The sequence below is a fragment of the Somniosus microcephalus genome, chromosome 6, assembly GCF_052327205.1.
Source record: "Somniosus microcephalus isolate GS21.2 chromosome 6, FLI_Smic_1.0, whole genome shotgun sequence".
NCBI classification, from domain to species: domain Eukaryota; kingdom Metazoa; phylum Chordata; class Chondrichthyes; order Squaliformes; family Somniosidae; genus Somniosus; species Somniosus microcephalus.
In genome coordinates, this window is record NC_140992.1 from 224,697,658 (window position 1) to 224,923,604 (window position 225,947).

The 225,947-nt window shown below is 45.4% G+C and overlaps 1 protein-coding gene and 1 long non-coding RNA gene across 4 annotated transcripts; one reads left to right on the forward strand and one right to left on the reverse strand.

The window, feature by feature from the left end:
* Window positions 1–67,590: 67,590 nt before the first annotated feature.
* On the reverse strand, window positions 67,591–74,428 carry LOC147116487 (uncharacterized). The gene is made up of 2 exons (XR_015078818.1): window positions 74,339–74,428; window positions 67,591–68,082 (listed from the first exon to the last, which is right to left on the reverse strand). It is a non-coding gene; the product is annotated as an uncharacterized LOC147116487 (long non-coding RNA).
* A 52-nt stretch (window positions 74,429–74,480) lies between these two features.
* peds1a (plasmanylethanolamine desaturase 1a) lies at window positions 74,481–211,473 on the forward strand. 3 transcript variants are annotated; one of them, XM_085991490.1, is made up of 6 exons: window positions 74,481–74,881; window positions 110,241–110,360; window positions 154,777–154,868; window positions 172,989–173,133; window positions 203,616–203,828; window positions 206,111–206,204. In XM_085991490.1, exons 1-6 carry the CDS (start codon window positions 74,710–74,712, stop codon window positions 206,158–206,160), a joined length of 792 nt encoding a protein of 263 aa, XP_085847616.1. In that variant the 5' UTR covers window positions 74,481–74,709; the 3' UTR covers window positions 206,161–206,204. The 3 variants fall into 3 exon arrangements, with proteins under 3 accessions (XP_085847616.1, XP_085847618.1, XP_085847615.1); XM_085991489.1 differs by lacking the exon at window positions 206,111–206,204 and adding an exon at window positions 210,745–211,473 and having other exon boundaries at window positions 74,517–74,881; XM_085991492.1 differs by lacking the exons at window positions 110,241–110,360; window positions 206,111–206,204 and adding an exon at window positions 210,745–211,473 and having other exon boundaries at window positions 74,514–74,881.
* Window positions 211,474–225,947: the final 14,474 nt, after the last annotated feature.

A 225,947-nucleotide genomic window follows, 5' to 3' on the forward strand; every position in this document is an offset into this window, starting at 1 on the left:
CTGCCTCCCGACCCATCCGATCTTCCCCCCCACCCCCCGATCTCATCCTCTGACTCTGACCCTTCCAAACTTCCCTCTGGTCTCCAATCTCCCCTCTGCTCTGGACCCCAATCTTCACCCATCCCTGGCCTCCCAATTTCTCCCACCACCCCCCCACCAGCTTTTCCAATACGTCCTGTTACATTGTTATATAGTATCACATCGTTAAATGGAACTACTTTGGTATGGTGTAGTTATATTGCTATGTGGCACACTGTGCACGGGCAGTGCACAGTGCAGCGTCGGACATCTTGTATCACTCCGCACCATGCGGCAGCACAGAAACAAAGCAGAAATACAGCTAAGTAAAAGCAGTAACTAAAATGAGCTAAAAGTGTCTATTATTTATAGTATAAGAACACAAGACACAACATGGTGGCAGCGGTATAAGTGAGTACAAATTGTACTAAACGAACAAGACGAAAAGTGATTTTATGAGCTGCTTGTGAGTGCCGGTGTCTGCGTTGATTGAGATTGAATCGTACGGGGAAGTAAAATGACGGCTGCCGCTGCACTGACTGCAAATGCAACCCCTCATGAACTGGGAAGCTGACAATATAGTAGAAGCATTCCGCAAGTTCAAACAGAAATGTGAGCTTACATTCAAAAGCTTCCTGAAGGGTACTACCAACGAGGAAAAGGTTAGTTACATTCTGTTGTGGACAGGAGAAAAAGGCCTCGATTTGTATAATAGCTGGAGTTTGACTGAAGAGGAAAAAGAAAACCCTGCGCCAATTTTTGATAAATTCAGCAACCATCTAGAGCCTAAATCCAATCACCGTATACACAGATACAAATTCCAGAGTCTAAGACAGGAACCCGGTGAAACAGCTGACAATTTCCTGACAAGGCTGAGAAATGAAGCCAGCAAGTGTGAATTTAAGGAAATGGAGGAAAGGCTTGTGGACCAGCTGATATGGGGGTCAGCGCATGTAGAGGTACAAAAAGCCCTGATAGGAAAAGAAAAGCTCGGAATAACAGAGGATATAGATACTGCGAGAGCTCATGAAGCAGCAAATGAAAAAGCTGATTTCTCAAACGGCTGACATGCGGATGGCTTCTGAGACGGACAACAGAGTGGATGCAGTGAGAGAAAAGTACAACACACAAAGACATGCACATGACAATGGGGGAAACGTGCAGAAACTGTGGAACACCGCACAATTACACAGACAAGAGGAAATGTCCAGCATATGGAACAAGCTGCAATGCATGTGGCAAACTAAACCACTGGGAAAAGAGGTGTAGAACGAAGAAAGAAGGAACATACATCAAAAACAAAGGCGGACAGCAGAACCAGAGAAAGAAACACAATATCTATGCCATGGATGAGCAGGATGATGATGATGATCACGACAATGCACTAAACATCGAAACCATAAAGATACAGCTTCATGAGATGTCCAGAGCGGAAAATACTCCGAGGAGAGAATTGCACACCATCATCCAAATAAAAAAAAAGGTCAAAGGTCGGCCCACAACCATCAACTTAAAGTTGAAGCTGGACACAGGGGCTCAGAGCAACATTCCCCCATTGAGACTGTACCAGCAGATCTTTCCCAAAAACCTGAGAGAAGATGGCTACCCGAAAAATGGTTGTTTAAAGGCAAGTAATGTCACGCTGACAGCATACGGGGGGGGGTGAGATTAAACAACTCGGAATAACCTTTATCAAAGGGACACATAAAAGAAAGAACATCAACTGCATGTTCTATGTCACCGACACTGAGGGGCCAGCGATCCTGGGATTAAACAGCTGCGAGAAGTTGAGATAGATAGACAGCAACACCCCACTGGAGAACCGCCCACAAATCAAGAGTAAAAAAGACTTGATAGACATGTATCCGGAATGTTTCGATGATACAGTGGGATGTTTCGGAGATTTCCAATACCACATCATCATCGATCCAGAGGTAAAGGCCATTATCCATGCTCCATGAAAAGTACCCATCAAGCTGAAGACAAAGCTTGAAAGAGAGCTAAAGGAGATGGAAGAAAAGGGAGTGATCGTAAAGGTCACTGAACCCACAGACTGGGTAAACTCAATTGTGGTACGAGAAAAGCCAAACGGGCGTCTCAGAATATGTTTGGACCCCAAAGATCTAAACCAGGCGATAAAGAGGGACCACTATCCCACCCCAACGCTAGAGGAGATTACGCCATCACTGGCAGGAGCCAAGGCTTTCTCAAAACTAGATGCCAGAAATGGATATTGAAACGTGAAGTTGGATGAGGAATCAACAACACTGACAACATTCAACACACCATTTGGGCGTTACAAATTCCTGAGGCTACCATTCGGGTTAAAGGTCAGTCAAGATATCTTTCAACAGAAAGTAGACGAGACATACAGAGGCTGTGGAGGAGCTATAGGAATAGCTGATGATATTCAGATCTATGGAGCAGATGAAAGAAACCATGACATGCACCTACATGAGGCCATGGAGCGTACCAGAAAGGCTGGCATCAAGTTAAATGCAGATAAGTGCATAGTTAAAGTCAAGGAATGCCAATTCTTCAGTATGATTTATACACCAGAGGGAGTCAAGCCAAGTCCAGAGAAGATTGCGGTGATTGCTGAAATGAAACCACCCAAAGATAAGAAAAAGCTGAGGAGTTACCTCGGCTTGGTCCAATACATAAATTCTTTCATCCCACACATGTTGGAACATACAACAAATCTGAGAGAGCTATTGAAAGAAGATGCCGAATACCAGTGGTCTGAATCACACGAAAGGAATTTCAAACAACTTAAAGAACTATTGTGCAAAGAAACAAGCCTGTCATATTATGACAGAAGAAAACCAGTCACTCTGCAAGTAGACGCTTCTACCAGAGGACTAGGGGCAGCTCTGGTGCAGGAAGGAAAGCCGATAGCTTTCGCATCAAAGGCCTTGACGTCAGCCGAGACGAGATACGCCAACATAGAAAGAGAACTATGAGCAGTAGTGTACGGATGCGAGAAATTCCATACATACCTGTATGGCAGGCGATTTACAATAGAGAGTGACCATTGTCCACTGGAACAGATCTATAAGAAGAATCTGTGCAAAGCGCCTGCAAGACTGCAAAGACTACTTCTAAGGATCCAAAGCTATGACTTCACGCTTAAATATAAGCCAGGAAAGGAAATGGTGCTAGCAGATGCGTTGTCTCGATTGTCACCATATGAGAAACACGAGGTGGAGGGCCTAACAGTAAAAATCCACCACCTAGTGAATGTTACCCCTACAAAGCTCAGTCAAATCAGAGATGAGACTAGCAAAGATGAGGAATTGCAACTACTCACACAACAATTAATACAGGGGTGGCCGGAGAGAATCCAGCAGGTACAGACGACAATTCGTCAATACCGGACGATTAAAGACGATATTGCAGTAGAACACGGTATTCTCCTTGCTGGATCGAGGATCATCGTGCCAAAGACGATGCAGACACAACTTCTCCATCTCATACATGAAGGCCACATGGGAATGGAGAAATGCAAGCGGAGAGCCAGATCAGCTGTATACTGGATAGGCATGTACAAAAATATCGAACAGATGGTCTCTGCATGTGGTATATGCCAGAAATACAGAAATGCACAACAGAAAGAGGAGATGGTACCTAGTGAAATACCGTCAAGACCATGGCATACCATTGGGGCAGATCTCTTCATGTGCAATCAAGAATGGTATCTCATAGTGGCAGATTACTATTCCAAGTTTCCTTTTGTGAGAAGGATGAAAGACTTGAGAGCCACAACTACCACCAGGATTGCAAAGAGCTTGTTTGCTGAACAAGGAATCCCGGAAAAGGTAATCTGTGACAATGGAACCCAGTTCACATCAAGTGAATTCAGAGCTCTGGCAGAAAAGTATGGGTTCAAAATAGTAACCTCATCCCCACATTTCCCAAGGGGACACGGGTTCATCGAAAGGCAGATCCAGACTGTCAAGAGAACTCTCATCAAAAGTAGTGGGATGGGGGAAGACCAAGACCTTGCCCTCCTATCACTCAGATCAACACCACTGAAAGCAGACATGAAATCACCTGCGGAATTGCTGAATGGGAGGAAGTTTAAGACTACACTACCAGCAAAAATACATCCTCCCCAGGACCAGGAGGACTTCAGACAAAAGCTGGCAGAAGCACAAATCGTAGGAAGCAAACATTACATAAAAACATAAGAAATAGGAGCAGGAGTAGGCCAATCGGCCCCTCGAGCCTGCTCCACCATTCAATAAGATCATGGCTGATCTAATCCTAACCTCAAATATACTATCACTCTCCATCCCACCCGAACCCATGTAATCTCCCGGGAGAGGCGAAAAACCAGATAAAATAAAACCCAATGGCCAATTTGGGAGAAAAAATCTGGGAAATTCCTCTCCGACCCATCTAGGCGATCGAAACTCATCCAGGAGATCACTCTTTCCCTATATTTTCCACAGTACTTACCTTCTGTAAAGGCAATCTCCACCCCAGCCAGGAACAGCAATAAAACCATCTCCTGAAATCTAACAGAATTAGAACACAAGAAGTAGGAGCAGAACCAGGCTACACGGCCCCTGGGCCCACTCCACTGCCCACAGGGCCACGGCCATTCCGAACCTAGACTCATGTCCAATTTCCTGCCCGCTCCCCGTAACCCTTAATTCCCTTTACTTCCTGGAAGCTATCTATTTCTGTTTTAAATTTATTTAATGATGTAGCTTCCACAGCTTTCTGGGGCAGCAAATTCCACAAACCTACCACCCTCTGAGTGAAGAAGTTTCTCCTCATCTCAGTTTTGAAGGAGCAGCCCCTTATTCTAAGATTATGCCCCCTAGTTCTAGTTTCACCCATCATTGGGAACATCCTCACCGCATCCACCCGATCAAGCCCCTTCACAATCTTATATGTTTCAATAAGATCGCCTCATTCTTCTGAACTCCAATGAGTAGAGTCCCAATCTACTCAACCTCTCATCATATGTCCACCCCCTCATCCCCGGAATTAACCGAGTGAACCTTCTTTGTACTGACTCGAGCGCAAGTATGTCTTTTCTTAAGTATGGACACCAAAACTGTATGCAGTATTCTAGGTGCGGTCTCATCAATACCTTGTACAACTGCAGCAATACCTCCCTGTTTTTATATTCCAACCCCTAGCAATAAAAGCCAACATTCCATTGGCCTTCTTGATCACTTGCTGCACCTGCATACTAACTTTTTGAGTTTCGTGCACCAGGACCCCCAGATCCCTTTGTACTTCAGTACTTTCCAGTTTCTTGCCATTAAGATAATAACTTGCTCTACGATTTTTCCTGCCAAAGTGCATAACCTCACACTTTCCAGTATTGTATTCCATCTGCCAAATCTCTGCCCACTTACTTAGCCTGTCTATGTCACTGCAGGTTTTTTATGTCCTCCTCACTCACTACTTTCCGTCCCATCTTTGTATCATCTGCAAACTTTGATATGTTACACTCGGTCTCCTCCTCCAAATCGTTAATATAGATTGCAAAGAGTTGGGGACCCAGCACTGTCCCCTGCGGAACACCACTAGTTACTGATTGCCAGTCTGAGAATGAACCATTTATCCCAACTCTCTGCTTTCTGTTAGAGAGCCAATCCTCCACCCACGCCAGAATATTACCCCCAATCCCGTGATTTTTTATCTTGAGCAATAATCTTTTGTGTGGCACCTTGTCAAATGCCTTTTGGAAGTCTAAATACACTACGTCCATTGGTTCCCCTTTATCCCCCCTGTATGTTACTTCCTCAAAGAACTCAAGCAAATTTGTCAAACATGACTTCCCCTTCATGAAACCATGCTGAGTTTGTCCTATTAAATTATGTTTATCCAAATGTCCCGTTAATGTCTCCTTAATAATGGACTCTAAAATTTTGCCAACCACAGATGTTAGGCTAACAGGTCTATCGCTTCCAGCCTTCTGCCTACTACCCTTTTTAAATAAGGGTGTTACATTAGCAGTTTTCCAATCTGCCGGGACCTTTGCTGAGTCCAGGGAGTTTTGGAAAATTATTACCAATGCATCCACAATCCCTACCGCCACTTCCCTCAAGACCCTAGGATGTAAGCCATCAGGTCCAGGGGATTTATCCGCCTTGAGTCCCATTATTTTACCAAGTACCACTTCCTTAGTGATTTTAATTGTATTTACCTCCTTCCCCCCCCCCAGAGCCCCCTGTTTGTCCAGTGTTGGGATATTCTTAGTATCCTCTACCGTAAAGACTGATACAAAATATTTGTTCAGCGTTTTTGCCATCTCCATGTTTCCCACCATTAATTTCCCGGTCTCATCCTCTAAGGAACCAACATTTACTTTAGCCACCCTTTTTCTTTTTATATAACTATAGAAACTTTTGCTATCTGTTTTTATATTTTTTGCTAAATTACTTTCATAACCTATCTTCCCTTTCTGAATCAATCTTTTAGTTACTTTTTGCTGTCTTTTAAAGACTTCCCAATCTTCTATCCTCCCACTAGATTTGGCTACCTTATATGCCCTTGTTTTTAGTCGGATACTATCCTTAATTACTTTACTTTGCCACAGATGGCTATCTTTTCTTTTACACCCTTTTTTCCTCAGTGGAATATTTTTTTTTTGGAAGTTGTAAAATAACTCCTTAAATGTACACCACTGATCATGTACCGTCTTACCCTTTAATCTATTTTCCCAGTCCACTCTAATCAATTCCGCTCTCATACCTTCATAGTCTCCTTTATTCAAGCTTAGCACGCTTGTTTGAGATCCAATCTTCTCACCCTCTAATTGAATATGGAATTCAACCATGTTATGGTCACTCATTCCAAGGGGATCCTTTACTAGGACATTTTTAATTAATCCTGTCTCATTACACAGGACCAAATCTAAGGTTGCTTGCCCCCTGTTCGGTTTAGTTACATACTGTTCAAGAAACCCATCCCTAATACACTCAATGAACTCATCCTCAAGGCTGCTCTGCCCAATTTGATTTGTCCAGTTAATATGATAGTTAAAATCCCCCATAATTATAGTTGTTCCCTTATTACAAGCCTCAACTATTTCCTGATTAATACTCCGTCCAACAGAGTTGCAACTGTTCGGAGGCCTATAGACTACGCCCATTAGTGTGTTTTTCCCCTTATTATTACTTATCTCCACCCAAACTGTTTCACGATCCTGCTCCTTTGACCCAATATCATTTCTCTGTATTATAGTGATTCCTTCCTTTATTACATCAGAATGCTGTTCATAGATTACAGCTCAGCATTCAACACTATCGTCCCCAACAAGCTTGCCACCAAACTCCACACTCGTGGCCTGAACACTTCCCTCTGCAACTGGACCCTGGACTTCCTAACAAACAGACCCCAGTCTGTCAAATTAGGTAACCACACCTCCCCCCCCCCCTACCTGACCCTGAACACGGGGGCCCCACAAGGATGTGTGCTAAGCCCCCTCCTCTACTCCCTCTCCACCCATGACTGTGTGGCTGTTCATGGTTCCAACACCATCATCAAGTTTGCGGATGATACCACGGTAGTAGGCCAGATCACCAACAACGATGAGTCAGCCTACAGGGAGGAGGTCCAGCATCTCGTGAAGTGGTGTGCCGATAACAACCTGGCCCTTAACATCAAGAAAACCAAAGAAATCATTGTGGACTTCAGGAAGTCTAAAGGCGGAAGTCACACCCCCATCCACATCAATGGGGCTGTGGTGGAAAGGGTGGACAGCTTTAAGTTCCTCGGCGTCCACATCACGGAAGACCTCTCCTGGTCCCTCAATACCTCCTCTCTGGTGAAGAAGGCCCAGCAGCGCCTATATTTCCTAAGGAGGCTGAAGGGATGTAACCTGTCACCTCTGATCCTCTCTAACTTTTACCGCTGCACAATAGAGAGCATCCTGACGAACTGTATCACAGTATGGTATGGCAGCTGTAGCTACTATGACCGGAAAGCCCTGCAGCGGGTAGTCAAAACTGCCCAACGCATTACCGGCACCCGGCTACTGACCAGAGAGCACATATACCAGAAACGCTGTTTACGGAGGTCATTGACCATCATCAAAGACCCTACCCACCCCAGCCACAGTTTGTTCGCCCTCCTGCCATCTGGGAGATGCTACAGATGCATTCGCACCCGTACGACCAGATTTAGGAACAGCTTCTTTCCCAGGGCTGTCATCCTACTGAACTCCACAAATAAACTCTAAAGCCTGCACATCTGCCAATGCACTTTATTATGGTTATGTTTATGTTAATGTATTACAAGCCAAATGTATGTTGAATGTTTAAATGCCTTAATGTAAATGTACACTCTCAGGAGCCGCAAGCCTACATTTCGTTGTACTGCACTTGTGCACTAACAATGACAAAGTTGATTTTGATTATGATTATTATGATTAACATAGCCACCCCACCTCCCCTTCCTTCCTGCCTGTCCTTCCTGATTGTTAAATAACCTGGTATGTTTAATTCCCAGTCATGGTCACCCTGCAGCCATGTTTCTGTAATGGCCACAAGATCATACCCATATGTAGTTATTTGTGCCGTTAACTCATCCATTTTGTTACGAATGCTACGTGCATTCAGATAAAGAACTTTCAAATATGTTTTGTGACACTTAGTTCCTGTTTTTTCTCCTTTTACTACTTTACCTTTTACTCCATACCTTCTGTCCCTTCCTGACACATTCTGTTTTTTAATTCCCCCACTGCTACCTAAGTCTATGACTTTCTCCGTTGTCATTTTTATTATTTGCTCTCTCGAAACCTCCCCCCCACTAATTAGTTTAAAGCCCTCTATACATCCCTAGTTATATGATTCACCAGGACTCTAGTCCCAGCACTGGCCAAGTGAAGTCCATCCCAACGGAACAGTTCCCTCCTGTCCCAGTACTGGTGCCAGTGTCCCAAGAAGCAAAACCCATTCTCCCCACACCAGTCTTTGAGCCACGCATTTAACTCTTTAATTTTATGTATCCTAGCCAAATTCGCTCGTGGCTCAGGTAATAATCCAGAGATTATTACCCTTGAGGTTCTGTTTTTTAATTTGACCCCTAGCTGCTCATACTCCTTTAACAGAACCTTCTTCCTTGTCCTATCTACGTCATTTGTACCAACATGGACCACGACAACTGGATCCTCCCCCTCCCACTCCAAGTTTCTTTCCAGCCCAGAAGAGATGTCCTTAACCCTGGCACCAGGCAGGCAACCCAGCCTTCGGGACTCCCGCTCTTGACTGCAGAGAACCCTATCTATCTCCCTACTGATACTACCCTCTACCACTACAACATTTCTTTTTACTCCCTCCACTTGAATGGCCCCCTGTTCCACGGTGCTGTGGCCAGGTTGCTCATCCTCCCTGCAGTCCCCGCTCCCACCCTCACAGGGAGTAAGAACCTCAAACCTGCTTGACAAGAGCAAGGGCTGCGTCTCCGTCAACACTACCTCCTGGATCCCTGTACCTGCCTCACTCATAGTCACACTGTCCTGTCCCTGACCACGGACTACATCTGCATTAATTAATTTCATAGGTGTGACTACCTCCTGAAACAGAGAGTCCAGGAACTTCAACCCCTCCCTGATGTGTCGCAGTGTCTCAAGCTCTTTAACACAGAGCCCGAGTTGCTCTAGCAGCAAACACTTATTGTAAATGTAATCACCATGAGCCTCAATGGGGTCCACCAGTTCCCACATTTTGCAACAGTAACACATCACCTGTTCACCCATATCTATGTAATTAATTACATTTCTTATTACTGGTTATGAAGGCCCTCTGCCCCGAAATAGATGATAATATTACACCACTATTTAATAGGACTTACCAACTTAAAGGTATAGAAGAGAAGGAAAAGGACCTACCAACCAGCTGATTACTAACTTCCCTTTTGAATGCTGTCTGTGGGGCCTGTCCAGTTGAATTGTCTCACTGCTCCGCTCCGCAATGCTGGATTAGCCAAACTCTGCTTACACTCAATGCACCGCACTCAGTCTATGATAAACATGCAAAGACGCTACCAGAATTGCTGAATGGACAATCAGTGCATGTGCAAGACCCGGTGTTGAAAACCTGGAATCCAGCCAAGGTCATTGGAAAAGCTGATACTCCAAGATCCTACTTCGTAGAGACTGAACCTGGTAACCAATACAGACGGAACAGACTCCACATCAGACCTTCACCTGAACTGGATAAGCAGCAGACAACATCAGCAACATTGATAACACCAGCTACCACAAGCAGTACAACACCAGAAACAAGCGCTACAAATCAAACAACCACAAGCATGCACACTCCAACTCCAAAGGCAACAGCAACAACAACAACGAGAGCAGAACACACCAAAACACCGCAGAGAGGAATGGTCACCACCAAATCCACAAGATGGAGGGACAACATCCAAGCACCTGAGCGATATCGCAAATAAAAAAAAACTCGCGATTCTTTGTAGTTGATAATAATAGTTTAGATATAATATTTGTTAATTTAAATTGTTAAATTTCATGTTTTAGTTTTTTGAGAAAGAGGGATGTTACATTGTTATAGTATCACATCGTTAAATGGAACTACTTTTGTATGGAACTACTTTGGTATGGTGTAGTTATATTGCTATGTGGCACACTGTGCACGGGCAGTGCACAGTGCAGCATTGGACATCTTGTATCACTCCGCACCATGCGGCAGCACAGAAACAAAGCAGAAATACAGCTAAGTAAAAGCAGTAACTAAAATGAGCTAAAAGTGTCTATTATTTATAGTATAAAGAACACAAGGAGACTCAACACGTCCTTCCCTCCTCTCTGCTCCCTGGCGCCAAAGGCCTACCCTCCCAACAGCCAGCCAGCCAGCCTCTCAATCTGGCTAGCTGCAGCCAAGAAACGGAGACAAAAAATGGTAATCAGGTCCTGCTGTTAGGACCTGAAGAATATGCGTTCTTCTGGGTTTCCCAACTGCAAAATTGCCCCCACTTCCTCCCCGCCTCCAAGGTAAGATCAGGACCACAGGCTCTATGCTGGACAGAATGTGACATTATAGGGCTGATTTTAACTTGGTCCACCCGACGGGAATAGGCCCATAGTGGCCCTAACATTGTAGTGCTGTATTTACCGCTCATTCCTGCTCTGATCCCACCAGCCACAATTATGGCTGGGGCCTTCACCAATCCAGCCCAGGTGCTGCCTGAAGCAGACAGGAGCCACATTAAAGCCTCTGGCTCGGGCCTCCCACTCACGAGAAGGGGAGGGCGTGGGCAGTTAGAATTGGCCTTGTATGATGAGAGCATAAAATGAGAATGCTTTTAACACTTATTAAAACAGGCATTGGGTCCCTTACCTCTGTTAATTGTCTGTTTTAAGCCGTCTTGCCAAAATTGATCTGCAATGATTGGGGTAGTAGTCGGGGATTCTTCAGTGACCTAAGCAACAAAAGGTGAGGGAAATTTTTTTTTAAACATTCTTGCGGAGCCAGGAGGAGCTGGAATGCTTCTGGTTCAACAGCCCCGCTGAGGTGTTGATGTCGGCCTGTGATCGGCCCCCCTTCCTGTTCTCTTTCTCCCACCCCCAGTACTTACCAGTGAGGCAGGTAGCCTGAAATTCGAACCAGCAGAAGGGCAAGCGGCCCGTGGAGGTGCAGCTCACCCATGTTATTTCGATGTGGCCTGAGGCCCAATTTCCGGCTGGTCACAGGCCTCCCGGTTCAGGCAGGCATTGCGGTCGCATTGCTGTCTTCACGCTCGATACCTGGCACTGCCTTGTGAAAATTAGTTCTCGGAGCACAGACGATGCAGCCTCATGTTTCTATCTCGGTAGTTTTGAACTATTTTGATGTTTCAAAGAATTTTGTTGATTGTTTTGAAATTACACTCCCTCGCTCTCCTCATGGTCAAGCACAAAGTTGAACTGCTGCAGCGTCAAGCAGCCAACAACTTTATTTGAAAAAGCCATTGGGTTGGATTTTCATCGAGGAGGCGGGACTACAACTTTCGGGGTTGTAGTCCCGCCTCCATTGAGTTCTAGCCAACCCACGCAATTTTGACTTGATTGACCTTGTTGAGCCCGGCCAGTGGGCTCAGCAGGCCAGTTAAGGGCCACCTGGCAACAGGTGATATCACAGATTGATATTTCATCTGTCAAGCCCTTTTGACAGGTGAAATATCAGCGTTCGACAGCTGTTTGAAGCTGTCAAACACTGACAATCTGTACTACAAGTTAATTCCTTCCTCTCAGGATGAATTAGAGATCTCCCCGGAACAGAAAGCTGAATGCTGCAATTTTTGACAGATCGCGGCCATTCTGCTTTCTGTGCCGGTGAGATGAGGGACTCCCAAGACCTGAAGGAAGGAAGGCTGTAAAGGTAAGTAAAACTTCTTTAAACACTTTAAACACACCAAACACACTTACCTCTGCACTCATGCACCCATCACTCACCTGAACACTGACATCTCGAACCCTCCAAGTCCTTCAGCCTGATGGCCTGCCTTGCTAACTTGGCGTGGTTTGGAGCAGTTAATTGGCACTAATCCCCTTCCCGCCTCGGGGAGGCGGGTCCCAGTGCGGGTCGGGTACCCGCCTCCTTTGAAACTGGCATGGAGGCGGGTTGGGGCAGGATGGGTTCGTGCCCCCCAATTTTGGGATTTTAACCCCCCACATGCCTCCAATCCCGCCTCCACAGCCCAATGAAAATCCTGCCCGTTGTATCAATATTTACTTATGGTTCAAGCTGTCAAATGACCAGCCAACTGATGACCTTATACTTCATTGAGTCATACATTTGTGGGTTGGTTTTTCAATTGCTTAGGACGTAAGTTTTCAGGAAGTCGATCATAAATAATAGCGGTATAAGGGTAGATTTTATAAATTTGTCCTACAGGTAGAAAATTCTGCAGTATGTGCTGACTGCAATCCCCCAAGTTCCCAATATGTGCTCCCAGAGAGTGAAGCTCTGTGCTGGAACTCTGAATTTCTAAAATCTACAAAACAATGGCAAAATTAATCTTGAGGTTCACCTGCATAATCTGTAGTCAGGTATATACATTTTATAATGTTATCTTTTATTTTTAAAGGTGTTGAAAGTTACAGGGGAAGAGTTTCAACTAAATTGCCCCATTATATCTACGCAAAACATGTTACCTTAATTAGGCTCTCTACTAGTAGCAAACAGCATGATACCAAAGGTCTGCCAGTAGGCATTGATAAAAGTAAATGTTTTATGTCTGGCATGGTCCATCAAACCTATGTTGTGCATCACATAAAAAAATTATGATTGCCTCACATTTCCCAGAAAACAGTCAAAAACCCATTACTTCACTGTCTCTCGTCACTTGTCTCTCAAACTGAGACTATTGTCCACTCTTCATCACCTCCAGTTCTGATGTCTCTCTTGACTTAGGACTATTTACAACCATTTACAAACTCCAACATCCAAAACCCACCCATCGCCTCTATCCTAGCTGACCTCCAAGCCATTGATTTTTTGAATCCTCTTCACTTATAAATCCCTTCCTGGCCCCACCTCACCTTGCCTCAGCAACATCCTTAAGCCCTGCTCCTCTGCTTTTCCTATGCTGGCCTACAATCTGCCTCACTCTACAATTGGCCCTTCAGCCAGCATCCCCCTGTTCGCTCAAACTCTCTTCTTACACCCCTCCACCTTGATACATCTTTCTTCATCTGCAAAAGCCTCTTCCAAACTCTTCAAGCGTGTCTTCAGTAACCTCTCTTAACTTCTGCTCGATGTCTGTTCAGGGATACTGTTGTGTATGTACCCTTAAGGGAATAACTGGTCTCAGACTGCAGTACCGGCAGTGACCACCCCTGTATAAAAGGCCCTAGCAAGCTTCTGTAGTTTCAGTTTCCAGGTTGTCTCCATTCAGTAAAGACCTGTTATAATCAACTCCTGCAGTCCGTGTCTCAATTATACACGGACATAATACTGGCGACGAGTAAGAAACGAACTTACCTGCAACTCGGCAGCACCTCAGATGACGTTATTGAAGGTCGAAGCCAGAAGAAAGAAAAAAAAAAAATCCAAAGAAACTCGAGAAACGGGCGTCGACCGTGGGCAACCGCCCTCCAAATCATCGAATTGAAAAGTGCAGGAGAGACTGTCGAGAGCCAGGCTTGGTCTCCAGTCTGTGGTTTCCCAACTAATCGGGCTGGTGGCAGGTAGTGCACTGATCCTTCCTGGGCTGCGGCGGGCTAGAGCTCGATCGGGTGGCTCTGCAACAGGGCCGGGCAGCGAGTCGGGAAGCAAAGAGAGAGAGAGAGGGTGGAGCACACAGGGCGTGGCCGGTGCTTCGCAGCCGGGCAGCGTTCGGACCTAAGAAGAGGGAGGGAAGTGTCCCAGAGGGTCCGCTCCACGATGGGAACGGTTCTTCAATTAACGGAGCAAATATTGAAGCGCGATAGGAAAATAAAAATACCGCGGAGAGCGGCGTTGGCAGCAGCGATCGGGGAGGCGCGAAGACCATAGGGCATCGCCATTACAGGATAGTAAAATAAATATAATCGCCAGCAACAGCGTTGGCAGCAGCGGCAGCAAAGCGCGGGAGGCGCCATCTTAACTCGGCGGGGAAGAAGGAAAAGCGCGGGAGGCACCATTTTGATCCATCGCGGACGAAGGCAAAGCGCGGGAGGCGCCATCTTAGATTTTCAAGATGCCAAAGACTGGCGATATCACTGCCTTCGATAATGCAATAGAAGACTGGACCACGTATGTGGAAAGAGTCGAGGTATATTGCGAGGCAAACGAAATAGCCGATGAGAAAAAGGCATTGGTATTGTAAATAATGGGCGCAAGAACGTACGGCCTATTGCGGGACCTGATTACTCCAGCCAAACCGAAGGTGAAGAGTTTTAATGAAATTGTTAATATCCTACAGGAACACCTAAATCCTACACCGCTGCTGATAGCAGAAAGATTTAAATTCCACAGGAGAAACCAGCATAAAAATGAGAGCAATGCTGATTACCTTACAGAACTACGCAAGCTATCAAAGCACTGCCAGTTCGGAGCAGGACTGGCAGATACCTTACGGGACAAATTTGTCTGTGGACTCCTGAGTGAAGGAACCCAGAAGAGGTTACTCTCAGAAAAAGAGCTGACGCTAGACAAGGCTTTCAGCGTGGCAGTATCGTACGAAGCAGCAGCAAGGGGAACTGCAGAAATACAACAAAAGCCACAGGAATACGGCACCCACGAAATGACACGGGGATTTGCAAAATGTTATCGCTGCGGCAGAAGGACTGCTGGTCCAAGGACAAAATATGCAGGCAATGCGGAAAGATGGGACACATTGCACGAGTTTGCAGGTCTGGGAAGAAGACCAACGACAACAAAAAGGCTACTAAGGAACCGTACAGGAAAGTACAAAAGATGACGGACAGTAGTTCCGAAGACCAGTTGAGCGACAGTGAATCCGGGAACAAGGGACTAAGCTGTCTCAAACTTCACAACGTAATTGCAAAAGAGGATCACTGAACCATTTGGGTCACCCTCACGATAGCAGGGTCCCAAGTCAAAATGGAATTGGATATAGGATCAGCTCTAACCGTCATGAATCGACGAGACTACGAGCGGCTATTCTCACACATACACTTGAGAGAGACATCCATTGTCTTGAGGACGTATACGGGGCAAAAAGTATACCCCAGAGGAAAAATAAGGGTGCCTGTCGAATACAACGGCAAGAAAATACGGAAATTGTATCTCTACATTCTGCAAGATGGTGGACCACCGTTATTGGGACGTGAATGGATCAGAAAGATAAGTTTAGACTGGCACTCCATTCAGGCACTGACGGTGGCTGGTAAAAAGGATGACGACGTCACTCCTGGACGATTGTCAACAATATGATCTTGTGGCCATTACAGAAACATGGCTGCAGGGTGACAATGCCTGGGAATTAAACATACCAGGTTATTTAACGATCAGGAAGGTCAGGCAGGAAGGAAGGGGAGGTGGGGTGGCTATGTTAATAAAGGAAGGAATCACTGTAATACAGAGAAATGATATTGGGTCAAAAGATCAGGATAATTAAACAGGTTGGGTGGAGGTAAGGAATAATAAGGGGAAAAAAACACTAGTGGGCATAGTCTATAGGCCTCCGAACAGTGGCAAATCTGTTGGATGGAGTATCAATCAGGAAATAGTTGAGGCTTGTAATAAGGGAACGTGTATAATTATGGGGGATTTTAACTATCGTATTAATTGGACAAATCAAATTGGGCAGGGCTGCCTTGAGGATGAGTTCATTGAGTGTATTAGGGATGGGTTTCTTGAGCAGTATGTAACTGAACCAACCAGGGGGCAAGCAACCTTAGATCTGGTCCTGTGTAACGAGATGGGATTAATTAAAAATGTCCTAGTAAAGGATCCCCTTGGAATGAATGACCATAACATGGTTGAATTCCATATTCAATTAGAGGGTGAGAAGGTTGGATCTCAAACAAGCGTGCTGAGCTTGAATAAAGGAGACTATGAAGGTATGAGAGCGGAATTGAGTGGAGTGGATTGGGAAAATAGATTAAAGGGTAAGACGATACATGATCAGTGGTGTACATTTAAGGAGTTATTTTACAACTTCCAAAAAATATATATTCCACTGAGAAGAAAAGGGTGTAAAAGAAAAGACAGCCATCCGTGGCTAAGTAAAGAAATTAAGGATAGTATTCGACTAAAACAAGGGCATATAAGGTAGCCAAATCTAGTGGGAGGATAGAGGATTGGGAAAACTTTAAAAGACAGCAAAAAATAACAAAAAGATTGATTAAGAAAGGGAAGATAGATTATGAAAGTAAATTAGCAAAAAATATAAAAACAGATAGTAAGAGTTTTTATAGTTATATAAAAAGAAAAAGGGTGGCTAAAGTAAATGTTGGTCCCTTAGAGGATGAGACCGGGAAATTAATGGTGGGAAATATGGAGATGGCAAAAACACTGAATGAATATTTTACATCAGTCTTTACAGTAGAAGACACTAAGAATATCCCAACACTGGACAAACATGGGGCTAAAGGGGGGGGGAGGAGCTAAACACGATCAAAATCACAAAGGAAGTGGTACTCGGTAAAATAATGGGACTCAAGGCGGATAAATCACCTGGACCTGATGGCTTACATCCTAGGGTCTTGAGGGAAGTGGCAGTAGGGTTTGTGGATGCATTGGTAATAATTTTCCAAAACTCCCTGGACTCGGCAAAGGTCCCGACAGACTGGAAAACTGCTAATGTAACACCCTTATTTAAAAAGGGCAGTAGACAGAAGGCTGGAAACTATAGACCGGTTAGTCTAACATCTGTGGTAGGTAAAATTTTGGAGTCCATTATTAAGGAGACAGTAACAGGACATTTGGATAATCATAATTTAATAGGACAAGGTCAGCATGGTTTTATGAAGGGGAAGTCATGTTTGACAAATTTGCTGGAGTTCTTTGAGGAAGTAACGTATAGGGTGGATAAAGGGGAACCAGTGGACGTAGTGTATTTAGACTTCCAAAAGGCATTTGACAAGGTGCCACACAAAAGATTATTGCTTAAGATAAAAAATCACGGGATTGGGGGTAATATTCTGGCATGGATAGAGGATTGGCTATCTAACAGAAGGCAGAAAGTTGGGATAAATAGTTCATTCTCAGACTGGCAATCAGTAACTAGTGGTGTTCCGCAGGGGTCAGTGCTGGGTCCCCAACTCTTTACAATCTATATTAACGATTTGGAGGAGGGGACCGAGTGTAACATATCAAAGTTTGCAGATGATACTAAGATGGGAGGGAAAGTAGTGAGTGAGGAGGACATAAAAAACCTGCAAGGGGACATCGACAGGCTAAGTAAGTGGGCAGAGATTTGGCAGATGGAATACAATACTGGAAAGTGTGAGGTTATGCACTTTGGCAGGAAAAATCGTAGAGCAAGTTATTATCTTAATGGCAAGAAACTGGAAAGTACTGAAGTACAAAGGGATCTGGGGGTCCTGGTGCACGAAACTCAAAAGGTTAGTATGCAGGTGCAGCAAGTGATTAAGAAGGCCAATGGAATGTTGGCTTTCATTGCTAGGGGGATAGAATATAAAAATAGGGAGGTATTGCTTCAGTTGTACAAGGTATTGGTGAGACCGCACCTGGAATACTGCGTACAGTTTTGGTGTCCATACTTAAGAAAGGACATACTTGCTCTCGAGTCAGTACAAAGAAGGTTCACTCGGTTAATCCCGGGGATGAGGGGATGGACATATGAGGAGAGGTTGAGTAGATTGGGACTCTACTCATTGGAGTTCAGAAGAATGAGAGGCGATCTTATTGAAACATATAAGATTGTGAAGGGGTTGGATCGGGTGGATGCGGGGGAAGATGTTCCCGATGATGGGTGAAACTAGAACTAGGGGGCATAGTCTTAGAATAAGGGGCTGCTCTTTCAAAACTGAGATGAGGAGGAACTACTTCACTCAGAGGGTGGTAGGTCCATGGAATATGCTGCCCCAAAAAGCTGTAGAAGCTACATCATTACATAAATTTAAAACAGAAATAGACAGTTTCCTAGAAGTAAAGGGAATTAAGGGTTACGGGGAGCGGGCAGGAATTTGGATATGAGTCTAGGTTCGGATCGGTTATGGCCCTGTGGGTAGCGGAGCGGGCCCAGGGGCCGCGTAGCCTGATCCTGCTCCTATTTCGTGTGTCTAATTCTGTTAGATTCAGGAGATGGTTCTGTGATAGTGGATTGGCGGTTAGGATCAGATCAGCCATGATCTTATTGAATGGCGGAGCAGGCTCGAGGGGCCGATTGGCCTACTCCTGCTCCTATTTCTTATGTTCTTATGTTCTTAGCTTAGCTGACGCCAAAGAGGTATTTCAACAAGAACTGGGCACTCTTAAAGGTGTAACCGCCTCGATAAAAATAGAGGAGAATGCAATTCCCAAGTTTTTCAAAGCAAGACCAGTACCATATGCAATTTGCCCAGCCGTCGAGGCAGAGCTGGAGAATCTGGAGAAGGCAGGCGTGTTATCTAAGGTAGACTGGAGCGAGTGGGCGACACCCATCGTTCCTGTCATGAAGAAAACGTTAAACAATAAGTCTGAGGAGCCAAGGAAGGTTCGCATCTGTGGGGACTTCAAGGTGACGGTGAACCCAGTCCTTCACACAGTACAATATCCTCTTCCAAGGATAGAAGATATCTTCGCCTCACTACCTGGAGGGAAGCGTTTTACAAAAATTGACCTAGCACAAGCATATTTGCAGATGGAGGTTGAAGAATCCTCCAGGAAGTATCTCACGATAAATACTCACAAAGGTCTTTACCAGTATAATCGACTGGTATTCGGAGTAGCATCAGCTCCGGCGACATGGCAAAGAGCAATGGAACAAGTCCTGCAAGGGATTCCGGGGACTCAGTGTTACTTGGACGACATCCTAGTGACAGGTGAAGATGACAGTGAACACCTTGCCAACCTAGAGCAGGTGCTCACTAGACTACGTGAACATGGGCTACGAGCCAATCGCCCTAAGTGCGAGTTTTTAAAGAAACAGATATCGTATTGTGGCCACGTGATTGATTAAGAGGGGTTGCATAAGTCCCCTGACAAAATTGAAGCGGTAGTTAAGGCTCCAGCGCCTGAAAATGTGTCGCAACTGAGGTAATTCCTCGGATTGGTGAATTACTACCATAAGTTTTTGCCGAATTTGTCCACAATTCTGCATCCACTGAACGCCCTACTACGAACGGGAGTAGCATGGAAATGGAGCGATGAATGTAAGCCAGCCTTTCAGAAGAGTAAGGACCTAATCACTTCAAGAGAAGTATTGGCTCACTACAACCCATCACTACCGATAAGACTGGCGTGTGATGCGTCTCCCTACGGTGTTGGGGCGGTACTGTCACATAAATTCCTTGATGGTTCAGAGAGGCCGATAGCTTTTGCGTCACGCTCGTTAACTTCAGCCGAGCGTAACTACGCCCAGATTGACAGAGAGGCCCTCAGCCTGGTGTGGGGGTGAAGAAGTTCAATCACTACCTGCACGGTCAGAAATTTACTCTACTAACTGATCATCAACCTCTCGTCTCCATTTTCAACCCTCAGAAGGGCGTACCGATAATGACGGCACAACGGCTACAGAGGTGGTCCCTGTTCCTAGGGGCACACCAATATGACATCGAGTACAAAGGAACTAAACAGCATGGGAATGCTGATGGATTGTCGCGCCTACCATTGCCGACGGTGGAAGAAGAACTGGCAGTGGATCCAGTGGAGTTATTCCACTCGACTATCGTCGAATGTCTACCTGTGACGAATGCAAACATAGAAAAGGAAACACGAAATGACCCGACACTCTCCTGGGTCTATGATTTAACGGTGAAGGGATGGCCAGCACATGGCAAACCACTGCTGCCAGCATTCTCGCCGAGAAGAGAACAGCTGTCAGTGTGCAGAGGAACCTTGATGTGTGGATCCAGAGTAGTAATTCCACCCAAATTGAAGGATAGAGTGCTCAATGAGCTTCATGATGTAAGGACCGGAACTCGGTGGACCCAACTGCAGTAAGGCAAACTGAGGCAGAGGTTAGGTTGCAAAACAAAGGTTGACTTTACTTGACATAAACAAAATAACAACAGTACAGAATACAGGCAAGCAGACCAGCAAGAGGTATCACCAGGCAGTGCAACTCAAGACTGAGCAATGAACATAAAGTGAACACCACTTAAATAGTAGGTATCTAACAATGCACAGGTGAATACAATAATGAATAAAGAAGGACACAATTAAGAGAGTTCATGGAGCCCTCTGGAGGCGAGGCAGAATCTGGGTCATTCCTTACAGGACCCCCCCTCCCAGGAACGGCCCCTGACGTTCCCCCAGAAAGTCCATGGTGACGACGAAAAAAATTCCGTACTAAATCGCGATCCAGGATGTCCCGGTCCGGGACCCAAGAGCGTTCCTCCGGACCATATCCCTCCCAGTCCACCAGGAACTTGAGACCCCCGCGAACCCGGCGAGAGTCCATCAGGCGATGGACCGTGTAAGCAGGCTGGCCGTCGATGATGCGGGGAGCAGGAGGAGGCCTCGTGGCGGGCGCCAGGGAACTGCTGGCCACTGGCCGAAGCCGGGAGACATGGAAGGTAGGATGAATCCACATGGAGCGGGGTAGCTGGAGACGGTAGGACACCGGGTTGACCTTCCTCAACACCATGAAGGGGCCGATGAAACGGGGCGCCAGCTTGCGGGACTCCACTCGCAGCGGGAGATCCTGCGTAAAAAGCCAGACCCTCTGACCAGGACGGAATGAAGGAGCCGGTCTGCGCCGCTTGTTGGCCTGGATCTGCCGTTGTCGAGAAGCTCGTTGCAAGGCCAGCCGCGCTCTCCTCCAGGTCCGCCGACAACGCTGGACAAACTTCTCCGCGGACGGAACCCCCACCTCGAGCTCCTGCTCCTGGAACAGTGGAGGCTGAAAACCGAACTGGCACTCGAACGGCGACAGTCCTGTGGGGGAGCAGCGCAACGTGTTGTGCGCGTACTCAGCCCAGACGATGTGACGACTCCAGGTCGCAGGGTTAGCGGACACGAGACACCTCAGGGTCGTCTCCAGGTCTTGGTTGATCCGTTCTGTTTGACCGTTCGACTGAGGATGGAAACCCGAGGAAAGACTGACAGTAGCTCCAATGAGCTTGTAGAAGGCTCTCCAAAACCGGGAGGCAAATTGTGGAGCACGGTCAGAAACGATGTCAAGGGGCAAACCGAATAACCTGAAAACATGCTGGACCATGAGCTCGGCTGTCTCTTGGGCTGAGGGAAGCTTGGGCAAGGGCAGAAAACGACAGGCTTTGGAGAAACGATCTACGATGACCAGAATGACAGTGTTGCCTTGAGATGGTGGAAGGCCTGTGATGAAATCCACCGAGAGGTGTGACCAGGGACGAGTGGGAATGGGGAGAGGATGCAGCAACCCCTGGGGGCGAGATCGAGGGTTCTTGTTTCGTGCACAAATGGCACAAGCTGCCACGAACGCCTTTACGTCCTTTTCCATGGTGGGCCACCAGAACCTTCTGCGAAGAAACTCCAGCGTCCTGGATGCGCCTGGATGACCGGTGAGTCGCGACGAATGCCCCCACTGCAGGACTTGTGAGCGAGTCGTGTTGGGGACAAAAAGGCGACCGGGTGGGCCGTTGCCAGGATCTGCCTCCCTCTGTTGCGCCTTTCTGACCAGCGTCTCGATTCCCCAGCAAACCGGTGCTACAATTCGAGAAGTAGAAATAATAGGTTCAGGTTGTCTCTCCCGCTCGGGTGGATCAAATTGCCTGGAGAGAGCATCAGGCTTGAGATTCTTGGAACCAGGACGATATGACAGGACAAAGTCAAAACGATTAAAAAACAGTGCCCAGCGAGCTTGACGAGAGTTAAGTCGTTTGGCCTCCTGGATATAGGCCAGATTCTTATGGCCAGTCCAGACAATGAACGGGTGTTTAGACCCCTCCAACCAATGTCTCCACTCCTCCAGTGCCAACTTAACTGCCAGTAATTCCCTGTTCCCAATATCGTAGTTTCGTTCAGCAGGAGTGAGTCGGCGAGAGAAAAAGGCGCAAGGGTGCAGTTTGTTGTCGTTAGACCGTTGGGATAAAACGGCGCCCACTCCTATATCCGAGGCATCCACCTCGACAATGAAGGGGAGTGAGGGATCCGGAGTAACGAGGACAGGAGCAGACATGAAGCGCCGCTTGAGATCCTCGAAAGCCTGCGCAGCCTCAGCGGACCAACTGAACCGGGTAGAGGCGGTCTTGGTGAGAGCGTTAAGAGGAGCAGCAATAGTGCCGAAGTTTCTGATGAATCTCCGATAGAAGTTAGCAAACCCCAAGAAACGTTGCACCTGTTTGAGAGAGGTGGGTGGTGGCCAATCTCGGACAGCTTGGGTCTTGCCAGGGTCCATTTGGATGTTGCCGCTGGAGATGATGAAGCCCAGAAATGAAACCGTGGAAGCGTGAAATTCACACTTCTCCGCCTTGACAAACAAGAGGTTGTTCAGCAAAAGTTGCAGGACTTGTCTTACATGCTGGACATGATCGTGAAGAGTTTTGGAGAAAATGAGAATGTCATCCAGGTAGACAAAAACAAAGCGATTCAGCATGTCTCGGAGAACGTCGTTGATGAGCGCCTGGAACACAGCAGGGGCATTGGTCAATCCAAAGGGCATAACCAGGTACTCATAGTGCCCAGTAGGTGTGTTAAATGCCGTCTTCCACTCGTCCCCTTCGCGGACGCGGATGAGGTTGTAGGCGTTGCGGAGGTCCAATTTTGTAAAGACCGTGGCTCCCTGAAGTAGCTCGAAAGCCGTCGACATGAGTGGAAGAGGATAACGGTTCTTTATAGTAATCCGGTTAAGGCCACGGTAGTCGATGCAGGGACGGAGACCTCCATCTTTCTTACTCACGAAGAAAAAACCGGCACCAGCAGGAGAGGTGGACGGACGGATGAAGCCAGCGGCGAGGGCGTCACGGATGTACTCCTCCGTGGTGGCGGTCTCAGGAGCAGAAAGGGAAAAGATCCTACCCCTAGGTGGGCATGTCCCAGGCAGGAGGTCAACGGCACAGTCATATGGCCTATGAGGGGGAAGTGATGTGGCTCGAACCTTACTGAAGACCTCTTTTAGATCCTCATACTCGGGTGGCACTCGGGACAATTCAGAGCGTGATGGGAACTCCTGGGGCTGGGAAGGAGACTTGGCGCGAAGACAGGTAGTATGGCAGGCGGAGCCCCATTCCGTAAGCCGGCCGGTGGCCCAATCCAAGCGAGGATTATGGCAGGCCAACCAAGGGTAACCCAGAATTAATGGAAACTGGGAAGAGTGGATAAGGGAGAATTGGATGGTCTCGAAATGTTGTCCTTCCACGCCCAAACACAGGGGGGCAGTATGATGGTGAATGGTTCCAGAGCCCAGGGGTCTTCCATCCAGGGCAACAACAGTGAGGGGGTGATCAGGATGGGTCAGGGGAATCTTGAGCTGTTTAGCTAACCCCAGATCTATGAAGTTACCATCAGACCCCGAATCCACCAGGGCCTTAAGATCATGTTGTTGATTGCCCCAGAAAAGGGAGGACGCCAGCAAAACCCTAGAAACAGTGGGGTCGGAAGGGATGGTTACGCTCATCTCAGGTCCCTCCGTCCTGGATGAGCCCTGGCTTTTCCCACCAACTCTGGACAGGAAGAGCGAAAGTGGCCAGCTTTCCCACAATAGAGGCAAGGTCCCTCTCTCATTCGGCGATCATGTTCGGGTTGCGAGAGGCGGGTTACTCCCACCTGCATGGGCTCCTCTGGATCGGTCAAAGATGGACTCGGGATGGCTCGGAGGTTCTCAGATGGCTTCGAAGCAGGAAAAGCCCTGGTCTCTGGAAACGGAGTGAAAAAGGAGTGGCGTTCTCTTCGCCTCTCACGGAGACGATTATCCACACGAACGGAGATATCAAAAAGAGACTCCAAATCACTCACCGGATCCCTGGAAGCCAGTTCATCCTTGATCTCATCCGTGAGACCGTGGCGAAAGGTGGCGATGAGCGCCTCCGAATTCCATTGGCTTTCTGCAGCGAGAGTGCGAAACTCAATAGCGTAGTCCGCAACGCTACGCACCCCCTGGCGAAGCCGAAGCAGTTTGTTAGATGCCTCTCTCCCACTGACAGGGTGATCAAAAACCCTTCTCATTTCTTCTGAGAAAAGTTGGTAGTTTAAACATGCCGGCGTTTGCTGTTCCCAGACGGCTGTAGCCCAGGTAAGCGCCTTGCCGGTAAGTAGCGAAATGATGTAGGCCACTCGGGAACAGTCACTGGGAAATAATGAACCCTGCAGTTGGAAAACCAGGGAACACTGGATTAGGAAACCTCGACATCCTCCTGGGTTACCGTTGTAGCGCTCGGGTGCAGGTAATCGGGGTTCTCTCAGAGGAGAAGGCGAAACCGTAGGAGCGGGTAACGGTGCAGGAGCGGCTTGGATCACCTGACTCTGTTTCTGGCTCTGATGGAAAGTGATGATGAGGCCCTCCAGCAGATTCTGGCTTCGGGAGACTGCCGTGGCGAGACACTGCAGTTCGTTCAAGATCAGTTGTAGCTGTTCAGAAACTTGTCTTGGCCATTGGTCCTTCTCTGCTGGGTCCATGTTTTGGCTCAGTCTTGCTGTAAGGACCAGAACTCGGTGGACCCAACTGCAGTAAGGCAAACTGAGGCAGAGGTTAGGTTGCAAAACAAAGGTTGACTTTACTTGACATAAACAAAATAACAACAGTACAGAATACAGGCAAGCAGACCAGCAAGCGGTATCACCAGACAGTGCAACTCAAGACTGAGCAATGAACATAAAGTGAACACCACTTAAATAGTAGGTATCTAACAATGCACAGGTGAATACAATAATGAATAAAGAAGGACACAATTAAGAGAGTTCATGGAGCCCTCTGGTGGCGAGGCGAGGCAGAATCTGGGTCATTCCTTACACATGAGGGTCATCTGGGAGGGGTAAAAATTAAGAACTTAGCCAGAGCGTTTGTGTGGTGGCCGGGAATCGATAGAGAAATCGAAGAGATGACCAAGAGCTGTACAGGATGCCAGAAGGTCCAAAACGCCCCACCACAAGCCCCTCTACATCCATGGGAGTGGCCCTCATCTCCATGGCAAAGGGTGCACATTGATTTTGCTGGTCCCTTTATGGACTCGATGTTTTTAATTGCAGTGGATGCACATTCAAAGTGGCCAGAGGTAATAAAAATGTCCTCAACCACCACAGAAAAAACTATCACAGTCTTACGAACCATATTCGCCAGGAATGAGCTGCCTGAGCAGATTTGCTCTGACAATGGACCACAGTTTGTGTCTGAAGAGTTCCAGAGGTTCTTAAAGAACAATGGTGTTAAGCATAACACATCCGCCCCATATCATCCAGCCACTAATGGATTGGCCGAGAGGTTTGTTCAAACATTCAAGAAGGCTATCAAGGCAATGTGTAATGAAGATATACCCCTACAACACAAGGTGGATAACTTCTTGTTTGCCTACCGGAATGCGACACATGCGGTTACCAATCAAACTCCAGCCATGTTGTTCTTCAATTGAAGACTACGATGCCGCTTGGATTTGGTTAAGCCAAACATCAGAAGAGATGTGGAGAACAGGCAGTTTCAGAATATGAATGAAAGGCCGACCAGGAGTTTTAAGATAGGTCAACCAGTTTTGGCCTGGGACTACCGCACAGAGAAATGGCAGCCAGGAACGATCTGCACATGGCAAGGACCTCTAATGTATACCGTGGATGTTGGAGAGAGCATTGTAAGACGCCATGCTGACCAGATTCTAGAGTCACTGGAAAACGTCAACTCCACACCACGATCTGATACACCTGGCGATGAAACCGAAGTACCAATTGCATCTACCGCAGAATCGGTGATATTGGAAGCAGACGAACCAAACAATGACATTGATCCCGACGCAACCTTGCCAGAAGAACCTGATATCCCAAAGAGGCGTTATCCAGACAGAATCAGGAAGCCTCCTCAAAGACTGAACTTATAATTGCTTAACTTCAACCAATGTATATAGCAACCGTAATTGTAATTGTAATTAGTTATTATTTAGTTGTTAAATGAATGTTATGTACTGTTTATCTAAAAGGGGAGGAATTGTTGTGTATGTACCTTTAAGGGAATAACTGGTCTCAGACTGCAGTACCGGCAGTGACCACCCCTGTATAAAAGGCGCTAGCAGGCTTCTGTAGTTTCAGTTTCCAGGTTGTCTCCATTCAGTAAAGACCTGTTATAATCAACTCCTGCAGTCCATGTCTCAATTATACACGGACATAATAGATACAAGTTAAGTGCAGATAAGATCTTTATCAACAGGCAACAGTAACATGCTATTTGGGATGTTATGGGGTGCATGCTTTCACAAGCAGTTATTGGTGACTGAGATGCCCAGGCACTGCTATACCTGTGCTAAAGTTTTCAGCAAGTGTTTGGTGAGGTATTTTACATGACACTTGTTAGAAAAATTCTGTCTTTTTTTTTACTCATTCAGGGGATGTGGGTGTTGCTGGCAAGGCCAGCATTTATTGCCCATCCCTAATTGCCCTTAACTGAGTGGGTTGCTAGACCATTTCAGAGGGCTGTTAAGAGTCAACCACTTTGCTGTGTCACATGTAGGCCAGACCAGGTAAGGACGGCAGATTTCCATCCCTAAAGGACTTTAGTGAACCAGATGGGTTTTTACAACAATCTAGTAGTTACATGGTCACCATTACTGATGCTAGCTTTTTATTCCAGATTTATTTATTAACTGAATTTAAATTCCCCAACTGCCATGGCGAGATTTCAACTCCAGTCTCGGCGGAGATCATTAGTTCAAGCCTCTGGATTACTAGTTCAGTAACGTAACGAATATGCTACCATTCGTAGTGGTTCCCTAGGCTTGTAGTATAAGAGGAGAGTGATTGAAAGTCATGCACCCCAGGGGTCAGTGCTAAGTGAATTTTTATTCCCGGTTTATATAGATAATAATCTGGGCTTGGGCACAGGGAGCAGTATCTCAAAATTTGCGAGTACAGAATTAAAGGGCTAGAAATTCGTTATAGCCAAGGAATGGGCAGTGTCAATAGAAAAGTTGGAGAATTAGTGCCAGGTGCAAATGCTTTAGGCTGCACACTGCTCAACATAAGAACATAAGAAATAGGAGCAGCAGTAGGCCAATCGACCCCTTGAGCCTGCTCCGCCATTCAATAAGATCATGGCTGATCTGATCCTAACCGCCAATCTACTATCACAGAACCATCTCCTGAATCTAACAGAATTAGACACACGAAATAGGAGCAGGATCAGGCTACACGGCCCCTGGGCCCGCTCCGCTACCCACAGGGCCATGTCCGATCCGAACCTAGACTCATGTCCAAATTCCTGCCCGCTCCCCGTAACCCTTAATTCCCTTTACTTCTAGGAAACTGTCTATTTCTGTTTTAAATTTATGTAATGATGTAGCTTCTACAGCTTTTTGGGGCAGCATATTCCATGGACCTACCACCCTCTGAGTGAAGTAGTTCCTCCTCATCTCAGTTTTGAAAGAGCAGCCCCTTATTCTAAGACTATGCCCCCTAGTTCTTGTTTCACCCATCATCGGGAACATCCTCCCCGCATCCACCCGATCCAACCCCTTCACAATCTTATATGTTTCAATAAGATCGCCTCTCATCCTTCTGAACTCCAATGAGTAGAGTCGCAATCTACTCAACCTCTCCTCATATGTCCATCCCCTCAGCCCTGGGATTAACCGAGAGAACCTTCTTTGTACTGACTCGAGAGCAAGTATATCTTTTCTTAAGTATGGATACCAAAACTGTATGCAGTATTCAAGGTGCGGTCTCACCAATACCTTGTACAACTGAAGCAATACCTCCCTATTTTTATATTCTATCCCCCTAGCAATGAAAGCCAACATTCCATTGGCCTTCTTAATCACTTGCTGCACCTGCATACTAACCTTTTGAGTTTCATGCACCAGGACCCCCAGATCCCTTTGTACTTCAGTACTTTCCAGTTTCTTGCCATTAAGATAATAACTTGCTCTACGATTTTTCCTGCCAAAGTGCATAACCTCACACTTTCCAGTATTGTATTCCATCTGCCAAATCTCTGCCCACTTACTTAGCCTGTCAATGTCCCCTTGCAGGTTTTTTATGTCCTCCTCACTCACTACTTTCCCTCCCATCTTAGTATCCTCTGCAAACTTTGATATGTTACACTCGGTCCCCTCCTCCAAATCGTTAATATAGATTGCAAAGAGTTGGGGACCCAGCACTGACCCCTGCGGAACACCACTAGTTACTGATTGCCAGTCTGAGAATGAACCATTTATCCCAACTTTCTGCCTTCTGTTAGATAGCCAATCCTCTATCCATGCCAGAATATTACCTACAATCCCGTGATTTTTTATCTTAAGCAATAATCTTTTGTGTGGCACCTTGTCAAATGCCTTTTGGAAGTCTAAATACACTACGTCCACTGGTTCCCCTTTATCCACCCTATATGTTACTTCCTCAAAGAACTCCAGCAATTTTGTCAAACATGACTTCCCCTTCATAAAACCATGCTGACTTTGTCCTATTAAATTATGATTATCCAAATGTCCTGTTACTGTCTCCTTAATAATGGACTCCAAAATTTTACCTACCACAGATGTTAGGCTAACCGGTCTATAGTTTCCAGCCTTCTGTCTACTGCCCTTTTTAAATAAGGGTGTTACATTAGCAGTTTTCCAGTCTGCCTGGACCTTTGCTGAGTCCAGGGAGTTTTGGAAAATTATTACTAATGCATCCACAATCCCTACCGCCACTTCCCTCAAGACCCTAGGATGTAAGCCATCAGGTCCAGGTGATTTATCCGCCTTGAGTCCCATTATTTTACCGAGTACCACTTCCTTAGTGATTTTGATCGTGTTTAGCTCCTCCCCCCCTATAGCCCCCTGTTTGTCCAGTGTTGGGATATTCTTAGTGTCCTCTACTGTAAAGACTGATACAAAATATTAATTCAGTGTTTCTGCCATCTCCATATTTCCCACCATTAATTTCCCGGTCTCATCCTCTAAGGGACCAACATTTACTTTAGCCACCCTTTTTCTTTTTATATAACTATAAAAACTCTTACTATCTGTTTTTATATTTTTTGCTAATTTACTTTCATAATTTATCTTCCCTTTCTTAATCAATCTTTTTGTTATTTTTTGCTGTCTTTTAAAGTTTTCCCAATCCTCTCTCCTCCCACTAGATTTGGCTACCTTATATGCCCTTGTTTTTAGTCGAATACTATCCTTAATTTCTTTACTTAGCCACGGATGGCTGTCTTTTCTTTTACACCCTTTTCTTCTCAGTGGAATATATATTTTTTGGAAGTTGTAAAATAACTCCTTAAATGTACACCACTGATCATGTATCATCTTACCCTTTAATCTATTTTCCCAATCCACTCTACTCAATTCCACTCTCATACCTTCATAGTCTCCTTTATTCAAGCTTAGCACGCTTGTTTGAGATCCAACCTTCTCACCCTCTAATTGAATATGGAATTCAACCATGTTATGGTCACTCATTCCAAGGGGATCCTTTACTAGGACATTTTTAATTAATCCTATCTCATTACACAGGACCAGATCTAAGGTTGCTTGCCCCCTGATCGGTTCAGTTACATACTGCTCAAGAAACCCATCCCTAATACACTCAATGAACTCATCCTCAAGGCAGCCCTGTCCAATTTGATTTGTCCAATTAATATGATAGTTAAAATCCCCCATAATTATAGATGTTCCCTTATTACAAGCCTCAACTATTTCCTGATTGATACGCCGTCCAACAGAGTTGCAACTGTTCGGAGGCCTATAGACCACACCCACTAGTGTTTTTTTCCCCTTATTATTCCTTATCTCCACCCAACCTGTTTCATTATCCTGATCTTTTGACCCAATATCATTTCTCTGTATTACAGTGATTCCTTCCTTTATTAACATAGCCACCCCACCTCCCCTTCCTTCCTGCCTGTCCTTCATGATCGTTAAATAACCTGGTATGTTTAATTCCCAGGCATTGTCACCCTGCAGACATGTTTCTGTAATGGCCACAAGATCATACCCATATGTAGTTATTTGTGCCATTAACTCGTCTATTTTGTTACGAATGCTACGTGCATTCAGATAGAGAACTTTCAAATATGTTTTGTGACACTTAGTTCCTGCTTTTGCCCTTTTTATTACTTTACCTTTTACTCCATACCTTCTGCCCCTTCCTGACACGCTCTGGTTTTTAATTTCCCCACTGCTACCTAAGTCTATGACCTTCTCTGTTGTCATTTTTATTATTTGCTCTCTAGGAACCTCCCCCCCACTAGTTAGTTTAAAGCCCTCTCTACAGCCCTAGTTATATGATCCGCCAGGACTCTAGTCCCAGCACTGGCTAAGTGAAGCCCGTCCCAACGGAACAGCTCCCTCCTGCCCCAGTTCTGGTGCCAGTGTCCCAGGAAGCAAAACCCATTTCTCCCACACCAGTCTTTGAGCCACGCATTTAACTCTCTAATTTTATTTGTCCTAGCCAAATTCGCTCGTGGCTCAGGTAATAATCCAGAGATTATTACCCTTGAGGTTCTGTTTTTTAATTTGACCCCTAGCTGCTCATACTCCATTAACAGGACTGGCTTCCTAGTCCTATCTACATTGTTTGTACCAACATGGACCATGACAACTGGATCCACCCCCTCCCACTCCAAGTTTCTTTCCAGCCCAGAGGAGATGTCCTTAACCCTGGCACCGGGTCGGCAACACAGCCTTCGGGACTCTCGCTCTCAGCTGCAGAGAACTCTATCTATCCCCCTAATAATACTATCCCCTACCACTACAACATTTCTATTTACTCCCCCCTCTTGAATGGCCCCCCGTTCCACGGTGCTGTGGCCAGGTTGCTCATCCTCCCTGCAGTCCCTGCTCCTGTCCCCACAGGGAGTAAGAACCTCGAACCTGTTGGACAAGACCAAGGGCTGTGGCTCCTCCAACACTACCTCCTGGATCCCCGTACCTGCCTCACTCTTAGTCACACCATCCTGTCCCTGACCATGGGCTACATCTGAATTAATTAACTTCATCGGTGTGACCACCTCCTGAAACACAGAGTCCAGGTACTTCTCCCCCTCCCTGATGTGTCGCAGTGTCTGAAGCTCAGACTCCAGCTCATCAACACGGAGCTGGAGTTCCTGTAGCAGCAGACACTTGTCACAGACGTAATCACCGTGAGCCTCAATGGGGTCCACCGGCTCCCACATCTCGCAACAGTAACACATCACCTGCTCCATTCTATGTAATTAATTAAATTTTTTATTGTTTGTTATGGACACCCTCTGCCCGATTTTAGATGCTAGTATCCCCTTTAATTAATTGGATTTAAATTAAATCAATCCCTCTAATTACACCAGTTAAATGGTTTACCAACAGTCACTCTGCACCAGAAAGGCCTTTTTAACTACAACCCACAGAGTTAAAGTTTGAAAAGAGCACCTAACACCCCACTTACCCTAACTCACACTTACCCAAACTCACAGCACTCTCTGCTGACTTGCACTCAGTGCTTGCTCGCACTAGCACTGGTCTTTTTATACTGTTTGTTTGTTTACAACCAAATGAGTCACCCCTGCTGATTGGTTAGAAAACTGGTTTCCACTGCCTGCTGTGCCAATTTACTCCTACTGCAGTGTAACCTTGTTTTACTCTTCTTAAACCAACAGAATCCCAAATATTTAACTTTTCCCCTTTACTTAAACTGCTTAAGTAATCTTATCAAGAATGATTTAAAGAGAAATAACAATTAAAGAACTCTCACACTTACCCAAACTCACAGCACTCTCTGCTGACTCGCAATAAAATGATTAGATTTCTAAATCAAGTCTTAAAATCCAAGCTCATTGGTGTTACGCTCAAAGGGTGGACCAATATCGGATGCAGTCTAATCGCAACTCCTCACTGCCACAGGCTTTTTTCACTTCTTAAAGGGGAGGTTCATTGATGCTACCTCATTCTCAGCATTGCTCATGGCAGAGCCACGCCCCAGGGAGAGAGGCCGCAGATTCTCTGATGAAGTATTGGAGGCATTGGTTTTCACTGTAGAGAGACGGAGGGCGGTGCTCTACTCGGCAAGTGGCAGGAGGCTCTTGCCACATGTCTTCCACACCATGTGGAGGGAGGTAGCGCAGCATGTCTCGGACAGCACTGTGGTCCCCAGGACCCCCACACAGTGCAGGAAGAAATTTAACGACCTCACTCGGGTGGTCAGGGTGAGTGCATGCTTCAACAAATGCTACATACCACCATCTTTACAACAATCTACACACACTGCCCGAAGCACCAAACCCCCCAGCACTCGCCCACCAACAATTTCTACCTACCTACACTCACACCCGCATCTCACACCTTGCACACAATGACAGCTATTCAACTATGGCAGGCACATCACCCAAACACATTGCTCCACACTCACTCACACACTTTCCTTTCTCTTGCAGGCCAAGATGGCTCACAACAGGAGGGAGCAGGAGCGCACAGGTCGGGGGCAAGCCGCCACCCAACCACTGCGCTGGAGAATTGAGTGATGCAGATCATTGGGTGCTAGGCGGTGGGTGCCATGGCCACCGGCAACGTTGACCCCCTTGGGGACAACAACGGTATGTTCATCTCTACTACTCCTTCTCACATCCCCCTTCCCCCCTCACCCCACAAGCGTTTCGCACTTTCTAGCTAATCATGCTGTATGCATGCATTTCTCCCTTCCTGCCCCACTTCCCTTGCCTGAACCCGACTCTTATGCCTTTATGCTTTCAGATAATCAGCAAGCCCCTGAGCAGCCTATCCCTGAGGGCACCGTTGAGAGCAGGATGGGAGAAGAGGAGGACGAAGAACACACCGCGTCACTGCATGTCTCACCCGCAGGCACCAGCTCAGATACTGGCACTACGCGTTCTTTAGAGGCTAGTATAGTAACGGGATCTGCACAGGGTGAGGCACCGGGGATGAGCGGGCTGCAGCAAGGCCGGGGTGGGGGGAAGGGTAGCTCGCGGGCCAGCTCCCCGCAGGGCGAGTTCTGCTGCACAGGACTCCAATGAGGACCTCGATGGGGAGCCCTTTAGAAGAAGGGTGATGGGCATGCACACAGAGATGGTGCAATGGCAAGGGTGCCTGAGAGCCTCTCGGTAATGGTAAGGAGCATGGAGGAGTCTGCCTCCAACATTGCACAAGGGCTCCATGGTGTGCACAGAGCCATCATTTCCAGTCTCAAAGGATGATAAGCTCCCAGAGAGACCGTGGTGACCCAGACCTGATGCCGTGTGTGATGGGCGATCTGGCAGCTTCCATTGCAGCACAGGTGGAAGCGACACGACATTTTAGTGCTGTAATGCAGTCTATGCTTGGTGGCATCCAATCTCAGACTGGTCTAATGCAGTCTCAGCTTGATGCCACGCAAGCTCTGACTGCTGCCATCATGGTTGGGTCTACCACCGTTGACCGGGGCTTTCACGGTGTCAAAGCAGGCCAGCAATCTGTGCTCCAACAGATTGTCATGAATGCTGAGCTGCTGCCCTGGGGGAGTGACAGTGGGTCAGTGGAGCAGGAACCTGCTGTCCTCTCTCAGGATGATAGCATAACTGCTCCCACTACTGCCACTCCGCCATTGCCCTTGTTGCTGCCTGTCATCCAGCCAGCCCAGACTGCTGCCGCCCATTCTGAGGTGGTGCAGTCTACAGCTGGGCTTTCCAGGCCCAGAGCTGGTTGAGGGTGTCCTGCAAAGCCATCTGAAGTCTCCCGCACGGACACTCAGCAGCCTTCCACCAGCCGTACTGCAGCCACTGGGTCAACACTTCGTAGGAGCACTAGAGTAGGCAAAGGCACAGTAACAACAGGCACTAAGGGACTGCACAAGGGTGAATAGTTAATATTTTTTTGTAAATATGTGTTCACTGATTTTTGATAAATTTATTAATTCAGTTTGGATTCTATTGTGGTTTGTCTCAGTTCAGCTTTGCGCTGTGATATGGCCTGCGGCAGGGATGGAATGATGGGGATGTGGTGAGCAACGGGGATCTGGGGTTTCATTCATTGGAACCGCAGTCTGATGAGGCAGTCATGGACCGCCCTTCCGGCAGGCTGATTGAGTGACTGCCTCCTCCCTCACTCCTGTTCCTCCTCCTCATCGTCCTCCTCCTCCTCCTCCTCGCCCTCTTCCTCCTCCTGAGGTGGTCCCACAATCCCTGGTGGCAAGGGCTGGGCCCTCATGATGGCCAAGTTGTGCAGCAGCAGATGATTACTGATGATCCCTTTAAATGATGTCCCTGGAGTCATCTTCCTGGTGCTGCACACCAGCTCTCCCTGTTGGTGTTTACTTCAGGCAGTGAGGTAAGTGGCGAGAATCAATTTTGCAAACTGGGCAGTCAGTGAGCGTTGCTTGCTCACTGATGTCATGATCTCCCTAGCGTTGACGTTCCTGGCGATGCCTTTTATCGGCGGTGCTACGGGTGGGGGGGGGGTGGGTGCAGATTTGGTGTGCGGTACTGGATTCGACTTGCCTTGGCGATACTGGTCTAGCACCACATTAGCGTCATCGACTGGTGCTAATGGGGGGCGCTAAGGGGACAATTTTCCCCCGCAGGGTTTGGCAAACAATAAAGAGGAACATTACAGTCTTCAGGCAGAGATATATAAGCAGTTTAATGCAGGTAAGTGTATTCACTCGATGAAAAGATGCTGAAGAGTTTGGGGCAGCACGGTGGCATAGTGGTTAGCACTGTTGCCTCACAGCGCCAGGGACCCGGGTTCGAATCCGGCCTCGGGTGACTGTCTGTGTGGAGTTTGCACATTCTCCCCGTGTTTGCGTGGGTTTCCTCCGGGTGCTCCGGTTTCCTCCCACAGTCCAAAAATGTGCGGGTTAGGTTGATTGGCTATGATAAATTGACCCTTAGTGTTAGGGGGATTAAATACGTGGGGTTACGAGGATAGGGTGGGATATGTGTTGGTGTTGGTGTAGGGGTTACGGGGATCGGGTGGGATATGTGTCGGTGCAGGCTCGATGGGCCGAAATGGCCTCTATCTGCACTGTGGGGTTTCTGTGATTTCTGTGATTTCTGTGAAGTTAAAATACAAATGCAAATAGATAAAGCTGTTAAAAGCCATGAGGGACTTCAGTTAGAAGGAGTGACTAGAGAAACTGGGAGTGTTTTCCTTCGAGCAAGAGAAGGTTAAAGGGAGATGTAATAGCACTGTTCCAAATTATGAAGGGTTTTGATAGAGTAAATAAAGTAAAACTGTTTCCACTGGCAGGAGGGTCGGTAACCAGTGGACACAGATTTAAGATAATTGGCAAAAGAACCAGAGGGGACATGAGGAGAATTCTTTTTACGCAGCGAGTTGTTATGATCTGCAATGCACTGCTTGAAAGGTTGGTGGAAGCAGATTAGTTGTAACTTTTAAAAGGGAATTAGATATATACTTGAAAAGGGAAAATTTGCAGGGCTATGGGGAAAGAGCAGGGAGGTAGGACTAATTGGATAGCTCTTTCAAAGAGCCGGTACAGGCACGATAGACTGAATGGTCTCCTTCTGTGCCGTATGAATCAATGAATCTATTTCCACATCTTGTTTTGGGAAAACAACCTCTATGCTCTGATCTCACATTTTTACACTTGGAATGGGGACCCCCATCGCCCTAAGCATGTTGAGTTCTGTTTTTATACAGAGACCCACAAAGAGCAAACACAGTGGACTGGATCCACGCGTTTACATAACTGTAACCAGCTCCCTTATCCCAACAACAGAATCATAGACCCATATCATCAATGGCCAAGTTCATGTCAGTTACTGGAACTTGGTATGTTCACACTATGGAGTGCAGATGGCTGCCCTCCGACAGTTGTCAAAGTGCTTAATGTTTGACCTACTGTTTTCCTGCAGTTTGTGGGTGCTTAAGAAATGGTAGTTAAGTTCAGCAATGAAATTGTGCATATATAGTAAACATAGTAGCATTACTAAAATTGTGTCCCATTCTCCAGAGGGCTCAGTAAGCTTATCAGATAGTTAGCCGAGCCATGCAAACCAGGAAAATCCCAGATTCGATTTCTATTCAGTGCTGAATTAGCTGATCTCAGCTAGGATTGAGTAGGGGCTCTATGATTGGTCTCAGTCCCATGAGTAAGGGAGGGCAATTCTGAGGGAATTCCCCTCCCTATCCCTATCTGGCGACTGCTCCTGGAAGCTCACTTGTGTAGACATGGGCTGTGCTGATGTCACAGCCAAATATCCTGCCAAGCCTTATTACCAATCCCGACATACGAAGGGGGGTTGGGCGAGGTACCGGAGGGCATTTCCCAGCTACTCACTAGATAAACTCACTGGGCCTGATATTTACGGGGAGGAAGCAGGGGGGTGGGGGTGCAGTTTTGCAGTCAGGAAATCCAGAAGAACGGGTTTCCCTCAGGTCCTGCCGAATTTAACAGCAGGATCCGATTACCATTTTTGAAATCTGTTTCCCGGCCTCAGGCAGCCAGATTGAGAGGCTGACTGGTTGCTGGGAAGCGTAGAGAAGGGAGGGAGAGATCTGGAGTCAGTCGGGGTCATTGATTGGGGGCCAGGAGGGGAGAAGATCGCAGGGGGCTGGAGAGATCGGGGGAGGAGAGTAGAAGATCGCGGGGGTGGGGGGGGGTGGAAAGATCGAGGGAGGAGGTGAGAAGATTGCAAGGCCTGGAGAGATGAGAGAAGATTACAAGGGGCTGGAGAGATTGAGAGAGGAGGGGATGATAGCGGAGGGGCAGAGAGATCGGGTGAGAAGATCGTGGGGGACCCATTGAGGACATGGGGGGGTGGGGCAGGAGAAGGTCGAGGGGGGCTGTGGAGGACATCGGGAGGCAATCGGATCGCGGTGAGGGGGGGGTCCGATCGCTGGGGAGGTTTACAGGTTTGCTTGGGGGTCCAGGGGGAAGCTCTCCTACTCCTTGTGGCCCACAAGCAATGCTGTAAAGGCACTTACCTTTTCCATGCAGCAGTCCTCGTCTCCCTTTAGCTGCCAGACTTCCCGAGGCCCAGTAAACCTGGTCGGCCAGGGTTAAAGCTGGGGCAGAGAAAAAAATCTGAGGCATGCAGCTTCATTAAAATATTTAAATGAGAGACCCGCCTCCTGGGAGCGGGTTGGTCGCCTGCCTGCCCCGTCCCGCCTCCATTAAAACTGGAAGTGGGCGGATTCGAGGTGGGTTGGGTTCAGTTTGAAATTTTTTACATTTTTACTTCTCACCCGACCCAAGCCCACAAGTTTTTGGGGGTTTCAATTCCCCCCACTGTCTCAGCCAGAAGTCCATGTCTTCAGGAGACAGGAGGGGAGGGGGAAAAAATTATATTTTATGCATATTATCTCATGGTTTATATGGTGCAGCCTGTGGTCTGATTGCTCATGGTAAGTCAGAAAATTTGGGAAGTGTAGAGAAGGGAGGGAGAGATCAGGGTTCAGGGGGAGAAGATCGTGGAAGGGGCCGAATGTTTATGCCATATGAGAATACACAGCAAGATGGTATGCGAGATGCATCAATTGGAGATAAATATCTGGAGATAAAATTTCTGCAGGAGTTCTCCCAGTGTCCCACCAAAGCTTTGATGGAAGATTGGTAGAAACCTCTGAGAAACTGTGGAAAAGATGGGAGATTGGGAGACGCCCCACAGAAATTCTAACCCCTGGTATTTAGCAGTATTGGGGAGAGGCAATGAGGTTTTAATGCAGTTGGTGACAGTCCTGTGCTTTAGTAACAATGGAAGCAATCCTGTGCTTTCATAGCATTAGGGAATGGTCCTAGGGTTTAGCAGAACTGGGATGGGGATCATGGACTTTGCCTTTGGGCTGCTAGAGGTTGGCAGCATGGGCAGGTTCTTTGTGGTATCACTGTGGAGGGGAAACCTGGGGTTTGGCAGAACTGTGGTCAGTGGAGCTGAGGTTTGACACAACTGGGGTACGAATGTGATGTTTTGATCACTGTTGCGTTCATGGTGTTTGTCAGCACTGAGAGAAGGGCAGGGCACGGGCCTCACAGGACTGGTTGGGGAGTAACCCATATGGGCAGCACTGGTTTCTGACATTTTAAGGGATCTCTGTAAGCAGTGAGAGTTTTGTGATTGGTTCCTAGACATGTATTTCTGTGTTTGTGTCTCTCTCTCACAGAAATAAGAAAATGTTAACATTCTAATTAATAACTATTAACAAACCACAGGTAGCAATTAGAGCTTTCAAAATTCAAGTTGTTTCTTTTTTATTTGAAAAGAAACAAATTAAATGAGGAAAGACACTGTGGGTGGACTTAAAACTGAGTAGCGCCCCATTTGGGGCACTAACTTCGCCAGGACACTACTTTTAGCGCCCCGGAAAAATTAGCGCCCCCGTGCCGGAAATTGAGTGCTTGCACCCCAAGAGGGAAGCAGGACACTTCTGGAAGTGCCCCGCATCCCTCTTGGGGCGCTGCGAGTCAATATCGCAGCGCTGCGGCACATCACGCCGCAGTATTGCAGGCCTTCCTCCCCTTCTTAAAGGGGAGGGGCCTTGTGCAGCGCGACCCGGGGCCCAGCTGGGCCCCCGGGGATCGGGAGTGCCGGCAAAAGAGCCCGGCACTCAAGAGAAGTGCCAGGCTCTTGGAGCGCAGCCGGCACTCCGCGGGGGGGCGTTTCAGGAGGCCGGGGACGGCAGCGGAGGCAGGTGCTGGCAGCCGGCCAGCAACAAAAATGGCCACCCGGCACCTCGCCTTTAAAATGCGCCTCCCCGGCTGCAGGTAAGCTCCCTGACCCCGTCAGACATAGCGTCCGGCAGTAAGTCGGGGGGCGCACACGAAGATCGCGGTCGGGGTGCTGCGCACGGCGATGACATCATCACCGGCGGCGTAGCGCCACGGGGTGCTACTGGTTGGGCCACTGCTAACCTCCCACTGAATTTCGCAGGAGGCGTGGGCGGCGCCGTGTCCGGGCGCTAGTTGCTTTACGCCTCTTAGGGCGCTAACGGGAAGTGCAAAGCAATCGAAATTTTAGGCCTGTGTGTTTCTCGCTCTGACTCTGTTTCGTTCTGTGTCTGACAAACAAAATGATGAGCTTACATAGGCAAAACGCATTATAAATGGTGCACACAGGAATTTATAACGGGGAAAAGGTAACACAAAAATGTGACAAATCTAATAACAGAAAATCAAGTTGTGCCCACAGGAAAGGCCTGCAGTTGTACATTTTTAGGAATATAGACATAAACTAACGAACAATTAACCTAAAGATCCTTGATGGCAATGGCATGACATCAGAAACTTGCCATGTGGAGAACAGAGGGTACTCTGTGGAACCAGACTACACCCTTTCTCTATATTTAACATTTTATCCTTTTATCTGCTAATTAGGGCAGAAGAAAATGACTGGTAAGAAAACATAAAAAGAAAGGGGCAGAGGTGAAATCAGGCTCAGAGGAGAAGAGAGAAATGGACCAGGAGTTTAGCAGGAGTCACTGGGAAGCAAGGAGCAGATTGTAAAGCTGGTCATAATTTAGCTGCGGGGTTTCAAGATAACAGAGGGAGCAGAAAATCTGTGAGCAGTCGATAGACTATGTTAAACAGTCTGAGACTGATTGTTTCCAGTAGTTGAACTGGGAAAAAAGTGCAATTAAGAGAATCAGTCGGTGTGCAGACAGAGATTAGGTGTTACATGACTGGAGGCACTGGTTTCTACTGATCTATGAACAAATTCTTCTGTTCCTTGTGGACCAAACAATAGAATATTAGTGCTCTGATTTTCAGTGTAAGTGGAAAGTAATTTAATTACAACAGGGGTGCCATTTTATTACAAGGTAAGTTAATTAGTATATTAGAAATTTTCACCATATTTTCCTACATCCAAATGAACTATATGTGGGCTCCACTATACATTAATACTTTATATATGCTTAGAAAACATACAAACTACTGTGGAAAAAACACTTGGAATAACGCAATGGTGTCTGTCAGTGATTTCCAAGCACACCAAGTTTTGCATTGTTATCAAGAGATACACTTAGTTGGGTTTTAAATTTAAATCAGAAGTCCTGCTCACCATGGGTAAATGTACCACATAATGTGGCACTAAGCTTTATAGACAAGGAAGGCCCCAAGTTCAATTCCTAGACTAACAGGACTCAACCAAGCTGGCAGTGGCCTTGCACAACTGACCTCAGTATTGTTAGAAGAGGGAAAAAATGGCCAAAGTTAACTCTTCTGATCGCGATCCAGTATGCATGATGGGCATTGGGTGAAGACACAACTGGGATTCCCTTAGTCAAATAGCCTAGTGACATTCACTGTCCAGGTTTACACATGAAGTGTGTTGTCTTGGATGAAGTACTGGAGGGCTGCTGGGATGTGTGGAACCATGTTCTTGTGTGAGCCACTGCCTTGAGGAAAAGGAGAAAAAATTGCAATTAAAACAACACAGGTTCTTTGGCCCTGAAATATCTGTGGCCATTCTGGTGTATCCTTATCGTAACTTCAGCAGCAGCAGCAGCACGTCAGAATCGCCAGAAAGAAGGACAGGACCTGGATACGCTGGGTGCCCAGCATTGTGCTGAAGTAACTGAAATGGCCTGTTAGGGGCGGCGCCTCTGCCTACGGCAAAGATGACCATAGTCATAGGCACAGGCCAGGACAGGGAACAGAGACTCTCTACACCAGGCACCCTGGGGTCTGAGTGGAACCTAGTGTATGGTCAGTGGAGGTATTGCTCAGACCAGGAGTACCTCCCCGATAATTGGAGCCATACGCCCTACCACGGGATCCAGGCCGGGATTAAGGCCAGGACCCCAAAAGAAGGAAAAAGAATTGTACAGTAGCTTGGAGGGCTGTAGGGGGCAGCTACATCCTCTTTACAGTGGAGGGGGAGTGGGGAGGATAGCTCCTAAAACCTGCCTCAACCGGGCCTCCTCCTCAAAACTTCTGGCCTAGTTTCTGTAGTGGACACTCCAGACACGCTCCTCGTGGCATGGGTGCTTGCTAATGCCATTAAAAACAGGGGACCTCCTCTTGACCCTGTGAACTTTGGTGAGGTCAGCATTGGAGGCCCCGGGCAGATGCATCTCTTCACTTACACCCCTGACCCACCATAGGATTTTCAGGGCCTCTATGTTTCATTATTTGAAGGCTAATATCCAGGTGTCAGTAAATTCTGCTGGTAGAAAATTGGATTTTGCACAGAAATCTTTTATTGTTCAATGCCTCAAATTTAAAATTCTCAGTCTTCTCAGTCCTCCCTTTCTCTGGTGTTCACTTAAAAAAATCTCTGTGAAGTGCCTTGGGATGTTTTTTCTACATTGAAGGCACTATGCAAATATAAGATGTTGTTTTGTTTTCTGCCAGTTTGAATTTTCCATCCTATGTTTCTCTGAGTGAAGATGCTTTCCAACCACTGGTTGGGGTCTTAAGTCTCAACAGGGCCAATAGTACAGTCCAGGTTGTTGCTGCATTGGGAGAAAGTGGTTGACCGTGCCCTATTGAATGAAGTGTGACACTTCAAGCGGGTAGTGCATAATGTGCTGGAGACTCTGAGGCTGGGGAAAGATTTCTTAAAGGGCTGCTGACTGCTCTTGAAGATGTGCTTCTGCTAGATGTGAAAAATGGTTGGGGGCAATATAGCCCGGTTAAGCACTCAGCCATTGCAAGTGCTGCTGCAGGAGGTCCTACAGCAAATGATGACCCCATTTGGAGGAAAGGACCACCATGCAATAGAGGACCATTGGAGCATTGTGGATCTTGGTGATGGAGCGCATCTAACCTATGGCCTGAACCTGGGAACAGATGAGAGAAACATTTTCTGGCTTACACAAAGTTGCTAAGCAGGTGACAGCATCTAAATAGGTTATCTATAAACTTGGTACACCATCATAGAGGAATAATGCAACTGCTCATCTTTCTAACTGCATAGGCGTGTACATTTCCTTTCATGGCTTTGTATAATTTCAAAGTGCTGATTATATCTCCCAAACGGGAAATTGTCTGCTGTACAACTTATGTTCTTTAAACTACATATTAACCCTTTTCTACCCATGTCTCCAACACCTGCACATTCATGGAGTGTAGTCCTTGCTATTTGTTATAAATCTCATCATTCATCAAGAAACTACTCGTGAAATAACGCTGGACGGCCAGCTGGTGGTGCCGTCCAAGGAGTATAAATACTCGGGCGTCGGCCCCAGCTTGCCAGGGACATTTTGTAAGACAAGGAACTAGTGAAGTACAACTAGACCTCCATGTTCTGAAACAAGTTGATTAAAGCCTTGCTTTATGCTCAAACCAAGTGCATAGTGAGTTTTATTATGTCAATTTAATCAACTTGATATCGACTCCACGCTGTAGTGATCAATAACATGTCATTCTATAGTGGACACTAGGTGGAGCCGTAGAGCTGTGTAGGGCTGTATATAGCTGTATGTATATTAAGACTACACTACCCAGCTGTATGTATATTAAGACTACATTACCCATGAGGCACTAGACTACCCAGAAGGCAGCAGTCAAGATGGATTCCTCTACAGATACTGTACCTAGTCCACATGTGCTCAATAAAGTGTCTAGCAAAAGCTAGCTGTGTTCATAATAAGAATGTCTATTTATTAATGAACATAAGATGGTACCAGGATGGTGAAGATCTGCTAAAAATTGTGAAAAGCGACATTGAGAATTTGAAGCCACCAGAGCGTTTGAAACTCACAGGAAATATCGACGACAATTGGCAGACTCTTAAACAACAATTCGAACTCTACATTGCAGCCATCGGATTCGGTACAAAGCCAGACGCAAGGAAGATAGCGTTGCTGCTTACGGTTGCAGGCCCACAGGCGATAGAGGTATTTAATACATTTGTATTTAATCCAGAGGAGAACAGAGAAAAATTAGAAGATGTGCTAAAAAAATTTGATGCACATTGCTCTCCCAAAAAGAATGAGACATATGAAAGATACATCTTCCGTTCTCGGACACAGCAGCATAGTGAGACTTTTGATAGCTTTATAACTGATCTGAAACTGAAAGCACAGACATGTAATTTCTCTGAGCTCAAAGCATCCATGATTCGTGACCAGGTTGTGTTTGGTATTCATGATAAAAAAGTCAGGGAGCGTCTGTTGAGAGAAACCGAACTAAATTTGGAAAAAGCTGTGAAAATATGCCAAGCCAGCGAGCTAGCTTGAAAGCACGCGAAGACTTTCAGTGAAATCAATAATGATGCGATTGTAATGAGTAATAATGCTGCTGTCGGTGCTGTGTCCTACAAGGGGAAGAAACGTGGGCAGAACAGAAATGAAAAGCAATCGGAGGATGACATTTTTAATTGTAAACGCTGTGGTTACAAACACCAGTTAAGACAATGCCCAGCGTTTGGAAAAATGTGCACAAAGTGTAATGGAAAGAATCACTTTGCCAAACAATGCTTTTCAAAAGTAAAAACTAAGAAAGGGCAACGAGTTAATGTAATTGAGGACACTGATTTAAGTGAGACATTTTTTGTAGGAATGGTGTCATGTGACAATATCAAAAAGGATACAGAAAATGTGCAGCCCTCAGAAATGGACAATGCTGAACATAAAGTTAATGCAGTAAAAGAGGACAAATGGATGATCCCACTGCAGGTAAATGGAGCATTAGTTACCTTGAAACTAGACACTGGGGCAAAAGCAAACTTAATCAGTATGAGTGACATTAACAATATGAAAGAAAAGCCCAAAATACAGAAAAAGTCAATACTACTGAAGGACTATAATGGACAGAAAATAGATAGCTTAGGTGTATGCAGACTTAAAGTGACAGTCAAAGACAAAGTGCATCATCTCATGCTTTCTGTTGTGGCTGAAATACTTGATTCACTACTGGGTGACAAAGCTTGTGAGGACTTAGAACTGGTCAAGAGAGTCTACCATATAAACTGTGCCATAAGCAGACCAGATGACTCGGTGGATTCTGTAGTGAATAATTTCCAGGATGTATTCAAAGGATTTGGGCCTAGAAATTCACTTTGGACCCGCCAGCTGGCGTGCGCCCAAAAGTTAGCGCTGAGCGCGGAGCCAGTTGCGCCCGTCAGATATTCAGTTTTTGTGCCCCAAGTCGGAACCGGACGCTAGTCCAGGGTGTGCCCGCCCCCGCTTGGGGCGCTGAAACTGAATTTCAGCACTCTAGGCGCCGCTGCGCCACCCGCTGCGGAGTGGCAGGCTGCGGTACTGCAGGCCTCCTCCTTCTCTTAAGGGGGAGGTGCCTGCAACGGGGAGATCGCCGCTGGATAGTGCCGGCAAATGAGCCTGGCACCACGGAGAAGTGCCGGGTTCACGGAAAGCAGCCGGCAATGCCGCGGGGGGGGGGGTGGAGGAGGCCGGGGAAGGAGGTGCGGGCAGGCGGCCGCCGAAAAAGCGGCCGGCTGCACCTCCACCTTAAAGCGCCCCACTAAAGCTACAGGACGGCCCCGTTTTCTGATCGCTGTTTGCGACTGCTGCGGAAGAGGCGGCCGCAACTAAATATGGCGGTCGGGCCGGTAGCGGGGCACTGTGCACACCGATGATGTCATCGGTGGCGGCGCAGCGCTACTGGCTAACGCTGCCATTACCGCAGCGCTGAATATCGGCGAAAGCTCAGCAAGTGTCGCAAAAGCCCTCTTTGGGCGAAAACTGGGCGCAAAGCCTACTGAATTTCTAGCCCTTGGAGTTCTACCATTCACTTACAAGATCCAGCTAAAGGAGGATGCTCAGCCAGTGGTACATGCTCCACGAAGAGTTCCAGCACCCCTGTGTGACCGGCTCAAGAATGAACTGGACAGAATGACCACACTAGGAGTCATCAGGAAAGTCGAAGAGCCAACAGACTGGGTTAACTCCATGGTATGTGTAAAGAAAAAGAACAATGATCTAAGAATATGCATGGATCCAAAGGACTTAAATGCAAACATAAAACGTGAATACTACCAGATTCCCAAGCGAGAAGAAATCACCAGTGAAATGTCAGGTGCCAGATACTTTACAAAGCTCGATGCCTCACAAGGATTTTGGCAACTAAAACTGGATGAAGAGAGCACCAAATACTGTACCTTCAACACACCATTTGGCAGGTATTGTTTCCTCAGAATGCCTTTCGGGATAATATCTGCATCTGAAATCTTTCATAGAGCGATGGAACACATAATTGAAGGTCTGGAAGGAGTTCGGGTCTATGTTGATGACATCATCATCTGGGGCTCCACACTGAAAGAACACAATGAGAGACTGACTAAAGTGCTACAGAGCATACACCGGAATGGACTGAAGCTCAACAAAGCCAAGTGTCAGTTTGGCAGCCAGGAAGTCACTTTCCTAGGAGATAATCTATCTGGTAAAGGAATAGAGCCAGATATGGAAAAAGTAAATGCCATACTCAAAATGCCACGACCCACTGACAAAAAAGGAGTGCTTTGCATCATGGGGATGATAAACTTCATTGGAAAGTTCATTCCTAACTTGTCAGCCAAGACAGCCTGTCTGCGAGACCTGTTACATAAAACAAATGAGTTCGCATGGACAGAAAGACACGAACAAGAGTGGATAAACCTCAAAACAGTGCTGACAACCACACCTGTACTCACCTTCTTTGACCCAACAAAAAGAATCAAAGTGTCAACGGATGCATCAAAAGATGGCCTAGGTGCGGTCTTGCTACAAGCAGAGGGTGAAGATTGGAAGCCTGTTGCCTATGCCTCCAGGTCTATGACTGATACTGAGTGTCAATACGCCCAGATTGAAAAGGAATGTCTAGGCTTGGTAGTTGGACTAGAAAAGTTTCATGGCTACATATATGGACTTCCCACCTTCACAGTTGAGACAGACCACAGCCCTCTGGTTGCCATCATTAAAAAAAACCTGAGTGAGATGTCTCCAAGGATTCAACGACTCATGATGAAGCTGCAAAGATATGACTTTGAACTGATCTACACACCAGGCAAATACATAGTGTTAGCAGATGCACTATCCCGAGCACCCAAAATGAGTCATGTGAGCTCTACTGAAGAAGACGTGGATGTTCATGTGAGTATGGTCACTGCTGCGCTGCCCGTGTCAGACACAAAATCAAAGCAAATAGCAGAAGAAACAGTAAAAGAGACAGTATTACAAACAGTAATAGAGAACATTCATCATGGTTGGCCAAAAGGTTCCTGTCCAAAATATTTTCACATAAGGTCAGAATTGAGTGTCGCAAGTGGACTATTACTAAAACAGAACAGAATAGTCATTCCACAGGCTCTACGTCAAGACATGCTCAAAAGGATTCATGAGGGACACCTCGGAATTGAAAAATTCAAAAGGAGGGCAAGAGACACTGTTTATTGGCCTGGCATAAATAAGGACATTGAGAACATGATAGGCAAATGTGAGACATGTCAGAAACACCAAAACAAACAAGCAAAGGAACCAATGATAGTAGCTGACATACCAACAGCACCATGGCAAAAGGTTGGTATGGACCTTTTTCATTTAAATGGTAAAGACTATCTAATAGTGATTGACTACTATTCTAACTATCCTGAGATGGCGCTGCTCTCAAGCACCACAGCAAGCAGTGTCATAATGCATGTGAAATCCATCTTCGCCAGACATGGAATTCCCAGGATTGCCGTTAGCGACAATGATCCGTGCTTCAACTGTAAGGAGTGGCAACAGTTTGCAGCACATTATGACTTTCAGCACATCACATCCAGTCCTTTGTATGCTCAGTCAAATGGTAAGGCAGAGAAAGGTGTTCAAGTTCTCAAGCAGCTACTGAAGAAAGCGACAGAAAGCAAGTCTGATCCTTATCTCGCCCAGCTGAGCTACCGAGCCTCACCTTTAGACTGTGGTTCTTCACCTGCTGAACTACTAATGGGTCGCAAGTTGCGCACCACGCTACCCTGCTGTGCAAAAGAACAGCAAAGTGAGGAACTGAGACAGAGACGTCAACTGTTAAAGCTGAAACAGAAATCATACTATGACAAGTCATCCAAAACTCTAAAACCATTGACAAGGGATGATGTTGTCAGGATTGAGGATCCAGATGCATGGAACAGGAAAGCTACAGTTCTTGAGGAAGTAGGACCAAGGTCATACACTGTTAGAACTGAGGAAGGACAGATTCTCAGGAGGAACCGCCGTTCCCTCCTAAAAACACAAGAGACTATTCAAGACCAGATTGATGACAATGCCGCAACTGCATCTTATCATTCACCGCCAGAACAATCTCATGAAGACACATCAGACTTACCCATGTTGAGAAGATCCACACGTGAAGTAAAAAAGCCTGATAGACTTAATCTTTGAGTACAATGTAAAGCTTTGAAAATGTGTTGACTGTTTTGAAAATGTTTATGTTTATAGAGCACTAACAAAAGTGTTACTGATATTATCTTTATTGTTTTCTTGAAAGTTGATTGATATTGATTTTGTTAAACCTCAAAGAAAGGGGGATGTAATGATCAATAACATGTCATTCTATAGTGGACACTAGGTGGAGCCGTAGAGCTGTGTAGAGCTGTATGTATATAAGACTACACTACCCAGCTGTATGTATATTAAGACTACATTACCCATGAGGCACTAGGCTACCCAGAAGGCAGCAGTCAAGATGGATGCCTCTACAGATACTGTACCTAGTCCACATGTGCTCAATAAAGTGTCTAGCAAAAGCTAGCTGTGTTCATAATAAGAATGTCTATTTATTAATGAACATAAGACATGCTTTGGGTGATTTGGGAACAGCCAGCTACGACTCGAACCGTAGAAGGGAACTCAGACAAGTAATCGATCCATCATGGAGAAACTACTCAGACCCGCCTGTCTCGACCTGGACCCGAATTCACTTACAGCCGTTAAGGTATGGAAACACTGATATCGTACTTTTAGCAACTTCCTTGAGGAGTGTGGTGAGAATGTTCCTAACAAGTTATGAATGCTTGCTAATTATGTATCCCTTCATGTATTTGATTATATCAAAGACTGTGTAGACTATGACGCCGCTATCCAAACACTACAGCAGTTTTATGTCAAGACCCCAAATGAAATTTTTGCTCGGCATCTACTGGCCACAACTCGACAACAACCCGGGGAATCACTTGATGAATTCCTTCAGAAACTTCGCAGGCTCAGCAAGGATTGTAATCTTAAAGCTGTTACAGCTGAGCAGTACTAGGAAGAGTTAATTCGTGCTTCCTTTATTAATGGGATTGCGTCTCCCTTACAGGCTGCCTATGACCAGGCATGTTCTCTGGATTTAGCAAAGAGGAATGCAGACACCTATCTTTCACCACGTGCACGGGCTGCTGCTATCACTTTTAGTGACTCTTTTGATAGGCCTCGGGTGGAAGCCCTCACGGATGACGACTCCAACCCGGCTGATGACAACCCTACCCTTGAAACCTACACTGATGATGACCCCGCCCTAGCGGCATCTTGGCAATCTGGAAGGAAGTGTTTCTTCTGTGGAGGTGCGTTCCATTATAGGAAATTTTGTCCTGCTCGTAACGCGACCTGCAATCATTGCAGCAAGAAAGGTCACTTTTCTAAGGTATGCCAGTCAAGAGCCGCGGTTAGTAAGAAAGGTCACTTTTCTAAGGTATACCGGTCGAGAGCTCCTGTTAGTTTTGCAGCTACTATCTATAAAACTGCTCCTCCCCCAAGGACCACTACTAAGGTTACAGCTGTCAAGGGTAAAACTGCCCCTCCTCCCATCACAGCTGTTTTTCCCCAAAGTCTGTCCCATGCAGCCACGAAGGTTTCGGGAAATGGACACATTTTGAGTGCACTAATCGACTCATGCAGCTCTGACAGCTTCATCAGTGAACAGGCTGTCAGTAAGCTAAAACTGCGTATTTACCCTTCGGACAGGGAAATTGCAATGGCTCTGACGACACTGACCACCAATTCTTCCAGCTTTTGTCTTGTCGACCTTATTCTCAATGGCCGCACTTATTTCTCCACCCGGCTCTGGGTGCTCAAGAGCCTATGCAGTGATGTGCTCCTGGGACAGGTTTTCCAGAAACAACACAAAAGACTCACTTTCGAGTTTGGAGGGTCAAAGCCGGAGCTTACTATTTCCAAAGTACCGTTTTGTGCGCTTTCAGCGGCTTCGCTCGACGAGCCCTCCTTGTTTGCCAATCTTTCCCCCTGATGTAAGCCCATAGTCACTAAATCACGATGTTTCAGCCAAGATGATCGATCCTTTATCAAGGCAGAAATCTCTCGCCTTCTAGCTGACGGTATCATTGAGCCATGTTCATCTCCCTGGCGGTCTCAAGTTGTCGTTGTTAAAAATCCTCTGAAGCAACACAAGAAACGTCTTTGCATCGATTACTCGCAAACTATTAACCAGTATACCGACCTGGATGCCTACTCACAACCATGCATCGATGACATGGTCAATAACCTTGCCAACTACAAAGTATTTTCAACTTTTGATTTAAAGAGCGCATATCATCAAGTGCCGTTAAAGGACTCTGACAAGAAGTATACAGCCTTTGAGGCCAATGGTCGGCATTACCAGTTTTGTCGCCTTCCATTTGGGGTCACCAATGAGGTGGCCGTCTTTCAACGGGCAATAGATAGCCTAGTCAAACAGGAGAAATTAACGGACACTTTTCCATATCTGGATAATATCACCATTGCTGGTCATGACCAGAAGGAGCATGATGCCAACCTCCAGAAATTTTTTGATGTTCTCCGTCGTCGCAACTTAACCTTAAATGAGTCCAAATCTGTGAAATCAGTACCATCAGTCAACATCCTTGGCTACTGGGTGGGCAATGGTGTCATCAAACCGGATCCGGAGCGACTTTGTCCGCTTCAGGAGCTCCCTCCCCCTACGAATCTCTGCTCTCTTCGTCGGGCATTCAGCATGTTTGCCTATTATGCGAAATGGATACCCCACTTCTCCGACAAGATCCAGCCCCTGCTTCACGCAAAGTCATTTCCATTAGAGGCAACGGCTATTTCAGCTTTCAACCTCCTCAAGCGACAACTGGAAAAAGCCACGCTTTGTTCCATTGATGAAAATCTTCCTTTCGTGGTCGAGTGCGATGCATCGGATGTGGCAATCTCTGCTACCTTGAATCAAGGTGGTCGACCCGTTGCATTTCTGTCCAGAACTTTGCAGGGTAGTGAGCTCCATTATCCTCCTGTCGAGAAGGAGGCTACGGCTATCAGCGAAGCGGTACGTAAATGGAGTCATTTTCTCACTCGTCGCCATTTCACACTTATAACTGATCAGCGCTCCGTGGCCTTTATGCTGGATAACTGGAAACGCACTAAGATCAAGAATAACAAAATACAACTCTGGAGGATGGAATTGGCCGCCTTTGGATACACCATACATTATCGACCCGGCAAAGAGAATGTGGCCCCGGATACCCTCACACGGGCATTCTGCTCTTCTATGTCAACTTCGACTCTGGCGGACCTTCATACTGTACTGACTTATGCCATCCTGGCATTACCTGTATGTTGCACTTTGTGCGATCTAAAAATCTCCCATTGTCTACGGAAGATGTGAAAAGAACATGCTCCTCCTGTAGAATTTGTATGGAATTAAAACCGCAATTCTTCCGCCCATCAGATGGCTCGCTCATACACGCTATGCAGCGACTCAGCATTGACTTTAAAGGGCCATTGCCTGCCCCAACGCGAAACACCTACTTACTGACTATGGTGGACGAATATTCATGCTTTCCCTTTGCTTTCCCCTGTCCCAATATGCTTACTTCCACAGTGATCAAATGCCTTGATCAAGTCTTTTCCCTTTGCGGTATGGCCAATTTCATCTACTCTGATCGGGGTCCTCCTTCATGTCAAGCAAACTCAAAAGTTATCTCTCCCAATGGGGAATCGCCACAAGTAAAACAACACCGTACCATCCCATCGGTAACGGACAGGTTGAGAGATACAACACTATCATTTGGAATGCTGTTCGTCTTGAGCTGAGGTCGCGCAACCTACCAGACCAGCAGTGGAAAACTATGCTCCCTGATGTGTTGCATTCCATCACGTCTCTTCTTTCTACGTCTACCAATGTCACACCTCATGAGCGATTCTTCAGCTTCCAACGTCGCTCCACCCATGGGACGTCTCTACCGTCATAGTTGGCAGCTCCCGGCCCCATGCTGCTCCGAAGATTCGTCTGATCATCTAAAACCGATCCTCTCGTCGACGACATAGAACTCACGGACGTCAACCCCATGTACACGTACGTGCGGTACCCTGATGGCCGGGAGTCCACCATTTCGTTCCGGGACCTGGCTCCCTGTCCGGCCGGTTCCACAGACCCAACCGATAGAGGGACCCACGGGGATGATGCCGACACTCTGTGGCATCGAGAGATCTGCCAGCTGCCCCACCGGATCCACTCGGGGAGCCGAGCGCTCCCCATGGGATGGCCACCCGAGGCCAGGACGCTGATCAATCCCCAGCTATCCAACAGGATGAAGCCAGTTCTGCGCCTGTGGGGACCTGCACCCGGAGTCACGATCTCCCCAGCCTCCCTCGGGTCGAGCAGAGCAACATGGGCCCTGTCGATCCACCGGTATAGATCAAGCGGCGCAGGGACCAAGATACGGTCCGGGGTGACGTGCCTTCTAGCCATAAACAAAAATCTAAAAGACTGTGGCTATTTGTGGTCCGCCTGATCCGCTAAGAGGAAGTCGTCGGACTTCCAAATCTTTTAGGCAGGAAGAATGTTATAAATCTCATCATTCATCAAGAAACTACTCATGAAATAACGCTGGACAGCCAGCTGGTGGTGCCGTCCAAGGAGTATAAATACTCGGGCGTCGGCCCCAGCTTGCCAGGGACATTTTGTAAGACAAGGAACTAGTGAAGTACAACTAGACCTCCATGTTCTGAAACAAGTTGATTAAAGCCTTGCTTTATGCTCAAACCAAGTGCGTAGTGAGTTTTATTACGTCACTATTCATATATGGAGTTGTATTGTGGTCATGGCGTGCATGGCCATGAGTGCAATAAAGTATGCCTGCACTTGTGGGAATCTGACCACCCAGTAGAAGTGGAGGGCTTTCTCCAAAAGGAAAATTGATGAAATCACCAACTCTGGCAAACAATGCATCAATGACCTGCTTGTGATTGGAGTGCATCGCTGCAATTCCTGTTTGATAAAAAGTGTAAAGAAATTAGCTTCACTAATAATTTATTTTTTGTGTCTGAATTAGTAACACTGAGACAAACTAACAAATTACTTATTGTTTAGTCTTTGGCAAAAACAACCTCCATTAACACATTAACCACCTTTTCTATCGGTACTTTTTTTTAAACTTGTGTGAACACACTTTGCTTTAAAACCTAAGAGTTAAAAATAACCTCTTCCCCCAAATCCCTCCTATATAACATTTTTCAAAAAGGTCCTGAAATGTGACAGTGCATTACTAATACTTCCCCTTGGTGACAATGTATGACTGATGTGCTCTATAACGTAATCTAGTGCTTCTCCTATATGTTTCCCCAGTGCCAGGAATACATGCTGATAGGCTGCTGTGTGTCCTGAGAGGCTCCTGGGATTGAGGCAACCATCGCACTCGGAATACAGGGACCTGAGAGGGCTCAGCTATAGGCTTTGCCCCATCTACAACTGCGGGGTAGTCAGCCCTTGCCCGTTTTTTGATGTATGTACAATTATTGTAGAGGGGGAAGTGAGAGAATTGGGATGCGTTGTCATACTGAGGCACAGTTCCTAATGATCTGCATGGCAACAGACCAGATGACAGCAATGAGATTGCTGAAGTCCCCATCTATAGCTCTTTCCATGGTAGTCCTAAACTATCCAATGAAGAAGAGAGAGCTTGTTGCATACTGGGGCCTTTGGCCCTTTAACACAGCAGTCTGAACATTCATGAGAAATGCTGTAACTGGCCTTAAGGTCTCATTAATAGGGGCGCCACTATAGAAGTCCCAGGAGTTGCTATTCACACTCCATGGTGGACGGCGCACAGCACAGATGTGGGTAGTGGATTCCTCCCAATTAACTATCATTTGTTGAAGGTTGCTTTGTGTGATGAAATTTGTTTGTCTTGATCCTGTATTCATTTTGCACTCATGTATATTACCCTCCCCCAATGTGTATAGTTTCACTTCCTCTTTCCCGACTAACCTGGGAGGTTCCAGGTCTTGGCTCTTGGCTCCGCCCCTGACTTCTCTTACATAAAGATCCCAGGATCTGTATGACTCATTCCTGTGAACCAGTCGGCGTGTTGAGATGTTAGCTCTGATCTTAGTGATTAAAAGCCAACTTGTTTAAGTCTATAACTTCTAGTTTTGTGGTTATTGAAGGCCCATCAATTTTATTCACTAACGAATACTAGGATGGATCGACTCCTAAAACCAGAGCGTCTGGACTTGGATCCACATTCTGCTGAAGCATCAAATCAATTTGGACACTGGCTCAAATGCTTCAAACTCTTCGCGGGGGCCTCATCCGCTAGCGAGGCAGATAAACTGAGTCTACTGACGACTCGCGTAAGTCATCGGATTTATTCGTTCATCCGGGACGCCACCTCTTACACGGAGGCCATCACTATCCTGAAGGCCCAATACCAGAGGCCGGTAAACGAAGTGTACGCCAAACATCTGGCTACACGCAGGCAGCGACCAGAGGAATCAATGGACGATTTCTTACAGGGCCTAAAGGACCTGGTCCGGGACTGTAACTGCAAGGCCGTGACGGCCAACGCGTACTCTGACGAATTGGTCCGCGATTCCTTCATCACGGGCCTCAAATCGAATTATATCCGGCAGAGACTGCTGGAGAAGGAGGTCCTGGACTTAAAAAAGGCAGTGGCCACTGCGCGATCGCTGGACGTGGCCCAGAGAAACTCTGACTCTTATTCTTCCGGCCATGCGGCCCTCACCGCCTCGTGCGCGCCGAGGGGGCCGCCATCTTAGAATCAGCCATCTTCCTCATCCAGGTCTCAGACCAGCTCTACGCCGCCGGAGTCCCCACACAGAAGTTCACCCAGGAGTCCTACTACAGCGGCAATGTCTCGAGGCCCGAAATGCTACTTCTGCGGCCAGGCCAAGCACCCCAGACAACGATGCCCAGCGAAGGACGCTACATGCTTCAAATGTAAGAAAAAGGGGCATTTTAGCAAAGTCTGCAGGGGGAATCCGATTTCCAACTCCGTCACCACCTCGTGCGTGCTGTGCGGGCCACCATCTTGGGATCCGCCATCTTTTCCCGACTCAACGGCCGCCCAGGGCCCAACAGTGGCTTCGATCACGGTGGATCAATCCAGGCCACACCCGTTGACAAAATCCATGATGGACATACAGGTAAACGGGAATTTAACGAAATGTTTAATTGACTGTGGGAGTACCGAGAGTTTTATCCACCCTAGCCTGGTACGGCAGCACTCATTAACGGTAACCCCTACACGGAGCAGAATTGCTATGGCTGCTAAGCCCCACACTTCGGACATTTTGGGCTACTGTGTGGTAACACTGACTGTAAAAGGCACGGACTACAAGGATTTTAAACTCCTTGTGATGCCAGAACTCTGTGTTAATGTAATCTTGGGCCTGGACTTCCAGTGCCACCACGAAAGTGTCACGCCAGCATATGGCGGGTCCCAGCCGCCACTCACAGTCTGTGGCCTATCAACCCGCCCTCTTTATTCGCTAATCTCGCTCCGAACTGTGGCCTAGAAATTCAGTTGCGTGCGCCTGCCGTTAGCGCCTTAGGAGGAGTAGATCTCGAGCGCTAGGCACTTAGCGGCCGGGCGCAGGGTGATCTGCGCCTACGCCCAACTTCAGTAGACATTTAGCGCCGGCGCAAAGTGTTTGCGCGTGCTCAGCTGCGCGCGCAGCTTATGACGTCATTTCGTCGTGCAACGCCCTTTGTGCGCCCCAAACCGGAACTTCAGTCGCGCCCGCCCAATGTGGGCGTGGCGGTGCTAAGAACTGTGAAGTGGAACGCAGCAGAGGCCCTGCGGGCCTCGGGGAGTGCTAATTAAAGGGCACTTACACTGAACTATAAAGGCCAGCCATTTTGCTGCAATGACTTTTGTGCAATGGATTTCTGGACAGAGACCAAGGAAGAGACCTTACTGATTTGGCCCAACATAGGAGAGGTATTTTTGGCTTCTGGCCAGAGCTTGGAAATTTGCCTCATTGTGATTTCATTGTTTGCAAGTATATTATGGGGGCTGCATGGGGTTCCAACCCTCAGTTCCAGCATTATGTGCGAAGGGCTCGCAGACGCTGTGTGAGAGGGGCAGCCATGCCTAGACGCAGAGGGGGCATCAGGCGTCGGCAACGTAGGCCTTACCCACTCAGGGAATACCGCCAGCAGGTGTCCTATCTCACCATGACTGCCGCGCAGTGTGTTAAGAGGCTGCGCTTCAGAAGGGAGGTGGTTGCAGAGATCTGCCAGCTGCTTCACAGAGATCTGCGTCCACAGCTGATGTGCAGGACGTCTCTGTCGGTGGAAGCGAAGGTCACGGTGGCTCTGAACTTTTATGCAAGCGGCTCCTTCCAAGCCGCTGCTGGGGACATAGCTAACATATCCCAGTTCGCCGTGCATCGCTGCATCCGGCAGGTCACCGATGCCCTTTTCACAAGGAGACACCAATTCATCTCCTTCCCCATGACCCTGGAGAGGCAGGAGCAGCGTGCAGTCAGATTTGCGAGGATCGCGGACTTCCCCATGGTGCAGGGCGCCATTGACTGCACGCATGTGGCTTTGCGGGCACCTATCGACAATGCCGAGGATTACCGCAACCGGAAGGGCTACCATTCCCTCAATGTACAGCTGGTGTGTGACAACAGGCAGCGCATCCTAGCTGTCAATGCCCGCTTTCCAGGCAGCAGCCACGATGCATTTATCCTGCGCCAGACTACTGTGGCTGACATGTTCCAGGCACAGCCTCCCCCAAGAGGATGGCTTATCGGGGACAAAGGCTATCCTTTGTGTACATGGCTCATGACCCCGCTCCGCGCGCCCAGGACCCCTGCTGAGGAGGCATACAACGAAAGCCATCAAGCCACAAGGAACATCATAGAGCAAACGATTGGCGTCCTCAAGCAACGGTTCCGCTGCCTGGATCGCTCCGGCGGATCTCTGCAGTATTCGTCGGATAGAGTCTCCCAGTTCGTCGTCGTTTGCTGCATGCTGCACAACCTGGCTATCCGCAGGACTCGGGCACTGCCACCTCACGTTGGACCACCACCTCAGGAGGAGGAGCAGGAGGACCATGAGGAGGAGGAGGAGGAGGGGGAGGAGTACCAGCCCAGGAGGGAGCCACAAGGTCCAAGGGCCGTCCGTCGGCAGCTTATTGAACGACACTTCTAGGCCCCCTGTCAGGGAATGGCTTGTGGCAATGAAGGGACATGAATGCAGCCGCTCCGCAAGCCCTCAGCCGGTTAACGCAACAACCACTTCAAACATCAAACATGGACAAGCTGAATAAAGAAAAAGCTTTATTGAACAAACTCAGGGCCCTTCCCACATGAAACCCAAAAACAGACAACACCCCCAAAAAACAGTCAAACACATGACTCACTCCCACAACCTGGGAAGGAATAACAAAACTTTTCCATCCAAATGGCCTTCATCCTCGGCCTTACCAAAACAACCCCCCCCATAGACAACACAACCACCCCCATATAAAAAAACATTTGGCAACACACTCTACTTTGTGTGCCGAGAGGGCGAGTCCTTGTCCAGCCTTTTCCGGCCCCTAGCCGACCTGCTGCTCCGCCTCAACCTGGGCCCTGTGGGTGCTGCAAGGCTGGGGGAAGGCTCCTGAGGGGCACATTGCGTGACGGCAGATGCCCTTGGGGGTCGGCCTAGACGAGCTCTGGCCCTCGAGGGGCCGGCTGCTGACTGCTGCAGCTGTGGCTGGGCAGCATCAGTCTCTCCAGCAGCTCGTGGCAGCTTCGCTGGGGGAGTGGCAGTGGCGGCTGCAGCAATGGGGGCAAGCTGGCTGATGCCAGGCGCTTGCTGCTCGCCTGAGACACTGGCACTCGGCCGGGCTGGCACTGCAGCAAGCGCAGCAATCTGCTGAAGGCCAGACCGCTGTGCTGCTGCAGCGCGGCGGGTGCCCTGGCGATGCCTGCCTGACACAGCGAGTGTGGCAGCAGTGAGTGCCCGTACTGCCCTGGTCTGTGCCCGCATCAGACCAGCCAGTGACTGCACGGCACCACTGATCAACTGGCCACTCGCTGCCTGTGCTGCCCTGAATTCGGCCCGACTCGCGTCCTGTGCTGCCCTCAATTCGGCCCGACTCGCGTCCTGTGCTGCCCCGAATTGTTCGAGACCCCTGGCCTGTGCTGCCCCGAGTTGTTCGAAACCCCTGGCCTGTGAGGCCCCGAAATCGGACACACTATGAGCCAGGGACTCGATGGCCTCAGGCAACCGTGCCACAACCCCCATGAACTCGGTGTGCCGGCGATCCGAGCCCGCGGACATTTGATCGAGGAGGCGCACCTCCTGGGCGAGGACCGTCTCCGGACTGGAGGCCGGACTCTCCCTCTGGGGAGAAGGCCGCCGAGCTGGCCGACCCTTCCCGCGTGGCTGGACGCCACTGGGCCCAGCAACTACACTCCCCTGCAACACTTCCCCCCTCTGGGGAGAAGGCCGCCGAGCTGCCCGACCCTTCCCGCGTGGCTGGACGCCACTGGGCACAGGAGCTACACTCCCCTGCAACACTTCCCCCCTCTGGGGAGAAGGCAGCCGAGCTGCCCGACCCTTCCCGTGTGGCTGGACGCCACTGGGCACAGGAGCTACACTCCCCTGCAACACTTCCCCCCTCTGGGGAGAAGGCCGCCGAGCTGCCCGACCCTTCCCGCGTGGCTCGACGCCACTGGGCACAGGAGCTACACCCCCCTGCAACACTTCCCCCTGGCTCTCCTCCAGGGAAGACGTGTCCCCTCCATTGCCATCCCCTGGCGCGGATGAGGGTTCCCCCGATGGGCCGCCTTCCTCTTGCTCCTCCTCGTCCTCCTCTTCCGAGGGACTGTCACTGGCAGCTTCAGGGACCTCCTCCTCACCAGCTGAAAGCAGGAAGGCACAAGAGTAGCTTTAGAGTGAGGACAGGGCGTCAGCGAGGGAGGCATGCGTGGTGGCATTCAGCACATTGGTCGGACAGTGGCAAAGGATGTAGATCTGAAGCGCAAGGGGAACGAGAGAGGTCCAAAATGTCATGTCCTTACCAATGGGGCCCAGCACAGGGTCGGCATCTCCACATGCAACGGGGCCAATCAGCCGGCCACCCATGAGTCGACCCACGCGCTCCTCCAGGTCACTGAGCTGCTGGAACTGGGGACGGCCTCCCCCGGTGACAGTCCGGCTCCTCAGATTCTGGGCCAGCTTGGCCTGCAAGAGAAAGGACGGCCTCTAAGTACAGTGTGGTGCCCTGTTGTTGTGTGCACTGCCTCCCATGGTCGAATAGCTTGGCCAGTGTGGTGCCCTGTTGCTGTATGCACTGCCTCCCATGGTCGAATAGCTTGGCCAGTGTGGTGCCCTGTTGCTGTATGCACTGCCTCCCATGGTCGAATAGCTTGGCCAGTGTGGTGCCCTGTTGCTGTATGTACTGACTCCCATGGTCGAATAGCTTGGCCAGTGTGGTGCCCTGTTGCTGTATACACTGCCTCCCATGGTCGAATAGCTTGGCCAGTGTGGTGCCCTGTTGCTGTATGCACTGCCTCCCATGGTCGAATAGCTTGGCCAATGTGTAAAGTGCAGAAAGTGCAATTGATGTTCATGCCAGTGCCATAGCTGCTGGATGAGGGCTGGCCATTAGGGCTTTGAGGTCCCTTTGCCCATAATGTGAGGTGCACATGCAAGGATGAGGAGGACACTGGAAAGGGTACTCACCCTGACAATCCGAGTGAGGTCGTTAAACTTTTTCCGGCATTGGACACCAGTCCTGGGGACATCGCAGGTGGCTGTGACCCTCTGGGCGATATCCCTCCAGGCTCTCCTGTACACCCTGGTGGCAGGCTTCTTGCCACTGTCTGGGAACAAGATATGGCGTCTCCTCTCCAAAGCCCTAACCAGCACCTTTAAATCATGGGCAGAGAAGCGCTGCGCTCGCTCACGGGCCCTCTGCATCCTTCCTGGCGCTATTTCTCTCCAGCAGCAGTGTTTAGGCCTAGCTGGAGGGCTGCAGTATCCAGGGCGTGGCAGCAGACCAAGTCGACCCTTCCCCCTTTAAGAGCTGGCCGGCGCCAGGTTGTCTGCTGTCAATCAAGAAATGACCGCACCTGCGCTGCGCCCGGCCTCGGCGGTATCAGTCTGCACCGCCGGCTTAGCGCCTAAAGATAGCTGTGCATCGCCAGTTTTAGCGCTCGAGCAAACTCCTTGGCCAAAGCTACTGAATATCGGTGAAGTGGCCTCCACTTTGCGCCGGGCGCAAACTTTAGCGGCTGCCCGACTTTACCGCCCCAAAAGTGGCTATACTGAATTTCTAGGCCTGTAGGCCCATAGCGACCAAAAGTAGACGGTACAGTCTGGAAGACAGACACTTTATCAAGGCGGAAGTGGACAGACTCCTGCGGGAAGGCATTATTGAATGCAGTACCAGCCCGTGGCGTGCCCAAGTAGTCATAGGATGGTAATTGACTACAGCCAGACTGTTACTATTTATACCCAGCTGGACGCCTACCCTTTACCCCGCATATCAGAAATGGTCAACCAGATTGCGGAGTACCGAGTCTTCTCGACTATCGACCTCAAATCCGCGTATCACCAGCTCCGCATTAGAACGGAGGACTGCCCATACACCGCCTTCGAGGCGAACGGGTGCCTCTACCATTTTCTCAGAGTGCCCTTCGGGGTAACAAATGGGGTCTCGGTCTTCCAACGTGAGATGGACCGCATGGTTGACGAGAATAAACTACAAGCTACCTACCCCTATCTGGACAATGTCACTATCTGCGGGCACAACCAGCAAGACCACGATCTAAATCTTGCGAGATTTTTAAAAACTGCCCTAAAGCTGAATCTAACCTACAACGAAGACAAATGTGTCTTCAACACAACCCGTCTCTGTATCCTCGGCTGTGTGGTGGAAGATGGGGTAATTGGACCGGACCCTGACTGATTACGCCCCCTAAAGGAACTGCCCCTGCCACACAATCCCAAAGCTTTAAAAAGATGCCTGGGATTTTTTTCGTATTATGCCCAATGGGTGCCCAATTACTCTGATAAGGCCCGACCCCTCATTAAATCGACGTCCTTCCCACTATCAGCTGAAGCTCGGGAGGCTTTCACCAGTATTAAACAGGACATTGAAAGGGCTGCAGTGTTTGCAGTGGACGAAAGCATTCCCTTTCAAGTCGAAAGCGATGCGTCAGACTTTGCCTTAGCTGCGACCCTCAATCAGGCTGGGAGACCTGTGGCCTTCTTCTCCCGAACCCTTCAGGGACCTGAAATCAGGCACTCTTCTGTCGAGAAGGAGGCACAGGCTATAGTGGAGGCAGTGCGGCACTGGAGACACTACCTAGCCGGCAAACGTTTCACCCTGCTCACCGGCCAGCGGTCGGTGGCTTTCATGTTTAATAACAAACAAAGGGGGAAAATCAAGAATGACAAAATACTCAGGTGGAGGATCGAACTATCCACGTTCGACTATGATATTATGTACAGGCCGGGAGCCCTTAATGAACCCCCAGACGCCCTATCGCGGGGAATGTGTGCCAGCATTCATACGGACAAATTACAGGGTCTCCACACGACCTCTGTCACCCAGGGGTCACCTGACTATACCATTTTATAAAGTCCCGCAATCTGCCCCACTCCATCGAGGAGGTCAGGGCAATGACCAGAGCCTGCCGCATCTGTGCGGAATGCAAGCCTCGTTTCTACAGGCCTGACCGTGCACACCTTATCAAAGCCACACGGCCATTCGAGCGCCTAAGTCTGGACTTCAAGGGACCCCTTCCCTCTGCCGACCGTAACGTATACTTCCTCAATATCATTGATGAATATTCCCGCTTCCCCTTCGCCATTCCCTGCCCAGACATGACCAGTGCCACGGTCATCAAGTGTCTCTGTAATCTATTCTGCATGTTTGGCATGCCGAACTACATACACAGCGATAGGGGGATGTCATTCATGAGTGACGAGCTGCACCAGTTCTTGCTCTCGAAGGGGATAGCCACTAGCAGAACCACTAGCTACAACCCCCGGGGTAATGGGCAAGTGGAAAGGGAGAATGCTACTGTTTGGAAGGCTGTCACGTTAGCCTTAAAGTCAAAAGGCCTTCCGACCTCCCGCTGGCAGGAAGTCCTCCCAGACGTGCTCCACTCCATAAGGTCTCTGTTATGTACTGCCACTAACGCTACCCCTCATGAAAAGATGTTCGTTTTCCCCCGGAAATCCACCTCGGGCATATCTCTACCCGCGTGGCTGACGTCTCCGGGGACAGTACTATTGCGGAAGCACGTGAGAGGCCATAAAACGGACCCCCTTGTGGAAAAGGTACAGCTCCTCCATGCAAACCCTCAGTATGCCTATATCGAATACTCTGACGGGCGAGAGGACACTGTTTCCATAAAAGACCTCGCTCCCTCGGGGAGCGGAGAGAACGATGGGAGACTACCCGAGGAAGACCTACACTACAAAGAGACAGGACGCCCAGAGGTATCAATACCCAACTTTAACCTGGAGGACACTGCAGATAACCTGGAAGACGCTGCGGAGGCCCGGACAGCGGAGGAACCAGAATCCACTCCCCTAGAGGCACCCCAACCGGCTTTGCGCTGATCACTGAGAACTGCAAAACCTCCTGACAGACTCACTTATACCAACTTTTAAGAAACATCACCCCGATGGACTAAATCTATAGAAGGGGTGAATGTAATGAAATCTGTTTGTCTTGATCCTGTATTCGTTTTGCACTCATGTACATTACCCTCCCCCACTGTGTATAGTTTCACTTCCTCTTTCCCGACTAACCTGGGAGGTTCCAGGTCTTGGCTCTTGGCTCCGCCCCGACTTCTCTTACATAAAGATCCCAGGATCTGTATGACTCATTCCTGTGAACCAGTCGGCGTATTGAGATGCTAGCTCTGATCTTAGTGATTAAAAGCCAACTTGTTTAAGTCTATAACTTCTAGTTTTGTGGTTATTGAAGGCCCATCACTTTGGCACTGCCTTTAATGCCTTACAATCTTTGATGCTCAGAAATCATCCTTCATTTAAAAGTGTCCGGAAATCAGGATGTGTTCTCCTCAGTTAAGGATGGATGAAAGCTGACCCTCCAAGGTACCTTCTGCTCTTCCTTTGTCACCACCAGCTGCTCCCTCATGCCTTCACTAAAGTGTGTATTACCTGCTGCACGCTCTTCTACCTCAATCTAAAAATCCTCGAGGATGGATTAACTGATCTGATACTTTGTTGGTGAGGGGTGCTGCATGCTATAAGGTGCTGACTTCTGTCTCCCTAGTCCCAAATTCAGCTTCATGCAGCTCAACTAAACAAGGAAAAGATGAACATGGGTTGCACTGATGCCTTGATGAGAACGCTTCAGATCTAGATTTCAGCAGAGTAACATGGAATTGTTCTACTGTGTGTGCTGTAGTACCTGTGAGTGAGTAACTGAGTAAGAACGAAAGAATAGTCTTTTAATACAAACCCAGAGCTAGGGCTAGGCTTCCTACATTCCCATTCCCTGCACTGCCAATGACCTCTCTGCCAAAGATCTCATGCAGCTACAGTAGATGTAGATGTAATCTGGGCGGGCAGGGACAGGATTTGGGGTGGTACTCCTTCTCCTGCCCATCAAAAACTCAGCCAGAAGTTGGGGCAGTCACATAATATACCTGGCCACAGAGAGAACGCATTTCCTGTCATTTGCACTCCTAGCAATGCTGTGCACCTGGAATGGCTGTGTGTCCCTAGCAGCTAGGGCCTCTGAGGGATTTAAATTTAAAAGGCTGGTTTCAGCAATGTAGTCAATCCACAGAGCAATTAATCCCATTATTTTCAATTGACGGATCCAACATCTTTTTTGTTGACTTCGCAGTGGTCCTTGGTCAACTTATGCTGTGGCAATGATAATCCTTCCCTTCTCCACTTGAGGCAGGCACTCTGTTGGTAACATGTAAATGCCCCTACTCGGGGATTTGGGATGGCGTTAGGGATGCAGCCATAGCTGGATGGAAGTTCTGCTATGCCTGAGATCTGTGCCCCCAAAAGGCCGCCCCAGAAATTTCTGGGCTTTTTTTTAACTGAATAGAGGTGATACTCGATGTTCTTGACAGTTGAAACTTGTTTACCATAAACAACGATCATTTGGAAGTGAATGTGGACACAGCATGGCTTTATTTTTTAAGTAACAATTCTATAATGTACCTGCCATAAAGCAAACTAGTTTATCTTTCAATATTTGTAGTGTAGGAGTCTACGTACTCCTAGCAAAAAATACTGAACTCGGATTTATGACGCCTGATTTATAGTCTACGGACCGGAAAGCGGATTGTGTCCGTTCTGTGATCGGTACGCCACACAGCTCCCCACAGAATCCGCTAGTAGGGAGTGTACAAACCGGCGTGGCGGCTTGATGGCACGGCTGGAACGGCTCTTGGCGGTTGGTGTCGGGTTCGTCGGACTCCAGGTGCGCCAGCTTGAGCCGGTCGACCGACACCTTGTCAGTTCTGCCGCCCACTTCGAGGAGGAAGAACTTGTTCCCCGTCTGGAGTACCTTGTAGGGTCCGTCGTATGGGGGCCGTAGAGGTCCTCGGTGGGCGTCGTGGCGCACGAAAACAAATTTGGCCATGTGCAGGCTAGGTGGTACGCGGGTTGCTGGTTCGCCGTGCCGGCCGGTGGGTACCGGAGCGAACTGTTGTGCTCGGTTGGCGAAAGCGCGGCATTGCTGGTCAGCCGACCAGGGGGTCATGGCGGTGGGCAGGAACTCTCCGGGTACGCGCAGCGGCTGGCTGTACACGAGTTCCGCCGCCGAGGCTTGCAGGTCTTCCTTGACCGCGGAGCGTAGGCCGAGTAGCACCCATGGGAGGCGGTCGATCCAAGCCTCGTCCTCGAGGCTGGCGCGGAGGGACGCCTTCATGGACCTGTGGAATCGCTCGCACAGTCCGTTGGCTTGGGGGTGGTAAGCCGTGGTGCGGTGAACGGCCACCCCGAGGTTTCGGGCAATGGCGGCCCACAGATCAGAGGTGAATTGCGGGCCTCTATCCGACGTCATGTCGGAGGGGACGCCGAACCGAGCGACCCAGGTACCGATGAACGCCCTCGCGGTGTGGTGAGAGGCCGTGGACGATGTCGAACACCCGTTTTCGCCAGGACGCCGGGACCACGGGGCGGGGTTGCGCCAAGGAGGTGTCGCATTTGACTGTGATGGCGGGCGAGCCGCAGGCGACGTCGGTCAGTCGCAGCCCTGGAGGGTTGTGGGCGCGGAGAGCAGATCGGAGTCGGTGCGTTGCTCCGCTGCCAGTTGAGCATAGTCCACTGCCAGGTGGGCGCCGTGGACGGCGGGGCGGGATATGCAGTCGGCCACCACGTTGTCTCGACCGGAGACGTGCCGGATGTCTGTGGTGAATTTGGACACTGCGGCGAGCTGGCGTTGTTGCCTGGCTGACCACGGGTCCGCAGATTTCGCCATCGCGAATGTCAGGGGTTTGTATTCGACAAACGCGGTGAAGGGGCGGCCCTCCAGAAGAAATCTAAAATGGCGGACTGCCAGGTACAGTGCGAGGAGCTCGCGGTCAAAGGCGCTGTATTTGGCCTCCGGGGGGCGCAGTTGGCGGCTGAAAAAGGCCAGCGGTTGCCAGGCCCCGTCGACCCACTGTTCGTACACGGTGCTGACCGCATGGTCGGAGGTGTCTGTGGTGAGGGCCACCCTGGCGTTGGGCTGTGGGTGAGCGAGCATGGTGGCGTTGGCGAGCGCCTTTTTGGTCGAGTTGAAAGTGGTTAACATGTCCGCCGACCACTCGGTCGCCATTCTGTCTTTCTTACCCCGGAGGGCTTCGTATAGGGGCCGCATGAGGGAGGCCGCTCCGGGAATGAAGTGGTTGTAAAAGTTGATCATCCCCAAGAACTCCTGGAGGCCTTTGATGGTGGTAGGCCGGGGGAACTGCTGGACGGCTTGCACCTTGGCGGGCAGGGGAATGGCTCCATCCTGCGTGATGTGGTGGCCAAGGAATTCGATCCTGCTGAGGCCGAATTGGCACTTGGCTGGGCTGATGATGAGCCCGTGCTCACTGAGCCGCTGGAACAGGGTGCGGAGGTGCTCGATGTGTTCCTGCTTGCAGGAACTAGCTACCAGGATGTCATCCAGGTAGACAAAGAGGAACTTCAGGTCCCGGAGGACCGAGTCCATGAGCCGCTGGAAGGCCTGGGCCGCGTTTTTGAGGCCGAAGGACATTCGGAGGAACTCGAATAGCCCAAAAGGGGTGATTATGGCCGTCTTGGGAACGTCCGTGGGGTGGACTGGCACCTGATGGTAACCGCGCACCAAGTCGACTCTGGAGAAGACTGAGCGGCTGGCCAGTCTAGCTGAGAAGTCTTGAATGTGCGGTATGGGGTACCGATCCGGCGTGGTGGTGTCGTTTAGGTGCCGGTAGTCCCCGCAGGGGCGCCATCCCCCGTTGGGTTTGGTGACGATGTGGAGTGGGGAGGCCCAGGGGCTGTTGGAGCGGCGGATGATGCCGAGCTGTTCCATTGTGGCGAACTCGGCCCGCGCGATCTCCAGCTTGGCCGGGTCCAGCCTGCGGGCGTTGGCATACACCGGTGGGCCTGTGGTGGGGATGCAGTGTTCTACCCCGTGCTTAGCAACCTTCGCGGAGAAGCTCAGGTTGGTGAGGGCTGGTAACTCAGCCAGGAGTGCTGAGTAGTCGTCCGTTGAGCGGCCGCAGCACTGCCACGCCATTTCGGCGGGTTGAGGGGGGAGCCATGGCACCCGGGACAGGTGACATGGTGTTCATGTCCACGAGGCGGCGCCGAGGCATGTCGACCAACAGGCCGTGGGCGCACAGGAAATCCGCACCGAGGAGCGGGGTGAGCACCTTGGCGGTGATAAACTCCCAGTGGTAGCGGCGGCCTGCGAGGTCGATGGTGACGGTGTGGGCACCGTACGTCCGGATGTCGGTGCCGTTGGTGGCAGTCAGCGCAGGGCCGCGGCCGCCTCGCTGGATCTCGAGGGCGGACGCGGGGATGATGCTGCGCTGCACACCCGTGTCGCATAGGAAACGGCGTCCGGAGGCGCTGTCCGTAACGTACAGCAGCGCGCCTGCTTGCCCCACAGCCATCGTGTAGGCCGGTGTGGGGGCGGTTGGAAACATGCAGGGATGGCTGCAGCGGCGTGCCCGTGCGCCGAACTGGGTATGGAAGTAGCAGTAGCCCTGGGTCGGAGGGCTTGGGGGACGTGGGGGCCTGGGGGGCCTTGTGGCCGAGCTGTGTGGCCGCGCGATAGAGGGTGGAGCGCGCGCCGACGCTGCGGAGGCCAGGTCGGGGGTGACGGCGTGGTTGGAGCTGGCGGACAGGAGCTTATCGGCTTCATCGGCCAGGGCCTCGAGGTCCGTGAGGCTGGACGCCACGATCGCCGGGCGGATGCTGGGAGGTAGTTGGCGGATAAAGAGCGTGCGGAAGAGGGAGCCGGGCGGTTTCTCGTCGGTCAGAGCAAGCATTTGTGAGAGCAAGTCTGACGGCGTGGAATCACCGAGGCCCGGGAGGTCGAGGAGGTGGCAGTTGCGCACGAATTGGGAGGCTGTGAATTTTTTAATGAGCGCGGCCTTGAGATGTGCGTACTTGCCTTCCTCCGGAGGGTTTTGTAGTGTTGTCCAGACTTTCGTGATTGTGGAGCTGCCCAGGGAGACAAGGAGGTAGTCGTACATCGTTGCGTCGGCGGTGATGCCGCGGAGTCGGAATTGCGATTCGGCTTGAAGGAACCAGGCGGTGGCCAGGTTCTCCCAGAACTCCGGCAGCTTCACAGAAACTGCGTTTGTGTCAGCCATGGTTACGCTTAAGAGTCGTCCTGAGCGTCGGGGTCACCAATGTAGGAGTCTACGTACTCCTAGCAAAAAATACTGAACTGGGAGAGGTTCAACAGAAAAGGTTTAATTGTTGAGGCTGCATGCTGAACACAAAATGGAGTCAGAGACTACACAAAGTACAACTCTCTTTCATCAGTGCACAGCTTCGACTGCTCCTCCCCCGCTCTGGGCTTAACTATGTTGCAGATCGAGTTTCTTAAAGGTGTGATCCTTCTTAAAGGCATGACGCCTGATTTATAGTCTACAGACCGGAAAGCGGATTGTGTCCATTCTGTGATCGGTACGCCACAGTAGAATCATTTTTGATTCATTTAATTTTGGTCTAAATGGAGCACTATATCTAATGGTGGGGATTGGGAGAGGGGAGGAGGAGCTGTCACACACCCAGCTCTTAAACAATCAGCAAAGAAGCAAATGAAGTAACGCTGTTGCTACTGTCAGAAGCACGGATCTTCAGTGCTATCGGCCTTTACAGCAGAAAAGAAGCCAGGTAGTGATGTGAAGGCGCCATGCAGACAAGCAGACACTGTTGGTAACTGTATGAAAGAGAGGAAATGAGAGAATGAGATAGAGGGAGAGAGGAAGTGAGAGACAAGGAGAGGCAACGAGAGAAAGAGAGAGAGGGATAGAGATTGAGCAAGAGAGAATGAGAGAGACGGAATGATTGGGTAATCAGTGAAATCAAATTGAGAGACACACAATAAGAGGGAGTTAATAATAGTGGGGAGTTGGAGAGAGTGGGAATCCAGATTGTAATTAAAAAGTTGGAACCTAAACATGTCAACTGTCACATGATTGAGATGATTTCAAAATTTCTTGCATGCTATACTTGTATCTATAGTGATAATATCAGTGAGCATATTAAATTTTAAAACCTACGACTCTTTGTTGGGGCATGTGACTATTTTGGGGATTTTTACACAAGAGCATGTGTTCAAGTCACTGACCCCTTGCAAGCCTTTACTTGGTACTGTAAATCAATTGAGATCCAGGAATCAGGCAGAGAACCTCAGTAACTGTACTCTGGTTCACTGGAAGGCATCATGAGCTACCATATAATTTCCTTGCCTTCAGAAGACAGAAGCATAAAACCCATATCAGACTGTAGCTCAGCTAGAAACCAACAGCTTTATTTACTGTTAAACAGGGAATTGAATAGTAATCAGTACAAACAGTATATTGTTAGTACATACAAATTTTACTATCATCCTCCAAATTTTCAGAACAACAAAGAATGTTTCTCCTGTGCTAACTCTCAACCTTTGTACCATGGTCACACTCTTCTCACATGTCAAAATGCTACCACAGAGCCTCTGATTAGCCCTGTATCTCTGCTCATTTCAGATTGACTGGTGAGCTGAGCCAGAACCCTACAAGTGGAAACTCCTAGCCACAGAGCTGTATATTAAGGGGACTACAAAGAATTACCCCAGGCCTTCTCAAAGACCCATCCCATGTCTTTACCCAAAGTACAGTTGTCAATCAAACCCACTGCCCCCAAAAGACACCAATGATCTCAATCGCATAGAATATTTGCACCCATCACTTGCGTATTTGTGTGCTGTGACCAGCAAATAAATGATCTCTTGTAGATAAATATGATTAATATCAGTGAGTTGTATTTAAGACTTGTAGCTCTTTGTCAACACATAACTGCTTTTACCAGCTCTTGAGCTTTGAAAGGTTGTCCACCGTGTTAAATGTTGTTCACTTTGCTGCTAAATCCACCAGATTAGTAGTGGTGTTTGATTTTCTTTACTAAAACATAGTTTGGGTTTCCAATTGCAAACAAAAAAAATTCAGAGCTTATGTGGTAGCTAATGCACCATTTTGGATTATCTGAATAATTTAGATTAACTTTGGGAGTCCACAGCACTGGCAAGAATTGGAGACTCAAAAAATTAAAGATGCTTAGAAGGCTGTAATCTAATCTCAGAGTACAGATTTATCATGCCAACTGAGCCTGCGGTTGTATCACACGCCATTTCTCTGCACCATGTGCCCTGCTTCAATCAGTTCTCTGGCTTTGACTCCAGCATAAATCACACTGGAAGATTCAAGATTGGACCATTGTCAAATCGAATTCTCAGAATAAATACTGTGTTGCAACACTTCAGTAAAGGAACATAGTGACCTGCTAAAGTGCCCTGTAAACACCTCAACTGGTTGAAAACAAAGTTGTATGCAAATAAATAAAAATGATGATTTGACGGAACTATTATATCAATAATTGTCAACTCTCCAGATCATTGGCTTCCTTGCGATCAAGGCCCGCCCCATCTACTTCATCCGCTGAGTGTACTGGAATATTGGGCTGATGGAAATCTGGTTCACGGATGGTAACTCCTTCACCTTTATGGAAGCCCGGCTACATGTTTCACCATGCCCCTGCCCAAACAGCCAAGGTGTCAACATTGCTGTCATTGGAAAGTCCCATCTTGACTTTTCCTCTCAAGTTTTGACACCTTTTCTTTGCTTGATTACATTTTACCCACTTTCAACTCACCTGCCTCCACTTTAAGGTCCTTGTCATCTACAACCCTCGGGAGCTCCATCATGATTTCTTTACTGAGATCTCCTCGCTATTCTTCGCCCTTAGACTGAACGACTTCTCCATAGTGACTTCAATCTTTATCTAAACTCCCCTAGTTCCTTTTCCTCTTACTGCTCTCCCTCCTCTATACATTGAACCTTATCCTACACATAAGCTCCCCTACCCACACCCATGGTCAGCCCTTTGACCTTGCCATCAAGGGACAAGGCTTGCCAAATCCAAGGTTTTGATTGTTGACAAGGTCATCACTGACCACTGCTTTGTCTCTCTTTTTATCCACATGTCCATGCCCATTGCACTGTTCCCAGTACCCCCACCCTTCATCCTGGAAAAACTTCCTCCCAGCTTCCTCACCAATACTCCAGCTCCCTATACTCTGGCCCTCTACTTTCCATGACACTGGTGCTATTGTTGACGTTCTCAATGGACCCCTTGATTCTTTTCTTTGATATCCTTTTCTCCCCCCAGTCTCTCATTCCTCTATTCCTCTTGGTACAGCTCCCACCTCTGTACCTTCAAGTCTGTAGGCCATCAACACTTCAAGAAAAAGCATACTTTTCTTTCTATGGCCAAACCTTTCTACCACTGCAGTATCATCCTTGAGAGTAAAGCCAATCCCACACTCCAACAACCAGCCAACTCCTTTGACTCCTTAATTCTGCTCCTTTCATCTACACCTTCAGCATCGGGTGCAAGGAGCTTAGGGACTTCTTTGTCTCAAAGGTTAAAGCTGTTTGCCTCAAGCATCTTCTCCTCTTCCTCTCGCTATCCACTTCCTAGTACAGCCTCTTCTCTATCCTAGTCCTGATGCCATATCATTCTTCAATTTTTCTCCCATCTCCCTCTCACCCTCACCAGCTTATCTATATGAGACCCACCTCCTGCTTCCTTAACCTTGTTCCTATCCAAATCATGATTATTCAACAATTTGTACTGGCTTTAATGCTCGTTAACATTGGTGATGGTCATCCTGATACTGTTCCCCCTATAGTGCTGCCTCTTCAACCATGGCTCAGTTGGTAGCACTCTCGCCTCTGAGTCAGAAAGTTGTGGGTTCAAGTTCCACTCGAGAGACTAAAGCACAAAAATCTAGGCTGGCACTCCAGTGCAGTACTGTGGGAGTGCTGCACTGTCAGAAATGCTGTCTTTCAAATGAGACATTAAACCGAGGCCCCGTCTGCTCTCTCAGGTGGACGCAAAAGATCCCATGGCACTATTTCAAAGAAGAGCAGGGGAGTTATCCCCGGTGTCCTGGAAGTATTTATCCCTCAATCAATATAACAAAAACAGATTATCTTCACATTGCTGTTTGTGGGAGCTTGCCGTGCACAATTGGCTGCTGCATTTCCTACATTGCAACAGTGACTACACTACAAAAGTATTCCATTGGCTGTAAGGCACTTTGCAACGTACTGAGATCGTGAAAGTCGCTATATAAATGCAAGTCTTTCTGTTCTTTTTTTCTATAGCAGCCTGGTCATCATCTCAGAAATGTCCAATTCCAGATTTTATTTTATGTCAAAATTGTGCAGGGCACAGCAGGCTATGTGGGACACATTAGTTGAAGCATACTGCAGAATCGCCCTGCACTGCACAAGGCAGGGTGAGGCTCCCCTGTCGATGTCATGGACTCTGGTACCGCGTGAAGGTGACAACTCTGAACTGGGAGCCTCAGTCAGAGCCGATCTGTACTTGGATTTCACACATCAAATCTGGCCAGCACAAATTGACCTGAACCAAACAGAGATCGCAGTGTTTGGGGCACTTTTCACAGGGCACATCATCCTAACCCCATGGCCTCTTTGTGTGCCGTAAATTTCTATGATTCGACGATTTCTAAACCACTCCTTAGATTCGCACTTAATAAAGGAGAGTTTTCATAGAATGAAAGAAGTCACAGCACAGGAGAAGGCCATTTATGCTGGTTCTGGTGCTCTCTCCTATAACCCCATTTCCCCCAAATTCATTTATATTCCTCCCTTTCATATACTTATACCATTTCCTTTTAAATGATATTCTAGTCTCTACCTCAACTGCCACTTGTGGTGAAGCATCCTATGATCTAATTGTCCTCAGTTCAAAAACTTTCTTTTTCCTTCCCCCTTGGTTCTTCCAGTGAGAATCCGCAGTCTCTGTCCCCTTGTTCCCCATTCACCCACCAGTAGAAATGATCTTTCAGTTTGCCCACAGTAAGGTCCCCAGGTTTCACACTCCTTTTACTGGTTGCTCCTCACATGGCACTGCGCCCACTCGCCATGTTACCCCACTGTTCAAAAAAGGTGGTAGAGAGAAAACGGGGAATTACAGACCAGTAAGCCTGACATTGGTAGTGGGGATAATGCTAGAGTCCATTATAAAAGATGTAATAGCAGAGCACTTGGAAAACAGTGACAATATCAGACAAAGTCAACATGGATTTACAAAAGGTAAATCGTGCTTGACTAATCTACTGGAATTTTTTGAGGATGTAACTGGTAGAATAGATAAGGGAGAACCAGTGCTTGTGGTGTATTTGGACTTTCAAAAGGTTTTCGATAAGGTCCCGCATAAGAGTTTAGCGTGTAAAGTTAAGGCACATGGGATTGGGAGCAAGGTATTGACTTGGATAGAGAACTGGTTGGCAGACAGAAAGCAAAGAGTTGGAATAAACGGCTCTTTTTCCGAGTGGCAGGCAGTGACTAGTGGGGTACCGCAGGGATCGGTCCTTGGACCCCAGCTATTCACAATATATATTAATGATCTGGACGAGGGAACTAGATGTAATATCTCCAAGTTTGCAGATGACACAAAGCTGGGTGGGCGTGTGTGCTGTGAGGAGGATGCCGAGAAACTCCAGTATGATTTGGACAGGTTGGGTGATTGGGCAGAAGCATGGCAGATGCAATATAATGTGGATAAATGCGAGGTTATCCACTTTGGTGTCAAAAACAAGAAGGCAGATTATTATCTGAATGGCAATAGATTGGGAGAAGGGGAAGTGCAACGAGACCTGGGCGTCCTTGTGCACCAGTCGCTGAAGGTAAGCATGCAGGTGCAGCAGGCAGTTAAGAAGGCAAATGGTATGTTGGCCTTCGTAGCAAGAGGGTTTGAGTACAGGAACAAGGATGTCTTGCTGTAGTTGTACAGGGCCTTGGTGAGGCCACATCTTGAGTATTGTGTGCAGTTTTGGTCGCCTTATCTGAGGAAGGATTTTCTTGCCATGGAAGGAGTGCAGCGAAGATTCACCAGGCTGATACCTGGGATGGCAGGAATGACGTATGAGGAGAGATTGGGTCGATTGGGCTTGTACTTGCTGGAGTTTAGAAGAATGAAAGGGGATCTCATTGAAACTTATAAAATTCTAACAGGACTAGACAGACTCAATGCAGGAAGGGTGTTCCCGATGGTCGGGGAGTCCAGAACCAGGGGTCACAGTCTAAGGATAAGTGGTAAGTCATTTAGGACAGAGATGAGGAGGAATTTCTTCACCCAGAGAGTGGTGAACCTGTGGAATTCTCTACCACAGAAGGCAGTTGAGGCCAATTCATTAAATATATTCAAGAAGGAGTTGGATATATTTCTTAAGGCTAAAGGGATATGGGGAGAAAGCAGGGACAGGGTACTGAATTTGGATGATCAGCTATGATCGCATTGAATGGCGGAGTGTGCTCGAGGGGCCGAATGGCCTACTCCTGCTCCTATCTTCTATGTTTCTATGTTTCTCCCGTTCCCCACGAACTCCCTGCTCCCGACCGCCCTGCCTGAATTGCCGACCCCATTATTGGGCAACCGGTGATGTCACGGAGTGTGTGTGGGGTGGGGTGGCACTAGCAGCAGCGCCTGGGAGATCCAAGCCCCAATTCCAGGAGACTCCTGAGCAGTTCAGGAGGGTTGACAAGTGGCAACCCTAGATAGGATCTGATCAAGGATCTGTGCAACTGAAGCATCATTTGCTCACTTTTGTATTCCAACCCCTTTTGAGATATAGGCCAACATTCCATTAGCCTTTTTCATTTGCATCAGGGCAAATTAGAGTTTGAAACCAAAACGAGCGTTTAATTCTCCTGAATTTGGTATGAAATAGAATTTAAAAAACCCTGTAAAAATACATAAAACTGTTTGGAAACTTTTGTGAAGTAAACCTGTTTATCGACTGGGAAAGATAATGGAAACCATTTATTGATTTATGATCTTTAACTTTTGGAGTTTGAGACGAGGAATTTCTATCTGTAACTTTCTTGCTGTAGCCAGTGACCTACCAGGGAGTGCACGCAGTTTGTGCTGGTGCAGGCTCGCCGCCTTTGCATTGCACGCACGGGGCTGCACGTCCTGCCGTACCGGGAGGCTGGGAATCTTCTCCGCGCCGGCTGCCCTTGATCCTCAGCCTGTCGCCGGCCTGGCTGCATTCAAAATATATCAGTGTTGACTTGCGGGTGGATCGGATTGAAAGGCGAGGGCGGTGCAGGCAGCCTGTCAGATGCCGGCTCGGTGCAGCAGCTGATTGCAGTCAGCCCAGCCCCGCCCCGCCCCGCTCACCAAGTCCCCGGCTCACGGGAGAAGAGCCCCGGGGGGGACTCGAGCCTCTGTCACCCGATCGGGCCGCCGGCTTCTGCGATCCCTTTCGTGCAGGATGGAGGAGACGGCGGCTGCCCTGTTGTCGGAGGTGGAGCTCGACCAGCGGTCCATGGCTGAGGAGGACCCGAACGGCAACGAGCACGGAGCCGGGGCGAGGAGCAGCACGGTGCCGCGCTGGGGACCGCAGCACGCTGGGGCCAGGGAGCTGGCACAGCTCTACTCGCCGGGTAAGCAACGGGGAGCCGGGGGCAACGCGGTGAGGTACCACCTGGGTACATCCACACAGCCAGGGGAGAGACAAGGGAGTCTGGCCACAACTATACATAGCAGGGTGAACCTGGGCCACACCCAAAGAGTACCACTTGGGATACAGATCTAGACAGGTGAACATAGCTGGGAAAGTCTGGGCAACTGTAGAGCAGTGCAGGGACACCAATACAACAAGTATTCTCTAGAAGTTTACAGCAAAGGAGGAGGCCATTTGGCCCATCTGTCTGTGCTGTCTCTGTTAGAGCAAACCAAAACGAATCACCTTTTTCTCTCCATAGCCTTGTACTTTCCTCTGCTTCAAATATTTATCCAACTTTCCCTGAAGAGCTGCAATGGTCTATGGCTCTACCACTCCCTGCAGCAAAGCATTTGTATTCCAATTACATAGGGAACAGTTGAGTTTAATATTCACAAGATTGTCATTTTGGAACTGGGACTCCTGCTAAGCTATCCCGACATGCAGTCTGGAGGGTGCTACAGCAGTTTGTATGCATGTGTGTCAATCTCCAAGTTTGCAGATGACACAAAGCTGGGTGGGCGTGTGTGCTGTGAGGAGGATGCAGAGAAACTCCAGTACGATTTGGACAGGTTGGGTGACTGGGCAGATGTATGGCAAATGCAGTATAATGTGGATAAATGCGAGGTTATCCACTTCAGTGGCAAAAACAGGAAGACAGATTATTATCTGAATGGCAATAGATTGGGAAAAGGGGAAGTGCAACGAGACCTGGGTGTCCTTGTGCACCAGTTGCTGAAGGTAAGCATGCAGGTGCAGCAGCTGGTTAAGAAGGCAAGTGGTATGTTGGCCTTCATAGCAAGAGGATTTGAGTACAGGAGCAAGGATGTCTTGCTGCAGTTGTACAGGGCCTTGGTGAGACCACACCTTGAGTATTGTGTGCAGTTTTAGTCGCCGTATCTGAGGAAGGATGTTCTTGCCATGGAGAGAGTGCAGCGAAGATTCACCAGACTGATACCTGGGATGGCAGGAATCTTCTTATCGTGTCCACGGACAGTCTATACATAGCCCAGCCAGAACTGGACACATTTTTGCACCTTGTTGTTGAATTAGGCAAGATCTGCAACAGTGCAGGGTTCCTCTAACGATGGGCATTGCAGGAGATGTTGCATAGTCTGTGCCTCAGTTCCACATTCACAAGTTGTCAGGCTGGTTGAATATCCCCATTTGCTTAGTGACACCTTTGAGCAACCTACACCGGTCCTAAGTCTGTTAAGGCACTTCCAGGTTGCCCAGTTGCAATTAGCTCCTGGGGGAAGGCTTTCATCAAGTAAAATTTCCATCGCTGGGGGTTGTTCAAGACTGGCGAGCCGGTCTTTCCACAAGGCGATGCGGGCTTCAGATGAGGTTGATTGTAATGGAACAACACTGTTCATGAAGCTCTTTCTTGACTTTAGGCGGCTGGGTGTAGGTGTATGACAATGCAGAGGGTGTCTCTCATCTGATGTTTGAAGGAGTCGTTCTTTCTTGCTGGCTACCATTCTTATATCGGGGAGCGATACCCGCCAGGATATATAGGCTGTTGGTGTTTGTTGGAATGACGTATGAGGAGAGATTGGGTTGATTAGGCTTATATTTGCTAGAGTTTAGAAGAATGAGAGGGGATCTCATTGAAACGTATAAAATTCTAACAGGACTAGACAGACTAGATGCAGGAAGGATGTTCCCGATGGCGGGGGAGTCCAGAACCAGGGGTTACAGTCTAAGGATAAGGGGTAAACCATTTAGGACTGAGATGAGGAATTTCTTCACCCAGAGAGTGGTGAACCTGTGGAATTCTCTGCCACACAGGGCAGTTGAGGCCAATTCATTAAATATATTCAAGAAGGAGTTGGATATATTTCTTGAGACTAAAAGGATATGGGGAGAAAGCAGCGACAGGGTACTGAATTTGGATGATCAGCCATGATCTCATTAAATGGCGGAGTGGACTCGAGGGGCCGAATGGCCTACTCCTGCTCCTATCCTCTATGTTTCTATGGTAGTACTCTTGCCTCTGAGTCAGAAGGTTGTGGATTCAAGTCCCACTCCAGAGACTTGAGCACATAATCTAGGCAGACACTCCAGTGCACTACAGAGGGAGTGCTGCACTGTTGGAGGTGCTGTCTCTCAGATGATACGTTAAACCGAGGCCCCATCTGCCCCCTCAGGTGGACCTAAAATATCCCATGGTGTTCTTTTGAAAAAGACCAGGGGAGTTCTCCCCATTGTCCTGGCCAATATTTATCCCTCAACCAACATCACTAAAACAGATGAACTGGCCATTATCACATTGCTGTTTGTAGGAGCTTGCTCTGTGCAAATTGGCTGCTGTGTTACAACAGTGACTACACTTCAAAATTACTTTGGGACATCCTGAGGCCGTGAAAGGTACTATATCAATGCAAGTTTATCTCTTTGTCTATTTTTCCTCATCCTTTTACGTCTACCTGAGAGAGCAGACGGGGCCTTAGTTTAATGTCTCATCGAAAGACAGCACCTCCGACACTGCAGCACTCCCTCAGCACTGCACTGGAGTGTCAGCCTAGATTTTTGTGCTCAAGCCTCAGGAGTGGGACTTGAACCCACAACCTTCTGACTCGGAGGTGAAGGTGCTACCCACTGAGCCATGGCTGACTCACGACTCACTTGTATTTATATAACGTAGCCGGCGTTGGTGAACAAGAGTAATGTGCACTGGGTTTCTGGTAACCTAGAATATGGGTTTGAACCTATGCAGACGTATGACTCTGTATATCCTCCCTTTCCTCAGTAAAAATGTGTAAAGTGGATTAACTCCATTGGCATTACTGTAAGGGAATCCCTTCCTAACTTTGGTGTCACCAGTGGTGGGAAGTGGATGAGTGCCTTTTTATTGTTGCAGGATACTTCCACTTTACTGAGAAAATGGAAGAGGAGTCCTAGAAATATGATTATTTGTAAAGTAAATTGTTTTAATAAATAACTAACTACTAGGGAGGGGACACATCTCTGGGTAACCCCTGGAATTACCTTCTGCTTTGAATCTTTCAGAAGTCAGTATTGTAGCTAAGCTAGATACTTTTCTGAATTGAACTTGTGCAGTTCTATCCCAAATTATGTCGTGTTGTAGGATCTCTGGCATCCCTGAGTTGGCGTATCAAACATCTTGACATCCTAGGTTGGCAGAATCTCTGCCGCCATACGCTTCTGACTTTTGACTGTAAATATAAATAATAAGAGCTGCAAACTTTAATTAAAGAGCCTAAAACTAAAACTGTCAGTTTCATTTAAATATATAGCCTAAATATAGAGCAAGACAAATACTACTTGTAATGATTAAATTAGGATTCTTCATCAGGCATGAGAATTGTTTTGCCTTTTAACTAAGATTAGATGTCTAGTATTTTAAATATAGTTGGAGATGTCACTAACTAATTACAAAGTTACACCCAATGACACCGTTAAGTTAATTCACTGTGGAAGTGAGACTGCAAAGACCACGTTTAATCTCCGGTCTGTGCTGAAATTAGATGATCTCAGTTGGGACGATAGTTGGGGCACAATAATTGGCCTTAGCACCCTTGGGCTCAGGAGAGGAAAATCACCTATGGTTCTAGTTCCTGATTGTGATTTCATAGCCCCTGCCAGAAAAAGCGCATGTATGGGTGTCATGCAAGGATAGGATCAGGCATGGCTGTGATGCCTCATATAGTTGAATAACTTGCAGAACTCCCTCGTTGTTCAGGTGACACATACAAACATATGAAAAGATGGAGAGGAAAAGACTTGGCAGTCCATTGAGCCTGTCCCAAACAGTTATGATGCAACTAAGCATCAGGATCCCCAGTATTGCTTCCACCAATAGTTGTGTAATCGCCTGAAAGGCAAAAAAAAGTATATTTAAAAAAAAAAAAAAGCCCTAGGCCAATTCAGGGGGGACAATGTATCTGGAAAATCTGTCTGTAAACCCTGAAGGTGATCAAAACGACTTCCAGGATATCACGGTGACTATGAGGTACATCACATTTAGGACACAGTGATAACAGCCACAACAAGCAACTGATCCAGCTCCCTGTTGAATGTTCGCAGAGAATCCACACTCCTGGCAACTTGTTCCAATGGTTGATGACCTGCTGCAAAAAGAACCTCTTGACGTCGAACCTGTTTGTACGCATGACCCTCCTGTTTTGCCTAACCTGTCTAGTTCAAATCGCCTGTCCACACAAACACAATCTAGTTTGTCCACCATTTTCAATACTTAACTTAAATCACCCTGAAGTCTATGCTAACCTAGAGTAAAAAGACCCAGCTCTCTTAAGCCTATGGGATTATAAGAACATAAGAACATGGAGCAGGCCAATCGGCCCCTCGAGCCTGCTCCGCCATTCAATAAGATCATGGCTGATCTGATCCTAACCGCCAATCCACTATCACAGAACCATCTCCTGCATCTAACAGAATTAGACACACGAAATAGGAGCAGGATCAGGCTACACGGCCCCTGGGCCCGCTCCGCTACCCACAGGGCCATGACCGATCCGAACCTAGACTCATGTCCAAATTCCTGCCCGCTCCCCGTAACCCTTAATTCCCTTTACTTCTAGGAAACTGTCTATTTCTGTTTTAAATTTATGTAATGATGTAGCTTCTACAGCTTTTTGGGGCAGCATATTCCATGGACCTACCACCCTCTGAGTGAAGTAGTTCCTCCTCATCTCAGTTTTGAAAGAGCAGCCCCTTATTCTAAGACTATGCCCCCTAGTTCTAGTTTCACCCATCATCGGGAACATCTTCCCCCGCATCCACCCGATCCAACCCCTTCACAATCTTATATGTTTCAATAAGATCGCCTCTCATTCTTCTGAACTCCAATGAGTAGAGTCCCAATCTACTCAACCTCTCCTCATATGTCCATCCCCTCATCCCCGGGATTAACCGAGTGAACCTTCTTTGTACTGACTCGAGAGCAAGTATGTCCTTTCTTAAGTATGGACACCAAAACTGTACGCAGTATTCCAGGTGCGATCTCACCAATACCTTGTACAACTGAAGCAATACCTCCCTGTTTTTATATTCTATCCCCCTAGCAATGAAAGCCAACATTCCATTGGCCTTCTTAATCACTTGCTGCACCTACATACTAACCTTTTGAGTTTCGTGCACCAGGACCCCCAGATCCCTTTGTACTTCAGTACTTTCCAGTTTCTTGCCATTAAGATAATAACTTGCTCTATGATTTTTCCTGCCAAAGTGCATAACCTCACACTTTCCAGTATTGTATTCCATCTGCCAAATCTCTGCCCACTTACTTAGCCTGTCTATGTCCCCTTGCAGGTTTTTTATGTCCTCCTCACTCACTACTTTCCCCCCATCTTAGTATCATCTGCAAACTTTGATACGTTACTCTCGGTCCCCTCCTCCAAATCGTTATTATTGATTGTAAAGAGTTGGGGACCCAGCACTGACCCCTGCGGAACACCACTAGCTACTGATTGCCAGTCTGAGAATGAACCATTTATCCCAACTCTCTGCCTTCTGCTGGATAGCCAATCCTCTATCCATGCCAGAATATTACCCCCAATCCTGTGATTTTTTATCTTAAGCAATAATCTTTTGTGTGGCACCTTGTCAAATGCCTTTTGGAAGTCTAAATACACTACGTCCACTGGTTCCCCTTTATCCACCCTATATGTTACTTCCTCAAAGAACTCCAGCAAATTTGTCAAACATGACTTCCCCTTCATAAAACCATGCTGACTTTGTCCTATTAAATTATGATTATCCAAATGTCCTGTTACTGTCTCCTTAATAATGGACTCCAAAATTTTACCTACCACAGATGTTAGGCTAACCGGTCTATAGTTTCCAGCCTTCTGTCTACTGCCCTTTTTAAATAAGGGTGTTACATTAGCAGTTTTCCAGTCTGCCGGGACCATTGCCGAGTCCAGGGAGTTTTGGAAAATGATTACCAATGCATCCACAATCCCTACCGCCACTTCCCTCAAGACCCTAGGATGTAAGCCATCAGGTCCAGGTGATTTATCCGCCTTGAGTCCCATTATTTTACCGAGTACCACTTCCTTAGTGATTTTGATCGTGTTTAGCTCCTCCCCCCCCCCCCTATAGCCCCCTGTTTGTCCAGTGTTGGGATATTCTTAGTGTCCTCTACTGTAAAGACTGATACAAAATATTCATTCAGTGTTTTTGCCATCTCCATATTTCCCACCATTAATTTCCCGGTCTCCTCCTCTAAGGGACCAACATTTACTTTAGCCACCCTTTTTCTTTTTATATAACTATAAAAACTCTTACTATCTGTTTTTATATTTTTTGCTAATTTACTTTCATAATCTATCTTCCCTTTCTTAATCAATCTTTTTGTTATTTTTTGCTGTCTTTTAAAGTTTTCCCAATCCTCTCTCCTCCCACTAGATTTGGCTACCTTATATGCCCTTGTTTTTAGTCGAATACTATCCTTAATTTCTTTACTTAGCCACGGATGGCTGTCTTTTCTTTTACACCCTTTTCTTCTCGGTGGAATATATATTTTTTGGAAGTTGTAAAATAACCCCTTAAATGTACACCACTGATCATGTATCGTCTTACCCTTTAATCTATTTTCCGAATTCACTCTACTCAATTCCGCTCTCATACCTTCATAGTCTCCTTTATTCAAGCTTAGCACACTTGTTTGAGATCCAACCTTCCCACCCTCTAATTGAATATGGAATTCAACCATGTTATGGTCACTCATTCCAAGGGGATCCTTTACTAGGACATTTTTAATTAATCCTGTCTCGTTACACAGGACCAGATCTAAGGTTGCCTGCCCCCTGGTCGGTTCAGTTACATACTGCTCAAGAAACCCATCCCTAATACACTCAATGAAACTCAATGAACTCATCCTCAAGGCAGCCCTGCCCAATTTGATTTGTCCAATTAATATGATAGTTAAAATCCCCCATAATTATAGATGTTCCCTTATTACAAGCTTCAACTATTTCCTGATTGATACTCCGTCCAACAGAGTTGCCACAGTTCGGAGGCCTATAGACTACGCCCACTAGTGTTTTTTTCCTCTTTATTATTCCTTACCTCCACCCAAACTGTTTCATTGTCCTGATCTTTTGACCCAATATCATTTCTCTGTATTACAGTGATTCCTTCCTTTATTAACATAGCCACCCCACCTCCCCTTCCTTCCTGCCTGTCCTTCCTGATCGCTAAATAACCTGGTAAATTTAATTCCCAGGCATTGTCACCCCGCAGCCATGTTTCTGTAATGGCCACAAGCTCATACCCATATGTAGTTATTTGTGCCATTAACTCATCTATTTTGTTACGAATGCTACGTGCATTCAGATAGAGAACTTCAAAGATGTTTTGTGACACTTAGTTCCTGCTTTTGCCCTTTTTATTACTTTACCTTTTACTCCATACCTCTGCCCCTTCCTGACATGCTCTGGTTTTCAATTTCCCCACTGCTACCTAAGTCTATGACCTTCTCTGTTGTCATTTGTATTATTTGCTCTCTAGGAACCTCCCCCCCCACTAGTTAGTTTAAAGCCCTCTCTACAGCCCTAGTTATATGATCTGCCAGGACTCTAGTCCCAGCACTGGCCAAGTGAAGCCCGTCCCAACGGAACAGCTCCCTCCTGCCCCAGTACTGGTGCCAGTGTCCCAGGAAGCAAAACCCATTTCTCCCACACCAGTCTTTGAGCCACGCATTTAACTCTCTAATTTTATTTGTCCTAGCCAAATTCGCTCGTGGCTCAGGTAATAATCCAGAGATTGTTACCCTTGTGGTTCTGCTTTTTAATTTGGCCCCTAACTGCTCAAACTCCCTCAGCAGAACCTCCTTCCTTGTCCTATCTATGTCGTTGGTACCAACATGGACCACGACAACTGGATCCTCCCACTCCCACTCCAAGTTTCTCTCCAGTCCAGAGGAGATGTCCTTAACCCTGGCACCGGACAGGCAACACAGCCTTCGGGACTCTCGCTCTCGGCTGCAGAGAACTCTATCTATCCCCCTAACGATACTATCCCCTACCACTACAACATTTCTTTTAACTCCCCCCCACTTGAATAGCCCCCCGCTCCACGGTGCTGTGGCCAGGTTGCTCATCCTCCCCGCAGTCCCTGTTCCCATCCTCACAGGGAGTACGAACCTCGAACCTGTTGGACAAGTGCAAGGGCTGCGGCTCCTCCAACACTACCTCCTGGATCCCCGTACCTGCCTCACTTCTCGTCACACCATCCTGACCCTGGCCACGGACTACATCTGAATTAATTAATCTAATTGGTGTGACTACCTCCTGATACACAGAGTCCAGGTAACTCTTCCCCTCCCTGATGTGTCTCAGTGTTTGAAGCTCGGACTCCAGCTCTTCAACACGGAGCCGGAATTCCTCGAGCAGCCAACACTTACTGCAAATGTGATCACCGTGAGCATCAATGGTGTCCACCAGCTCCCACATATTGCAGCAGCAACACATCGCCTGATCTCCCATTTTTTGTAATTAATTAAATTTATTAATATTATTCTTAAATACCCTCTGCCTCGATTCTAGATGGTGAATATCACACCTTAGAAACTATAAACCAAGGAGATTTAAGCTTAAAAAGGGAGAAATACTTACCAACCAATCACTTACCCGCTTTGTGGTGACGTCACACCTTGAATACTTTTTACCCCTCTCCTTGCCTGAGATTGGAGATTGGTGAGGCCTACCTGAGCCTCTGGGGCCTCTTGTAGTCGCTCTGCCGCTCAGCTCCGCCTCCACCCGCTGCCGATGCCGCACTGGGGCCTACCTGAGCCTCTGGGGCCTCTTGTAGTCGCTCTGCCGCTCAGCTCCGCCTCCACCCGCTGCCGATGCCGCACTGGGGCCTACCTGAGCCTCTGGGGCCTCTTGTAGTCGCTCTGCCGCTCAGCTCCGCCTCCACCCGCTGCCGATGCCGCACTGGGGCCTACCTGAGCCTCTGGGGCCTCTTGTAGTCGCTCTGCCGCTCAGCTCCGCTTCCACCCGCTGCCGATGCCGCACTGGGGCCTACCTGAGCCTCTGGAGCCTCTTGTAGTCGCTCTGCCGCTCAGCTCCGCCTCCACCCGCTGCCGATGCCGCACTGGGGCCTACCTGAGCCTCTGGGGCCTCTTGTAGTCGCTCTGCCACTCAGCTCCGCCTCCACCCGCTGCCGATGCCGCACTGGGGCCTACCTGAGCCTCTGGGGCCTCTTGTAGTCGCTCTGCCGCTCAGCTCCGCCTCCACCCGCTGCCGATGCCGCACTTCTATTAGCCCTCCTTTGAACTTTTTCCAAGGTGTCGATCACCCTCATGGGGTTGCGGGTCATCTATTAGCATGGATAGAGGATTGGGTAAAGAACAGAAAACAGAGAGTAGGAATAAGCGCGTCATTTTCAGGTTGGCGGGCTGTTCCAAGTGGGGTGCCGCAAGGATCAGTACTTGGGCCTCAGCTATTTACAATTTATATGAATGATTTAGATGAAGGGACCGAGTGTAATATATCGAGTGTAATATATCGGAAGCTCAACGTAAACTCAAGGAACAGCACCTCATCTTCCGATTAGGCACTTTGCAGCCTTCCGGACTCAATATCGAGTTCAACAATTTCAGATCATAACCTTGGCCCCTATTACTTTTTTACTTATAATTTTTTCCACCCCTTTGTTTTGGGTCTTCCTTCCCCACCCCCTTTCCTTTTGTTTCTCTCTCCCACCTGGCAGCTGTCTCCTATCCTGCCAGTACACTTCACACCTAATCTCAGCTGTCTTTTGTCTCCACTGGCCTATTACCATCTCGTCTGGTTTCGAATACCTTTTATTGTCTCTTTTACTTCTTTTGTTCGATCGCAGCCCTGCCTTCGATCTATTTTCTTTTCTTTCCAGTTTTGAAGAATGGTTTCGACCCGAAACGTCAACTCAAATTTCTCTCCACGGATGTTGGCTGACCTGCTGAGTTTTTCCAGCAATTTCTGTTGTTATTTTGTAATATATCCAGGTTTGCTGACGATACAAAGCTAGGTAGGAAAGTAAGCTGTGAGAAGGATGCAAAGAGCCTGCAAAGGGATATAGACAGGTTAATTGAGTGGGCAATAAGGTGGCAGATGGAGTATAATGTGGGGAAATGTGAGGTTATTCACTTTGGTAGGAAGAATAGAAAAACAGAATATTTTTTTAAATAGTGAGAGACTATGAATTATTAGTGTTCATAGGGATTTGGGTTTCCTTGTACACGAAACACAGAAAGTTAATATGCAGGTACAGCAAGCAATTAGGAAGGCAAATCGTGTGTTGGCCATTATAGCAAGGGGGTTTAGTCTCAGGATAAGGGGTAGGCCATTTAGGACTGAAATGAGGAGAAATTTCTTCACTCAGGGTTGTGAATCTTTGGAATGCTCTACCCCAAAGGTCTGTGGATGCTCAGTCATTGAGTATATTCAAGGCGGAGATCGATACATTTTTCGACACTAAGGGAATCGAGGGATATGGGGATGGGACGGGAAAGTGGAGTTACATAGAAACATAGAAGATAGGAGCAGGAGTAGGCCATTCGGCCCCTCGAGCCTGTTCCGCCATTCCGTGAGATCATGGCTGATCATCCAAACTCAGTACCCTGTCCCTGCCTTCTCCCCATATCCCTTGATCCCTTTAGCATTAAGAAATATATCCAACTCCTTGAATATATTTAATGAATTGGCCTCAACTGCCTTCTGTGGTAGAGAATTCCACAGGTTCACCACTCTCTGGGTGAAGAAATTCCTCCTCATCTCTGTCCTAAATGGCTTACCCCTTATCTTTAGACTGTGACCCCTGGTTCTGGACTCCCCGGCCATCGGGAACATCCTTCCTGCATCTAGTCTGTCTAGTCCTGTTAGAATTTTACAAGTTTCAATGAGATCCCCTTTCATTCTTCTAAACTCCAGCGAGTATAAGCCCAATCGACTCAATCTCTCCTCATACGTCATTCCTGCCATCCCAGGTATCAGTCTGGTGAATCTTCGCTGCACTCCCTACATGGCAAGAACATCCTTCCTCAGATAAGGCGACCAAAACAGCACACAATACTCAAGATGTGGCCTCACCAAGGCCCTGTACAACTGCAGCAAGACATCCTTGTTCCTGTACTCGAACCCTCTCGCTACGAAGGCCAACATACCATTTGCCTTCTTAACCGCCTGCTGTACCTGCATGCTTACCTTCAGCGACTGGTGCACAAGGACACCCAGGTCTCATTGCACTACCCCTTCTCCCAATCTATTGACGTTCAGATAATCTGCCTTCCTGTTTTTGCCACCGAAGTGGATAACCTCGCATTTATCCACATTATACTGCATTTGCCATGCATCTGCCCATGCATCTGCCCAATCACCCAATCTGCCCAAATCATACTGGAGTTTCTCGGCATCCTCCTCACAGCACACACGCCCACCCAGCTTTGTGTCGTCTGCAAACTTGGAGATATTACATCTAGTTCCCTCGTCTGGATCATTAATATATATTGTGAATAGCTGGGGTCCTAGGACCGATCCCTGTGGTACCCCACTAGTCACTGCCTGCCACTCGGAAAAAGACCCGTTTATTCCAACTCTTTGCTTCCTGTCTGCCAACCAGTTCTCTATCCAAGTCAGTACCTTACCCCCAATCCCATGTGCCTTAACTTTACACGCTAATCTCTTATGCGGGACCTTATCGAAAGCCTTTTGAAAGTCCAAATATACCACATCCACTGGTTCTCCCTTATCTATTCTACCAGTTACATCCTCAAAAAATTCCAGTAGATTAGTCAAGCACGATTTACCTTTTGTAAATCCATGTTGACTTTGTCCGATATTGTCACTGTTTTCCAAGTGCTTTGCTATTACATCTTTTATAATGGACTCCAGCATTTTCCCCACTACCGATGTCAAGCTTACCGGTCTATAATCCCCTGTTTTCTCTCTACCACCTTTTTTGAATAGTGGGGTAACATTAGCTACCCTCCAATCCATGGGAACTGTTCCAGAATCTATAGAATTTTGGAAGATGACCAGCAATGCATCTACTATTTCTACAGCCACTTCCTTAAGTACCCTAGGATGTAGATTATCAGGCCCTGGGGATTTATCGGCCTTCAATTCCGTCAATTTCCCTAACACCATTTCCCTAAAAATACTGATTTAATTCAGTTCCTTCCTCTCATTAGACCCTATGTTCCCCGACATCTCTGGGAGGTTATTTGTGTCCTCCTTTGTGAAGACAGAACCAAAGTATGTATTTAATTGGTCAGCCATTTCTTTGTTCCCCATTATAAATTCCCCTGATTCTGACTGCAAGGGACCTACGCTTGACTTCACCAATCTTTTTCTCTTCACATATCTATAGAAGCTTTTACAGTCAGTTTTTATGTTCCCTGCAAGCTTATTCTCATACTCTATTTTCCCCCTCTTAATTAATCCCTTTGTCTTCCTTTGCTGAATCCTGAACTGCTCCCAATCCTCAGGTTTGCTGCTTTTTCTGGCCAATTTATGTCTTCTCCTTGGATCTTATGCTATCCCTAATTTCCCTTGTTAGCCACGGTTGAGTTACCTTTTTTGTTTTATTTTTATGCCAAACAGGGATGAACAAATTCTGTAGTTCATGCATGCGATCTTTAAATTTTTGCCATTGCCTATCCAACATTAACCCTTTAAGTAACATTCCCCAATCCATCCTACCCAACTCGTGCTTCATACCATCGTAGTTTCCTTTATTTAAATTCAGGACCCTAGCCTCTGAGTCAAATACCTCACTCTCCATCTTAATGAAGAATTTTATCATATTATGATCGCTCCGCCCCAAGGGGCCTCGCACAACATGATTGCTAATTATTCCTTTCTCATTCCATAGTACCTAGTCTAAGATAGCCTGATCTTTAGTTGGTTCCTCAACATATTGGTTCAGGAAACCATCCTGTGTACACTCCAGGAATTCCTCCTCCACCGTATTGTTACTAATTTGGTTAGCCCAATCTATATGTAGATTAAAGTCACCCATGATAACTGCTGTGCCCTTATTGCACGCGTCTCTAATTTCCCGTTTAATGCCATCCCCAACCTCAGCATTACTGTTTAGGGGTCTGTGTACAACTCCCACTAACGTTTCTGCCTCTTGGTATTTCTCCGCTCTACCCATACAGATTCCACATCATCAGAGCTAATATCCTTCCTTACAATTGTGTTAATCTCTTTAACCAGCAATGCTACTCCACCTCCTTTCCTTTTTGCCTGTCTTTCCTGAATATTGAATACCCCTGGATGTTGAGTTCCCAGCCTTGGTCACTCTGGAGCTTTGTTTCCGTAATCCCAATCATATCATATATCCATTTACATCTATTTGCGCAGCTAATTCATCCACCTTATTACGAATGTTCCTCGCATTAAGACACAAAGCCTTCAGGCTTGTTTTTTTAACACTCTTAGACCTGTTAGAATTATTATTTACTGTGGCCATGTTTGATTTTAAACCCTTGATTTCTCTGACTGCCACTTTTGTTTTTCTCCTTCCTGTCTTTTGCTTCTATCCTTGTTTCCCTTTCCTCTGTCTCCCTGCACAGGTTCCCAACTCCCTGCCATTTTAGTTTTAAACCCTCCCCAACAGCACTAGCAAACACTCCCCCTAGGACATCGGTCCCGGTCCTGCCCAGGTGCAAACCGTCCAGTTTGTATTGGTCCCATCTCCTCCAGAACCGGTTCCAATGTCCCAGGAATTTGAATCCCTCCCCCTTGCACCATTCCTCTAACCACATATTCATCTGGAATATCCTTCAATTTCTACTCTGACTAGCACGTGGCACTGGTAGCAATCCTGAGATTACTACCTTTTGAGGTCCTGTTTTTTAATTTACCTCCTAACTCCCTATATTCAGCTTTTAGGACCTCCTCCCGGTTTTTACCTATATTGTTGGTACCTATATGCACCACGACAACTGGCTGTTCACCCTCCCCCTCCAAAATGCTCTGCAGCCGCTCCGAGACATCCTTAACCCTTGCACCAGGGAGGCAACATACCATCCTGGAGTGTTGTTTGTGGCCGCAGAAACGCCTGTCTATTCCCCTTACAATAGAGTCCCCTATTATTATAGCTCTCCCACTCTTTTTCCTCCCGCCCTGTGCAGCAGAACCACCCACGGTGCCAGGAAGTTGGCTGCTGCTGTCTTCCCCCGATAAGCCAGTTGATGTAGAAGATCAGCTGTGACCTTATTGAATGGCGGAGCAAGTTCGAGGGGCTGTATGGCCTACTCCTGCTCCTATTTCTTGTTATGTTCTCCATGTGAGGGGACCAAAATTGTACACAGTATTCTAGATGAGGCCTAACCATGTCTTGGACAAAGACACTATGGCCCCGATGTTCTGCCAGCCGTCGGGCGGGTTTTCAGGCGGGCGGGGGCCGAAAATCGCAGAAATAGGGGGTCGCGACCCCACCCCCCCGCCTGATTCCCCGCCCTGTCCAACTTTCGGACCACCGTTTCTCTGCGACCCGAATTAGTCCTGCCCGCCGCTGGCGAGACTGGCCGTCGGGACCCTAATCACCAATTATTGGCATGTTTAATGCCATTTTAAGGGGCCCTTGCGATTTTCAAGGGTTCCCCACGCTAAACACGCCTGCGGGGAACCCTGCTGATGAAACCTGATGTGAAGCTTGCCGGCTTGCTTGCTCTCAGCTGCAGGTCATTCGGGAAAGCTGCGATTTAATCGGAGAGCATTTGTATGTTGAAGGACCTTGTTGTTGCAGGCTTGGGGCTACTTCTTCAAGGCTTAGGCACAGCTGTGGAAGGTTGGAGCCTCACACACTTCTCCAATGTGATCTCCTGGGAAGCCCCTCTCTCCACCCTCACTCAGCGCTTCCTCAGCGGAGGCATCTACCAGAAGCATGGGACGCCTTTTTTTCCTTCCCTTCTTGCCATTAGAGGATCTCCAGCAGCAGAGGCAACAGCAGGATGAGCACCAGGAGCACCAGGCTGCTGCTCACTCACCTGAAGCTGCACAGGCCAGAAGGGGCCAGCGCTTGGAAGTGGCTTGAGAGCACCTTGCTGCACTTTAGGGGGCCATGGGGACCCGTATCTGCACTGGCAGTCCTACTCAGAAGGACTTCCATGAAGACCTGGTTTCTTTGTTCAATAGATGGTCAACGCTCCTCAAGAGATGTCATTCCCTTATGAGCACTCACCATGTTTTCCGTACCTTGGCGAGTTATCTCCTCCATGGAGGTTGCCAACCTTTCCATGGTGATGCGTTCATTGGCCAATGATTGCACAAAGGCTCTGCTCATGGTCGCTATGGACTCCTCCATTCGCTCCACACTCGCAGCGACCCTGGAGACAAAACCTGCCAGAGACTCCTGCATCTGTGCATGGAGATCCATCACCTCTTCTCTTGCGGATGGACGCAGAGGGTCGACATGCAGCGCAGCTGAGCAGAGCTGGCAGAGTCCTGCGCCCTCCAACAAGGACTCTCCACTGCTGTCTCTGTCTCCAGAATCTGCTGAGGCTCACTTGTGAGCTGTGAAACACCAGGTGACAACACTACTCTATGTCCCGAAGGTCCCCCCGAGGTGTGAGTGTCTGCACTGGTGCTGGGTGCACTTACTTCTGCTGACGCTGCGCCCTCAAAGGTTGGAGCTTCCTCTGAGGAGTCTGGCTGCACAGCCTCTTCCTCCTCCACAGTGGGGACAGGGGCTCTGGATGGTCCTGTGGGGGAGTAGAGGAAGGAGTTAGAGATGTGATGCCAAGGTTACATGCACATTCGAGTTGACATCTGCTATGATAAAAATTGACCCTTAGTGTTAGGGGGATTAAATACGTGGGGTTACGGGGATAGGGTGGGGTATGTGTTGGTGTAGGGGTTACAGGGATCGGGTGGGATATGTGTCGGTGCAGGCTCGATGGGCCGAAATGGCCTCTATCTGTACTGTGAGGTTTCTGTGATTCTGTGACACCTGCATCCATGCAGCCTTGGTCTCAGTGGGAGGCCTCATCCTGCCTGACCTAGGGAAGAGGACCTCCCTGTGGGCCCTAACTCCATCCAATAATGCCTGCAGTGAAGCTTCGTCAAATTTGGAGGCAGCTCGGGGTCTGGCACTGGCCACAGCTGCTGCAGGCTCCTCTGCCATCCTGTATGGTTCGTTTGGAAGCCAACAGAGGAAGCAATGCTTGCTGTGGACCTTGAAAGCACCACAAATGATGACATCATACTGTGGGGATTTCTGACTAGCAATGGACAATTAGCAAGGCTGTCCACACGCTGCAAATTAATTGGCCACTTGAGGGAAAATTGCGTGCAGCTGGCTGACCCATTTTTTTTCGGGTCAGAACCCCACATTCGGGGAATCCGACCATTTCCCACACAATCGGGCCCTATATTTTTTATTTTATACTGGATTGTCCTTGCTATATATCCTAATACTCGATTTGCCTTCGCAGTAGCCTCTCGGCACTAGTCGTGCACCTTCAGAGACACTTGTAATGTAACAACAGGTTCCTTTCCCGCTCAGCAGACTTTAATTCTGTACCAAGCATGACATAAACTTGTCCTATCCACGTACGAGGCACTACATTACACATGAAGAATGGTCACTTAAGTTAAGTACTAGAGATTGCCGAGTACCTGTGGAACTGTACGCCAGCATGAAACAGCACCTTAAAGAGATGAGAGAACATTGAAGGAACAATGAAATACTCATTCTGAGAAAACCAGAGAGATATTGGCCCGGATTTTCATATTGGAGGCGTCCTGCGCGCGGATGCTTCCGATCTGGAAAAAATCTACGAACTTACCTGCTGGCTTCGTAGGTCCCGACACTTCCGCTCCTGGGCCTCTCCTGGTGTGCCTCTCCAGGTATTCCAGGGGCGCAGGCAGTTCACAAGCGCCCCTGGGATCACGTGGGCCATGGGGAACCAATGAAAGAAGGAAATCCCCCGGATAGACATGTTAAAAGTATGAATGGGGATCACTCAAAAAAAACACGCTAAAACATTAAATAATTTTTTTTAAATCACGTATTTAAAATGAGTAAAAATTACATTAAGTTAAATATTTTTTTTTTAATTTAATTTTTTGAAAAAAATAATTCAAGTTTTTTACGGGGCTAAAAATAAACTTACCTTTTAAAAGTATTTTAAAATTATAAATGAGTGAAACAAAAAAATGTTTTCCACTTTTTTAAACTCTTATGCTGGTAAAAGCAGGCCTTACGTCTGCTTTTACCAGGTGTAAGATTTTTAAGGGATTTCAGCAGGTGGAGGTTCTGCAGAAAGCGGAACTCTCTTTCTCTCCCCCCCCCCCCCCCCCCCATTGAAGCCCTTCTCCCGGGCTGGCGGATGATCTGTCAAGAGGATTCTTGACAGATCGGAAGTGCCGGGTTTTAGTGCATGCGCTTCGCTTGCCTGAAACTGGCACTTGTGAGGCCCCCTACGGGTGTGTACACAGCTCGTACACACCTGTAGGGATCGGAAAATACGGGCCATTGTGCACAACAATTGAGTTTACTCGGGGATAAAACGTAGTTAAAAGTGGAAGACCGCAGATGGCCCTCCTCATGGAGCTGCCACATATGTACACCGAGATACAGTGAACACTGTGACATTGTATCAGGTTAATAACCTTTACCTAGTATTTGTAAACTGATTAGGCCTTTCAACTGGCATTGTTTCAGTCTAATACTGTGTGAGGAAACAAACCTGATATATTCAAGTTTGAATGAGTTAGTAATTAAAATGAGCTTTGTGTAAAGTACACTGATGTGCTGTATCCCAATGCAGCGATCACTTTCATGCACGCTTACAAAGGCAGAATATTTTTACGGTTCGCAATTTGCTGCAGTCAATGTGTTGTACATGAGCCACTATTTATATTACCTGTTTCCATATTAAAGTAATTAACACCAGGATAACTTTGCACCCAGTATCTTAATTCCGAAGTCCGACAGAGAAGTGTGGTGTCTTTATTATTTCATTTATCAAGAAGAACAGTGAAGTGAATGATTCACTGTTTTATACCGTATACTGTAGATTTTACTGTTTTATTCAAATAAACCATCTATTTGATTAGAACTTGAGTCTTGGTCTGATAAGACTATGGGGTCGATTTTCAGTGTGCCGTGAGGCGGGCTTTTAGGCGTGCGGGGGGCTAAAATCCAGGAATTCGGGGGTCCCGACACCATCCCACCCAAAACCCGCCTCCATGTAAGTTTCAAAGGAGGCTGGGACCCGCCGACCCGAGGCGGGAAGGGATTAGTGCCAATTAACTGCCTGTTAACAGGCAGTTTTTAGCCTAATCCCTATTTTGAAGGTTGTCGTGTGGGATTCCCGACGGCTCCAAACCACGCCAGGTTAGAGTCGTCGGGTTGAAGGACTTGGAGGGGTTGAGATGTTGGTGTTCAGGTGAGTGATGGGTGCATGAGTGCAAAGGTAAGTGTGTTTGGTGTGTCTAAAGTGTGTAAAGAAGTTTAAATTACCTGTACTTACCTTTACAGCCTTCCTTCCTCTAGGTTTCGGGAGTCCATCATTCAGCCGGCGCAGAAAGCAGAATGGCCGCGAGCTGTCAAAAGTGACAGCCTTCAGCTTTCAGTGCCGGCGAGATTTCTAACTGAGTCTGTGTAGAAGGACTCCGGTTAGAAGTAAGACCGTCCGTGTTTGACAGCTTCAAACAGCTGTGAAACACTGATATTTCAACTGTCAACACGTCTTGACAGATGAAATTTCAGTCTGTGACGTCACCTGTTGCCGGGTGGCCCTTAATTGGCCTGCTGAGCCCGCTGGGTGGGCTCAAAAGGCCAATCAAGTGAAAATCGAGTGGATTGGCTGCATCTCGATGGAGGCGGGACTACAACCCGAAAGTTGTAGTCCCGCCTTCTTTCCGACTTCTGAAAGAAAATCCAGCCCTATATCTTCAGCCCAGTTTTCAAAAAGAGGAGAATCATATGGCGGCACGTGATTGTTTTCAGTAGCTGATGTAGAGTAAGGGTTCCCTGGTGCAATCGTTTACCTAGACATTGGGCAGAAAAAGGTACTCTCTCGATTGTAGGAAACAGGAATTCTGCTTACAGGAGTGGTTGCTGATGCTGAATTCAAGAAAATATCATGTAACTTGTATTTATATAGCACCGTTAACGTAGTAAAATGTCCTAAGATGCTTCACAACAGCGTTATAAAACAAAATTTGGCACCGAGCCACATAAGGGGATATTAGGACAGGTGACCAAAGAAGTAGGTTTTAAAGAGCATCTTAAAGGAGGAAAGAGAGGCAGAGAGGTTTAGGAAGGGAATTCCAGAGCTTAGGTCCTTGACAACTGAAGGCATGGCTACCAATGGTGGAGCGATTTAAATCAGGGATGCTCAAGAGGCCAGAATTAGAGGAGCACAGATATCTCTGGGTGGGGGTTGTGGGGCTGGAGGAGATTAGAGATAAGGAGGGGCGAGGCCATGGAGGGATTTGAAAACCAGGAGGAGAATTTTAAAATCTAGACATTGCTTAACCGAGAGCCAATGTAGGTCAGGAAGCACAGAGGTGATGGGTGAACGGGACTTGGTGCGAGTTTTGGATGACCTCAGGTTTATGGAGGGTAGAATGTTGGAGGCCAGCCAGGAGTGCATTGGAATAGTAAAGCCAAAATATGACAGCGGGCCTCTGATAGCCTACTTGGTTAAAATAGTAAATCTGAATTTAGAGGAATACTTCTGACTAGTTGTGTAAAAATGAGAAAAAAACACAATCTTGCTACCAATTAAATTTATTTGACCAACTTTATTTCTTGCTCTGTTGCTTCCAGCTTGTTTCTAAATCCAGTGCGCTGTATGTAGATTGAGTTTATTGTAGTTTCCACCCTTCGGTAGCCAAATACTATTAACCAAGTCCTAGTCAGAAGTTTTATTAAAACAATGATTGGTACTGGAGTGGAGCTCAGATCAGTTGCAACCTGAAAGTAATTTATTAAGGCATGACCTCATACCACAGGCATCTTAATTTCTGCGTGCTGTGGAGATGTAACTTCAGGTACATCTCACTTAAATGATCATGTTCTACAAGGGTGTCTAATGACGTGCCACCAGTTTGCAATTGCTTCCTTTTCCTCCAATTTTTAGGAAAAGCAATGCAAGATGCTGCTTGCTTTGAACAAAATCGATCAAGTGAGGCAGCCTAATTACATTATACCTGCTGTGTATGTGATGGACTAGTTAAACAATTTTTTAAATGGTGGTTGATAAACCTATTGGGATGGTGTACTCTAATTAGAGGTATGTGCTTTTTAAAAGAATATTGACTTTATGAAGTTTTACACCATCGATGTGAAGTATAGATTCCTTTTAAAGTTAAGAACCTGGGATTTTGTGCTTTAGGCTAGAAAGAAGTTTGGATGTTCGAACTAACCCTTTGTGCTCCACTCTGCAGCCTAAATACACTATCAGCCAGAGAAAATGACAACTATTCTGATTAATAGAATAGGGTTAGGTTGGTTAGAAAGTGACTAATGTTCTTTGGAAAAGCTAGTTGGAAGTTAGCACTATTATAATGCTTTATATATCTGTGTCTCAAACGAGAATATTTTAAAAATATTGTCATATTTAGATTAGCGGGTAACATAAAAGGGAACCCAAAAGTCTTTTATAAATAGTAAAAGGGTAGTCAAAGGAAGGGTGGGGCCAATTAGGGACCAAAATTGAAACCACCTTGTGGAGGCAGAGAGCATGGATGAGGTACCAAATGAGTGCTTTGCATCTGTCTTCACAAAAGATGATGCTGCCAATGTCACAGTAAAGGAGGAGGTAGTTGAGAAATTGGACAGGATAAAAATAAATAAAGAGAAGGTACTGTTGTGGGATTTCTCTCTTCCCCAAAGCAGATGGAGACGAGCGTGTACTGGTTCCAAGCGATCTTTATTCGAGCACGTGCAGGGAGAGGCCCTCTCAGTCTGAGCTGAGATGGGAGTCTAATTTTTACATTCGAGCAGTTGGCTTATATACACTCTTACATCTTGTTTCCTTCATATCTTCGGGACTTGGCCAATTAATTGTCCAAGTCACGTACACTTAATCACATCTCCACAAAACACATCTTGTTTATCTCATTTGCCCTGTTTCCACATCTGCGCCATTGTTCTATCCAATTTACGTACGCTTAACCACATCTTCGCAAATCATATCTTGGCGGCCCATTGTTTAATGTATGGCCTACTTGCCTTCTTTTACTCCCCATTCATTGTGTAATATGCTTTTTTCAACTGTCTTTGTTCTGCCAGACTTCTCCTTTATTACATCAGCCAGCTAGTCAGTTAAGCCGCTAATCTAACTTTTAACCTCTTCAGCACTTAAAAGGTTAGCAGTGCTCAAAGTAGAAAAGTTACCTGGTCCGGATGGGATACATCTTAGGTTGCTGAGGGAAGTAAGGGTTGAGATAGCGGAGGCTCTAGTCGCAATCTTACAATCCTCCTTGGATATGGGAGTGGTGCCAGAGGACTGGAGGAGTGCAAATGTTACACCCTTGTTCAAAACAGGGGAGAGGGATAAACCCGGCAATTATAGGCCAGTCAGTCTATAGGTGAGAGGGAAATTTTTTAGAGTCAATGATCCACGACAAAATGAATTGTCACTTGGAAAAATATGAGTTGCTAAATAACAGCCAGCATGGATTTGTTCAAGGCAAATTGTGTTTGACTAACTTGATTCTAACCTCAACAGAAAACTCAGAGGGTTGATGTTGTGTATATGGACTTTCAAAAGTTGTTTGATAAAGTAGCACATAATAGACTTGTTAGCAAAGTTGAAGCCCATGGGATTACAGGGGCAATGGCAGCATGGATACAAAATTGGCTAAGAGACAGGAAGCAGAGAGTAGTGGTGAAAGTTTTTTTTACAGGCTGGAGGGAAGTATACAGTGGGATTCCCCAGGGGTCAGTATTAGCACCACTGCTCTTTTTGAGATATATTAATGACCTGGACTTGGGTATACAGGGGATAATTTCAAAGTTTGCTGAATACACAAACCTTGGAAATGTAGTAAACAGTGAGGAGGATAGTAACAGACTTCAGGGGGACATAGACTGGTGAAATGGGCAGACACATGGCAGATGCAATTTAATGTAGAGAATTGCAAAGTGATGCATTTTGGTAGGAAGAAGAGGGGAGACAATATAAACTAAGTGGTAACATTTTAAAGGGGGTGCAGGAACAGAGACCTGGGGGTGTGCGTACACAAATCTTTGAACGTGGCAGGAGAAGTTGAAAAGGCTGTTTAAAAAAACATACGGGATCCTTGGCTTTATAAACAGGCATAGAATACAAAAGCAGGGAAGATTTGCTGAAACTCTAAATCACTGGTTGGGCCCCAGCTGGAGTATTGTGCCCAATTCTGGGCACTGCACTTTAGGAAGGATGTCAAGGCCTTAGAGAGGGTGCAGAAGAGATTTACTAGAATGGTACCAGGGATGCGGGAGTTCAGTTATGTGGAGGGACTGGAGAAGCTGGGGTTAGAGCAGAGAAGATTCAGGGGAGATTTAATAGAGATGTTCAAAATCTTGAAGGGTTTTGATAGAGTAAATAAGGAGAAACTGTTTCTAGTGGCAGAAGGGTCAGTAACCAGAGGGCACAGATTTAAGGTAATTGGCAAAGGAACCAGAGGCTTGATGAGTTTTTTTATGCAGCGATTTGTTAAGATCTGGGATGTACTGCCTGAAAGGGCGGTGGAAGCAGATTCAATAATAACTTTCAAAAGGGAATTGGATAAATACTTGAAGGGAAAAATTTGCAGGGTTATGGGGAAAGGGCAGGGGAATGGGACTAATTGGATAGCTCTATCAAAGAGCCCGCACAAGCACGATGGGCTGAATGGCCTCCTCCTGTGATGTATTATTCAATGATTCTATTAACTTTAACTAGGGAATGAGAAACTTGATAGCAATCTGAGGAGACAGTAACAAATGTCCTGCTCTCCTGAGTATAATGTGGTTATTTCAATTTCATCTTGAACCTTCCAAGAGTTCTGTATAAACTTCTTTTGTTGGTGACCAGGAGTTTGACAATTTTTCTTATTCAGAACGTCCACAAAAGCCCTATGTTGAACTGGGCAGCCACTGATGCTTCGCTATGAAGGCTGTCAGCTGCAGTGAGAAGATAGTAGGAACTAACACATGATCAGATAGTATTTATCCCTTAACTGGTTTAGATTGTGACTTAGCTGCAAAGATTTTCATTATACTGATAATTTTCTTGAGAAATGCAGATGTAAGTGAAGCTGTCTCCTTGCTTTATGCGCACTTTATATAAAAAAAAGTTATATTGCTCTATTTGAAAAAATCTATCTTTTTTAATAAAGTTAATTTGTAACCTGATGAGAGCCATATTTAAGAATTGCTTAGAGTATATCGGGTAAGGTAATCTGCAAACTGTAAAGTCACAAATCTTTTGTCATCATTTCATAGACCCAAACATCAAGTATATTGAGTTTTTACCTCATTGTTGTAGCATTTGGTTGATCAGAGGGGACAGTAAAGTTTCCTGAGTGCCTCTGCTGAATTGGAATCACTTCCAGGTAAAATTGTTCTTACCGAAGATTGAAGAGATTGAGTGTAATACTCCCATTACCATCTTTCGCCTCTTCACCATCATCCCTTTTGAATATAATCTCTCCTGCCTTCCACCCTATCACAGACCTTCTCTTTTGTTCTTTCCTCCCCTCCGCCCTTTCCTTGCCTATGTAACTGCTTCAAACCTGTTAAATCTCTAACCTTTTCCAGTTCTGATGAAAGGTCATCAACCTGAAATGTTAACTCTGTTTCTCTCTCCACAGATACTGCCTGACGTGCTGAGTGTTTCCGGCATTTTCTGTTTTTATTTGAGTATAATACTTGTAGTGTCCGTGTGTTGATAAAGACACTGAAGACAGGAGTTGGCTCATAGGTATTTACTAAGCAAAGTCTGGGGGGGGGGGGTTCTAACGGATATACACAATACACAGGCTTATATAGCCCGAGTGGCAATCACCGGCACCACAGCACACCTGGGGCTCTTAAAGGCACATACACTACAATTCCTCCCCTTTTAGCCAACCAGTACATCATATTTTAAGTAATTATTAATTACATGTTATAAGCAAAATAATATACATTGCTGTAGTTAATTAATTATAAGTCAGTCTCTCAGGAGGCTTCCTGACTCGGTCCGGATAACGCCTCGGGGGTGTAGTAGTTTCTGGTGGTGTAGTAGGTTCTTTTTGCAAGTCTGATTCGGCTTGAATGCCAGTGTCGGGTTCATCGGGTTCCAGTATCACCGGATCGGAGGTAGATATGGGTATCTCTACTTCATCGTTGGATGTATAGAGTGGTGGTGTAGGTTGTCCCTTTTCGGATGACTTTATGATTTGGTCAGCATGGTGCCTTATTATGCTTTCTCCGATGTCCACGGTATACATCAGCGGTCCTAGTCGTGTGCAGATAGTTCCAGGCTGCCATTTCTCGGTACGGTAGTCCCGGGCCAAAACTTGTTGACCTATCTGGAAGGTTCTAGTTGGCCTTTCATTCATGCCTTGAAACTGCCGGTTCTCCACGTCCCTTCTGATGTTGGGCTTGACCAAATCCAGCCGGCATCTTAGGTTTCTATTGAAGAACATCACGGCGGGAGTTTGGTTGGTAACCATATGTGTTGCATTCCTGTATGCGAATAAGAAGTTATCCACCTTGTGCTGAAGTTTTATGTCTTCATTACCCATGGCCTTTATGGCCTTCTTGAAGGTCTGGACAAACCTTTCAGCTAATCCATTGGTGGCGGGATGGTATGGGGCGGACGTGTAGTGCTTAACCCCATTATTTTTTAAGAACTTTCTGAATTCTTTGGACACAAATTGCGGTCCATTATCAGAACAGATCTGTTCCGGCAGCCCATTTCTGGCAAATATGGTCCTTAATACTGTGATGGTTTTTTCCGTGGTGGTGGAGGACATCTTTATTACCTCCGGCCACTTGGAGTGTGCATCAACCGCGATTAAGAACATTGAGTCCATAAATGGACCAGCAAAGTCGATGTGTACCCTTTGCCAGGGAGATGAGGGCCACTCCCATGGATGTAGAGGGGCTTGTGGTGGAGCGTTTTGGACCTTCTGGCATCCTAGGCAGCTCTTGGTCATTTCTTCGATGTCTCCATCGATACCTGGCCACCATACAAACGCCCTGGCTAGGTTCTTCATTTTCACTCCACCCAGATGCCCCTCGTGAAGCTCCTTTAGCACTTTATCCTGGAGTTTGGGTGGAATCACCACTCTGGATCCACACATCAAGGTTCCTCGGCACACTGACAGCTGTTCTCTTCTTTGCGAGAATGCTGGCAACAGTGGTTCGCCATGTGCTGGCCATCCCTTCACTGTTAAATCATAGACCCGTGAAAGAGTCGGGTCATTTCTCGTTTCCCTTTCAATGGCAGAATTTGTTACTGGTAGACATTCCACTATGGTAGAGTGGAACATCTCCATTGGGTCTACTGTAGGTGCCTCTTCTACCGTTGGCAACGGTAGGCGCGATAAACCGTCAGCATTCCCATGCTGTTTTGACCCTTTGTATTCTATGTTGTATTGGTGTGCCCCTAGAAAAAGGGACCACCTCTGTAGCCTTTGCGCTGTCATAATGGGAACACCCTTTTTAGGGTTGAATATGGAGATGAGGGGTTGATGGTCAGTCAACAAGGTAAAATTTTGTCCGTGTAGGTAATGGTTGAATTTCTTTACTCCCCATACCAGGCTGAGTGCTTCCCTGTCGATTTGGGCATAGTTACGCTCAGCTGAGTTCAATGAGCGTGATGCAAAAGCTATCGGCCGTTCCGAGCCATCAGGGAATTTATGCGATAATACTGCTCCTATGCCGTAAGGGGATGCATCGCACGCCAGTCTGATTGGCAGTGATGGGTTATAATGAGCCAAAACTTCTTTGGATGTGATTAAGTCTTTGCATTTATGGAAGGCACTTTTGCAGTCTTCGTTCCATTTCCAAATTACTCCTGTTTGTAGCAGTTCATTAAGAGGGTGTAGAAGAGTTGATAAGTTCGGTAAAAATTTATGATAGTAATTTATTATTCCCAGGAACTACCTTAATTGTGAAACATTTTCGGGTGCTGGGGCTTTTATGACCGCCTCAATTTTTTCAGGTGACTTATGCAACCCTTCCTTATTTATTATGTGGCCACAATATGATATTTGATTTCGGAAAAATTCGCACTTGGGGCGATTTGCTCGTCGGCCCCGTTCTCTCAGCCTAGTGAGCACCTGCTCCAAATTGGCAAGGTGCTCGTTGTCGTTTTCTTCTGTTACAAGGATGTCGTCTAGGTAGCATTGAGTCCCCGGAATCCCTTGGAGGACTTGCTCCATAGCTCTTTGCCAGATAGCTGGAGCGGATGCTACTCCGAAAACCAGTCGATTGTACTGGTACAGACCTTTGTGTGTATTTATCGTGAGATATTTTTTAGAGGCCTCTTCAACCTCCATCTGTAGATATGGCTGTGCCAAGTCAATTTTGGTGAAACGTTTCCCTCTGGATAGTGAGGCGAAAATATCTTCTATCCTCGGAAGAGGATACTGTACCGTGTGAAGGACCGGGTTTACAGCCACCTTGAAGTCTCCACAGATGCGAATTTTTCTCTGTTCTTCAGATTTATCATTCTTCAATGCTTTCTTCATGACTGGGACGATGGGTGTTGCCCACTCGCTCCAATCTATTTTAGATAATACGCCTGCCTTTTCCAAATTCTCCAGCTCTGCCTCGACTGCTGGACGAATTGCGTATGGCACCGGTCTTGCCTTAAAAAACTTGGGAATTGCTGCATCTTCCACTTTTATTGAGGCGGTGATGCCTTTCAAGGTTCCTAGTTTCTCTTGGAAACACTTCCTTGGCGTTGGCCAAGATGTCTTTTAATCGTTCAGGTATGACGTCATCATCATTTTTTTCCTTACTGGTCACCGTCAGTGCCTGAATGGAGTGCCAGTCTAAACGTATTTTTCTGATCCATTCACGTCCCAACAGCGGTGGACCACCATCTTGTAGAACATATAAATACAACTTCTGTATTTCCTTGCCATTGTATACAACAGGCACCCTTATTTTTCCTTTGGGGTATACTTTCTGCCCCGTATATGTTTTCAAGATAATGGATGTGTCTTTGAAAGGTATATGCGGAAATAGCCGCTCGTAATCCCGTCGATTTATGACTGTCAGAGCTGATCCTGTATCTAGCTCCATTTTAACTGGGGACCCTGCTATTGTGAGGGTAACCCAAATGGTCTGGTAATCTTCTTTGGCAATTACATTATGTAATTTGAGAGAGCTTAGTCTCTTGTTCCCGGAGTCGCTATCGCTCTTCTGGTCTTCGGAGCTACTGTCCGTCATCATTTGTACCTTTCTGTGCTTTTCCTTATTGATTCTTTTCCTGTTAGTGGATTTTTTGTTTCCAGATCGGCGCACACGTGGAATGTGTCCCATCTTTCCGCATCGCCTGCATGCTTTTTCCTTGAACCAGCAGTCCCTCTGGTCATGGGTGGATCTGCCGCAGCGATAACATCTCTCAAAACCCCGTGTCATTTCATGGGTGCCGAAATCCTGTGGCCTTTGCTGTATCTCTGCAGCTCCTATTGCACTGAAAGCCTTGTCCAGTGTTTAAATTTTTCTCAGAAGATACCTTTTTTTGTGTTTCTACACTTAGGGAATCGCAGACGAATTTGTCTCGCAGAGAATCTGCCAGTCCTGCCTCGAATTGGCAGTGTAGGGTATCAACAATCTCCTCAAAATTCTTGTCCCTCGGTTCGGCTGGAGTGATTAAGTTTCGTAACAGCTTGTATGTCTTTGCGCCCATTAGATCCAGAAGCACTGAAGCTTTTTTTTCATCTTCTATTCCATTTGCGGTGCAATATACCTCCACTCTTTCCACATATGTGGTCCAATCCTCTCTTTCGTTATCAAAAACATCAATATTGCCGAAATTAGGCATCTTAGAAAAGATATGGCGCTTCCCGCGCTTTTCTTTCTTTTCTGTAGAAAAGATATGGCGCTTCCCATGCTTTCCCGCCGCTGTTGCCGATGACAACGCTGTTTACTGCGGTTTCCGTTTGTTTTATTTTTTTATTTACTGTTGGAGACTCGTTCCCGCCGGAGTTTTTTGTCCAAGTCTGAACGCTGACCTGCTTGCCGCGCCGGCTGTCTCCCGAGTGCTCCCTCCCAGTCCGTTATTGCTTGCCTCCGATTTCGCTGCCTGTCTCAGCTGTAGAGCCAGCCGCTGGAGCCCCAGCCTGACGCCCAGGAAGGATTTAGCGCAGTACCTGCCACCAGCTTGGCCAGCTGGTGAAACCACAGCTTCTCTCACTTCCTTGAGTCTTCAGGACGCCCGAGGGATCGATGTCCTTGAGGTGCTGCCGAATTGCAGGTAAGTCCGTTTCCACTTCGTCGCCACTGTAGTGTCCGTGTGTTGATAAAGACACTGAAGACAGGAGTTGGTTCATAGGTATTTACTAAGCAAAGTCTGGCGGGGGGGGGGTTCTAACGGATATACACAATACACAGGCTTATATAGCCCGAGTGGCAATCACCGGCACCACAGCACACCTGGGGCTCTTAAAGGCACATACACTACAATGCTGTTGTAGTAGAGTGCACTACATCAATAAATCTTTAAAGACTACATATAGATATGTCATTCAACCCTCTTAAATATCTTTAGTGTCTAATGGCAACGTCTATGCGTTCCTTGATGACCCAGGTTGAATAGTCTTCTAATGTTACCAATCCGATGAATGTCTTGAGGTAGTAGTGCAACTACTTGCATTTATATAGCGCCTTTCTGGTAGAAAAACATCCCAAGGCATCACAGAGGCATAAAGGGAAGGGGTTGGGCTGGGGGGGTGTGCGTGGGGGTGGGATGGAGGGAAATAAAGGGCGCTCAGACAAAGAAGGAGAGATTAGAAGGGGTGACCAAAAGCATGGTCAAAGAGATGGGTTTTAAGGGTCTTGAAGAAGGAGAAGTAGGTGGCAAGGCAGAGGGGTTTAAGGAAGCAATTCCAGAGTGTGGTGGCTAAAGGGAGCCATGTTGTTCTTGACATGAGAATATTTGAAGTTGAAAATTTTCTGTTTCCCAGTGTTAACATCCTTCCCCTCAATGGGTGCAAAACTTGACCTATAATCATTTTTTTTTTTTAAATCATTCGGTAGGAGATACTCAATAAAGAAATAGTTGTGGCGAATATGAAGGATGGAATCTATTGTCCCTATCACATTATACGAGGATACCAGCTGTGGCAACTGCTTTCTTCTCGGCCAGTGGCTAAGTTGGTAGCACCTTCGCCTCTGAGTCAGAAGGTTGTGGGTTCAAGTCCCACTCCAGAGACTTGAGCACAAAAATCTAGGCTGACACTCCAGTGCAGTACTAAGGGAGCGCTGCACTGTCTGAGGTGCCGTTTTTCAGATGAGACGTTAAACTGAGGCGCCTCGTCTACTCTCTCAGGTGAACGTAAAAGATCCTTGGCACTATTTCGAAGTGCAGGGGCGTTATCCCCGGTGAGCTGGCCAATATTTATCCCTCAATCAACATCACTAAAACAGTTTATCTGGTCATTATCACATTGCTGTTTGTGGGAGCTTGCTGTGTGCAAATTGGCTGCCGCGTTTCCTACATTGCAACAGTGACTACACTTCAAAAAGTACTTCATTGGCTGTAAAGCACTTTGGGAAGTCTCGTGGTCGTGAAAGGCGCTATATAAATGCAAATCTTTTTATGAAAATTAGTTGGACAGCCTTCAGGTCCAGAAAATCTATTAAAAGAGATCTAATCTCTTCTATCCGCTCCTCCAAGCTGTCTAATCCACGTAGCTAATTGAGAAGCGTGTGGGAAATCGAAGTATCTGAATAAGGTGTTGAAACTTCTGTGCAGAGCAATGGCTTTGTCAAAAATAATGAGGTTAGACAACATCTGCCCATCCCTGGTACAAATAATGCAATAATTATAGCATTGTGTTGTGTTTGTTGCTGCAACACAAATAACTTGCTGGCTTGTTTTGTACTTAGTGCACCTTTGCTTTGGGTTCACTGTGTAGGCTAATGAAATTCCTAAGTGTTGTGACACTTTGTTAATATAGCTACGTTTTAAGGGCCTATGTAATGTGCTCTGTTGTAATCACTTTCTATAACAATTTGAGCAGGTTAGTGCAGAAGGTGGTCTGGCTTCAGCCACAATGCTATTTCAGTTTTATGTAGTGTAAGTAGCATTAATTCGACTATTTTGTGACCTCATAATACAAATGGCTTGGATTTTGCAGTCAGCGGCGAATGAACAACGCTCGCCGTTCATTGCGCTTACACTTGCCCACAGACTTTCTGTGGGCTTTTACATGGCAACTTGTGGTAATTAGAGAGCTGAAACAGCACGGCGCCCTCTACAGGGGAATCTGGGACCTGTGTGAACAGAGCAAGCAATGGCATGTCTCCTCAACCAATCAGATTGCAGAATCATTTGAGACACGCAGGCCGGGATCTTACCTGAAGAGGTGCATTGGGGGCGGGACTGCTGCTTTTCGGGTTCTAGTACCGCCCCCAGCGACATCCGATGCACAGACACTATTTTACGTCAATTGGCCTTGTTAAGCCCGCCCTACGGGCTTGCCAGCCAATTAAGAGAAAGTCAGTGTCAGATGACGTCAGTTGATGATGCGTGATCTGCCGGTTTTCTTAAAGGGGCCACCACCATTTATTTTTGACATGTTTTTTTCAGTGTTTGACAGCATTGAGGTGCTGCAAACACTGACAATCACTGTACAAAGGTGAGCCCTTGCATCCAGGCTCTCCAGTGACTCCCTCCTTAGGCTAAAACAGAGGGCAGGTGAGGTTACAGAAGCGATCTGTCACTGGTGAGAGAAGTTCTCCCAATGTGGTGAGACTACACAAACACTTCAAAGCTTGAAACGTACAGAAAATTCTAAACACATTAAAAATGACTTTCCCAACATTTTCTTACCTCTGCAACTCACCAGTGTCCCATTGGATCATTCACACCACTTCTGCAGCTGTCATCTATACACAAACATTACAGTAGACCCACAGCACACCACACCTACCCTGGCGGGGTTTCCCGACGTCGGGAAGCTGAGTAGAAGTGTCAAAATTGGAAAAAAGCCTCTTAACTGCCTGTTAACTACCTGTTAACAAGCAGTTAAGTGGCTATAATTCTCTTCCCGCCGCTAGGAGTCGGGGCCCTGCGCAAATCGGGGTTCCGACTCCCGAAAAGATTGATTGGAGGCGGGCTGGAAGCGGGTTCGGGACCCGCTGCCAATCTTTTTGATTTTGCCAGCAGTCCTGCCTCCAAACCCGACCCCTGAGCGCCGGCAAAATCACCCCCATGGAGTCTAAACCAAGAAGAGTAAGTTAGAATATTTAATTCAATGTAAAATCATGTACAGAAAGCAAAATAAAGAGAAGGAAAGAAAGATGGGATTAGAGAGAGAGATAAAAGAGACAAAGAAAAAGTTAAAAAAATTAAAATAATAAAAAAAAATCTCCAACAATAATTAAGGAATATAGAAGGAATGAGAGTCCACACTTGTAAAAGTAAATTTTCAGTGCTAGAAATGTTGTTTGGCAGTAATTAATACTTACCATACCGTTAAAAATTCACTTACACTTGAATGGACAAGCCCTAATCTTTGCTGGCATGTTTAGTGGGTATCTAGTGAGTAAGTACCCCAACTTCACGCCGTTTCATGCATATGAATGCCGAGTCTCCCCACGAGGTACCGGTGTAGCGAAGCTTATGGAGGAGCAGGGTAACTTGGACAGAAACGTCCTGATTTCCGCGTTTTGCTGTCCGATTTGCTCCTTAATAACGGTGAGCGCTGATAGCCTCACCGTTATTCTTACTGCAAAATCCTGGCCAATGTCTGCAGGGCCTTTAGGGAAGATCTATCTCCATGACCTTGTGTATGGGTGGCACATCAAACTATTTCGAGTCCATATGGAATATAGAAGCTGCTTGGATTTTCTTTTACTGTTGCACTGAGAGATACTGCAAGCATTGAGCACCAGATCTCCCTTTTTCCCTCATTAATATTCCATGCAGACACTGGTCCCAGCTGGCTCTCCAGGTGAGGGTTGATTCACACTAGGCTGTGAATATAAACAGATGATGAGCCTACAGTTAAGTGTAAGCTGTATATAGTTCTATCATATTTTCCATGCCAGATATAGGAAGAATCTATTCTTTGTGCAGAAATAAAGGGGATATAAGAGTATAACAGCAGTTGATGACATCATTCATAATCAGCATAACCTGATGGATATTGTGTTGTTATAATAGCATTTCTTCAGCAAATTACTGCTGAATAGTGTATACATTACAATAAAATCGGAATAAGTGTTGTAACTCTTTAAAGCAGAGTGCAGTATTTTCAGTAAAATCTCCTCTTATGACACTGTCCAAATCATTGCTTGTATTGTGTGTAAATTTGATTCTGATTGTTAGCCCTTTTCTCTTAAATGACCTTGGGTATATGTAATGCGGTGGTCTCAAGAAATTGACTGCCGTTTCCCGCTCAAGCCTCCTGGTACATATTGCAGTCGGGTTCTGATGAAATCATCGGAACCTGACATGCATACGTTAAAAGGATCCGGTCGGCTTTGGGCGGGTGTCCTTGCCACCCACTCAATGGAGCAGGTGGAAATCAGCTCCTAGTGGCTCCAGGGTGGGTAAGTGAACTGGGTGATTTTTTTTATTAACTGGGTGATATTTAACCAGTTTCTGAGTTACAGCAGAAATCTGTTGGAAAATGGAGTTGTGCAGAGAGAACTTTTTAAATTAACAAATTGGTCCAGGAATCTAGAATCGGCCCATTTGGATTGGAGCACCTGAAGTCGTTATTAGCCTATATGAATTGAATCACACCATGATTTGGTCACCGAGTCAGTGGAGCTGTAGAAGACAGCAGTTTAACTATAGATTGATGGGTAACTTGCTTTGGAGCCTTGTTCTCCACCCCTCGCTGGAGCCAGCTGGGTGAGACTGATGAGGATGTTAACACTCCAATGTTCTGTTGTATTTAACTTCTGAAATTCAAGTAGATGTTTAAAAGCACCCTTGCCTGAGATCCACATCTTCCAGTTGTAAAATTTAAGTTTTGCTGACTCTTATTTCTCATTCAGGCAATCTATGTATTGCTCGAAAGTGAAGAACTGTATTGTTCAAAGCTATATTTTGACTGCAACTTATAAGAAATCCTATAAGGATTTGCTGGGTAACATTTTTTAAAATTAGATTTTTTCGTGGAACTGCAAGCAGTTTGGCCCTCATTTCTCTGGAGCTTGAGAGCTGTTCATCTGATGGCGAGGGGTGGAATCCTGGCTCTTCTGAGGATTGTGCATATCCAATCTTATCTTGCAGCATTACAGTATCCGTCAGGAACAGAGTCAGCTACACAGGAAAACTAACATATAAAAAATGGTCCAGAAAAGTCCCCACAAGGCAGAAAAAGAATTGCCTTTCTTCAGCTGCTTTCCAGTTAAATTTGGAGTTAGCTACAGCATATTATGTCTCTTTGGATAATTTGAAAAATTGTATGCTCTGTAAATTTGTAGCTTACCAACATGAGTAGCAGCCACAATGGAACTGTGGTGCACACATCCGCTTTCTATTTAAAGGGTTTGAACAGGTAAGGTTGCAAAGCTGATTTTGCCAACGTTTCTGAAAGAAAATACTGGCAGCCTCGTTCCAGTGTTCATGTCCCCAGAAAAAGGTTTACTGGATGTCATTAATCCTTTGGTTGTAAGTGTTGCACTTGGAGGCTTTTAGTCAGTACTATTAAATTTTATCTGTAGACAGCTGATAAATAAAGGCTGCACTATACAACCTAGAGTGACATTCTGTTTATACAGCTTGTGGTTTAATTCTTGTATAATTTCTAATTGCTTTGGGCCCAGACTGTGTTCCTTGTACTAGGAAAAATGAAGGAGCACAAAACATCTGAAGTTTGGTAGATTCATTGCAAGAGCCCAGTTAATTAATTGAAGAGTTTAACAGGACTAGGCCTGGTTTATTAGCTGCAAACAATAACTGTGGTGAAACCTACACCTTGTAAGTCTCTTATCATAGAATTCCTAATCTGAGCCAGTCTGACCTGGTTTGTCAGTGACTTTGCTGCATATTTCCCTTTAAGCCTGGTTACATCAGCATATTTACATCTATGATTCTTGGTGTCAAATGTGGCTTCAGCAGGAGGCATTGAGTGCTGTCGAGAAAATCTCTGCATTGTAGAAAAAACGGTCAATTAGTTAACCTGGCCATCGTCACGAGTCTCGTGCCTAGTTCGAATGGTGTTGGCAGAGGTGTTGAAACAGTATGACGCCCTGCTACAGTACTCACTCAGGGATTGTGCAGAACAAGGCATAACGCGAGGGTGAAAATACATTTATTTTAAAAAAAGTAAAATAAATCTGGCTATCTGCAGTTCTCCTGCTGTGTTCAAACCTACTCCATACAACAGGACTTGGTTGGTAACCATGAAAAGGCAGAAAAAACATCCGTTGTGTTTAACCAGCCCACTCTGACAGCTGAAATCACTAAAACAAGAACAATGTTTTGCTTCTTTGCCTTAACTCAAAACATTCTGGGAAAAATGGACTGTTTCTGTATTGAAAGGAAAACCAGTAAAGCTGGCGAAACAAGATGAAAATCGGGTCACGTTTTTTGAATTTGTAAATCTTTTATTAAAAAAACGTAATTTTTTTTTTTAGTTTGTAAACTAAAAGGAGTGACTTGGGGTGAGGGGAAGGTTAGCTACCAGGGAAACAATTGGCCCTGAAACTGCAAGGGCAGCAAGGTTCTGTATTTAATTTCTTCAAATATGTGCTGTGATTGTGTTTGTTTTTAGTTTGCTTAAAGTAGACAATCAAGATTGTGTGTGATTTCAAAGTTAATTAATACCCTGGTATAACAAAAAATACTTCGGGAAGAGTCAGATCATTATTTAAAAACAAACTTTTGATGTAAAATGTGTCAACTCCCAATGAAAGAAACTGCTGTAATGTAATGAGAATCTGACTTAAATTTCTGATCAGCCTATGGCTTGACAAGTTTTTAATTAAGGTACAGAAGAGGTGAAACATGCTCTTAAATATAACTCCACATTAGCATTATTAAAGATATATAAATGACACAGCCAGCACTGAAATCAGATGAACTGATGACTGGTGCTTTTAGTGCAATGTTCTTTTTTTTTCTTTTTTTTTTAGTAATTCTTTGTCAAATCATTATATTGTTTTACTTACTGTAGTTTCCAAAAATGATTTTTCCCCCCCTTTATTCCCAGGTAAACGGTTACAAGAATGGATCTGCATCATCCTATGTGTATGTTTGGTGACGATCAACTTCTTTTTCCTGATGCTGCATTTTTCCATGGATCACTTTGTCAAATTAATAATAGCCATGTGTAAGTATTGTGCATGCAATGCTGGAGTTACATTGCTCACTAATCATTTGAACAAATCATTATTACGGGTGAATTGCAGGAGGCAGTGTGAATGTGTGCTGGATTTGTACAGACTAAGAGTGGGGTTACACGTGCAGCCCTGCGATAAGGCTGCAGCTCTTTAGGTGGAGGTCCTGGTTTTTCCCCTTCTCTGTAAATGTGAATCACTAGCCATTTCCATTGCTGCTGCATGAATTACACAGGGCTGCATCATGTTGTGTAACAGCAGTGTTACAAGATGAAAGTGTTTCTGCGATATTGGTGTCTGTGTTTTACCTCCTGGTTGGACTTTCAGCAGAATTGCAATGATCACTTTTCTCTGGTAATTTGTACTTTCATGTCTTTAACCAATAACTGTAGAGATTTTTGGCCCCTTCTGTTTTGATTTGGCACAGAGTGACCCTAGTTGGATAGAATGGTTACCGTCTCATATACAATCCCAGATTGCAATAATCAGAATATAACCATGAATAAAGAGAAATGGCTTTTTAATCCACCCAGCTCTGTCTTCCAGGTCTTGCTTTAGCATCCAGTCTTACCATTTATCATCATTTCCCAACCACAATCATATATACCTCTACTCTTCATTGAATCAGGAAGTGTTCCCTGCTGATAACTTTAACTGAGTCAAGATCCACTGCACTAAATGCACTATTCCACAAGTCTGTTTATGCAATTACAACCAATTGGGAGAGGATCTTGAAAAAAACCAATCTCTTGAGTTTACACAGGAAGATGTTAAAATGCCTGGGTATTAGCAGTAATGGATGGGAAAACTTGAAGAGTAAATAGTATATGTCAGAGTTCTTTAAATGCACCTAGTTTATACTTTGTGTAACAGTTTCTACTATGAAGCGGCCTGACTGTTCAGTGAATAAGACACTTTTTTTCCAATTCACTGCTATAGGCTACAGTGTCATCGCATGCATTTAATTTTAAGACATTTTACATTGGCACTTATTTTGTTTGAATCACAGGAGCGTGGTAACTGCCCGCCAGCTCCCGGTGTTAGCATTGCTATAACCTGATCTCTTGTCCTGATATCAAAATAGTAGACCAGTGAAAATGTGTGTCTATGATCCCATCATTGGGAAATGGGAGCCAGTTTTAGCAATGTAAGCACAGGATGGCAATAAATGGACATACTTTCCTATAATCTGAACTAAACCAGTGCCAATATAGAAGTGTCTTTAGTTTGGAGGGAAGCTTTACACCACCCTCCTCTGGATGATAATATTGAAGTACTTACACTTAAAAAGTTCTGAATCAAATATTCTGTCCAAAATTTCAGTTGGGGTGCAGATTGATTTCTCTGTTCAAACTGGTCCTGAGTATACATTGTTTCCTTAATTGAAAAAGTCAGTTTGAGAAGCGACCAGTCCTAAGGCACTGACCGTAAAATGAATTATTAGTATAGTTCTATCACTAACCAGAAATATTTAATAAAATAAAATTCCTCATTCTGTCATAACCAGCTGGTGGGTGTATTGCATCTTCCAGTGGATGTACACGCCCTCCTTCACTGAATCCTCCGGCGAGTGTACATGCCCTCCTTCACTGAATCCTCCGGCGAGTGTACATGCCCTCCTTCACTGAATCCTCCAGCGAGTGTACACGCCCACCTTCACTGCATCCTCTGGCGAGTGTGCACGCCCTCCTTCGCTGCATCCTCCGGCGAGTGTACACGCTCTCCTTCACTGAACCCTTCGGCAAGTGTACACGGCCTCCTTCACTGAATCCTCCGGCAAGTGTACATGGCCTCCTTCACTGCATCCTCCGGTGAGTGTACACGCCCTGCTTCACTGAATCCTCCAGTGGATGTACACGTCCTCCTTCACTGAATCCTCCAGTGGATGTACGCACCCTCCTTCACTGCATCCTCCAGTGAGTGTACATGCCCTCCTTCACTGCATTCTCCGGTGAGTGTACACACCCTCCTTCACTGAATCCTCTGGCGAGTGTACACGCCCTCCTTCACTGCATCCTCCGGTGAGTGTACACACCCTCCTTCACTGAATCCTCCAGTGGATGTACGCGCCCTCCTTCACTGAATCCTCCAGTGGATGTACGCGCCCTCCTTCACTGAATCCTCCGGCGAGTGTACACGCCCTCCTTCACTGAATCCTCCAGTGGATGTACGCGCCCTCCTTCACTGAATCCTCCGGCGAGTGTACACGCCCTCCTTCACTGAATCCTCCGGCGAGTGTACACACCCTCCTTCACTGAATCCTCCGGCGAGTGTACACGCCCTCCTTCACTGCATCCTCCGGTGAGTGTACACGCCCTCCTTCACTGCATCCTCCAGTGAGTGTACACGCCCTGCTTCACTGAATCCTCCAGTGGATGTATACGTCCCCCTTCACTGAATCCTCCAGTGGATGTACACGCCCTCCTTCACTGCATCCTCCGGCGAGTGTACACGCCCTCCTTCACTGCATCCTCCGGCGAGTGTACACGCCCTCCTTCACTGCATCCTCCGGCGAGTGTACACGCCCTCCTTCACTGCATCCTCCGGCGAGTGTACACGCCCTCCTTCACTGAATCCTCCGGCGAGTGTACACGCCCTCCTTCACTGAATCCTCCGGCGAGTGTACACGGCTTCCTTCACTGCATCCTCCGGTGAGTGTACACGCCCTGCTTCACTGAATCCTCCAGTGGATGTATACGTCCCCCTTCACTGAATCCTCCAGTGGATGTACACGCCCTCCTTCACTGCATCCTCCGGCGAGTGTACACGCCCTCCTTCACTGCATCCTCCGGCGAGTGTACACGCCCTCCTTCACTGCATCCTCCGGCGAGTGTACACGCCCTCCTTCACTGCATCCTCCGGCGAGTGTACACGCCCTCCTTCACTGAATCCTCCGGCGAGTGTACACGGCTTCCTTCACTGCATCCTCCGGTGAGTGTACACGCCCTCTTTTTTTTAAAGTCAACAACAACATGGCACAAAACTTGATCGCATTCATGATGTAAATGGTGTACTGTGTAGCAAGGTGCCTCATGTGTCATGCGATTTCCACTCATGGATTAAATTTTGGATTCCAGAACTTTTCCCGCATTGACTTCTTTCTCATGTGAAGCATCCTCAAGGTGCTGGTCTCAACAGCAACTGCTCTGATAAACGAAACGATTTAAAAAATTGAATTTACACATAATTAAAACTGTCATTTCATATCGAGCTTTATTAAAACATATGGATAAAGCTTAAACCTTCCAGCTATCATTTTATATATGTAAAAAAAAATGGCAGTCTTTACTTTTAGTGCCACAAAGGCTTTCTTCTGCCTCCTTTCTCCATCCCAAGTCCCAGGAAGAAACTGATTCCCCTCTCTTATTGACCATGATTTCTTCACAACCTCCAGCTCCTCCCTCGTTTCTCCCAGGCCTCCCTATGGAGCACAGCCAGCCAGCAGCAGCTCTTCCTTGATCTGTTCTCTAGCCCTGAAATAAAATTGCTTTTGGAATGAGCTGCCATCGCGCACACATCTCTAGGACTCAGTGAGGAGTCTACTCTATTCTCACAGAGCAAAATGATTAAAGCATTTATAAAAAAAAAAAAAAAATTCCCCAACTGAATAAAATACAGATGGTAGAAATGGAATATCCTTCAGGACACAGTCACACATGTGAAAACACATGAGAAATAGTCAACTCATGACCAGTCCTACATGTAAATACGTTTTTGTATTCAGCAGTGCCTGCAGGATATCTATTCTCTTGTGTACAGGGAAATTACACTGCAACAGGGAAAACACCATTTGCAGGAATAAAGGGTGGGGGGGGGGGGGGGAAAGTAAGGCACATTCGTGAACAATCCTTATGATGTGAAGCAATGGCAGCTCTTATTGGGAAATTTGCAAAATGTCAGGCTCCAGGATATAAATGAGTAAGATGAGAAGAATATTGTTTAAACTTGGAAAACTGAAAAAGTAAATTAATTGTAATTAAACCAAGGGGCTGATTTTAACCCTACTGCCTGTCGGTAAAATAGCCCAGGTGCCCGGATCCCACTGACCACAATTTTTATACAGGCTTTTGGATGGTTGGCAAAGGGACCCGCCTAAAGCCGGCAGTGTCCTCTTTTAAATATGAAGATCGGGGGTCTGATTACTGCATCAGACCCTGACTAATTTTAACTGACTGGCTTTCCCACCACACTGAAGAGAATCAGGACCTTCCGGGTAGGTGAAAAGGCCCAAAAACCGGTAATTTTTTTTACATTCCTTTATTGGGCCAGGAGGAGCTCTGGGCCCCACAAGTACTATTTAGGCCTCCCCTCACTCCCGGAGCCTCATTCGTCATACTTCCCTGAGTGCCGGCATCATAGACCGCCCAATTTTCCAGAGGCCAACAGCCGCTTGCCGCACACATCCCACCCATTCCAGGCTGGAAATGGACCGGCGGCATGTTAGTAAGGCCCGGGCTCCTCTTCTGTGCCATGCACCATTTTGTGACTTGGTGAGACTCCAAACACCTGCTGCTAATGCTGCTCTGATACTGGTCATGAGGTATGGGAGAAGTGCCATGGTTATGGTTGATTTCCCCTCTCATTTCTCCTGTGTGAATGAACCTTGCTTCACTTTGGCACCTCTCTCATACAGACTGGCTGACCTTGGAAACCTACCTTAAGGAAATTGTGATCACGAGCCTGTGTTCTACCATTCTGTGAGAACTGTACTTAAAACAATGAAAATAATTGCGTCACATTCATTATTTCACAAAAGTAAAATAAAATGCATGAGGAACATCATGGTGTGTTTTCTTTTGCAGCACTCTGCTGCTAGGTTTTGTGTTTTTGTGAGTCGTAAAAGATAGTTTCATGCCTACAGGGAATTTGCTTCAAATTGGGCAAAGTCATTTCAGAGTGAACCCATAACAGGTGTCAGCATGGGAAAATGTTGATCCTATCACGATTTGAACTCTGTTCCAGGGCGAAGGCAGAGTGTTGTAATCCACCCAGTTCCCCACCTGCTGTTTTGTACTTTCACCCTTGACGTTATTGGAGATCTTTTCAGCTTTTAAAGGGAACGCCTTTTCTTTCAGGCAGAAGCTATAGAACTGATGGTGGCATTCATCATTGTATTTACTAAATGCAGCAAAATTGGAAAAGGATACTAGAACTGCAGCACGCTTAATTTCTAATAAAGCAGGAATAAATAAGCTTTAGAAAAGTAACTTTTAAGCATTGAATTTGTTGCAGAAAAGCTACTGCAGTGCTCAAAGCTGGAACAGGAATAAATGGGTCATTAAATGGGATATGGGGATAGTGCAAGAGATGAGATAGAAGATCAGTCATGATCTTATTGAAGGTGTAGGCCATTTGGCCCCTCGAGCTTGTTCCGCCATTCAATAAGATCATGGCTGATCTTCTACCTCAACTCCTCTTTCCTGCACTATCCCCATATCCCTTGATTCCCTTAATATCCAGAAATCTATCGATCTCTACCTTAAATATACTCGACGACTGAGCCTCTACAGCCCTCTGGGTGAAGAGATTTCTCCTCCGCTCAGTCCTAAATGGCCAACCCCTTATTCTGAGACTGTGACCCCTGGTTCTAGACTCCCCAGCCAGGGGAAACATCTTCCCTGCATCTACCCTGTCAAGCCCTGTAAGAATTTTGTATGTTTCAATGAGATTGTCTCTCATTCTTCTAAACTCTAGAGAACATAGGCCTAGTCTACTCAATTTCTCCTCATAGGATAATCCCCCATCCCAGAAATCAGGCTGGTGAACCTTTGTTGCACTCCACCCTATGGCAATTATATCCTTCCTTAGGTAAGGAGACCAAAACTGTACACAATACTTCAGGTGTGGTCTCACCAGGGCCCTATATCATTGCAGTAAGATGTCTTTACTCTTGTACTCAAATCCTCTTGCAATAAAGGCCAACATACCATTTGTTTTCCTAACTGCTTGCTGTACCTGCATGTTAACTTTTAGTGATTCTTGTACAAGGACGCCCAGGTCCCTCTGAACACCGACATTTCCCAATCTCCCACCATTTAAAAAATACTTTGCTTTTCTATTTTTCCTACCAAAGTGGATAACTTCACATTTCTCCATCTTATATTCCATTTGCCATGTTCTTGCCCACTCAGTTAGCTTGTCTATATCCTCTTGAAGCCTCCTTGCATCCTCCTCACATCTTACATTCCTACCCAGCTTTGTATCATAAGCAAACTTGGATATATTACATTTGGTCCCCTCATCCAAATCAGTCATATAGATTGTGAATAGCTGAGGTCCAAGCACTGATCCTTGCGGTACCCCACTAGTTACAGCCTGCCAACCCGAAAACGACCTGTTTATTCCTACTCTCTGTTTTCTGGCCGTTAACCAATCCTCAATCCATGCTAGTATATTACCCCCAATCCCATGAGCCCTAATTTTGTTTAATAACCTCTTGTGTGGCACCTTATCGAATGCCTTCTGAAACTCCAAATACACCACATTTACTGGTTTCCCCTTATCTATTCTACTAGTTAAAACCTCAAAAAACTCTAACAGATTCGTCAAGCATGATTTCCCCCTTTCATAAATCCGTGTTGACTCTGCCCAATCCTATTATTATTTTCTAAGTGTCCTGTTACCATGTCCTTAATAATAGATTCTAGCATTTTCCCTACTACTGATGTTAGGCTAACTTGTCTGTAGTTCTCCGTTTTTTCTCTCCCTCTCTTAAATAGTGGGGTTACATTTGCTACCTTCCAATCTGTGGGAACCGTTCTAGAATCGATGGAATTTTGGAAAATGACAACCAATGCATCCACTATCTCTAACCACCTCTTTCAAAACCCTAGTATGTAGGCCATCAGGTCCAGGGGATTTATCGGCTTTCAGTCCCATTAATTTCTGCAGTACTATTTTTTTTTACTAATACTAACTTCTTTCAGTTCCTCATTCTCGCTGGACCCTTGGTTGTCCACTATTTCCAGGAAGATTTTTGCTGCATCGTCCATGAAGACAGACACCAAGGACGCAATTTTTCGGTTCGAGGCGGCTTGGGTGCGGAACAGCTGCCTTCCGGGTTCCAGACCCGCCCCCAACGACATCAGACGCACAAACATGATTTTGCGTCAATTGGCCATGTTAAGCCGCCCTGCGGGCCTGCCGGTCAATTAGGAGGAAGCCGGTGTCAGATGACGTCAGTTGATGACTCGTCATCTGCCGGTTTGCTTAAAGGGGCAACGCACATTTTTTTTGACTGCTGATTTCTCAGTGTTTGACAGCATTGAGGTGCTGCAAACACTGACAATCACTGTACAAAGGTGAGCTCTTGCGCCCAGACTCTCCAGTGACTCCCTCCTTAGGCTAGAACTGATGGCAGCTGCAGGAGAGGTTACAGATGGCAGCTGCAGGAGAGGTTACAGATGCGATCTGTCACTGGTGAAAGAGGTTCTCCCAAAGAGGTGAGACTACACATACAAATCAAAACTTGTTACCTACAGAAAAGTGTAAATGCATTAAAAATGATTTTTCCAACATTTTCTTACCTCTGAAACGCACCAGTGCACCAATGTATCCTTCAAACCACTTCTGCAGCTGTCATCAATGCAGAAACATTACAGTAGACCCACAGCACGCCACACTTATCTGGCATGGTGTCCGGACGTCGGGAAGCCTGCAGTAGAAGTGTCAAACTTGCAAAAAGCCTCTTAACTGCCTGTTAACAAGCAGTTAAGTGGCTATAATCCTCTTCCCGCCGCTAGGTGTTGGGTCCATGTGTAAATCGGGGATCCGACACTTGGGAATATTGATTGAAGGTGGGTTGACAGTGGGTTTCCGACCCACTGTCAATTTTTGCGATTTTGCCGGATGTCCCACCTCCAAATCCGCCCCCTGAGCGTCGGCAAAATTCCGGCCAAAGTATTTGTTTAATTTCTCTGCCATTTCCTTATTCCCCATTATAATTTCTCCTGCCTCAGCCTGTAAGGGACCCACATTTACTTCCGCTAATCTTTTCCTTTTTACATACGTATAGAAGCTTTTACAGTCTGTTTTTATGTCTCTTGCTAGTTTACTCTCATTCTATTTTCCCTTTCTTTGTCCTCCTTTGTTGAATTCTAAAATTCTCCCAATCCTCAGAATTACTGCTCTTTTTGGCAACATTATAAGCCTCTTCCTTTGATCTAATACTATCTTTAACTTCTCTTAGCCACGGTTGGACCACTTTTTCTGTGGGGTTTTTGTGCCTTGAAGGAACATATATTTGTTGTAAATTATGTATTAATTCTTTAAATGCTAGCCATTGCTTCTCTACCTTTTAATGTAGTTTAGATTTAAGACCCTAGTTTCGAATTTAACAAAATCAGTTTCAAACTCAATATAAAATTCTATCATATTATGGTCACTCTTCCCTTTACTACAAGGTTATTAATTAACCCTTGTTGCACAATACTAGATCTAAAATAGCCTGTTCCCTAGTTGGTTCCTCAACATACTGATCTAGAAACCTATCTTGCATACATTCCATGAATTCGTCCTCCATACTACTACTGCAAATTTGGTTTGTCCAGTCTATATGTAGATGAAAGTCCCGCATGATTACTGTATTACCCTTGTTACATTGTTGGCCTTCATTCAGTAGGGAGAGCCAACCTCTCTACAATCACTGACACAAGTTCTGTTCTTCCATCAACACATTGCCATTTTTGCCTCCCCTTGGGTGATGTCCTCCCCGCAAGGAGTATGTTCCATATATAGTTGTGCCTGCTGAAAACATAGAACTCCTGCTTTGCAGCTGGTGCACTCGAGGGTCAGGCTGTGACGAGTACTTGAATTTGCTACCACACTTGTGTGACATGAACATATTTGTGTCAGTTTGTAAAGAGAACTGAATGACTTCATAAAAACTGTAGTTTTCTTATCAATGCCTACACAACTGGTAACACTGCTGTCTTGAAATTAAGAATTACTTTAGAATGTATACCTGGTATAGAAAATCTTAATAATTGCAGTGTTTTATTTCCCAGAATCCCCTTCATCCCATCATTTCAGGAACAGAAGCCGGTTATTTAAGTATAGAATGGAAATCTCAACAGCCTGGCTACAGCTTCCCAGGTTGTCGTCACTCATACTTGTTAAATGATTTGGACTTTTGGGCATTTTGTGAACTCTTGCCTCAGCTTTTCAGATTTGGCTGAAGTAATAGACAAACTCCGTTCCCTAGCCACCGACTCCATCTCTCTCCCTAGCATCTGTCTGAGGCTAAACCAGACCTTGGTGTCATATTTGACCCGGAAATGAGCTTCCAACCACATATCCGCAGCATAAGTAAGACCACCAATTTCCACCTCAGTAACATTGCCTGCCTCCGCCCCTGCCTCAGCTCATCTGCTGCTGAAACCCTCATCCGTGCCTTTGTTACCTCTAGACTTGTCTATTCCAACACACTCCTGGCTAGCTTCCCACGTTCTACCATACGTAAACTTGAGGTCATCCAAAACTCTCGTGCCCGTGTCCTAACTCGCACCAAGTCCTATTTGCCCGTCACCCCTGTGCTCACTGACCTACATTGGCTCCCGGTTAAGCAACACCTCAATTTCAAAATTCTCATCCCCGATTTTCTTCACTCCACCATTGGCGGCCATTCCTTCAGCTGTCTGGACCCTAAGCTCTGGAATTCCCTCCCTAAACCTTTCCGCTGCTCTTCCTCTTGCTCCTCCTTTAAGACACGTCTTAAAAATTACTTCTTTGACCAAGCTTTTGGTCACCTGTCCTAATATCTCCTCATTGTGTCAAATTTTGTTTGATAATCGCTCATGGAATTTCTTCACCCAGAGAGTGGTGAACATGTGGAATTCTCTGCCCCCCTCTCTCTCTCCCCCCCCCCCTCTCTCTCCCCCCCCTCTCTCTCTTTCCCCCCCCTCTCTCTCTCCCCTCTCCCCCCCCCTCTCTCTCTTTCCCCCCCCCCTCTCTCTCTCTCCCCCCCCCTCTCTCTCGCCCCTCCCTATCTCTGTAATCTCCTTCAGCCCCACAATCACTCGAGATATCTGCACTCCTTTAATTCTGGCCTCTTGAGCATCCCTGATTTTGGTTACTCAACCATTGGTGGCCGTGCCTTCAGCTGCCAAGGCCCTAAGTTCTGGAATTCCCTGTCTAAACCTCGCCAGCTCTCTACCTCTCTTTCCTCCTTCAAGACGCTCCTTAAAACCTACCTCTTTTACCAATCTTTTGGTCATCTGCCCTCATTTCTCCTTGTGAGGCTCGGTGTCAAATTTTGTTTCAAACAGTCCTGTGAAGCGCCTTGGGATGTTTTACTATGTTAAAGATGCTATATAAATACAAGTTATTATTGTTCCATTCATGCTTTCTTGTTGTGGTTTATGAAGATAGAATTGACCAAGGTGGCTAAATTGGATAGCCCCCAAAAACGGGCGCAGGGATCGCGATGTGCGATTACCTTCATCTTCATGCTGCCTGCTCAATATAATGATTGCTGCATGCAGCCAGCGCTAACCACGCTGTTCGTTGGCTGCATACATCAGCAGGGAGCCCAGTTTCATTACTTGCTAGCACTACTTAAAGCTAGCCTGCACCTCTTAAAGGGAAGGTGCATTGTGGCTGCTGGAGGTGCTGACATTATTCGGAATAGTGCTGTGCAACAAAGAACAATGGCTGACCATGGGCGAGAGCGTGCACCAAGTTTTTCCGACACTTCCCTGGAGACCTTGGTGGAAAGGAGGAGAGATATGTCCTTTATCAGCAGAGGGACAGGAGGTCCTTGAGACACACGATGAGAAGGCAGTGGGACCAGATAGCCGTGGAGGCCAATGCCAGGAGTTTAGTCCCGAGGACCTGGATGCAGTGCCGCAAGATGTTTAATGACCTCCCATAAGTCATCAAGGTCAGTGAATGCATCTTCAAATCCTACCAACTGCACCATTAGCCTCAGTCATGCCTCAATTCATCACACCCCCATCACTCACCTACCAACAATCTTTATCAATCACGACTCATACCTCACATTCATATGCTTCACCTCACCCTCACACACTTGGCACTGTTGCAACCCACATCTCACAGCTTGCACACACTGCCAGCTATTCAACTAAGACAGCCACATCACCCAAACATATCACTGACACACTTACCTCTCTTGCAAGAGGTGGTACACATTCGGAGGGAGCAGGAACTAACTGGAGGGGGAAGGCGTGCCTGCATGTTCTAACACCCATGGAGGATACGGTGCTGGCCATTATCGGAAGGGCCATTGCTGAGGCAATGGCCAGCGGTGGGGCTGAATCCATTGAAGATGACGGTATCCTTCTTCTCATATCCCACTTCCACCTCATCCCACAATCTCTTGTGACTTACAAGCTGTAGATGGTGTAAGCATGCACTTCTTACTTTCCCCTCTTCCCTCACCACAACCTTACCCTTGTCCCTTTTTCCTTTCAGATACCCACGAACTGCAACCTGACCAGGCAGTGAAGGAAGACCAAGAATACAGAGATGATGAAGATAAACTGTCACTTGATTTGAAACTCGTAGCATAGAACTGGTGGCCAACTCCATCAAAACACTTGTGGACCCAACCATGATGCAGCGTCTGATGGTCGATGTCTCGGTTTCCATTGCAGCACAAGCAGCTTCCACCAAAAGTCAGATTGCTGTGGTGGAAGCTCAGATTGCTGTGGTGGAAGCTCAGATTGCCATCCTGCAAGCTCAGACTGCCACCATCACAGCTGTGGATACCAGGGTTCAAAGGGGCTTGCAGGGTATCATAGCAGGCCAGCAACCTGTCCTCCAACAGATTACTGGGATTGCTGCGGCGTTGCCCCGGGGGCGAGGCAGTGGCTCCATAGACCACAAACCTGCTTTCCTCTCCGGATGACAGCATTTGTGATCCCACCCCACCACTCCACCAATACCCTTGCTGTTGCCTGTTAGCCAGCCAGCCCAGGCTGCTGCCTCCCATGCTGAGGTGGTGCAGTCTGAAGGTGGGCCTTCTAGGCTCAGAGCTGCTCAAGGTTGTCCTCCAAGGAGGTCTGCAGTCTCCTCCAATGAAAGTCAACAGCCTTCCACCAGCCATGCTGCAGCACTCCTCCTCCTCCCTCTTCTAGCAGCTTGTCCTGCTCTGCATGGCCTCTGCTTATTCTCCCTGTCATACTTGAGCACCCATGTCTGGGAATAACTGGTTTGTGCAGAAACCTTGAAGTCAGCAAAAAGTACTTCAGCACCTGCCACACCACTCCCTGTACACGTTTGAAACTTGAAACAACTATGGAAAGTAGGGAAGCTGTGTAGAATTGTAGCAACAACTAGAAGAAATAAACCAGCAACTAACCTACAAGTAGTTGATAATCCCTGTAAACAGCGCTGGTGGGGGTTCCTTCATGCTGCTTAACACGTTCAGCTGGAGCTCCAAAATGGCAGCGCTGGTGTCAAATCAGCTTTACACACTGATTGACATCATGATCTGCCTGCTCTGCATACTTCCGATGGTGTTCACTGCATGCGCGCGCTAATGCCCTCACCAATATGGCATCCAGCGCGATTCGCCCCACAAGTGTGCGTGCCGTGGACGCAATTTTGGAACTCTTAAGAGCACTCCTAGTGCCCAGAAATGGGTGCTACCGAGCCCAATTTCGCCACCGTGTTTTAATAAGAGAGGAAGTGTATACAGTCAAATTGAGTCTAATACTTGTCAGTAAAGCATACCCTTTTTTCCTGTCAGCTGACTCCCGTTATAAACCTTGTCTAACATTCCCTCTTCCTGTTGTGTAATATGAAGCCACATAGAAAACTCGGTCACCATGCTGGTGGTTAAGTGAGTTTGCAGATGCTATAAACTCTGGTAAAACTCAAATGGAAAACTGGCTCCTGGACAAATGGCACTAAACTGTATATATTAATTTAGAAAAACAAAGAATGATTGGCAGTGTTTTTACAGCTGCAACTAACTCTTGGGTTTGGCGGACGATGAACTGCCTCGGCTTCAATCTTGTGATTCATGACATCATCCAAAGCCTTTGATTGTTGCATACGTGCACTATGCTCCCTGCTATTCTTTATTATCACGATTTGACTCATTTCCCAGGATAAACTGATTGGCTCAAATTTCAAATCTTAGAAACACTTAAATCACTGTCTCTGTGTGCATCTCGCAGAAACTAATTTCCAAATCTTTTCACCAACCAGTGTGCGCTCCCAACTCTTGCATTTAGCTCCCCACACCCCTTGCAACAGTGTAATCTCTGACATGCTGAGAGTTATTCCACAGGAGACCTTCCAGTATCTATAATAATATGCACTTCTCACTTTGCAATCAACTGTTAATTATTTTGTGATTAAGCGTGCCATGATTACATCACTGTCATTAGTTGTGTGGGTGTCTTCACACATAAATGCCATAGAGTGTGCTGGTTATTGATGCCATAATGAGAGCTGCTGTCACCACAAAAACAAACTCAAAACTAACTCAAACTACCCTGTGGAGTTAACAGCGCATATTCTAATAACTGAATATCCTGAAGTGAGTTCAAGGCTGGAACCTCATCTTTGGGTAAAGTAGACCATTCGTCTTTGTTGTCATGGTTTATAATGTCACCTGAACTTGTTGGTTAGATTACTTCCTTGATATCACTCCCAGGTATCCATTATTCTCCACTTAATACACTTTAACTGCTGTTTTTGTTTACCTCCAACTTTATAATTACAGAAAACCCTTTACATAACACTGCTCGCTGAGAAGTGAAAATAGAGTCTACAGCACAGAAACAGGCCATTCGGCCCATCTGGCATTTATGCTCCACAAGAGCCTCCTCCCACCCTATTTCGTCTAACCCTATCATCATATCCTTCTACTCCTTTCTCCCTCGTGCTTATCTAGCTTCCCCTTAAATGCATCTACGTTATTTGCCTCAACTACTTCTTGTGGTAGCGCGTTCCACATTCTCACCACTCTTTGGGTAAAAAGTTCCTTCTGAATTCCCTATTTGATTTCTTGGTGACTATCTTTTATTGATGGCCTCTAGTTTTGTTCTTCCCCACAAGTGGAAAAACTCTATCTACTCAATCAAAACCTTTCATAATTTTAAAGACCTTTACAGGTCACCCCTCAGCCTTCTCATTTCTAGAGAAAATAGCCCCAACTTGTTCAGCCTTTCCTGATGAGTATATCCTCTCCGTTCTGTTATCATCCTTGTGAATCTTTTTTGCACCTTCTCCAGTGCCTCTATATCCTTTTTATTATATAGAGACCAGAACTGTGCACAGCACTCCCAAGTGTGGTTTAACTAAGGTTCTATATAAGTTTGACATAAATTCTCTGCTTTTCAATTCTATCCCTCTAGAAATGAACCCCAGTGCTAGGTTTGATTTTTTTAATGGTCTTATTAACCTGTCGCTTCCTTTTGATTTGTGTATATGTACCCTAGATCCCTTTGCTCCTCTACCCCATTTAGACTTATTATCTAAGCCATATGTGGCCTCCTTATTCTTCCTACCAAAATGTACCACATCACACATCTATATCGACATTAATTTGCTAATTGCACGCCCATTCTACAAGTTTATTCATGTTTTCTTGTATTTTGTCGCATTTTTCCTCTATTAACTATACCCCTAATTGGTGTCATCCGCAAATTTAGAAACTGTTCTTTCGATTCCCGAGTCCAAATCGCTAATGTAAATTGTGATCAACAGTGATCCCAGCAATGATCCCTGTGGAACACCACTTCCCACCTTTTGCCAGGCTGAGTAGCTACCCTTAACCCCTATGTCTCTTTTCTGCTTTGTATCCAGCTTGCTATCCATTCTCGTATTGTCCCCTCACTCCACATGCTCTGACTTTAGTCCTGAGTCTACTATGTGGTACCTTCTCAAAGGCCTTTTGAAAATCCAAATATATTACATCTTTGTAGTGAAGGTCATGTTACATGGAGGATGTTTCAAATAATTTCACTATTTAAATGAGACACAAACAATGTGATATAACTGAGAATGTTTGATGAATTGACCTCAAAATCCTCGTCCCTGTTTACAAGCCACTGTGTGGCCTTGTTGCATCCTATTTCTGTAATGTCCAGTCCTGTATCGCACCTCATGCCGTCTGCTGTTCTGACTCTGGACTACTGTGTGTGTCTCTACCTCCCTCTGTTCCAATACCGATGGCGTAGCCTGCTGCAATCACGCCAAATTCTCTGGAATTCCTTTGCAAAACCCTTCACCTTGTTTCATCTCTAGCTATTTTCAACAGCTTCCTTGAAACCTATCTTTGTCCTTGCCTTCAGTCACCTCCCCTAACTCTTTCTCAATACCTACTCACTGTCTGGAATTTCTTCCCCCCCCCCCCCCCCCCAACCACTGTGAAGCACTTTGTTGACACATTTTGCTACATTGAAGGTGCTAATCCAAGCTGACACTTCAGTGCATTACTAAGGGAGTGCTGTACTCGGGCACCATCTTTCGTATGAGGTATGAAACCAAGTCAGTCTGTCCTCTCAATTGGAGTTAAAAGATGTTATAGCACTATTCAAAGAAGAGCATGGGAGTTCGCCCAGTGTACTGGACAATATTTATTCTTCAGCAACATCACTAAAACAGATTATCCAGTCATTTATCTCATTGAAAGAAAGAATAAAAAAAGACGTATGTTTATATAGCGCTTTTCATGACCACCAGACATCCTAAAGCGCTTTACAACCAATGAAGTACTTTTTAAAGTGTAATGTAAGAAACGCAGCAGCCAATCTGTGCACAGCAAGCTCCCACAAACAGTAATATGGTAATGACAGCTAATCTGTTTTAGTAATGTTGATTACTATTTGTGGGACCTTGCATTGTGTAAATTGGCTGCCCTGTTTCCTTACATTAAAACAGTGGCTACACTTCAAAAATATTTAATCAACTCTGAAGTGTTTTGAGACATCCTGAGCTTGTGACGGGCGCTATATAAATGGATGTTCTTTCTTTCTATTAAAGTGTAAGTTACTGTAGAATTACCTCAAGAACAATTTTGAGAAGCTCGGGATTTCTTTGTTACTGAGAGAGACCATCCATTCAGCTGCCTCTGCTGCTCCCTGCTCTCCCCCATCTCTTTCTACTCTCTCCCTCCCAGCCTACTCCAAGCTCATCTCATTCACTTCACTCAACTTCCATTCCAGGCTCCCATGATAGCTGACATTGTAAATGTTTCTCTCTCCTCCAGCTCTGTCCTCCTGCCTTTCAAAATGACTGTCATTAACCCCCTCCTCAAAAAAACACCCTCCTGCCCTCGCTAACTATCGCTCCATCTCCAACCTAACTTTTCTCCACAAGGCCATTGAATGTGTTGTTGCCTCCCAGCTCCACTCTGGCCAAATTCCCTGGTGGAAGCTGATAGAGCCCACATAAAACATATTAATGATCTTGAGGCAAGATGATCGGCTGGTGTCTGGGGTGCATCTTTATGGTGGATGGATGTCCCACTACACTGGAAATGTGCCCTGAAATTGGGAAAGTAGAAAACCTAGGCCCTAGAATGCATGTTACAGGATCTACTTGAACATTCCTTCCTATAACTTAATATACCCAAGAGTTACCTGAATGTAATTTGGATTATGATACTGAACGTTATGATGTGTGTCACTAAATGGATTGAATAATCCAGTTTTTAGAAATTACTTGATTCCGAGCAACTGGATTTCTCAATTCTTTTTATTGTGAATGCCATGTTCATTAATGCCATTAATCACCATTCTCGCAAATGAATTTGTTTTGTCCACTGCGCACCTTGTGGCTGCACTGCGCATACCCAGGCCTTGTACAGCAGAATTCATACAGCAGATGACAGTTACATCCATGAGGCTACAAGAGAGTTGAGGTCCACAGCCACTCTGCATTACAACTCACAACAGTATCTATTAACGAGTCCCTCAAACACAATGAACTCTGTGCTTAGTCCAGCAAAACAAATGCAGTCTGTAGGGTCTATTCATAACCCAAGAACTTCTAGCTCTGTATTGTGAGCAGTTGTTTACGCCAAGTTGCCCTTTAACTTCCCTCCTGGTCTCCCTGAGCCACGCATTTCCTCAAGCTGAGACCACAGGGTGTAACCTGCAGCTCGACCTCCGCCAAGTGACTGTCATGAGCCAGGTGGCAAGTGGCTCAAAAGCAGTCCGAGGATGACAACTCTTCCCATATTACTTCCCCCTCTGCGGAAAAACATATGGCATTTATCCAGTGCCACTCTGACAGCAACATGATGGGAATGGCATCTCAGCACAGTGAGAAATGTTTATTAAAACAGTAAAGCTATGGAGTAAATGGGAGATAAATAAGTTTGTTTGTCGGAAGCTGGTGGCAGGTAATGCCTTTAGACTTGTAGCACAGGAGTACATCAGAAGACCAAGTGTTTGTGCTCTTCTCGGAAACCAAACACACCACCTACTGTATGGATTAGATCCAGGCTGCATATGCAACCATTAGCTTATTTGAACTGTAGTCTATAGCAACCTTTTTAAATCTGAGGCTTTAAGTCAATATTGCATATAACTCCTTTTAGTCTATAAATTTTAAAACATAGCAAATGAATCTTTCTGCATCTTTGTACTTTGTTTTTTCTTTCTTGTTTAAGGGTGAGGTCAAGCACCTACTGATCAAATCCTCCCGAGTATAGAGAAACAAATTGAAAAAGTATTGAAAGCTTTTAAAAAAATAATCAAAGGCAGCCGCCAATTCCTTTGGGGAAGTTGTTGCAATACAGAAAGCTGTCAGTTTGTGTTAGGATGAGTTTTTGACTCCTCATTAATCCTCTCCTTATTTTAACCTGTTATCTCTGTGCGCTATCACCTCGGATGGAAAAACTCATGCAGTGCAGCGGCAGCGCTGCTTCTAGATCAGACAGTAAGAGGTGCTGAATAGGCCAACTTCAGCCTCTGATTTCACACAGGATAGGGGCGCTCACTTCCACCGCTATGACCGTATGGAGAAAGTAAGTTGCATATTGCTGTAAGACCCAAACTGTAAGCTTCCTTAATGGCTCAGTGATTATATCCAGTGAGTAACTGAGCTATATTGATCACGAAGACCCAGAACAAGGCTAATTTAGCTAATTTCAACGGAGGCAATGGTAATGGTGCTGCAATCAGCCTTGGTCGCCGTCGTACGTGTCTTCACCCTGTTCCCTTTGGGGAACTGTATGAAGTGGTGGAAGGATTTCTGGCCGCGATTAACGCTTCTTCCGTGACCGTAACCATCTTCGTACCAGCCATTAGGGCGGTTAGTCCTATGGCGGGAGGGTTTTACGGGCTCCCACAACCCATACGAGGGGGGGGGGTGCCACCCACACCCACGGACGCAAGTATCCCGCTGGATGTCAACCCAGAATTTAGAGCCGTAGCTCCGACTCCACTTGCCGGGACTGTCTGGAGCGGGGTTCGAAATCCTACGCCTTCTGGCCCAGCGGCGGGGATGCTACCGCAACGCCAAAGGCCCACTCCATCAGCCTTGGTGCCCTTGGGTTAAAGAGGAGAAAATTAGCTTGGATTCCCACACCTGGTTGCTATGGAATGGCCTCTACTAGAACTATGAATGTATAGATATCATGTGAGGATGGGATTGGGCATAGCCGTGATGCCACACACACTGGGGGTACAGCACAGATTCACCAGAATGATACCAAGGCTTAAAGGCCCTGAAATTGTGGCCTCCCTGAGTGCACGGCACCGTAATCCACTTGAAAGGCCCCGCAACCTCGGGGTTTCTGCATGCGCAAAATCCGGAACTTGTGCTCCGTCAAGGTACGCCGTGACAGATCATTCGAACCATGTGGAAAATCGGAATTGCTGGTGTAGAGTTGGGCTATTTGCCCAACAATTGCCCACGGAACTCTTACAGTTGGTAAAAGCAGATGTAGGGCCTGCTTTCGGCAGCGTAAGGGTATATATTAGCCTTAAATTAAACCTTTAAAAATAAAAAGTTATGCACATAAACTTCAGAGAAGTTTATGTAAATATTGTCCCGGATTAAAATGTTTAAAATTATTTATCAAAAAATAAATTTTTTATTGAGGTTGGTGCAATATAGGGATTTATGAATAAAATTGAAATTCAGTACATTTATATATATTAGAATTGTGTAAATTGTATAATTATTTGGGGAGTCCATTGCATCTCATTAGGGGTTCACTTCGTAAATGATTGCAATGGAATCCTCCTTTGTGATTGGAGGACCGGACCCTTGTGAGCCCAGGGACGCTTCTGAACCGCCTGCGTCCCTAGGATCCGTGGGCCTTTACGCTGACGTCCGCCTGGAAGCCCAAGACTGGAACTCGATGCCTGGAGTTGTTTCATGGGTCGGAGGCATACTCCGGAGGTACGCCTCCGACCGCAATTTCTACCCCAAAGGGTTAAATTACGAGGGCAGGTTGCATAAACTTGGCTTGTATTCCCTTGAGTTTAGAAGGTTGAAGGGTAATCTAATTGAGGTGTTTAAAATGATAAAAGGATTGTATAAGGTAGATACAGAAAAAAATTTTCCTCTGGTGGAGGGATCCAGAACAAGGGTGCATAATCTTAAAATTAGAGCTAGCCCATTTAGAAGTGAAATCAGGAATCGCTTTTTCACACAAAGGGGAGTGGAAATCTGGAACTCTGTTCCCCAAAAGACTGTGGATGCAGAGTCAAATGAAATTTTCAAGTCACATCAATAGATTTTAGGCTCGAGGGGCTTAATGGCCTATAACTTTGACATTCACTGTCTAAGATCACACATGAAGAATGGCCACTTTGGCAGCGTCCCAAAGGGCAATTGGTGCTCGTGGCACAGTTCCTGACAAGAAGACAACACTTTCAGAAGAGGAGAGGTGGGAATGCAGAAAAAAAATCCATTTTATAAATCCCAGCTCTATGAGGCCCTCTTTGCTATTTGCCAGGAACAATACACGTGAGTGCATCACCCTGTAATATATGGTTTCTGATGCCAAAAAAAATAAAGATACCATTTATTGTATGAAGAATAATGCACTTTTTATAGCATTGTTTTTTGCTCTGATGCTCTCACCTGTTTCCTCTTTGGCTGTTATGCTATGAGGGAGTCTGGGATTTGTAATTTCAGTATATTTCTATAAAAAAGGGGAGAAAATCAGGTCATAAAACCAAAACAACAGAAAATATCATCTTGATAGGATGATAAGAGATCGCACTGACAGCCTATTTTCTTCTAAAGACTCGAATTTTTCTGTGTCTGTTTATATTAAACCCAGTGTAACATGACCCAACATACACACTGGCGACATCAAATTCACTTTACAGTTGCCTTGTCTTTACTCAGCATAAACCCTTTAAAAAGGCATGCTGCAATTTGCTGTGGGGGACAGAGCGTTCACCTGTGTGGACTGGAAGAAGTGGTATCCAGAGTTCCCGTCCCCTACTGATGCTGCTGGACATATGCGGTCCATGTTGGTGCACTGAAAAAAAGTCGCCGAGTATTTATGTGGATGTTTGCTGCTGTCGAGATCAATTGAGATAAGAAATGGAGAAGCATTTCCACTGCTCACAAACACACTGACTGAGGTTTTGACAGCCTACTCCTCTTGATACATCACCTGCAGTATCCCGCTCAATACTTGCAAGCCGGGATGAGGCAAAGTGTAAATTAATTTCAGCCTTTTAAGGTTTAATGCACGCATATTGCACAGTATTTAAACTTTTAACAGTGTGATGCCATTTGCAGTATCACTGTGTCCCTGGTGCAAGCTGCCATACTAACTTCACTCCATTACTAATGAAGATTGTGCATACTGATACTGTACCTAGTTGACCTTGTGAGGTGTCATCAGTTACCTAGCGTAATGTAAGATGGGAACGTCTCATTTCTATATATAGTGCAGTGCTGTAGCTATGTCATAAATTCACTAGTTACAGAGGCCTTTGAGAAATAAACGTTAATGCAAGCAGCAAATGGACCCGAGATATACCATCTGGCAGATCATCAATGCAAAGTATAAAAGTATTTAAAGAATTTCAGATTATTTCATTTAGTTTGCTAATGGACCATTAGCTTCAAAATTCTTTCTTTTCCCTTTTATTTGTTTTTCTTATTATGTGTTAGAAAATTCAAATTTGGAATGGCCTTTCTGTCAAAGCTTAGTTTTCATTGATAAAGACAAGTGTGCCCTACAAAAGTTGGGTGTCTTGGTGGTCTACAGGGCTGCCAGGCTTACATAACTTTGGACACAAGACCCAGTCCCTCTTCATGGATTAATGTGAAGTTATCCACTTCGGTAGGAAAAACAGAAAGGCAGAGTATTATTTAAATGGTGATAGATTGGGAAATGCTGATGTACAAAGGGACCTGGGTGTCCTTGTACACCAGTCACTGAAAGCAAACATGCAGGTGCAGCAAGCAGTTAGGAAGGCAAATGGTATGTTGGCCTTCATTGCAAGAGGATTTGAGTACAGGAGCAAGGATGTCTTACTACAGTTATACAGGGCCTTGGTGAGACCACACCTGGAGTACTGTGTAGTTTTGGTCTCCTTACCTAAGAAAGGATATACTTGCCATAGAGGGAGTGCAGCAGAGGTTCACCAAACTAATTCCTGGGATGGCCGGACTGTCGTATGAGGAGAGATTGGGTCGACACGGCTTGTATTCACTATAGTTTAGAAGAATGAGAGGGGATCTCATTGAAACGTATAAGATTCTGACAGGGCTAGACAGACTGGATACAGGGAGGATGTTTCCCCTGGATGGGGGGTCTAGAACGAGGGGTCACAGTCTCAGGGTACGAGGTAGGACATTTAGGACTGAGATGAGGAGAAATGTCTTCACTCAGAGGGTGGTGAACCTATGGAATTCTGTATCACAAGGCTGTGGAGGCCAAGTCACTGAATATATTTAAGAAGGAGATAGATAGATTTCTAGATGCAAAAGGCGTCAAGGGGTATGGGGAGAGAGCGGGAATATGGTATTGAGATAGAGGATCAGCCATGATTATATTAAATGGCGGAGCAGGCTCGAAGGGCCGAATGGCCTACTCCTGCTCCTATTTTTCTATGTTTCTTGCAGTATCATTTTGGCCTGCTGCTACTAACGTGCATTTTGACAGTTTTTGACCAGGGGCTGCTATTGCTAGATGGATCACTTCATAACTTGGAGGAATGTTTTGTCCTCAGTGGGGAAGAGCGATAACATCACATGACCTGTCTCATTCCTCTTCAAAGTAATTTACTAATTGTGGATTGGCATTGGTGGCCAAGAAGCAAAAGGCTTTGTGGGATGAAAAGCTGTGTGCCAGGAGAGAGAACATGAGAGAAATATAAAAAGAAAAACAATGTTTTACCACAACAGTGAAATTTGCTTGTTCATAGAATCATAAAATGATACAGCATAGAAGGAGGTAATTTGGCACAGCTATTCAATTAGTCCTACTCCCCTGCTTTTTTCCCCATAGTCCTGTTTTTAAAAAAAAAAATCCCTTCAAATATTTATCCAATTCCCTTTTGAATGTTACTATTGAATCTGCTTCCACCACCCTTTCAGACGGTGCATTCCAGATCACGACAACTCGTTGTAAAAAAAAGTTTCCTCATGTCGCCTCTCGTTCTTTTGCCAATCACCTTAAATCTGTGAATTTGGTTACCGACCCTTCTGCCACTGGAAACAGTTTCTCCTTATTTACTCTATCAAACTGTTCATGATTTTGAACATCTCTATCAAATCTCTTAACCTTCTCTACTCTAACGAGAATAACCCCAGCTTCTCCAGTCTCTCCACATAACTGAAGTTCCTCATCTCTGGTACCATTCTAGTAAATCTCTGCTGTACCCTTTCTAAGGCCTTGACCGTTCCTAAAGGAAGTATATACAACTGTCCCTCCTTATTTCCATTTAACATTTTTTGCTTAATTTTATTTTATGGCAGTGTATTAGAGCAACAGTTGCTTCACACAGAAGGGGTGCGTGTGTGTGTGTGTGGGGATGCAGGAGGAGGACTGAACTGGTCTCAGGTGATTGCCTGCTAATGCTCACTGTCTAGGCTCACATAAATAATGGCTACTTGGACGAGTTTCTGGAGAGCAACCGCCATCTGTGGAGCCGTACCCCAGTAAGGCAGTCATTGAGAGGTGGGGAGATAGCTGTGGGTTGAGTGAAACAGATGGAGTCTGCCACCCTCAAGTCACTGATGGTCACCTCTTAATGGCTGGTTGATTATCTTTGGAGGCAGTCTGGGAGCAGAGCAGTTAAACCATCTTTGTGGCTCAGATCGGTGTGTTTTCTGAGGTGAACTAAAGAGCGAGAAGGAATACAAAATAATCTACAAAAGTTTTTTTTAAAATTCAATATGTGCACTTTTCCATAGCCAATGACAGTAGGTTGGCTTCCTCCTAAACCCCTGCAAATGGCCCTGTGAGACGGATCACCAGGGTGTGTATGTGTAAATATGAACTCCTTAGGGTAACTCCTCTTTCAATTTTCCGTTCCTTGGTGCCATCTTGAATGACATTATCAAATTTGGAACTCAATATTTAGTTCCTACTAAACTGTGGGACACCAAATAGTCACATAATTTCATCAGTTGTTGTAATCCACTTCTTGCACTGTGTTCTGCCATAATTCATTGACTCTCAACTCCTGGAACGCTTAACAGTTTCCTATTCAGTTATATATGATTCAGCTCATTTAATGCTCTAATGTTTCTATGCAAAATAGCTCCCATAGCCACAGGTAACTGGAGTTAATATGGAAACGCACCTAAACCTTATTATTGTAGTGCTTTGAACCTATTAGTATACAAGTCTCTGACCAGTGAGCTGATTCTTTGTCACCGATTCAGCAATGATCTTTATAACCGAGCCTCCTCTGCTTTCTATCACTCCTGCAAAAAGTTAAGCTTCTGGGCAAACAGATGTTTCCTGTTTTCTAAAAATTCCTATGTCCTTGAGATGTAACTGCCTTAGTTTCTTTGACTCATTTTTTTTGCTGCTTTCCATGCCATTGGTTTTATTCCAGTTCATATAACACATTTAACTAGAAAGTTGTTTACGACTTTAAGATCGCGCTGCTGTTTAAAGGACTGACTGGAGATAATTTAAATGTTTCCATTAATAGTAAGAATAGCTTTACTCATCTGATATATTGAGTGTATTGAATAACTGAAGCTTATAAGATGACATTTTCTGAACATCTGTGGGAAGCTGTCCACAAGTAGCAAGTTGACCTAAATTGGGCAGTTTAAAGTACCCCAAAAGATATAATTTCACACTGTGCATATGTTTCTGGCATAATTACAATGACCTCAACCTTGTTCTTTATTCAGAGGAGCAAGATTCTTTGCATCTATTTGATTAGTCTAAAAGATGAAGCCCTTTAACCCTTTCTCGGTCAGATATATGAGAAAGTTTGATAATTTTCCAGCACTTTGGTGTGTGATGCAAGAAAATTTGTTAGAATTCAGAACAGGAAATTAAATATTGGTGACTTTTATAGACCAGAATTCTTAAGTTCGATTCCTGGCCTGTGCTGAGTTAGCTGACCTCATGTAGGGCAGCATTTTATTAATACAACTGGCCTCCGTGTTGGTACTCCTGGACTGGGAAGGGAATAATCAGCTAAGATTCCTGCTCTTGATCAGTATCCAGTGACTGCATATGTGGACGTTTGGTAAGGACAAGAATGGGCCTTGCTGCGATGTCCTCGATGGTCAAGTAAGCTGTTGACATGCACTGTCTCAGCTCGCATGTAAAGATTAGGCACGTGGACCAGGCACTGCAGACTGCCAGTGCCTATGACATCGTAGCTCAGAAAGAGTCAGTACATTTAGGGAAGGAGAGAAATGTTTGCCAAAAAAGATTGATGATGAGGGATATTTCATATATTAAATATGGGTTTGGACATCAATCAACTGTAATAATTCAGCTTTGCAAGATCAAATCTGGACATGGATGAAGCTATCCGTTCACTTAACTGTTTCTTGAATGATTCCAGGGTGTTTGCCTCCACGATCCTTTCTTTAATCCATTCTACCTGTTGATCATGCTTTGTGTAAATGACTTCCTGGCATCAATCCTACCCTTTCTACTAGTTTGAAACTTTGTCCCTTGTCCTATTGTCAGTGTTAAGTTTGAAGTAGTGTTTCAATTTTATTTTTTCTGTCATTTACTATTCCCAACTAAGCCCAGAGATTCTGAACCTTTGTATAGTGCTGGACCACAAGCTCAGTTTTTTTTTCCTCTCGCATCCAGTTTGTTGATCAGATGACCACCTTTTCACCTTTGAGAAGTCACCTGCCTCTGCACCTACCTCTCCTCTTCCACTATAGAAACCCTAGTCTATGCCTTTAACATTTCAAAACTCAATTTCTCCAGTGCTCTGCTTGTCAGCCTCCCTGCTCCTCATACTCTGCTTTACCAATTGTGGCTGCTTATTTAGCCACTATGCCATCTCATTTAGAACGCCCCCTCTGCTTTCAAAACCTTTTTAAAGAACCTTCTTCTTGATTGTGCTTTCATTCTCGCTGACCCCCTCCTCCCCCCAACCCACCTCCTTTCCTGCTCAATATCCAGTGCTTTTTAAGGTGCTCTGAGGTTTTGCTCTGTACATGTGGAAAACGATAGAAGTGTAAGTGGTAGTTATATATTTCTACAAGGTCAGCTCTCAGTTTTTCCCCCTTCAGGGCTGAAATGTCTTCAGTCTTGCCTCACAACTCAGTCCTTTGATGTTAAGGTTGAGTCTCAAAGATTATTTTTTCTGACTGGCCTCCAGGGCCATTCAGAAAAACTTCTCCCTTGTGTCTGTGGTAATCAGAACTTTTTGGAGTATTCATGGGAAAGGCAGGCCAGAGCACGATACAGTTTAAGGCCGACTCCTCTGACTTGTACTCTACTGTTTTGGCTATATAACATTTGCTGTGCATTGATTGGACACATTGAATGTCAAGTCTACTGAAAGCTCAAAATTCCTTTTCAATAACATTCATGGAGTCATTATGCCACCCATTTTTCTTCCTATGTGTAGTACTTTATACTTGTCCGCAATAAATTTAATCTGCCATTGTTCTGCCTGCATTGCTATTCTGGCTAATTTATTTTGTAATTCCCAAGCTGCTGCCTCATATTATCCTGTTCCTGCTGGTTATGGTTATGGTCTGAGAACTTGATCAATTTCCACTGAGCTTCCGAATCCAGCTTGTATATGTAAATTAGAAAAGTAACGATCCCAATGCCAATCCCTGAGGCACCCACTCAACCCTAATATAACTCCAAACAAGTATCTGCTGCGCCACACCCTTCAGTTAATTTCTTATGCATTCTTATCCAGGTTAACACAGTCTGACAGATGTGATGGGGGGGCAGTGAGGTAACCTAGGGCTGGATTTTACCAACCTTGGCGGGTCTGGGTGGGCGACGTTGGTGGTGGGTCCCGACCTCGCTGCCGGCTCCAACCCACTGTCCAAAATGATTTTTCCCCTGATTGGGCTTGTTAAGCCCGCCCAGTGCATTTCCCGGGCCAATTGAAGGAGGCGGGTCTGGTGACGTCATTTGATGATGCGTCATCAGCCAGTTTCCTTAAAGGGACCATGCGCAAATTGATTTTGATAGTTGTGCTGTCAGTGTTCTACAGCATTGAGATGCTGCAAACACTGACAATGACTGCACAGAGGTGCAGTACTGCACCAGGCTCTCCCATGACTCCCTCCATATGCTCATTGGAGGGAGTTACAGCACACAGGGAGGTCTTCTTCCCTTCCAATGGGCGGAAGAGATCTCCCCAGGAGATCGACACAGCCTGGTTGCACATTGCACAGGAGAACACAACTTAATGAAGTTAAAGTTATGAATCAAACACACAGTCTGCATAGTTTGTCTCCCTGTCTCACGATTGACAATGTCCCACTCTGTCAGGTTTAGGAACATCTTGCCTGCTACAGAAATGCCTGCTGTGACCCTCCGTGTTCATGCAGAATTTTCTAAGTTTTTTTTTATCCATTGGCCATTTTAATCAGGAATTTCTTGCCCAATGGCTTCTATTATTTCTCTGTCTTCTATATTTGGGAATTAGAGTGTGATCTATTGGTGCCACAGTGTGGCAGGATTCTGGTTTGTTTTAATAATTTTTTATGTGGCGAGTTTTTGATCTCGGTAATGCCATATTCAACATAGATGGTGGGAAGCGAGTTGCTGAGCAGAGACCAAGAAGGGGGGACGGTATTTGATGATATATCACCTTGAGGTGCTCTGGTACACTGATCAGTGACTGGCTCAAGAGCAGCATTGGCAGAGCCCTGGAAGTATGAGCTTGATTCACAACCCATAATGCCAAATCAGCTTCAAGGATCTTTTCTTGTGCACACTGAGTGCAATTATGACTCGTATATCACTTTTTAAAATCCACAAAAGCCTGTATTGGCTGAGTGGAAAAATCCACTCAAAATGTCTATGTTTTAATGTTTGTCCAGGTTCAAGTAAATATATTCAGTCAGCCACATAGCAGTGAAAGCATCCTGGATTTCCAAAGAACCCCCCCCCACCCCCCGCCTCCCAGTAAATCACATGCAGTTAAAATTTGATGCCACAGTCGCACTCCTGAAGGTGCTTTTATATTTCATTTGGATTATAGAAACCAGGGCCCTGATATTTGCAGGTGGGAGGTGAGTAGCAGAGATGTGGGTAGCATGCAGAATTTAATGGCAGGACCTCATATTTGATTTTTTTTCTCCATTTCCTTGGTCAGTAGCCAGCCAGATTGAGAGGCTGGCTGGTAGGTTGGAAGGTCTGCGCTGCAAGGCCACAGCCGGGGAGGGAGAAGAGGGAGGGAGGGAGGGAGGGAGAGATCGCGGGATTGAAGAGATTGCGAGTTGGGAGGGGACGAGATGGTGGGCCGAGGGGGTTTCGGATCGCAGGGAGAGTCGCCGATCGCAGGGAGGGAAGCAGGTTTGCTTGGTGGGGGAAGTGGGGGTAGCACTCCTGCTCCTCCTGGCCCACAAGCAGTGCTGGAAAGGCACTTACCTTCTGGATTTGGCCGTTCTCGCCCCCTTTCAGCTGCTGGGTTCCCTGAGCCCTGGGAAAGGTGGCCCGTAGCTGTTAAAAGTCTGTTAAAATTTGAGTCCTGCAGTCTCATTAGCATATTTAAATAACTGACCCGCCTCTCAAACAGGTTAGCCGCTGGCCCCCCATCCACCTCCGTTAATACCAGAAGTGGCCGCATTCGAGGTGGGTTGGGGTCGAGTTTCAGATTTAAAATTTTTTAACCAACTCCTCGCCCCACCCCTCTCCCACCCGCCGTGGGAGGTTAAAATCCCCCCCCACCCACATCCCCGGCATTTATGCTGTTAAGATCATTTTTTTGTAACCTGTCAGTGGACTAATAGATTCAAAACTGACCCAAGTTAAAAGAAAAGACACAGTAGGGTGATGTTTCTCTGGGCCTTGTGCCTGGGCGCAAAGTGTATTCCGGCTGCAGTAGAGGAAAAGAAAGGAACTTGCATCTATGTAGCGCCTTTTATGACCTCAGCCCATCCCAAAGCACTTTCCAGCCATTGAAGTACATTTTGCTGTAATGTACGGAAACATGGCAGCCAATTTGTGCATAGTATGGTCCCACAAACAACAGTGAGATAATGACTAGATAATGAGCCGGATTTTGCTCTCCGTGGCGAACGAACGTTGCCAGCCGTTCATTGCACTTCCACTTGCCTACAGACTTTCTGTGGGATTTTGCACTGGAACTTATTATAATTAGAGAGACATTTTGGTGCAGCGTCCTCTTCAGGGGATCTGGGACCTGTGTGAACAGGACAAGCAACTGTGTATCTCCTTAACCTTTCAGATTAAAGTATCGTTAATGAGCAGTGCAGAGTCTGAACCAGGAAGTGTCCGTTAGAATATTTAATTCAATGTCAAATCAGGTACAGAAATTTGAAACAAAGAGAGAAAAAGAAAGATGAGATAGATAAAAGAGAGACAAAGAAAAAGTTTTTTAAAAATGTATTTAATTAATTTATTTTTTAAATCTCCAACAATATCTGAAAGAATGCACCTCCACACTTGTAAAAGTTAATTTTCAGTGCCAGAGAGATTTTTTGGCAGTAATTAAGACTTATCATGCCGTTAAAAATGTACTTACACTGGAATGGACAAACCCTAACTTTTTCTGGCAAGTTTAGTGGGTAAGTACACCAACTTCATGCCGTTGCATGTATTTCAGTGTTGAGTCTCTCGGCGAGATACCGGTATAGCACAGCTTCTAGAGGAGCAGAGCATCTCGGACGCAGCTTCTGAGGGAACAGGGCATCTTGGACAGCAACTTCCAGATTTCTGCGTTTAACTGCGCATGTGCGATCACTAGAAGTTGCTGTCTAATTTACACTTTAATAACGGGGAGCGCTGTTAGTGTAGGCAAAAGCAGCAGCCATGAGATGAATGACCAGTTAATCTGTTTTTGGTGGTGTTTGTTGAGGGAGCAATATTGGCCAGAAGACTGAGAGAATTGTCTGTTCTGACCAAGTTCCACTGGCTTTCTGTGTTCCAGAGAATAGACTAAGATTCTTGTCCTTCAAATCCCTCCACAGCCTTGTCTGTCCTGACCTCCATTATCTCCTCCAGTCCTATGTCCCTACATGCACCCTTTAATCTTCCAACATTGGCACCTCCTCACTTCCATTATCCTGTGAATTCTTATGTCTGTTCTCTATTCTGAAACCTCACCCTGCCCCTCCCCCTCTTCTAGTATAAATAGTGCCCAATGACTATTTTTGTGTTCCTTGCAAGCCTCCTGGTGGCTGCCCTATTTAGGTGTAGCCCATTATTCCTGTACCAGCATTTCTTATCTCAAACAAACCCAGTTATTGATGTTCAGGCAGTTGGAATGATTCCAGGAGGACATGCTTGATGGAACTACCAAACTGGCCAAAAGCCAGCTGATCATTTGTTTCTCCTTCTATCACCCTTAAAGAACAACCTTCCCCCATGAAAGTGGGATTGTTCAAGCAACTCACTTCGCCATCTCCATCATCACTTTATAAGTGGCCAAGTGAAAGAAGTCTTATGGTGTGGCATATTGAACAGTGTCAGTTTCCACTCCTTCAAGGTGAAAGTCTTTTACCTGCAGACAGCTCTATCTTTGTGGCTGCCTGTAAGTGGATGCACTTGTCATCACTGCAGGTGGCAAATTATTGTCAGCCTGGTGTGGGGCACTCTCTGGAGCCATTCTTGGAAAGCCAGGTAGCAGCTGAGTTTTGTCAAGTTCTCAACCACCAACAGGAAATTTCAGACAGTGAAAAAGAAATGCAGTTATTGATTGGTATAAGGACATGGTAACTCATTGCCATAGGATGACTGACATGAAGTAATTTCAATTCACGGTGATTCCAGTTTACCAGCTACTTGTTTCGTAAGATGTGAAGTTGCTGTTCCACAGTGAGATGGAAGAGATTTTGAAGGGGGTGTGATAGACAGAATGGGGCTTTGCAAGGTAAATTCACTTAACACCACTATCATTGTCTTGCAATCAAACTATGTAATATCCTCTTTTATTTGATACCAAGGTCTTTCGAAATGAGAATGCTCAGAACCATTTATGCATCTTGTTTGCCTGTCCATGTTGATTCAGAAGTTTAAAAAGCTCCTGTTTAGATCTTCAAAAGTAATTTCTTCTTTTAAACACCTAAAAGAAAGATCAGTGAGTTGAATGATGTATCTGGAAACATTCTACATTTGAGTATTAACTTAGTGCCTTAATGATTAATCATTGGTTCTGCAGCGCTTAGTCCCATGCAGTGATTCTGTGGTTCTGCGCTGTGATTCCTCACATATCAAATTATTGATCTTGGCCATGCCATCCGGAGGAAGTGCTGAGCAGAGGCTATTGCTTCTCCGCAAGAAGTGAGGAAACATCTGTTGCTGAATCAACTCTCTGTATCACCTCCCAATGACCAGGTCATGGTCCATTGTCATAGCTGGGAAAAAAAGTGTGGCTAGGGGGGCAAATAAAATATATTGGAATGGGGAACAGCAAGAAATATTAAATATATATTTTTTAACCCAAATTTGCCAAGTTTTTAAAAAATTAAACCATTCATTTTATATTAGCGAATCTAAAAGCTATTTGTTTATGCTGTTGTGTCTGGAAATACAGATTTGTCACTGAAATAAGTCAAAGGCTTAAATAGATTTTTAACTAAACTTGCAAGTAATGTTCTTTCACCAAACACTGAATTTGTTTTTTTCATAAAATAAAACCTGAAGGGACTTTCTATACGAATGCTGATTTAATCCATGTGGCATTGTGCAAAGGTTGTTAGTTTATGATGATTCAGGCTCCCACCAGATATTTTTCCCATACCCAGCACTAAAGACAACACCCATAAGCAAACTCTTACTTAGTATGAACCAAAGCATGATCTTATGCACAATTTACCTCCGTTAGTGTAGCATGCTCAAGGTGAACAATAAACCCCTTATGCTGCTGATAGGCTAACTGGAAGCAGTATGAGATACCTCCTACTCTCCTGGTTCCTCTGATTGACAGACAAGTAACATAACGCTCGACAAACAAATATCTCGGGCTGTAAACTACAAATCAAATTTATTAAGATAAAAAATTAGCAGAAGCAAAAGTCAGGTAACAGGAGAAAGATAATGTACAGTTCTTTATTTATCTTAAAAACTTGCTTCACAAAACATCTCAAAACTTCACTCAATCTCATAATTTGGAACAGACACCTGGAAGAAAAGCTTGTATGTGAAATCAGATACTGAAAGGGTGTTCCACTTGCCTCAGTTTATCAGTTGCCTGGTGTGGTAAACCACTGTATTGTATATTGCCACCTCTGGGTGGCGCTGTGTATGGAGGCATGCCTCAGCTGACTCCACCCACCACTGTGTGGGTTTCGTTCAGACTTGTTCAGTCACTCACGAAGAAGCATGGTCTCTTCTTAGCTAATAAAAGCCTTATTCATCTCTTCTTTCGACTCATCATCTCTTCTTCGACTCATCACCTTTTATGAAGTAATTGATAAGCGTATCAATTTTATTAGCTAAAAGTTAAATGGCGACACCTGAGGAGCAACAACAGCAACGGATACAGCAGACATTGCTGAGAGCCCTCAGACCACCACGCCTGGACCTCGACCCTCAAGATGTGGGTGCATCAGCCAAGTTTGAACACTGGCTGAGTTGCTTTGAATCCTTCCTCGCAATCTCACAGGTTACAGAGGAGGATCACAAACTGAAAATTTTGACCGCCCAGGTGAGCCATCAAGTATATATGCTAATCCGGGACTCTAATACGTACGTGGCGGCCCTCGAGCTACTAAAAGGGCAATATACGCGCCCAGTGAACACAATTTACGCCCGACACCTCTTGGGATCCCGCAGGCAGCAACCGGGAGAATCGGTAGGGGCATTTGCACGGGTGCTACTGGCACTCTGCAGAGACTGCGATTGTAAAGCGGTAACGGCTGTGGAGCACGCGCAGGGACTCGCCTGTGATGCCTTCGTCAGGGGCCTCCAGTCAGACCACACCCGGCAGAGACTGCTAGAAAGCAAGGAACCCGACCTGAAGACGGCCATTGCCCTTGCGCTCTCGTTAGAGGAGGCCCACCGAAACCTCGAGGCATACCCCCGTAACGGCGCCGAGACATGGCAATCGAAACCGTGGGACACGGGACCGCCGCCCCCGGCACCAACCGCTGCAGCGACCCAACCGAGACAGCAGCCTCCGGTAAGAACTGCTTCGATGCCCAGTAACCAGGCCCAAAAATGCTATTTCTGTGGCCAGTTAAAACATCCCAGAGCGCACTGCCCAGCTAAGACAGCTACCTGCTCGGGCTGCGGGAAGAAAGGCCATTACGCTAACGCCTGCAAGGGGAAGCCAGCCAGCAGCGCAGCGTGCGGGCCGTGGGAGCAGCCATCTTATCCGCCATTTTGTGTACCCCCGGCCGCATGGCATCCGCCGCCACCGTATCCAACGCACTCAACCGCCATTTCGTCACCGGAACCGACCACCGTCTCGGCGGATGACTATAGTGACTCACTAAGCCACATACTGGCCTCCGTGACGCTGGATCAAGGCCACCCTCACCATCTATCCAGCTCCATGATGGATATCGCGGTAAACGGCCGCGCCACCAGTTGCCTGATCGACAGCGGGAGCACAGAGAGTTTCGTCCACCCCGACACGGTACGTAGCCACTCACGATTCTGCCAACGCACCATCGCATTTCTATGGCGTCCAAGTCCCAGTCAATGGACATCAGCGGCTACTGTGTGGTGACCCTGTCAGTAGGGGGCACTGAATATCAAAAATTTAAACTGCTAGTCCTGCCCCGTCTTTGCGCTGCCGTCCTGCTAGGGTTGGATTTTCAGTGCCACCTTAAGAGTGTCACACTAGCATACGGTGGACCCCTCCCCCCACTCACAGTCTGCAACCAACAACTTTTAAATCGCCCGCTGCAAACCACCTGCAGCCTTTCCACATTAAAAGTCCCCCCCCCTCCCCTGTTCGCTAACCTCACCCGCGACTGTAAACCCATCGCTACCAAAAGCAGGCGGTACAGTGCCGGGGACAGAGCTTTTATCAGCTCTGAGGTGGAGCGGCTCTTGAAGGAGGGCATTATCGAAGGTAGCACTAGCCCCTGGCGAGCCCAGGTTGTAGTCGTTAAAACCACTGCAAAACGCCGCATGGTAATCGACTACAGCCAAACCATAAACCGGTACACCCAGCTGGACGCGTACCCCCTCCCTCGCATATCTGATATGGTCAATCAGATTGCGCAATACAAAGTATTCTCCACCATCGACCTTAAGTCAGCGTACCACCAGCTGCCCATCCGCCATGAGGACCGCCAGTATACTGCCTTCGAGGCAAACGGCCGCCTCTACCACTTCCTTAGGGTCCCCTTCGGCGTCACCAACGGGGTTTCGGTCTTCCAAAGGGAGATGGACCGAATGGTTGACCAGAACGCGCTGCGGGCAACCTTCCCCTATTTGGATAACGTCACCATCTGCGGCCACGACCAGCAGGACCACGACGTTAATCTAGCAAATTTCCTCCGTACGGCCCAACGGCTGAACCTAACGTACAATAAGGAAAAATGTATGTTTCACACCAAGCGCCTGGCCATCCTCGGCTGCGTGGTGGAGAACGGAGTCATCGGGCCCGACCCCGACAGAATGCGCCCCCTAATGGAGCTACCCCTTCCCCACTGCCAAAAAGCACTGAAGAGATGCCTGGGGTTTTTCTCCTACTACGCCCAGTGGGTGCCCCTCTATGCAGACAAAGCCAGGCCCCTCATCAAAGCCACCTCCTTCCCCCTGACACCAGAGGCGTGTGCAGCCTTCACTCTTATCAAGAACGATATCGCGAAGGCCGCAATGCACGCGGTGGATGAGTCCATCCCCTTCCAAGTGGAGAGCGATGCCTCCGACTTCGCCCTAGCCGCGACCCTTAACCAGGCGGGCAGACCCGTGGCCTTTTTCTCAAGGACCCTCCAGGGCCCCGAGACGAGACACTCCTCCGTCGAAAAGGAGGCCCAGGCTATTGTAGAAGCGGTGCGTCACTGGAGGCATTACTTGGCCGGGAAACGATTTACCCTGCTCACTGACCAGCGTTCAGTAGCTTTTATGTTTAATAATAAGCAGAGGGGTAAAATCAAGAACGACAAGATCTTGAGGTGGAGAATCGAACTCTCCACCTACAATTATGATATCTTGTATCGGCCAGGGAAACTCAATGAGCCCCCAGATGCCCTATCACGTGGTACATGCGCCAACGCGCAGAGTGATAGGCTGCAGTCCCTCCACAATGACCTCTGCCACCCGGGGGTCACCAGGTTTTTCCATTTTATCAAATCCCGTAACCTGCCCTACTCCATCGAGGAGGTCAGGACCATGACCAAGAGCTGCCAAATCTGCGCCGAGTGCAAACCGCACTTCTATAGGCCGGACAGAGCAAGCCTGATCAAGGCCACCCGCCCCTTCGAACGCCTGAGCGTCGATTTTAAAGGGCCCCTCCCCTCCGCTGACCGCAATGTGTACTTCCTCAACATAGTTGATGAGTACTCCCGTTTCCCCTTTGCCATCCCTTGCCCAGACATGACCAGTACCACGGTCATCAAGTGTCTGAATGACATCTTCGCTCTGTTCGGGTTCCCCAGCTATATACATAGCGACAGGGGCTCATCGTTCATGAGCGACGAACTTCGGCAGTACCTGCTAACAAGAGGTATCGCCACGAGCAGGACCACCAGTTACAACCCCCGGGGGAACGGCCAGGTGGAAAGGGAGAACGCGACGGTTTGGAAGGCAGTCCTCTTAGCACTAAAATCTAAGGGCCTTCCGACCTCCCGCTGGCAGGAGGTCCTCCCTGCAGCGCTTCACTCCATTCGGTCACTGCTTTGTACTGCCACTAATGCGACCCCTCATGAGAAAATGTTCGTTTTCCCCCGGAAGTCTACATCGGGAACCTCGCTACCAGCATGGTTGACTTCTCCTGGGCCTGTCCTACTGCGGAGGCACGTGAGGACGCATAAAACGGACCCCCTGGTCGAGCGGGTGCACCTCCTACACGCCAACCCCCAGTATGCCTGGGTGACATACCCAGACGGGCGGGAGGACACGGTCTCCATACGAGATCTCGCACCCTCGGGTACCCCTGAATTACCACCGTTATCCCCCTTACCACCGTTATCCCCCTTACCACTGTTATCCCCCACCACCCCTCCCAACCCAACCCCTGCAGACGGCATGCCAAAGCCCCAGGAATCTTCGCCAACCACCCAGACACCAGACCCGACGTCGGATGCTGCAACACCACCGCCGCCACCACGACGATCAGGACGTCAGACAAGGCCTCCTGATAGACTTAACTTGTAGTACCCTTCACCCCGCCGGACTTCACATTAAACAAGGGGTGAATGTGGTAAACCACTGTATTGTATATTGCCACCTCTGGGTGGCGCTGTGTATGGAGGCATGCCTCAGCTGACTCCACCCACCACTGTGTGGGTTTCGTTCAGACTTGTTCAGTCACTCACGAAGAAGCATGGTCTCTTCTTAGCTAATAAAAGCCTTATTCATCTCTTCTTTCGACTCATCATCTCTTCTTCGACTCATCACCTTTTATGAAGTAATTGATAAGCGTATCACCTGGTGAACCAGATGTTCACTAAAGAAACCTTGATATGGAACCCCATTTATAGCCCTTATGGCTTTGAAGCCCAAATTGGAACAAAGAAAGATCAAAAGGGATAACTTCACAATAGACAAAGCTACCATTCAAAATGGGGGATTCTAGACAAGCAGTTGAGCTGTCAGGATTTCCTGGCAGAATATTTACACCTGTAAGACAAAGCAACTCTTCTTGTACAGAGCAAGGTTGGATTTCGTCCCAGGTAGGAAGGCATTCCCAAATTATTGGCCCGTATTTTCCGATCGGAGGCTTCCTGCATGTGGAGGCCTCTGATCTGGAGAAAATCTACACCCTTACCTGAGGGCTCCGGAGGTCTGGACATTTCCGATCCTGGGCCTCTGCTCTACGAAATGCGCAGGACCCAGGTATCCCAGGGGCGCATGCGGTTTGCAAGAGTCCCTGGGATCACATGGGTCATGGGGCATCAATGGGAGAAGGGAATCCCCCTTCATGCTTTTGACAAGTCTCTCAGCTTAGACCCGTCAAATGTATGAATGGGGATCACTCAAAAAACACATCAAAACATTAAATATATATTTTTTTTAAATCACATTTTTAAAATTAGTTAATATTACATTCAATTAAATATTTTAAACAATTTTATTTTTTGAAAAAAAATCTAAGTTTTTTATGGGGCTAAAAATAAACTTACTTTTTTTTAAAAAGTATTTTAAAATTGTAAATGAGTGAAAAAAATATTTTTTTACTTTTGTAAACTCTTAGGCTGGTAAAAGCAGGCTTTACGCTTGCTTTTACCAGGCGTAAGATTTTTAAGGGATTTCAGCAGGCAGAGGTTCTGCAGAAAGCGGAACTCTCCCCCCGCAGAGGCCCTTCTCCCGGGCAGGCAGATGATCTGACCAGAGGATTCTTGACAGATCGGAAGTGCCGGTTTTCAGCGCATGCGCAGTCCATGCCTGAAACCGACACTTGCGAGGTCCCTACGGGTGCACACCTCGTACACACCCATAGGGATCGGAAAATATGGGCTATTAGCTCTGTCTCCTTGCAAGTAGGTCATAATGGCCCGAAATATGCGGTGGATAATAACAGTGAATGAACAGCGTTCGCTGTTATTACCACTTTGAAACAGATCGCAACTTCAGGATGTGGCTGGCCTCCCACATTCCGCTCTATGTAAACTTGAGGTCATCCAAAACTCGGCTGCCCGTGTCCTAACTCGCAACAAGTCTGGTTCGCCCATCACCCCTGTGCTCGCTGACCTACATTGGCTCCCGGTTTTCAAATCCCTCCATGGCCTCACCCCTTCCTATCTCTGTAATCTCCTTCAGCCCCACAACCCCCTGAGATAGCTGCGCTCCTCTAATTCTGCACTCTTGAGCATCCCTGATTATAATCGCTCAACCTTTGGTGGCCATGTCTTCTGTTGCCTAGGTCCTAAGCTCTGGAATTCCCTGCCTAAACCTGTCTGCCTCGCTAACGCTCTTTTTTCCTCCTTTAAGACGCTCCTTAAAACCTACCTCTTTGACCAAGCTTTTGGTCACCTGCCCTAATTTATCCTTATGTGGATCAGTGTCATTTTTTTTGTCTGAAAATACTCCTGTGCAGCGCCTTGGGATGTTTTACTATGTTAAAGGCGTTATGTAAATACAAGTTGTTGTTGTTGATGTAGTACATGCACATCCCAATGTGCAAATCCTGATGTTGCAGCCAGTCATTCGCTGCTCTGACACAGGTTGCGCTGTGCTCTGCACCGCCGCCCGCCCCCCCCCCCCCCAGCCAGCAATCAGCGTGATTTGTCAAATCAGGGAAACTGACAAAAAGTTTGGCTTCTAAAGAAACGTTATGGCCCTGAAAAACTCATTTTAATTTTGTGGAGTGTCAAATTTATCCACTTTAATTTTAAAAAAAAAGTTTGTTCATCTTTATTTCAGGTTTACATTTTCCCCATGTGAGAGCCTCGGTCTTTGTTTTGCATTTTTAACATTTAAAAAAAGTTAGAATCAAAGGAGCTTACTCACTGGAAAAACTCAGCAGGCCAGGCAACATCCGTGGAGTGAAATAAGAGTCAACGTTTCGGGTCAAAACCCTTTACCAGTCTTGATAAAGGGTTTTGACCCGAAATGTTGACTCTATTTTCTCTCCACGGATGTTGCCTGGCCTGCTGAGTTTTTCCAGCATTTTCTGTTGTTATTTCGGATTTCCAGCATCTGCAGTATTTTGCTATCGAGCTTACTCACTTCCTGGTTCTCGGTATGTGAGAATTCTGCATTGTGGTTGGCTGCTTAGACAGCTTGTTGACATCACAGCAGCTCGCGTTAGGGATTCCCCATTAACTTACGCTGATTTGCTCGTTGGAAAAGCCGATCCTCTCGCCACAGAAATCATGGGAAGCTTACTTCGGGGCCAGCAGCGAATGCCTCTGCTTCGTTGCTGACTACAAATTACGGGCCAACATTAAGTGTTTATGTCACCTATGGGGACTTGGCAATTGACAGTTCGTTAGGCAGTTAACATAGACAGAGGTGATTCATTTCCTCCATTTGAAGTGACATTGACACACTATTTGAGAGACACTCAGCAAGCAGTAAATAAACTGAGTGGCCAACAGCTGGCCAGCCACTAAAATTCCATAAGGAAATATATTTTAAAAAGTCTTTCATGATTTAAAAACAAGATTGATCTCTAATTCATCACACAGCTGTCATAGATTTTCAGTTAGCAGACACGCCCACTTAAAATGGCAAAAATGCATTTTGCCAAAAGAAATGCAAATATATTTCTAATCTGACAACCATTTAATATCGAATGATATTTACATGTCCAGAGGTGTTTCCTCCTCCTCAAAGCTTTTCAGTCATTTCTGTAACTTTCCCAGTCAGCATGTTTCATGGTTTTTTTTTTTGAGTGGTAGTCCTGTTTCTAGTTTTAGGGAGATAATATTTTACAGACAGCCCTTCTCTTCTGCTTGACTGTTGGCTCAAAAACTTATTTTCTGCCTGGAGGTGATGATTGAACGGGCGTCATGCACAACTTCAGTTAACAGCTTTTTGAAGTGAAGTGGAATTTTGACCCTGATGAGCGTTTGCAATACAGTATTCATCATCATTGCCAGCACTGACCTAACTTGATGCAAAATAGAAAATTATTGCATTTTCCAGCATTGTTATTTATTAGCTTGATGAATTCGAAGCAGCAACAATATAAATTACAAACTTTGGAATTTTAAATACATTTAAATTAGGAACATAGGAATTGCTGGATGAAAAAAGACCACATTCCATCTAATTCACCTTCTACCATCCTGTTAGTCAAATGATAATGAAGTTGTTGACTAATCATAGCAATCAATCTCTATCAATTAGCCTACAACAGACCCAGACATGATACGAGGAAAACCCCAGTGGCGGCGAGCTTTGGGAACCACAGGTCCAAAGTCACCTGTTCGTCCCAAGCATGCTACACTTACCACGTCATGTCTCAAATTACACATAACAATATTCCAAAATGTTATTTTCTGAAATAAATCTATCTAATTTGCATTTGAATGAATCAATACTAACTGCCTGCACTGTCTCCCTCGGGAGCCTGCTCCATAGATTGGCCACTCGCTCACTGAAATATTGTTTCCACAGATTAGCTTTGAATACACCCCTCTTCAAGTGCAGGCCGACGAATCCTCTGTTCTGGACAAGGTGAAATAGCTTGTCATGGTCTACATTAACTAAAAGCAACAGTTGTATCACCTCCCAACCTTCTATTTTCCAATGAGAACATGTCTAATTTACATAATCGCTCCTCATAATCCAGTCCCACCGACCTCTCAATCATTCTGGTTGCAATCTTCTGTGCCCTTTCAACAGCTGCAATGTCTTTTTTTGTACTGCGGCAAAAATTCTATGAAATCACACTTATTCTAGCATAACATTATTGATAAGAAATGCTACCTTGAGATGCAAAGCTGGAATCCTGCCTGGGATCTCTTATTCAGAATTGTTCTCCTACTTAAGTGTTTTAATGGAATGTTGACTGGGCCATATAGTAAGTTGCAGAATGAAAAGCCAAGTGTATCTTTGCCAGGTTTCCATTCCCCTGTCTGTCATTTTAAGTGAGGTCTGATACTCGATCTCTACCTAATTATTTTCATATGTGGCAGAGAGAGATGTTATGAATAAAAACCCTGGTAATTCCTACCTTACCAAAACAAAAATGGTTTATTTTTCAGTATCTTATGAATGGTTCCCAGGAAGTTTATAAATTCCTTTCATTTATGACATGTCATTTCTGTTGATTGTAAAAGCTTTAAAACCTACAATCAATAGTCTAATATTTCCGTGTAGCACTCCTGCATTAGCAGTTTAAATGCAAAACCTACATAATGTACAATGTGATAGTAATCGTGATTGTGTCTCGAGCTAAGTGCCTCAGTTGAGGATAATTCTTTGACAATGTTATAGTTACAACTATAATTTAACATGATGTAGTGTAGATCAGGGAAAGATTTTACTTACATCTAGGGCTCTGAAGGTTTATAGACTCATTTGGGTTGGCAAAATCATCACTTCAGGACAACAGATACATGCAAGTACAGTACTTGAGCTCTCTCTAGGTAGTGCTGACACGCTTAAGGAATGTGATTTGCATCTGCCAGCTAACTAATCACTTTTCCTGATTAAACCCTTAAATTTTACACACATTTATTGACTCACTGTTGCATATCTGATCAGTAGCATAAACTAATGTAGTTCATCATTGTTTGGTACCATTTTTGTTTAACGTGTATGCTATTTTCTCACAATTGCACTCTTGTGAGAGGCTGCAAAAATGTACTTGAAAATGTTTCCTGAGATGTATTTTAATATACATATATAATGTTCAACTATAGTTGCAAATGTAACTTTACCTAAGAATTAACTGGGAAACTTAACAGGTTGTAACCACCATTCCATCACCGTGTATTCATACATGCATGCTACGCAACAATGTAAGAATATTGCAGTTTTGAAGATTTTATGGGCAATTTTTGATGCATGGTTCAGTTTCCATAATGTCAATGGGGTTAAATGTAAACTATTTGCTTCACTCCAGTTGCATTATGGGAACATGAAAAGACTGGTTACAGATCCTGCAGCGTTAAAACGGGTACAAAAATACCCCAATGAGGCCTGCACCACTGGAGAGCCATTCCAAATAAGGAGGTCGGAGAACCAGGTTTTACCTGAACTGGAATTTGCAGAAAACACCTGAATTCCTTCACCGTCGTGCCTTTCACAAAAACAATTGTCCAAGGGAGAAATTAAAAGCTTGGGGAGAGGGTAGCAGTTTTAGAAAAAAGTACTGAGGAATTGTGTTTGTGACTGAGCTAAATTTGCTTGTGTTCAGCCTTTTTTATGTGATAGCCATGATTTGAGTAATTTTTAACTGTACACTGAGGATAACATAAAGTACAAGTAACCAACCTGCCTGCTAAACTGAAGTGGAAATATGTCCTGTGCTTGTGGTTAGAGCCTGAAATGGGTCTGAATGTATAATGGTCATTGCTTTTTATATTTATAGGGAATTGCCACAATATGGGGCTTATAGATTTCAGCAGGTTTCTTTGAAACCTCCAAATAGGGGCAAGAAATCTATTTTACTAAAATATTTGGAACATGCTGATTTTTTTTTTGTCCTTTCATTTAAAAAAAAGTTTCTCCACTTTCACATTGTTGATTCCTGATCCTAAGCACCAGTCTGTTCGTTGTGCGATATAGGTCTAGTGACAATTATCTTTCATTGTTCCACTCTTATCAGAAAAGACGATGCTAGTAAGAATTGCATTTTGCAATGTTGGCAATTCAATTTTAAAATCCTGAAATTAAATATTTTATGAATTTTTAGGCTGAATTTGGTAGTGTTTACCTTCAGTGCTACTAAAAAAGAGAATTTTGAAATGCATTTGAAAAAGGGCCCAGATAAAAAGCTGAATTGGGACCAGGCACAGTGCAATGCACAGTTGAATCATTTTAATGAAAATGATAAGAGTCGAAGCAGCATGGCAGAACGAGTATGCCGGTGTACCAGCAGGGAAGTTGTGGTGACATGGAGATATCGGATGCAGGTTGGCGCCCACGATTCCCACACAGTTGCATGTCTCATTATTTTAAATCTGCGTAACCCCACAACTGGCATTCTTATTTCATGAGCTCTCATTAAAATAATGAGCTATGTTAGAAATAAAAGCAATAAAAATTGGTTTGCTTTTAACGATCTACAATTATCAGTATAATGAAGTGCATTTGTCTTTGATTTATAAATTGAGTGGACTATGGTTGTATGTTGGAAAGCCTAACTGAAGTCTCTTACCTTTAAGCTCCTCTTATGTGGTAAAGAATAACATCATGGGTTCCTCCCCTCTTTCCTTTGCCAGGAGGAGCATAATCAATCAACCCATGATTATTGAGAAATGCTAGTAGATCTCCCATGGCACTGCTCACTGCACCAGAGGATCCCGTGGTACAGGATACAGTGGAACTCCGCCACCTGGTGCCCTGTAATCGGCAACTACAGTGCCACCAGGACCTGTTTACATAGAGAATTCACATTAAACCTGATTATATAGGCATTTATAATGTTAAATATTGGCATAAAAAGTGTGGCCAAAAATTGTGACAACAGGAAGTGAAGATTGTGGACAGGAAATGTGTACATACAGAAGATTTTTAATACAATATTGATGTCTTCAAAAGACTCCAAATAAACACCAAGTATTTTAACCAGGACATCTGAAAGAAAAGTTTCCAGTTGAGTGATCATGTAGCTTTAAGTGGCTGACCTTATGTTTAAATTCATCAAATGAGGCCTCACAATAGACTTCAGTAACTTGCATCAAACATGGGACATTATTCTCCATTTTAAAATAAGCTACTGTAAAGTACTTCAGTGGGCTCTGTGACATGAATATTTCCCAATGAACATTGGTGACTGCTGCAGGTGTGGTCTTAAGTTGCACAATTGTTTTTCAATGTGTGTTCATTGTCAAGGTGGCACAACACATGTTGATGTAGGCTATGGATTTGTACCTATGAATTCCCTTCCATAGCAAATGTCTGATCTTGGCTGGGTTGAGACACTGAGCGAAGACCAGATGCTTCCTCAGAAGAAGGAGGAGGAAAAATCAAACATTGAATTGTCTGGGCCATTCCAGTGCAGCTTCTGTAGTTTGGGTATGCTCCCTTATGCTGATGGCAGAATCAGAAATGTAGGACTGCTATTTGCCGTGGAGGTAAGGGAGTTGATAACCGCAGACAGCCGGTACATGAAGGGTTCTTGTCCTGTGATTTGAGCTACAGAAGCTGCAAATGTAGAAGTGTCTTTATACATTTGGTCTAAAACCTGTAAAGTGCTGGGGCTGTTTGAGAATGGTGCAGGTGTTTACAGATCAAGAAATCACACTGTTCAATTAAATATTGATGAAGTGCTTTGTCATATTTACAAATTTCATTGAAAAAAAGTTCACCAAATATTTAAAAATAAAAATACTCCCCACCTTCTCTACTATCTTTCCACTTTCCACTAACAATGGATGAGTGGGTTTCTGATCCCAGGCTGATGGCAGTGCTGTAGTTGGACCTTTTATGCAGTACTTGATTGGTGGCGGTCTCGCTCTGCAGTTTTGCACTCTGGGGGGCTCCACTTGCTGCCTACCTAGGAGACATGGCTGAGATCAGGAGTTTGCAAAGAGGAGAAATAAAAACACAAAATGCTGGAAATACACAGTAGATCAGTCAGCATCTGTAAATAGGAAAGACGGGTTATGGTAATGTGCGTGTATGTATATGCGTGTGTGTATGTAGAGAATTAGGGGTCAGGGTGAGTAATAACCCATGTCCCATGACATGTCAATGCTTCACTGAGCTAATTGTGTAGTGCTGCCAAGCTAACCAATTATAGCAAAAAGTCTTCATTTTTAAAAAAATATATTTTTTATTTGCACTAAACCTTTGTTTCCTTTGCCTGAATAGGTGTGTCCATCCTGACTGCATTAACTTAAAAAACATAAATACGTCTTGGTGTAAAAAATTATTTCAGTGTATGTTTGAGATCGTGAAACAAAATTTCAATGTCTAGTTACTGTGTTTTATGAAAATTAAGTTTTTTTCTTGTGGTATTAAGAAAAAATACAATAACTGCAAAAGTAATTTGCTATTTTTTAAAATTTGAATTTGGGTACAGTACTTTGGATAAAAAAATGTTTTACCTTAACATTCATAGCTTCAGTCTGTGAGCTCATTATGGATTTTCCAATCCTTTCCATATTTTCCAGTTGCTGGGATTGTTACTGCGGATTTTGCCTCCGGCCTGGTTCACTGGGGAGCAGACACCTGGGGTTCTGTTGATATCCCTGTCATTGGCAAGGTGAGGGCCGACTGGATGAATAGCATTTAATATGTGCATTGTCTTGTGAGCATGCTGACATCTGGGCCACAATTAAAAATTGTGTCTAAAAATAAGTGCTTTGTTTCTGTGACCCATTCACAATGTTACTTCCTCATCACACACACACACACATACCCTGCAAATGTTTCTGATCCTGTATTTACACTCGAATGCAAATTCAGAGAGCTTCATTGTAAATTGGGCATGAAGTAATGTGAACCAAATATGCTGGTGACTCCTAGTGAGCTATACTAGCGTCAGAATCCATAGAGAATTGCATTATAGAGAGTAAGGTCCTGCACTGAAAGGATCTTTCTCGAAAGAGTATTTTAAATTTAGTTTGAATCAGATTAATTGAAATCAGCTTGTGGCTTAACTGAGCACAGCTGAGAGATACTGAAAGAGGCAGCACTAGAATGTAGTGAAGGTAGGAGGAAGCTTTTAAAAGGGCTATGTTACCTTCCAAACCACACTCCCCTGGATCAACATTGTAGCTGTTGGTTTGTATCCAGCATTGTTTTTGTCATAATTTTGTTTTTGAACAGTTTCAAAGATGTGATTGTTTTGTATTTTTTGAAATTGTTTAAAACATGATGCTTTCTGAAAATTGCAGCATTAACCTTGCCCATGTTTGATGCCTTAATTTTGGTTTGTGGAGTTTTTGTCTTGCATTGTACTTCTGCAGATGATCTCTGAATTGTTTTGTGTATAGCTATTATAGATCCAATAATCTAATTGGGTAGTAAACAGGCACTAATTAATCTCAGTTGTACCATGTCAACTGTACCTGTCTCAGTTGTACCATTAGGGGTGGTACTGAGTAAAGGCCCCCACAGGGAGGGAAAATTAAAAAGTGAGTCACGTTGGACCATTCTCATACACCTCCTATGGGCTGATTTCAAAGTGGTGTTGGCAGAGGCCTGGGAACAGGTTGTTTGCCCCTCCCCCACTCTATTTTCCAGGGATGCTGTGTAGCAACGAGGCCCAAGAAGGAAAGGGGAAGAAAATAGCTTGAAAAAGGAGTCCTTCCTTCAAAAATTGACAGCTGAGACGGAGGGCAAGACCGCATGGACCCAGTGCACCCCCCTAGAAGGACAGCTCAGAGCATGTTTTTGTAAAGGGCTATGATCATGTTACCCGCCCATCCTCAACCTGGCAACAGTGTGAGTCGAGGGGAATGCAGTGTTTATAATGCAGCTGAAGGGGCTGATTAGTTTTCAGAAAAATGTTTACATAGAAAAGCCAGAAATACAGGCCCCAAAGTAATGTTTCTTTAGTTTGAAGGAATGAAGGAAAAATGGACTAAAGTTCAACATGGGACTGTTCTTTTCTCCTACTGGACTGCAGAATAGTCCCCAATGGAATAGCTCATTCTTAGGGTATGGTGTACATTACAGGCTGGAATGCCATTGATTTGAGCTGAAGCTGATGCTTCCTCATTGAATAGAAAGTGAATCTAATTACACTCTGCAGAGTGAATATTTTCACGTGGAATCTTATTTAGTGAATACTTTTTCCTATTTCTACAGCATAGCTGGCAGCATCAGCTTCTTGAGTGTTTTCTGTTGCTTCAGCAATCCAAAACTGCAACAAGTTAAAAAGCAATAACTGTCTCAGACATTGTTTACAGACTGTGTTTTCCCTTCTGAGTCTTCCCAGTAGTGCCAAAGATTAGGTGGAGACTGACAATTCTCAACCACCTGCAGGGGATTCCCCTTTGCTAATCCAGTGTGCTGGTTCCACTGAAATGGATGAAAGCAGTGCTCCAAGGAGGAGGCCTACACTTGGGATTTCTGTTAAAACAATATTTGTTATTTAATAACATAATGACCTGGGGTAAGTACTGGATATGTTAATTAATTAATTAATGTAAGTCCCCAACATCAGCTATTTAAAAAAAAAAAAAAAAAATTGTTGCATGAAATGAAATACCAGTTCTGCGGGCTCCTCTATGAAGCTTTTGCGTTCAAACATTGGCTTGTTTCTTTGCAGAATGATCAGCACTTCTTCCAACAATAAAGAGTTGATGGTATCTTCTAATGTCTCTAGCCAAGGGGTAGATTTTCCCGAACCTGTCGGGAAGAAGGCGGGACTTCCCCTTTCGGGTTTTTGACCCGCCTACTTCGACATCTGGCCAATCCGCGCGATTTTCCCTTGATTGACCTTGTTGAGCCTGCCTAGCGGGCTCAGCAGGCCAATTAAGGGCCACCCGGCAACAGGTGACGTCACAGACTGCAATTTCATCTGTCAAGAGTTCTTGACAGATGAAATATCAGTGTTGCACAGCTGTTTGAAGCTGTGAAACACTGACACTCTGAGTTCTAACATGAGTCCTTCTGCACAGACTCAGTTAGAACTCTCACCGGCACTCAAAGCTGCAGGCTGTCACTTTTGACAGATCGCAGCCATTCAGCTTTCAGTTCCGGCTGAGTGATGCGCTCCCGATGGCTACAGGAAGAAAGGCTGTGAAGGTAAGTACAGGTAAGTAAAAGTTCTTTACACACTTTAGACACACCAAACACACTTACCTTTACACTCATGCACCCATCACTCACCTGAGCACCGACATCGCGACCCCTCCAACTCCTTCAACCCGACGGCCCGCCTGCTCTAACCTGGTGTGGTTTGGAGCTGTCGGGAAACCCCTCAAAATAGGGATTAGGCTAAAAACTGCCTGTTAACAGGCAGTTAATTGGCACTAATCCCTTCCCACCTGGTTTCGGCGGGTCCCAGTGCGGGGTGTGTACCCGCCGCCCCTGAAACTTACGTGGGGCGGGGTTTTGGGCGGGATGGTGTCGGGACCCCCAAATTCGGGATTCCCCCCCCCCCCCCCACGCCTGAAATCCCGCCTGACGGCTCCACAAAAATCTAGCCCGAAGTGTGTGATTTTAGCAGTTCAACTGGACCAGCATCCTACTTGCAACTATAGCTGTCAGGTTGGGCATAATGGAAAAAAGGCTACCTTGTCGGCTTTGGTGGGCAAAAGGCTACCTTGGGCTCAGATGGGGGCAGTATGAGAGGTAAGGAGAGGCAGCAGGGGAGGAATCTTTTGGATGACAGTGTAATGTTGGTTAGACTCCGGTGGGTGGCCTGTGGAGAACAGTGACATCTGCCTTCAAGATGGAACTGGGAAGATTCATTGGGAAATAATGTGACAAAAATAGCGTGACAACCAGTGACTAAAAAGGAAGTATGTGCATAAGCTAAGCTTTTAATATAGATATATTTATGTGCGATCCAATGTGGAACAGGAGGTTACTAGCTTATCGTAATTGTCTATTATCTTACACTTTAATCATCTGAAGTGCAGCATCTGCTGGGTCTTACACAGCAAATAGTTCAAATCTGCTTACTTGCATATCTCCAGCATAGGTATTGTAAAGATATTTAAAAAAAAATTCATAGGATTACATAGAATATATGGCACAGAAACAGGCCATTCGGCCCAACCAGTCCATGCCGGCGTTTATGCTCCACTCGAGCCTCCTCCTGCCTTTCCTCATCTAACTCTGTCAGCATAACCCTCTATTCCTTTCTCCCTCATGTGCATATTTTAAACAAAAAATAATTGGGCGAGGGTTTTTATTGGACAATTTTTGAGAACTGTGGAGATGTAGGATTTTATTGCCATAAACTGTAATTGCTGAGCTGCGAGAGAATAAAATCAGTTGTGACACCAGAGCAGGGAACGGGTTTTAGCAAGTCTAGATCATTGGTGCCATAAAGGTAGCTGGAATGTAACTCTGTTTTTAGCTAAAATGCCTGTGTTATATCAGTAGAGGATTTTTGCAAGTGCTCCCTTTAAATGTCAGACACTTGAGTGTAGAGTGCAACACTCTGAATAATGAGGTTGCAGTCTAGCTATGCACTATGTTCACTGGAGCCTCCCAGTACATTAAATTAACACGGTGGGGACTTGGTGTGATCCCTACTTGCCTCATAAGAGCTGCGCCAGTAGTGATTACATTCATTAGAGTCTTTCACACTTTAGGGTCCAACCATCAAATAATTAGATTCCACTTACACTTGTGTGCAAGTTGGTATTCGTTACAAACTTGGAACAGAGTCAGAGCTGGTCTAAAGTCAAAAAGGATTTTGGTCTGATTATTGACCATGCACTGAAAGTTGCCAGTCAGGACGAAGGGTTATCAACAAGGCTGAGCATGCACTGGAATACATCTCGAGAACATTTGATTATTAGTCAAAGCAGGTTACCCCTTATTTATAACTCATTAGTAATGTCATAGTTTGAATATTGTGTGAAATTATGGGCATCAATCTTCAAAAATTGCAAAGATGAGACTTGCCCAACTGAGCTTGTTTCACTGGAGAAAATTTAGATAAGCATAGAGGGCTATGCTGATAGAGTTAGATGAGGAAAGACGGGAGGAGGCTCGAGTGAAGCATAAACGCCAGCATAGACTGGTTGGGCTGATTGGCCTGTTTCTGTGCTGTATCTCCTATATAATCCTCTGTAAAATTTTGAGAGGGAGGCTTCAACACACAGTGATGGCTAATGTAAACGTAATCAGCTTATTTAACAGACTGAGCATAAAGGTAACAAGCCTCATGCAAGACTACAGATTAGAATTTTTTTCAACTAGCAGATTCCTGAACATGTAGAATCATAGAATGGTTACAGCACAGAAGGAGGCCATTTGGCCCATTGAGCCTGTGCCGGCTCTCTGCAAGAGCACTTCAGATAGTCCCACTCCCCTGCCCTTTCCCTGTAGCCCTGCAAAAAATGTTCCTTCAGGTACTTATCCAAATCCCTTTGTAAAGCCATGATTGAATCTGCCTCCCCCACCCTTTCAGGCAGTGCGTTCCAGATCATAACCACTCGCTGCATAATAGTTTTTCCTCATGTCACCTTTGGTTCTCTTGCCAATCACCTTAAATCTCTGTCCTCTGGTTCTCGATCCTTCCACCAATGGGAACAGTTTATCTCTATCTACTCTGTCTGGACCCCTCATGATTTTGAACACCTCTATCAAATCTTCTCTCAACCTTCTCTGCTCTAAGGAGAACAACCCCAGCTTCGCCAGTCTATCCATGTTACTGAAGTCCCTCATCCCTGAAACCATTCTTGTAAATCTTTTCTGAACCCTCTCTAAGGCCTTCATATCCTTCCTAAAGTGCGGTGCCCAGAATTGGACACAATACTCCAGTTGAGGCTGAACCAGTGTTTTATAAAGGTTCATCATAACTTCCTTGCTTTTGTACTCTATGCCTTTATTTATGAAGCCCAGGATCCTATATGCTTTTTTAACCGCTTTCTCAACCTGCCCTGCCACCTTCAATGATTTGTGCACATATACCCCCAGGTCTCTCTGTTCCTGCATCCCCTTTAGAATTGTACCCTTTAGTTTATATTGCCTCTCCTCATTTTTCCTACCAAAATCTATCGCTTTGCACTTTTCGGTGTTAAATTTCATCTGCCACGTGTCCACCCATTCTACCAGCCTGTCTGTGTCCTCTTGAAGTCTATCACTATCCTCCTCACTGTTTGCTATACTTTAAAGTTTTGTGTCATCTGCAAATTTTGAAATTGTGCCCTGTACACCCAGGTCCAAGTCATTAATATATATCAAGAAAAGCAGTGGTCCTAATACCGACCCCTGGGGAACACCACAGTATACCTTCCTCCAGTCCGAAAAACAACAGTTCACCACTGCTCGATAGCAAAATACTGCAGATGCTGGAAATCCGAAATAACAACAGAAAATGCTGGAAAAACTCAGCAGGTCAGGCAACATCCGTGGAGAGAAATTTGAGTTGACGTTTTGGGTCGAAACCCTTCTTCAAAACTGGAAAGAAAAGAAAATAGATTGAAGGCAAGACTGCGATCGAACAAAAGAAGAAAAAGAGACAATAAAAGGTATTCGAAGCCAGACGAGATGGTAATAGGGCCGTGGAGACAAAAGGCAGCTGAGATTAGGTGTGAAGTGTACTAGCAGGTAAGAGACAGCTGCCAGGTGAGAGAGAGAAACAAAAGGAAGGGGGGGGGGAAGGAGAACCTAAAACAAAGGGGTGGAAAAAAATATAAGTAAAAAAGTAATAGGGGCCGAGGTTATGATCTGAAATTGTTGAACTCGATATTGAGTCTGGAAGGCTGCAAAGTGCCTAATCGGAAGATGAGGTGCTGTTCCTCGAGTTTACGTTGAGCTTCCGTGGAACAATACAAGAGGCCAAGGACGGTGAGGTCCGAGTGGGAATGGAGCGGTGAATTAACACCTCCATCCCCCACCAGGATGGCCTGAGGGCGCTCCGCTTCTTCCTTGAACAGAGGCCCGTCCGGTCCCCATCCACCACCACCCTCCTCCGCCTGGCTGAACTTGTTCTCACATTGAACAACTTCTCCTTTAACTCCACTCATTTCCTCCAAATCAAAGGTGTTGCTATGGGTACCCGCATGGGACCTTGCTATGCCTGCCTTTTCGTGGGCTATGTGGAACAATCTTTGTTCCAGTCCTACTCAGGTCCCCTCCCTCACCTCTTTTCCCAATACATTGATGACTGTATCGGTGCCGTTTCCTACTCTCGTCCCTAACTAGACAATTTCATTCACTTTGCCTCCAATTTCCACCCTTCCCTCACCTTCACATGGTCCATCTCTGACTCTTCCCTTCCCTTCCTCGACTTCTCCGTCTCCATCTCTGGGGATAGGTTATCGACCAATATTCACTACAAGCCCACTGACTCCCACAGCTACCTGGACTACACTTACTCCCACCCCGCCTCCTGTAAGGACTCTATTCCATTCTCCCAGTTTCTCCGTCTCCGCCATATCTGCTCCGACGATGCCACCTTCCACACCAGTGCTTCCGACATGTCTTCCTTTTTTCGCAACCGAGGATTCCCCTCTACCATGGTCGACACGGCCCTCGACCGTGTCCGTTCTATCTCCCGCACTTTTGCCCTCACCCCTGCCTCTCCCTCCCGGAACCACGATAGGGTTCCCCTTGTCCTCACCTTTCACCCCACCAGCCTCCACATTCAACGGATCATCCTCCGCCATTTCCGCTACCTCCAAAGTGATCCCACCACCAAACACATCTTCCCCTCCCCTCCCCTTTCAGCATTCCGTAGGGACCGCTCCCTCCGAGACACCCTAGTCCACTCCTCTATCACCCCAATCAGCCCTTCCCCTTCGCCTGGCACCTTCCCGTGCAAGCGCAGGAGATGTAACACCTGCCCCTATACCTCCCCCCTTCCCACTGTCCAGGGCCCCAAACACCCCTTCCTGGTGAAACAGTGATTTACTTGTACTTCTTGCAATCTACTATACTGTATTCGCTGCTCACGATGCGGTCTCCTCTACATTGGGGAGACCAAACGCAGTTTGGGTGACCGCTTTGCGGAACACCTCCGTTCAGTCCGTAAGGGTGACCCCGAGCTTCCGGTCACCTGTCATTTTAATTCACCGCTCCATTCCCACTCGGACCTCACCATCCTTGGCCTCTTGTATTGTTCCACGGAAGCTCAACGTAAACTCAAGGAACAGCAACTCATCTTCCGATTAGGCACTTTGCAGCTTTCCGGACTCAATATCGTGTTCAACAATTTCAGATCATAACCTCGGCCCCTATTACTTTTTAACTTATTTTTTCCACCCCTTTGTTTTGGGTCCTCCTCCCCCCCCCCACCCCCACCCCCACCCCTCCTTTCCTTTTGTTTCTCTCTCTCACCTGGCAGCTGTCTCTTACCTGCCAGTACACTTCACACCTAATCTCAGCTGCCTTTTGTCTCCACGGCCCTATTATCATCTCGTCTGGCTTCGAATACCTTTTATTGTCTCTTTTTCTTCTTTTGTTCGATCGCAGTCTTGCCTTCGATCTATTTTCTTTTCTTTCCAGTTTTGAAGAAGGGTTTCGACCCGAAACGTCAACTCAAATTTCTCTCCACGGATGTTGGCTGACCTGCTGAGTTTTACCAGCATTTTCTGTTGTTATTTCAGTTCACCACTACTCTCTGTTTCCTGTCACTTAGCCAATTTCATATCCATGCTGCCACTGTCCCTTTTATTCAGTGGGATTCAACTTTGCTGGCAAGCCTTTTTTGCGGTACTTTATCAAACGCCTTTTGGAAGTCCACGTACACCACATTAAACGCACTGCCCTCATCAACCCTTTCTGTTACCTCCTCAAAAAACTCAAACGAGTTAGTTAAACACGAGTTCCATTTAACAAATCCATGCTGACTTTCCTTAAGTAATCCACACTTGTCCAAGTGACTGTTAATTTTGTCCCGGAATATTGTTTCTAAAAGCTTCCCCACCACCAAGGTTAAACTGATTGGCTTGCAGTTGCTGGGTTTATCCTTACACCCTTTTTTGAACAATGGTGTAACATTTGCAATTCTCCAGTCCTCTGGCATCACCCCCATATTTAAGGAAGATTGGAAGATCATGGCCAGTACCTCCGCAATTTCCACCTTTTACTTCCCTCAGCATCCTAGGATGCATCCCATTTGGTCCTGGTGACTTATCTACTTTAAGTACAGCCAGCCTTTCTAGTACCTCCCCTTTATCAATTTTGATCCCATCCAGTATCTCAACTACCTCCTCTTTCACTATGACTTTGGCAGCAGCTTCCTTGGTAAAGACAGATGCAAAGTACTCATTTAATACCTCAGTCATGCCCTCAGCCTCCACGTGTAGGTCTCCTTTTTGATCCCTAATCGTCCCCACCCCTCTGCTTGCTACCCGTTTACTATTTATATGCCTATAGAAGACTTTTGCATTCCCTTTTATGTTGGCTGTCAATCTATTCTCATACTCTTTCTTTGCCCCTCTTATTTCCTTTTTCACTTCCCCTCTGAACTTTCTATATTCAGCCTGGTTCTCACTTGTATTCTGAACCTGACATCTGCCATACACCCCCTTTTTCTGATTCATCTTACTCTCTCTCTTGTCATCCAGGGAGCACTGGCTTTGGTTGCTCAACCTTTCCCCCTTGTGGAAATGTACCTCAACTGTACCCGAACCATCTCTTTAAAGGCTTCATTGCTTGATTACAGTTTTGCCTGCCAATCTTTGATTCCAATTTAGAAAGACACGGATTAATCAAGGATAGTCAGCACGGATTTGTTAAGGGAAGGTCGTGTCTGACAAACTTGATTGAATTTTTTGAGGAGATAACAAGGAGGGTAGATGAGGGTAGTACGTTTGATGTAGTGTATGGACTTTAGCAAGGCTTTTGATGAGGTTTCATATGGCAGACTGGTCACGAAATTAAAAGCGCATGGGATCCAGGGCAAAGTGTCAAGTTGGATTCAAAACTGGCTCGGAGACAGGAAGCAGAGGGTAATGGTTGATGGGTGTTTTTGTGACTGGAAGGCTGTTTCCAGTGGGGTTCCGCAGGGCTCGGTACTAGGTCCCTTGCTTTTGTGGTATATATCAATGATCTAGACTTGAATATAGGGGGTATGATTAAGAAGTTTGCAGATGATACTAAAATCGGCTGTGTGGTTGATACTGAAGAAGGAAGCTGTAGACTGCAAGAAGAGATCAATAAATTGGTCAGGTGGGCAGAACAATGGAATTCAATCCAGAGAAGTGTGAGGTAATGCATTTGGGGAGGGCTAACAAGGAAAGGGAATACACATTAAATGGTAGGACACTGAGTAGTGTAGAGGAACAAAGGGACCTTGGAGTACATGTCTACAGATCCTTGAAGGTAGCAGGCCAGGTAGATAAGTTGGTTAAGAAGGCATACGGAATGCTTGCCTTTATTAGCCGTGGCATAGAATACAAGAGCAGGGGGGTTATGCTTCAACTGTATAAAACACTAGTTAGGCCTCAGCTAGAGTACTGCGTGCAGTTCTGGTGACCACATTACAGGAAAGATGTGATTACACTAGAGAGGGTACAGAGGAGATTTACAAGGATGTTGCCGGGAGTAGAGAATCTTAGCTATGAGGAAAGACTGGATAAGCTGGGTCTGTTTTCCTTGGAACAGAGGAGGCTGAGGGGAGACTTTATTGAGGTGTATAAAATTATGAGGGGCATAGATAAAGTGGATAGTAAGGACCTATTTCCCTTAGCAGAGGGGTCAAAAACCAGGGGGCACAGATTTAAAGTAATTGGTGGAAGGTTTAGAGGGGATTTGAGGGGAAATTTCTTCACCCCGAGGGTTGTGGGGGTCTGGAACTCACTGCCTGAAAGGGTGGTAGAGGCAGGAACCCTAATCACATTTAAAAAGTACTTGGATGTGCACTTGGGATGCTGTAACCTGCAGGACTACGGATCAAGAGCTGGGAAGTGGGATTAGGCTGGATAGCTCTTTGTTGGCCGGCGCGGACACGATGGGCCGAAATGGCCTCCTTCCGTGCTGTAACTTTCTATGATAACCCTGGCCAAATCCGTTCTCAACCCACTGAAATTGGCCCTCCTCCAATTAAGTATTTTTACTCTAGATTGCTCCTTGTCCTTTTCCATAGCTAATCTAAACCTTATGATACTATGATCACTGTTCCCTAAATGTTCCCCTGCAGACACTTGCTCCACTTGACCCACCTCATTCCCCAGAACCAGATCCAATGGCTCCTTCCTCATTAGGCCGGAAAAGTACTGATCAAGAAAGTTCTCCTGAACACAATTCAGAAATTCTTCCCCCTCTCTGCCCTTTACACTATTACTATCCCAGTCTATATTAGGATAATTGAAGTCCCCCATTATCACAAATCTATAGTTTTTGCACCTCTCTGTAATTTCCCTGCACATTTGCTCCCCTATATCCTTCCCACTAGTTGGTAGCCTATAGAATACACTTAGTAGTGTAATGGCATCTCTATTGTTTCTTAACTCTAACCAAATAGATTCTGTCCTTAACCCCTCCAGGTCATCCTCTCTCTCCAGCACTATAGTATTCTCCTTAATCAATACTGCCACCACACCTCCTTTCTTTCCTTCACATCTTATACCCAGGAATATTTAGTACCCAATCCTACCCTTTTTTGAGCCAGATCTCCATTATCGCCACAACATCATATTCCCATGTGGCTATTTGTACCTGCAGCTCACCAACCTTATTTACCACGCTTCGTGTGTTTACACACATGCACTGTAAACCTATCTTATACCTTCTTGTATTCACTCTTAATCTTACTCCACCTAATACTGTACTATTTCTTACTGTAGTTCTACCTGTCTCTCCCAATACTTTGTGCACCTTGTTTCTCCTTTCTAATGCTACATCCTGGTGCCCATCCCCCCGGCCAAATTAGTTTAAACCCTCCCCAACAGCACTTGCAAACCCCCTCGCAAGAATATTGGTCACAGCTCTATTGAGGTGCAACCCGTCCGGTCTGTACAGTTCCCACCTCCCCCAGAACCGCCCCCAATGTCCCAGGAATCTAAAGCCCTCCCTCCTGCACCATTTGTCCAGCCAGTCATTCATCTGCTCTATCCTTCTATTTCTATATACTCACTAGCTCGTGGTACCGAGAGCAATCTGGAGATTACTACCTTTGAGGTCCTGCTTACTAATCTTTTTCCTAGCTCCCTAAAATCTGTTTGCAGGACCTCAATTCTCTTTCTTTCTACCTATGTCATTGATACCGATATGGACCACGACCTCTGGCTGTTCACCCTCTCCCCTCAGAATGTCCTGCAGCCGCTCAGTGACATCCTTGACCCTGGCACCAAGGAGGCAACATACCATCCTGGAATCACATCTGCGGCCACAGAAACGCCTGTCTGTTCCCTTAGCTATTGAATCCCCTATCACTATGGCTTTCCCGATCTACTTCCTCCTCATTTCCCCCCCTCCACCCCCCATACAGTTGAGCCACCCGCAGTGCTGTGGACTTGGCTCTGGCTGTACTCCCCAGAGGAACCATCACCCTCACCAGTTTTTAGAACTGAATACTGGATTAGAGCATGAGATGCACTCAGGGGGCTCCTGCACTACCTGCCTGGTCCTACTTGTCTGTCTGGCGGTCACCCATTCCCTCTCTGCCTGCACACTCTTAAGCTGTGGGGTGACCATCTTCTGAAACGTGCTATCCACGTAACTCTCAGCCTCATGGATGCATTGCAGTGATGCCAGCTGCTGCTCATGCTCTGAAACCCGGAGCTCGAGCTCCTCCATCTGACGACTCTTCCTGCACATGTAGTTGTCCAGGACATGGGAAGCATCTTGGAATTCCCACATGGCACAAGATGTGCATTTGACAGGACGGAGATGCCCTGCCATGTAAAGTAGATTCACAACAAATGTTATGTTGATTATCACTACTGAAGTGTTGGATAAATACCTGCTTAAGAGTAGCATTGAGATTTTAAGGATAGAAATAGATAATCAAATTATGTAACGAACATGCAGAAATTAAGAAGTCATCTGTAGAATGCAACTGGCTAGAGTTGGACGGCTGACTAGTAATATTGAATTAATATCTTGATGTTTTGATTCTATACCTTTTTGAGGATTGGAACACCTTTAAGAGCTTTATTTTCTTCCGTACTTTATCTGCGGTAAGACATCTCCCTTTAGCGTTTAGCATAAGTTCAATGGCGAGGCAAAATGTACATCATGCATGGGGGGAGTGGGGGGAAAGAGGCTTTCTGGTCTCTTGTTGTTTCATAACGTTTTCAATGATCTAAATGCTGCAGTTATTACTTGCATTGGGATTTGGAATAACAACTTTCAGCACTTGACCTTGGACTTGTTTATTGGGCAGATTAATACACATACTGACTGGAGGCATAAACTCTGGGGCATTTGTCTTGTGACTCCTGACACAAACTGAATGCAGTCTCTATTGGGCCGAAAGCAGAAACTGGCTTGAGGAATGTTTACCTATCGTAAGTTTGCTGAATACTTGCTAGTGGATTTATAGTTCTGAATGGTCAAAAGGAGGGCTATGTTACTGTTCTGTTGTGGCCTCTCATTCTTTGGTACATTTGACATTCTAATTTTTGGTTTGTCTTTCACTGTATTTGATTTTATTTGTTCTGTGGGCTCCAACGTGCTCCAGCTTTTAGTTTGCCCTTTGTGCACTGATAGATCATTTTTTATATTCCATATTTTCTTAAGGGGCTGGCTGAGAACTTCCTTGGAGAACGCCACCTCTTTGTCATAGTGACATTTAAAAAGTAAATACATTCATTAAAATAGAACTGTTGCAAGAGGGATATGCTCCATTTCGAAGCAGGAAGGTGAGGGAGAAGGTGACTAGAGCTTTCTCTTTGTACAGCAGTACCACATGACCTCCATACTCCACCAATTTGTTTACGCCCTCTTCTCCATTCATCGTTTGTTATCCTCGTCAATGTGCCTCCTGATCCCATGTTTCTGCTGAATCTTTTCACTGCCTTTTGAGAAGCCACTGTCTAGTCCTTCTGCCTACTGAAGTGAAGAATGGGGTACAAGAGTCCTTTTACAAAAATGACAATGTGAGCCCGACTTTCTCTTGTGCATGGAGTACAGATGCAATACTTTTCACTCAATATTTCCATTCCCCATTAATGCAGGTTACATTATGTACTCACTATGCCTCTACTCTTTCAGGCCTCAATACTATGGGCAAATGATCCACAATAAATATAGAGATAGCAGCTCGTATCTGCGTAGTAGCAGGATTGTGAATTATTTTAATCGGAAAATAAAATGTATACCACAGGCTTGTGGGGGTGACTTTTAATTTAAAAGTTGCTGCTTATTGGAAGCGTGCTTACTTACCTCAGGAAAGTTATATACAAACATTTTCAATGGTTGTAGAGTCATACATGCCAATTGTCCACATTTTATGTGGACATTTTGTAGTGCCTGGAAACAACTCTTTCCTCCTCCCCCACCACATTCAAAAGTACAATTTGGATTCACTTCTGGTTCAGCCAAGCATTTGAGATTCAATGATACTATTGTTACATTCATCACCAATTCATGAAAGTGCATAAAGAAGTACTCCAGTTAATTCTACTTGAGATAAAAGCTAACATCAGGACCTCCCCAAATGGATTGCCCATTAAAAGTTAACTTGCCCAAAACTAAATTTAGCTGCTTTATAGGGAACCAATCCCCTCCAAAAAAGCAGTAGTTTAAATCTGGGTAAATGTGTGTCCAGTGGGGGGAAAAGGGCTAAAATTCAGTACATTTGACAAATGGGGTTGATAATGAGAACAGTTAGATTAATAATAATAGGAGGGAGCCTTTGATGTAGTGGAAGCATTCCCACCTTTGAAGTCAGGCCTGCCTTAGTGGATTAATCACTCTATCGGCTATTATAAAGATGGTTACATCCATGGGAGGACCGTTCTTGTTGTGGCCTCAGACTGTTAATCAGCCTGCAAATCATTCCACTGCTTCACAATATTTCCCAAGGGAAGAGTGCAAAGATACGAAAATAACAATGTACACCAAGTGAAAAACAACAATGCACACCAAGTGAAGAGAATGGGAGAGTAACCAATATTTGTTCAAGAAGGGAGAGAAACATAATCTGGGTAATGGTACATCAGTTAGTCTAACATCAGTTGTGGACAAACGCTTGACATCCGTAAAGTGTTGTACTCCAGGGGTCAGTGCTGGGTCTGCTTTTGTTCTTTGTGTGTATATAGATGATTTGGACTTGGACAAAATTTCTCACCTTATTAATGCGACTTGTGCACATGTTGTCCAAATGCTGTAGTTTTTGCCCTGGGACCCTTTCTGTTGATCTCTGAATACTGGAAGCTGGAGCATAATTGGTGTCCAGTCTTCCAAAAGTCCAACCTCCCTTTTCTCTCAAGTCTTTGAACATGTTGTCACCTCCCAAATCCATGCCCATCTTCCCACAATTCCATGTTTGAACCTCTTCAATCAGGTTTCTGCCCCCGCCACAACACTGAAACAGCCCTAATCAAAGTCACAAATGACATCCAATGTGACTGTGACCGTGGTGCATTATTCCAACTTGTCCCTCTCGACTTGTCTGCAGCCTTTGACACGGTTGACCACACCATCCTCCTCCAACGTGCCTCTACCATTGTCCAGTTGAGGGAGACAGTCCTCACCTGGTTCCACCCTTGCCTATCAAGTAGTAACCAGAGAATCTCCTGCAATGGCTTCTCTTCCTCCTCCCTGCATCGCTACCTCTGGAGACCCTCTCCTATTTCCTTGGCCCTCTCCTATTTCTTACATTGCCCCTTGGTGAAATCTTCTGAAACCACAATGATAGGTTCCACATGTACACTAACGACACCCAGCTCTACCTTACCACCACCTCTCTCGAACCCTCCACTGCCTCTGTGTTGTCAGACTGCTTGTCTGACATCCAGTTCTGGATGAGCCGAAATTTCCACCAATTAAACATTGGGAAGATGGAAGCCATTGTCTTCGGCCCCTGCCACAAACTCTGGTTCTTCACCAAGATTCCATCCCCTCCTTGGCCACTGTCTGAGGCTGAACCACACTGTTCACAACCTCACTGTCCTATTTGACCCTGAGCTGAGCTTCCGATCCCAAGTACTCTCCATCACCAAGACTGCCGACTTCCACCTTCATAATATCGCCGCCTCCGCCCCTGCCTCAGCCCATCTGCTGCTGAAACTCTCATCCATGCTTTTGTTGCCTGTAGTCTCGAATATTCCAACACTCTCCTGGCTGACCTCCCATCTTCCACCCTCCACAAATTTAAGCTCATCCAAAACTCCGCTGCCAGTATCCTGTCTCACACCAGGCCCCGGTCAACCATCACTTCTGTGCTTGCTGACCTACATTGGCTCCTGGTCGGCGAACGCCTTCATTTTGAAATTCTCATCCTCTTGTTCAAATCCCTCCATGGCCTTGCCCCCACCCCACCACCTCTTCCCCCACCCCCATCTCTGTAACCTCCTCCGGCCCTACAACCTTCCAAAAACTCTGCGTTCCTTCAACTCTGGCTCTTGTCCATTCCCCCACCCCCTTCCTTCACATCACCATTGGTGGCCGTGCCATCAGCTGTCTAGTCCCTAAGCTCTGGAATGCTCGCCCTAAACCTCTCCACCTCCTCCTTTCAGACTCTCCTTAAAACATAGAATTTTACAGCACAGAAACAGGCCATTGGGCCAACGGGTCTATGCCGGTGTTTATGCGCCACTCCTCCTCTCCCCCCTTGCTTCACCTCGCCTTGTCAAACTTACCTCTGTGACCAAGCTTTTGGTAACCTATGCTAATGTCTCCTTTTTTTGGCTTGGTGTCAATTTTTGTCTGATTACGCTTCTGTGAAGCGCCTTGGAACGTTTTACAACGTTATAGGTGCTATATAAATGCAAGTTGTAGTTGTTGAATTGCAAATGGCAGGAAACAGCCACATGCACAGGTGCAGTTTGTTGTGATGGTACCAACCCATGGCAAAGAGTGGGCGGCAGTGGAGTCCGATCCCAAACACATGCAGGTAGTGAACTTTACTCGATCAGTCATCCGAGGAGCACTGTCTGCCATGGCTCCCTAGTGTCTGCAAGTACATTTACTGCTCTGTAAACATCCTTCCTTTAAAATCCTCTTCAGTGTAGTGGTGGCGTATCCTGACTCTCTGGCCAGTAATGCTTTTGTCCATATGTGTCACCAACAGCTGTTCCTGTGTGTCACCCAATGCACTCTGCTCTGGCTCACTAATTCCTCTCGGATGGACGTCTCTGGGTTGGCGAGTGAATTAGTGCTGGCAGGGCCCGATGCACTAAGTGTAGTTCATCTTCTTTGGGCACATCTGAAAGAGGACAAGAGAAGCTAAGTTCACGAGTCACTTTCAGTAGAAGGAGTAAGGTTTTATCATGCAGTTTGCTGACCAGTAATGCAGAGAGCAGTAGGATGAGAAGGAAGAGAAGCAGAATGTCATCAGGAGTTTGCAGCTGGCACAGGCCCTCTTGCTTCCCCATCTTTGACTCTCACTGTGGCCTTCCTCCCCAGGTTTAGTAGAGCTTCCTCCTCCTAGGGGGTGAGAATGCGGAGGTTTGGATGTCCACCATCTGCCACAGCACTCGCTCTTTGTTTTTATGTGCATATCTTGCCCTTGGAAAAAGAATGCAAAATGTGAGAATTGTCTTTTGTTTCCATGATGTGTAATAAAACCTAGGTCAGCATGCAGCTCATCATGTGTGTGATGGCAGAGTGATGCAACAAACAATTGCATTCCAAGTGAGGCTTTTAGTGGGGTGAATGCATGTAAGGATGTATGTGAAGGAAGATGGCCAAGTGATCGCTGGGGGTATAAAGGGCACCATCCTGGAGGATTGATGGCAAGGCCTGCCTACCTCCTTCCATTGCCCGGGGCCTGACACTGTTTTGTGCCAAACAGAGCTTTCTTCCTCTGCTTGACTTCATCCACCAACATGTCCACAGTTGCAATGGCAGACCTGCTCCTCAAAAACTTTGTTGCTATGTTGCAAATTTGATTTTGTGTGTGCCTGCCCTTTAAGCTACTGCAGGTCTTTAAATCCTGCAGGTGCACACTAGTCCCTACCCCCAGCAGGTGAACTCCAAATCTAGAGTGTTCCTGGCATCTGGATATTGCCCAAATATTTTAATTAGGCTGACCCTGGAAATGACAGTGGGGCCTGCCCAGTTCACATCTATACAATAATACAAAAATGAAAAATTACTGCGGATGCTGGAAATCAGAAAATACTGGAAAAAGGCAGCATCTGTGAAGAAAGGTCATCGACCTGAAACGTTAACTCTGTTTCTCTCTCCACAGATGCTGCCTGACCTGCTGAGTATTTCCAGCATTTCTCTTTTTATTTCACATCTATACAAATTTAGCCCAGTCATCATTAATTCCACAATATTTGTCGAGCATAGAGACTATGTGTCAACTGGAAATGTAATGCTGGGGTTGGGGTGGGGTGGGCGGGTGATCCTCTCTGAACTTATTGCTGCCCAGAGGCACTGGGCACATAGTTGTAAAATGTTGTATTTCATATTACCCTAATTTGCACCATATTCACAAAAATTGCTTCCAAAAGTAATGTATTATTTTGACCAGCAACTTGCCTTTTCTTCGAAGCAGGCTATCGTTGGAACAAATGATCTAGACATATTTCGAATGTACATGTTACTCTTTGATTGTTCAATGTAATTTCAATGTAATACATACAGTAAAAGTCAAGCTTTCTGATGCAGTTTTTTTTTGCTTGTACAGGCATTTATAAGACCTTTTCGAGAACATCATATTGATCCAACTGCAATAACCAGGCACGACTTAATTGAGACTAATGGAGATAACTGTATGTTTACCATTGTTCCACTGGCCCATATGACCTACAGGTTTCTCACCAACAGTCCAGGTGAGATTATATAATTCTTTATTGTGACCCATCCTTTCATTGAGCAAAGAAGTCTTCAATTTCATAAAGTTTTGAATCCTGGAATTAGGGTTACAGGTATCCCACTGACCCAATTGCAAGAAACTGCAAGGAGCTTGTTGGCACAGCAGTTAGAAGGGTTCTGGTCAGAACAATAAGTTCCCAGGTTTATCCCTGATCCATATGAGGAACTTGTGGATTACCATGTCACCAAGATAGCAGCCATCCATGCAGCTGCCTCTGCTGCTTCCCCCTCCCTCCACCCCTTCTGCTTGCTCACCATGTCAAACATCCCAAGACCAAAGGCCTGTCTTCTGGCCTCTCTCTAGTTTCTTCTCTAATTGTTCATCCCCCCCCCCTAAAACCCTCTCCAAGTTCATCTCGCCCATGAGATCAACCTCTTGCCCCCCTGTCCCTGTTTCCAATCAACTGCTGACCACATAACTTCCCTTCCTGGCCCCCATTCAGTTAATGTTGCAAGTGGTTCCCTCTTTTCTAGCACCATTCCCCCCTCCCCCCTTTTTAATACTGCCATCACCACCCCTCATTTCAAGAAAATGCTCCCTCAACCTTTCTGTCCTCATTAACTACCGCTCCATCCCCAACCTCCTTTCCTCTCCAAAGTTCTTTGAATGTTTTGCTATCTCCCAGATCCATGCCCATCTCTTCCCGTTGCACCCTATTTGAACCCCTTCAACTGGGTTTCCAAACCCCACCCACACACAGCACTGAAATGGCCCTAACCCAAAGACATTGCAGGTTTTTTCTTAACTCCCTCTCTTCACTCTTTATGGTAATCAGAGGTAAGATCAAGCAAGTTTTAAAACTTTTCCAACAATTGGTTTTATTGTGATTAAAACACTGCAGGTTTACAGATAGAGATGCATGCAACCTTAAGTCAGTAGTATAACTCAAAACTGAGAGTGGTTACATTTTTCTGTCTTGGGAGACTGAGGGGTTAATTCTTTGTTGACATCCTTCTTGGTGTTCTTCTGGTCTGTCTCCTGGACTGTTGTCTCCTTTCACTTTTTAGAATGGCTGCTCTTATACCATTCATGCTGGTAAAAACAAGCAGCTGATACTTTTCCCCTTCCCTTTCCCATGGATCAAACAAGCTGATACTACAGCTTCTGATGTCTATGGCAATTTCCCACAGACTTTCAAGGCCTAGATAGTCTTTATCTTTAACCTCGCCCCTTATCTCCGCAAAAGTACATTGTCTCAGTTACCCTTCTACGCAGTCTGAAGCAATAATAATACCTTTCAAACTCGGTCAACCTTCTCAGAATGCCGTATTGAACAGTCAAGTCTAACAGTTCTATGTTCCATCCTTGTTGAACCAAACTCTACTTCTTTAGCAAATGAAAAATCCATATTGAAAATCCTTCAACATAAACAACATTCTGTGTGACTGTGGATCATTTTCCCTCCTCATCACTTATGCAGCCTTTGACATCTATTGTCCAACTTGATGGTACCCATGGATTGGAGGGTAGCTAAGTACCCCACTATTCAAAAAAGGTGGTAGAGAGAAAACGGGGAATTACAGACCAGTAAGCCTGACATCGGTAGTGGGGAAAATGCTAGAATCCATTAACATATAGAAACATAGAAGATAGGAGCAGGAGTAGGCCATTCGGCACCCTCGAGCCTGCTCTGCCATTCAATGAGATCATGGCTGATCATACAAATTCAGTACCCTGTTCCTGTCTTCTCTCCATATCCCTTGATCCCATTAGCCTTAAGAAATATATCCAACTCCTTCTTGAGTATATTTAATGAATTGGCCTCTACTGCCTTCTTTGGCAGAGAATTCCACAGGTTCACCACTCTCTGGGTGAAGAAATTCCTCCTCATCTCTGTCCAAAATGGCTTACCCCAAATCCTTAGACTGTGACCTGGTTCTGGACTCCCCGACCATCGGGAACATCCTTCCAGCATCTAGTCTGTCTAGTCCTGTTAGAATTTTATAAGTTTCAGTGAGATCCCCTCTCATTCTTCTAAACTCCAGCGAGTACAAGCCCAATCGACCTAATCTCTCCTCATACGTCATTCCTGCCATCCCAGGTATTAGCCTGGTGAATCTTCGCTGCACTCCTTCCATGGCAAGAACATCCTTCCTCAGATAAGGCGACCAAAACTGCACACAATACTCAAGATGTGGCCTCACCAAGGCCCTGTACAATTGCAGCAAGACATCCCTTTTCCTGTACTCAAACCCTCTCGCTACGAAGGCCAACATACCATTTGCCTTCTTAACCGCCTGCTGCACCTGCATGCTTACTTTCAGCGACTGGTGCACAAGGACGCCCAGGTCTCGTTGCACTTCCCCTTTTCCCAATCTATTGCCATTCAGATAATAATCTGCCTTCCTGTTTTTGACACCAAAGTGGATAATCTCGCATTTATCCACGTTATATTGCATCTGCCATGCTTTTGCCCAATCACCCAACCTGTCCAAATCATACTGGAGTTTCTCGGCATCCTCCTCACAGCACACACGCCCACCCAACTTTGTGTCATCTGCAAACTTGGAGATATTACATCTAGTTCCCTCGTCCAGATCATTAATATATATTGTGAATAGCTGGGGTCCAAGAACCGATCCCTGCGGTACCCCACTAGTCACTGCCTGCCACTCGGAAAAAGAGCCGTTTATTCAAACTCTTTGCTTTCTGTCTGCCAACCAGTTCTCTATCCAAGTCAATACCTTGCCCCCAATCCCATGTGCCTTAATTTTACATGCTAATCTCTTATGCGGGACCTTATCGAATGCCTTTTGAAAATCCAAATACACCACATCCACTGGTTCTCCCTTATCTATTTTACCAGTTACATCCTCAAAAAATTCCAGTAGATTAGTCAAGCACGATTTACCTTTTGTAAAGCCATGTTGACTTTGTCCGATCCGGTCACTTTTTTCCAAGTGCTCTGCTATTATCTCCTTTATAATGGACTCTAGCATTTTCCCCAATACCGATGTCAGGCTTACCGGTCTGTAATTCCCCGTTTTCTCTCTACCACCCTTTTTGAAGAGTGGGGTTACATTAGCTACCCTCCAATCCATGGGTACTGTTCCAGAGTCTATCGAATTTTGGAAGATGACCAGCAATGCATCTACTATTTCGAGGGCCACTTCCTTAAGTACCCTAGGATGTAGATCATCAGTGCCCTGGGGATTTATCGGCCCTCAATCCCAACAATTTCCCTAACACCATTTCCCTACCAATACTGATTTCTATCAGTTCCTCCCTTTCATTGGAACCTATGTTCCCCGACATCTTTGGGAGGTTATTTGTGTCCTCCTTTGTGAAGACAGATCCAAAGTATGTATTTAATTGGTATACCATTTCTTTGTTCCCCATTATAAATTCCCCTGATTCTGACTGCAAGGGACCTACGCTTGACTTCAATCTCTTTCTCTTCACATATCTATAAAAGCTTTTACAGTCAGTTTTTATGTTCCCTGCAAGCTTACTCTCATACTCTATTTTCCCCCTCTTAATTAATCCCTTTGTCCTCTTTTGTTGGATCCTAAACTGCTCCCAATCCTCAGGTTTACTGGTTTTTCTGGCCAATTTATATGTCCTCTCCTTGGATCTTATGCTATCCCTAATTTCCCTTGTTAGCCACGGTTGAGTCACCTTTTTTGTTTTATTTTTATGCCAAACTGGGATGAACAAATTCTGCAGTTCATCCATGCGATCTTTGAATGTTTGCCATTGCCCATCCACCGTCAACCCTTTGAGTGACATTCCCCAATCAATCCTACCCAACTCGCACCTCATACTATAGTAGTCTCCTTTATTTAAATTCAGGACCCTGGTCTCTGAGTCAACTATTTCACTCTCCATCTTAATGAAGAATTCTATCATATTATGATCGCTCCGACCCAAGAGGCCTCGCACAACAAGATTGCTAATTAATCCTTTCTCATTACATAATACCCAGTCTAAGATGGCCTGATCTCTAGTTGGCTCCTCGACATATTGGTCCAGGAAACCATCCCATATACACTCCAGGAATTCCTCCTCCACAGTATTGTTACTAATTTGGTTAGCCCAATCTATATGTGGATTAAAGTCACCCATGATGACTGCTGTGCCCTTATTGCACGCTTCTCTAATTTCCCGTTTAATGCCATCCCCGACCTCCGCATTACTGTTTGAAGGTCTGTATACCACTCCCAATAACGTTTTCTGCCCCTTGGTATTTCTCAGTTCTACCCATACAGATTCCACATCATCAGAGCTAATATCCTTCCTTTCAATTGTGTTAATCCCCTCTTTAACCAGCAATGCTACCCCACCTCCTTTTCCTTTCTGCCTATCTTTCCTGAATATTGAATACCCCTGGATATTGAGTTCCCAGCCTTGGCCACCCTGGAGCCATGTTTCCGTAATCCCAATCATATCATATTCGTTTACCTCTATTTGCGCAGCTAATTCATCCACCTTATTACGAATGCTGCTCGCATTAAGACACAAAGCCTTCAGGCTTGTTTTTTTAACGCTCTTAGATCTTTTAGAATTATTATTTACTGTGGCCATGTTTGATTTAAACCCTTGATTTCGCTGCCTGTCACTTTTGTTTTTCTCCTTCCTGTCTGTTGCTTTTATCCTTGTTTCCCTTTTCTCTGTTTCCCCACTCAGGTTCCCAACCCCCTGCCATTTTAGTTTAAACCCTCCCCCAGAGCACTAGCAAACACTCCCCCTATGACATCGGTCCCGGCCCTGCCCAGGTGCAAACCGTCCGTTTTGTACTGGTCCCACCTCCCCCAGAACCGGTTCCAATGTCCCAGGAATTTGAATCCCTCCCCCTTGCATCATTCCTCTAGCCATGTATTCATCTGAAATATCCTTCTATTTCTGCTCTGACTAGCACGTGGCACTGGTAGCAATCCTGAGATTACTACCTTTTGAGGTCCTATTTTTTAATTTACCTCCTAACTCCCTATATTCAGCTCTTAGGACCTCATCCCGGTTTTTACCTATATCGTTGGTACCTATATGCACCACGACAACTGGCTGTTCACCCTCCCCCTCCAGAATGCCCTGCAGCCGCTCCGAGATATCCTTGACCCTTGCACCAGGGAGGCAACACACCATTCTGGAGTCTCGTTTGCGGCCGCAGAAATGCCTATCTATTCCCCTTACAATAGAATCCCCTATTACTATAGGTCTCCCCCTCTTTTTCCTCCCGTCCTGTGCAGCAGAGCTACCCCTGGCGCTAGGAAGTTGGCTGCTGCTGCCTTCCCCTGGTAAGCCGTCCCCCCCATCAGTAGCCAAAGCGGTATCTGTTTGGGAGGGGATGGCCACAGGGGACCCCTGCACTACCTGCCTGCGCCTACTACTCTGCCTGTTGGTCACCCATTCCCTTTCTGCCTGTGCCACCTTTATCTGCAGTGTGACCAACTGATTAAATGTGCTATTCACAATGTCCTCAGCATCGCGAATGTTCCAGTATGTATCCACTCGCAGCTCCAGCGCCGCAATGCGGTCTGCCAGTAGCTGCAGCTGGACACACTTCCTGCACACATGGTTGTCAGGGACAGAGGAAGTGTCCCTGAGTTCCCACATAGCGCAGGAGGAGCATATCATGGCACTGGGCTGTCCTGCCATGACTTACCCTTTAATTAATTGAAATTAAATTAAACAAATCAATCCCACCAATTACACTACAGATAAATGATATATTTTAGGGCCCTGGTTTATCAACAGTCCCCGCTACACCACAGAGACCCTAGAAACTATAAACCACAGAGATAGAGTTTAAAAAAGAGAGAAATACTCACCAACCAATCACTTCCCTGCTTTCTGGTGACGTCACACTTCGATTACTTTTTACTTCTCTCCCTCTCTGACATTGGAGATTGGAACACCTACCTGGTCTCTGGGGGCCTTTTAAAGCCTCGACGCTCGTGTTTCCCGCCGCTGCCGCTGTGAGGCCTACCTGGTCTCTGGGGGCCTTTTAAAGCCTCGCCACTCGCGTGTCCCACCGCCGCCGCTGCCTCTGCGAGGCCTACCTGGTCTCTGGGGGCCTTTTAGAGCCTCGATGCTCGTGTTTCCCGCCGCTGCCGCTGTGAGGCCTACCTGGTCTCTGGGGGCCTTTTAAAGCCTCGGCGCTCGTGTTTCCCGCCGCTGTGAGGCCCACCTGGTCTCTGGGGGCCTTTTAAAGCCTCGGCGCTCGCGTTTCCCACTGCCGCCGTTGCTGCTGTGAGGCCTACCTGGTCTCTGGGGGCCTTTTAAAGCCTCGCCGCTCGCGTTTCCTCCTGCCGCCGCCGCTGCCGCTGTGAGGCCTACCTGGTCTCTGGGGGCCATTATAAAAGATGTAATAGCAGAGCACTTGGAAAACAGTGACAGGATCGGACAAAGTCAACATGGGTTTTCAAAAGGTAAATCGTGCTTGACTAATCTACTGGAATTTTTTGAGGATGTAACTGGTAAAATAGATAATATGGTTCTCTGTAAACTTTCATGCCAATAAAGCATTTGAATTGGAATTGGAGAACCAGTGGATGTGGTGTATTTGGACTTTCAGAAGGCTTTTGATAAGGTCCCGCATAAGAGATTAGCGTGTAAAGTTAAGGCACATGGGATTGGGAGCAAGGTATTGACTTGGATAGAGAACTGGTTGGCAGACAGAAAGCAAAGAGTTGGAATAAACGGGTCTTTTTCCGAGTGGCAGGCAGTGACTAGTGGGGTACCGCAGGGATCAGTCCTTGGACCCCAGCTATTCACAATATATATTAATGATCTAGACAAGGGAACTAGATGTAATATCTCCAAATTTGCAGACGACACAAAGCTGGGTGGGCATGTGTGCTGTGAGGAGGATGCCGAGAAATTCCAGTATGATTTGGACAGGTTGGGTGATTGGGCAGAAGCATGGCAGATGCAATATAACGTGGATAAATGTGAGGTTATCCACTTTGGTGGCAAAAACAGGAAGGCAGATTATTATCTGAATGGCAATAGATTGGGAGTAGGGGAAGTGCAACGAGACCTGGGTGTCCTTGTGCACCAGTCGCTGAAGGTAAGCATGCAGGTGCAGCAGGCAGTTAAGAAGGCAAATGGTATGTTGGCCTTCGTAGGCTTTGAGTACAGGAACAAGGATGTCTTGCTGCAGTTGTACAGGGCCTTGGGAGACCGTGCAGTTTTGGTCGCCTTATCTGAGGAAGGATGTTCTTGCCATGGAAGGAGTTCAGCGAAGATTCACCAGGCTGATATCTGGGATGGCAGGAATGATGTATGAGGAGAGATTGGGTCGAGTGGGCTTGTACTCGCTGGAGTTTAGAAGAATGAGAGGGGACGCAAGGAGCATTCGGAATAAGGTGGATGAATTAGCTGCGCAAATAGAGGTAAACGAATATGATATGATTGGGACTATGGAAACATGGCTCCAGGGTGGCCAAGGCTGGGAACTCAATATCCAGGGGTATTCAATATTCAGGAAAGATAGGCAGAAAGGAAAAGGAGGTGGGGTAGCATTGCTGGTTAAAGAAGGGATTAACACCGTTGTAAGGAAGGATATTAGCTCTGATGATGTGGAATCTGTATGGGTAGAACTGAGAAATACCAAGGGGCAGAAAACGTTATTGGGAGTGGTATATAGACCTCCAAACAGTAATGCGGAGGTTGGGGATGGCATTAAAATGGAAATTAGAGAAGCGTGCAATAAGGGCACAGCAGTCATCATGGGTGACTTTAATCTACATATAGATTGGGCTAACCAAATTAGTAACAATACTGTGGAAGAGGAATTCCTGGAGTGTATATGGGATGGTTTCCTGAACCAATATGTCGAGGAACCAACCAGAGATCAGGCCATCTTAGACTGGGTATTATGTAATGAGAAAGAATTAATTAGCAATCTTGTTGTATGAGGCCCCTTGGGTCAGAGCAATCATAGTATGATAGAATTCTTCATTAAGATGGAGAATGAAGTAGTTGACTCGGAGACTAGAGTCCTGAATTGAAATAAAGGAAACTATGATGGTCTGAGGCGCGAGTTGGGTAGGATTGATTGGAGGATGTCACTCAAAGGGTTGACGGTGGATAGGCAATGGCAAGCATTCAAAGACTGCATGGATGAACTACAGAAATTGTTCATCCCAGTATGGCATAAAAATAAAACAAAAAAGGTGACTCAACCGTGGCTAACAAGGGAAATTAGGGATAGCATAAGATCCAAGGAGAGGACATATAAATTGGCCAGAAAACCCAGTAAACCTGAGGATTGAGAGCAGTTTAGGATACAGCAAAGGAGGACAAAGGGATTAATTAAGAAGGGGGAAATAGAATATGAGAGTAAGCTTGCAGGGAACACAAAAACTGACTATAAAAGCTTTTATAGATATGTGAAGAGAAAAAGATTGAAGTCAAGCGTAGGTCCTTGCAGTCAGAATCAGGGGAATTTATAATGGGGAACAAAGAAATGGCAGACCAATTTTGGTTCTGTCTTCACAAAGGAGGACACAAATAACCTCCCAGAGATGTCAGGGAACATAGGGTCTGATGAAGGGGAGGAACTGAAAGAAATCAGTATTTGTAAGGAAATGGTGTTAAGGAAATTGATGGGACTGAAGGCCGATAAATCCCCAGGGCCTGATAATCTACATCCTAGGGTACTTAAGGAAGTGGCCCTAGAAATAGTAGATGCATTGCTGATCATCTTCCAACATTCGATGGAATCTGGAACAGTACCCATGGATTGGAGGGTAGCTAATGTTAACCCACTATTCAAAAAAGGTCGTAGGGAGAAAACGGGGAATTACAGACCGGTAAGCCTGACATCGGTAGTGGGGAAAATGCTAGAGTCCATTATAAAGGATATAATAGCTGAGCACTTGGAAAGCAGTGACTGGATCGGACAAAGTCAACATGGATTTACAAAAGGTAAATCGTGCTTGACTAATCTACTGGAATTTTTTGAGGATGTAACTGGTAAAATAGATAAGGGAGAACCAGTGGATGTGGTATATTTGGACTTTCAGAAGGCTTTCGATAAGGTCCCGCATAAGAGGTTAGCGTGTAAAGTTAAGGCACATGGGATTGGGGGCAAGGTATTGACTTGGATAGAAAACTGGTTGGCAGACAGAAAGCAAAGAGTTGGAATAAACGGATCTTTTTCCGAGTGGCAGGCAGTGACTGGTGGAGTACCACAGGGATTGGTCCTTGGACCCCAGCTATTCACAATATATATTAATGATCTAGACGAGGGAACTAGATGTAATATCTCCAAATTTGCAGATGACACAAAGCTAGGTGGGCGTGTGTGCTGTGAGGAGGATGCCGAGAAACTCCAGGATGATTTGGACAGGTTGGGTGATTGGGCAGAAGCATGGCAGATGCAATATAACGTGGATAAATGTGAGGTTATCCACTTTGGTGGCAAAAACAGGAAGGTAGATTATTATCTGAATGGCAATAGATTGGGCGAAGGGGAAGTGCAACGAGACCTGGGTGTCCTTGTGCACCAGTCACTGAAGGTAAACATGCAGGTGCAGCAGGCGGTTAAGAAGGCAAATGGTATGTTGGCCTTCGTAGCGAGAGGCTTTGAGTACAGGAAGAAGGATGTCTTGCTGCAGTTGTACAGGGCCTTGGTGAGACCATATCTTGAGTATTGTGTGCAGTTTTGGTCACCTTATCTGAGGAAGGATGTTCTTGTCATGGAAGGAGTTCAGCGAAGATTCACCAGGCTGATACCTGGGATGGCAGGAATGACGTATGAGGAGAGATTGGGTCGATTGGGCTTGTACTCGCTGGAGTTTAGAAGAATGAGAGGGGATCTCATTGAAACTTATAAAATTCTGACAGGACTGGACAGACTAGATGCTGGAAGGATGTTCCCGATGGTCGGGGAGTCTAGAACCAGGGGTCACAGTCTAAGGATAAAGGGTATGCCATTTAGGACAGAAATGAGGAATTTCTTCACCCAGAGAGTGGTGAACCTGTGGCATTCTCTACCACAGAAGGCAGTAGAGGCCAATTCATTAAATACATTCAAGAAGGAGTTGGATATATTTCTTAAGGCTAAAGGGATCAAGGGGTATGGGGAGAAAGCAGGGACCGGGTACTGAATTTGGATGATCAGCCATGATCGCATTGAATGGCGGAGCAGGCTCGAGGGGCCGAATGGCCTACTCCTGCTCCTATCTTCTCTGTTTCTATGTTTGATGGGACTGCCTCTCCTTAATTGCACAGCTTGATGGAACTTCGCTTGGTTCCAATCTTATCCATCCGATAGTAGCCAGAGCATCTCTAAAAGTGGCTTGTCTTCCGACCCCTGCACCGTCAACTCTCGGCTCCTACCTCTTTCTGATCTACATGGTGCCCCTCGGTGACTTCAAAGCCCAGATTTTAACCTTGCCTGCAAAATTTCCTCCAGTGCTACAACCCCCCTACTTCTCAAACCCCCCTTTCCTCTGACTCCGGCCTCTTGTGCACCCTCCTCCCTTTGCCTCACCATTAGTGGAAGTGCATACAGCCACCTAGGCCCCATGCTCTGGAATAGGTTGTGGGTTCAAAACCTATTCTACAGACTTGAGCACATAATATAGCCTGATGCCTTAGTACAGTACTGAGGGAGTGTGTACGTGCACATGTATGTGCGATCTATGATGGCTGGACATTCGGTACAATGATTCACAAGGAGCTGGGACAGTCTGGAAGAAGCATATCAAACTGGGCTATTGTTGAGGTAAACTTTTTATTGTATTTTGTGGACTTCGTATTCACATTTACATTTTATGAAGCCATCATACCTTTTGATTGCACAGTACTTCCAAAAGAAGTGCATCGATACAGAAGGCTTTTTGGTATGGTTGTGGTTGAGAGCACTGTGGATTTAAATAGTATGTTCTTGGGATTTCTGGGGTTTCAGTTGGGTCAAGGAATGAGGGGTCCTCTCCAAGTGCGAGGGGTGAAGTAACATTTCCAGCATCATTGGGGACGTATTGTTTCATTTGAGTGAATTGGCAACTTTGCTGTGATCAGTGGAGGGTGTCAACCAAATGGCAGGAGGTGAGCACATGGAGATTTTCACACTCGTATCCTTGGCTTGGGAAGCTGCTGTTTTCCTTTGGGCCAGTGTTGCAGAGGGTTGTCGTAAGTGGATCCAGTCCAGGTTTGGCAGCTGGAGATATGGGTGTGCGTGTTAGTTTGTTTGAAGCCAGCTGGTTTACTGTCTGTGAGCACTGATAATTTTGCAGGGTGCGCTAGTGATTCAGCACTGCATCGATATAGCATGCAGCTTTTTCTCCTATGTCTCTGGCTGTGGAGATAGGATTGGACTTTGGGTGTTAAGGTAGGGCTCTGTAGGGGCCCACTGGTTAAGAGGTTTGGGGAAGCAGGTGAAGAGAAGTACAATGCTTTTGGCATAGCAAATATTTCTTTGTTAAAAGGAATATTTCCCATTGTGCTAGTGACTCCTTTTGTAAGCACCTGATGGAGAAGCTGTGGTTCCCCCCCCCCCCACCTTGTCTGAGTTATTTGGGGATAATAAATTTGCAGATATTGATGCTGTGGTCCAGAGCTTCCTAACTGGGCAGCTGGCCAGATCATGACTCCACCAGAAGTCCAGCTAAACTTTAACCCATGACCGCTTTAAAGGTCAGAACTCATTTGTGAAGCTTTGTGCCAGATGTAGCTGTATTTCTGGGGCTTGACTACTATCCTAATATGGTATGTAACACTTGGCAGCAACTGTAGAGCTCATAATAGTTTAGCTACTAAAACATCTAAAAATTCTGATGATGTTGCCAAAAAATTCCACAGTATTTGTAGCACCAGGCAAACATACTGCTATCTCTGGGCCACGGTCTCAACTGGGAGTGCCTGCATTTTTGGATAAGAGTCTGCTTGCTTTCAAAATCCTGAGAAAGAATTAAACCGCAGCTAATAGTCGAGGACGTCTGTTTGTTGACCAAGATGAGATCTAATATTTTGTACTATTGCTTTAGAAGCTGCAACAGACCTGTTTTATTAAACCAATCTTGTTTAATTTTCACTGTTAATAAATCCTATGTTTTGGAATCTTTATTTTTAAAACTATCTTACCATGTAGTAAATTCCATCAATTTTTATTTCCACTAATATTGTGATTCTTAAAGTATGCTAGGATGAAAGCTTTAAGCTGCAGAGAGTTTAGTCTGATTTGCTTCTTCATAGCCTAACTACTCACTGTTATTCTAAAGGGAACTGAGTGGAGATTGCTTGCTAGACGTTTGGAAGAAAAGGCTGTTTTGTTTCAAAGTTCCAAAACCTACATCTAGAATATGAGACCATTCAACTGTAGTTATCATTACCCCTTTTAAAGAGGCAGCCTTGTTTGGAATGTGCAGGATTGAGATGTATCCCTACATTGATAAGAAAGTTGACCTGTAAAATTTAGATTATGTGTTACTTTTAGAATGTAAATACAGCACTCAAAAGTTTGGTTTTAAAAGTGACACATGACATATTGTGAAACACCGTTTTTGTTTTCCATTTATTTTTGAAGTCATGGGGTCAGCTTCCACATGTATGCTAACAACATTCAGTTCTACCTCTCCACCACCTCTTACGACACCCTTACTGACTCTGTGTTGTCAGACTACACCCAGTCCTGGATGAGCTGCAATTTCCTCCAGTTAAACATTGGGAAGACCAAAGCCATCATCTTCAGCCCCTGCTACACACTCTGTGCCCATGCCAACGATACCATACCCCTTCCGACCCACTGCCTCAGGTTGAACCAGACTGTTTGCAATCTTGGTGCTCTATTTGACCCTGAGCTGTGCTTCTGACCCCATATACTCTCACAAAGATCTCCTAATTCCACGTCTATAACATCACCTGCTTTCACGCTTACGTCAGCCAGTCTTCCGCTGAAACCATCATTCTTTGTCACCTCCAGACTCCGCTATTCCAATGTTCGTCTGGCTGGTCTCCCATCGTCCACCCTCCACAAACCTTCAAAACTCAGCTGCCCGTGTCCCATCCTGCACTAAATTCCACTCACATCTCCCGGGTCCTACATTGGCTCCCGGTCCCCCAACACCTTAAATTAAAAATTCCTAACCTCGTGTTTAAATCCCTTCATGGCTTTGCCCTTCCCTATTTCTGTAATCTGCTCCAGCCCTACAACCTTCTGAGAACTCCGTGTTTCTCCGACTCCTGTCCTCTTGTACATCCCCAGCTTCCTTCATCACACCATTGGCGGCTGTGCCTTCCGCCGTCTAGTCTCTATGCCCTGGAATTGCCTCCCTTTCCACCTTTTAAGATGCTTCTTAATAACACAGCGCCAGGGACCCGGGTTCGAATCTGGCCTCGGGTGACTGTCTGTGTGGAGTTTGCACATTCTCCCCGTGTTTGCGTGGGTTTCCTCCGGGTGCTCCAGTTTCCTCCCACAGTCCAAAGATATAGAAACATAGAAACATAGAAGATCGGAGCAGGAGTAGGCCATTCGGCCCTTCGAGCCTGCTCCGCCATTCAACGAGATCATGGCTGATCATCCAAACCCTAGCACCCAGTCCCTACACCGACAGCCATCCCACCCAAGCCCTATCCCCGTACCCCGTAACCCCACGTGCGGGTTAGGTTGATTGGCTATGATAAATTGACCCTTAGTGTTAGGGGGATTAAATACGTGGGGTTACGGGGATAGAGTGGAATATGTGTTGGTGTAGGGGTTACGGGGATTGGGTGGGATATGTGTCGGTGCAGGCTCGATGGGCCGAAATGGCCTCTATCTGCACTGTGGGGTTTCTGTGATTCTGAGGTCTCTTTGACCAAGCTTTTAGTCACCCCTCCTAATATCTCCTTTAGCTCAGCATCATTTGTCACTGGTGAAGCACCTTGGGTTGTTTTTCTATGTTAAAGGCACTATGTAAATGCAGTTGTTGTTGAATCATGGCGATATGTCGTGGTCCAGGAGATCATGAAGCTTGTCTTGATCACCCAACATCCTCTGGTGGTGTGCAGCCTGTGTTTGACCACCACCAGATTTGAAATTTATAAGTGTTGTTTCATTTTATGCCATCTCTGGTGGGGTCTGCAAGTAAGGCATAAAGAGGATTCTGTGAAAGTCTGATTTTAGAATGGGCACAGCAATGGTTTTAACTCCTTAAATAAGCAGTGGAATACAAGACTATAGAATATTCTCAGTAAACACCGAGTACGACAGATTCCATTTAATTTAATTTTTTTATTTTATTTCACTGCATCCATGTTAATTTACAAAGTGTTGAGTAGCTGGGGTTCCCTGCATCACCATCTGCTTGAAAGAAAAGGCAAAGAGAGACATAAAAGCCATTCACAATTCATTCCAAATACTCAGTGGGGATTATCATGCTGCCGTCATTGCAGTGATACTCACACCCCATCCAAATGCTCAACAGGAGGACCATCACGCTGCCATCATTCCAGATTGTTTGTGCTCACAGCCATTCCAGATTGTTTGTAAAACCTTTCATTTATATGTAATCAGACTTCAAACAAGCAATGCTATATTTTTGCTGGCTGTGAGTGTGGATGATCCTGAACAATTCTGGTTCTGTTCCAGATCGACTTGGAGTGATGTACACAATATGCAGCAATTATGCAGCCCATGAACAGTGACCTCATTTGAAGTGGTCTGTTTATCAAAATTATACAGTATGTGTATGGACATGGGTCACTATAATACAACGAGACATCATCACCCGACATGGGATTTTCTTCTTCCTTTTCTTTTACTTTATTTTCTCCCTTGTCTTTTTTTTTCCAAATTAACTTTATTATTAATCCATTAATTGTCTTTATTTCTGCTTTTTTCATCTCCATTAAATATTATTTATCCTCCTTTCTTCCTTGTATATTTCCTTTTATGGTACAGGTAAAAGTTGCACCTGATTTCTCCATCATATTAAAGTGCCTCCACCAGAGAATACAATGGGATCTAAAAATAGTTTTTACCCAGATGTGACCTTCATGGGGAGAGGAGCAGGTATACAGGACTAGTCTTTCTTAAACTAAGAGCATCCCTTGCTTAAACCCAACAAACACGCCAAATACTTGCATCCGAAATGGAACATTTTCTTCCACCAGTGACTTTGGGCGGTTACATGGTTACTGTCACTAGGAATGTACAGTATGCATAAGCAATAGATACACACTGCCAACCAATAGAGGCCGAGAAATTTGTCTCGGGCTGAGGCTCAAAACGGGCAGTATCTGGTCGGCCACCCATTATACCCAGCGCCATTCATACCCAGTGGGACTAAATGTCAGGCACCGTGTATAACGGGTGCCTGGACCGATACCGCCCGTCTTCTGCCGCTGCCCGAGATGAATTTCTAGGCCAGAATCTCTAGGTAGAATGAATATTTAAGAAATTCCGTGCATACGACATACATTTTTTGTAATGATGCGAGCTTGGTGAAAAAGAAACGAATGATCACTTACTGTGGAACCACCTCTTGCTGTCTCAGATTGGAGCTGCCCTGTTTTAGCAACCGCAACTTTGGATTGTTCGCTCCTCGACATATCCATCTGTTGTAAAATGGCACTGCAGCCCTGTATGAAAGGACAAATTGAGAGATATCTAGAGGAGTTTGCTTTTGCGTAGACCCACATAGCAGTGTGGGACAGAAGCCACAACTTTTGCAATTGGTTAGTGGCTTTATCAATGCAATGCTATTATCGAGAACTGGTTCACACCACATCAGGAAGAAGCTCGACCAGTTAAACATTAATTTGGAAACCAGATTGTACTGAAAATACGCACTCCAGTTTCCAGAACACAATGTAAATAGACATTTTTAAATGTAAACTCTTCACTTAAATTCAGTATGAACATATGAATACCACAGAAATATGTGGTAGAAATTGGGACTCAACAAAAAAACTGGAAGAATAATTAGTTTCCCCTTCCTCCTCCTATAGTTCTGTCCTCCGCTCCCCCCTCCAATCCTTACATCTTTGACAGAGTTGGTCATACCATTCTCCTGAACAACCTCTCTCTGGTCCACCGCCATGGTGTTGAACTCTCGTAGTTCCATTCCTACCAGTTACAATGTAGCTAGTACATCTCCTGCAATAATTTCTCCTCCAGTGTCCACATGGTCAACTCCAGTGTGCCCCAAGGTTTCATTCTTGGCCCTTCTCTATCCTTCATCAATATGTTGTCTTTCAATAACAAGCATGGGGTCAGATTTCATCTGTATGGCGATGGTACCTAGCTCTACCTCTTCACTACCACTCCTATGATTCCTTTTTGTTGCTGTGCTGCCAGACTGCCCATTTAACATCAAGTTGTGAATCAACCAGAATTTCTTGCAGTCAGTATTGGCAAGACTGAAGCCATCTTGGTTAACCCCACCAGATATTGTACACCCTATTCTTTGATCTCGTCCCCCTCTCAAATTGCCTGCTGAAGCTCAACCCAGCAGTTTTCAATCTCTGTGTGTTCCTCGTCCTTGAGCTGAGATTTAAACTTCATATCTAGTACATGACCAAGTCTCCCTACCTCCACTTCCAAAACATCTTCCATCTCTGCCCCTACCTCACCTCTGCTGTTGCTGAAACTTTCATCCATGCTGTTGTCAGCTTCAAATTTAACTTTTCTAACAACCTCCTCACTGGCCCTCCCAGGTTCCAGCTTTGTAAAGTCCCACACATCCAAAGCTCTACTGCCTGCATTCTATCTCACTCACCTATCGCCACGATTCTTGGCAACCTCAGTCGGCTAATCATCCATTCTCAACACATTTTAAAAGCCTCGTCCTTTATCTTCAAATCCCTCCGCTGCCTCATTCCATCCTACCATCAGAACATTCTCTAGCTCTCTGTCCCTGCTCATGCTCTCTTCTCTTTCAACTCTGGTCTACTGGTCACTGCCCCCTCTCTCTGCTCTATCATCCGTAGCAGAGATTTTAGTCATCCTACCCTACACTCTGGAGCTCGCTTCCACCTTCAAAAGCCTCCAGAAAATTTACCTCTTCAATTGCACCTTTGGTCACCAAACCCCTCTTATTCCTGCTTGGGTCTGATGCCCAACTACCCTTGTACGTTTTGCTTTATTAAAGGCACTATATAAATGTTAGTTGTCTACTTGTGTTTTAGTGGACTTCATTCTGTACACCCATCCTTGGTGGGCTGTTAGAAACTGTGCTATTTTTTTCCACCTTCCATCTGTAGGTTGCAAAGCATTTGGCCACCTGTATTTTCACAGGCACTTTCACTTCTCTCTTTCTACCTGATGTGTGTCTCAAACCTTCCCCCTACCTGCATCCCGTTGGATCAAACCACCCATTTTGCCCACTTCATTCCTGCTCACTACCTTTCCCGCCATGAGTGATTGCTCCTCTAGGCCTCTCGGGGTGGGAGGGGCAAAGAGAAACAGAGCCAGGGTGATTGATGATGGAGAAGAAACTGAACACACCTGCGACTAGCCGTATTAAAGTCAGGATAGCTACCAAGGATATAAAATCTATTTTTCTCCCCAGCTCCAACCATCCTCTCCTCTTCCAAGTCTCACTGTGACGGGTACTGAGGAGGTCAGGCAGGTGCCATTTTCAAAAGACTGGGCTGGAGATTGGAATTTAGTGAAATGGGGGATTTAACCTGCGTTACCCACTCATTGATAATTATGTTGGTAATTCAACATGGGGTTGCACTGCATTGCATCGCGATACCAAAAATTTGATTGGAAGCATATGAAACAATGTGGAAAAAAAACAAGCAAACTGCAGGGCACAAAGGAAAATGACCTTACCTTTTTCGACTTAAGAGAATGACAAAGGGAAATAGTGATGGGGAGCTTGTCTCGTTTGTTTGTTTGAGATATGTAAATCGGATCTATGAAGATTGGCCTTATTGGAGATTGGCGCTGGTTCAGCTTGTTTATTCCGTACAAAGAATCTGAATGTAAATTAGAGCATGGAGATGACTGATACTGGTCCAGTTTGTTTATTTGAAAGACATAGTGTAAGGTTGGCCTTCTTACAGATCTTGTTTATTTGAGAGAGACATGCACAAACTTGTGTTGCTATTGTATCATTGTGTTAGGGAGCCAAATGCCAACGCACAGATCCTGTGCATCTGGCGGCAGCCCCACAATAAACTTGTTGAATTCACTAAGGCCATTTCTTTAACCAGGCCTTTCCTCTCGCTGGCCTCAACAAATCTGATGCAGTGGCTTTGGGCTTGCTGCAGGCTGCACAAGACCCATGCATTGGGAGCCGGCAGCACTAACGTGACATAACAGCGATATAAAAGCAGCTATAATGTAAGCCAACCCTGCAGGGATGGGCCTTACGAACAATAGCTGCTTGTTTTATTATTCTAATGCATTTCAAGTATTAAAAAGAATCCAGGGCGTGCAGTTTTAAAAGTATGAATTCGTTTTATGCTTTATATTTACCAAATGCTGTCTTACTCCTCTTAAAGACACACCAAGCTGTTTAATTTTGAAAGGTTATTTGATTTGCCATTGTTCTCCTCTACAGTATATAGCGTGTCATTGAACCCTTTTGTCCTCCCTGCAGAAGTCCATTTAAATAGCGGTCCGTTGGTGAAAGCATCTCCCACTGAAGGGAATGGGTAGTGGTAATGAAGCTGGCACTTCTATCAGCATACTGTGTTCAGAGAGGTTGCTGTGGAAATACTGTACTGGCACAATCACATCAGCTGAATAACAGCAGTTCAAATAGACCCATTGTGCCAGCAGATGATGTCAGCTGATAGAGGATTTTAAAAGCTCTGATAGTTCGATGTGAGCGGCTGGCTGCCTGTGAATTGCAGGCAATGTGCGATATTTCTCTTTTTTTTTAATTTTTAAATAATAGCTGAATGATTCAAGGTAAGCAGCTCCTGCTCAGTTGCAATGGTAACCTCTTTCTAACCAGCTTCCTTGCAGTTCAGGACTACACGTGACACCGTATAGAATAATGTAGTCCAGGTCACACAGGAAAATTGGGGTGAGTCCTGATGCCATTTCCTGCAAGGAGCGCAGGGTCATATCCATTGGCCCATTAACAACCAACAGGGGATGCATTCTCAATCAGGTGTCCAGCTGCTAAGGCCTTTTCCCCAGGAGACGAGCATCCAGATGGTGTTGTTTGAATTCTGTTCCCCAGGGATAATCCCGTATGTGCTTGGAAAACTGATTCACCACATGTTCTTCCTCCCCTCAAGTTTCAAATGGACTTTTGATCTGACCCCCTTCTGTTTCCCACTACTCTTTGCAGGAAACATTATCAGGACCCCCCAGTAAGCAAAGCCTATGTAAAAAGTCAGTACTGTTTTGCCTGCAGAGTTATGGAATTCTTTTATCCAGCTCCCAGATGGGAAAGTGGATATAATATTGGTGGTCCTGTTCCTTCATCTGCCTGTGCTGACATTACAGAATTGAAATGGCTCACAGACTTGTACTGAATTTTAGAGCTACATTCCCCAGAGGATAAACTTTACTTTCAGAGCCAGGTCTGCTTTGATTTAAAAATTAAGAGCAGCATCATCTTCAGCAATGTCTGCAAACTAACTAACTACCAAGGGGGAGCTTTGAATTACATAATGTATATTCTTTGCATGGAATGATTTGATGCTTTTTCAAATGCGGGCCAACAGCTCAGCAGGCATCAGACTCCTCTTCCAGCTTAGGAAGAGTACTTGAAACTCTGGATAGGGTGGGTGACCACAGAGGCTTCAACCCTTCCAAATTCCTACTGCTTGGTCAGTCCAAAGCATTCAAATAATCTATGGGGGCACCTGCTGAGAAAATCTATTTGCTCCCGAAAGGGCAGTGGGTCAGCAGATCGCACAAAGTAAAAGCTGCAGTTGCCGAGTGATATTTTGATCAGGGTTCTTTGAATCTGGGAAGGAAAGAGTTTAGTAGAATTTATTTTTCTGAATTGGTATTGGAAAATGCTGACTACTTCTTGCTAAATCAGTAGGAACACACAAATCTAGTGCATTCATTTCCATTTTAGTCACATTTTAACTGGCCTGTTTGTGCTAAGGCAAATGGTTTGTTCACTACAACTCAGAAGATACTTCTAATTTGGTAACTGTTCACAAAGGTGGCACTGCAGTGAGAATTGCATTGCATGAACTTTTGGTCACTTAGGACGTCTCTGATCCTGTAAGTGCTTCAATTTGTATTAAAGTAATGTGCCGCCCCAAATTTTCCATCCATGTTAATTTAATTCTGGATGTGAACTTGAAAAATCAGCCCCATTAAAATCCACACATTGGGGTAATTTTCACTTTCACCGTGGTGAACTTGGGGAGGACATGGGTTTCAATGGAAACGAAAATCGGCCGGGTTTTATGATGGGCGACAATCCACTCACCAAGCTTACTGTGTTGAAGGTGAAAATTATCCCTAATGATTTTAAAAGCACTTGAACGACTTGAAGCTGGATCCTGGCAATGGTTGTGAATGCGGTTTTTGGCATTAACCAGGAGGGGGTGTGGTCACGGGGGAGGGATGCAGCAGCGTAGGAGGGTGCATTTATTGAAAGGTTTTCCACAAGTCACTTCTGGGCAAACCCTTCAAGTAGTTCCAGCTGCTGTGATTGGACACTGTCACTCTGGGTACATGGCTATTTCTACTTCCCAACTCATTGCTGGCTATCTCATGGTGCTATCACCCACTGCCCCACACTGACCATCTATGTCTTTCCCACCACTGCTGATCCACTGAACACCGACCATTCTCCTCCCAGTACTCCTTCGATCCACCACCATTACCCACTGCTGCCATACCGATGTCCCTCCCTTCCAGTGCTCCCACAACCCAGGATTTTCCCAGTGCCTCCAAACTGCTACCTACCTATTGCTCCTGCATCCTCAACACCGTCCTGTTGGTTCTTGCTGACCCTAACATTCCAATGATCCGTCACCCCATGACCCATGCTTCAAAACTGCACAATCACTATTTCAACATGAGTGACCCCACCACTGCTACGTACAATGTCTGCAGCCTACCCCGCACCTTCCCGGAACATTTTCCCTAGCAGCTTCCTCTGAATCCTGTTTTATTTAAAAAGAGGGACAATTAACTGCATAGTTAAACTAACTTTTAATAATAATTTCCATGTGATTTGTGCATATAGTCATAGAATTTGAGCCCAAAAAAATCACTAACAACTCTACAACATTCTGCAATAAAAATGTAATTCGACTTATTCAATTACCGAGTAATAATTGGACATGGCACTGATGTATTGTATGTTACATGGGATAAAACAATGTATTCTCAGAGTCACTGTGAGCAACATCAGGGGAGATCTACTGGTATAAAATCTAAAGCTCTTAATATTCTTGTTGGGAACTGTGTTTGCGTTGCCCTCCTTGTTTGCATTCAGTATTTGAGTAACACCATGCTTAATATTCTACACGCAGTGCTGATTTGAAAAGCTGGTTTGAGCAGTGTACATAAGTTGCTGCTAGAACACCAGTTGTATACTTGTAACTTTGTCTGACAGTGAAGCTGATAAGAGCGTTTGCTGAGGATGTGCAGTGTTAAGAAACCTATCTCCTATGAGCTGAGTGTTTGTTTATAGTGCTGTCAAAGAAAATGAGAATGGGATAATCGATTTGCAAAATAGTCGGGGGTAATGTGAATATTAAAAGTACCGCATTTCAGTGCCGAGTATAGACAAGTTACTGTGACTTCGAGATAAACTGATGGTCCAAGTGACCATTCTTGTGGTGTGTTCATAGAAGTTAGTGTTGGCAGGATATTCCACCACAGGGACCAAATCCTTTTCTTATTCCATGTCCATACACGCACCCATTCCAACTAGATCACAATCAGGAGCAGGAATCCTGTCCATTTCCCACCCCACCCCCCAACCTTGGGGTGCTGAGACCCATTGCACAGCTCTTACCACTGCCCCGATTGAGAATAGCTAACCAACAGAGGAGCGATCAAATCTGGGACCTCGCTGATCTGTCAGCTCAGCCAATTACTACCTTAACCAGCAGAGTCATTAGGGAAGTCCCTTATCCAATCATTAGAGGAGGTAATCCCCAAGTGGAAAAAATATGTGCATGAACTAGGTAAAAAATGAGCATGATTGATGAAGAGTTCTGTTCAGCCAGTGACAAACAAAGATGATGTTCGTGCCCCTCTCCCCACAGAGAATGGGGGAACAGGTCACCCTAGTCTGATCTTAAACACCTTCTAATGGCTCAAGTGACATTGACATGAGTCTGGGAGAAAATCGCTAACTGCCATTTTGTTCAGAAGTGGGTTCAGCGATCTACCGGATAGTCACTGAAGTGTTTTCTGCTAAAAATACTACTTTTGAATGTAGACCCATTTATAAAAAAAAACAAGTTGATTAATGAATTATTACAACCATCCTATTTGACTCCATTTTTAAAATACCAGAATGCTGCAAAGGTGCCTATGATCTGTAGTGATTAAAAATATCTATTCCGGCACAGATACGATGGGCATAAATTTCTGTGGCATAAATTTCTATGATATACTTGTAAGTGAACATTAATATCACAGGCTGCACCAAACTCTCACCTTGTCGTTCTGATCATCTTTCCTGTGCACACAAATTGAGACATCTGTTCACACCTACTCTACAGATCTGCTGTCCATTTATTCCTTCTCGCACAACAATCTGTTAACTTTGTAAAGAAGTAACATAGCAGCTTATGAAAGAACTTAAAGATAACTGCAATTCAAAAGTGACACGTAGGAACAGGAATAGGCTATTCAGCCTCTTAAGCCGTTCCGCCATTCTATTAAATCACAGCTGATCAATACCTCAACTCCATTTTACAGGTGTTTGAATCAAATTATTTAAGACCCAAGTACAGGATGGCCTAGTGAAAATATAGATTCACTGTATATTCCATTTTCTTTCATGATTCTTTCAATCCAGATAAACTAACAAAAGGCAATTGTGTGTACGTATTATCCTTTCAATTCTGGACAATATCTTTACAAATTGATTCTATTTTACTGTGTAAATTGTACTTTTGAGAATAGTGTGTTTCAGCACAGTGTGGAACAACTGTATGTATAACAGGCGCATTTTTCAGCTTCTGCCTTTTTCCCTAAGTAATGAGTTGTGGGAGGTATTTAATTTGCAGTCTGCTGCAGTCCCGCACGATCACAGTTGATGACCAAGCTCTGACAGTAGAATGTATTGTGAGAAAGGTCAAGAATGTAATTAACACAGCCAGTTTGGAGAAGTGGAATTGTGTAATGTTCAAAAATAACTAAACTTCCGAGCCGAGCAGGATCAGATCAACCCCTGATACTGTGATTGTGTGTGTGTGTGTGTGTGTGTTTGTGTGTTTGTGAGAGAGAACAAACAAGGGTTCAGAGGAAATGTCTGAGAAAGACGTAATTCTGAACTATTGACTAGGATGTGTGAAAATGTGAAGTAGGTTCACTATCTGATGTGAATGCGTGTCAAGAATCATCTACTACTCCGATGAAATAGCTGATCAATTTTGGCATCCTTCATATTGATTGGCGGATTTAGGTAGGATAACACAGTCAGATGCGACATGAACTGTTAGTGGGACATAGCGTGGGATAAGGCGCAAGCTGGCAGCCAGTAAGGGAATGAAGAGATGAAGAAGAAGCTGATACATTCTTGCCTGACTAGGATCAGGCATCCTTTGGTGCTCATTAGGAAATGCAGTAACTCAGAAGCAGGATGATAGCTCCAGTGGTTTAGTGCTCAGCTGCAAACTACAACGATTTAAGTCCAATTCCGAGGGATGCCTGTCACTCAAACGCATTTGCCTTGGAGGGTGAATCTTCATTCTCTTCGGGTGAGCTGCTGGATGGGATGTATTGCAAGACTGTTTTTTGCCATGGAGAAGTGAAAAAATATGCTGACAAACCCTGTTTCAATGATCATCTGGTTGGCTGGTCTGGGCTCTTGGGCAGCACGGTGCCTGCCACAGTGCCGGACTGCATTCCGCTCTGAAGCAGCAATATGCCCCTTGCTTGGCAGACTGTGCGGACAGTTATGTCTCTGCTTGGCTAACTCTGGAGCAGCACTGTGCCGAGTATCATGGTGCAAATCTTCTAGTTGTGGAGCGGTCTTGTTATACAATGGTCTTCAACTGCTCATATCCAGCTTGACCTTTCTGCAGCCTTCAGCATGGTTGACCAGACACCATCCTCCTCCGGTGTCTCTCCTCTGTTGTCCAGCTCACTGGGACTGCCCTCGCCTGCTTCCACTCTTACCTATCCAGTCGTAGCCAGTGAATTTCCTGCAATGGCTTCTCTCCCATCCCCACACCATTACCTCTGGAGTCCCACAAGGATCTATCCTTGATTCCACCTATTTCTCATATACATGCTGCCCCCTGGCGACAGCATCCAAAAACATGTCAGGTTCCACACATACACTGACGACTCCTAGCTTTACCTCACCACCTCCCTCAACCCCTCCACTGCTTCTCTGTCATCAGACTGCTTATCCAACATCAGTCCTGGATGAGCTGAAATTTTCTCCAATTAAACATTGGGAAGACCCAAGCCATTGTCTTTGGCCCTTGCCACAAACTACGTTCCCTCCCTGGCCATTGTCTCAGGCTGAACCAGACTTCTGACCCTGAGCTGAGCTTCCGACCCCATAGCCGCTCTATCACAAAAACTGCCTACTTCTACCTATGTAATATCGCCTGTCTCCGCCCCTGCCTCAGCCCATCTGCTGCTGAAACCCTCATCCATGCTTTTGTTACCTCTAGACTCAACTATTCCAATGCTCTCCTGGCTGGCTCCAAACTCCCCCCCCGCCCCCCCCACCCCTCCCATAAACATAATTTCATCCCAAATTCTGTTACCCATATCCTAACTCGCATCAAGTCCTGTTCACCCATCACCCCTGTGCTAACTGATCTGCATTTGCTCCCAGTCCAACAACTCCTCGATTTATAAAAAAAAAAAATAAAAAAAAAAAAAAAAATTCTCATGCTTGTGTTCAAATCCCTCCATGGCCTCGCTCCTTCCTATATCTATAACCTCCTCCAGTCCTATGTTCCTCCAACTCTGGTCTCTCGTGCATCCCCCACTTCTTTCGTCCCACCAATTTGTGGCCGTGTGTTCAGCCAGCTAGGCCCTAAGCTCTGATATTCCCACCTTAAACCTCTCCACCTCTTCACCTCTCTCTCCTCCTTTAAGATGTTCCTCAAAACCTACCTCTTTGACCAAGCTTTTGGTCACCCATCCTACTGTCTGCTCCTTTGGCTTGGTGTCAGTTTTTCTCTGATTACGCTCCTGTGAAGCGCCTTGGGACATATTACTACGTTAAAGGTGCTATATAAATGCAAGTTGTTGTTGTAAATAGTGGTAAAATTTGAAATAAAATCTTACAATGGAGAAAAAAAATTATGGTGAGCAAGACTGCACTGCAGATGAATGTAGTGACACAATGTGCACAGAGTAGTAGGACATGTGCTTGTGTTGTGATTCCACATAAACTGAGTTTAGAGTCTTGGCAAAACCATGAGGATGAGATGAAGCTCGGGGAGGAGGAATTATCTTGGGCTGCTCTCGGACACTTCCCGACTGCATTGCTGGAGGTATTGGATCAGGTTGCTGGTTCAACCCATTGGCCATTGAGTGGCATATGACATGAAAATACCTGAAGAGAGAGTAAATTAAATGAAGGAAGTATGCCAACATAATATGGCATTTAAAAAAAAACCTATGAGGAGATGCAGGTTTACAAAAATACTTCAGTCAGGACATCGTTTCTGAGCCACATACTCAACACAGCCTCTTTAAAGGTGAGTAATAGCTTTAAGTTCTCATTCAAAATGCGAAGGGGATAAATTCAGCAAGATGTTGCAGTTAACTGCAAACTAATGCAACATTAAGAATACTCACCAATGCCCTCTGCACATATGGGCAATGAATGCTAATTGTATTGCAGCATTCAGATTGACTTTTAGTATCCACACTAGGTACTGATACAGTGCAATAATATCCACAGAGAAAATCTGGGCATAGTCTCAGGCAAAGCTTGTGATTTGTTCGTGTCTCTTATTGATTAATGTTGGGGAACATTAACTTAGCTTTTCTCTTGGAAGTGTTTACCTCCCTTACTGCCCAATACTTTTTCAAACCTCCATGGCCATGAGATGAAGTCTGCAAACAAAATACTGAAACTGATGTCTGCAATGAGTTGCCCCGATTCCTGGGTATAATATTTGCAGATCTGGTCAGAATGTCACCGAATAAAACAAACTTGCTGTCAACTGAGTGAAAATCCAGCTTTTTATTGAAGGGACACAGATAGGTGAATAAAAGAAGCTGGAGAGACGGAAGGAAAACTGGAGAAAAGCAGCCAAATAAACAGACAAGTGTGTAATAACAACAACAACAACTTGTATCTATATAGCGCCTTTAATGTAGTAAAACGTTCCAAGGTGCTTCACAGGAGTATTATAAGACAAAAAATTCAGTGAATACTGTTCAGTCAGCTGAATCTTGGAACTAGGGACCTCTGTTAACCCTTTCAGCAATCCAGGTGACAACATCAATACCTGGTAGATGAAACCTGTTATTATAGAACTAGCTTTCGTAACTCTTGATTAGTGTGTAGAAAGTGAAGAATCTAACCTTTATCCATGTACTATCCCAGGTGACAGTTCGTTCACTTTTGTTCTGTACAACCTAACAGTACCATTCCAAAAACAGGACCATGAAATGCAACTGTAAAATTATTACTGGTTTAGGAATTTAAAGCTTTCACTCAATAACCTTTCATTACACCTGTAACAGTATTATCTCTTCATACCTTTGTATCCAGTAGAGCACCAGTATTAGAATATGTATTGCAGGCACCCGGACGCATGCAATTGTACTGGTCTGTGACTAATTACAATAGCAATATTAATATATTTACTAGGAATATTTCAAAATCAATGCAGGTTTTGCTTGTTAAATTAAATACCCGTAGAGCTAAATTAGAGATCATGGGGGAAAAATTGAGTTGCGCCCCCTTTGGGGCACTAACTTTGCCGGGCGCTACTTTTAGCACCCCAAAGAAATTAGTGCCCCCACAGCCGAAATTCATCGGTAGCACCCCAAGAGGGAAGTGGGGCGCTACTGGAAGCCCCTGGCCTCCCTCTTGGGGCGCTGCAAGGGAATATCGCGGCGTTACGTGCCGCGGTATTGCAGGCCTTCCTCCCCTTCTTAAAGGGGAGGGGCCTTGCGCAGCACGACCCGGGGCCCAGCTGGGCCACCAGGGATCGGAGTGCTGGCAAAAGAACCCGGCACTCAAGAGAAGTGCCAGGCTCATGGAGCACAGCCGGGGGTGTGGGGGTGGTGGGGGGGGGGGGGAGGGGGGTGCTCAGGAGGCCAGGGACGGCGATGGAGGCAGGTGCTGGCAGGCGGCCAGCAACAAAAATGGCCACCTGGCACCTGGCCTTTAATTAGCGCCGCCCCGGCTGCAGGTAGGTCCCCCTGACGCCGTCGGACATAGTGTCCGGCGGTAAGTCAGGAGGCGCTACCGACGATCATGGCCGGTGCGCTGCGCACGGCGATGATATCATCGCCGGCGGCGCAGCGCTGCGGGGCGCTAACGGTTACTGCCACCGCTAACCTCCCGCTGAATTTCGCGGGAGGCGTTGGCAGCACTGCGCCCGGGCGCTAGTTGCTTTGTACCCTCTTAGGGCGCTAACGGGAGGCGCAAAGCAACTGAATTTCTCCCCCATCTCTTTTACCAGATCTGTGCAAATGTGTCTCAGTAGGTAATATGCCTGCATAGGCAAAAGAGGTTGCAGGCTTGACTTCTTGTTATTTTGAATTCCATCATAAAGAGATATCGCTTCTTTTTTTTTATATATATGTAATTTACCCAACTTTCTCACAGACAAACTGCAAGAAGGTTCAAATTGTTCTTTTATAGCACCATCTAGTGGCAATGTAATAAAACTTCTTTTCAGTCAAGTCCCAAAAAAGTAGCCATCAATTGTCCAAGTTCTGACTTGTACTAAATTTAATTGATCATAATTTTTACTATCTATGATTATTCATCTTTGTAAAGGATTTCTTTTTACTTAATGCGGTGTCTTTATCAGCCATTTATTAACCAAAAAAGGTGATTCTTGAGATTTTTGAAAGGGAGACATTTGATGAGAACAGTTAAAATGAAAGTTACTTTCTGAAGTCTGCTCAGAAGGCTGACTTTTTAGAGAATTGGTTCTAATCTATCATGAGCATTTTATAAATTGATAATGTTAAGTCTTTTACAGCCACTGGGTGTCAATGTTCAGCTCATTGATCGAGTCTGTTAGTGAGACACTTGTTGAAGAAGATGTTGAAACAGGAGAATTGTGTTGTGAAATTTCCAAAAACTGAGTCTATTTGGTTGAATATTCCAAAATATGTGTTAAACTCTGAACACTTAACAAATTCTAATTACTTTTAGAAAGTTGCTAGTATTCTATTCAGCATTTTGTATGTTCCCAGCCTGTTAATAGTTTTGTATTCAGATATTCTGCAGTAACACTCTATTCAGAAAGTAGTCTCACTCAAACTTACTTTATGGCCTTGAATTATTTAAACCTTTAATACTGAATGTTCTTTGCAGTTATTATAATGGATGTGTGACTTCTGTCAGATCCAGGTAATGGAAATGTTTTTACAAAGGTTGAGCACTGTGTATTCTAAAGTAAAATTTGAGAAATGTAAATGTGAAGAAAATAGTATCGCTAAATAATAATGCATTATAATCTCGCTATAATTATAGCTTTCTGCAGAAACACTACCTTAGTCCTCAAAGAGAATGATGGGTCTGTCTTGCGCTGTCTTTCATCTTTTCTCACCCCCACTCACCACGTACTAAAGGTTATTACCTGACCAAGTATGTTATAAGTTGCTGAAGTTTCCATCTATCCAATCTACTGAATAGGATGCTTTGGGATGGTTATCTCTGCACATCCATTTATAATACTTTGACGTTTCAAAGGGTGTTGAATCCCAGTGTAGACTCTCCTGTCCCTGAAGACTAAAGTACTTCAAATATTGTGACATCACTGCGTTTTAAGCATAGATCTCGGTGGCAACTGTTGGAGGTTTTAATGAGGAACAAATATCGTGAAGTGTTGAATTCAAAGTTTCCAACAAGAATAAGAACCATGTTCATTGATGTTTTAACTCATTGAATACCAAATTTGGCTTTTGACTCCTTTCCATCCACAACTTAGTTTTTTTGGTATATTCTAAGAATTTCATGTTTCTGCAGATTTTTTACAGCTCAGTATTATAATATCAAACGTTAGAAAAGTGCAGAGTCTCTCTTTCACAGCTGTTGCCTGACCAAAAATCATTTGGGAATTTTGAAGGCTGCAAAGGACGTGTGATACTCAGTAGGTTAACCATATAAAGAGTTGATGAAGTAGGCCTTTGAAACCAAACTGTGCTTTCATCCCAATACACTGTGCAGGTCAGCAACCCCTCTCTTCTCCTCGTGCAGACTCTCCTGACAGGGAAAGTGCTGTTGCTGAGAGAGGAATTCATCACTTCTGGTAATAGTAACGCGCACCGTTGTACAACCATGTATTTTGAGATCGGCCGTTAGATGGATTAAACCTCATCCTTAAACCACTCTCTGTCCCCAAATTAAACACAAAATACACTAAATATTCATCACTACAACACCAGTGAATGGTTGATTTAAAACCTATAATTCTAATTTTTTGACCAGAAATCCTTAATTTCTGGATTGAAGAGCACATTTTGAACAGAATAAACAGTGTGACATGTGATGTTGAAACTTACATTACTGTCTTGGAGTTCAGACTGTAAATTTAACACTTTCTAACCAATGTGAATAGTATGGATTTTCCAGACATCCTTGCTACATTTTATTTTGCAATTTTTAAAAAGGAATCGTGAATATGTCTTTTCCATTGTGGCACATTAATGTTTGCGGTCTGATTTGAGACCACAAAGAAGAAGACGACGACGATGACTACTACAGATGTCGGAGGAGAGAACTGTATAATTACATAATAGAAAAGTTATGCTTAGAAAGTGAAAGGAATTACTGGTGAACATTTCTACCATACTCTTAAAATGGAAGCCAGTCCATATTGATTATGCCTGGCTGGGATTTTATTTGGTTATAGCAGACCTCCTGTTACTCTTACTGAACAATTTATAAAATTTGATTTTCTGTTCTCGTATTCCATTAGCTTAGCAGGAAATCCTGTGGAGGTTAGAAATTGTCCTTAGGACTCTGTCAGATCTTTATAAGATTTTACTGGATCATGTGCTTCTGCCACATTTTCCATCACAATATAATCCCATTGACCATCATAAAACGAAATATCTAGATTTGAAGTTCATGTCTAACTTATGAAATATAATACAAAGAGAAAGTGTTTTATTTTTCTCCAGATTATTGGGCAAAAAGAAGTCTATTTTTCCAATATTAGCAAATATTTGAGTGGCTAGTTTGATGGAGTTTCATTTGGTTCCTTTTTTGTTTTCTTTTGCAGAAGCTGTCTATGAAGCTTATGCCTGGGACTGCTATGTGTTCTGTTTAGGTATATTTGTGACAATGACCAATCAGATTCACAAGTGGTCTCACTCGTACTTCGGTCTGCCTCGCTGGGTCACCATCCTGCAGGACCTTCACATCATCCTGCCCAGAAAGCATCACCGAATCCATCACGTTGCCCCTCATGAAACTTACTTCTGCATTACCACAGGTGGGATCAGAGTTGTAAATGCTATTTCAGAACCTAAGAATAGAGGTAGAAAACTGTACTGTCAACATACTTCGTGAAACCTTATCCTTGAACTGGAACCAGTTTAATTAAAACAGCAAGCCTTGGTTACATTACTTTTATTGTTCAGTAATTTGCATATAAACATTTCAACAGTGGAGCGTTTAATCTATAAATGTAATCTTACCCAAAAGTCAAACTATTTTGTTAATGTAAAGTAAACGCCCACTCTGCTAAACACTGATGTTGATACGAGACCTGTAGGACGGATTACAAAATTCATTCACGGCACTTTATTCCTGTTAGCTATGGCTGTAAAAGGGAAATCAACCCTTATCCTACTCCGGAGAGATATAAATAGCTGCCTACTTTTTATTGTATGTTTTTGTATTCATGTCTGGCTGTGAAATGTTAGTAGGAGAATTTAGGTGCTGGCGATGTCTTTCTCATTTGTTGGTGGAAATTCCCGTCCAAAAGTACATGCCAGCCCAAGGCTTACAATCACATAACTGAAAAGGGACTGTTTTCGCCCTCGAAGTCAGTAACAATGCTGTGGAGTTCCTGCCTGGGGTAAAATGGTCCAGAGTGGGATCGATCACTTTCCGTCTGCCTGTGTGAAACAATCTTTCATAATTCAAGCTAGATGGAGCTGTTACTGAATTTTGTTTTGTTTAGGGCAAGACATGGTTCATATGTGTGATGCAGTGCTACTACCTGGGTTATCGCTAGGCCTTGTTCCATTGTCAGATTTGAAGGATAAGGCCAATTTATCAACAACAAAGTAGAACTTCAATGTATATGTTCTACACGAATAGCACTACACAACCAGACAAGAGTATAAAAATGGTCATAGCCAATCATCTCATCTTGAGGACATTTGGGACCGAGTCATCTTTAAACTAACTGCAGAGTTCCTCCTTTTGGTTGTAATACGTTTTCAAACTGGCACAAGAAAGCCAGGCCCATGTTTTACATCCAGAAGTACCCAACATTGTTGAGGAAGCCAGGCTCACTAACAGCCATCGGAAAAAATGATGAGTTGTTTTGTAGGACACCAACGATGAGTGTATTTATGAACAATCCACAGGGGAGAGCATCTGTTTCAAGGGAGAATGTGGCCTAACAGCCCTCTTCTCTCTCAGGAATGATATGTTCTCAGTTCTCAGTAAGCAACACTCTCTACATCAAATTATTAATAACCTACTGTCAGTAGTAACAAATAGACTTGAATAAAACAGAACCAGCAGAAAACAAGAAAAATTGGCTGCACAGGGATCAATCAGGGGTTTGAGGTAGCCTTGAAATACTGTTTCTTAGTTACAGCATTTTAAAAAGACCATTTGTAAAAAAGGACACGTTTTACACGTGTCTTTTGTTCAGCTGCAATATGTTGAAACTCAGCTTAAAATTGGATTGTAATATTCTACAATACACAAGGATGGGTGATTACCAGGGACCAAATTAAAGTACTGGTTGGACATACTCACTTATGATTCTAAGTGAGGTTAACCATAGCAGAACCATTAACCTGACAATTCTGTATCAAAGCCTCTCATTTCCACTGTTTTAACAAATTCATCTTCCCTAATTTTTAAGTTGATTACAATTAAATACCAGTATTTGCAGATTTCATCATTGATAAGACTACCTAAATTTTTCCCAAATAAGTTAATCTCTGAAGAAAACTGATGATACAATATTGAAGGAGGGGCATGGGGTGCTTTAAATAGGATGGAAGTGTGTTAATGTTGCTGTTTAAGATTGCAGCCATTGAAAAACAAAATATCTTTAGCTCTTGGAATTTAATCGAGAAGGCTCTGAGGTATTGGGGCTCTCTGCTTAAGATCCTACTAGATGTTGGATCTCAGTGAAACTTGTCGTGATTATGGAGGTGGTGTGTCTGTGGTGACAACACTTATGAAATTTAAGGTTTTATCACTCCATTTGTTATCCTTTGTGTTTTGTAGAATCCATTTTTTTGCATCTTGCTTAACGCATTATATTTCCCTCCCCTCTCCCCCAAGACTAGATTGAGGCAAATTACTCTTGGATTATATTGTTTGCCGTGCTTGTCCATCATGACTATATTTTAATCAAGTTCCTGTTTCTTTTTTTTCTGTTCTTACTTCGTATATATTTAACATGTGAATGATAATCCCAATTGACATGAGTTGCTAGGCTGTATGATAGAACAGTACTTTGAAACATCAGTGCACTGCGCTATACAGAGGTGCAATATTGATCCATGCTTCTTTGTCATTCAGGCATCCCTCACTTACTGGTTCTGGGGAATCGCATGTTCTTTATGTCCTGACATCATCAGAACCTCCCCCCACGTGACTCCCTGTTGCTGCCCTGTTTAAAGGCCCAGGTCTGGTATTATAGCAAAGTTCCTGTACTTTCTTTCCCACACTTGGAAACTGACAAAACTTGGAAAAGCCAATGAACAACTTCAAAAAAGCTGACACACCTCCCCAAAAGCTGACAGTTCAGAAAACAACCTGAACTAAAAGCCTATGACCAAGGCTACTGCTCAAGCACTGAATAAGCTATTTTAGATTTCAAGATTTTTAATAGTGTTTTGGGATAATATTCCACAATTCACTTTTGTTTTTCTGTGGAAAAATGAAATCCAATGGCCTCACATTTGACATACAGAAAGTAGTTACAATGGGACTGCAGCGGGACATGAACCTGTCATGAATTAAGCTACAGCTACTCCCAATATTTTATAAGCTGTATTATTATAGGGGGAAAAATGAAGTACTCAAGTGCAATGTTTGCAGTGGTGAATTTAGAATTTTTTGAAATGGAAGATGAATTCTGTTGATGCAAAATTTACTTCCTAGGAGGATCTGATGTTATGACCCCTCCCAGGAAATTTGGATTTTTAACACATTTTTGGTGCATTTTCCAGTATTTTGAAGTGCATTGTGACTCAGCATTTGAAGCCAAACATTATTCTGGAATGTTTAAATCTAAAAAGCAGTTGTTACAAGTCATACCTGACTCTTGGTTTTTGCATCATTAGAAGGTGATATGCAGTGAATATAACACAGCAGACTGATGTGTGTGCAGGTGCCACAACTTACTGAGATGATAATGGTGTGCAATTGAAACAGACAAATAATAGAACATTCTTAATACAAAAAAAACCATAAAGATGATAACTTGTAATTCTATAGTGCTCCTCAAGCGCAGGAAGAAGTCTCATTGCACTTAAAATTGAGGAGGAAAAAACATAACAATTAGTCAATAAATTAAGGCATGCGAGTCACTCTCCGACATCCAGTGTTCCACTGCCCCAGTTCACAAAGGAATTGTATCCGCTCCAAATCTAGTTCAGAGACACTGCTGTGACCTCATTCTTGCTTTCAAGTCCCTCCATCTGTTTGACCAAGGTTTCGGTCATGCCTCCTTATCTCTCCTTCCATGGCTAGGCATCCATTTCCCTCTCTTTGATGAGGTGACTTGGGACTTTTTTATATATTAAAAGCACTTTCTAAACGCAACTTATTGTGGTAACTGTTGTGGTAGCAACAGCAGCCTCAGCAGTAGTAATATAGTATAGCATTGGCCAGAGGTCAAATGGAAACCATGGTTACTGTAACAGCTTACTGTAACAGCTTTCTGAAAATTGCTGTGCCCTCTGATCTCCTAATTTTCAATTAGCAGAAGCTCAAACACGCTATCAGATCATGTGATTTAGACTATCAGCTTTATTAAAAGTAAGGGTTAAACAGTAGTATAAAGTAAATATGGAAGATTTCATTTGATTATAGAATGTTTACTTTAATCCTTCTCAGATATACAAAAATAATAAAAGCTGTGATACTTTGCTAATCCTCTTAATACTAAACTTAAACCAGCATCCGTAAAATAAAACTTTTATATGTGGTTTTGCCTACCCATCATGGAGTCCCCATGTGCCACCTCCATACAGCCTGCAATATAGTGATACAAGAACTCCTCATTAACTTCAGCAAAGGTGTCTGAGATGTACTTTCCATTCCTATGAAGTTCAACCAGGGACCAAGGAAATCAAGTCTGTATCTTTCACGGTTGCATAAGGCTTTCTAAACATCCACAGGTCTAAAATACTGAAGATGCTTGCTGGCCTGGATCAGCCCCTCATGTTGGGGCACCAGATTCAAATTGCAATGGTGTTGAATATCTTGGCTTTAACCTGGAATCAAATTAAACTGCTTCGAACACTTGGATAGACTATGACACATTGACTTAACTATTAAGCAATTAATATACTTGACTTTTAAGAACAAAATCTGTAGGTAAACAAAGTTGCAATTAATTCATTAGTTTACTGTTTCATCATAGCCTGTTTGGCTCTAGGAGTGAATGTCTTGGCTTAATGAAATTCATAGTCCTCGAGTTGAATTATTTTCAAGAGAGTCTATTTAACCACAGAAAATAAAAGTAATACACCATGGACAAAATGCTCCATTTTCATCACCATCTTTATTTTGTTGTTCAAACCCAGACCCATTCTAAAGCCTGTTAGAGAGAAGCTTCTTTACACCCTTCAAATCTCTGCTCGTACGGCTGTATACAAGATCTTTCACCCAGCCAGGTTCTAGTTGCCTGGCAAGTGGTCAAATTAAATGAAACTAAACAAGAGTACATTGTATAGATACTGACAGTACAAGGAATTACTGACATTAAACAATAATTAATTGACAGTGGTGGACTGGATTGGTTTCCATTCTAATCCATTTTAAGGAGTGCTTTTACCAGATCAGATTTCATTTTCAGGATGCAAATGACCAAATAGTCCTTTTTGGCCTTTCTCAGTTTCCCAGGTCTCTACAAAGTGATTTTCAGTAATTGCTGCACACCTACATCTGAGCCTATACTCTCTGGAGTTTAGAAGAATGAGAGGTGTTCTCATTGAAATATACAAGATTCTGAAGGGGATTGACAGGGTGGACACTGAGAGGTTGTTTCCCCTGGCTGGAGTGTCCAGAACTAGGGAGCATAGTCTCAGGATAAGGGGTAGGCCATTTAAGACTGAGATGAGGAGGAATTTCTTCACTCAGGGCTGTGAATCTTTGGAATTCTCTGCCCCAGAGGGCTGTGAATGCTGCGTCTTTGAGTATATTGAAGGCTGAGATAAATAGATATTTGGACTGTAGGGGAATCAAGGGATATGGAGATCGGGCGGAAAAGTGGAGTTGAGGTCGATGATCAGCCATGATATTGAATGGCGGAGCAGGCTCGAGGGGCTGTATAGCCTACTCCTACTCTTACTACTTATGTTTTTATCTTCAGCATATTCATGCGCACTCTTAGACAGCTGGTTAGTCCAAACTTCCAGCTAGGACTATCAGGCTGGTGGTCCAGCAAGTAATCTAAAGCTGACAGTGGTTGGGCTTTTGGTCAATCTTGTGAAGTTGAAATAGAACTACTCACATAAACTTAGTTTCTAGGGGCATGCTTTCGTACAATCAAGCACAGGATCCTGACTGCACCAAAGGTGTCGGGGACTTAATATTTAACAGCCTAGAATTCACAGTGGACGTTGGGACTTACAGCAGCCCTCAATCTTGTGCTTCCCAAAGTGTGTCTGTTCATGAGAACCCTTCAGTTAAATTTGCTCAGGCAGTAGTCTCCCTGCAGACTCTTACCTGGTTCCTGGGGACATGGTATCCACACTGAATCTGCACTGGTGGACTCAGGGTAGCAATGACTCAGGTTCTCCTTTGGGCATTCCCCACTCAATTCCCAATACTACATCCGCATTGTAATGGGAGAAAGCTAATTTCCAAGACAAATGGATGTAAGGTAAGTGGGAGTTCGTACAGTCCAATCACTTGGAATTTCAGGCAGCACACTGTTGGAGCATTTTCTATCATTTCCCGGGGGAAGATGGTCTCTGTTCGGTTAGACAGTCTATCAATAGTCTGTACGGCAACAAGTGAGAGGAGGAGGAATTCATTCCTATTTGTTATGTTGAGACAGAACATGAATGAGCGCATGGTGCCTAGCGCAAAGAATATCTCTTTCATGCAATTACACGGTGGTAGTGTACAACTTGAGGAGGAAGCTCCCAGTTGCTTTACTGTCCGTCCAAAAAAAATAGACGATCCATCCTCCGATGAGTCAAGAAATGTTCTGCAAATCAGATTGACCTGTTGGAAATTTCAGAAAATCTTCAGCGCTGTTAGTTCTGCTCCAGGGTAACAGGTGCATCCATGTGGAAGTGGGACAGCCTAACCTTTTTCTAGGCACAGTTGTTTCTGTGTATAAATGCTTGGTATATTGCATTAATGGAAGGTAATGATGTATTCTTCTGCCTTGCTGACCTAGTAAATCATTACATTTCGTCCAGGTGTGCACTCAGATCACACAACTTTTCCCATTATTCTTGGTGTCTTGCACTGCTCGTTGTGAAGAGGGCCTCTTCTCTTCTGTCTTACTTCCTTCAGTAGCATTTTAGTTGGGCTATTTTCAAGGCTGCTGATCCCCTTGCAGTCTGTCTTTCACTAAAGAAGTGTGTTGCCTTGCCAGCAAACCATGATGTCCCTCCCTTTAAGCTGCTGCAGGCCTTTAAATTCTGCAGCAGCATAAGATTTCCTGTCTGCTATTGGACAGGCTCTCAATCACAGTGTTTTTGATGCTGGGAGCTTGCCTACTCTGTGTTAATGAGGCTGATCCTGGAAATGCACATGGGATAGAAACACGAAAGGCTGAGTAAATTGAATTTGCAAAAAGACACATTAATGGTATAAAAGTTGGTAAAGGAACACAACGGGCTATAATGAGGAAAATGAACTGCATTTGTCCGAGATACTGAAGTGTGGTTACATAGAAGGTCTACAGGTTTGTGACATTTATGAGGCTGCACACTCTGATGCATGTAAATCTTCTTTGTTGTACTCAGGATGGCTGAATTACCCTCTGGAAAAGATTGGATTTTGGCGGATGTTTGAGTATCTCATAGCAAATCTAACTGGACACAAGCCAAGGACTGATGATATGAGGTGGGCCCACAAGATGGAATAAAAGACTGTAAACTGATGAATGGTGTTGTGGACAACTGAAGAGGCAGAGCCATGCTTAAGAAGGGAAGAAGCATCTGATTAATTTTCCTAAACCTTGACCAGCATTTAGAAACTAGCACCATTATCAGATGTGATGTATGTTCGAAAGACTTTTTATTTGCAAATCATTGCTGCCATTCAATGAGCTGCTTATGAAGGTGCAAACATAATTTTAGAAAACAATCCTTTGCTTACCACTTTACTCCAATGCACAAGATGCTGACCAATGCATATATTATTTTGTACTCGGTATATAGTCAAAAAATAGCACCAGCAGCGTTTTAAGCAAATGAAAAGATCAGGGTACCATTTTAATGGTGAATTTTGAAAGACTATGGCAAAAGTGACTGTATCCTGATCAGCCTTAAGCACTGATTGTAATCCCAGTAAATTGTAAGAGCCCATACGGGTACTTCATACAAAGGTTATTTGAGTTTTGTAACGATTTGAAGTATTTTGTTTTTGAGCACTGATATTGGTGATTGTTTTATGTGAGGTAACACATCATAATATAGAACCAAATCAGAGAAGCCGTCACACTCCTAATGTAGCCTCACAGTTGCATCATTCTACGAATAAATAACAGCATCAGTAGAAAACTCTGCTGTTTACTTTGATTGTGAAACAGCTCCGGTAAGGAACTACAGCAGTGAGTTAATAGGTCCATCTGGCAGTGGTTTAGCTTCTGTGGAGATGGATCTTATACCACACGTATATTGTAAGAATTTATTTGGTCCCAAAGGCATGGAAATATACATCCTATGTGGTCGTCCGTATCCGCTGCAAGGGCCTGTGACTATATTATCTCAGTCCCACTCCCTGCAGAAACCACAGATGTTGCGTTTATACTGTAGAACCACTTCTACTTAAACTGATCCCGCAGTGTGTTTCATCTTCTGTTGCCCAACAGTCCGTCCTGTTTATACTGTGGGGTAGATCTCCGAGAACTAGTGCCAACACAAACAGCTGCGCATATGCCATTCTTGCAAAGTCCTGACTGCAATTTTGTTTTCTGGCCATAGACTTTCAGTGAAGATCCATATAAGCCAACATGGCACAGCCAGAAATATGGCCGTATGTCACATGCATTTCTGGTGGCAGCAGCCTTTTATATTTGTTTCTAACAGTGCACAGAAAAAATTGCCTGAAGAGGGTGGAGCCAGAGGCACGAGTTCTGGCTCATTTATAGTGAGTGCTGCTACTAAAGTTAGAGATGTCACTGGTGACAGTGGTGAAATGTAAACATCACTCGAGCGATGCAGACCCTGTATCATCATGATCCTGCTCTGGCAGCTGCAGTTAGGACTCTCTCCTCTCTTAATCTAATTCTTATTCGTGTCTCGTGTCCCGTATATCAGTTTAATTCTTGCACATGTCCTCTCTCATGTTCTCTCTCTCTCTCGCGCACACACACGCTCTTAAATCTGCATCTATCATCTGCTTCTTGGCCTTGTGTTTAATATCTGTTAGTCAACTTTTTAACTTAATCTGTCCCTCAGTTTCTTCCTCACCTGTTTGTTAACCTTCACACTAGTCACTATCGGTTTCCCTCGCATTGTTGGTTTATTGAGGACTGGGGAAATTCTTTACTCTCCTTCTGTCACTTTGGTCTCCCCATACCATGCACACTAAATGTAATTACAAATGAAATTACAGTATTCCAAAAATATCATATATAAATACAGCACTGTTTGGAGGGATAAGGTTTGAATTATATTTCTACTTCATCCCTGTTGAGTTTCATGTCAGCCCACTTATATGTGGATATAAATCCCACTGCCTACTCCCCTACTCATACTGTTTTTCGACAGTTGGCAGAATCCATATATTCATTCATATTTTCTTTGTTCAGAAAGGATTCATTTTGCATGTTCTAAGGGATCATAAAGCATGTTTGTAATTTGCTAATGAGTGCACATATTTTCCAGGGTTCATTTACTTTCTAAATGAAAGTGAGACAGGTTGATGAACTGGGTCACTAATTGAGAGCTATTTAAAGGGATCTGCACTTTCTCGCAGGTTGACCAGGACCACAAGGCTGCCTGTATTAAATGGGGACCTGAAACATCCTTTTGTTTCACTGTGATGTTGGTCAACCCTCTGCCTCTGTTCTAATTTTAAAGTCAAGCGTGCTGGAAAATGTGCTACTGGATTGAGAGGGGGGTTAGCGAGACTGGGTTTACTTTTACACTTTGAATAAGTATCAACTCCTCAAGTCGAGTTAATAAACATTTCTTTGCCATTCTCTGATTTTGAAAATTCAAACTTTTTTTGTGCTTGGAGCTCACATGATCACTGATTTTTAATTTTCCAAAATGTTTCTCTCCATTAAAGTTTGAGAAAGATTTTGTACTCTCATTGTTGCATTTTATTTTATAAGAACCATTCATATATTTGAAAATTTGGGTCATATTTAGGACATTTATTATGAGCCTCTTGACTCTTGAGAAGCAATGGTCCTGAATTACTTGTCAACTTTAGTGAGCTTATAATGCATGCTGGCATTTTTGGAGGTGAATTCTGGGGCAGGACCTGTTTTTGCCTCATTATGGTTGCACTGTAGCTTCCATTTGTGATCCAGGGCCTCATGGGAGGCATTAGGATTTATTAAAATGAGGAAGTGCGACATTGGAGTCCACAAATTGCATGCTACTGGCTGCATCTCTAGTCTTATTGCATCTTGGCCTCTTGCATTGTTCCACGGAAGCTCAAGGTAAACTCGAACAGCACCTCTTCTTCCGATTAGGCACTTTGCAGCCTTCCGGACTCAATTTCGAGTTCAACAATTTCCGATCATAACCTCGGCCCCTATTACATTTTTACTTTTTTTTTTATCCATCCCTTTGCGGTTTCTCCCTTCCCCCCCCCCTTTTTTTTTCTCTCTCCCACATGGCAGCTGTCTCTCATTCTGCCAGAACATTTCACACCTAATCTGAGCCGTCTTTTGTCTCCACTAGTCCTATCACCATCTCATCTCGTTTTGAACACTTCTTAATGTCTCTTCACTTCTTTTGTTCTCTCCCAGCCCTACCTTTCGATCTATTTCATTTCCTTTCCAGTTTTGAAAAAGGGTTAGACCCGAAACGTCGACTCTAATTTCTCTCCACGGATGTTGCCTGGCCTGCTGAGTTTTCCCAGCATTTTCTGTTGTTATTTCTCTAGGTCTTATGCCTGGGCAGCCTAATGTCACCCTCTACTTGCCAGTTGTATGGTACTTTGAGGAGGAAGACTGAATGGCTAGCATGTGCTGCTGTCCTGAGAAATAGCAACCTCATTCAGGTCACCTCCAACCATTGCCATTCAACTGGGCTCTGGACCAGCAGCCTGGCTGTTCTAACGGAAGCTATCAGATCCTGAAAGCCCTATGAGACAGCAGTCTATATCTTGTTTCCCCCCTCCCAGGGTCCAAAAGCTGGTATGCAGGGTACTGTCTAATCTGTGTTCCCTCCCACCCCCCGCCACTAGAACTGCAGTCAGCAGTTCCATGGAGGAGCAGACACCAACTGGTCTCTGGCCGCTTCTGAGATGGGGGGCTGCCCCAAATTGTAGTGAAGCTGCTGCATCTTCCATTAATAGCTGTAACAAAACAAAAGGTTGTATGATGCTTGTCACAAATGAGGGCTGTAGACTCCAGAGTCACAGCTGTCTGTTTCCGTGCATGCTTGAAAACCAATCTCCGTGCATGTATGCAAGTGATGTTCCTCAGACATTCTTCGTTCCAGGCCACTGCCTATGAGATCTAGGTCCCCCAGCTCCAAAGCCAGGGGCAGCTTGCGTGGTCTTGTCCTCAACATTCTCTCTCTTTCTGGCCATTGTCATCATTATAGTCTACCACACAGAATTTTCTTCGCTCCTGCTCATCATCATCTTCCTCCTTTTCATCATCATCTTCTGCTTCTGGTTGTCTGCAGCTTCACAGGGATGCCACGGCATCCAGGTGTCTGGGTGTGCATCCACTAACTTGGCTGTCTGCATTTTCTCACCGAGCTTGTCATTTTCCTTGGCTAGAGCAGTGTCTCTCCATCAGCTCTATGGCCTGCTCCTCTGGGGGTTTGGGGTACGGTTGGCAATGTGCTGAGTGGGGGAGTTAGCTCTCTGATGTCTGAAATATCCCCTCTAGTTCTTTGCAGTTCACAGGCATTGTGTGTAGGTTTCTCCTGTAATGAGATTGAGAAAATTGTGTGAGGGTTTAGCATTTGAGTGGTGTCTCCCAGGCATCAGATAGCTGATGTAATAGATCTGCTGGTATCGTCTTGCTAAAGTGGAAAAAGCCAAGGTATATTAAGGGCAAGAGGATAACCAGGGAAAGGGTAGGGCCCATTAGGGACCAAAGTGGCAATCTGTGTGTCGAGCCAGATGATGTAAGCGGGGTTTTAAATGAATTTTTTGCATCTGTGTTCACTATGGAGAGAGACGATGCAGACATAGAAATCGGGCAAGGGGACTGTGACATACTTGAACATATTAGCATCGAGAGGGAGGAGGTGCTAGCGGTTTTAGCAGGCCAAAAAGTGGATAAATCCCCAGGCCCGGACGAGATGTATCCCAGGCTGCTGTGGGAGGCAAAGGAGGAGATTGCAGGGGCTCTGACACAAATTTTCAGAACCTCTCTGGCCACAGGGGATGTACCAGAGGACTGGAGAACAGCTAATGTAGTACCACTATACAAGAAGGGTAGCAGGGATAAACCAGGGAATTACAGGCCAGTGAGCCTAACATCTGTGGTAGGGAAATTATTGGAAAAAATTCTGAGGGACAAAATTAGTCTCCACTTGGAGAGGCAAGGATTAATCGGGGATAGTCAGCATGGCTTTGTCAAGGGTAAATCATGTCTGACAAATCTGATTGAATTTTTCGAGGGGGTGACTAGGGGGGTGGATGAGGGAAATGCTGTGGATGTGGTTTACATGGACTTCAGTAAAGCTTTTGACAAAGTCCCGCATAGGAGACTGGTCAAGAAGGTAAGAGCCCATGGGATCCAGGGTGCCTTGGCGCATTGGATCCTAAACTGGCTGAGTGGCAGGAGGCAGAGGGTGATGGTCGAAGGATGCTTTTGTGACTGGAAGCCTGTGTCCAGTGGGGTACCTCAGGGATCGGTGCTGGGTCCCTTGTTGTTTGTGATCTACATAAATGATTTGGATGAGAATGTAAAAGGTATGATCAGTAAGTTCGCAGATGACACAAAAATTGGTGGGGTGGTAAATTGCGAGGAGGAAAGCCTCAGGCTACAGGACGATATAAACGGGTTGGTCAGATGGGCGGAAAAGTGGCAAATGGAATTTAACCCTGAAAAGTGCGAGGTGATGCATTTTGGACGGACAAATAAGGCAAGGGAATACACAATGAGTGGTAGGACCCTAGGAAGTACAGAGGGTCAGAGGGACCTTGGTGTATATGTACATAGATCTCTGAAGGCAGCGGAACAGGTAGATAAGGTGGTTAAAAAGGCATATGGGATACTTGCCTTCATTAGCCGAGGCATAGAATATAAGAGCAGGGAGGTTATGATGGAGCTGTACAAAACGCTGGTGAGGCCACAGCTGGAGTACTGTGTGCAGTTCTGGTCGCCTCACTATAGGAAGGATGTGATTGCTTTGGAGAGGGTGCAGAGAAGATTCACCAGGATGTTACCTGGGATGGAGCGCCTCAGCTATGAAGAAAGACTAAACAGGCTGGGGTTGTTTTCCTTGGAGCAAAGAAGGCTGAGGGGGGACCTGATTGAGGTGTACAAAATGATGAGGGGCATAGATAGGGTAGATAAAGAGGAACTTTTCCCCTTAGTAGGGGGGTCAATAACAAGGGGGCATAGATTCAGGGTAAGGGGCAGGAGATTTAGAGGGGATTTGAGGAGGAACTTTTTCACCCAGAGGGTGGTTGGAATCTGGAACTCACTGCCTGAAAGGGTGGTAGAGGCAGGAACCCTCACAACATTCAAGAAGCATTTGGATGAGCACTTGAAATGCCATTGCATACAAGGCTATGGACCAAATGCTGGAAAATGGGATTAGACAGGACAGGGGTGGATGGGCGGCGCGGACACGATGGGCCGAAGGGCCTCTTTCTGTGCTGTAAAACTCTATGACTCTATGACTCTATTTTTGGGCTCAGAATCTAGCCAATGCTTTAGTGCAGTACTAAAGGAATGCTTTCTTATTGGAATTCTGTTTCTTGGATGAGATGTTAAACCAAGGGTCATGTCTGCTTGCTCAATAGGACATTAAGGGGGAAAAATTGAGTCGCGCCCCCTTTGGGGTGCTAGCTTCGCTACTTTTAGCGCCCTGAAAAAATTAGTGTCCCCGCGGCCGAAATTCATCGGTAGCGCCTCAAGATGGAAGTGGGGTGCTATTGGAAGTGCCCCGCCTCCCTATTGGGGAGAGGATTTAAAGTTCTGCATGAAGAAGATTTTAAAGTTCTGCATGCAAGTGATTGCTGTAATGGAGATAGGAACATATACTGCAAGATCCTGAGTTAGTGCTCTCCTTAACCATAGTGCCATGTGAAGTGTTAACTGTGTGTCGGTGCCCAAGAGAAAAAAAAGGACAGTGGCCAGTGTGTTACTTGGCCTGCACTCGTCAGGACATTGAACTTTTGCTAGCACTGGCCTGGGGGTGTGAGAGGTGGCACTCTGTACCACTGCCAGCCACCCCCTACCACGTGACACACGAGACATTTTTCTGAGGTTTCCTCCTATGCGTATCTAGTAGTTTCTCTCTCTTGCTACATTTCATGCAGGAGCATCTATCTGAAGGTTGGTCTCACTGAAATTTTGTGTTTACTTGAAGATATGCTTTAAAAGTGGTACAAAATCACACACGAACCATTCATTACAGATACTCAACTCACTGTGCCACACACTTTCCTACTTGCCTATTAGTCCTCCATCCTGCTGCTGTGATCTTCAGCCATACTTGGCTTTTTAAAGGCAGCAGTCCTATTTTCCAACACCCCAACTCGTCTCCCTACACTACTGTGTTATACTGGAGTTGTGATATTGAACCAACAATGGATATATAAGTGAGATGACCCTGCAATGTACAGTGGTGGAGAAGTCCCACCTCCAGGGCACAACACTGATCTAAATAGTCCCGTGGATTTTCGGGGTTAATTTATCCACTAATCCAGATTCACCTGTTCTTCTGGTGAAAGGACAATGGCAGCCACAATAAGAAATATTGCCAAGAGGTCACCCTCTTGGATTTACTGTTTTTTCCCCCCCAGCCCACTGAGCTCAATGTAAAGCTATTTAATGAATGGAGGGAGCAAGAAGGAGGTTAGTATCGGAGGAGCAGAGCGCATGTGCAGGGACGTATGGTTGGAGAGCGTGGAGATAGTGTGAAGTATTTGAAGGTGTAGACAAGGGTCATGAAATCGATTAGCTGGGATGCAAGAACCTAGTGGAGAACGGGGGTCTAGACATTCCTTTAAGTACCCAGCATTTTGGATGAGTTGTGGTATGTGGGGGTAGAAAAGCCTGTACTCTCCACAAACTAATCTTATCAGAAGAGATGAGAAGATAAGATGGTACATGGATAATGTAGATACAAGTATGTGTAACGTTCTAATTACGGAGGTGATTTAATGTGCTTGCTTCCTGTAGCAACTAATTGCAATGCTCTCATTTCCTATAGTGTCTTACTATCACATTCTGCACTGCTGAGCTACAGCACTTTTATCTCCCATGGGCTTTGCTGCAATGCCGCTCTTTCTCACAGGGATGCTCTCATTTCCTGCAGTAGTTCCTTAGGATACACTGTCATACCTCACAGTACCCTGCCTGTACAGTTCTTAATTCTTTCAATCACTCAGTTTCTGACCATGTCGTGGCACATCCTTATATTGGTTATGGTCCCACTTGACAGGAGCTCTCTGATACCTTGCCGAAGTGTCTTATCTTCATGTATGAGCCTAGACCATGACAGTCGGCAAGCTATTTAACCGTAGAAGATTATAGAGTTGAGTCCAACGCAGTTGGCACCTGACATCTACATATGTACATTTGCCAGCTGGAGTCACTGAATAACACTCAGGAATGGGAACCCTGGATGATTTCCCTCTCCCATCGCAGCATATAGCCCAAGGTACTAGAGACAATAATAGCACCCTAACCCAGCTGAGATTAGCTAACGCAGTACTCACACGTATGATGCTCTAATTTCTCATGCATGTAGAAATGTTTGGTATGTCTCAGGAACTTGCTACTGTGATCTAGTTTATTATGAGACTGCCCCATCGTGCTCATTTCTCACAGGGAGTCACCATGATGTTCTTGTTCATCACAGAGACTTGAGTAATCTTTTGTTTCTCTACAGTGACGTCATCACTGAAGCAGAGAAAATTTGTGTTCCATTTTTCCAATCAGCTACTTGAAACTAATAATAAAAAAAGGAAATTATATTCTAATAAATTGCTATCCTGAAATTACTTGTATACATGTGCATCCTTTTGCGTATCTTTCTCAGGATACAATGGCAGATGATTATTAAACTGCAGAATTGAAAATGAGTTTTAGCCTTTGGTGTTGGAAAGTGTGAACTCTGCCTGGCAATCCGTGAAGCAAAAGTGTCACCATTACTGTACTGCTGACTGAGGTGGGGAAGAAGAGCAAATAGACTGCAGTTAAGATGAAGATGCACCTGAAGTAAATAAGGTAAATTAAACTATGTTAAACCCGGCAAGAAAGTAAACATCAACAACAACACCCAAAACCACTGCTGTAAAATGGAAAAAGGTGCATCATGGAAAGGTGAACACAATCCCAAGTGGCATTGCAGAGCAGCTTCAGCTGTTCTCCAGCAGAAGAACTCTGCAAGTGTGGGGAAAGTTGTCCCATGAAATGCTGTTGGAGCCACTCTGCTTCATTCTTGTGGACCTTAAGGTCTGTAGGAGGCGTCTCCTGACAATTGACCTTTTTGCTGAAGCAGCCAGGAAGAGGGCAGGGCAAAATAAGTAAATAGCAGAAAACGTTAAAAAATTAAGGAATCGTACCTCAATTTAGAGGAGGACTGGGCTGACCGACATCGGGAAAATCTACCACTATATGCCTTACTGGGGTTTGCCAAACCATATTAGTCTGACACCAATCTCCATGACCGTAATGACATTTTCAAGACCTGTTATTAGCAGGTCTTCCCTCTGAACAGTGTGGGGGTCTTCTATTTTTCTCTCAACATATTTAATTTGGGGTGGGGAGTACATGCACACCATTTCTTCTGTGTACAAATCAGAACTACTGGATTGTTTTGTGTGGAGTAATATTACTGTATGTTTACTGTTCATTGTAGTCTGCACTGGTGCACACATTATTACACACAGCTTTAACCGAATGCCTCTAGCTGACTGAAACACCAACTAAGACAATTATTAGAGGGAGGATCTCAATTGAATAAGTCAAACTAGTGGTCTTGCTTTATTTTGCTCTAAAAATGTGCTAAGTTACAGGTAGTGTTTAATACCTCCCACTGCATTACATTGACAATTAATTCAGTATCTCTTTTTTTTGTAACTGCAAATACCTGGGGTCATCCTTCAGTAAGATGTAATAACTGATTAACTTTAATTTAAGCAATAGGTGATCTTTGAACAACTATTTTGATAAATATATGTGACAACTGATTTTAAGGGAAACTCACAATATTAAGCAATTTCAGGGCATGCAACATTTTATGGCAAATTAAAGAATGGATAAATAATTTTCTACATCCATATATTCAAGAAAGTAGGAGCCAGAGGGTCAAGTGCCAAATCTCCCCAGAAAGACAGTGCAAAATATGGGGAACAGGGGTATAATTTGGCACATGTGAGGCGCCTAGCACCTATTTGCTAAATATGAAATTGTAAAATAGGAGGCAGAAGTGGTGGTTCATGTCGGTTTAAAAAAAAATCATATTACTATTTGCTCAACTTTGGACAGACCTGTTATTTGAGGTTTCTGTTTCCCTCCTCGGCTGCTGTAGTATAGAATCTTACTATTCAGCCCATTGTGCCTGTGCCGGCTCTCTGAAAGAGCTATCCAAATTACACCCACACCTCAGCCTTTTCCCCTTAACCCTGCAAATTAGTCCTCTTCAGGTACATGTCCAATTGTATTATAGGCTCCTGTTTATTCTGAAGTAGATTCCTACACTTCAGTAGGAGTAAGCACTCATATTATGTGTGGCGTAGGGGTTGATGATGCAGTCGTCTATTGCTGGCAACAGACCGAGAATAAAGATCATATCTTGAGGATTTGATTGAACTATCTTCTACAGTAACTTAATTTACCTTATTCGATTCATACAGCAATAGGTTGCTGCCAGGAGACAGCCCAGATATCTAACTCCATGGTGAATTGGGTGATTTGTTTAATTCCCTGAAGGGAATGCTGAGCATATCCAAAAGATATGAAGGATTATTGTGTTGTCTTCTCTCACATTCTGCTGGGAATTCAGGATTTCATTGGAGGAAATGGGCAGGGGTGTGGTGCGTGCAGCCATTTATCTAAAATTGTCCCTTTTCCAATTTATACAGGATACTCCTGTGATTCACTTGTGATCTCACAAGAGGGGGGGGGGTTAATGCCTAAAACAGATGTAGTGATGCCAATTTGTGCCACTTTATTTCATGGTTAGTGATTATTGTTGCAAGGGCATGTACTTGTCCTGTGTTTTGCATGTAACTTTCATGTGTTTACCGTGAGGTGCTCCTCAGATGCAGAGCAATGTCTCGGTGCTTGCATCTGCCATATTTTCAATGTTGAAAGGAAGAAATTTGCCAATTTGGTGGGAAAGTAGTAAAGCAGTGACTGCAAAATGCTATTGAAAATGAAATGTACAAAAGGAAGGATAACTGTACAAGCCTAAATTTAGGTTCATGTTGACCTGAGGCATTTTGCTGACACCTACTCTAATAACTGAATAGGAAAGGGTTCACTTCAAACTGTGTACACTGTACTTTATAATTGTAGGGAAAATGTAGAATAAATGGTTTTATACTTGCAGCACACCAAATGTTTGAAGGCAAACTGCTTCCACACAATCTTATGAACTAAAGCTTTCCTCCACTAGCTGGCGCTAAAGCTATAGCAATGTGGCAAAGAAACAACCCAGTTTTCTGAATGTATATTTGATAAAATCAGAGTCTGATTATGCTCCTGTGAAGCACCTTGTGATGTTTTACTATGTTTAAAGGCACTATATAAATGCAAGTTGTTATTTTGTTTTGAGCCACAGTCACAAAATGCTTTGATTAGTTTCCTCGTCAGTGTTGTAATATAAAGTAGGTGTATATTTTGCAATGTGACTTCCAGTGTCTTAAGATGTCAAAGTGGCAGTTTTGGCAGCAGTGAAATGGAGAGACAGTTTTATAGCATATGCAATGCCCCATTCCATAAATTACTTTCTATGGGGAGGGGACAGTCCATTTTAAAAGAATAATTAGTGATTAGAAAAAATTTGCAGGGCAACTGGGAAAAAACAGGTGAGTGGAACTAATTGGATAGCTCATTCAAAGAGCCGGCACAGGCACAATGGGCTGAATGGCCTCCTTCTGTGCTGTATGATTCTAGTCTATATGGACTTCAGTAAGGCTTTTGACAAAGTCCCACATGGGAGACTGATCAAGAAGGTAAGAGCCCATGAGATCCAGGGCAATTTGGCACGTTAGATCCAAAATTGGCTTAGTAGCAGGAGGCAGAGGGTGATGGTCGAAGGTTGTTTTTGTGACTGGAAGCCTGTGTCCAGTGGTGTACTGCAGGGATCGGTGCTGGGTCCTTTGCTGTTTGTAGTGTACATTAATGATTTAGATATGAATGTAGGAAGTATGATCAGTAAGTTCGCAGATGACACGAAAATTGGTGGAGTGGTAAATAGCGAGGAGGGAAGCCTCAGGCTACAGGACGATATAGATGGGATGGTTAGATGAGCAGAACAGTGGCAAATGAAATTTAACCCTGAAAAGTGTGAGGTGATGCATTTTGGGAGGACTAACAAGGCAAGGGAATACACAATGAATGGTAGGACCCTAGGAAGGACAGAGGATCAGAGGGACCTTGGTGTGCATGTACATAGATCCCTGAAGGCAGCAAGACAGGTAGATAAGGTGGTTAAAAAGGCAAATGGGACACTTGCCTTCATTAGCCGAGGCATAGAATATAAAAGCAGGGAGGTTATGATGGAGCTGTACAAAATGCTAGTTAGGCCACAGCTGGAATACTGTGCGCAGTTCTGGTCGCCACACTATAGGATGTGATTGCATTGGAGAGGGTGCAGAGGAGATTCACCAGGATGTTACCTGGGCTGGAGTGCTTCAGCTATGAAGAGACTGGATAGGCTGGGGTTGTTTTCCTTAGAGCAGAGAAGGCTGAGGGGGGACCTGATTGAGGTGTACAAAATTATGAGGGTAGATAGAAGGAACTTTTCCCCTTAGTAGAGGGGTCAATAATCAGGGGGGCATAGTTTCAAGGTAAGGAGCAGGAGGTTTAGAGGGGATTTGAGGAAAAACTTTTTCACCCAGAGGGTGGTTGGAATCTGGAACTCACTCCCTGAAAGGGTGGTAGAGGCAGGAACCCTCACAACATTCAAGTGCTCATCTAAATGCTTCTTGAAACGCCATAGCATACAAGGCTACGGACCAAGTGCTGGAAAATGGGATTAGAATAGACAGGGATTGATGGCCGGCACAGACACGATGGGCCGAAGGGCCTCTTTCTATGCTGTATAACTCTAGTACTCCTGTTACTTTGAACCAAAAGTTGTGAAAAAAAATTTGCTTCTTTATTTGTTCTTATAAATTAATTTAAATTCTCAGCCATGATATACTTTGCTTAGATAATAAAAGTACTCATTTTATGGAATAGGATAATAAAAGGATTCCACTCGAGTGTACAGAATAACACGCAGTGTGCTATACCTTTCTCAATCGTCTAAATAAAAGTCAGCCTGACGAGACCTGACCCTTTTGTAGGATGTTTGGGCTGGGCTACTGCCAGAAAGAAACAACCAAATTTACTACTGTAGGTACACCTCCTCTGATCCTATCTTTTGTTTCTTTCTTGTCTCATTATCACCTCCTTTTGCCTTGCACCATTGTCACCTTTGTCATTTAGTTACTCCTGTGTTCCACCCTATCACAGATATCTCTCTTGTTCTTCCCGTGCCCCCCTTTTCCCTGGCTCGGCACTTGTTTAAAAGCTATTTATCTCTAAAGATTTCTGCAAGGTCATCGACCTGAAATGTTAACTCTGTATCTCTCTCCACAGATGCTGCCTGGCCTGCTAAGTGTTTCCAGCATTTTGTTTTCATTTTGCCACTGCAGGTATTCTTCATTGGTGGCAATAAAGCCATCATTTTGAATATTTAAATATTTTGCTGGCAGCATTCTAATGCCACTAGGAACTGAACAAAAAAGGGAAGAGACATTCTGGCCCAGTGGCAAAGTGTGGTCTGTATACAAAACATGTACTTTTTTCATCCGCCTCCAATGTTGTGTGAGCAGTTGGAGACCTGTCCTCCAGGCACACTGCATGTCATTCTGTATAATAGAGTGACACTCTTTTATTATCCTATTCTATTTCTAAGTAAAGTACTGTATATATAAAAGCAGCCATGGCCATAAAAAGGGAACGCAGAAAGAAAAACGAGTTAAGTGTTGGTGCAGTGATTAAAAATTACCTCCATTTTTAAATGTTTTCAAAAATACAACGATGTAATTAAACGCCTTATGCCAAGTGAAATCACACATTTAATGTGTACTTCAATGTGTCTTTAGCATCATAAATCACCATCATATTTTCCACATCCTCATCATGTACTCCCTACTGCTTTATTCTCACTTGCTGTAAAAAAAAAATGAAGCGAAATAAGCATTCTCGCCAGTCCCTTACTCTCAAATATAGGATGACCCATTTCATCTCTAAGTGGTCCCACCCCTTCTTAAAGTCTCCTTTTATCTTATTTGTGCTTTATAATAAAAATAAAAAGTTATCCCCATAACAGTTGAGGTTAGAAAGAATATCTGTTCTAACAGAGTCACACCTGAAACATGAACCTTTCTCTCAGAATCTGATTGACCTGCTGCGAATTTATGGCATTTTCTATTTTTGCTTCATATTTCCAGCATTCACAGATTTTCTTTTTGTCTAATTCTGCGCATCAAAAACAGAAAATGCTGGGAAACACTTAGGTCAGCCACCAGCCTAGAAATCCAAGCGTGCCCAAAAACGGGCGTGTGGGGAACAATCCTCGTGCCTGAGTGGATTGGCTGGAGACACACGTAATATTGGCAGCAGCCTGTGCGGTTTTAATGTGGGGTCAGCTCCTCCCAGCTGCACATTCGGGTAAGTATATTTTAAACATTTACCTTGTTGGTGGTGACCTGCAGCGGTAAGGACAGCCTGTTAGGCCACATGTAGACCTGGTTTTCCTGAACGCAGCCTGCCCAATATTACAGAGGGTCCGCAAAAAGGCATTAGGAGCCTTATTTGAATATGTAAAGGGCCTAACGCCTGTTTCAGACATGGGCCCTGGGTGCCTAGTTTTTTGCCTACACCAATATGGCGGGTGGCACACTTTTGGCTCGTAATGAGCGTGCACTTCCTGCCGACCATATTAGAGGCTTAGGAGGCCATTTAATACTCAAAAAGCAGCACAGTGCAATGGAATTTCGAGGCCATCATCTGTGAAGAGAACAGATTTGTTAACTTTTCAGCTTCTGATGAAGGGCTTACACCTGAAATGCTAATTCATCTGTTCTCCCTGAATATTTGCAGCATTTTATGATTTTGTTTCAGATCTCCAGCATCTGCCGTTAGTTTACTTTTTATTCATGAAGTCCATAAATCTCCTCAAATCGACAATTTTCTGTAAAACAGGAGAAACTCTGATATGGGTGACATCGCACATTTTAAATATTAGCTAGGGATGCATATTACTTCGATCTTTATTTTAACAGTGAACCAGGTCCCCCCTTCCCTGCCCCAAATGTTAAAAATAAATTAAGGCATCGGATCTTACCCCATGCCACCATAAACATTGCATCTGCTCATGACAACGACCCTTTTATAATTGAC

Excerpts from the sequence above, each read along its gene's own strand:
- peds1a (XM_085991489.1), top strand. The coding sequence starts at position 74,710 with ATGGAGGAGACGGCGGCTGCCCTGTTGTCGGAGGTGGAGCTCGACCAG. Across the intron at positions 110,361-154,776 it reads CAAATTAATAATAGCCATGT|TTGCTGGGATTGTTACTGCG; the intron begins GTAAGTATTGTG and ends CATATTTTCCAG. Across the intron at positions 154,869-172,988 it reads ATATCCCTGTCATTGGCAAG|GCATTTATAAGACCTTTTCG; the intron begins GTGAGGGCCGAC and ends TTGCTTGTACAG.